Raw genomic sequence first — 233,998 nt, 5'->3', positions numbered from 1 at the left:
CTTGGACTAAGGCTCAGGGCCTGAAACTCTGAGGAGTACACCTCCCACACATCCCGCCCCCTGTCTCACCTCTCCTTGCCCCCACCATCACTGCCACAAGGGAGGACACCGCCTGGGCCCGCACAGGCTAGCTGGCTGCCCCCGTATGTACCCACTTAGGAGGGTTTGGTACATTTCCTCCACACTTCTCTCCTAATTGCATCTTATCACCCAAAGACCAGATCAAGACTTAGGATGAAAAACAAGGCAGAGAATTTAGTAAGAAAAGAAGAGGTAGGTATGTGTATATGAGAGAGAGACAAAGCCAAGTCAAAAAATAACGATGGAGGGAGTGAAATACTGGTACCTGCAAACACGTTACAGCAAATGAAAGAAGCCAGTCACGGAAGACTACATACCGTACGATCCTGTTTACATGCAGTTTCTAGAAACGCAAACCATAGGGACAGGGCAGTGCTTGCTGGGGGTTGGGGAGGGGCGTGGAGATGGACGGCACATGAGCTTGAGGGGACTTTGCAGGGTGATGAGCGGCTTCTGAAAGCTGGTCTGTGGTTATGTTCACACAACTGGATGTATTTACTAAAGCTTATTGAACTGTGTGCTTAACATAGGTGAACTCCATGGTATAATTGTAAAATATGCCTCAACAGACTTTCTAAACAATGGAAGAAGGGGCAGAGAAAGGGTAAGAGAGAGAAAAAGGTAAAAGAGGAAGAGGTGCTTCTCAAACCGCCTTTAAGACCTGCCCTCCTCAGAACAAGAGTGACCACTGAAGATGTTGCTGCCAAGGGGTCCCCCAAATAAGTTATAGCATCAGTGAGGTTTAGGAAAAGCTAGACGTCGAAATCTTGTCTGATATGTTCCACAGTTAGGCAAAGTGACTCAAGGACTGCAGACAAGAAGGTTCCACCAGGCTGCCTAGATCCGAGAACCACAGAAGAACATCTTTAAATGTGCATAGTCCCTGGAAGAGCCACTCAGGTTGAAAATATCTTCATGCTGTACATTAAATTCCTATAACCTCAAGTTGTTCCACTTACCAGTGGAGCTCCAAGCCCTGATCATTCTATGAGAGAATGGGTCTTTGTTTTTAACTGAATTGTAAGGTCAACTGAAGATAAAGGATTTGTCCGAGAGCCAATACTGAGAAATATCTAAGGGACAGTGCATATTTTAAAATAAGGTTTATAGAGAACTTAATGGAATTTGAGGTGGCTGGGTAAATATTCTGGCAGGTCAAACCTGCAGTAAGATGTAGCAGGGTTTGAGGCAGCTACCCTGAAACTGTTACAGGTTTACATCAGCCGGTGTTGGGTGTGGGGAAACTATCTGAAGGATTTACAGACAAAAGCAGGAGTGCCTCCTGTGAGGTCTGGGTGGCGAGAAGTGCAACACAGCAGACCTGCACCATCAATTCATCGCCGCTGCAGCCCAGGGGCCTGCCGATGGGGCTTCTCATGGCCCAAGATGCCAAAGTACCAAGTCTCATCTATTAAAAGACAATGATGGGTCCAGTATTCTTTCCTGGGAAATCCCACGGACACAGGAGCCCGGCAGGCTACAGTCCATGGGGTGCCAAAGAATCGGACACGACTTAGTGACTAAACAACAACATGGATTTGTCAGTTTCTGTTATGTGTGTGTGAGTCACTCAGTAGTATCCAGCTCTTTGCAACCCGATGGACTGTAGCCCGCCAGGCCTCTCTGTCCATGGAATTCTCCAGGCAAGAATACCGGAGTGGGTTGCCATTTCCTTCTTTAAAGGATCTTCCTGACCCAGGGATCAAACCCGGGTCTCCTGCACTGCAGGCAGATTCTTTACCCTCAGAGGCACCAGGGAAGCTTCTGTCATGTGAGTGCTGAAAGTGTGACGTGAAAGTGAAAGGGGCTCAGTCGCATCCGACTCTTTGTGACCCCATGGAATTCTCCAGGCCAGAATACCGGCCTTCTCCAGTGGATCTTGCTGACCCAGGCGTACTGCAAGAAGCTAAACAATTAAATGCATTATTTGTGATTAAAAAAAAAAGACAACGATGGGGACTTCCCTGGTGGTCCAGCGGTTAAGACTCCACACTCCCAATATAGGTGGCCCAGGTTTGATCTGGCCAGAGAAGTAAATCCTGCATGCTGCAACTAAAAAAAAAAAAAAAAAAAAAAAAAAATCGGGTACTACAACTAAGACCCGGTACAGCCATATAAATAAATTCTCAAAAATAATAATTAAAAAAAGAATGATGAAAAGTTCTATCTCCCTCCCCTATAACTGGCTAAATATTGGCAGAACCTACTAGAGGCTGAGGCACATTGGACAGGACACAGGGTCTTTCTATGCCTTTGGGTCTTCAGGCAGCTTTTACCCACTATCAGCTTGTGCTTCCCTGGTGGCTCACAGGGTCAAGAATCCACATTGCAGGAGACCTGGGTTAGACCTTTGGGTTGGGAAGAACGCCTGGAGAAGAGAATGGCTGCCCACTCCAGTATTCTTGTCCAGAGAATTCCATGGACAGAGGAGTCTGGCAGGCTACAGACGATGGAGTCATGGAATCTGACTCAACTTTCACTTTTTTCAACCAGCCGCAGGTTGTGAAGACGCAGGGGAAAAATGCACAGTGCCCACCTCCTTGGGGCTCAGTTCTCACTGGGGCAGCAGGGCATGTGTAGAAAGCATCACACTGAGGTAACAGGAGCCCACAGGTCGCCCTTACAGAGCACGTCCTAGGAGCTGGGCCTGAGGGTAAGCGTTTTACATTTATCTTTAATCCTCACAATACGCCTATGAGGCAGATACAAGTAACCCCATGTTACATGGGAAGAAATGTGCACTAGGTTCTCTAGAGAAAAAGAGCTAATAGGATATATAGGAAGAGATTTAGTATGAGGGATTGGCTCACAGGATTATGGAGGCTGAGAAGTCCCACCGTCTGCTGTCGGCAAGCTAAGGACCTAGGAAAGCCGGTGATGCGGTTCCAATTCAAACTTGGGCCTGGGAACATGGGGCGGGGTGCGGCAAGAGTGTGAACCCTGGTTGGCGTCTGAAGGCCTGAGAACCAGAGGTGTTGATGGCCGAGAGCAGAAGACGGGTGTCCTAGCTCAACAGAAAATCTGTCCTCTCTCTCCCTTTTTGTTCTATTCAGGCCCTCAATGGACTGGACAATGCCCACCCACCCACCCTGGGGAGAGTGATCTTCTTTACGGTTTATTGATTCCAATGCCAACCTCTGGACTTCACTGGAGGTCCAGCGGTTAAGAATCCCCCCTGCCAATACAGAGGCCACTGCAGCATGCCAGGCTTCCCTGTCCTTCAGTCTCCTGGAGTTTGCCCAAACTCATGTCCACCGAGTTGGTGATGCCATCCAACCATCTCATCCTGTCTCCCCTTTCTCCTCCTGCCTTGTCATTCCCAGCATCAGGGTCTTTTCCAGTGAGTTGGCTCTTCACATCAGGTGGCCCACGTATTGGAGCTTCAGCTTCAGCATCAGTCCTTCCAACGAAGCATCACGATTCGAAAGCATCAGTTCTTCAGTGCTCAGTCTTCCTTATGGTCCACCTCTCACATGTGTACATGACTCCTGGAAAAACCACGGCTGTGACCATATGGACCTCTGTCAGCAAGGAGATGTCTCTGTTTTTTAATATGTTGTCTAGGTTTGCCATAGGTTTTTCCTCCAAGGAGCAAGCTTCTTTTAATTTCGAGGCTGCAGTCACCATCCTCAGTGATTTATATACACTACTATGCACAAAATAGAAAACTAATGACAACTGACTGTATATAGCACAGGAAACTCTACTCAGTGCTCTGTGGTGACACAGATGGGAAGGAAATCCAAAGAATACAGGATATATGTATACGAATAGCTGATTCAGTTTGCTATACAGTGGAAACTAACAACACTGTAAAGCAACTATACTCCAATTTTAAAAAATCATAAAATACCCATAGTAGTGCAAATGTCTCACATATGAACCAAGCCCCCACTTCATTTCTACACATCCTAAGCAATTCTCTTTTGGCTGCAGAGTGCTGCATGCAGGATCTTAGTTCCCCAAACAGAGATCAAACCCGGGCCCCACAGAGTCTTCACCACTAGACCACCAGGGAAGTCCCCATCCTATGCAATGCTGTGCACTGCGTGCCATGTCCAGCCCCAGGCCAGGCTCATCAGGTGTCCCTCCCCCGCTGCCTCAGGAATGGAGGCCAGAGAAAAAGGAACGGAGAGAGGTCACTTATAGCCCTTACACTCAAAACAGGCTTCTGAAACTCAGCACAGATGTCTCAGGTTGAGAGAGAGTTCTTGAGCCTCAGAGTCTGACTGTAAGATCATGGGGGTGGAGGTGGGTTCTCTCCTGTATCCCATCCCCCAACCTTTTTATAGAGCAGGGAGGGTGGAGAAGTGATCAGCCAAGTCCTTCCCCTCCCAGTGCCTGTTTCCTCATCTGTCAAGGGGCACAGTCGCCACCAGCTGATGACAGGTTGAGAGGATAAACTGAGTTTATTCATGGTAAGCAGTTAGAACAGGGCCATACCTAGTAAATAACACGTATCTTGATCATTACCATCATCATGGAGGAATGGCCTGTCTGAGGCAATGTCCCCGAGTTCCCTGCAGCCCCAGAGTAGGAAAAGACACCATCCAAAAGTTTCTCAGGTCCCAGAGAAAGATACAGACAGGCCTCCCTGAGTAAGCCGGCAGGGCTGTGCAATGACCAAGGAGGGCCAGATCTCCGGACACACCGCAGGACCTCAGAACTTAAGAGATGCCAGGCAGGAAAGAAAAAAAAAAGCCGACTAGAAAACCTGAACCGACCAGGGTTTCCCTGAACTGGCTACAGTTCTGCCCTCAGCCACTAGCAGAAGCTAGTCCATTTTCTGCACTGACTGCAAGCAACAAATCCATTTCAAGGGGGAAAGGCCTGCATGCTGCTTTGTCCCTTTCCTTTCTCCAGGGCTGGCCTCCCTGGCTGCTTTGCTGGACAAGGATTGCCATCTGCAGATCCAACAGGGCCGATTCAGTGGGGAGCTGTGACTAAAGTCAGCCTTCACTGGGCCTCCTGGCTGCCCTGACCCCTGAGACAGAGGCCTGAACATCCGAGCACTTTCATCTCACGCCAGTCTCACTCAAGGACCCTCCATGTTCCCTCCACCGCCTTTGCCTTTCCTCCCCCTTCCTGCCCGCCCTTCTCGGGAACTGCCTCTCCCTCCAGATGCAGTTCTTGACCTTGTCCCCACCACAGACTCCCGCCCTAGTGCTCCAGGCAGCTTGGCAGGGCCCGGCCAGCTCTGTTCCAGGAGAGCCATGTGGTGCGGCTGGCCGGCTCCTCACCCCCGCGGCCTCACAGTGCTGCCCGCTGGGCCAGGCCAGCTCCGCCAGGACACCTGGGAGCAAGCCATCTCTGATTTGACAAGAAGAGGTTGTGAGAAGGCCTGACACCACTCTCTGGAGAGCGGCCCGTTCATTCATGGATTCAGCGAGCCATCCCGGAGGCCAGGTGGCCAGAGCTGTGCCGGTTTTTGCCCCACCAGTGCCAGCAGGGCTTGGAGCCTGGATTCAGTGCCCTTTGCCCAGGCACCAGGGGCTGGGTCTCAGGGCATCATAGATGGAATGTAGAGAGGGTGAAGGCCTATTACATGGAAATGAGCAGAAAGAAAGGAGTTTCTGCCATGCACCCTACCAGAACCAGCACTGGCCGGGGGCCAGAGGCAGATGACCCCAGGCCCCAGCCTTCCTCCTGCCCACAGAGAGCCACCCGGAATCCCCCAGCCCTCCCCTGGGCAGGCAGGAGCCCCCAAGGAGAACAAGGTCTATGAGGAGCCCCCAGGTGCATGCGAAGCTGTCTGAAATGCTTCTCGGTGGGGGTTCAGGGCTCTGGCAAGGACTAAAGCCACCTGAGGAAAGCAGAGAAGAGTGGGGAACAAGTATTTCTGGAGTGATTTAAACCAGGGGTCCCCAACCTCTGGGCCATGGACTGGTATCTCCCGTCAGATCAGCGGCAGCATTAGATTAGAAATAAAGTGTGCAATAAATGTAAGGTGCGTGAATTATCCAAAAACCATCCCTTCCCCCCCGATCCTTGAAAAAATTGTCTTCCACGAAATCTGTCCCTGGTATCAAAAAGGTTGAGGACTGCTGACTTAAACCTCTGGACACACAGCAGCCACTGGCCCCAGGTAGCCCTGGGGCATTTGGGTCCTCACTCTTTCAGCTGCTCCTCCCACCCACAACCCCACCTGGGAGCCTGTGACCCCGCCTTCACCCCTAGGCTCTTCCTATCTCTCAGGGCCAACTCCCCAAGGGGTCTTGGGCTCAGCCTGGTCTAGCCATCTGTGAGTTGTGGCTAATGGGCAGGCACTCAACTCACAAAGGGAGCTGTTCCCCACTGTGGAGGGCTAATCACTTCAGGCTGAAGTGGATTAATCACTAAGGACACCACCCCCCAACAGGACTGGGGGTCCCTCCCTGAAGCCTGAAGTGATCTGGCCCCTCTGTGCGTCCTGCTGCTACAGAGAGTAGGAAGAGGGCCTGGTTTCCAAGGCTCCAAAAAAGGCGCTCCCAGACTCAGACATGGCACCTCGTCCAGCCCACTGTGCAGGAGACGCTTTGGACTTCCCGGTGTGTATCTTTTCCTATCATACGAGCTTAGGTTTGAACCACGTGACACGATTACCGATTTAGAAAACAAACGCGCTGGTGGCTGAGACAGTAAAGCGTCTGCCTGCAGTGCAGGAGACTCGGGTTCGATCCCTGGGTTGGGAAGATCCCCTGGAGAAGGAAATGGCAACCCACTCCAGTACTCTTGCCTGGAAAATTCCATGGACTGAGGAACCTGGTAGGCTACAGTCCGTGGGTTCGCAGAGTCGGACACGACTGAGCGGCTTCAGTTTCAGTTTAAAAATCACCAAGGCCAAACACGCATGCGCACACAACCTCACCAGTTGTCTCAGACAAAACGATCCAAAGTACCGGCTAAAAAGGTCAGACTAGCCATTCCCACTGACTTCCTGCTGGACCTGACATCCACATTCAGGCTTTCTAGGCCTGCCTTCTAGGCCTCCGGCAACCAGGCCCCGCCATGCTCCAGCCAGCCTGGCCTCTCACTAGTCATCTGAAGCCCCAGGGACCCCGCGGCAGGACCCGGGCCCCTCCCCTTGGCGTTCCCCAGCCCAGGACCTGGCCCGGATGCTTGCACCACCTCCCACCCACCTCCTTCAGGTTCCAGCCTCACTGCCACTGGAGAGACCCACCCCAACCACCCAGCCCAAAGCAGCTCCCCACCCCTCGGCCTGCTTCAAGCCTTCTCACTGCACCCAGCGCGACCTGGTACAGTTGACCATCCTTGGCTGGCAAGGCCTTCTCTGTTTGCGGCTCTAATTCCAGCTCAAACATCCTGAATGGAGGTGAGGGTAGGGGTGGGGTCCTGTGACCCACTCCCCTGCCTCAGGGCAGTTTCAGAGCCCACACTACCCAGGGACAAATATGTACTTACTGTCTTGCAGCTCAAATGCAGGTCTGCCTTGGAAGCATGGTGGTGTGGGGGCCCCACCCCAGTCTGGCAGGGGCACCTCACATACTGGCCTGGGAGCCACAGCCCAGAGACAAGCAGTACCAGCTGACGTTTATGGGACAATTACAGCTCGAGCACCAAGGCCCTGTGCAGATTGCTTTGCCAAGGTGATCTCACTTAATCTTCAACCTCCTTAAAGGAGCCTGGAAGGTGCATCCTATTCTCCCATTTTACACTTTGAAAGGGGAGCCAAGTTGCTCAAGCTCACGCCACTGTCCTTTGGCTCCTGAATGCTTACTCTCACACGTATCCCCAGGAGCAGAGAGAAGGCTGGGGTCCCGCGGCCCCAAGACAGAAGCAAAACAGATGCAGGCCCCCCAAAATAACATGTATCTTTGAAGTAGTATGAAGGACAAGACTCCCAACAAGACAAAGTGGGGACCCTTCTCTCTCAAGCCTCTGAAAGGTGTTTTATTTGTTTGCTTTTCTTTTATCTTTTTCTTTTGAAACAATAATGGCACATTAAAAAAAATTAAGAACTACAAAAAGGACCGTGTCCTGGAGTCTGTGCTCACATTGCCCTGGGCCGTGGCGCCAGGACTGGTGATTCTAACTGGGGCTCTGGCCTCTTGGAAAGGTTCTGGGTGGGTCATCTCCCCCACACAGGGGCCACTCCAGGGGGTTCAGGTGCCGTTTCTCTGGGCCCCCCTTAGAGGGTGCACCCCAGCTCCCACTGACCCTGGCCAACCACCTTCTCTCTCTCCAAACTACAGCCAGGACCGGGAAACCTTAGGGAACTTACTTTGGTCCCCACAGGGGACTTTACAGGGACAGAGCCCTCCCCTGACCGGCAGGAGATGACATCCCAGCCCAGCCCGGTCATCCCCAGGAGGTCAGGGTGTCTCTCCCCGGTCCTGTCTCCAGCCCAGCTGATACCACAGTGATGCTCCGGTCCTTAGTCCCAGCCCAGAACCCTCCCGTCATGCCCTACGGCCACCCCAGCAGGCACAGAAGTGACAAACGCTCGGCCCCCTGTGACTCCCACCAACAGCAAGAGAGGGCTCCCCAGACCCCAGGGCCCTGGCTCAGAAGGAAGGGCTGGGAGAGCAGGCAGGGTGCAGGGCGGGGGGGATGGGGGGCGGCGGGGGCGGGCAGGGAGGATGTGGGGTGAGGAGCTGAGCTGCCAGGGTAGGGGAGAAGCGACAGAGGCCGGCTGAGGGCTCGGGGCGGCTCCTCAGACTCTGCAACGAGAAGAGGGGGTCCCAGGGCTGGGGCACAGGCCTGGGAGGGTGGGGGCAGGGAGAAAAAGGCTCCCGTCCTGCCTCCGGTGACCATGGGGGTACAGGCCCGGGTGACAAGACCTAAGGGCCCCCCCAAAAAGGAAACGCCATGCTGCACTCAGCCAGGCCTCAGCCCAGCCCACATGGGAGGGAGGGACCCCACCAGCCCAGGCCCTGCCAGCCCCAGCTCCCCACAGCGCTCCCCAGGGCGCCACCTCCCCCCATAGGCCGACTGGACCGCAGCTGGTGGGGGGGCCCAGCTCCCCCGGGCCCGCCCACGCCCTCGGCCCAGCCCACGCCCTCGGCTCTACTCCTGCTGCTCGTTCATTTCCATGTCCGACACCAGGATGTTCTTCTCGGTGGCCTCGCTGGGGCCGGAGGAGCTGCGGCTGTAGCGGGCACCCTCAAAGGCCCCACGCTCGACGCTCTGTCGCCGCCGGTAGAGAATCAGGGCAGCGGTCAGCAGGGCCAGGAGCAGGAGCACCGCCATCAGCACCACCACCAGGGCCGCAGGGTTCTCCGGGAGGGCGGCTGCGGCCGAAGGACCCTTGGTCAGAAGCCCCGCCATGCCCGCCCGCTGCCCAGAATGACCAGGACCCGGGGGGAGAGGGCTAGTCCTGCCTGCCACTCACCTGATGGAGAGAAGCTGCTCGCCTCAGCTGTAGGGGAGGAGGGACCAGTTAACAACAGTGGTAGTGACAAGTGAGTAACAATAAGCAAACATGCAAGAACATTTTCTGCGGTGCCAGACACTTCATTGGCTCGTTTACTTCTCTCATAGGTACTCTTATTACTGTTGTTGCCGTTTAGCCGCAAAGTCATGTCTGACTCTTCTGCAACCCCTTGGACTGTAGCCTGCCAGGCTCCTCTAGCCATGGGATTTCCCAGGCAAGAATACTGGAGGGGGTTGCCATTTCCTCCTGCAGGGGATCTTCCCAACCCAGGGACTGAACCCGCATCTCCTGCATTGGCAGGCAGATTCTTTACCACTGAGCCGCCTTCGAAGCCCATAGGTACTTTTATTACACCATTTTACATGAGTAAACTGAGGCCAGAGAGCTTGAGCAATTTACCCAAGGTCACAGAGTTGGCAAACGGTTTGGCCTGGGCTCGAACCCCATATCCCTCCCTGCCTTTAACCACTACAAAATGGTTAGTCTACCAATGGCTGTCTACTCTGGCAATTTTCAGGAAGGGCCAGTCCTTGGTACAGACCAATTGATCCCAGAGGAGGGTCCCAGCAGCCCCAGGCCTGTTGACTCCCTCCCATCCACTGTGTGGCCTGCGGAATGAGCAGCGGCCGGGGAGGGGGGGGGCCGCCCCCCAGCACTAGATGTCTCCCGCACCTCGAGGGAGCTTGCAGACGACGCCCATGGTGATGTTGGTGCAGGCCCCCGGGCGCCACAGCCCGCTGCTGCTCTGGATCCAGTAGCAGCTGTTGTGGCTCAGCATGCTGGGGCCCAGGCCTGGGGGCCCCCAGTTGGAGTAGTTCACAGCTGTGTTGTCCTGCCAGACCAGGGTGCCCCCTGTGGGAAAGGCGGCATTGGGGGGGCATTGTTGGGGATGGAGGGGGCAGCGACATGGAGCAGAAGCAGATGGGAGAGAAGAGCCCTGTTCTAGAAAACCCCCACATCCCACAGATCCTCACCCCCCTCCCACAGGCCCTCACTCCTCATGCCCCCACCCCTTACCACCGGCCAAACGCCAGTGGAAGGCCTCCCCCTGCAGCCCGAGGCCTGCCCCTCCTGACCCTATACCCAGGGGGCCCACCTTTGGGGTTGAAGTTCATGCCCAGCCAGGCGCCCCGACTCTGGCCCTCAGAGCTCTGCAGATGCTCCCAGACAAACACGTTCTCCATCTCATCCAGGATGGACAGGACCGCGCCGCCCGCTGGACATAGAGGAGGCCGACGTCAGGGCAGGCGAGTCTCCTGGTGGGTAGCTGAGCCCCCGGAGAGGCCCCGCCCTTTTCCCTGGCTGCCTGAGTAGAGGATGGCGTGGAGATGTGCATGTAACGGGGGGCTACATTTACATCTATGCCCCGTCCAAGGTGGTCTGTGTGGACTGGACCGTGAGGGGCACTGAGAGGTGAGTGCAGCCTACAAGCAGAGTGCGGCACGGGGACCACATACATTCGTGGGGTCTCTGAGCATCCTCGAGAGGGGTCGCCACCCGGAACGCCCAGGTGGGGGCGCTCGCCCCCCCAGCCCACCTCTCTGGCAGCGCTGCAGCGCCTCCTTGTGGCCCAGCAGCAGCTCCATGTGGAAGGAGTAGCAGTGCTCTCGGAAGGGAATCCAGGCTGAGTCCGCCAGCCCCTGGGGACAGCTCCCGTGGTAGCTTATTCGTCGCGGAGGAGGGGGCCCTGTGAGCGGGGAAATGCAGCATTGAGGAAGTGTCCCAGGGTCCTCCTGGGGTCGGCTTCTCCCTGGCCCAGCCCTCGCCCCAGCGGGTGGGCACTCACCTCCGTGAACTCCACACACAGCACCCTGCAACTTGGTGTCACAGATGGTGGTGCGCCAGGTGCCATCTGTGTCCACGTAGGCACAGCCCCCCGGGAGCTGGGGCTCCCCGTCCTGCCAGCTCACATAGCTTAGTGGCTCCTCCGAGACCCAAGAGTACCGCCGGGAGCCCTGGGCACAGGGGGCCATCAGGATGGAAGCAAGGGGACCAGCCAGGGCTGGGTGGAGGGGGGTGGCCATGGAAGGCAGCGGGTTAGGAGGAGACAGGGAACTGGGGGTAGGGGGGCCCAGCCCACTGCCTACCTCCTCACTGGCCAGCCCAATCCAGAGTGGCGTGCGCAGCCCTCGGGCAGCCTGAGTGAGGAAGGCCTGGGTGTAGGGGTCGAGCACGTGGGCCAGGCTGGCATTTCGGCTCTCACACAGCAACAGGGCGTCGTGCCAGCGCAGCGGCTTCTGCAGCAGCCGGAAGGTGCCGTTGAGGTAGGAGAGCTCAGTGCCCGGGGCAGGGGGCGACGCTGCTGGGGATGGGCTCAGGGAGGGGTCTACAGGGAAGGGGGCAGGACTCAGGCCGGGCTCTGCTCCCCTCACCCCATCCCCAGGCATGAGGCCAAGGGGGAACAGCAGGCAGAGACCAACTCTCCTCTGGGCGCATAACCATCAGTCACTGTTGTTATTAATAATACATTCTTACTAGTAAAGGGATAAACAACCTTGAGCCTGACCAGGAACCCAGGGCAGAGGGACCCCTGCTCAGAGCTGCAGAAGCCTCAGATGTTGAACCATGGGGTCCCTGCCACAACGCATGCCCAATGTCTTAGTTCTTCCTGGGTAGCCCTCCAAATCCCAAACCTTCCTCCTGCAACCCCTGGACGCTCACTGCCTGTCCCTCTGATTGGTGCCTGGCCTTTCTGCCCATCTGCTTCCCAAGCAGAGTGGTCCCCTGAGATCAGGGACCATGCCTCATTCCTCCTGGCTTGGCCCACAGTGTCCAGCCCTGGGCTGAGGTTTCCAGGCTCCCGGGTGATACCTACCCGTGGCCTTCTGGCAGATGAAGCCGTGGGTCTCCTCTGTACAGCTCCGGTCGTCCCAGCGGCCAGTGAAGTGGGTTGAGGGGCTATGCAGGACCACGGCACAGCTGGTCTGGGGGGAAGGAGCCGCTCAGGGGAGCCCCAGGAGCTGCCTGCCTTGTGCCACCACCCCTAAAAGTCTGTACTATGAGCAAAGAGGCTGCAAGGGGGTCCCCAGGTGTGAAGACAAGTGCTGTGGGCCAGGGCGGGTTAGTGGGTGCAGAGGAGAGGATGGGGCAGGGGCTTCCTCACCGGTATGTTGCCGCTGGGAGCAGGGCTAGGGCCAGAGGGCTCCCCGGGGGCCCAGTTGGCATACTGCAGAGGCTCCTGCTCCACCCACTGGAAGTCCCTCTGTGAGGCATGGAGGCCAATCCAAAGGTCAAAGGTCACATTGGGCAGGCTGGCTGTGATGAACGCTACAATCCCCCAGAACAGACCGTGATGAGCCACAGGGTGGCAGCCCCCTCCTCACTCTGCTCTAGCCGTCTAGGGGGACGGTGTCAGAGGATTCTGGGGCCTCCCCCTGGGCTGGCCCTACCTTGCTCTAAGGGGTTTGCAATGGTGACCAGTTGGGCCTCTTGCTGTTCACAGGAGAACTGTGCCTCTGACCACTTCACCCGGTCCTGAGGGTCCTGGCCTTGGATTTGGAAACACTGTGGGGCGGAGGGAGAGGCGTGACATCCAGTTCCACCTCCCTGGCCCCCACACCCAGAAACTTCAACCCCTCAGCGCCAGGCCCTGGAGAAAAACAGGAGAACCAGGACATCTGGGTCTCCTTGACCAAGGCTCTGATATCCTCCCGACCTGGCACGGCAGATTCACAGACACTTGCCCGCACCTGGGGAATTTTAAAGTGGGAAGATTTCTCTGGGCCACCAAATGCTCCACTACCTATGATGGCAACCCCTGGGCCACGCCTGGGGACAAGGTCTGTCTGGCTCTCAGCTTCATATACTTCAAAGGCTTTCCACAGAATTATTGGTATCATTATAATGATGCTGACAAATTAAGAAAGGAACCGGTTACATATATGAAATATATTGTTTTAGATTAGGTGGAAGAAGCCATAAGAATAAGCTTTTGGAGCAATTCAATGACATGGAGAAATACTCAAAATACAACACTGAGGAAAAAAAAGTTGGCTACAAAATTGTGCTATTTAGTATGATCTCAATTATGTAGAAAAAGAAAGTGGAGTAACAAATATTGATAGTGGTTATCTCTGGAGAATATAGATGAGTTTTTTTTTTTCCAAAATATGAATAATACATCTTGCTCTTTTTGCTTTCTTTAAGGCAGAAAAGGTGTATTATTTGCTTGAATAATCTGAAGACAGTGAGAGCTCCATGATAGTATGAGCTGGCTGCACTCCAGCACATGACAAAGATTTATGGATTATGTTATCTAGTGTTAACTAATCTAATCCTCACAACTCAGTTAAGCAGTCTTATAGTGTCCGCCAAAGAAGGCATGATTCAAAGCTCATGCTAAGGATACCAAGGAAACCTGCAAGGAAATAGCACACTTTCCTTCCTGGGATAAGCTCTTTCAGCCGCTAGATAAAAACAAGGACGGTCTAATCAGGTTGGATGAATCAGCCCATGGGTCACTAACCACTCTTGGAAAGAGACTCACACTCTAGAAGGAACATTTTGAAAACATGTTTAGACGCACATCCATCCTGATTCTCTTGATTGCCTCAAACTCTCCTAGCTGCACACTCAAAATAGTTGGAAAGAGAATCTTCTAAATGTTGTTTTTTAAAAAAATCTTCCAGAGACTTTTTTAAACCCTCTCAATCAGTTCTTCTCAGTAGTTTATAAGGCAGATTCATTTAAATGCAAAAATTGATGAGCTAGTTTTTAAACAAAAATCAGCAGAAGGACTGAAAAATTTAATTGGCATTTAACTGGCAGAAGGACTGAAAAATGGAGAGAAGGACTTAGAAAGCCCAGCCAATGATGGATGAACTTTCTTCATCTTCATCTATTTGTCTTTGTAAGGCAATCTTTTCATCTACAACAACCATTCAATCCATGTTCTAAAATAATTTGACCTCCAAACAAGACCTGTGAAGTCTGAATCAGTGTCAGACCTAGATTTTTAAATAAAGTATAGGGACTTCCCTAGTGGTCCAGTCTTTAAGAATCTGCCTGCCAATGCAGGGGACACAGGTTCTATCCCTGGTCGGGGAAAATCTCACATGCCACAGAGCAACTAAGCCCGTGTACCACAACAAAGAATAGCCCCGACTCGCCACAGCTAGAGAAAGCCTGCAAAGGTCCTGCAGAGGAGGACCCAGTGCAGCCAAAAATAAATAAAGAAATGAAAAACTAATAAATAAAAATAATGAAGTGTATGTGATCACTTTGCTCTTATCAAAACTATTTAAAATAGCAAATAATTATTATAATTGATACATTTAAGAGTGAGCACAAAATGTTTTTCACACCACTAAAAGGAAAAATTTTGAAAACTTAAAAATATTGTTTTGAAATCTTTAGCTCAGGCTTTAGATTGTTTTGTTCTTGTGCATATTTTATTATATATGACATCAGTCACATTCAGAGAAGGCGATGGCACCCCACTCCAGTACTCTTGCCTGGAAAATCCCATGGATGGAGGAGCCTGGTAGGCTGCAGTCCATGGGGTCGCTAAGAGTCAGACATGACTGAGCGACTTCACTTTCACTTTTCACTTTCATGCATTGGAGAAGGAAATGGCAACCCACTCCAGTGTTCTTGCCTGGAGAATCCCGGGGACAGGGGAGCCTGGTGGGCTGCCGTCTATGGGGTCACAGAGTCGGACACGACTGAAGTGACTTAGCAGCAGCAGCAGTCACATTAGTATAGAAAGAAATACATAGATTTACTTTTGCACATATATGTATGGCATACATAAATATTTTGTATGTTCAACATTTTGTTTTAATAGGAATTCATTATCAAGATGCTCACCAAACTATATGGGCAACATTATTACTTGATGAACTGGAAGGTGTCACTACGCTGAGTTAGTGTCCAAGGGGTCTAGCCCTGGTCCCAGGACTGAGCAAGGGAGAGGGTGGTGGGTTCAGGGCAGAGGCCGTGACTCTGATGTTGCCAGAGGGCCGGGACTCCTGAAGCTCAGGCTTCCCCTTGGGCACCCCCTCCCTACCCCCTACCTTGTTGAGGAACTGGCTCCAGCCAGAGGGGCAGCCCCCTGTGGGCGGCAGGTCTGGGGGCTGCAGCTCTCTGGTGCTGTTGCGCCGCTTGCAGATATAAGGCAAGGCTGTTGTGCACCTCTGGTCCCCCCAGTCCTCTGTGAAAAGTGAACAGCTGTCACTCTGAGTGTGGGGCCGGGCTGCCAGCACCTGGCCTCACGCCCTGAGAGGAGGTAGGGCTGGGGCTCGGGTCCTGTGTCCAGCTCTGAAGTCAAGTCCTCTGCGGCTGCTGGACAGGCACCGGCCCTCCCCTCTCTGGATCCAGTCCTTCTTGGGTTGGGTGAACAGAGAGGATGAGAAGAGACTGAAGGCCCCTGCCCGGGCTCACCTTGCTGCCCTGAACACCAACCCTCCCCTCGGCTTCTGCACCCTCTCTGCCCTACCCTGCCCTCACCTCGACTGGCCATCATGTACACGCACTTCTTGTCCTTGCCGATGGGCCGAGGTTTGCCGGGGGCCCAGGAGATGAAGTTTATAATGGAACCATCTGTCCACCTGCAATGGCACAAGCAGGAGTGATCCTAGTACAGGGCACCAGGTTAGACCTCCCCTGAATGCAGAAGCAAGGGGGCAGAGACTGGGGCCCAAGTCTACGGGCTCAGGGCCACAGACTGAGGAGCGAGGCTACTGAGCTCAGTGCAGCAGGAACCCAAGGACCCAGTGCCTTCCACTTCTCTAACTAGAAAAGAAGTCTAAGGATCCCAGAGCAGGAGTCCAGTGGCAACACTGTGCTCAGACACTCCTGTGCTCTCCTGGTCTTTCTGTGCCTCGTGCCTGGGGAGGTGAGCCCTGACCATGAAGAGGCCCCTCTGGACCATCATGTGTTCTTGCCCACGTCCACGGACCTTTTTCACGAGTGACCCCAGCATAATACGAACGGCTGTTATTTAGTGTCCAATAATGTGCTTCCCAGGTGGCTCTGTGGTAAAGAGTCCACCTGCCAATGCAGGAGACACGGCTTCGATCCCTGGGTCGGGAAGATCCCCTGGAGAAGGTAATGGCAACCCACCCTGGTATTCTTGCCCGGGAAATCCCATGGACAGAGGAGCCTGGCGGGCTTTAGTCCACGGGGTCGCAAAGAGTCAGACACGACTGCGTGGACAACAGCGTGCTGGACGCAGCACCAAGGACTCAAGGACACCTCATTTTTAGCCCTAAGGACAACCCGACCAGGCACGCCTCGTTGTTTCATTTTCTGGTGAGAAAACCAAGAGAGGCCCAGAAAGGTTAAGTCACTTGCTCAAGGCCACACAGCCCACAAGGGGCAGAACTGGATTCAAAACCAATTCTGTCTCTTGTGTGCGATCCTGCCTCTCATTTCCAGCCTGAGTCCCTGCTAGCCATCCACGCATGTGCCCCGCTGCCCAGCCACACCCACCATCCGGCCAGGGCTCCCACCTGAAGCGCCCGTCGCTCTCTGAGGTGTGCAGGCCGATCCACCAGTGCTGCTCCTGGCCCCGAGAGAACTGGGGAAGCCGGGCAGGCAGGTGAGGGTTGGCAAGGCCTTTCCCCTGGCTCCCGGGCTGCCCTCCCTGCTTGCTGGCATGCCCACCTTCTGCAGGTTGTGCCCCAGGAAATCCAGCTCGGCCTGGCTGTGCACTGAGACCAGTTCAGCCTGGAACCACGTGCAGATGCGCTGCGCCTGCGCCCACGTGGAGTGGTGCTCGAAGAACTTATACTCAGCCTCCTGGAAACGCAACCATTCCCGCCGGCCTGCGGGGGCAGCATGTGGCTGGAGTTCAGGCTGCGGCTGCCTGCCCGCCCCGCCCACGGAGGACAAGGCGTGTTCGGGGCAGCCAGGGCAGGCCGGCCTGCGAGCCCATCTGACCTGGACCAGTAAATGTGCCCCGATTCCCTTTTCCCTTGGCTCAAACCCTTAATCCCCTTCCTTCTGTCCTGGTCAAGCCCTGCCCTGTCCGGCCGCCACGGGGAGTGGGATGGACAGGAAGCCTCACCTTGCGGGCTGACATCAGGCTCCCGCACGTCCGTGCCTATGGGGGCAACAGGGACAGACACGCTGCAGAGATGGGAGACGCTTCCCTGGGCCCCGGGCCCTGCCGCCCGTCATCCCTTGCCCGGTCCAGCAGCGCCGCCCCACCAACCTCGAGGGATCTTGCAGATCCAGTCCAGCTGCGTCTCGCACTGCATAGCCACCCACTGCAGGGAGGCCAGGTCGAGCACCGTGCAGCCGCGGATGTCATCATCGTCGTGCCGGCTCCGGTCGAAATTGTGGTAAGAGAACTGGTGACGTCAGAGGGGGAGAGGGGCCTCAGGCACCAGGCACAGGCTGCCCCCACCCCCCGAGCAGACCAACGAGTGGCCTGGCATAAGCTGGGAACGCACCCCCCAACCTGGGCTAGGCACCCCCACCACCCTCTCCTTCACCAGCCGGCCCTTGCCCTAGGCCCTGCCTCTGCTCAACCTCGCGCACCTTCGAAAGGCCACGCCCACGTCCCGTCCACCCGCCCCGCCTCCTCCAGGCCTCCTCACCCCAAGTCCATCACTCCAGCGCCAGCTCTGCCCGGCTCCGGGGTCTCGACGGTTCAGGCCGATCCAGAACCAGTGCTGCTCGTGGATCTCGGGCTCTGATTCACTTCAGCACAACCGGGGGGTGGAGATGGAAGGCATGGGGAGGGTGAGAGTTGTAGGGAATCCTTGCAGTTGTGATTCGGGCAGTCCCGGGGGCCTGGAGCCTCTCCATCTGGGGTTCACACTGAAAACACTGTTGAGGCCACCCTAAAATGTCTTCTCCCCAGAGAGAACTGGGCCAGCTGGGCCGGGCCCCCTGCTCACTCACTCAGGGCAGGTGGCCCGGCCCCTTCCACTGCTGCCCTTTAGGTAGGGTGTGCCCCTCCAGCAAGTCTGCAGACGTTCACTTTAGGAAGTAGACAGGGGCAGTGCATAGACTTGGGGCCATGGACTCAAATACACCTCGATTCCAGTCCTAGGTCATCCCTGTGACCTTGGGCAAATAACCCAACCTCTGGATCAGCCCACAAGGGATAATGTCTACTTTGTAGGGTTGAGGAGAGCAGTGAATGTGGTTCAACGTTTAGTGTGGCCTCTGGCACACAGCGAGAAGCGATCAACATGGGCTCTAATAATCACTAGTCAAATAATGTCATTGTGCTGTTTGCTGGGAGGAGACGTCCCTGGAATTAAGATTTCAGGAAGCCTGGATCCATCTGGATGTTTCCCAAGGCTAAGGGATGATGGGGTTGTGTGTCATAGGAACCCACGGGACAGAGACAGGGTTCTGGGGGGAACCCCTGTGGGTAAATGCTCACTTTTGCAGCCTTTCTCGCCCTCTCAGGAAAAGCTGTTTATTGAGAAGTGTGGGTTATTATGGGATGGTGTAGGGTTACAGGAGGGGGCACTCACTTGGATAAGCTTATAGATTTTGCCTTGGAGAAGGAATGGTAAGGATTAGGGTTGTATGTGTGCTCAGTCAGTCGCGTCTGACTCTTTGTGACCCCATGGACTATAGTCCACCAGGCTCCTCTGTCCTTGGGATTTCCCAGGCAAGAATACTGGAGTGAGTTGCCATTCTCTTCTCCAGCGGAATCTTCCTGATCCAGGGATTGAACCTGCGTCTACTGTGTCTGCTGCACTGCAGGTGGATTCTTTACTGCTGAGCCACCAGGGAAGCCCCTAAGGGTTAGGGTTAGGTTTGTGTAATCTGAGAGTCCAAGAGGGTGCTGTTGGCTCATATGAGCAACACAGGGGCTCCGGCTCCAGCGAGACCGGGGTTACTTAAGTGGGGACAGGACAGGCCTGGCACTAGCAGCGGACACACAGGTCATTCCAAGCCCTGGACAGACCTCTCTGGGGTCACCTTCACCCTGCCCACTGCCCCGTGTCCAGCAAAACCAAGAGCCCCACAAACATGCATGTGGGCCAGCGCCTTAAGCTCAGTACCCGAAGATCTTGTTGAGCATATTGGCCACAAAGTGCTCCTCTTCATAGCTGGCCAGGCTCAGCAGCTGGGCCCCCAGCTCCTGGCAGGCCCCTTGGGCCTGGACCCAGGTCTTCTTGTCCTGCAGCCGCTCCGAGCTGAACACCTGCAGGGGCAGAGTCCAAGCTGTCCCTCTGGCCCACCTCCCCACGGGACACCTGCCCTCCCATGACTTGTGTGGAGAGGGGGCTGCGGCTTTACTGGACAGGGTGTCGAGGCTAGTTAAGACAGCCCTGCTCATCAGAGAGGGAGCCCTGGGGGAGGAAAACTGGCACAGGCATCTCCCAGAGATGGTCCCAATGACCAGTGGGGCAGTCAGGGCCCTTATCCCAGCAGAGCCACAGTTTGCTGTGGGCAAGTCCCTCTGCTCCCTGGACTTCAGCATCTTTCTATAATAAAAGACCCTGGACTACCTCAGTGGCTCCCAAACCCAGCCAGGTTTAAAAACACAGATTACCAGGCCCCACCACAGCCCACTGAATTCCCATCTCTATAGTGACAGCCTGGAAGATTTTTAAATTTTTTTAAACTGAAGTACTCCTGTACTTCGGTTTAAAACATTGATTTACAATGTTGTGTTAATTACTGCCGTACAGCAATATGACTCAGTTATAAATATATATGTGTGCATGCTAAGTTGCTTCAGTCATGTCCTATTCTTTGCAACCCTATGGACTGTAGCCCACCAAGCTCCTCTGTCCATGGGATTCTCCAGGCAAGAATACTGGAGTGGGTTGCCATGCCCTCCTCCAGCGGATCTTCCTGACCCAGGGATTGAACTCGAGTCTCATTATGTTTCCTGCAGTGGCAGGCAGGTTCTTTACCACTAGTATTACCTGGGAAGCCCGCAAATATATATAGATTCTTTTTTAATATTCTTTTCCATTATAATTTATCATAGAATATTGAATATAGTTCTCTCTGCTATATAGCAGGATGTTGTTCTTTACCTATTATATATATAAAAGCTTCTATCTGCTAACCCAAACCTCCTACTGCATTTCTCCGCCAACCCCCTTCCCTTGGCAACCACCAGTCTCTTCTCTACATCTGTGATTTGGTTTCTGTGTTATAGATCTCTTCATCTCTGTCACACTGTAGATCCCACATATAAGGGGTCACATATAAATCAGGCTCCCAGGGCAATCTAAAGAGCTGCCAGCCTGGCCCCAACATCTGAGCATCTCTAAAACTGATGGTCTGTGGGTTTTTCAATTCCTCAGTTGTTTACTGAGCACCTGCTGTGCACCAGGCCTCAGAGGACACTGACAAGAGTTTCAACAGAAAGGACCTAAGGGGAGAAGTTTCTCCAGGGCCCACCTGCTTGGATCATGGCTGCGTCCCACTGGGACCACCCACCCCGCCAGGGATGCTGTGTCTTTGCTCTCGTTTCTCTCCCCACACCCCGAGGCCCACGGGCTGCCTACCTTATAGCAGTGCCGGAGTTTGGGATCTGAGCCCCAGCCCTGCGGACAGGCGCCGGTGAGGCTGGGTGTGGGGTCTGGCCCGGGCAGCTCAGGCGTCACGGGCGTGCCCAGGCTCTGGCGGCAGATGTAGCGAGCCCGGAACGACGTGCAGTTCTTCACCTCCCACAGCCCCATGGCGCTGCCCGTGGCCAGGGCCACGCAGCCCCCACGGCTGTACCCTGGAGGAGGGAGGGGGGACCCACACACTGAGCCCTCCCTCACATCCCCGAGGGGCACCTCCATGGCCCCTGCACCAGGGGCCAGCTTGGCCATCTCTGCAGGGACATAGCTGTGGGGTTGGGGGTGGCAGGGCTGGAGAGCAGGAAGGAAATGGAGGCAGAAGCTTCACTCTGTGTTGGCTCCTGTGAGATCTTAGGCAAGTTGCTTAACCTCTCTGAGCCTGTTTCATCATTTACTCCATCTTTAAAAGGGCTTAAAAAAGATAACAGTGGACTCGCGGTTAAGAATCTACCTTCCAAGGGATATGGGTTCGGTCCCTGGGTTGGGGAACTAAGATTCCATGTGCCGTCGGGCAACTAGAGAAGCCTGTGTACTGCAACCACTGAGCCTGCGATGAAGACCCAGCACAGCCAAAAAAATTAATGAAAAACATAAAAGATTTATAAAAAAAATTTTTTTTTAAGGTAATAAATGTGAAATGGCATAATAGCAAGCACTTGTTCTATGCCCACTATTCCAAGGGCTTTACGTATATTAACCCATTCAAGCCGCATGTCAGCCCTGTGAGGGAAGTACCATTATCCCCATTGGACAGATGAGGAAACTGAGGCTCAAAGATGGACAGCTAATAAACTGCAAAGTCAGGACCTGAGCCAGGCATCTCAGCTCTGGAGGCCATCCTTCTAACCATATCACCACACTCTATGAACGCTGTCTCCTATGAAGCCCTGGGTCTCGGTCGTGGCAGGGGTGGTCCACCACGGCCCTCCCGGCTTCATCAAAGCACCGCCAAGAAGGAGGCTGAGAGAGGGGCTCACCAGGTTGGTCCCGGTTCCAGTGGGTGTACATGACCTCGTCCCCACTGAGCCAGCGGAAGGAGCCGGTGAAGTTGAGGTCCTGCAGGGCCGTCCAGAAGTATTCGCCATCCCAGTTGTAGATGAGACTGCTGATAAAGGCCTGCTCGAACCTGCGGGAGAGAGGCTGGTCAAGGCAGGCAACTCAACCCCCACCGCTCCCAGGGCCCCAGGCCTCAGGGAGCCTGGGTGCACCCGATCAGAAACTTGCTCAGGGAAGTGGGGACCCCTGGGGAAGCTGCAGCTGACACAGCTGACCCCTGCTGCTGTCTGCATCTCCACATCTTGCTGAGAGAAAAATCAGACACAAGCCAACTCTTGCCTGGAGAATTCCAAGCACAGAGGAGCCTGGTGGGCTACAGTCCATGGGATGGCAAAGAGTCGGACAAGACTGTGCGACTAACTTTGACTTTTCAAGGCCTCTTTGGGGCATCCAGTCCACAGAGAGGCCTGTTCCTGCCCCCTCCCAGGAACTGCCCCATGCTAGAGTCGCTTAATAAACAAGAGTCATTCTTATGATAATATTAGAAACAGGCCCTGGAGACAGCTGAAGCTCAAAGGGACTCAATGATCAAGTCCCTCTGCACTTGATGGCAGGATGCTGGCCCTTCCGGTGGAGGGACCACATTCGACCAGGACATAGGGGTGGGCTGGTCCCCCTCTCATACCTGTTGGTGATGGTGACCAGCTGAGAGCCGTGGTCGGTGCACAGGCGCCGGGCCTCACTGTAGGTCACCTGGTCCTCTCCCAGCCAGTAGCAGGAGGGGCTGTGCCACGTCCAACCCTGGCTCAAGAGAGTGGGCAGAAAAGGGGGTGTCTGGGGGAGGGCTTCTCTCTCACCCCTAAATCCTGGGGTGGGAATGCCAACAGCGGCACTGCTGAACTTTCTGCAGGCTTGAGCACAGGACTGAGGGGGCTGGTGTGACACCAGAGCCGGCTATTCCTGTGCTGTGGCTGCACCGTGCCACGCCACACTGCCCCGCCTACCACCACCCACAGCTGCCAGGTTCAGAGTAGAAGCACAGCCCAAGGGAGGCAGCCAGTCACCCGGCCTGTGGCCTGGCCAAGAAAGATGAGTGGCCCACTGGACGCCTCTCTCGGGTATTTGAACCAAGAGACGTATTGGGAAAAATGCCAGCTGGCTGGGAAATGAGAGCTGAAAAGCTGGGAGAGCGGCCAGCAAGTGGAGGGGGCTGGTTGATCCTCAGGGGCCTGGAGAAGCTGGAGTACTGGAATGGAGGCGGCACCCGCCTGAGGGCGGTTGAGGGCGGAGAACAAACCCTCAGTGAAGGGCAGCAAAGTTGCAGTAGACCGCCCTTCCTTCACAGCTGGCTGGCAACCCGCCCCCTGCACCCACCCCAGGAGACCGGGGAGGCTTTACCCCACCAACCCATGGCCCCTTGGGTCGCCCTGAGGGCCTCTCTGCCCCTGCGGGGTGGGGGCTGGAGCCCGGGGGAGAGGCGAGGAAGAGGGAGGGGGCAGCCCCCTGGGCAGGAGCCCGTTCAGAACAAGCTGGTGTGTGTGTATGTGTGTTTATGTGTGTGTAGGTGTATGTGTTTAGTCATATTTATGCATATGTGCATGTATGTGTATATGAGTATGTGCGTTTATTTGTGAATGTGTCATTGACGTTTACTCTCTGAGTCATGCCCAACTCTTTGCGACCCTGTGGACTGTAGCCTGCCAGGCTCCTCTCTCCATGGGATTCTCCAGGCAAGAATACTGGAGTAGGTTGCCATTTCCTAGTCCAGGGGATCTTCCCAACCCAGGGATCGAGCCCACATCTCTTGGACTGGCAGGTGGATTCTTTACCACCAGGCCATCAGGGAAGTCCGTGTGTATGTGTGTGTGTTGTGTATGTGTGTTTATGTGTGTCTATATATGTGTGTGTTTGGGGGGCTTCCCTGGTGGCTCAGACAATAAAGAATCTGCCTGCAATGCAGGAGACCTGGAATCAATTCCTAGATTGGGAAGATCCCCTGGAGAAGGGAATGGCAACCCACTCCAGTACTCTTGCCTGGAGAATTCCACGGACTGAGGAGCCTGATGGGCTACAGTCCATGGGTCATAAAGTGTTGGACACGACTGAGCGACTAACACTCTCTCTTCATTTTCATATGGGTGTGTTTACATGTGTATGTATATGTGTGTATGGGGAGAGAGGCACAGATCCCCATATTCCAGCAGGACTGTGCTAAGACCCCTGGCTCTCCTGGGGTGTTAACCATGGCGGCCCAACAACCCTCCACCCATTCCAGGCTGGCCCTGGCACGGGACAGTTAGCAGTAGCCCCTCTGCCGCCCCCAGCCTGGTCAGAGCCCCGGCTAGCCGCTGACCATGCTGGCCCCCACGCTCTTCAGCCCGGCCCCGTGAGCTCTCCCTTCCTCCCCACTGGAGCTCATGCCTGCAGGCATTTCATGCTCTCCCCCTAGGGGAGAGTTTGGGGTGCAGTGGGCGGGTGTGATAAGGGGGCTTGATCCAAAGGAAAATAGAGTGAGGAACCAGATTGGCAGTGAGGGGCTAGCAGGAGGAACATGGCTTCAGAGGAGGGAGCTGCCAGGGGCTCAGACACCACAAAGTGGCCTTTATGAGCAGCCTGCCCACATGGGCCACACTGCTCACATCCCTGCCTGTCCGGGCAGGGAGCGGGGTAGGCGCGGGGCTGAAGGAGGGAAACGGGCCAATCACGTGCCCTCACCCTCACTCACACCCTCTCTCCCCGACTCATTCATTCCCCCCATTCAGTCTAATCCCTGCTCTCCTTAGGGCTGGCCTGGTTCCCCCCACCCCCGCCCCCAGGAGAAAGACAAGCACACTGCATCTGTGGATGGTGTGCGTGCCAGCAGAGATGGGTGGGAAAGCGGGGGGTTGGGTGGAGGGAGGGTACACAGAGACCTAGGTGGTCCCCAGCAGCCTCCACACAGATGATGACTGGACCAGACTTGGGGGTGGGAGTGGGGGGCCCGCCTACCCCTACCTCTGAGTTCTCTGCAGCTTTCCATGGAGAAGGGGCTCAGGGCTGGGGTGGGGAGCTCTGCTTCCTCCCAACAGCTTTCTACCCCCACCCCACCTCATCCTGTATCACTCCTTCTGGATGGAGCAGTTTGGAGGGCGGGAAAAAGGGAGGGTGCCACAGGAGGCTGCAGATTCCTCCTGCCCTCCTGCCCCCGGAAGCCCTTCCAGCTGGCCCCATCTGGGGCAGCTCCAGAAGCGCCCTCACCTTCCGGCAGCCATGGTCCTCCTCGGCGGCCCCCTGGCTCAGCTGGCCCGCCTTCTTGCAAATGGACGGCAGGGACTGGTTACAGGGACTGTCGTTCCAGCGGCCTTCCTAGGGACACAGGGTGAGGGGCAGTGTCAGTCTATCTCCCCCAAACCTCCCAAACCTGGCCCTGCCTCTGACTTGCTGTGTGACTCCGAGCAAGAAGCTTGACCTCTCTGTGCTCCATGGTGGCAAATGTGGGGCGTGCAGGATTAGTGCTATAAGCCTCACTAGGCTGATGCGAGCACAGAGTAGCTGCGCAGGTGCCTCCAAACTTTGACAAGCACTGTCAAAATGGAAAACATGCTCTTTTAAATTAGATCACTTCATAAACACCAAGGACAAGCTGGCTAAGACCATTAGCAAGACAGATGAGATTCCCAGTTTGGCAAGGTGTCCAGTCAGTACTTGCAGATCCAGGGCAAGCAGAGACTGTGTGCCCAGACCCTTCCCTTGTTGGTGGAGCCGAAGAGGAACTTAGTTCAGCCCCTCCTAACAGCCTTAGTGCTTCTGTGTTCAGTGCAGCCAGCCAGCAGTTTTTGTCTGCCATCCGGAGGGCAGAGGTGTTTGTGTGTCTCAGCCCCCAGGAAAATGCGCAGTATTTAGCAGATGCTCAATAAAAGCACGCGTTCTCAATTGTATCCAACTTTTTGCGACCACATGGACTATAGCCCGCCAGGCTCCTCTGTCCATGGGATTTCTCAGGCAAGGATACTGGAGTAGGTAGCCATTTCCTAATTGTTCATAAATTTTAAAACAGCATCCTCTAAGCCAGATGCCTCTAGAGTCCCTGGCACTGTTGGCTGTATCTCAAGGCAGAATGTCCTCTCTGTCTCTGAGGTAGGTAGTCTGTCCTACAGTTTTGTCTTTTAAGGAACAGACTTAACTGTTTGAAACCCTGTATCAGTTCCTTCATCCGCCCACACTGTCTGAACCACAACCATGGCAAACAGTCACAACGCCACCATTTCTTGAGAGGACAGGACCCTGCGCTAGGGTAGGGCGGGCAGGGAGCAGCCCTGCCTGGGGAGCTTGTCCGCATAATGTGGGTTCTGACGCCACCTGCTGGTGGGGAAGTGCAGCCCGCAGGAGACCAAGATCACCGCCAGGCGACAAACGTCCAAAGGTTTCGTTGAACTCTAATCCTCATGAAGACCCTCTAAGCTTGGCACCTTTAGAATTCCACTGAGAGCTGGGAAAACTGAGGCTAACAAAACTCAGCTAAGGAAACCGAGGCACAGACACATTAAGTAACCTGCCCAAGAAGACCCAGCTAGTTGGAGGTGGAGAGGACAGTCAAACCCTGGCAATGTCTCCACGCGGAGGGGAAGGAGACAAGATGGGGAGGGGGGACTTCCGAGAGGCAAGGGGGTGGGGTGACAAGCAGGAACCAATAACGGGACATCCCTCAGCTGCGGTGGCACCGGGAGGCGGGGTCTGGGGGCCCTGTGAGGAGAGAGGGTTCTTACCGGCCCCCAGATGGTGACACAGTCCTCCAGGCTGTCTCGGAAGTTGTTGGGCTCAAAGGGGTGCCAGTGGGTGAAGCTCACGAGGCTCCCGTCGGACCACTCAAAATTCATCTGCAGTTTCAGGTCGTTGAGACCAATCCACAGCTCCTCCACCTCTGGCGGGGTGCGGCAGGGGAGAGAGAACGTCAGGAGGTCAGCCTTCTCCACCGGCAGGGGAGGCGAGGACAGTGCCTGAGCCCCGGGGACGGGCGTGGGGGAGGCAGCCCCTCACCCTGCTTGATCTGCTTGGTGATGAACTCCAGCTCCGCCATGCTGTGTATGCTGAGCAAGTCGCCCCCGCCCCGCAGACACATCTTCTTGGACTCCTGCCAACTGCGCTTCTCGGCCTGCAGGCGGTAGCAGTGGCCCTGGAAGGGCTGCCAGCTGGGCTCACACTCCACCTTCACGTTGGCCCACACATCTGCGGAGACCAGAGAGGCCACTGTTCAGGGTCCGGGACGCCGAGCATGGGCTCGGACCCGCCACGCAATGGTGGTGTCTGTGACAACGCAGACAGGGCCTTGAAGTTCACCTCCTCCCCAAACATGTCTTACATCCACCCTTCCCACCAAGACAGGTCTGAATACTGAAGACAGTGTGATGTTGAAAAGACAAAACCCTCAGGGCAGCTGGAGCCCTGGGAGGTGGTGGCAGATTCCACTCAAGATAGGATGGCCCCTCCAGCTGGGGTTCTCAGAGGGAAAGATGGATGGGGACTCAGGACAGAACTGCCCTGGGAACCTCAGTTTCCTCCTCTGTAAAATAGGGCTTCCTGCTGTAAGCTTCCAGCTTAGTTCATGTCCACCTCACTTAATAAATGACACCGCCGACACTGTCTCAAAGGACATCTATGGGGACTTCCCTGGTGGTCTGGTGGCTGAGACGCCGTGCTCCCAGTGCAGGGGGGCTGGGTTCATTCCCTGGTCAGGGAACTAGATCCCACATGCCGCAACTAAGAGTTTGCATGCCACAACTAAAGATCCTGCTTGCTGCAACTAAAAAAAAAACAAAAACAAAACCCCACATGCCACAACAAAGATCGAAGGTCCCACCTGTCACAACTAAGATCCGGTGCAGCCAAATAAATAAATATTACAAAAAAAAGAAAGAAAAGAACACCTATGGAGCAGGGCCCCATCAGTGCAGAGTGAAGCAGGTGAGGAAACGCACCCCCCTCCTAAGCAGCTCATGAAGTCACTGCTGCCCGGCAGGCATGTGCTGCTTGAAATTTTTCCTCTCATTCCCTCCCCTACCCCCTTTCCTCTCCCTGAACCCTAGGGCTGAGAACCCGACTGGTCTTAGGCCCCTCCTCACCCCCATCTCTGTGCATTTCAAGTTCACCCTCTAGGGATTGGGGTCCCAGGGCACCTGATGCAAACAAGCTCTCACTTGGGCCTTGGCAAGAGAAAACAGGACTTCATCAAACCACCTACAACATCGGGCTTGGGCAAGATTCTGCCTGGCTGGGCAAGAAGGCATGTACCCACTTGAAGCATCGTCCCACTGGGATACACTCCACCCTGGGAGATGCTCCAAGGACCGGCCATACTGTCTCTGGCAGACCTGGCAAAGTGGGGAGGGCTGAGAGCCTAAGCAGGCTCCCTCAGTGGCTCAAGACCTGTCAATCATCTCTTGTCAGCAGCTGAGCTAAGACCTGAGGCTGCCACCTGGACAGGAGAGTTTAGTGGGAGGGAGGAAGCTCAGGAAACGTGGATGCTTCAGGGCCCGATGGCGCCTGCCTCTGAAATGACATGCTTCGAGTGATGAGTGCTGGAAGGCAGGACCCACCCAAGAAACTGCTTAGAAAAGAACACCCTGGGACTTCCCTGACGGTCCAGTGGTTAAGATCCTGTGCCTCCAGTGCAGGGGGCGCGGATTCTATCCCAGACTGGAAAACTAAGATCCCACATGCCATGCAGTGCAGCCAAAAGGAAAAAAGAAAATATGCCTCATGCAGAGAGATGTGGGCCAGGATGAAAGCGGAAATCCAAGGCTAGAGACAGATTTGCAGGTCCGTGAGGCCCCAGGGGAGGGCTCCCCACAGCAGCCATGCTGGGCAGATCCAGGGTACAGAGGACTCAGTGAGGGGCCAGGCCTGAAGGGGACCATGTGGGCAAGGCCCGCCCACACCAGCCCTGTGACCCTCCTTTCTTCGCCTGCCCCAGGTTCCCCTGTGTCTACCCCCGGGGGGAGGTGAGGTGCCCTTGATGTGGGCACTTACGTTTTAAACCTTTGCTCCTGATCCCCTAGGGGATAAGGGGAGAGAACAGTGGCCAATGGCCCTGAATCAACCTTTGGCAACACTTTAATGGTCAGAAGCAAAAGTCGGCTCTGTAAGTTCTTCATTTTCTGTGTTTTGTGAATTTTTGTTTTGTCTTGCTGTATTTGCTTTATATAAATCCCCGCTTCACCCCATGGGGACTGGACTCCTGCAGGAGCCCCCTCCAACCCATGGAGATGCTGGCCAGGTCTCCAGCCTTTCAGCAACCCTGCAGGGGATATGAGTTTACCCACCCTCAATCGGCACCTCTGAGACTAAGCTGCTGGACGAAGGCCACACCCCAGCGCTGCGCCCTGCCCCTAGAGCAACCTCGGTGAGTCACAAATGTGAGCAAGACACTCCCTGCCTTAAAAGCCTGCAAAGGCTCCCACAGCCTACCTGGCCCCACCTGAATTTCACCCGGAAGCCAAAATCCTTTAGGGACTGGCTGCAACCTGCCTTTCTGAACTGTTCAGGTCCCCGTGCCCTCTAAGCCAGTACTTCTCAAACTCCACACCAGTCACTAAGATCTTGTGAAATGCAGGTTCTAGTTCAATTAATTGGGGGGAGGAGGGGGGAGGCACCTGAGAGTCTGCATTTCTAATAAGCACTTATTATAACATCACTTGGGAAAGTGCTGGTGGTCCAGGGATCACACTTTTTTTTTAAGTTCTCACATAATGTATTATTATGGATGACTGTTCTCGAAAAACATGGACAGTGTGAATGCATTTGAGACTCATCACAGACACTTAGAAATACACCATACTGTGAAAGGAGGATTCGATGACAAGTGATGTTGGGCCAGCCTGTTCCAAAAGCAAGCAGAGAATCAGGGGAACCAACACGGCTCCCTGAGGGGACCCTTGGGTGCGTCCCTTGCTGCCCTGTGGGTGGGGCGCCTTGTCCACGCTGGCAGCACCCATCTCCTCTGTTAAACCACAGCAGCAGCAGAAAACGGAAGCACTCCTTTGGTGGTTTTTTGTTTTTGTAGGTAGGTTCCCAGTTTTTTATTTCCATCTTGCTTTTCAGGATTTGGTTCCAAATTCTTAAAGTAGTGTGGGTGTCTAGCATCTTTCATGAATTTTTCAGGATCCAGTTCTGCTCAATAATAATGCACTGTACCCGGCCCACCTACAGGCTCTTGCTCGGAGGACACGTCCCCCTAGGCCCCGCTGCTGGCTTTGTGGTCTTCCTTGTGGGGAGCACTTCTCTTCTTGCTTGATTCGGAAGGCCTTTTGGCTCTGGCTTTTTCTGTCTTCTGTTGTTGCTTTTCAAGCTTCGACAGGTGTTCTGAGTCAGAGGCAACAGCACCAGGGGCCGGAGATTCCGGTTCTACGGCCACAGGCCCGTCATTCTGAATGTGGACTTGCAGGTAGGCACTGAACTTGCCATTTTTGATGAGCTCTGGCCTCGCCACCTTGCACAGCGGCTCCAGAAAGCCCTTGTAAAAGGCCTCAGCCTGCCCTGCGGGCATGGGCAGGTGGAAGTCGGGCTCGTTGCCCTTGAGGACGCGCTGCAGGAAGGACTGGCACAGCACATCGTACTGCTTGTCCATCACGCTCTTCGACCAGTGCTTCCCACTTTCATCCTTAAACACATGCAGGTTTAAGATCTTCCAGCCCACGTGCTCCAGTTTCTTCTGTGCATCTTCCAGGGAAATACCCAGCAACATGCCGATGACCCATCTGATGGCGCCTATCTGCTCTCCTCCAACTGTGATGCTGGCCTGGGTGACATGCGGCACCACGGCCTTCATGGTGGCAGCTGGGACAGGGACCACACTTTTTTTTTTAATATTTATTTATTTATGGCTGTGTTGGGTCTCAGTTGCAGCATTCTGGCCTCTGTCTAGTTGTGCATGTAACACACGAGCTGCTCTGCAGCATATGGGATCTTAGTTTCCATACCAGGGATCGAACCCACATCCCCTGAATTGGGAGGTGGATTCTTAACCACTGGACTACCAGGGACATCCCGGGACCACACTTTTAAGTAGTGTCCACCTGTACTCTAACCCTCAGGGTGCAATCCTCACCGACCTTAGAGCTGCTGTGACCTTGTAGGCCTCTGTGCCTTTGCACCTGCCCTTCCCTCTGCCAGTCATGCCCTTCCCCCACACCTCTTTTTGGGTTTTCAAACTTATACTTCACCTGAAAGGCTCAAGTCCAGTGTCACTTCCTGGAAACCCTCCTTAGCTCTCAGGAGCTTGATCAATTTCCTCTCGAAGCCCTCTAATATATATTCTATTTTTTATAACAACTCCAGATATTCCGTTTGTGTGTTGACATGTCCATCACCTGCAGCAGACTGTGACCACCAGGAGGACAGGATGGGTCATGAAGCATTTAACACAGTTCCCAGCAAATGTCCCAGAATGAATGAATAGTACATTTCAACTTGTTCAGATTTCAGCAGAACCGTTTAAGAAGAGGGAGGATCAGAGCCCTCTGTGCTGTGAGGGTGGTCCACAGTGGCTGCGGCCTGAGGAGCCCCCTACCACCCACGTCCACCCCACTCACCGGGAGGCGGGGGCTCGGCGGCCGTGGCGTTGGGCTTCTTCTTGCAGACATAGGGCAGCGCGATGCTGCAGTCGCGGTTCTGCCAGCCGCCTGACGACTCCGTGCGGATCACCCCACAGTTCTCCTCGCTCGGGTTGTCCGGCTGATCTGTGGGGAGCGCAGGGCGCCAGCGCCCCAGGGAAGAGGAACTCACCCCCTGGCCCGGGAGCCCTCCCCCGAGCCTCATGCTTCCCCAGAAGCCTGAGCCCGCTCAGATGCCCAGCGCTGCACTTCGGCTCTCCTGCCTCCTCCCCGGGGCTCACATGGTCCTCGACCCTCTGTCTGGGCCAACCATGCCCACCTTCCCTGGCCAAGCTGCTGGCCTGCTGAGGGCCCCGGTGCCCATAGCTGAAGGGGTGCATGGGGATGAAATCCAGTCCACCTTCCAGGCCCAGTGCCGCCAGGAAAGGGCATCATTCCTAACTCAGACAATGCGCTGCACGGACCATTGGCACCCAATCGGGAGTGGGTGGAAATCTGCTGGTCTAGAGTAGGGTACCAGGGAAGGAGTCCCTAGGAGAACAAGTGCCCGTGAGATCCCCAGGCCGCCCTGTACCCCAAACCCGGCGCCTCACCACTCTCCCAGTTGAGGTACTTCAGAGGCGAGTTGTCTGACCACTGCCAGCCTCCACTGGTGTCCAGGTCGTTAAGGCCAATCCACAGTGTGGAGCTGTAGCCAGTGAGGAGCCCTGAGCACAAGAGGGCGACAGTGAGGGGGGGTCATCCCAACCCCAGTCCTCCACTCGCTGCCACATCAACTGCATCCTGCCCTCCAGCAGCAGCAGAAAGGGCTCAGGGCCCCCTTCAAAGGTGGGGACAGGTCTTGGGGTCCTGCCCGCTGCCCACTGCCCCCGCCTCACCATTGATGTAGGTCTGCTCGTGGATCTCCGTGATGCTCAGCAGGTCCGCGCCCTGCTGCTCGCAGCTGGCCCAGGCCTCCCTCCAGGACAGCGTGGACTGGAAGTTGAACTGATAGCAGCTGTCGGTCAGCTGGTCCTTGTCCCAGAAGGTCTCGCAGTCGTTACCTGCCACCACGAGAGTCAGGTGTGGGTCCCGCCCCGGCCCGCTCTGCGGGGTCTAAGGGGAGGTCCCTCAAGGAATATGCAGAGACCCTACGGAAGTGGGGGGTGGGGGCACTTCTCACTTGAGTCTGGCAAGTTCCGCCACCCACACCTGCCACACTCCCCACCCCAGGGCCGACCTCCCGCCACCCCGCCCGCTGGCCCTCACCCTTGATGGGGCAGAAGCCCCAGCGCTCGTCCTTGCCGTAGTCCTGGGTGGTGGCGCACCACAGGTGCCCATCCTCGCGGCCGGTGCTGGTGCAGCCGTGGAACCACTGGTTGTCATACTTGAAGGGGATGGTGCATGGCTTCCCGTGGGAGTTGCCCTGGATGGTATAGACCTCTGCAGGAGAGGGAGCCAGGCCTTTGGCATCTGGACCCCAGAGGTTGCCCAGCCCGCTCATCCCCCAGGGAAAATCTCCTACAGCCCCAGGAGCTGGGGTGAGCAAGGGTCAGCAGAGAGAGGGAGGGGGCAGCGATGTCAGACAGTGGCCGGAAGGCTGCCTCTGCCCTCGGGTCAGCCCAGGAGCCTGGGAGAGGTCCCGCCGCTCATCCCATCAGGCTGGGAAAGGGGGTCCCCTAGGGCCCCTAACACCTGTCCAAAATTCAGCTGCCTCACACGCCAAGTTCCATCTTGGCACTCTAGGAGGTATCCCGGGGAAGGGCCCCCAGGATGGAGCTGCCCACCAGGAAAGGCCTCTCAGTGGGTGACTCCAGTCCCCATTCACCCCTGCAAAAGGGGGATGGAGACACCTGTGGACGGTGACCCTGGGGTCTCCCTTGAAGAGTGGGCCTGGGAGAGAAGGGATTTCTCTTTTAGTTGTACGTTATACACTTTTGAACTGACCAAGGTCTTTACAAGAGTGTATCAGGGTTTGTAAGTTTTTTAAGGCAAATTAAATGCTCTTAAGTTCATTTTCTCCATGATCCCCAAATGCTTCCCATGACGATGAAAGAGCTGACTGCCAGAGGCCTGTGGAGGCCAAGGTTTTGTCTCCCCTACGTCTGTCCCTCATGGCTCCAGGCCCCTGACACCAGGGGTAGCCTCACCATAGTAGGGCCGCGCACACAGGTCCTCGTCGCTGCCATAGATGCGCCACTGGCCGCTGCGCGTCTGATCACCGCGCTCAGGGGTACCAGCCTTGGATGTATTGCCAGAACGGCCCCCCAGGAGCAGGGACAGCTGGTCGCCCAGGGTGCGACAGTTCCAGCGAAGACTCAGGGCCTCGCGGTCACACTCGTACATGCCCAGGGAGGCGGTAGTGTTGGTGCCTGGCCAGCCTGTGCCCAGGCACTGCATGGTGCCCAGGTTGAACAGCCGGTTTCGGGAGACCCACTTCCAGCGCTGGGCAGGAAGGCTGGCATTGCAGGCTGGAGAGACTCGGACTTGCCCACCCTGGGCCTCCAGGCAGCCCTGCAGTCCATGGCTGAAGATGACGAAGACATTGGGCTCTGGAAGGAAAGCAGGACACGAGGCCATCACAGGGGTCTCCTGGCTGCTGCTGATGGCCAGGCTGCCTGCAGACACTGATGCTGGCAGTGGGTTGTGGGCCTTCTCTCCTATGATAAATCACTCCATCCTCACAACTGGCCCTTTGCATGGGGTGGTAAGAGGCACGGCTGGCTGCCTGTGCCCAGTCAAGGCAGAGCCCACGTGGCCAGCCTCTGCCCTGGTCCCACAGCACCTGGAGGAGGACTCAGCCTTCCGTCTCGTCTCCCCCAAAGCAAACCAAATTCCACAGGGCAAGTTGGGGACTGTTTCCTTTTATGAAGATCTTACGAGGAGAGGGAAGGTGTTTACATCAGACACCACACTGCAGCCTTTATCAAAACCTCTGTTACATGGCGTTGTTTTTCCAGCAGAGTTCTCCAGCCTGAAATTGCTTTGTCTCGCTCTTCCCCCCTGCTCCTCACATTCACTGGCTCCACATTTTCCTCTCATTTAGAATCTTCCCAAACCGCTCGCCATGCCACCCCCAGCAAACCCAACCATTCACATCCCATAACCATCTTACTCCTGAGATTCTGGACAGCACTTAGCTCTTCCCCAGTCTTGCATCTTCTCACCCATCACCTCGCTAAGCAGACACTCTATGAAAGACACTGAAATCCAACCTGCCCCCTGCCAAACACTGATGAAGAAATCAAGACAAATTTATAGGAGGTAGATCAGTGGTTCCCTGGGGCTAGGTTGGGTAATGGGAATGGGGAGTGGCTAAGAAAAAGCACAGGGTCTCTTTAGGGGAAATGAAAATGTTCTAAAATCAAACTGTCATGGGACTTCCCTGGTGGTCCAGCGGCTAGGACTCTGCGCTCCCAGTGTAGGGGGCCCAGGTTTGATCCCTGGTTGAGGGAACTAGATCCCACATGCTGCAACTAAGAGTTCGCATGCCACAGCGAAGACTGAAGATCCCTCTTGCTCAACTAAGGCCTGGCGCAGACAAATAAATAAATAAACCCGATCATGGAAAAAAAAAATTAGATTGTCATGATAGTTGCACAATTCTGTGAACATACTAAAACCCAATTAAATGCATATTTTAATGTGTGAGTTTTATGATATGTGAATTATATCTCAGAGCTTTTATTATATCTTTAAGGTTTTAAGAGAGAGAAGGGAAGAAGCTGACATGCGTTTGAGCCACAGAGTGACCCAGTCATGGTATCACACAGCCAGGAAGCAAGCCCAGGTCTCTGTGACATCACGTTTTGTGCACTGAGTACAACACCACAGATACACACAGCACATCCCAGGCTCCAAAGCACTTCTGCATCCACTAGCCCCTGGCTTCTCAGGACAATTTTCATGCCTCAGAAGCATGAGTCTGACGGCCAGGGTTCAGATGCCAGCTATGCCATTTAATGTGTGAGCTGGGTGCACTGTTTAGCCTCCTCCTCATGGAACTATTGTAAAGGTTAGATGAGATAATACATGTAAAGTGTTGGAACAGGGCCCAGACATAGTAAGAGCACCATAAACGTTCCTGACGATTCCACACTATAGGCAAAATATTTGACTATGAGTAGTGTAACAGTTTGACCAGAGTTTTGAGACTGAAATCTGGCCCCTCGTCTTCTGAGTCCAAACCCCAATTCCTTTCTGTTCCAACATGCAGGCCTTATCTTCCCTCTGTAACCCATTCATCATGGCCACACAGCATGCTCTTTTAAAGATAAATAAGCTCTAAACAAAAAAAAAAGATTTTTTTTAATGATATTGTAGTGTTCTGTGCTCGCAATGCAGGGGCCCCAGTTCAATCTCTGGTCAGGGAACTAGATGCCATATGCTGCAACTATGCCCTGGAGGAGTCAAATAAATATTTTAAAAAATAATAATAATATTGGCGTGTTGAAAGTCATAAAGGAAACAGTGGTTCAGTAACGTGATTTTTTTCATGGCATGAAAAATGCCATAAAAACAATCAGAATTCAAGTGACAAAACACATGTAACTTACTAGAGGCAAAGAGTTTATTCCCTAAAATGGAAACAGCTTCTACAAAAAAATATAATAAATTAGGAGTAAAATGGCACCAATATAGTAGACAATGAGTGAAAGACATGTATACACAGCTAAAACAAACGAAATGTAATTGGCTGTTAAACTTTTGAAATGACAGCTTCTCTCATAGCAAAAGAAAAAGCAATATGTCATGTTAGTCTCTCTCCCAGGTTCAAAGGCGATTCATCATTCTATAAATGAAATTCAAACTCCTTGCTATGAGCCGTCAGATCCCACGTATTCTGGTCCTGCCGACCAGTCTAATCTCAGATCACACATCCCCCTTGCTCAGGTCACACGGACCTCCTTGCCCTTCCTTGAACAGGCCTGACTGTTTCCTGCCTCAAGGCCTTTGCATTGTCTCCTCTGCCTGGCATTTCGCATTTCAGAAAAAAAAGTCACATCTTGGGGACTTCCCTGGTGTCCACTGGTTAAGACTCTGCATTCCCAATGCACGGGGCATGGGTTCAATCCCTGGTGGGGGAACTAAGATCCCACATGCTCCTGCACGCCACACGGTGCACCAAAAAATAAAAAATGCAGGTGCCCAGGTACCAGTCCAGAGACTGATTTAATTGGCCTGAGATTGGTATTAAAAAAAGGACATCTTTAGAGAGGCCCTCTCCAACTTCCATATCTAAAGCAGTCACAGTTACTTTCTAGCGTAATTCTCTCTGCAGCATTTATTGTTATCTGACATTTTCCCAACATCTGGGCTATCTGTGAGTCTGGGTCTGCTGACTATTTTTCTGTTGATTATTCCTGCTGTTTGCATGTATAGTCACTTTTATTACATACTGGACATAGTGGATAATGTTACCAGGAGCCTGTTTCTTTTTTATTATTATTATTACATATTGGACTTGTGGATGACACGTTACAAGGAGTCTGGACGCATTATCTTCCTTAAAATAATGTGGAGTTTTGTTGTGGCAGGCAGTTAAATTAGTGGTAGATCATCCTGATTCTGCAGGGGCTTAGTTTTGCTAGGATGGGGCTGTTTGGGGTTTTAGTTTAGTCTTAAGGTGTGGCCCTTAACCTTGGGTTTAATCATAAGGTGAGGCCCTTCTAGCATTTCAAAAGAAAACGTTAGGCAATTACCAAGTTCCTCTAACTCAGTGGAACTTGAATTACAAACTCTTGTTTTCTCAGCATCGAGCAGCAACTGAAATCTCTTCTTCCCCACTCCTCTTTCTTGCTGGGTTCCCTAAAGCATCCCTCTGCCTAGGCAGTTTCGAGCTGCCAAATATTTGAGGAGAATTCGAATGAGGACATCTCTTGCCTTTCTAGGATTTTCCCTCTCGAGTTTTAGCTTTTCTGGTAGCCCCACACTCTGACCAGTAAAGCTGCCCCGTTCTGTTGCAGCTCCTCAAACTGGGCAGTGTTCTCAGGAGGAAAGTGAAAAGTGTTAGCTGCTCAGTCATTTCCAACTCTTTGTGACTCCATGGACTGTAGCTTGCCAGGCTCCTCTGTCCATGGAATTCTCCAGGCAAGAATCCTGGAGCGGGCAGCCATTCTCTTCTCCAGGGGATCTTACCCACCCAGGGACTGAACCCTGGTCTTGTGTATTGCAGGCAGATTCCTTACCGTCTGAGCCACCAGGGAACCAAAAAGCTGCTTAAATGAACCACTCACTTCATCTTCATCTTTTCTCTCAAGGACTGTTTCCTCCTTGGCTATGCCTGGTTTTGACTGCTCCTGAACCACTGTATTTTATGTTTTATCATTAACCGATAAGGGCTTTGGCCAGAGAACCAGACTGATAAAAACTAACCTTCCATTTCCAGAACCAGAGCTCATGAACTAACACGGTTTTGTTTATTTTCTGTCTCGCCTCTTGTTTAGAAGTTTCAAAGACTTCCTCTTCACACTGTATCCTCAGTACCTGTAACTCCACTCAACAGATGGTACTGCTTAATAAAAGAACAAATGAGCAAATGAAGAATGAATGAATCAATTCCCTGCCTAGATAACAATCACAACCAACCTAACTTTCTGCTCCTCATCCCAGCTGCCAAATCAATTTCACTAAAACAGAGCACCCGCAGCTCCTGTCACTGCATGTTGAAACTCCACAGTGGGTGGCTTCCCTGGCGGTCCAGTGGCTAAAACTCCACGTCCCATTGCAAGGGGCCCAGGTTTGATCCCTGGTCAGGGAACTAGACCCCACATGCCATAACTAAGAGTTCTCATGCCGTAACGAAGATCAAAGATCCTGCGAGATGCAACCAAGAGCTGGTTAGTTGCCAGCCAAATAAATAAATAATAAAACATTTTTTAAAAAGATATGTTAGAATTTAAAAAAGAAATAAAGAAACTCCAGAGTGGGAAGGCTGGTGGGGAGGGACACCGGTCACTCTATTCTTTGATGACACCGGGATGGGGTCCTCTTTGGGCAAGACACAGGTGACTTCCTGAAGGACCAACAAGCGTGACCACCACAGTGAAGACTTCCCTGTTGCCCCCTGCCCTAACCTGCTCCTTCCCTTCCAGCTCTTCTCCAGGAACCGCAAACTGGCCCAGGACTCCATCCAGGCCTGCCCGAGCATTTGACTGAATTGGGCATTTGTTTCTCAGAAACTCCACTCCAGCGAGGACCGTCAGCAACAGAAAGTAACCCTTGGCAGGGGGAGGGAAAGGGTCCGGGACTGGAAAAGGGAGAAAGCAGTATTTGCTTTCATAGGTGATCTTTGAGATGGGGCTGGACACACAGCCCAAAACATCACGGGAGCCTACAGCAGCCCAGGGGCCAGGGTCTTCCCTTCCTCCCCAACCAGAACACCCAGGCACGGTACTTCAGCAGGCATGCAGTTGTAACAAGGGGCAAGTGAAGGGTCCCAAAGAGACAGATGAGGAAACTGAGGCCCAGAGCGGGGGAGAGCAGGACACCCAAGCACAGTGCCTGTCAAGGCCTCAGCTTCCTCCTCTGTCACCTGGGTCACCGCTGCAAGTCCCTCCTCCCTCTGGCGTCCGAGGTCCTGGGTTCAGTGACCCATCTCTCCCTGCATATGTCCCAGGCGACGCCAGGAACACGAGGAGACACAGCGCACCATCCCAGGGAGAGATGGTGGGTCTGGCAGGAGACAAGGGCAAACAAGCCCCTCAAGTCTAGGTGTCTGGGGGCAGCGGAGGGAGCTGGGCCTTCGGACTCTGAAGTCACTGAGGATCCGGAGGAGGCAGAAGGTGAGGGATGCGGGTCACAGAGCTGCCTTGGCAGCAAATGAGAAAAGGAAAAGGAATTTGGGAGCAGTGGGGAGGCCAAGGGGAATTCTCAGCAGCGGAACCCTGGGGCTTTGCCAAGGAGGGAGCTGGGGGCCTCTGGGGAGAACATTTTCCACCCAGAGTTGAGGGGTGGGTCTGGGTCCTCCCAGAAAGAAAGCTGTTTCTCCAGGGGTCAATGGAAGCAGAGATGAGGCCCAGGCTTGGCCAAGCTAAAGATGCTCAAGGGATGGGAAGGAAACCAGGCATTTTGGAATCTGACTCTGTACCGTCATTTGAGCTCTGCTCTCTGCAGGCACATGGGAGGTGGCAGGAGGAGCTTAAAGCAAAGACCTGATGCCCTTCATCATGAGAAGGCTCTCCCATTCCAAGAAGGCCCCCTCCACCCGTACCCAGGCCCCTAGCCTCGCTCCACTCGCCTGGGAGCCTTGGGTGGCTGTGCAGGGAGTGGAAGTGGCCCTCACTGGGACCTTGTAGGGTCCTCAGTGAGGACAAGGACGACCCCCGTATCTGGATGGTCACACCACCACCACCACACCAGGCCCCCAGGTGCAGGTCACAGTGCCTTGTTCAGGCAGTGAACAAATGAATGAAGCCAGGCAGGTAACCATGCACTGAGCGCCAACTGCAGGTCATGCATTTATCTGTTCAACAAATATTTCCTGAGAATCTCAAGGGTGCTGGGCAGGGTGCCAGGCACTGAGGGTGCAGGGCTGAGCCACACAGATACAACCCAGCCTCTGTCACCAGATGGGCTGGCAGGGGCCGGGCTCTGCGTGGAAGATATGGAGAGGGTTACAGAATCCCTGCCCTCGTGGAGCCGCCCACAGTCTCTGGTCCTTGTTTTGTCTGCCCAGCAAACTTCCCGTCCCCTTCCCCTTCTTATTTATAGAGAATCTTCCTGTATCTCTGGCTGAGTGCGCACCAGGCTCATTGTGCTGTGCTATGCTAAGTCGCTTCAGTCGTGTCCGACTCTTTGTGACCCCATGGACTGTAGTCTGCAGGGCTCCCCTTTCCATGGGGATTTTCCAAGGCAAGAATCCTGGAGTGGGTTGCCATGACCGCCTACAGGGGATCTTCCTGACCCAGGGATTGAACCCAAGTCTCTTGCATAGCAGAAGGATTCTTTACTGTCTGAACCACCAGGGAAGCCCAAGAATACTGGAGTGGGCAGCCTATCCCTTCTCCAGGGGATCTTCCTGACCCAGGAGTCAAACCGGGGTCTCCTGCATTGCAGGCGGATTCTTTACCAGCTGAGTTACCAGGGAAGCCCACGAGGCTCACTACTGGCCAATAATCATGCCCATTCCCAGGCCACAGTGACTGGCACTTAAACAGGGCTGACCAGAGCCCCTCCTGGAACACTGAAGTCCCCTCTCTAAACTGGGGCTGCCAACGGCCACGTTTCCTACCAGGAGGAAAAGACCTTTCTGCTGTAGGCAAGGAAGGGATACTATGGGAAGAGACACAAAGCTGAGAGACGGAAGGAGGGGGAGCGAGTGCCCAGGGTGCAGAATGTCAGGCCCGTCCCTGAGTTCTTACAGCTCTTCAGTGCTCCATGCATCATTCAGGGTCGTTTGCAGCTACATTTCTCTCTCTTTCCTATTTTTTTATTTTTTGCTGAGCTGGTTTGCATCAGGATTTTGTCCTTGTAACGAAAGAATTCTGATAAACACACAGCCCTAGGTCCTGGAGCCAGAGCATTTCTCCCAGTCTGGAACACCGGTCCATGCTCCTGACTCCCCTGGAAGCCTGGTGCCCAGGTCCCCTCTGACCATCAGACCAGTAATGGGCTATTTGGGCTGGTGGCTGCATGGGCCATGTCACAGGAGGTGCTTGGAGGCTGGACCCACCCCATCCTCCTGACCACCTTTCCAGCTGCTCCTTCAGAGGTTTTCTCATTCGTGACAATGACAAGTTTTTGTGAAGCACTGAACGAGGTACTACAGGGAATTAAGGATACGGTTTCTGCCTCAAGATGTTTACAGTGAACCTGGAAAGGCAAAACCAAGTCATGAAAAAGTTACAGGCAATATAACAACATGTGCAAAACCATCAGGTCTAATTCATACTGCATGGTTTGGGTGGTTCTTGTTCGGTTGCTAAGTCATGTTTGACTCTCTGCAACCCCATGAACTACAGTATGCCAGTCTTCCCTGTCCTTCACTATCTCCTGGAGTTTGTTCAAACTCTTGTCCATTGAGTTGGTAATGGCCATCCAACCCTCTCATCCTCTGTTATCCCCTTCTCCTCCTGCCTTCAATCTTTCCCAGCATCAGGGTCTTTTCCAATGAGTCAGCTCTTCGCATTAGCTGGCCAAAGTATTGGAGCTTCAGGATAAGTCTTTCCAATGAATATTCACGGTTGATTTCCTTTAGGATTGACTGGTTTGATCTCCATGCTGTCCAGGGGACACTCAAAGAGTCTTCTCCAGCCCCACAGTTCAAAAGCATCAATTAAAGTGGATAGAAATGATTTTCCAGGTAACTGATGGACTCTTTCTGGTGTGGAGTCTCTGCTTCTCAGACATCCAGGGCATGATCCTGGAAGTTTACTCCTGTGCTCAGAAGTAACTGGGTCTCAAAGCTACTTGCCCTACGTTGAGTAACTCCATCTCCTTCCTCCTGGGTGAGGGTCACCGTGGCCTCCTTTCCCGTCTGCTGCAAAGTATACACAATGGGCTGGTCCTGAAGCCAAGCACAGAGGCTCACACTGTTTCTCTCAGGAGCAAGCCTCCCAGCTGTCCCGACAGCCTCTGGGACTCAGCCCAGCAGTGGAGGCAGCCAGAGGTCTGACCTCAGATAAGACGGCTGTTCCCATTACAAGCTGAAGACATCATGCTGAAGGAAGCGGAGGGGAAGTTCATTCTAGCCCAAGGCCTGGCACGCAGCAGGCAGGCTCTCCAGAAATATCTACTGAATGAGAGGCATGTCAAACAAAACCCTGAACGGCACAAGCAGAGACAAGGACACGGAGAAGGTTCCAAGCTGGGGCATGGAGGAGTAAAGACGGGGGACCCAGCGACCAGCCTGGCTCAGCTCCTAGAGAGCTGGGGACCGGGGACCAGGTGGTGGGCTGGGGGAAGCTGACCAGGTTTGGTCCCAGAGGACACGGCAGGGGGCGCTTCCAGCCACTGAGCCTCACCCCTCTCTCCCCCAGCGGCACCCCTCCCCAGGCCACGCAAAGGCCAGGGGTCATCCCAGGGAGAGCCAGGGGCCGCCCACCCAAGGGGCCGCCCGCCAGAAGGAGCAGCTGTTTTCAATGAGCCGCTGGGCCCTGAGGCCAGGCCTGGAAATGTCTGAGTCAGCACAAGCTGCCTGCCCCGCCCTGCTGAGGGGCCAGCCCTGAGGACCCCGGCACCTCACCCTGCACCACCCTCTACTAGAGGCCGTGTCCATGTCTGGGCTCTCACACTGGACCTGAGGGTGGCGGGAGGCAGCACATTCCTTCCACGGAGGGCAGGAGAGTCATGACTTTGAGGCCCACTACCCCACCCAACAGTGCAACAGCCCCACCAAAATCCTGGGATTAGTGTGGACTTCTCCCGACAGACCGTCCACCCTCCAGGCTTTTCACACTCTCCGTCCTCCTGTCCAGCTCCTCCACTCCGGCCAGGCCAAAGTGCTGGCCTTCCACTGCTTACAGAGCCTGTGACAAAACTAAACACAGACAGCAGCACTCCCACCCCACCCCAGGCTCCGCTGACACGCGCCCGTGTGTTTGTGTGTGAGTGTGCGTGAGCGCAGTGTCATGCAGTCAGTTCCCCCCACCCAGGAGAGCTTCCTCTGGCACTCATTTCTAGACATGCTCTTCTCTTCCCTTAGAATGTCTGTGCTCCACAATGTGATACACTGCTTTGCAAGTGTGCCCAGTAGGTTCAGTCCTGTCCAACTCTATGCAACCCCTGGGACTGTAGCCCCCCAGGCTCCTCTGTCCGTGGGATTCTCCAGGCAAAAATACTGCAGTGGGTTGACATGCCCTCCTCCAGCAGATCCTCCCTACCCAGGGGACTGAACCCCCAGCACCCAGGGTTCCTGCACTGCAGGCAGCTTCTTTACCGCTCAGCCACTCCGAAGGGCCACACTGGGTTCTACTAAGATGTTACAGCACTCTGGCAGACGATGGGTTAATAGATGGGTTTGTCACCTAATAAATGCACCAGAACCGTGCACGGTGAAGAGGGGATGGGAATTCAGGTAAATTTTGTAAAGGCAACTTTCACCCTCCCATGGCTCTGCCTGGGTGCTCCCCACGCCCGCCCGCGGCGTCAGCTGAGTGGGACTGCCCGCCCTCCCCGGGTTCTCTGAGACGCAAAACCTCTCCACCCCCTACCCCACCTCCCGGCGATTTAGAGATGTTTGATCTCATTCCCTGCTGGGTTTTGTCTTCTCAGACTGAAGCATCAGGATCTCTTCGGCTTATCCTTTCCCAGGCCTGGTCTTGTAGGAAGGCTTGGAGGGGCGGGGCTGGCCGAGCCTAATTTCGCCCATAACCTCTTGGGAGGACCGGGCACTCTCTGCTCACGGGCAGCTCCCGGGGCCTGGCTCCCCTGCCCGGTCCCCACGTCTCTTCCTCACCAGAGCATCCCAGCGGTGGGCCACCCGGACCCCGTCTTCCCTCACACACGCCTCCAGGACCTGAGATGCTGGGACCTGTCCGCCCTCGGAGTTCCGGATCTACGGCCGCTGGACCCCTCCTTCCCTAAACCCGGGCTCTGCGAGCCGCCCTCCTGCCCCCGCAGTGCACGCCCACCTAGGCCGTGCGCCCTCCCTCCGTGATGCGCCCCCCACCCATGCCCGCGCCCCCATCCCCGCCGCGCGTCCCGGGCGTTTGGGCGCTGACCTGCCCCACACGCACCCCCACGGCTCCGAGGTCCCGCCCGGCTCCCCCGCCCGGCTCCCCAGCCCAGCTCTGCGAACCCCGGGTCCGCGGCCCCCCGGCGGCGCCGTCTGCTTGAACGCAGCCAAAATAAACAGCCCAAAGCCACTTCCTCCCCCGGGGGGCAACTTTCACAACAACGGCCGGCTCCGGTCGCGGCAGGAAGTGGCATTCTGGGCCAGCACAATCCAACCTCACTGACGGGCCAGAGAAGGGCAGGATTCAGGACCCGGGGTTGGAGCCGGGCCCAGCTGCGCATTTGCGCCTGGACGGAGCGCGCGTGGGCGAGGGCGTCTCCAGCCGAGGCCCAGCAATCTCCGGCCCCTCTCCGCGATCACAGCCCGGACAGCAGTGGCCACTTCCTCGTGGACGCAGGCCCGATGGCCCCTGAGGGGCCACACTTGTCTTATTTATCTGTGGGTCATCAGCAGATTATTTTAGAATATCACGGACAGGAGCGTGAGCTCTAGCGGCAGGACCAGATCAGACCCTTCCTACCTGGTTGACTGAGGAGGAGTAAGCTAATAAGGAAAGCAGTTATGAACAGACATCCTGGCAGACTGAGAGAGGGCAACTTTTTAAAAACTTAGTTTTGGGAATTCCCTGGCAGTCCAGTGGTCAGGCCTCCTTGCTAACACAGCGGGGTTAGTGCCGGTGTCAGCATGGAATCAATCCGCGGTCTGCAAACTAAGATCCCTCAAGCCACGGCTGGCCAGAAAAAAAAAGAAAAAGAAAAATTGTTTTAACTTCTGCAAAGTGGCTGCAGAAGTGTGGGGGTCCGGGCAGTAACTTAAGGGTAAAATATTAGAAACCTTCCCCACCGACCTCAGGGCAGTGCAGTGGTAAAGAATCCACCTGCCCCCTGCCAATGAATGCGCAGGATACAGGCGCATACCTGGGGCGGGGGGCGGGGGGCAACCCACTCCAGTATTCTTGTCTGGAAAATTCCATGAACAGAGGAGCCTGGTGGGCTACAGTCCATGGGGTCCCAAAGAGTTGGACAGGACTGCCCATGCAGGCACAGTAACCGCTTGCTGCAGAGTCCACAGAAAGAAAGAAACAATCTTCTTTAGGCCTTTCTGCATTTTCCATAGTGAAATTTTTTTCAAACAACAATAAAAGAAACGTGTGGAGAATTGAACTGAAATGTAATTATTTGTTCGCGAAAAACTGAGATTTCAAATATAAACTTTGGATTCACAAGAAATATTTTATGAATAATTTCTAGCTAAGTTTTTCAAATATAGAAAAAAGGAGTAGGATTCCCACCCCCATTCACACAACACAGTAACTTTGTCATTGGCAAAGTGCTCCTTTTCACAGCTATTTGTAAGCCCTCCCCAGACAGCCATTTTGCTTTTTTGCATTTCTTTTCTGTGAGGATGGTCTTGATCCCTGTCTCCTGTATAATGTCAGGAACCTCAGTCCATAGTTCATCAGGCACTCTATCTATCAGACCTAGTCCCTTAAATCTATTTCTCACTTCCACTGTATAACTATAAGGGATTTGATTTAGGTCATACCTGAATGGTCTAGTGGTTTTCCCTGCCTTCTTCAATTTAAGTCTGAATTTGGAATAAGGAGCTCATGATCTGAGCCAGAGTCAGCTTCCAGTCTTGTTTTTGCTGACTGTATAGAGCTTCTCCATCTTTGGCTGCAAAGAATATAATCAATCTGATTTCGGTGTTGACCATCTGGTGATGTCCATGTGTAGAGTTTTCTCTTGTGTTGTTGGAAGAGGGTGTTTGCTATGACCAGTGCGTTCTATTGGCAAAACTCTATTAGTCTTTGCCCTGCTTCATTCCGTATTCCAAGGCCAAATTTGCCTGTTACCCCAGGTGTTTCTTGACTTCCTACTTTTGCATTCCAGTCCCCTGTAATGAAAAGGATATCTTTTTTGGGTGTTAGTTCTTCATAGAACCGTTCAACTTCAGCTTCTTCAGCATTACTGGTTGGGGCATAGACTTGGCTTACTGTGATACTGAATGGTTTACCTTGGAAACGAACAGAGATCATTTTGTCGTTTTTGAGATTGCATCCAAGTACTGCATTTCGGACTCTTTTGTTGACCATGATGGCTACTCCACTTCTTCTAAGGGATTCCTGCCTGCAGTAGTAGATATAATGGTCGTCTGAGTTAAATTCACCCATTCTCGTCCGTTTTAGTTCGCCGATTCCTAGAATGTCAACATTCACTCTTGCCATCTCCTGTTTGACAACTTCCAATTTGCCTTGATTCACGGACCTCACATTCCAGGTTCCTATGCAATATTGCTCTTTACAGCATCGGACCTTGCTTCTATCACCAGTCACATCTACAACTGGGTATTGTTTTTGTTTTGGCTCCATCCCTTCATTCTTTCTGGAGTTATCTCTCCACTGATCTCCAGTAGCATACTGGGCACCTACCGACCTGGGGAGTTCCTCTTTCAGTATCCTATCATTTTGCCTTTTCATACTGTTCATGGGGTTCTCAAGGCAAGAATACTGAAGTGGTTTGCCATTTCATCCTCCAGTGGACCACATTCTGTCAGACCTCTCCACCATGACCCGCCTGTCTTGGGTGGCCCCACAGGGCATGGCCTAGTTTCATTGAGTTAGACAAGGCTGTGGTCCTAGTGTGATTAGATTGACTAGTTTTCTGTGAGTATGGTTTCACTGTGTCTGCCCCTTGATGTCCTCTTGCAACACCCAAGCAAAGGAGAAAAGGAAAGATATAAGCATCTGAATGCCGAGTTCCAAAGAATAGCAAGAAGAGATAAGAAAGGCTTCTTCAGCGATCAATGCAAAGAAATAGAGGAAAACAACAGAATGGGAAAGACCAGAGATCTCTTCAAGAAAATTAGAGATACCAAGGGAACATTTCATGCAAAGATGGGCTCGATATAGGACAGAAATGGTATGGACCTAACAGAAACAGAAGATATTAAGAAGAGGTGGCAAGAATACACAGAAGAACTGTACAAAAAAGATCTTCACGACCCAGATAATCACAATGGTGTGATCATTCACCTAGAGCCAGACATCCTGGAATGTGAAGTCAAGTGGGCCTTAGAAAGCATCACTATGAACAAAGCTAGTAGACGTCATGGAATTCCAGTTGAGCTGTTTCAAATCCTGAAAGATGATGCTGTGAAAGTGCTGCACTCAATATGCCAGCAAATTTGGAAAACTCAGCAGTGGCCACAGGACTGGAAAAGGTCCGTTTTCATTCCAATCCCAAAGAAAGGCAATGCCAAAAATGCTCAAACTACCACACAATTGCACTCATCTCACACGCTAGTAAAGTAATGGCGAAATTCTCCAAGCCAAGCTTCAACAATACGTGAACCGTGAACTTCCAGATATTCAAGCTGGTTTTAGGAAAAGCAGAGGAACCAGAGATCGAATTGCCAACATCCGCTGGATCATGGAAAAAGCAAGAGAGTTCCAGAAAAACATCTATTTCTGCTTTATTGACTATGCCAAAGCCTTTGACTGTGTGGATCACAATCAACTATGGACAATTCTGAAAGAGATGGGAATACCAGACCACCTGACTTGCCTCTTGAGAAACCTGTATGGAGGTCAGGAAGCAACAGTTAGGACTGGACATGGAACAACAGACTGTTTCCAAATAGGAAAAGGAGTACGTCAAGGCTGTATATTGTCACCCTGCTTATTTAACTTATATGCAGAGTACATCATGAGAAACGCTGGGCTGGAAGAGGCACAAGCTGGAATCAAGATTGCCAGGAGAAATACCAATAACCTCAGATATGCAGATGACACCACCCTTATGGCAGAAAGTGAAGAGGAACGAAAAAGCCTCTTGATGAAAGTGAAAGAGGGGAATGAAAAAGTTGGCTTAAAGCTCAACATTCAGAAAACGAAGATCACGGCATCTTGTCCCATCACTTCATGGGAAATAGATGGGGAAACAGTGGAAACAGTGTCAGACTTTATTTTTGGGGGCTCCAAAATCACTGCAGATGGTGATTGCAGCCATGAAATTAAAAGATGCTTATTCCTTGGAAGAAAAAATTATGATCAACCTAGATGGCACATTCAAAAGCAGAGACATTACTTTGCCAACAAAGGTCTGTCTAGTTAAGGCTATGTTTTTCCAGTAGTCATGTATGGATGTGAGAGTTGGACTGTGAAGAAAGCTGAGTGCTGAAGAATTGATGCTTTTGAACTGTGGTGTTGAAGAAGACTCTTGAGAGTCCCTTGGACTGCAAGGAGATCCAACCAGTCCATTCTGAAGGACATCAGCCCTGGGATTTCTTTGGAAAGAATGATGCTAAAGCTGAAACTCCAGTACTTTGGCCACCTCATGTGAAGAGTTGACTCATTGGAAAAGTCTCTGATGCTGGGAGGGATTGGGGGCAGGAGGACAAGGGGATGACAGAGGATCAGATGGCTGGATGGCATCACGGACTCGATGGACATGAGTTTGGGTGAACTTTGGGAGTTGGTGATGGACAGGGAGGCCTGGCGTGCTGCGATTCATGGGGTCGCAAAGAGTTGACACGACTGAGCGACTGAACTGAACTGAAGTGCCCCTTGGGGGCCCAGCTGTATCCTGGCCTCTCCATATCCTGGGCATTTGCCTGGCACAGTCTGGCCTCATGGTAAATGTCTGCCAAATTACAGAATGAATATGAACCAGAAAGTCTTAGTAGTCATCGTGTCAATCCCTTAGAATGTGGAAACAGAAACACAGAAAAGTTAAGTCATTTGTCCAGGAACATTCAAACAACTGGAACCATGGCATTTCCATTGAGATGAAACTTTATGCAAGCCTTGAAGCGTATCAGCCAGTATTTGCTTATATAAGTTGACCGTACAGTTTACTGTCTCATATTGAGAATGAAAAGGGGAGGCAGTAATCATTATAGCACGACAACAAGCCTGAGTCACGGCTGTCCCAGGCAAACGACGACACGTGGTGATCCAGCACTTACGGAAAGGGACCACAAACAATGATACAAGTGACTGTTCACCATGTACTTGCTAGGCACCAGGCACTGGCTTCCCCGGCTTTCTCCTTGATCCTCACAGCACTGCTCAGAAGTAGGTAAAACTCTTATTTCTATTTGACAGATAAGAAAACTGAGGTATTAAAGACCTCAGAGATCAATCCTCTTGATAACACAGCTAGTAAGGGGCAGACCAGAGATGGGAGACCAGGGAGACCAGTCAGTTCCAGAGCTGAGCGCCAAACGACTACTCCAGGTACTTTAAACTGATAACCCACAGGCAAATCACACACAGCCTTCACCGTAAGTGAAAGCAAAGTGAGCCAACATGGAAAACGGGAGAGATTTCACATAAAAATCTGAATCTTCAGCATCTCTCAGAAGCATTGGGAGGCCCGTCCATGTTGAGCCTGTGTACCTGCAGGGAGCCAGTTGCAGGTTCTGGGGTTCCTGCCCATCTGAGAGGGGGCTCACCGGTTTGCCACAGCACCCCCCCACCCTTTGTGCACCCCCACCCCAACACTGAAGTGGAATGGGAATGGCCCCATGTTATCACTTTTGAGCTACTGTTTTAAGGAGAGTGGAGAAACATTCTTCAATATTCCAGTCTCTATTAAAAATGACCAGAGGGCTGTACCTATTTCAAAACTGGAAAAAAAAAGAAAAGGAAATGTGTTGGGAGGGGGGTACCTCCAAATTAGGCTCCACTGCCCCGCAACCACAATGTCCCTGCAACAGGCAGCATTCCTTTACCGAGATGTGTCTGAAACACACCAGAATATGATTCTGAGAAATCGTGACACGTTTCATGACAAGCGTTTGCTTTACTTACTGGCAGTCCCGTGACTTTCTGACATGGCAGTATTCAAGGAGGACTTGTTTGGTTCTCAAAGCAAGCCGTGGCACTCTGTTTTAAAAAGCTGTGATGAGAAAAACAACCTTTTGGAGAAGCTGCCTCAGCCTTTTACAGGGTGACAAGCCTGCTCACACCCAGAGTCTGGATATTTAGATAAGGGCCTGTGTTAGGGATTCCTACCTTCAGTTCCTGCTTTGCTTTTGAGGGGTACCTTTTATTTTTTATTTTTCTATCTTATGGCTGTGCCACACCACGAAGAATGTGGGATCTAGTTCCCTGACCAGGGATGGAACCTGTGCCCCTTGCATTGGCAGCATGGAGTCTTAACCACTGGACCACCAGGGAAGTTCCAGGGGGCTGTTTTTAAAATAACCACTTAGAGTTGAGCCCTTGAGAAAACTGTGGCCTCCACCCACACCACGTTGTAAGTACTAGGTGCCTCCTATCTGCTCTCTGTCCTGCCCCCTGTGTCTGAGGGCTGCCCTTCCCTTGGCCCACTGGGCCACCAACCCCCTGCCCCTCAACCCTGTTTCTGGGATCAAAAAGCAACAAATTGTTGGTTTTTTCTTCCTCTGTGTTGGTTTACTGAAATTGTCCCTTCAGCCCCAGCAACTCCAGGGTTTTCACTTCCCCACAGTGGGAGTTCAGTGGATGTGGAAATACCTGCCAACCGACCCCAATCCACGTGAGTGGCTTGTGCCTCCTCTAACCTGCATATCCTTAACGAACACACCAGCTCCAGCTTCTCAACAAAGAAGTTAAATGAACTCAGAGTCTTTTTTGCTCAGGAACCTTCAGGATCTCCCTAAAACTGTATGCTAAAGAATAAACACTCGCTGACTTCTGCAGTGACAGACCCATGGAAGCTTCCTTCCCCATACTGCCTCCAGAAGCCTGGAGAAGGGCTTAGGAGGGTGACTCTGGAATCTGGACCCACCCAGGTCCCAATCCCTTCTAGGGCCAGCTGCAAGCCTCACTGTGGGGAAGACACCAGTATCACCCATCCCATGAGTTTCAGGGAAGATTAAGCAAGAGGATGCATAAAGATGTTCGGTACCTTTAGCCCTTGGTAATGGAAGGCCATTACTGTTTTTTGACATTGAGGAGCCTCTGCCCCAGTGGGGGCCGTGAGCTCCAAAATCTGTTTGTTTCACAGCAGAGAGCCTGGGAACCAGGCCTCAGCAGACGCTGCAATCTGGATAAGAGGAAATGATAAGAATAAATAAAGCCAAGGACTCAAGTGCTTAAAGCTGCTCTTCAGAAGAATTAAAAGAAAAATAAATCCACTGTCCAGATGCAGAGTCCTCCCCACGTTCCCATGGGTGGGTCCCTGGCAACTATTGTTCGTTTCTGACCTCTGAATTTGGGGGACCCTCCTCAGGTGCACCTGCAAGGGAGATACATGAAGAAGAAGCTGTGAACGATGCGATGGGGGAAGAGGGGGGATTTCTGGGGAGGCTGGGGCAGCATGGGGTGGGCTGCTCTCCCCACCTCATTCTGGTGCTGCAGAAATCAAATCCAAATGTAGCTGTAGAGGGAAAATGAGGTCACAAAATGCAGCTGGGAGTGTGGAAGGAGGTGGCGCAGGGCCCCCACTACTTGGCGTGGCAGTGGACAGTCTGCATGGGACCCTCGCTGGGGCTCAGACAGTCACATGGTGGGAGGACTCCAAGGATGGGGGGAGAGGGACTTCCCTGGTGGTCCAGTGGCTAAGACTCTGAGCTCCCAATGCAGGGGGCCCAGGTTCCATCCCTGGTCAGGGAACTAGATCCCACATACCTCAACTAAAGATCCCCCATGCGGTAACTAAGACCCAGCACAGCCAAATAAATGAATAAATAAGTAAATCATTAAAAAAAAAAGAATGCGAGGAAAGGGTTGGGGCAGCACAGGCTGAGAATCTAGGAGTTATGGCTCTGATTCTGCTGCTGCTGCTGCTAAGTCACTTCAGTCATGTCCGACTCTGTGCAACCCCATAGACGGCAGCCCACCAGGCTCCCCCGTCCCTGGGATTCTAGAGGCAAGAATACTGGAGTGGGTTGCCATTTCCTTCTCCAATGCATGAAAGTGAAAAGTGAAAGTGAAGTCGCTCAGTCATGTCTGACTCTTAGCGACCCCATGGACTGCAGCCTACCAGGCTCCTCCGTCCATAGGATTTTCCAGGCAAGAGTACTGGAGTCGGGTGCCATCGCCTTCTCCGCTGATTCTGCTATTACAATGTAAATGACCTGAGGGGATTCGGTTTTCTTACCTGTGGACTGAATTTAAAAACACCTTCCCTGCCTCTCCATAGGCTCCTGGGGAGACTTCCAGGGAGAGATATATGCAGATATTGACACGATTCTTTCAGGGTCTCTGCTGCTGCTGCTACTGCTGCTAAGTTGCTTCAGTCATGTCCGACTCTGTGCGACCCCATAGACGGCAGCCCACTAGGCTCCTCTGTCCCTGGGATTCTCCAGGCAAGAACACTGGAGTGGGTTGCCATTTCCTTCTCCACTAAATGGCTCCTGCAGAGCAGGAGCTGTGTCTTATCAACCCATCCCCTTGGTTCAGGGCATACAACAGGTGGTCAATACATGTGTATTGCATGAGCTGGACGAGAGGAAGTGGAAAGGCAAGCTGCCCTGTGTCCCACAGGCAAAGGTTTAACATCCTCTGAATTTACATCCTCCTTTAACAGAAGATCTTGGACCAGTGGTTAAGAATCCACCTGCCAATGCAGGGGACACCGGTTTGATCCCTGGTCCGGGAAGATCCCACATGCTGCAGGGCAACTAAGCCCATGTGCCACAACTACTGATGCCCACGTGCCCTAGAGCCTGTGCACCACGACAAGAGAAGCCACCGCAATGAGAAGCCCATGCACCGCAGCTAGAGGGCGGCCCCCGCTCCCCGCAGCTAGAGGGCGGCCCCCGCTCCCCGCAACTAGAGAGAGCCCGAGTGCAGCAATGGAGACCCAGGGCAGCCAAAAATAAGCAAATAATAATAATAATTTTAAAAGATCACATGTGGACAATGAATAGAAGACAACAAGGGAATGAAGTTATCTGTTGTGTGACAGCACCATTTCACCTAATCAGGGTAACAACATGTATGGCAGTCAACACTCACGGAACACATTCCCCTGACCTCTTTTTTCTCATGGAAAGGTACATAAGTGTCCAAGGAGTGTCTTTACACAGCTCTGAAAGTACAAGGAAACATATTATTATGAATTTTGGAATTGGGGCCTGATGGCAAAACAAGTATTTTTCTCCGTTGCCAGGAGGTGGGAATTATGCATAACTTTCTATTATATTATTATAATGTTTTTAAAGTAAATAAAACTGAGGGAAGAGAGACACAGTGGACATCTTAAGATCTTTGAAGGAACCAAACCTCTCTGCATTTCCCACAGAACCCGACTCGGTGCTCAGTGTTCGGGGACTCTGACTTGCTTTGCCCTGGAAGCTACAAAGGGTCGTATACGTACACAAGACCACCATATGTACACACGTGAGCACCACTGTGGCAGCACCCAGACCTCCAGTGACACAACAGACTTCACCGACAGAGGAATGTCTGTGAGGGCCCTCCAAAGCCGTCTCCCTCCCCACCCTTTCGCTCCCTTTTTCTGATTCTGTCAGGATAATTTTAGGACCGTATTTTTAAGAGTACTCTTCCCACAACCGTCACATTCCCTCCCTCTCTGATATTAATTAAAAATCAACAGCACGGCTAAGAGAGCTCAGCCTCTGGTGTCTTCGCTGGGTTTGAATTCCTGCTCCTGAACTAGTCACTTGACCTCTTCATCCTTCAGTGCCCATACTCCTGTTTACTGCACAGGACAAGTACTGAGCACCTGGAATGTGCCAGGAGCTATGCTGGTGCTGCCCACTGGATGGCTGGCAGGACTCGCTGAGACAAGGGACAGAATAACTGACCACCTCGCTGCCCTGCACAAGTGAGCGCATGGTGGCAGTAGTCCTGGAGGCTAACCCCTCTGGAGAAGAATGTCCAAAGTCTTCAAAAATACAGACATTTGACCCAGAGTTCACTTCTTAGGAACTCAACTTGAAGAAATAATTAAGAATCTATGCGAATATGGATGGCTAATAAACACATGAAAAAATGTCCAACAGCATTTGTTGTTAGAAAAATGCAAATCAAAACTACAACGAGGTATCACTTCGTACTAGTCAGAACTATTGTTGTTCAGTCAGTCATGGACTGTAGCACACCAGGCATCCCTGCCCTTCACCATCTCGCAGAATTTGCTCAAACCCATGTCCATTGAGTCAGTGATGCCATCCAACCATCTCATCCTGTCGGCCCCTTCTCCTCCTGCCCTCAGTCTTTCCCAGCATGAGAGCGTTTTTTCCCAATGAGTCAGCTCTTCGAATCAAGTGGCCAAAGTATTCGAGCTTCTGCTTCAGCATCAGTCCTTCCAATGAATATTCAGGATTGATTTCCTTTAGGACTGACTGGTTTAATCTCCTTGCAGTCCAACGGATTCTCAAGAGTCTTCTCAAACACCATAGTTTGGAAGCATCAATTCTTTGGCGCTCAGCCTTCTTTATGGTCCAACACTCACATCCATACGTGACTACTGGAAAAACCATAGCTTTGACTAAACGGACCTTTGTTGGCAAAGTAACGTCTCTGCTTTTCAATATGCTGTCTAGGTTTACCATGGCTTTTCTTCCAAAGAGCAAGCGTCTTTTAATTTCATGGCTGCAGTCACCATCTGCAGTGATTTTGGAGCCCAAGAAAATAAAGGCTGTCACTGTTTCCATTGTTTCCCCATCTATTTGCTATTAAGTGATGGAGCTGGATGCCACGATCTTAGCATTTTGAATGCTGAGTTTTAAGCCAGCTTTTCCACTTTCATCAAGAAGCTCTTAGTTCCTCTTTGTTTTCTGCCGTAAGGGTGGTGTCATCTGCATCTGTGAGAATGGCCATCATCAAAAAATCTACAAACTATAAATGCTGGAGGGGATGTGAAGAAAAGTGAGCCCTCAGGCACTATTTGTGGGAATGTAAACTGATACAACCACTATGGAGAACAGTATGGAAATTTCTTTAAAAACTAGGGGGGAAAGCGACCATATAACCCAACAGTGCCACTACTGGGTATATATCCTGAGAAAATCACAATTCGAAAGACGACACGAACCCCATGTTCACAGAAGCACTATTTACAATAGCGAGGACTTGAAAGTCACCTAGATGTCCATCAGCAGATGAATGGACAAAGAAATTGTGGTACATATATACAGTGGAATATTACTCAGCCATAAAAAGTGAATTTTGAGTCAGTTCTAGTGAGGTGGATGAAACTAGAGCGTATTAAACAAACTGAAGTAAGTCAGAAAGAGGAAAACAAATAATGTACACTAATGCATAGACATGTAATCTAGAAAAATGTACTAATGAACCCATCTGCAGGACAGGAATCGAGATGCAGACACAGAGAAGAAACTTGACACAGCAGGGCAAGGAGAGGGTGCGAAGAACTGAGAGACCAGGAGCACTGAAACATACACATTAGCATATGTAAATCAGATGGTCAGCGGGAATCTGCCGTGTGATGCAGGGAGCTCAACCCAGTGCTCTGCGAAAACCTGGACGGCGGGATGGGGTGGGGACGCAGAGGGAGGGGACATACGTATGCCTACAGCTGACTCATGGTGATGTATGGCAGAAACCAGCACTACACTCTAAAGCAACTGTCCTCCAATTAAAAAGAAATACATTTTAAAAAAGAATCTATGCAAATATTTTTGCTACACAGCATTACTGATGACAATGACTGGGTGAAAATTAATGTCCAACAACACGGCATTGACAGAGCCAAATGAAATACATTCATGCAATGGGAGACCACACAGACAACACCAATCAACTTGCAGCAGTATTCTGACATGAACAGACGTTCACACGAACTGATTTTTAAAACTGGATGTATAATATGACCTTGTTTCTATTTACTTTTAAATCAAGTAAAGTCTGAAAAGACCTTTGTGCATGCTTTTTTATTAAACTTGGGAGTCCAAATCTCCAGGCGTGCTTGTTTACAGAGCAAGTGCCCAGCCCTACAGTGTGCGTGCATGCTAAGTCGCTTCACTCCTGACTCTGCGATCCTATGGATTGTAGCCCGCCAGGCTCCTCTGCCCATGGGATTCTCCAGGCGAGAATACGGAAGTGGATTGCTGTGCCATGCTCCAGGGGACCTTCTGGACCCAGGGATCGAACCCAAGTCTCTTCTGCTTTGGCAGGCAGGTTCTTTACCACGAGCGCCACCTGGAAAGCCCCAGCCCTATAGCCGGCCTACTGAATTAGAAGCTCAGAAAGAAGGAATATCTGCATTGTAAATAAGACTCCCAGGTGATTCTGAGGCTCACCAGAATCTCAGAACCACTGTACATGCCTAAGTGTTAACAGTGGTTATTACTGACATATGGGATAGCTGGTGATTTTTATTTTCTTCTCTTTGTATTTTCCACAATTTACGTTTGGAAATTAAAAAGAGATATGACCCGAATGTCTAACATGGGCTAGTTATGGTACATCTGTACAATGGAATCTTACACAGTCAATGGAAGCACTGGGTGGAAATACACTGATGACACATTGGCATATGAAAAAATGTTACAAGCCAACACTGAAACCTTTACGTCAAGTGTTATAGAGAGAGAGGGGAGGAGAGGCGAGGAGACAGCTTGACAGCATAGTCTCTAAACTGTTAATAGTGGCTGTTTCTTAGCTGTGACATTTTCGGTAACCTGTCTTTTTTTGTAACTTTTTCAACTTTTCAATTGTGTACTATTTGTTTACAATCACCAAAATGTATTCTGATTCTGAAAAAATATATATGTAACACTGTCTTTCTGCAGCTTTATTCAAGTTTGCTAACTGAAGCTGCCCACAAGTTCAGATGAGCTGCTGAGGGTCTTGCGGGAGTGAGAGTCAGGGCAACAGAAAGGTGTCGGTGCATAAGAGGGTGAAGCCTTTCAATGAAGAAGAGAACCCCCAAGGGTTTTGTAAACTTTACTAAAAAAAAACCAAGTGTGTGTGTGTCGGGGGAGAGATTAAAAAAAGACACACACACATATACACGCAAACACACACACACATATATACACACACACTGTATGCACTACATGGCTTATGGGGCTCTAGTTACCGGACCAGGGATTGAACTCAGGCCCTTGGCAACGAAAGCCTGGAGCCCTAACCACTGGACCACCAGAGAACTCCCCCCAAAATAAAAAATTTAAATGAACAATCAACAGGAGAAAGATATTTCTAACAAACACAGCAAGAAGTTCATATAAGCCAATGAGAAAAACATAGAGATCCAGTAATTTTAAGCCCCTAAGACCTGAAGAGGTGAGATGATAAAGAATACGTCTGAACAGGCAGTTGATGAAGAAACATACACATCTAATGAAGTTACAGAAAAATGTGTAAAAGCATTTGAAAGCACTGGTAATACTGGTAATGTTATTTATTTGCTGGATCCAATCCTTGGCTACATGGGTGTGTTCAGTCTGTGAAAATTCATTGAGCTGAACATTTATGGTGTTCACTTTCCTGTATTTATATAGTACACCAAGAATGAAAAACTTTAAGAGCAAAGCATGGAAAATACAAAATAAGAAATTGGGTGGGAGGAACAGGGTGAGAGAGAGAAGTTCATGAGCAAACGTAAGTATTGCAAAGTTCTCTCTCTGTCTTGCCTAATGTCCATTATATTATAACGCATACTTACTTGTTTACAAAAATAAAACAAGACCATGCAGGGAACCAAACAGACATAGACTCTGCCACTCACGAGATGCGTGATCTGGCTCACAGCCTTGCTGGCTCAATTCCCTTACCCACGAAATGGAGGAATGTGAGGATTAAAAATATGGGGCATGCGCAATTGCCTAATACTGACCCTGGCAGATTAGACGTGCTCAGTATTAACCTGGTTTCCATTTCTCTCATTTGTTACACATAAAAGATTTCAAAAACGAGGAAGCCTTCCAAAAGCCAGTCCCTTGACTGGCACTTATCTGATATGCACTCCAATCTCGTCCGTAAGGACGATACTTAGTACATGTATGATTGAGTTTGCCTTCTCTCCGGCTGTCCCTTGCGTAAACACTCAGTTGATGAGCGCTAACAACAAGGGGTTTGCATTTGAGGGTCTGTTAATGAAACAGCTCGAGGCTGATGCTGCACCCATCGTCAAGCTCTTGCTCCTGAGCGTCCTGAGTGTGCCTTCAGGAACCCAGCTCAGAGGGTGACCCTCCTACACCGGCCTCCTTGCCGGCCAGTAGGTGAAGCCCAGCTCCAACTCATCATTAAAAACAAAAACAAAAACAAAAACAAAACCAAGACGGGCAAATGGGGAGTGGCTTGGGAAAACTAACCAAGGTCCCAGCCAGCTGGGTCTCAGTCCCAGGGGCCATCCACCCTGCACCCAGCGTCCACTCTTCCCTTCTGCAGCCAGGCGGCACCCCCTCTGCTGGACCCACCCGACAAGGCTCCTTTCAGTTCAGTTCAGTTCAGCTGCTCAATCGCCTCCGACTCTTTGCGACCCCATGGACCGCAGCACGCCAGGCCTCCCTGTCCATCACCAACTCCCGGAGTTCACTCAAACTCATGTCCATCGAGTCAGTGGTGCCATCCAGCCATCTCATCCTCTGTCGTCCCCTTCTCCTTCGGCCTTCAATCTTTCCCAGCATCAGGGTCTTTTCAGTTCTTTGCATCAGGTGGCCTTAAAGTACTGGAGTTTCAGCTTCAACATCAGACATTCCAATGAATATTCAGGATTGATTTCCTTTAGGATGGACTGGTTGTATCTCCTTGCAGTCCAAGGGACTCTCGAGGCTCCCTTAGCACTGGGAGATCTCCCCCTCCAAGGAGATTCTGGCCCCGTGGAATCACGTGCTGTGGGTGTGGCCCTGTTAGGAGTTGGGAATGGGCATGGGTGAGATGGGAATCTCTCAGTAGGACAGGGAGAAAGCTGTCCTTTGCCACCCCATTGCTGCCAATTATAGACATGCTAAAAGAAAAAAAAATCACCTCTGTCAAATAATCAGTACACAAGAGAAGACTTCCCAAGCGGATAATTATCTGCTCGTCAACGCAGGGGACACAAGTTCAGTCCCTGGTCTGGGAGGATTCTACCTGTCCCAGAGCAACTAAGCCCATGCAGGACATCTACTGAGCCCCAGCTCTAGGGTCCACAAGCCACGACGACAGAAGCCAGCGTTTCTAGAGCCCGTGCTCTGCAACAAGAGAAGCCACCATAATGCAAAGTCCAGGGACCACAACTAGAGAGAGCCAGTGCACAGAAACCAAGACCCAGCACAACCAAAAATTAGTAAATAACTATAAATACACAACAGAGCAGAATGTGACATCCATCAGTTCAGCTCAGTCACTCAGTCGCGTCCGACTCTTTGCGACCCCATGAATTGCAGCACACCAGGCCTCCCTGTCCATCACATACTCCCAGAATTCACTCAAACCCATGTCCATTGAGTCGGTGATGCCATCCAGCCATCTCATCTTCTGTCGTCCCCTTCTCCTCCTGCCCCCAATCCCTCCCAGCATCAGGGTCTTTTCTAATGAGTCAACTCTTCACATGAGGTGGCCAAAGTACTGGAGTTTCAGCTTTAGCATCAGTCGTTCCAATGAACACCCAGGGCTGATGTCCTTCAGAATGGACTGGTTGGATCTCCTTGCAGTCCAAGGGACTCTCAAGAGTCTTCTCCAACACCACAGTTCAAAAGCATCTATTCTTTGGTGCTCAGCTTTCTTCACAGTCCAACTCTCATATCCATACGTGACCACTGGAAAAACCATAGCCTTGACTAGACGGACCTTTGCTGGCAAAGTAATGTCTCTGCTTTTGAATATGCTGTCTAGGTTGGTCATAACTTTCCTTCCAAGGAATAAGTGTCTTTTAATTTCATGGCTTCAGTCACCATCTGCAGTGATTTTGGAGCTCCCAAAAATGAAGTCGCTAAGAGTCGGACACGACTGAGCGACTTCCCTTTCACTTTTCACTTTCATGCATTGGAGAAGGAAATGGCAATCCACTCCAGTGTTCTTGCCTGGAGAATCCCGAGGACGGGGGAGCCTGGTGGGCTTCCATCTATGGGGTCACACGGAGTCGGACACGACTGAAGCGACTTAGCAGCAGCAGCAAAAATGAAGTCTGACACTGTTTCCACTGTTTCCCCATCTATTTCCCATGAAGTGATGGGACCAGATGCCAGGATCTTAGTTTTCTGACACATATGACTTCTGCTAAATTTTGGTGTGATCGTTACCAATTTTATCTTGCCTACTTACTTCAAATACAAGTTATGTTCATTTATTGATATATACTACTGTGACTCAGAGGTTAAAGCGTCTGCCTCTAATGCGGGAGACCCGGGTTCGATCCCTGGGTCGGGAAGATCCCCTGGAGAAGAAAATGGCAACCCACTCCAGTATTCTTGCCTGGAGAATCCCATGGACTGAGGAGCCTGGTGGGCTGCAGTCCACGGGGTCACAAAGAGTCGGACACAACTGAGTGAATTTACTTACTTACTTACTTACATTCCCAAACAAATGCTTCTGAGTCTTGTTTTGCACTTAACATTTTAGAAAAAGGACTGTAATGTGTCTTTTAATTTTGTAAAAACCATTTTAATGGCTGTATGCTATTCCATGACAGCATACATTTCATTTATTCATTCTCTAGCTATTACTGGTCTTCAATTTGTAAGCAGATTCTCCTCAATTATAAATAATATTATATTGAACGTATTGTTACATCACTCTTTGTTGGTACTCTGATGGTACTCTGAGAAGGGTATCTCTTTTTTTATTGCTAGTGATTTAAAACATTTTCCAAAGCATATTGGACGTCAGCATTTCTTCTTTGTGAACTCTGTTCCCAGCCTTTATTGGCTTATCTTAAATGCCTTAAAACTAGTGGAGGAACTTCCCTGGTGGTCCAGTAGCTAAGAATCCACTTGGCAATGCAGGGGACATGGGTTCAATCCCTGGTCCAGGAACTAAAATCCCACATACTAAGGGGCAACTAAGCCCTTGCATCACTCTAGAGTCCATGCTCCACAATGAAGACCCAGTATAGCCAAAATCAATAAATTCAATAATAATTAGAAAAAAACTAGTGGAGGTTCCGGTATTTTTCTCATTGGTTTATAGGAGCGTCTTGCCATAAATGTTCTAGATATCTCCCGTTTTTCTTCTAAATGTAATCTGGGACACCCTCTGGTCACAACTGCTTCCACTAGGGGTAAGCGCTGTCTGACTGCCAGCAGCAGCACAGGTCAGCGTCGCCCTCTTTTTTGTACTTCACATACATGGGATCATATGACACGAATGCCTTGCATCTGGTTCAACAGTTTTGTGAGCTTCATCCACACTGTCGCATGTGTTGTGGGCTGTTCATTCTCAGTGCTGTGTGCTACTGACCTGTGTGGAGCCACCACAACCTAACCATTCCATTGTTGATGGGCGTTTGGGTAGTTTTCAGTTTGGGGCTACTATGAATAGTGCTGCTAGGAGCAACTTTGCTTTTTTAAGAATATTGTTCACTTTCTTAAATTATCGACCAAATAAAAGGAGAAAAGGTACCTTTTTAGTGGAGAAATCTGGTAGACACCACCTGAACCAAGTGATCAAAGTCAGCAACACCAATAAGGGAACCAACTAACTTAATGTGACACAATGGAAAGAACACACTTGGTCCCACACCTGTGGTTTTCCTCCCAAAAATGTTTAGCATGAATTTAATGATTAAACAATCAGATAAAATGACTGCTAACATTCTAGCAAACGACTGGCCTGAAGTCATCAAAAATGGAATGTCATAGGGACTTCCCTAGCGGTCCAGTGGCTAAGACTCCAAGCTCCCAATGTAGTGGGCCTGGGTTCAATCCCTGATCGAGGAACTAGATCCCACATGCCACAGTGAAGATCGAAGGTCCCACGTGCCACAACTAAGGCCTGGCACAGCCAAATGAATAAATATGCAAGGTCATAAAAGAAAACAAGACCAACTATTTTAGATTAAAAGAGACTGAGAGACACAACATCAAATTGAGTCCTGGACTTAAATAACAGCTGATACAGAGGGACAATGGAGAAATTCAAACACAAACTGCGTATTGGAAAAAAAGAGCTGTTGCATCTGTTATCTTTCTTGGATGTGATTATGGTTTTATAGAATGTCTTTTAGTTGATACATGGTGAAATACTGATGTGAAATGTCATGTCTACAACTAACGCAAAGCTTCAGCACACACACACACACACAGAATGAGGTAAAGCAAATGTGGCCAAATGTTAACCATTGGTGCTTCCAGGTGGAGAGTATACGAATGCTCACTGTATTTTCCCCTCAACTCTTCTAGTCGTTTGAGACTGACTGTAATACCAATGTAGTCCTCTGAGTTTTTTTCCGCAGTCAACATTTTGTCTCTAAGAATCACTCATGTTGATGCATGCATTGAGGTCTGTCAGTTCACTGCTGCTGCTGCTATGTCGCTTCAGTCGTGTCCGACTCTGTGCGAACCCAGAGACGGCAGCCCACCAGGCTCCCCCGTCCCTGGGATTCTCCAGGCAAGAACACTGGAGTGGGTTGCCATTTCCTTCTCCAATGCGTGAAAGTGAAAAGTGAAAGTGAAGTCGCTCAGTCGTGTCTGACCCTCAGCGACCCCATGGACTGCAGCCTACCAAGCTCCTCCGTCCATGGGATTTTCCAGGCAAGAGTACTGGAGTGGGTGCCATTGTCAGTTCACTACTGCATTATATTTCATTGTGTGTTTATAATTATCCATATTTCTTTCAAGGTGCATTTTTGTCTTTGCTTTGGCTATGGTAAAACAGTGCTCCTAAACCACTCTTCTCTCCTCAGATCCTCAGAAATGAGGTTAAGCATCTGTGAAGTTAGGAAATCCTTTCCTTGGGGACCAAGACTGACTACAAGGCTGTTTCCTGTTGAATTCCTACTTGACCAGGCTGCTCTGACTCAGGGCTGTTCTCTTTGTGGTCAAAAAGGTTCCTGACCCTGTGTCTGAGATTTCTGAGCAGTCTATTGCTTCCATCTTTCTTCTAAAAAACTTAAAATTGCACCCAAGACTGAAATCAGTGCATATTTGCTTCTGGAACATTGCTCTCTGCTGGGGGTGGGGTGTTGCTTTTAAGCTTCAGGAAGGCAGGAGCCATGCCTGGTTTGCTCACCATCAAATACTACACGTAGCACATTGTCAGTGCTCAGGAAAACAAAAACAAAACAGCCGAATGAATGAGAAACTGCTTGTCAGGGATCAGGCATGTACCTTCATTTAATTACTACCAGAGTAATTACAAATTATTTTGCAAGCTTGTTTTGTGGTCATGAGAAGTTTCCTTCTTAGATATATTTCCACATACTGGCATTGGTTCTATATTTGTTGTTTAGAACTACATAAGTTGTCCATTGTGTTAAGATATCTTGGTTTGATTAGCTATGCTTTTGCTATCGGGCTTCTAGATGGTTTCCAATTTGTTTTGCTACTACAAATAGTCCTTCTATGAACATTTTCTTTTTCCTTTTTGAGGTTAATGACTTACAAATTCCCCAAGCGGAATTATGAGGTCAAAGGATGTGAAGTCTTACTTATCTAGTTTCTTACATCTTGTCTGAAAGACTGAATCCAGAAAAACTGAACTAATTTACATGCCCCAGTCATACAGATGGAAAAGGCGATGGCACCCCCTCCAGTACTCTTGCCTGGAAAATCCCATGGGCAGAGGAGCCTGGTAGGCTGCAGTCCATGGGGTCACGAAGAGTCGGACATGACTGAGCGACTTCACTTTCACTTTCGTGCATTGGAGAAGGAAATGGCAACCCACTCCAGTGTTCTTGCCTAGAGCATCCCAGGGATTGCGGAGCCTGGTGGGCTGCTGCCTGTCGGGTCGCCCAGAGTCGGACACGACTGAAGAGACTTGGCAGCAGCAGCAGCAGGCATACAGATGAGTTTCCTCACAGATCTGCCATGATTAAGTTTTCTGTTTTCACTAGCTTAATTATGTATTTTTGAAAGTTAATTTCTAGTGATCTTTGCACTTTCTACATGACAAACTTGCTGGCTGAATTTTCTCAGCTGCAATCAGCTAGAAATTGAAACTAAAATTTTAAAATTATAATCCAGTTGTCCCATACTATTTACAAGTACAGATTCCTTTTCATATCAGGGTGTTGTTTCTGGCATGTCTCACATTAGTTCTTGTAACAGTCTAGGTCTATGTTTGAAATTTACTCCAGTCGACTGGACTCTTTTTCTGTTTAATTCAATGCCATGTTTCTCACGACTGTGACATCACCTAAAACTCTGGAAGGGCAACTCTCTTCATTGCCTTTATACTACTACAAACAAAATTTTCATCACAGGAATAAATTTACAATCATGGGAGGTGATGGACAGTATGATAACTAAACTTATGTGGAGATCATTTTCCAATATGTGTGTACTAAGTTGCTCAGTGTGTCCGACTCTTTGCAATCCCATGGACTGTAGCCCAGCCAGGCTCCTCTGTCCACGGGATTTTCCAGGCAAGAATACCGGAGGGGGTTGCCATTTCCTCCTCCAGGAGATCTTCTCCACCCAGGGATGGAACCCACATCTCTGAGTGTCTTGTATTAGCAGGCGGATTATTTATCCCTGCACCACCTGGGAAGCCCCATTTTGCAATACACACAAACATCAAATCATTATGTGTACACCTTAAATTTAATACAATGGTATATGTCAATTACACTAAATAAAACCTGTGAGGGGAGCTCTTTGGAACACCTGTCCGCTTTGTTTGATTAAATTAATATTTACTAAAGGATACCATGTCCAAGGTTGGAGGCTGTGCCGAGTTGACAAAGCCTTGCCCCGGAGTTTCCAGTCGGCGAAGAGAGGGGAAGGATCCACCTGGCGGGCGGCAGCGATGAATTGAGAGAGGAGGCGGAAGAAACGCTCCTTCTAGAAGGCTAAAACTGCGGGTCAGAGCGGGGACTGGGAGCCACACCTGCGGAGACACGCCCTCCTGGCGGGGCGAGAGAAGCAGAGGCTTCACAGGCAGGACTCAGGGCATCGGAACGCGACTTGCTCAAGGGTTTGAAGAGGAAGGCTAGAACCTGACCGTGGAAGGCCTCAAATTCTCAGTTCAGAAAGTTGAGGCTGGCGATAAAAGCGGCCCTTTTGAATTATAAGTCTGGCAACGATGTGGACTCTGGACTGAGGCTGGAAGCCAGGAGGCGGAGACCCCGGATGCAAACCGCATCGCAGAGGCCAGAGCTAGAGAGAACTTCCCAAACAGTGCCCGTCAACAGGGAAGCAGCAAAAAACCCAAAAAAGACAGTACATCCTTCCAATGGACTACTGAGCACCGTTAAGAATGACACCGCTCTGAAGCCTGTCATGGAAAGGCCACGAATATTACAAAATAAAATTTAATGTACTGTACAGCATAAAACGTGGTCCTGTTTGTGTAAAAGGAGTATTTGTATGTGTGTATATGCATAAAAAAGGGAAGATCACCCCAACTACTGGCAGCGACTACTGTTAGGCTGCGGGTCAAGGGAAGTGAGGACCTCAAATCGTTAAAACTTTACCCCTGTATGGCTATTTTCCACACAGCATGTATTATAAAACAGGCTCTCAGCAGCACGTATGCTACAAGGTGAGGCCAGCAGGGGCACGGGATTTAGTAATTAGGAAGCCTAATTACTAGATCCCCTGGGAGGCAGCTTCTTAGGAGGAAGGCTAGATGAGGTGGAATGACCGTTGGCTGAAAGGGCAGAGTCCCAGGAACTCGGCTCCAAGGGAAAGTTTAGCTAAAGAAGCTTCATTATAAAGAGAAGCAGCAGGAGGGGGAGTAAATTGAGGGGCTTAAGGGGTAAAGACAACTGAGAATGGATTTTTTTTTTCTGTAGGATTTAAATTTACTTTCAGAAAAAGTATGGTTACTTTTAGGCACTTAATGGTAGTTAGCAAAGTGTCACCAAGCAATAATGGATAATCAAAGACCTACTTTGATTAAAAAAGTGGCTGCAGTTATTTAGAACTTTGTTGAGGATTGTTTTTTCATGTTTTCTCCCCCATAATAAAAAATAGCACTAATTTAATATTATTTGCTAAGACGTGACTGTCCAGCATTGTTCCACGTATTTCATACATCTGTTATGTCATTTCTTACGACACCCCTATGAGGGACTATTATTTTTACAGATGAAGAAACGGGAGCCTCTACCCGAGTTCACACAGCTGTGCTGATTTACATCTAAGAGGAAGCCGGGGTGGGGCGCTCCCAGCCACCCTCCTCCTGCCTCAGTGTACCCTGGGGTGAGCTGTGTCTGCCCCCCATTCCACACACTTTCTGAGGATGTCGGGAGAGGCTGGGCAACGGGCTTCCTGTTTTTCCCTGTAGGAGCTCCGAGCCCACTACAGCAGCTTCTCAGTGTCCTTCTAGAGATGAACCCCCCAAAAAAGGCCACCCCTCCATTCTGGCGTTTATCCCTGTGTTCGCCCTCTGTGAGCTTGTCTCCTCAGCCCAGGCGAGCCCAAGAGGCAGTGACCAGGACCCCTTGGGTCCTTCTGAGAATCCTGAGTCTTGAAGGAAGGACAGTGGTAGTCAGGCCAGAAGACGGGGAGGGCATGCCAGGCAGAGGGAAGGGTGTGTGCAAAGGCCTGAAGATGGCAGGGGGAATGCGTGCGGGGCTGAGAAGAAGCTGAGGGCTCCTAGCCACCATCCAGCAACACAACCAGAGCTTTTTTAGGGTGGGGAACTCAAGTTGGGGGAGGGCAGAGCTGAGGAGAGGTAGAGAGCATGGGCCCAGCCAGGCAGGATGGGAGGGGTATACATGGTCAAGGGGCTCAGAAGAGGGGACAGAGGATCTAATGAGGGGGAAGGGCAGGAAGGCACCTAACTAACCACTGGAGTTCCACGTGGGGCCGCGGGTGGGGGCCCGGCCTAGCCTGTCCTCCAAGGAGCTGGAGCTGGCTGATACCACTGCGCAGCCTTCATCCCGCCTGTTGACAACACAGCTCCTGCTGAGAAGTAACTCGGATCTGCAAGGCCCAGGGTGAGGTCCAAGAGCTGCGTCACCGCTCGATGGCCCACCCCACCCAGATTTATAGGATCCAGTTATGGGAAAGTAGCCGTCCCCCCCACCTCATAATGGACTAAACAGGAAGGATACTTCCTGTTGGCAATGCTAAGGCCCTCCAAGCCCAGGGACCCCCACTGGGGGTGCAGGGGAGGTGGGCTCACAAGAACAGGCGGAGGTCATTCCTGCTTGCAGCACCGCCCAGGCTCAGTAAACATCCTCTGACAGATTGGCTGAATGAACATGAACCCCTGACCTCGGGGTAGTGGGGCTCTTGCTCCACTGGATCCCTTCAGTCCCTCGGGAGCAGGCACCTCAGACCCCTGAGGACACCGAGGGGGGCTCGGACCTGAGTCTGGGGTCCCCAGGACGCGGGGAGAGACCAGCGCCCGGACAGCTGGCGGGTAACAGAGGATGCCCACCACCCCTTCCTGGGACTCTCCTCTGGAGGACATGTGGAGAGGACGTTCCAGAGGACTTGGAGCTCTGGCGGGGGGTACCCTCTACCATAGAATTTTCCAGCCTTTCCTAACATACCTATTTCACAGCGTTAACCTTAACAGATTCTCAGCAAGGTCTGGTAGTGAAGTGCTCAGGCTGAGCAGCCACACCTGGGTTCGAATCTCTTTCACCACGTTCTATCGGCATGGAGGTAGGGTCTTATGCAAACAACCTAACATCTTTCAGCTGTTGACAGCCAACGTGTGAGAGGTTATGAGACTTGGAGGAACCCTTGCCGGAACAGCACGCGTGCAGCACCGCGCCCAACACTTGAAGAATGGTAGCCACAGTGATACCACTTCACCCTGCTGATGGGCGCAATGGGGCTCCTATTCAACGCTGAAATTAGTGGTGAATCCAAGTGAATGCCCTTCTGAGAACTTCATGTGGCTTCTGAAATCCTCTCATCGGCCCGAATCAACCACACCCTGCAGGCCTCAGAAAGCTGAGATTTCTCTCCTGTGTGCAGTGGGGACCAAGACCCTGGCCACCGCCTCCTCCTCTGCCTACGCCTTTGCCTTGTTCACGTCACCCCAGGGGAGGGCCGGATCTCAGCACTAACCACAGCTCAGCTGGGCACTGTCTCAGCCCTGGCAGCTCACAGAAGGTGAGTGGTCGGGGGAGCAAGAAAGTCAAGACTGACTTTTGTAGGTGGATGGGTGGCTGGGGTCAGTAAGAAGGCTCTGAACTCCATGACTCACCAGGACCTGGGCCGGAAGAGCAGGCAACCTGTCTGGCTGACTCCGGCAGTAGCAGCAAGTACCTGATGCCTTTCCAAAGGAATGCCTCCCTCCCTGTCCTTTAGACAGCAGAGTCTGTCCCCATAGAAAGATTTCCCAAGGTCTCCTTGCTCCTCCACCTGGATACCTGATCCCCGGGGCTCCCAGCAGCCCTCTTTCTAATCCGCACCTCATTCCTCTGCTCAGAAACTCCCAGGGGTTCTCCAGGGCTCCCCACCGCCAGCCAGCAAGTCGCTTCCCCACTCTGGCCTCTTGGAAACCTGGCCAGTTTCCTCTTCAGTCGAGCTTCTCCCCCACCCTACTCAGGATCTCTCCACCCCAGCCCGGCCAGCTTCCACAGCCGCTCTAGCACAGCCCAGCCTGCATTCCCAGTCTCCCTGCTCTGCTCTCCTCCCTGCCTCCCTCCTGGGGGCCTTGGTGACCACTTGCCTCACAGTTTCTTCTGCCACCAACAAAATTTTCTTTCTCTGAGGATGCAACTTAAAACTCCTCTGTACCTTCCTTCCTCCCCAAGTATTTGGCTCAGCACTGAGCAGTAAAAGCGACAAAAATGCATCAGTACTGCAATTAACAGAGAGTCTTCCAGCCACAAGCTGTGTGGGTACTCCTCTGGGTACTTCACAGGGGATGGTGGAGAAAAGATGGATTCTACCATCCCACACCAAGGGGCTCTGTGGTGTCCTATCCTTTCCCCTCCTGGTGGTCAGGAAGCACTCTGCCCCCAGGATAAGTTTCACCCAGCAGCGCTGGCCTGCCAAACCAAATCCTATCTCCCACAAGCATTTCCTGGGGCTATTTGGATCCCGGTGCTGGTAAATTCTTCCCAGGGACCACCTAATTCGTCAGGTAGAGGGGGATGGAGAAGGAATTTGGCGCAAGAGGAGTATTCTGGGCAGAGGGAACACAGCAGGGAAGGCCCTGCAACGTCTTGCTCAACTGCTGTTCTGGGGACCAGGCCATCCCCACCCCATGTCCTCTCCATCCACCCCTGCTCACACCTAAGCTTCTTCAGAGAGTGAGCAATGCAGTGCCACTGGGGACAGGCCCCTCCAAGGCTACGGGGGCTTCAAACCCACAGCCTGAGGAAGGGCAAAGGGGGGCCAGGAGGAGACCCAGAGGCAGAGGGCCACTCCAGGCGGTTCCCCTGACCCAGCCTCTCCCCAGGCATTTCCAGCTCACTCTGTCAAAGGCGCCACAGGGGAAAAGGCTGAGTCAGCACTCTGGCCACAACCCTCCCAGGGCCTGCCTGGCTTTACAATGGGCTCTGGGGCTCTGGAAATGGCTCCTCCACCCCTCCCACCCAGCCTGCCTTCACAGGGGGCGAAATTGCAGGCAGGAGAGCAGTAAGGCAAGGCAGGGGGCAGCCTGGGTGCCTTGACCTGCAGTGGGTGGGGAGTTACTGCCTGGATTCTGTTTGTCTGATATTCAGTTCCAGGTGGGTCTGGAATTCAGCAGGCGGGGTCTGCTCAGCATGAATATGCGTCATCCAGGCCCCCACCTCACGCAGTGGCTGGGCACAATCTGGGCAGATACGTGTCTCGGTCCCCTAAGGGTGGGCAGGCAAACTCAGCAAGCACTGGCCGTGGCTAGAGGTCCCGGATCCTCCAGGGGGCTGTCTGGGCTGTGCACAAAACTACACACGCTGCACTGATTGTCCCCTTTCACTGAGCCTCATCCCTAAATTAAACATAAAACAAGACCAAGCCTTTTTCATAGGCCCAGCACCTGGGTTGTAACAACCACACTCCCGGGCAGTTCCAGCTCTGACTCCTGCATACCACCGTCCCCCACTCACCCTCCGCAAGCAGATCTTCCCCCTTCCCCCTGGGATTACCGCTGAGGGGGTCTGTCTGTCCCCACACTTCACTGTCACCCTTTGAAAGAGCAGCAGGAAGACACAGCTCTGGGTTTTTGTTTTCTGCTGGTCGGGTTTGTGCATCGTTAGCAGCTCTTTGGCCATCCAAGATCTGTCCCCTCTGGAGGGGTGCCAGTTGGGTCAGAGCCGCCCACACAACACTCTCTTCACTACACACACACAAACACACACACCCTTGCCGAAGCCTGCTACGTCCTTCTGATGACACAAAACTGCCCCACAGAGCTCCGTTCAATTGATGCGGATGCCGCCTGCCACGGGCTGTCCTTTGAAGACCAAGTGTGGAAAAGAAAATACCAACACCCCCGAGGTGCCAGGAAGGGCAACCAAGCCCTCACGAATAATTCAAAAACAACAATAACGCTTTGGTCCCGAAGCAAAGCAAGGAGCCCGGCCTGGAGTCTCCGCTGGTTTCCCCGGACGCGCCCTGCAGGTCCCCGGGCCCAGCGCAGGGCAGGCGCCGGGTGGTCCTAGAGGGCGGGCGCGGGGGTCCTCCCGGGGCCCGCCCTCTTCCTCCGAGGCGGCTCGAGACCCCCGGGCTCCCCTCCCCCGCCGCCCGCCACATCTGGTTCCACTCAGGTCCTCCCCCACCTCCAGGCGCGCTCCTCCTCCCTCACCCCTGTCCTCTCCCCCACCCCTCGCCCCGCTTTCAGAAAAGCGGAGACGATTTTTTAAAACCCAGTCACACACATATACACACACACACGCACACACGTCCTGCAAAGGCGGGGGAAAAAAAGGAGGGAAAAGTGGAGCGAGGCCCGCTCCCCGGCGCTCCCCCCGCCCGGCCCTCGAAGTTGACCAAGTTGGAAGCGCCTTACCCGGGAGGGCGGCGGCGGCGGGGCGGCCGAGGTGCAGACCCCCGAAGAGCAAGGCGCAGCGCAGCAGGTGATGAGGCCAGGGCGCGAGGATCGGCCGGCCGGGCCCCATGCCCGCGGCGTGGCGCTCGGGGGATGCGGGGACCGAGGGAGCGCGGGCGCGGCGCGCGATGGCTGCAGGGGTGCTGGGCTGTGGTGACCGCCCGCGAGGGGCTCGCGTCTTCCTCCGGGTCGGGACGAAGTGATGCCTCCCGGGGAGAGGAGGGGAGGAGGAGGAGGGAAGGAGGCAGGCCGGGCGGAGGGAGGGCGGAGGGAGGAGCGCAGACCCGGGGAGGAGGGTTGGAGGGGCAGCGGGGAAGGGAAGCGGGCAGCGTGGGAGGGGAAGGGGAGGAAGAGCGGGCGGGCGCGGGGCCCGGGAGGGAGAAGGGGAAGCGGGAGAGGAGGATCCGTGGGGTCGAAGAGGACCCCGGCGTGCACTCTTTTTCTCTCGCTCTCCGCTTCCCTCTTTCCCCGCCTCGCCTTCCCTCGCTTCTCGGTCCGGGCTTGGAGCCCCAGACGCTGCGTCACAACTCCCCGGCTGGCTGTGCAAAACTTTCCGCAAACTTCACCGCGTGGCGGGGCGGGGGCGCGCGGCTGACCCAGCCGGCCAGACCCGGGCCACTGGCGCCCCCTGCGTCCTGCCTCTTTCTGCCAGCGTCTCCAGCCGCCGCTACCTCCACGCGGAGCAGGACCCCTCCCCCGGCCGGGTGGGGAAGGGGCGGAGCCCAGGGCTCAGCCACCCGGGCAAAGATGGGGGAGGGGGAGGCAGGGCCCCCGTGCGCCAACGTTTGCAAGTCTTGTTTTTAGCATTTGCGTGAACCCCGTGTCAGCGTCCCTGTCGCAGAGGGGTGTCGTGATTTTGCTAGATGGGGCTGTATCCAGAAAGCCAGGGAAAATCTGTCCCTGGACGTCCCAGAAGACAGCATCACTCTCACCAGCAACCGGACTGCTGGCGGATCTCAGAGGATCAAATGGAAATTTCAGAAGACAAGCCACAGTTATTCCGTATTATGCAACAGGTTACCGCAGCGCAGAGCACTGGACTGAGAGGGTGTTAGAGAGTCCAGGCCCACGTCCATCTCTCCTTTCCCGATCGACCTTAGAAAAGTTACTTGGGACGTCTGGGCTCAAAGCTGGACGGAGACATTTAGACCCTAATGCAAAGAAGATTCACGTTCTGCCACCACGAGTAATCAAATAAAAACACTATGAAATGGGAATATAAATTTTATTGTTTCCTGTGCTGTCCACCTCAGTGCTGTTTTTGGAAATAACAAATTCAATGTTGTTTTCTCCTTTTTTACTACCCTTGCCTTGGGTAAATCTTTCCCCATCGCTGCAAGGAGGGTATGGGGCCAGAGGTGCTCACTTGGTGCTTTCCATCTCTGCTGGGCTGAGATTCTTACCAAGTATCAATCCAGAGGCTGCAGGACGCCAAAGTGAGCCCCCATAAAATCCCCTAGAGTCCCCTAGAAGGAGTCCCACTATCCACCCTTTGGCCCTAAAAAATGGTTAGCAGTCAGGCCAGCAGTCAGGCACCCCACAGCTAGCTGCTTGACAGAGCTAAGTCCCTGCTGGTGACTTCCTTCACTGGGATCCCAGAGTTCTGACCACACTGAGCTGCCTCAGAAATCATTCGCTTGGCCTCCCCTTTCTCACATCATTTTCAAGGAGGTTCAGAATCCGCCAGCTTTGGCTAAGCTGCCCTCTCTCTGTTCCTGTCTGAGCAGCCAAAACACAGGCGTCTATCTGCTTGCCTATCCCTAGACGTGCCAGCCACAGTTCTCACCAGGGAGCCCCCTGGCCTCTGGAAGGGAACTCAGGTAGGGCTCCCAAGGTGCCCTCCAGGTTCTGAAACAGGGTTGGATATCCCTTCCCCACCAGCCCAAGTGGTTTGGGCATTCCTCCCATCAGCAGGGCAGAAACTGACAGGCTGACAGTGAGTCATGTGAGTCCGGAAAGTCCACCACTGGCCAGCACAGTGCCCTGAGCACCCAGTCCACAGGAGATGCTCTCGTTTCTTCGTTCAGGCTTTCAAAAGCCCTGGTGGCTAGCGCTGGAGGAACAAAGAGGAGCAGAGTCACGATCCTAGAGGAGGTTTTGTTCAGTGGGGAAGATGACACAATTTTTGCCACATTCCAGGCAGAGAAGCTGCCACGAAAGGGCTAAGGAGCACGGAAGTGCGCTCCGCTAGCAGGGACAGCTGTTTGTTTCAGTGTCCAAAGCCCTAGTCTCTGCCAAGGGTGAGGCCTCCTGCTCTATCCAGTGGGCCGGGGGTTACGCATTGTATTCTGCGGAATGTCCAGGTCACATCCACGGCCACCATCTGTCTTAGATCTTGAGCTCGCAGGGCAGGGAGCCGGTGACATCTGGGCGATTCTCCCTGTGGAGAGTCCAACTCAGTCCCCTGCTGCTTAAAGACCATGTGCAGGGTCAGTTGTCAGCGGAAGGTGATCCCAGTCTGCACGAGCGCTGGGTGTTGTGAGGAGGTCGGGGCTTTCCTGGGGAGCCCCTCATCAGAACTTCATCTGCTTCCAAAGAAGGGTCAGTGTCCTTTGTGCCTGCTGCCTCCTCCGTTCCTGTTAAAGCTCAAACAGCCATTTATTGAGGGCCTACTATGTGTCAGACATGAGGCTAGGTGCTGGACTCTTAGCCAGTCCAGGGGATTTTTGCCAAGATGTTCACTGTAATGGAGCCTATACTGAGAAGTGACTCTCCTTCTGACATTGTGAGCCAGCAAAGGTGCTGTGGGTCTCCTGATTTCATCAGAACCAGTTTAGAAGAAGATGCGCAGACTCCAGAGAGACCCGAGTTAGAATCTCGACTTCCCACTCACCTGTTTGTGACATGCAGTGAGTTACTGAAGCTCTCGCTTAGGTTACAATTCCTATTTTTAAACAGGGCAACAATTCCTATCTTGTCGCGAGAATGAAATATTTTACGCAAAGGGAGGCACGGCCCCTGGATAAAGATGTTCAGGGAACGCAAGTTTCCTCCCTGCCTCCCATCATCCTTTGTCGTGTGGTCATCAGGTGTCTCCCATACTTCCTACCCTGCCCTCTGCCGGCCTCTCCACCCCACCCTACCGACCAAAAGATCTGCACAGGTCAGTTTCATGAGGGCTGCAGAACTGGGTGTTTTCCTTTGCCTGAGTGAACAGTACAACTCCCCCTCCTGCTCTCAACATCTCCATGTTTAACCGTACACAAAAATGGTGTTCTAAAGTGTAAAGTAAGCCAGGTAGAAGCAGCTCTCTGCTTACTTTTGCTGGCTAATGAACTCATGTCCGTAAGTAGTGGAAGATGGGACAGGGGACAGAGTTGAACTGGAATTCCAACTCAGCCATCCACTGGACCCATGTGCCCTCCAGCAGGTCACTTCCCTTCTGAGTCTCGGGGGCCCCTTGATGTACAAGTTTTCGTATCATTACTCACCGTGCTTAGGGCTCCTCTCACATCGGTCTCCTCCTCCCTGGCTCTGGAGCTCAGCAGCCTTTCCAGCCAGAGGGTGCCCAGGGGAGTAGAGCCCGTGGACACTCTGGCAGCCGGGCCTACAAGGAGAGCTTAGAGAAGAGGAGCACAAGGCAGGGAGAGTGCAGCTGGATGGCCAGGTAGGACAGGAGAACGTTAAGGAAGGGAAGACGAGGTCAGTCCTCACCTGTGGCAACTAGACAAGAGGGCACGAATCCCAAGGGGCGCCCGTATGCTTCTTAGCCAGGGGAAAAATCTGGCCAAGCATGGGCTGGTCTGGGTGGATCCCATCCCCTCCGCCCTCTCTCTGGACTCCTGCCCTTAACTCTACTCAGGCAGTCTGCCCTTGCAGTCCCCTACTTGTCTGCAGCACTGAGGACCTGAGATGGAAAGAGGCAGGCTTGGGGTTCAGATGGACCCAAGTGTCAAGGGTTGGCTCCACCTTTTCCAGGTTGTGTGATCTGGCAACAGTTAGCCTGAGATAACTATTTTTCCCACGTCCACATTACTGGGGAATTTGATGGCTGGCTGTCTTCTCCTGACTGGTCTATCCATCAGGGCCAAAAATATAAGCAAAAACAAGTCTGCCCACCTTCCCCAGGTTCTCTCTCTTACTCTCCTGACTGGTCTATCCATCAGGGCCAAAAATATAAGCAAAAACAAGTCTGCCCACCTTCCCCAGGTTCTCTCCCTTACTCTCTTCTGGTTAGAGGACACCCAGCAGGGCTCCCCACTCCCAGAAGGACCGCTGGGTTTGTAACCACTCACTTTCAGCCCGAGGAGGGGATAAGAAGACTTCCTTTGAAGGGAAGCTTTGTCGTCCCCAGGGAACAGGAGATAGTTACTTCAGGAATCTTCCTATCAGGAAGCAGGAAGTGCAGACCTTGTCCCTGTGTGTCCAGCATGCGTCCAGAGTTTGGATATGGCCTCCTAGTTGGAGGAGTCACCAGAGCGATGCCCACAGCTATCAGCAGGGCCCCAGAGCAAGCTCAGAGTAGGGGGATCTTCACTGGTTCCTACTTCTGCTTGGGCTTTAGCAGGTCAGAAACAAGCTGGCCAATGGCGGTTGAGAGGGGGGCAGAGGCTGACCAGAGGCAAAGAGGGCAACAGAGCTGAGGGGCAGAACCAGCTGCAATTGGGTGGGATGCAGTTCCCAGAACCTTCCTTCTGCCACCCCACCCAGCTGGGGTCAGGGCAGGCAGGGAGTGATGTCGCCTCACTGTCTGCTCTACAGGGTCCTCTTAGCCTGTCCTTGCACGGAGGGCTGGGCAACCCAGGAGTCGAGGCCTGCTCTGGTCCACAGCTCTGGCTGGGCTGGCAGCTTCTGCATCCCTCTGTTCAAGAAGTCACTTGAAATTTCAAGAGGGAGGTCCCGACTCCCAATTCCTAACTCACGAAGGACAGGCAGCATTAGGCTTTCTCTAGTCTCAGAACTTGACCCTCTGAGTGCAAGGCTCTGCCCACAGTTGTGTGTGACCCTCAAGGACCCTGGCCGGAGACAGAGCCTCCCCTGGTGGAATCGAGCCCCGGATGCAGGCAGCTGCATGCAGCTGGCTCACTGTCTGCATTCCAGCTTCAAGAGGCTCACCAGACCTTCCCTCGTCCAGCAAGAAGTGGACGGGGGCACCAGTGGCCGATGACCAACACTTTTTTTTTTAACTGTACCATGGGGGCATATGGGATTTTAGTTCCCCAGCTAGGGATTGAACCCATGCCCCTGGCATTGGAAGCATGGAGTCTTAACCACTGGACCAGCAGGGAAGTCCCAGTGACCAACATTTTTAAGATGAAGTAAAAGAGTAAATAATCAGTGCACTGCACATGAGCTAAAAATTCTAGTCTCTGAAATGTGCATTGGGTTGAGATGCTGCCATGAAAAAAAATTGGAAAACACTGCTGTTAAAGACCTGGAACCAGCTACACAGGCTCCCTGGCTATCCCTGCCCAGTACTGCTCACTCCCGGACAAAAGACCTGCATCTGACACACACACGCATGCATACACACACACGTGCGCAAGCAAACAAAGAAAGGAGAGGCGGAGTGTGACAGGATTTTTCACTCCTTCATGTATAAAGCGAGATGACACGAGGAGAGGGCTTGGGAACTTGAGGCAGGAATCTTCTATGGAACTATGGCCCCATCTTCCCACCTAACTTCAGTTCTAGCTCAGGACGGCAGAGGGCAGGGCTGCTGCCCAGGCCAGCTGAGTCTCCATTCTAAGGGCCGGCCCTGAGGGAGCAGGAGGACCCAGTAAAGGAGGCAGCGGGTGGGGTGGGGGAAGCCCAAAATTAGAGCAACATATGCCTCTGGCTGGGAGCCCGGGTGCAGCCTTCACCTCTGGTGCACTCTGCCCAAGGATGGCACTCAGAGAAACCACCTCTTAAAATTTTCAAGCCGGCAGTCCCTCCCCTTCAGTCCCTCCCCTACTGCTCAGCACTCAATTGTGCCCAACTCTATGCGACACCATGGACTGTAGCTCGCCAGGCGTGCCCTCCTCTAGGGGATCTTCCTGACTCAGGGATCAAACCCGTGTCTCCTGCATCTCCAGCACCGGCAGGCGGGTTCTTCACCACTGAGCCACCTGGGAAGCCCCCTCAACTTCCTATCAGTCACCAAATCTATCTGGGCTTTGGTTTCCTCATACATAGAATTAGTGAGATGCTTCTTCCTTGCCCACCCTAGGCTGGGAAGCCACACAGCTGAGGAACTTCTCTGCCAAGTAAAAGCAAGAGAGCCCCTTCCCTCTGTGAATCTTGCCCTGGGCACCCCCACCCCAAGCTGCCTTCAGAGTGAAAAGGCTGGGACAGCACCAGGTGTCACTGCAGTTGCAGGCAGTGCCTGGAGGCCAAGGAGGTTGAGGTTCCCACAGTTCTCTGCCAGGCACTTCCCACCACACCCAGCAGGCCTGCCTGGTGGCCAGGGATGGGTGGGGCTGAGTCAGCCAGCCTGTAGCTCTCTGACCCCTTCACACCATGGGGTCTCCTGCCCAACACCAGACATACCCCCTCTGCTGACTCCAGCCTATCTCTGGCTCTGCGAGCTTCCCCAACACAATAGGTCTCTTTATTCCGTGCCCCCACCATATCCCAGACCTGCTCCCAGGCCTGCCTGTTTTGCCAGCCTCTGGCAGGTTCCCTCAAACCACCCACAGAGCCTCCCTCCTCTCCCCACGACATCTCTGCAGCTCGCTCCTCCTCAAGCCCCTTCCAAGGAACTGAAGCTCAGCCCTACTCGCCTCGGCTCAGATGCCGACTGCCAGGCTAGACTCACAAGCAGACGCAGATCTCAATCATCCAGCAGTCCTGGAACCTCATGTAAAGAGAAAAATGTGATAAACTAATTCACAAGAAGGATAAGTTTACACACACACACACACACACACACACACACATATATATATATTTTTTTTTTTTTAAAGAGAAGACCAAAGGTAAGAAGCTTTGCCAGAAGGAATGAATGACTCTTGAGAATAGTGTTAGGTAGCAAGGCACCTGTAAAAGGCTATGGAAGTATGATTAGCAGTATGATGTTTGGTCCCGGGACAGCCTGGAGCTTAAAGCAGATTTTTATCCCCAACACAAGAAAGTAAAACAAAGCCATCTCTGTCTTCCAGCTGGGTGAGTTTAGACAAGCCGTGGGAGCCACCCTCCAACTGCCCCCTGGCTTGGGTGGATGAGGAGGTCAGCAGGGATTGTGACCTTCAGTGCTCATGCCATCTGGGAGACAGATAAGGGGAGAGGGTGGCTGAGAAGGTACATTCCCAACAGGTTCCCAGGTGATACTGCTGCTGCTGGCCTAGGGGCCACACTGGCTTGTAAGATGCCTCCTCCCAGAGCAGTCTTGAATGCAGGGTAAGAGAAGACTGCTGACCTTGCAGGACAGAGGTTGACAGTGAATCTCAAGATTGAGAGGAAGGTTCCCCAAGGTCTGCATCCTAACCCCAGGCAAAAACCTTCTGACAACCTGGAGAGTAGAAAGGCTCTGAGCCTCAACCAGCCGTCTTGGTCTCACTAAATCGTGTGATCTTCTTAAAATCACACTTCTTGATTCCCTCCTTGTGTGCCAGGTACTTTAAATACCTCACTTCTACTCCTTACTCTAACCATGCAAGGAGAAATTCTTGAAGCCAGTGGAGGCGGGGCTTGAAACAGACCTAATTCTAAAACCCAGGCTCTTAATCTCTCTAGGTGAGGCTCTTAACTTCTGCTTTCAGAAACTGAAACAGAATAGCTAGTTTGTGCATCCTGTCTCTTCCCCACTTACCCCAGGTGGACTTTAATTACAGGCGAAGAAGGGCTTGAGTGACAGGAATGATGTGTGTTAGAGAGAAGGAAAGATTCTCAGAAAGCAAAAGACTGCCAAAGGTGAGTCAAATTAGTTGTAAACTTTGCCTTCCTAGGGGCAAGGAGCTAGGCCAAAGCTTGCTTCTAGCTCTAGGATTCTAGGAGATAACTATGTTTAAAGGGAGTTATTTTCTAAATTAAGAAACTCAAGAGCTCCTTGACTGCTAGTCTTCGCAGCTGGAGGAAAACCTGTCCTTCCTGGACTAGAAGGCAAGCAAAAAACAAGCCCTCTAAAAAAGACAGCAGACCTGTCCAGGCCAGCCACACAAGTGGGGATCGCATGTTTCTGACTGGCGAGACTCCACTTAAAGCTGCCTGTGCCGCAATGGGAGATGGAGAGCCCAGTTCCTTCTCTCTGACCTCTGCATTTCATGTCTTCCTGAGCCCAGTGCCTCCAGCCCTGAATTATGAGTTCACGGTCAGGGCCAGGCCTTCCCTGTTCTGTGCACTGTGGGTATTCCCACCCACAACTCTAGCTGTTGGCACATCAGGCTGACAGATGTCACATGAACCCACACATTCCCATCATGACTGTGACATCCACTGGGACTGTGCCAGCTGCAAGGAGTCCTTGAGCTACACCCTAGGTGGTGAGGGCCCTGATTGAAGCTGGAGAACTAGAGTAAAATCAAGAGGCTAGGAAAGTCACTTCTTAAAACTTATTTTAATATCCTCCCCACCCCCCAAATTGGGAAAGGCCAAAACAGTCTGGCTGGGTTTAATTACAAATTAATACACTTTTTTTTTTTTTGGTCATTGTTTAAAGGAAATCAACATTGTGGCAATAAGGAGGGATTATCCTTGGAAAAAGTGAAACCCATATTAACAAAATATGTCATGGAAGAACTCCACTTAGTGATTTCACTGGCTACTTACAAGTCTAGAAAAGGTCACCATTCTGCCTGCTCCTTGGGGCTTATCCATGCATTGGAAAGAGGCCGTGCTCAGACTCAACCAAGGCCAGGCAGTTCCAGCCAAGCCCTAGGCCCAATAAGAGCACGAAGAGAAGGCACCCCTTCTTGAGGATGAGGGCAGAAAAGACGGATCACCAAATACAGTCCTACACCTTGGCTCGTAAGAACCTGGGGGAAAGGAGGCAGGAAACGAGAGGGAAGGCTTAAAGATGTGGCATCCCTTCAACATGAAGAAAGTCAGAAATTAAACAAAACACAGCTCTTCAAGATCACTGAGTGAGGGAGAAGAAAAGAGGAACAGAACTTATTGTCTTGAGTAAGTTTAAACATGGTCTCAACTAAATCCATCTCTTCAACCCATGTAGACACCATCCTTACAGTGTTGTGCTCAACCTTTGAGAGCCCATGGGTACTCTGCTTAGCAGCTTGAAAGTAATGGTTAAAGAAGAAAAAGATACTATACACACATGTGTGTAAATATATATGCTGGAGTAAGATTACTTTGGAAAGCTGGGGGGCAACAAGCACTCAGGAGCTGACTTCCTTCCCTTCAGAGTTCCACAGGACAACACCTGCCCACGAACCTCTCTCTAATCTGGAACACTCCATCCTCCCTTAAGATAGCCTGACACTGGGGAAAGGGGCAGGTCCATAAAGGTCCTGGAGAATGTGTCACTACTGGCATTCTTCACATGTAAAAGAAATACTAGTTGTGAGTCATTTGAGTGCTCTCTACCCTTCCTGACTGCCGCCCCCCGCCACCCCCCAGCCTGCCCCTTGCCCAGGCAACTCGCATGCCTGAGCACTGCATCTTTAAATATTTCTGGCTGAGCCCTCTTGCCACATATGTCAGTAACATTCCAAGCTGGCTACCACATGTTCAGACTCTGGCCTCCTTCCCCTCTCTACTGTCGAGTGTTCTGCTGTTTCAAGGGCATGGTGGGGCAACGCAGCTCCCATTTCAGCTCCATCTTCAGCTGATCATCCATCTCAGAAACAACACACACCAGCACACACCCACATAATTCAGGTGGCTGGAGGCTGTTTCCTGTCAAAAGAGCTAACAGAGGAAAGCTTATGTGCTGATCAAGTTTTAATATCATTGTAACAAGAAATGCACACCGTTCAGCAAGTGCACGGGGTCTGTGGGTGGGAACTCCTGCTCCCTGCAGCACTGGCTCCCCAGCCTGAGTTCTGCCTGCCTTTGGAACAGTTTCAATGGTTACTACATTCAGAGAATCCAAGAGGACTGCATGGACAGATGAACCTTTATTTAAAAAAATAGCACTTCAAATAAATTAAAAGGGACAACCGTCAAGTGTTCAAATTGTGAAGAAATAGTTGAAAACCTAGAGAGACTCCAAGCTGCAGAGTTCTAACCTCATTCTTTGTCCAATGGCAAAACCCCACACATCTCAGTACTCCCACTCAATTTTTTCCCTACTGAGATGAGGGAAGCAATTGCAAACAGGAGACCAGACGGAGGAGAAAGCTGCATCTGATTGGAATGAACATTGCCACGTACTTGCTAATACGGGTTTCACTTTATGACCAAATGTATTCTTTCAAAAATAAAAAAGGGGGGAAGGAAGCTGCATGTTTTTAAAAATTGAAATTATTTAGGGATAAAACACTAACTCTAGTGCCTTTAACGGGCAATAGCAACTTTTTTCCTCCGAAGTCAAACACCATCCCCAGCCGAGCCTTTGTGCTACAAGCTTTTCAGGAGATGTTACCTAAACTTTATTAAAAGAAAAGAACAAGTTTAAATATAGACACTGGACTAGCCCAGTCTGTATTTTCAAGTCCACATTCTTCATCTGAAGCACTGCATCAGGGACCCCCCTGAGTCTGCATGTTTTCAAGTTCACAGTACATGGAACCAGTTTTTCTTTTTAATTTTTTCCTCACTCAGAGCAGCCACACGCAGTGGCCGTTGACGCCGGAACCTTGGGCGGGGCCTTTTCCTACGAGGCCTGGCCAGAGCTGCCCGAGGTTTCTCCTCAATGAGAATCGATGCTGTCATGCTCTATGGATGGGAAAAAAGCAAGAAAATAAAAGCACCTGGTACAGGTTTCATGAGATCCATTTGGATTCGCTATGTTCCAAACCCGCTGCTGAACGCCATTTGTCCACTCTGTGTGTGTCGAACAGTCTGTGGCTGGGAGTGAGTCTCAATTCGAAGAACTGTTATTGGACGCCCCCGAGGTTGACGCGATAGCAGCTCCAGCAGGGCTACTCGTGGAGACCGACTTTCGGATGTGAGGAAGCAAGTAGGGGTCACAGGCCAGCTGCTGGACGTCGATGCGGTCCTCCTTTCGGTAGGCCAAGCATCGTCGAATAAATGCCTGAAAAGAAAGTTTCTTGAAGAAGCCTGAAGCAAATAATCTTGGCACCCCAAGAGGGAACCCAGGAGGTTCTGTAGCAGCTGCCAGGGCCCAGAGCAAAAGTCTCCTAAAGAGAAGGGGCTTAGGGCCTTGCCTGGAAACCACTAGGTGGACCCAGAAAAGACGTGCCAGGTGCAGCGCTGCTCTGTGGCCACTGACTCCTTCTCCAGCACAGGTGCCTGAGCCATTCCCGAGGGGGAATGCGGCATGACCTCTACAGATCTCTGTCCCCAGAGCACAAAGACCAAAAGAAAAATCTCTCTCTGCCTTGGCTGGTATGCATGGGCACAGCCTAACTTCATAGTTCTGCATCTGGTCTCATGTAAACTTCCTGAGGAAGTGAAAACTGTAGTTACCAAATATCACCACATGAAAGGTGATGAGACGACACTAACACTGCCGTGTGTCACACGCTGGCAAGCGCTTTCTTGGTGTATCTTATTCTCCCTTGAAAAGTTGTTAAGCAAATGATCAGGCACACATCTAAGTGAAGGAAAATCTGACCAGGACTTGTCTCCCCCAAGAGTTCTGCAAACATACAAGCTTACTGTGAGTGGGGTTTGATTTGGATTCCTAATTTACTACCAACATGGACGTTTCCTTTGTGCTGGGTATGAAGAGCTACATAGCCCCAGTTTCTACAATTATCTTTTATTTTATGTTTATAAACCTTGTCTATGTAGTTCACTGCTTTACAGTCACAGCTCTTTCCACTACCCAGAACAGTGTCTAGTACTTCCACTTGTGGTTAGTCGCTCAGTCATGTCCAGCTCTTTGTGACCCCATGGACTGTGGCCCGCCAGGCTCCTCTGTCCATGGAATTTTCCAGGCAAGAATACTGAAGGGGTTACCATTTCCTACTCCAGGGAATCTTCCCCACTCAGGGACTGAACACACGTCTCCCTCTTCTCCTGCAGTGGCAGGCAGATTCTTTACCATTGTGCCACCTGGGAAGCTGTCTAATACTAGGTACCTAATAAATATTTGTTGTGGGAAGAGACGGCGAGAAGAAGACAGAGGCTGGAGAAATTACCCAGAGAAATAATAGAGAAAGCAAAGTAGACGTTTCTGCTGGCCAGTGGGTCAGAACCTACCTTTGCTTCAGGTGTTACTACTGGCTTTGGCGGGAACTGCACTTCAGTAGCTTTGAGGATAGTATTTTCTTGTAGAATGTCTTGCTGGGACTGATTATGGCCAAAAGGCTATAAAATAAAAAAACAAACAAAGGTAGGCCTCTGGTTAAAATTAAAGAGAACACAATTCAAAAACAAAGAGAAGGGAAAGGTAAACATGTATTTCCACAAGAATTGCTAAAAGGAACTTTAGAGATGATCTCCTCTAATTCTCTCATTTTATAGATAAAGGATGGAAAGGCCTGGATTTGAAGTAACTTGCTTTTGAAGTAATTTGCTCAATTTCCAACATCTAGGTTAATGTAGAGCTGGGACCAGAAGCAGCATTTGCTATAGCACAGTGCCTCTGCTAAGCTTTGCTTACAGCAAAGATAAGGAAGATTCAGAACAGGAACCAGCAAACTCTTTTGCCCAAAGTGGTAAGTAATATGTATGTGTGCCATGGACGGACCCAAGATGCAGATAAAAAGATGGGAAGGAAGTGAAAGAGGAGAGGGATCAGGACATAGTTGGTGGGGGTGGGTCAGAGCTGGGGCTACTCAGTGAGTGGCTTCATCTGTGCCACAAATTGCTGTTTTCTAATAAACTCCTAAGAAAGAAGTTCACACCTAGTGTCATCTTTATAGTGTTTCTACTGATATCACAGTTCTTGTTAGATAACCTCTGCCACCATTATCAGCAGCACTTCTACAATATCAGAGTATAAATAATAATTAACCCCATTAGTTCTGAACAGTTTCTGAATGTTTGATAGGTACAATAAAGAACAAAGACCAAAGCGAAGTTAAAGACTAAGCTGAAATCTGAATTAAGAGCTTGGTCTGGGGATTGTAATCAAAGTATTAGGAATCTAAGTGAGTTGCAGAACTCCCAAATGGTTTATACCCACAGCCCAATGGGGAACACTGAAACATACAAATGCACTGGTAGCAGAAATAGGAATATAAACATACAACTGGATCCCAGTATATACAAGATATTATGCTCACAAGGAAAACATAAATGTGAAAATCCATTATGTGTAGTTTACTACCTAGCTTTTCACTTATTCAGATAATATATTACCTTTATGAGAAGTAACAGAAAGATGCAGGATACAGGATGCTTGGGGCTGGTGCACTGGGATGACCCAGAGAGATGGTATGGGGAGGGAGGTGGGAGGGGGGTTCAGGATTGGGAACTCATGTACACCCGTGGTGGATTCATGTTAATGTACGGCAAAACCAATACAGTATTGTAAAGTAAAATGAAGAAAAATAAATAAATAAATAAATAATAAAAAAGAAGTAACAGAAAATAAGTACTTTCTGGCACCAGTTCCCCAGTATAGAAATACAAAGCATACTTTATGCTCATGGGGTGGCTGGGAATAAGAAGCCGTGCAGGTATTTCAAGTTTCAGTTCTCGCAACCCTTAAGAGTAGATCTTGGGAAGGTTGTGTGTGTGTGTGTATAAAATATTTATTTATTTGGCTGCACTGGGACTCTCTACTCGCAGCATATGCGCTCTCCTATTGTGGCGCATGGGCTCTCTAGATCTAACTGTGAACGGCAAGAAAAGGATGTCTTCAATTGCCCAGCAGAATTCATTAGATGCCCTGGAACTGAAAATTTCTGCTTATATGCATAAAGCTTCTATAATTAAGTCTGTATTTTCTTCAAACCACAACTTTCAGGATTCCATTCTGTATAACCCAATGATTAATTCCAAGGGAATACTCTACACAGTGCCACTGTGTGCATGCACCGCCAAGACAGAAGCCACCACACCCAGCCGTCTGCATTACCTTCCTTCCATAAAGACACTGGTAGAAGATCACACCCACTGACCAGACGTCAACTTTATTTGAGATCTTTGGTGGTTCTTTCCCAACCACAAAACACTCTGGTGGTAAATACCTGGACAAAAGGGAAATAAAAATTCTTAGAAAAACAACTGTATAAATCTAAGACATGTACAAAAAGGCAAACTAAGGACTTTGATGAAAATAAAAATATCTGAATCTTAACATCTGAAAGCCAACTTAGATCCAGCTGATAAAGACACTTTAAGTTAAGGAGGTGGTCATGTCCTATTTCTTATTTACTGAGAGAGGTAAATATTCTCCCTAGTTCCTACTTTACCCACCCAAGCATTCTTTTCCAGGCCTGTGCCTACTGTAAAATGTCATTCAGCAAGTGTTTAAAAAGAGGAGGGAAACACAGAAGTGCATTTCCTTTTATGATAGCTGTAGCAACAAAATTAAAATACAAGTGGTGTTATTTCCTTTCATGCTGACAGAAGAAGAAACAGTCTCTAAAATAAATAACTTGTAAAAATCCAAATGAATTCAGGATCCAGTATAAATCTGTGAGGAGAGTGGCTATTAAGTGTCTTCTTAAGGTAGCCTCTTCTGGAAATCTAGACTGACTACAATTATAATCAATGGTGGCATTAAAGTTCAAATTATGAAGGGACAGTTTATATTTCCTACTTTAAGGATGATCAGGGGCTTATGGAAGACTAACAAACAGTGCCTAAAAGCCAAATAAACTACTAGCTGTTGGCCCAACTCAATCCTCATCTGAATTCCTTCCCTCCCCACCCACTCCTGACCTCTAAAAAGACTAGCTGGACAGCCAACCACACCAAATTGTATGGTGTGGAAGGTAAGTGCCTCTTAGCATTTAGGAAACCAAATACTATGCCTCTCCTCACTGCCTGGAGTCTTAGCATTGGCACAGCTGGAAGGCAGAATTCTAAAGATAACAGATCGACCTCTGCAGATTTCATGCTGGCAAAATCAGTTTTGTGAAAAACTGTTTTAAACCCTGCTGTGCTTCTGATGTAAAAACCTAAATGTATAGCTGAAAGGGGATCATAAGAGTTGAGAGGCAGAAAATGTTCAGATGATGGGCTTTTTTTAAAGTTTAGTTTTACGCTATTTCTTTTAATAGTCGTTTTAAAATTATTAAGACCATTGACTTAGATTATTATTTCACAATGAAAGTGTCTAGCCAAAACATACACTGAAAAATGAAAATATAGACAGAAAACTCACAAGGGGAGCATGGGGAGAGAAAGGTAAAGAAATAAAAATATAGATGAAAGAATCTATAAAAAGAACAGCTCATCCAAATGCCACTAAAATCTCCCTGAATCCCAGGTTTTCATGGCTCTTAATTCTTTAATATACATAATTTAAATATGAGCTTGGATAAATAACAAAATCTTGATTCTAAAATGATCTTTTAATGTACTTATAACTTTTTTGTGGTAATGGTGGGGAAGAAGTAAGTTCTTGTTTGTGGTGAGGAAAAATGGAGATTGCTGGACTTATCCAAATGCAAAGTAATAATTTGGTCAAATAATGAGAATACAGAAGACATTGTCTCTTAATAGTTTAAGTTTAGCATATCACCTTCTAGGTCTCAGTTTCCCCATCTATAAATGAAGAAACAGATTAGTTCTTCACCCATATAATAAGCATTCTAAGTCCCTATCAAGGACTTTGGGAGGGAGAACAGAAGAGGGTTCTAAGATATTGCACTAAATTGTGTTTAAAAAACAAACATAACTGCATATGCCATCATGATAAAATCCTCATGGAGAAAAATGATTCTCAAGGCCTAGTCTATGGGTTACTTGTTTAAAAGCAGTATTCCATGCAGAAGAATTCTGGAACAACCAAACGCTGCAAATGCTCACTTAAAATTTGTTATGTCCTCACATTCTGTCTGTATCTTTCTGGGACATAATATGAGGATGACAGTGAGGACGGTGATTAGAAACACCAATATGGAGAATTTTTGCTTTTTAAACCTTCACAGAAACTCAAACAATTTAATTTTCTCAGTAGCTTCCTTTCTACCTTACTGTTACCATGAAAAAAAAAAAGTCTTCAAATATAAAGTAGAAAAACATCATAAAATGAACCCCCAAGTAAACATCATCCAGCTTCAGTAACTGTCAACATGGCAAATCTTTGTTCATGTACACCCCTCTTAATCTCCCCCAGATTCCTTTGAAGCAAATCCCAAACATTACATACTTTTATGTAAATGCCAAACTACTGAATTTTATAGCCTAGCAAATACAGCAACAGGCAGCAATGAGATAACTAATTTAAATGTGAAAAATCTTCACCTTTAAAAAAGAACGAGCTATCAAATGAAAAAGCTCAAATCCAAGTTCTAGTGAATTTATAAAACAGAGGTATAGACCTGCTTCCAGAATTTCCAACAGCAGATATTTTTGTATCATTTACTGACAGGAACCCACAAAAACCACCAAGTGAATAAACACTGTAAGTGTAGCTTCTATTTTAAACCTAGAATCTCAAAGTTCTAATTTAGGGACTGATTTTCACTATAGGTACCATCTCCACAAACAATAAGGAGCAAAGGAGAGTTGGGATTGTGTGTACACGGGCTTTTAGCAGGGCATGATCGACTCTTCAGTATGGTGGGGGTGACAACAGGGTTGATGCTCCCCTCTTCTCTGTCTGCTTCCCATCAACACCCTCATTCCCAGTCACTGACTGGCTAAGGGCCAGGGTCCTCCAGTCTCAAACATCAGTGATCTGGCCAACTGACCTTGGGATTTAACTGCATGCATTTCCCCTCCTTTAATGCTACAGGAGGCTTCTCCATGTTCAGAATCAAACATTCCAATGTGTGGCTTTGTGTTATCACCTCAGAAGTGAAAAGGAAGCTCTGTTAAACACCTTTACAATCACAAAGTCAAATGCCTGAGCCGCAGGTATCTTTCATGGTGCTTACTGTCAAAAGGAGTAGGAGACGGAGTAAGACAGGGCACACAACAGGCAGGCAGAGCCAGCTGGGCAGAGTGGCCGGGGGTGGGCGAGTGACGGCAGATGGGAAGAAATGCGGCCCAAACCTCTTGGAGCATGGCTGCCAGAAATGGATACAATTCTTGGCAAATCATGCTCACTTTTTCCTGTTTAGATCTCAAGGGATGCTGTGCTTATTTTACATCCTAATCTTCAAAACTCTTGGGTTCTTCAGTCTACCATCTTCAGGCAACTCTAGAAAAACCTTCCTCATCCCATCAACTCAGGAAGAGAGAGACCTGCATTTGAAATTCTGAAAGGAAGTGAGGGCCATTCTTTACATACACATGAGTAACCTCATTCTCTGTGTACACAGTAGGGCCTGACCTATGGAGCAAACACACAACTCAAAATGCCTGGTCACGCATAATCCCTCTCTCAATGGTTTTTAAGAATAAGAAGAAAAATTAAGACAAATTCATGTAAATACAAAGAGTCAAACTGCTGACAAGACAGCAAATATTTGGAGAGGAAAGTCTACTATGATATACAGCGTTTCTGCCTAAACAGACAGAATATAGTCTAATGAACAATCACCAACACTCCAGCACAGCACAGCCACACCTCCATCTCTCAGACACCTACCAGTAAGTACCAGCGCCTTGTGACGTTAGCTCCATGCCATCCACTGAATTGTAGCTATCATCATCCATTATCTTGGAAAGACCAAAATCTGTGATTTTTATCTCTCCACATGCTGTACCATTTACTAAAAGAATATTACCTAAAAAGACAAGAATCTTCATGAATAAAAAAGAGACTTACTAGGAAAAGCCAAGCTAGTAATAACAGACAAGAAGAGGACAACTGGACTCCAACTCTTACACATAAGAGCAAACATTTAAATCTCTGCAATAAAACAATCTGGACTCTGGATGCTAGAGGAGAGTCGTAAGTATCTGGCTGCAAATTTCTCTTTTCCAAGAATCACCTGCTTAATGTGCCAAAACCAGCACTATGAGCAGTGGAAAAAAATAATTAACTAGCCAAAGTAAAATATCATTTGTATGGTTGGTCAAAAATAGTGGGAGACTTTCATCTGAACTTTCAGTACGGATCTCTAAGCCACCCTGTTTGGAACAGTAGTTTGGGAAGGGTGGTGTGGAATCAAAGAAAACATACACGGGAATCTAAGTTAGTACCACAGTGCCACCTACAGCTCCTGGGCCAGGAAAATGTAATGGATTCAGTAACACAAAACCCAATCACACAGCAGCCATCTTTTAAAAAATCACTTCCTTGTAATTAATTTTTTAGTCATTTATTTAGTCATTAAAGGGGCTTCCCTTGTGACTTAGCTGGTAAAGAATCTGCCTGCAATAAGGGAGACCTGTGTTCGATTCCTGAGTTGGGAAGATGCCCTGGAGAAGGGAAAGGCTACCCACTCCTGAAGAATTCCATGGACTGTATGGTCCATGGGGTCGCAAAGAGTCAGACATGACTGGGCAACTTTCACTTTCACTTTAGTCATTAAAAAAATAGTGAGATTTAATATGTAGCTATCAGAAGAGGATGGCAAAGTTAACTGTCCCCACCAGGAGGTAAAGGGGACTCTTCCCAACACCTAAGCTCAGCTGGATAGAGCTGTCTAAAGAGCACACAGGCAGACTTCTAAGCAACAGCTGAGGAAGACAACAGACAGAAGTCAAACTGCTCTCTCCCCTGCCAACAACTATCAAAGTTAGATAGTAACCATACAAAAAGATGGAAAACTCTGCTCAGAATTTAATGAAATGGGGAGCATACTTGGAGAATAATTTGCTAATGTGAGGGCACTTATCAAAGAGACTTGGGGTAGAAGGATTGCTGTACAGTGTGAGGAATGGGGAAAAACAAAACCAAGCTTGCCAGAGCAGTTCTTTCTTAATTGGACTGACATCATGAACTGCCCTGGCTCTAAAGACAAGGGCATTGTTTCTCCAGAGTGCTGAATACGACCGAACCTCCTAAACCCCGTGCTGTGTGGCTAGGACTCTCTTATTCCCACACCTACCCAGCAATTTAGAGTCCTATTTTATTAGGCCTTTCTGGCCCCCACCAAATCCCATAACTTTATAAAATTGAAAGTTACTTATAAGACCAAAGAAATACCACCAATACTGTCTCCTAAAAATTAGACATACCTGGTTTGAGGTCATAGTGTATGATAGGAGGTTTTATTTCATTTAAGTACTTTAAAGCATTCACAATCTGCATGATAATGGATCGGGCTTCTTTCTCCGACATTAATTTGTGCTGTTTCAGGTAGAAGTCCAGATCATTTCCCTCACAGTATTCTAGTACTGTACAAAACCTAAAGACAAGTAAACCAACACTTGATTGTGGGATAAAAGCAAGCAGATTAAGCCTAACTAAACAAGCCCCAGTGAAACCATCAGGTAATTGAGAGGTCCCCAACCTCTGGGATCTAATGCTGATGATCTGAGGTGGAGCTGCTGTGATAATAGTAGAAATAAAGTGCATAATAAATGTAATGAGCTTGAATCATCCCAAAGTCACCCCCCACCCCCTGCCCCATCTGTGGAAAAATTGTCTTCCACATACACGACTGGTCCCTGGTGCCAAAAAGGTTGGGGACCGCTAAGGTAGATGGCTTCTCACTTCCTTCTTCTTTGCTCTTTAAAATACTCTTTTACTCTTTATTCAGTATTAGCAGTTTACAGGAAGTAAACTGCCAACTCTCTTAGTGAAGAGTGTCTGCACCCTTCACGTTGGAACCTGCTCTGCTAAAGTTCACCCAGGGCACACGGCTTCTTGCATCAGACTTCAGGAATACTGGCAGGAACTGTCACGTGTTTAAGCTAGACACTTACTCTACTATCCACAGGATGCTCCCTTTCTAAACAAGTATGTTAGGATGAAATACACAGTCCTCACTGGAAACATTTTATATGATCCCGGGTGCTGACAGTAAGAAAGAATCTAGGGTTTGCCCAGGTCCGCATGGCTGACTGCATACTACTGCTCCTAGCAGACTGCATATACTATGATTTTTCTTTGTTAAATACACAAGGTATAAAAGAGCTTTTTAAAGGACAGCATCTGTAGTTCTAACAAATGTATCATTATATAGTATGAGTTCTTTCTTTCACTTATACCAGTACGTCACACAGATCTAAAGCTGTGCAGCATTCACGGTATGAAGGGTCATGTGTCTGTCTTCCAAGGCAGTCATAAACTGAAGCTAGGCTTCCTGAGAGATGAATACCTTTTAAACTACTTTAAAAGCAGAGATATTACTTTGCCAACAAAGGTCCGTCTAGTCAAGGCTATGGTTTTTCCAGTGGTCATGTATGGATGTGAGTGCCGAAGAACTGATGCTTTTGAACTGTGGTGCTGGAGAAGACTCTTGAGAGTCCCTTGGACTGCAAGGAGATCCAACCAGTCCATCCTAAAGGAGATTGGTCCTGGGTGTTCATTGGAAGGACTGATGCTGAAACTCCAATACTTTGGCCACCTCATGAGAAGAGTTGACTCACTGGAAAAGATTCTGATGCTGGGAGGGATTGGGGGCAGGAGGAGAAGGGGACGACAGAGGATGAGATGGCTGGATGGCATCACCGACTTGATGGACCTGAGTTTGAGTGAACTCGGGAAGTTGGTGATGGACAGGGAGGCCTGGCGTGCTGTGATTCACGGGGTCGCAAAGAGTCGGACAAGACTGAGTGACTGAACTGAACTGAAGCTGTAACAATGTGGCAAAATCACTCAGGGTCTTGCTGGCAAATAAAAATTACTGGAGTATTTAAAACAGAGAGGCTTTAATTCAGAGAACTAATCACACAGATGATGGAAGAGCTGAGAAGACAAAGTGGCCAGTGAGCACGCTAGAAATCATCTAGAGCAGGAAGTCATTAGCACCCTAAGGCCAGAGGGTGGAGATGGTGCAATCAGAACCAGGGTCACCAAGGGAACCTGGAACCATGGGGGGAGGAGTCTCCACCCACCACCACTTCTGTCTCCCCACTGAATTAATCCCATTGAACAACTGACAAAGGAGACTGGTGAACACAGCCTACAAGGGCCAACTCATCTAAGACCAAACAGACGCAGGACTCACATTCAGGGCCTATGGGCCACTGAAGACCTTCAGGAAGCAAAGCAACAAAATGTGGACACACAGAGTCCCAAGGGACCCCCAAACTGACCAAGAGCTCATGCTTCTTACAAAACATAGCACGTCCCAACATGCTAGCATTCTATTTGAGAAAATAGGCCTAGAATGTATCAATTTCTCTGATCTGATATGCTGAAATCTGAGGCATAGACTCTCAGGCTTAGTGAATTTATTTTGGACCCAATGCAAGCTGAAAATAAAATCTCATTTTTAATACTCAACTCTCAGACAACTTTCTAAAACAAAGATTTGACTTATTTTGGGGAAAAATTCACCATACACACAACAGGAAGAACAAAGTAAACAACTCAAGAGTAGTGCAAAATCAACTCAATTTCTCATATTAGTTAAAAGTGTGTATACAATTCAAAACAGCAGATAATCCAAGTCATTGTATTTATTTTTGAAATGATTTTTGCGCTTATATTTGGGGGGTATGTGTGTCCTTCCTAGTATTCAAGGAACTTGTTGAAAGCAAAACAATAAAGCTACCCTGTGGAGACCTGCTTTTTAACTTGCTGTTTTCCTGAACCCCACTCCACACCACGCACAGCACTGTGCTGACTGCACTTGACTGGAAAGGGGAAATCCCTGAGTGGATGTTTCCAAAGGGAATTATGGTCTCCCTTTGGGGCCATTTCTAAATGTGGATGGGCTCTCACACATCAAGCTCTGAGACAGCCGCCATCTGAAGAGGCCGAACACCCTGGGAGGGGGAAGGAAACCCCTGCGGGCCAGGCCTAAGCATACTTTCCTGATTCAATTCAGCCTCCAACAGAGAAGATGTTTACAAATGCCGAACTATTTCTAAACTCCTGGATAAACCAAGAGATCGAGAGCTTACCTATACCAAGTAATGAAATACAACAATGCCTACAATTATTAAAGATTTCAGACAAGTCATGTAGCTTCTCTGGTCCTCAACTCTCCACCTACAAAGTGAGAAGGCTGGACTGAAATCCCTATAGGCCTCTGAACCAACCTATATTTTCAGATGTAGCATTAGACTCTGCCACATTTCATTCTAATTCTATGATGAAATCATACTGCTAGAACTTCAAAAGGCCCATCAGTGTTCATCAGCCTCACTTGACTGTTGCTTGTCTGTGGTATGCCAGCACCAATTTGTACCAGTTTCTGAGAGCTGAGAGTTAAATTTCAGAAATCTTGTGAGCTAGTTTTTAAGCCACTGGTAGGATAAATGGATAAAAAAAAGGTAGTATTTGCATACGGTAGAATATATTTAGTCATGAAACAGAATGAAGTACTGATAAATGACACAAGAAGAACCTTAAAAGAACACCATGCTAAGTGAAAGAGACCAGCCACAAAAGTTCACACACTACATGATCCATCCTATGAAAGTCCCAGAATAGCTGATCTATAGACACAAAAAGCAGATAGGCGGTTGCTTACAGCAGGAGTGGAGTGGAGTGGAGGAAAAGGGGGATTACAGAACAAGGTACAGGATTTCTTTCTGAGGTGGAGAAAATGTTCTAAAACGGACTACGGTCATGGCTGCAACGTACCTATGAATACTGTGTGCTTTTAAATGAGTGAACCATATGGTATATAAACCTATCTCAATAAAGCTGCCCCCCCCTTTTTAAAAAAACTGGACATGTTCAGAGTCTTATTTCACAGAAACTGGCAAACAGTACCTATCAGCCCTATGCCCTCCCCTCCATGCTGGTTGTTAAGCACTGACTAGCACACAAGTGCACGCATCCTGTGGCCAAGAGATGCATGTCTTGCTGGCCCCAATCTGAACTCAAATACAATCATTTGCCCCTAAATACATTTAGCCCCCTCACGCAGTATTTTCCGGTCCCAGATCTAAATTCCATTCCCTGAGTCATCAACACACTGCAAGAAAATAATATTCTCTGCTAAGCTAGAAATGGCATAGTACTTACGAGTCAGTGTCCAGTGAAAAGTAATCATACAGCTTAACTATTCTGGGATGATCCAGTTCTTTGTGAATCCGGTATTCCCTACATGCATGCCTGTGAACAAAAGGGATATATTTGTATTCTGTTTACAGGGAAGCATTTAACATTTTGTATTTCGCCCTGTCCTTCGGGGCTCTTCCAGGACCCTCCTGATTCACCCACTGCCCCACTGCTCCCGCACAGCCGCTCCATTCAAGGCCATCGAGTCCTCTAGCCTTCCTTCACCCTGTTTTCTCCACAGGCCTCTGCCAAGCTGTTGGGAAAACAGTAGGCACTAACTTTTATCCTTTGCAAGTTCATTCTGTGACAACCTTACCTCTTTTATATTGATACCCAAACAGCAGAGGTTTAAAAATGCTTAAGACAGCACTTTTTTCTTTTCTCTGAAGCGGATACTTTCTACCTACACATGTTTATACGCTGGGGTTCCATCACAGGGATCAATTTTGGCATGTAAACTCACTGAGTAAAAGGACTGCTGGTAAGATAAGGCAATTACAAATGCATTGGACTTGTTTTAAAATCCTACTCTTTACAAAAAAGAATTTAAAAAAATTTAAAAAGAATTTAAAGCATTACTTTCTAAGAAAATGCTAATTTGATAAGAAGTTTGAAACTATGGGAATCTTAGTTTTCTTAGATTAGGAGATGTTTTTTCATACATATGTCTTTTTTCTTTAGTAAGATAAGGAAGAAAAATGTACCATGTAATCTGATGTATTCATATACTGAATTTTAAAGAATAAAATTTAGTTCTTACTTAAAAAGAGCAACAGGATATTATTATATATATATTTTGGGATATTATATTTTAAGTAACCTAGCACCATTTAGTTTGGGGCATTTTGTTGTAGGAGTCAAAAGATGTTTTCTGAAATGTATTTCAGCATGTCAAAAATACATAGAAAGTACTCAATCGAAGAAAATTGAGGAACAACTAGGGGAAGAGGGAGGGGAAGAATAGCAATCTAAAAGTGATTAAATGTTCTTCCCCAAAGAAAACGCTGTTTGATTAGGTTTATTTTTCAAGTGGCCATTTTGGGCAGTTTTGCTTCTTCTAATGCTTCATTTCATCAGCATTTTTAAAGAATCTCTGGCTGCACTGAGTCTTTGTTGCTGTGCACAGGCTTTCTCTAGCTGTGGTGAGTAGGGGCTACTCTCTAGTTGTGGTGGGTTCTCTTGTTGCAGAGCATGGACTCTAGAATGTGGGTTTAGTAGTTTCGATGCACAGGCTTATCAGCTGCCCTGCGGCATGTGGAATCTTCCGGGACCAGGGATCAAACCCACGTCCCCTGTATTAGCAGGCAGATCCTTAACCACTGGACCACCAGGGAAGTCCTCATCAGTATCTTTATGTCTTTCTGAAAAGAAAAACTTGTCAGCACTGAGTTGGGGCAGCACCACGCTTCCAGTGCAGGGTAAGCAGGTTTGATCCCTGATGGGGAACTAAGATCCCACATGCCTCATAGCATGGACGAAAAAAAAAAAAAATCATGTAATACCTCATTTCATTTGGTAAAATAAAGGTGGTACTATTTCTAAAAAAACAAGTTTAGAAATCTATGGTCTAAACAGATTACTGTTAAGTCATTTCTTATTCTCACACACTAGAAAGCTATCGTTCTCTGCCCGTTTAACTTTTTGATTTTGTGCATTTCAGAGTAGAGACCAATTTCTCCATGGAGATATTAAAAAACTGAGGAAAATAAAGGAAGAAAAAATTATAAATTAAAGACACTGTCACAAGTCCTTGCCAACTAAGGAAACTGTGTGTCATGAAAGGACCCCCCTCAACATCACGTCGGGCTCTAAAGCCATTTGCTACAGTTCACCAGGCAAGGCAGAGGTTCTCCTTATATTCTTACATCCTTCATATGTTCAAATTTCAACTAAACATCGAAGGGACTAATGCACTATAAATAAGGAAACAAATAAGAAACTGATGCATTTAGTCTTCTACTCTAAGTAGATATATATTTAGACTTTCAGTAATTATATCCTAGAAAATTAGAAAAGAGTATCTATCATACAAGAGTACAGATACAGTTACTTCTGTGGATAGCTTTATATGAAATTTTTCCTACCATAAATTTCTTAATATCTATTTTGGGAGGTTAAAGAAATCAAGTAATGCCTATTAATGCTTAATAATGCAAAAGCAAAACAATCAGTTTACTTCTATTACTTGCAGAGAAAGGAGAGGAAAGGGGGTGCAAAATAGAACTCTAAATAAAACAATACAACAGCCTTTTATTTTCTTTGAATTTTTCTTTCTTTTTCACCCAAATACATGTTCTGATTCCAGATGGGGCTGGGAAGTCATCCCCATGAAGGAAAAAGCAAGCAAAAGATCTTACTATATGCAGGTAACAGTAGTATTTTCATATTTTATAATGTGACCACAACACTGAAATGTACTCCTTTTCAGTTTCACACTGAATTTTTGAAGTACTCTCTAAAATCTGTTCAGTGCCTGATATGTCTCCTTAATCTCTCAGTTCAAGGGGGTTAATGCCATATTGCTAATTCACTATTACTTATAGCCTAAAATTCCTCTGTATGATTTATTGTCACTTAGCAAGCAAAATCTTTCCAAGAAAGGTGGAAGTGCTGTAAGAACTTTCCCACAAGGATGAATGGAAGTCACAAAAATTTTGCACCACCCACCCCTCCACCAGTGTGTCTATCAACTGGGAAATGGCTCCTGCTCAGATGGCTCCACAAAAGGTGCTCAGGAGTCGTGATTCCTGCCTTGGTGAGGAGGCAAAGAACAGGAAGGCAGCACTGGGAGCTTGAGCTGAACCTCTAAGAACTCAGACACAAGACCACCCCCTTCACCTGCTCTGCGACTCCATCAGGCACAAATGCGAAAGGAGACCCCATCCACACCCACCAGGACTTAAACAGCTTGCCAAGTGTGTCAAGGAGGTCCTGGTGTCCATTCCTCACTGCTTCAAAAGGCTACAGTGAGCACAACCCCCATGGGCAATCACCACAGTCTTCGACCCCTGAGTTCTCTTTAAACTCAGCCTGAAAGCTGGACATGGAGACGAGGCAAAGTCTGTATAAATCTCTGCAGAGGAACTATCTCCTCAAGGTTCACCAAGGTCCATCCCTTGTAGAGTCAGCTGGTTTAGAGTTGGCAGCGCACACAAGCTGCAGAACAGGCTCCGAGGATAGCCGAAGAACACTGTGAAAGAGATGCAGGTACTGTTCCTATACCCTAAGGTGACTCTTTGAGTCTCAATATGATGAGGACATTTCTCACCATTTTCCTAACTGGTCAGAACATGTGGGTGTCTTCTCTTAAGTGCTCCCTGGCAACTGCGGCCGCATGCCATTTGTCCCTGCCTGTCGAGTGCCTGGAATGTACTTGTAATAATGTAACTGCTCCTCAGAAGCATCTGGACTGCAGCCGCCTGTCACACACGGACACAGGCAGAGTGCCATGCACAGAGCACATAGCATCCTTTTTCCCACCTCTGCTAAGCGCTTTCTCTCCTAATGCCACAGGACCCTTCTCTCTTCTAGCGCTGAGCACCTCTGCCAACCTGCACAGAGCAGCAAGAATTCCTGGGTCCCTGATGAACAGTAGCCATAAGGCAGGAGTTGCCTTGCTCCAAGCCTCAAGAATGGGTTAATGATGTAGAAATGTTTTATTTTCCCACTGAGATTTAGAAGCCACCTAAAACAAAGTCCACTCTTTTGCCTTTTTCCCTCCAGAGTACTATTTATAAGAGAAAACAAAAGTGCTTTTACAGAATGGAGGTAGACTGCTTTATATCAAAAGGGGCTGTCTCTCCTTTCAGGGGTAGGACATGTCTAACATAGTACTTGTTCCTACAAAAATGAAACAATATTAACGGCCAGCGGAGATTCTAACAGAAAAGTCTGAGTGGCCTCCAAAGCAAGTCAGCTGTAACTTCAATGTTCTGAAGCTCAGGGCAGAGACAGGCAAGGGCTGACGTTAGTGGAAGAAAAACATTCGTACCTGCACATGTAAGAACTGTTCATTCTAATGAGTCACCCTCCCATCCTGCATCCCCAGTACAGATGAGGGCTGCCACAATGGCATCTAGAAAGGGGCAAGCACAGCAAGTGGGACACTGAGGACGAGAACTCTGAGACACGAAGGCTGTGACGGGAGAGGAGGGTCCAGCACTGAGGACCACACTGAGGGGCAGCAGGTGCCACACGGTCTCCTCCATGATGAGATGACTGAAGCAGCAGCAGAAGCCCCACCCCATGCTCCCCAGGGTCCCCAGACCACTAAAGAATGCTCTCACATTTTCTACAGACAAGCAACAATAATTTATGAGGCTTTACTTGTTTATTATAGCTACTTTCAGAGGCACAATGGAAGGGGAGGGTTAAATACATGGGCCTGGATTAAGGGAAGTCCGGATTTAAATACAGGCTCAGCCATTTCTTAGCTGTTACTCAATTTCTACGTATCAATTTCCTTATCAGTAAGATGGAAGATTTATTTACTCTCCAAGGACAGTTATGAGGATTAAATGGAACAACAGCAATGCATGTAAAGCTCTTAACACAGTGCTCAAACTACAGCTATTAATACTAAATTTTGAAAAATCAGATACTCTAGTATCACTTACTTGTGGTAATTCTCCTTTTTCTCATCTCTCCAGTTTTTATTTAACTGGTGAATTTTCACAGCTACGTATCTTTGTTCTGTTAGATCAAATGCCTATAAAGAAAAGGAATAAATTATATTGTGGATAATCCTAACAAGAATTACAGGCAACTGACCAGAAGCTTCTATTTAACAGACCAACATTCTCAGAAGTCCAAAATGCATTATTAAATAACAAGGGCAGTGGACAGCACACTTCCTTCAGAGTTGTAATCATCTTTCTTAAAACGTGATGAGACAATCGAGAAGTCTCCAGACGCACTGGCACCAAGGGGTTTAGAAAAGAAAACCTAACATATGCCATAAACAGAAAGAGAGTCCATGACTTAACAGTCACTTCTAAACAACTCTCTTTCTGGATATCATCTACCCTATTTGGGACCTTTTTCACCTCTTGGCTCTTATCCCTCAGCTGGTTCTGGGACTTGACATTCTTCAACAGTAAGTCCTGCCACTTTTTTTCTTTTCCTTTTTGTAAATATTTTTAATAGGCTTTATTTTTAGAGCAGTTTTAGGTTCAGAGACCCTGCCACTTTTGAAATGCTAGGGACACAGACTATCTGCTTCCTTAAGAAACAGGACACACCTCTTTGCTAAGTTTGTTTAGTTGCACCTCTACATACCGGATAAATAAAAAGTAATTTTGGACCTCAACAATATCAGAAGCTAGTCACTTATCCAGCAGCATCCAAAAAAAGGGACATGCTTTCCTCAAAGGCCACCACTGTTGGCCCAAGCTCCAGATCAGCTCAGTGGTGCTAGATTATGGGGTAAAAAAAGGTAACAGATTTCCAAGGATGCCTGGTGTACATCACAATTTGAAAAAGTAAGAAGCATTTTACAACAGATTTCCCCAATACAATTTTTTGAGGAGCTTTTTTAGAATGAATCTGGCTTTAAAGTCCAAATTTAAAACTTACTGCTTCAGTTCCAATGCTATTACCACCTACCTGCCAGTTTCCACAAACATATGAATAGATAAAGACAACAGGCAGAGGCTATACAGTCCATGAAGAGTGGTGATTACTGTTCTACAGATCTTTTAAAAGACAAGCTACCTCTAGCAAAGCACAGGATACAAAAGAGGCCTGCTTATAAAAGAAACTTCTAATATATACCAAATTTAAACTAGTATTTTTAAAATACAAAAACCATTCAATTCAAACAGAGTATCTTATTTCACAGAAATGGAAACTTTTGAATTCTATTTTTCTTACAGAGTCTAAAGTCCACCTGTATGCATGTATCCATCATGGCTTTATAGGAGGGAACCATTTCAAGCCATTAAAAGCCAGATTAAACATCACCTAATTTGTAAGAGCACCAATGAACTACAAGTGTCATTTTTTCCTATTATCAAAACCTATTTCTGAGTTCAAGACACTGTGATTCACCAGTGATCTAAGAAGGGCTATATGGAAAAAAAAAAAAAAAAAGAAGGGCTATATGGAAGACAGCAAAAGAATACATTAATGTACACATTGTTGTAAGAAGCATTTAGACTTCAGAAGTGTTAAAATGTTTGAAGAATAGGAAAAAAATATAAAGAAATCACTAACAAGTAAAGCACCAAGAACCAATTTTGATGATTTTAAAAAAGAAATAGTCCCACTTCTGGGTATACAGCCAGAAGAACTGAAAGCAAGATCGCAAAGAGATATTTGCACATGCGTACTCAAAGCAGCACTATTCACAATAGATAAGCGGAGGAAGCAATGCAAATGTCAACTGACAGATGATGAATGAATAAAGAAAATGAAGTATATATATACAATCTCAGGGTTATCCAAGTTTAAAAAAAAGAAAATCTTGTCACATGCTTCAACATGGATAAACTTTGAGAAAATTATGGTAAATGAAATAAACCAGTCACAAAAAGACAAACACTGTGATTCCTCACATGAGCTACCAAAAAAAAAATCAAAGTAATAAAAATATAAAGTAGAATTGTGGTTACCGGCAGCTGGAGAGAGAAAAAGGACAGCTGCTGATTAGTGAGTAGAGCTCCTGTTCTGCAAGAGGAAAAAGTTCTGAAGATCTGTTTCAGAACAACATGAATATATATAACACTACTGAACTGAGAAGACTCTCGAGAGCCCCATGGACAGCAAGGAATCCAAACTAGTCAATCCTAAAGGAAATCAACCCTGAATATTCACTGGAAGGACTGATGCTGAAGCTCTAATACTTTGGCCAGCTGATGCAAAGTGCTGACTCATTGGAAAAGACCCTGATGCTGGAAAAGACCGAAGGCAGGAGAAGAGGACGACAAAGGCTGAGATGGTTGGATGGCATCATCAACTCAATGGACATGAGTTTGAGCAAACTCCCAGAGACAGTGAAGGAAAAGGAAGCCTGGTGTGCTGCAATCCATGGGGTCACAAAGAGCTGGACATGACTGCGTGACTGAACAGCAACAACTGAACACTTAAAAAAGGTTAAGTTACTAATTTTTATGCTATGTGTTTTTTATCACAATTTTTTAAATTACCCCAAATAAATAATAAATTAGGTATATGACTCAAGAATGTAAACTAAACAGAAGGAAGATTTGAAAGCAAAAGTCAATGAAAACAAAACAAATCAAATAGTAGATCTGATCAACAAAAATAAAAAGTTAATCTTCAGAGGAAAAAAGAAACACTAACTAACCTCTGGCCTATTAGTCAAGAGATACAAAAATAAATATTTCATAAGAGAAATAACTTATAAAGTATGGAAATCACGATGAAATAGGATGATTTTCCAGGAAAAATGAATTATCAAAACTGACTTAAGAAAGGGAAGAAAGTCTGAATAGGTTAATATTTAAAAGAAACTGAAAAGGCTATTTTCCTCTAAAATGACAACTACCCAGCTGATTTTATGATTTAGCACTAACAACTTCCACATAGCCAACATGTAACGCAAAGCATTCCAGAATATGGGAAAAAAGAAATTTCACAACTCCTTCTGGAATAACTATGACATCAAAGCTAGACAATGCTGCCTGCACATAAAAAAACACTGTAAGCCAATACCACTTATGATCATTGATTAAAAATATGAGCAAAATACTAGAAAATTAAACCCAGCAGTATACTAGAAATATTATCATAATTCTGGAAATGGGAAGTGATGATACTTTCACGACATTGTATACGTAATGCCACTGAATTGTATACTTAAAAATGGTCAAAATGGTAGGTATCATGTATATATCACCACAATAAAAAATTAACATTAAAAAAGAGAAAAAAAGAAAAACTAATGTTTTTATCTGAAATAAGAAGTATTTTACTCAAAAGATTTTCTATATAAAAATTCATATGGGCATAACATAAATCATTAACAGTATAGGCTACAACTTAGAAAAGAGGGAATTACTAGGGTCATACAGTAAAGACAAATTAATAAACTAATTGGGCATTTAAATGCCAGGTGCCAGAAACAGAGAAATTTCAGGAGGTTGTGGTTGGTGAGTGTGTTATATATCTACAGGTGTATTTAAAACAGGCAGAATTTCTCATTCACGGAAAATCAGCTGGAGGGCACAGCAGCCTGCACTTTGCTGGGCCAACTGAAGCACTCTAAGCCAGACAATCCTTCAGCAAAACCAGTGTTACTAAACACTCTGATGTGGAAGATGCCAACACTTTAAAAGCAAGAACCAGTTTTCAAAGAATTAATTTTTTAGTACATCTATTTTAAACATTTTATATATATATATAAATCTTATTACAATAAAGTAGCACTCATCTCTGACAAGTACAGATGAGGCAGAAAGTACAAAACTTGAGTAAAAATCACCACTATTCCATTACCCAGAAATGGTGCTATTTTCTGTTTGTTTTTTTTAATCTGTAATTACTCTTCAAATTTAATAAACAGGGTAAAATATCGACTCCTGCTTAGTCACAAGTTTACTAGAAGCAGTTCTCCCAAAGATTGTTGTTGTTTAGACTCTTAAGTTGTGTCCGACTCTTTTGCAACCGCGTGGACCACAGCCCACCTGTCCATGGGATTTCCCAGGCAGGAATACTGGAGTGGGTTGCCATCTCCTTCTCCAAGGGATCATTTTGATACACAGGTTCTTAACAGTTTGGAATTTTGGCCAGTAGATATCAGTCACAATTCTATCACTATTTTAAATGTTTTCTAAGTTTGTAATAACCAATAATTTAACTCTCAGTCCCTATACCCAGTTCCTCATACTTACCTTGTAAACTTCACTGAAACCTCCTCTACCCAAAAGATGTAACAACAAATATCTGTCATTTAGCGTTGGATGATCTTTAAATCTGTGGAAACAGAATATAAAACAACAACATTCTGAGGTCAAGGACTACACAATTTTCCCTGCTTGTGAAACTTCCAGAATGTCTGACGTGTTATACATACAATTACAGATGCTGCCAACAGTTTGGCAATCATCGCAATATAGCTAATTCTGAGCACAGGAAAAACTCTATGGTTCAAAGAGAAGGTGTAACTATGATGAACAACATTAGCTGTGGAGTTGTGAGAACCAGGTGCCAGCTGCAGCACAGCCACAATTAGACTAGTGACCCTTGTTGACTTCCCTCTCTTTCTGCCGTGCCATAAAGGAGGGGGGTGCAGGGCTGTACACTGGACCAGAGATTTCCAAACTGCTACCGGGGTCCTGCAAACCACTCAAGAACCACACGTCCCCTCCATTCAAAAACATACAAGAAAATCCCAAGATAGTTTATGTGGCCTTAAAAACAGATCTCATTATAAAGTGAGTCACATGTCCTATGTGCATTCATTTTCTCTCTTTACGTCTTCATGATATAACTGTTTTCCCCACAAAGGATTCCATCTTGTATCCTTTTCTAGCAATAAGATGAAGAAATGAGAGATTCTGGCAAAAATAACTTTTACGTGTTTCTACCTAGTTCCTTATCAGCCCTACCAATAATCCTGAAAGTACTTTATTTTGATTTTGAGGCAGGGGCACACCTGTGGGGAGAGGTGACATCACTGCATGGGGTTTCGCTGTGGAGTCAGAGCCATATCTCAACTCTTTGTTTGGTCACACTAGTCCCTAGACAAGTTAACTTAGTTCCTCTAAGCCACTTTCCAGATCTATGTATTGAAGATGACCTACTGCAAAGGACTACTGTGACAATTAAATGACAGAACGCAGGGCACTTAGCACTCTGCCTGACACAGAAAGAGCACAGTAATGGTAGCTACTGTTGCTGCCACTTATAGAAAGCAAAGTCCATGGCTCACTCTGGCCAAACAAAAATATACACGCTGTAGCTATGCCAAAACCTCCATGTTTCAGAATTAGAAAAATGTGGGGGGAATAAAAGGATTATTGTTAGAAGCCACTTGCCACTTACAATCTACTTTTCACAGTTTTAATTCCTTAAATGACTTACAAAGATGAGCATTTATCTCCAATTAATGTACTGAACTTGAGTCTTTCTTAAAAATCTCAACACTTTAAAGACCTATAAAGGTCATTCAGAAGCTAAGTGTCATTTTCAACCCAATAGTCTTTCCACACCACCCCACTGTCACCGTAATGCTTCCCCCCTTCAGTAAGGCTACGAGGGTAAATCTGAGTACACAGTGTACCTAAACCATTTGCGACTGCAAAGTTACATTGCTTTAATGACCTCTATCTGTGTAAAAATGCTGTATGTATACATATATACTTAATATATAAACCTAATATGTTTATATGGATTTAAACCAATGCAAATCATAATTTTGTTCATTAAACGTATTATTACACCTACAACAGAGTTAAATACACCATGGAATGGTCTACCAAATTTACAATAAGCAAAAATATCATTCTGGACAATTCATGTCAGAAAGTATTCAGCAATCTCCAACCCAACATACCCCCAAGTTGCTTACTGTGAATTATCTTCATTATGTATCCTTTTTAGTTCCCTGATATGTAGATTTCTAACCCTTTCTAGCCTTTCCAGCTCTGCCTGGATCTCTGCTTCCTCCTAAAGTGAAAAGGAAAGAAACAGCTTAGAACACAGGAAGCTTTACCTTTTTAGACTCTCATTTCAAAAACAAAAGCGGACATCCCTCTTATGAAAAGCTGAGATGTTTTCCATTGACAAAGATTTTTTTTTAAGAACTGGAATTTTAATCTTAAATATGATCCCACAGCAAAATAATAAAATAAACTCAAACCATACAGAGAAGAACAGCAGGAAAAGTGAAAAGCTTCCACCCTCTCCATGGCCACTACCCAGATACAATCACTGTTAAGTTCCTTGTGTAAATTTCCAGAAAAGTTTTGTATGTATACATACAGGCATGCAATCTTTTTTTCTTTTTTTAAAAAACACAAATCAGGTTTTTAAACCAGGTTTTAAAAATCAGGTTCTCTAACTGGTTCTGTTCTATAACTGCGATTCTACTTAGTGCTTTTAAATTCCACTGATTTAACAAGATCTGAGAAGGGCAGGGAGAGACAACAAGCACACCTTAAGAGCAATCTAGTAAATACTTATTGATCAACTTCCTGATAAGCAGCACCCATCAAAAAGCACATGCTGCTGAATTTAAGAGACGAGTGATCTACATCAAAGATACCTGTATGAACACTGTCAACAACAAATTCTATGTGGGTGCCTTTGTGTTACAATATGGTTGGTGCACCACCTTTTTTTCTTAGCCAGTTTAGCTAAGAGATAAGAGCTGCTATGTGATTTACAACATCACAATAACTTCAATTTCAGAACCATCTGCTCTTACTTTATATTTATTTTTTACTAAAAAGATAATCACTTGTGGGGCCCTATGAGGTATACAGAATGAAGTATCAGTATATCATTGGTAGAAAAGGCACTCTCACTGGGAGCTTGGAGCTGACTTGCAAGTTGAAAGACACAAACTTCACCATTAGAATACAGGTGTGACCCAAAGTAACTATTAATGATTTCCACAGGTACGTGAAGCTACTATTTGCCCAAATGACCAAACAACTTCAACACCAAATGTAAACTAAAAATTGTATTTCTTCAGACACATTTTCTCATTATACTTACCTTTTTAAGATGACCTAATCTGAGTTTGAAGATTTCTTCTTGTTCATGGTATTCTGCTAATGTTAACCTGGAAAATAATGACAGAAATTTCAGTAAATTATATGAAATCATAATGTGACTATTTAAAGAGAAATGCCAAAGAATACTATACAGTATATTCACTTTAACTTAGTTAAAATGACCAAAAGATAGATTATCTTGCAGTTCTTTGACAACAGAAAACTTCTGTGATTTATAAGATGTGATGTGAATAAAGGACCTCAAAGCTAGAAGTCTATTTAAAAAAAAAATGAGAAAAATAAATGACCTCTATTTTTACATTACTTATGAAATGAGTTTGGTCATATACCTTATTCAGATGAAAATCCATTGGAAGAGGTAGCCAAATTATATGTCTAAAAGTTTTTTAAGGGGGATATTAATAAGCCAACATATTTGGTTATTTTTTGATAACTCTTGGACTTTGATACAAGGAGAAGAACCTAGGGGACAGAGTCCAGGATCTGGAGTCTGAGGACTAGGGTTCACAATTCTGACCACGTGACCTTGGGCAAGCAACTTTAACCTCAATTTCCTAAAAACACAGCAAGCAATGATACCTATCTAAAAAAGCTGTTGTGACTATTACAATGAGAATATGAAGGGAATCTATACTTTGTGAAATACTACTCAACACAGTTCTCAAAGGGCTGACTTCATGGGTAATCATTTCATGTTCTACCTACCCTGATCGCATCCTCATATCTCAAGAATGAGCATGTAAGAAGTGATAGCTTACTCCTCCATCTTCACCCTCTTCACATTCTAGAAGCACACACATATACTTCAAAGTTTTAGATGTCACTGTTTAGATATATTCTAAATAGCAGGAGAAAGAAGAAACAGCTATCCTATCAACCAGGAAGAGCTACAAAATAAGTTGCTGAGGTCTGACTAAAAGAAGATAAAAATAGCAAGAAATACTCCCATCAGGGTTCATACACCTTTCTTTTCATAGTTGCAGAAATACTTACATCTATTATCCCATATCATACCAGTAAAAAAGGGAGAAATGAAAAAAATCATAGCTTAGAATTCTACCTAAAACATGTTAAGTACCAGGAAAGGATAATAAAACCCATTCCAACACGAGAGGAATATTTTTGGCTTCTGGCCAAGGGAATGAGACATGGATACTTTAATTATTAAAGACTAGACCAAAGGCCTTCCAGCCTGGATTTTACTCAGGACTCCAGATGGCAACTGCTTACTTACACTCTACTGGCTTAGACCGAATTCTAATTATTATTCTATGGCAAAAAAAAAAACAACAACCCACAACAACCTGTGCTCACTTTGCTACTTCTAAGTCAATGGTTTTATTCATCGGCGTGAAATAATTTTCAAATAATACTGGAAGAAGAGTTCCTTCACAAAATAAATGTAGGAGTTATGAAAGAAGACAATAATCAGAGTAACGTGTACAACTTTTGCCTAAAGAATTCTTCAAAATTGGGTTTCTACTTGGACTTTTTAAAAAATATTTTTTTTTATTTATTTGGCTGCTCCAGGTCTTAGTTGCAGCATGTGGGATCTTTAGTTGTGGCATGAGAACTCTTAGCATGTGGGATCTAGTTCCCTGATCAGGGATCAAACCCGGGTCCCCAGCATTGGGAGCATGGAGTCTTAGTCACTGGTTCAGCAGGAAAGTCTCCCACTTGGACTTTTCGAAAGGGGATATTGCTTAGAATCTAGTGAAGACGTTCTTCAAACTTAATCACTGTGCATACCTTTATCACGATACTTAAAGTAACTATTAGTTTATTCATCTGTTCATTTTCCCTAAATAAACTGTGAGTCCTAAGGCTGGGCTGTCTCCTTCAGCTCTGCAATCTGGTGTCCAGAACAGGGCCGAACCTATAATAAGCATTTAACATAGACTTACTAAATGAATGTCAAGGAAAAGGCTCCCCAAGACATCAGGTATGTATTGGGTGAGGACTGGTGTTAAACCAGCTTTCTAACTGGAATGAAGAAACATACATTTCTGGGATGTCATGAACTTTTAACAATGGTAATAAGTATTTTTATACTTGAAGTGGATTATGGGTTAATATGTTTTTGTGAACTAACATGAAAACACTAAAGGCAAAAGACATTAGTCAATAAATTACATGGTATCATTAGCTCTCATTTGTAGCTACAATTAAACCCCACAATGACAGCTTTAAGAAATTTCTTTTTCCCTTGAAAAACCAATAAGGCCACTAGGGAAATACTGATTATAATACCAATGAATGTTTCTACAAAAAATATGTTTTATATTTCAAACATTCAAACATCTAATTCAGAAACTGACTTTATGGCTATCATCAATTCTGTAGAGATTTTCTACACATTTGGAAAGCCTCTTAAAAACAGTGGTGATGAGCATCAATAAGAAATATTAAAAACAGGCAAGTAATTTGCTAGTTTTATTTTCCATGCTAATTCAAACTGTTCAGCAGTCCTGCCTATTTGGGAAACAACCTGTGGGCCATTTGGCTCGTAATCTGTTCTGGAAATAGCCACATCTATTCACTTATGTGCTGCCTATGAATGTTTTCAAGCTGTAACAGTAGAGTTGAGTAGTGGCAACAGAGACTCTCGAGTGTGCAAAGCCTGAAGTGTTTACTATCTGGCCCAATGGAGAAACAGTTTGCCACTGCCTGTCCTAGTGGAAGATTCTCTTAGTGGTCAAGAATTCAAAAGTCAATTAGGGAAATCTGATATGGGGAGGGACTGGAGAAAGAAGGCCATCTGTACTCTGACTATTCTATCGCTCCTATTCATGGTAACTAAGGAATACTTGTTGACTAGCAGTGAAAAAGATGACTACACTGCAACTGAAAATACTGGTGTTTTCCTTACGTTCCCAGAACAGAAAAAAATAAATAAGTAAATAAACAACAACTGGGAATGTCAAGATTTGGCTTACTGGGAAAATGTTCTTTTCCTAAAATAATACTTATTTTTTCTTAGGTTACATCTAAATTTGTGAGTGGTAACTAGAGTTCTTCAGACTACTAAGTAGCATTCTTCACTTGTGTGTTCTTCAGTCTGAAATAAAGCCAGATAATTTCCTTAAGGCGATACAAACATACCACAACCTGGAAGCACACATAAGCAATTATATCATTTGAATACCTACTGACATCACATTTGTTATAAGAGTGGCCAAAGATCACGACATCAAGTTAAATGACATTTTTTTTCTCCCTCTCATTCGAAACTTCTTATATAAGATTAGGACTAAGAAAATGAGTTAATTGTGTACAACTTTTGCACGAGTTGAGTGAATCTATTAATGTAACTAAAAAGAAAGGTTAAGCTCTAGAAATCTCCACAATTTATCACTTCTTCCAGTGGCACTAAACAGGAGGTCTGTATCTCAGGGAAGAACACAGTATCTCAGTTCGAGTTAATAAAGAACATACGTTTCATTCTCAGCTCCATTGGTCTTGCTTTTCCGCTGTTTCTGCTCATTGGTTGCCGGAGGGGCCTGTCCCATGGCAGGAGGTTTCCGCTTCGCTAACATTTTTCGTTGTCTTTCTATCTCTTCCCTCTGTGAATTTATCCTTTCCTGTTGCCTAGAGATACAAAAGATGTTGCACAGAGGAAGGTCAAAACTGTTTGAACACGGCTAGGGAATAAACATAAATATTCCTGTCACCTTCATATTTGATAGACTTCAGAAAAATAAACCTAAGTAGAGATTTGATTTTAACTTCAGATTTGAAGAACCAAATATCTGGTGATAGAGCTGTTTTTGGTAATGAACCTGTACTTTTAATATACTAATTACAATAATTCTCAGAGCAGAAAAGTGGGCAGGAAGAAACAATATCAAATTTCTATTGTGACCTAATTTTCCAACTCAAAAGGAAAAACTTTGATTGCTTTTTTTTCTTGACTGCTTTTTTTTTTTTCTTATTGGTTTTCAACAGTTAAGAAAACAACTCCTGGTAATGAACCCACTAAATAACTGTTCATGTAAAAAAAAAAAAAAAGGGTTCCAAGTGCCTTTTTATTTTTTAACTGGATTATAGTTTCTTCAAAATCTATCTACAAAGATACCAAATTTTGAGGAATGATAAACAAAGGAAAAAATGTTTTCTTTCAGAATCTATCATTTATTCTCATCAAGTGAGCCACTACCACTCTCAAGTCATTCCCAAACACTAATATGGTAGAAACCCAAACTAAGTTTTTAAAGAACAAAGATGAGCACTTAGAGAAAGCAAAAAGAAGCCTTTCAACAAGTAAAAAGTACTATTTCCTCAGGAAATAGTACACAAAATGAATGAATAAAAGACATATAAAAGACTCAGGATATTTAACACCATTTCTATTAGAGTATTTCCTGCTGCTGCGTCACTTCAGTCGTGTCCGACTCTTTGCGACCCCATAGACTGCAGCCCACCAGGCTCCGCCGTCCCTGGGATTCTCCAGGCAAGAACACTGGAGTGGGTTGCCATTTCCTTCTCCAATGCATGAAAGTGAAAAGTGAAGTGAAGTCACTCAGTCATGTCATGACTCTTCACCACCCCATGGACTGCAGCCCACCAGGCTCCTCTGTCCATGGGATTTTTCAGGCAAGAGTAATGGAGTGGGGGTGCCATTGCCTTCTCCAGAGTATTTCCTAATAATGTCTAATTTTTTTAAATAAACTATCTTATAAACTAAAAGTCAATACAAATATCAATGCAAGTATTCCACTTTCTCTCATGAATCCTGCTACCTGACAGATACTAAGGTTTATAGACCAGGTATATAAAAGCATACCAAGATTTGAGATTAACCACTTAAGAGTAAAATCTTTAAATCACTCATAGTTGACAGTCAGATGCTGGCTCCTGTCCTCTTCTCTTTCTACCATGCTTTTATCCCATCTCCCTTTCTTGACCCAAATTTCACTTTTGCAGAATGATAGAATCTAATTTTTTAAACCTATATTCTCAAATGACGTCTACTTGACCCTCTTCTCTGAATGCTACTTGTCAGTTTCTACACTATTTCCAGACTCAGGATACCTTTCTTAAAAGAACGGTAACCAGAAAAACAAGACTATACCCCAGAGCAGACCCCCATAATACAACTTATGCTGCCACATCTAAAAGGGCAACACTGTAAGTAAGCAAGGTTAACCTAATCACAGTACTGCAAAGAAATATCATTTCTTTTGATAATACCATTTTCTTGGCTTCAAGATAAGCTGACTTACAGATTAGACGTCAACTTATTTATTTACTTTAGTTTATTTATTTTAGTTGGAGGCTAATTACAATATTGTAGTGGTCTTTGCCATACATTCATATCAATCAGCCATGGGTTTACATGTGTTCCCCATCCTGAACCCCCTTCCCTCCTCCCTCCCCATCCCATCCCTCTGAATCATCCCAGTGCTCCAGTCCTGAGCACCCTGTCTCATGCATCGAACCTGGACTGGCCATCTGTTTCACATATGATAATATACATGTTTCAGTGCTATTCTCTCAGATCATCCCACCCTCGCCTTCTCCCACAGAGTCCAAAAGACTGTTCTATACATCTGTGTCTCTTTTGCTCTCTCGCATACAGAGTTATCATTACCCTCTTTCTAAATTCCATATATATGCGTTAGTATACTGCATCGGTGTTTTTCTTTCTGGCTTCCTTCACTCTGTATAATAGGCTCCAGTTTCATTCACCTCATCAGAACTGATTCAAATGTATTCTTTTTAATGGCTGAGTAATATTCCATTGTGTATACGTACCACAGCTTTCTTATCCATTCGTCTGCTGATGGACATCTAATAGGACAGTAGAAATTTTAATTCAAGCATTGTCTGCTTGTCTAAAAAAATCTTTTAACTATTAGAGATATACCTTTCCTTCCAAAAATATATGTTTATGAATAATTCATGGCTTGAAAGATATCTGGATTAGACACAGAATCCTTAGGTAAAATAACAATCTTCCTTCTCACTCAGTGAATGTCCTTGATGAAAACATGTATCTTCTCTGAATATGAGTGTCCCAGTCAAAAAAATTGGTAAAATATCTTTAAACTCATTTCCATCCCTTTAGGGGCCACGAGTTCAAAGCACTCTGAACTCTCTCTGAAGGTAACCATACAATATATAGTTTAATTATAATCCATAGTGTACCAGAGGAGTACCACAACATTTTATCTACTAGAGACTAACTGCTTTGGAAGGTTATTTTAACAATTACCTGTATTAAATATCAATAAAACTTATATTTGCTATTGTTTTCAGGGAGAATCTACACATTTGATTTCCAAATTCACAAAGAAAGGAGCCTCACAGCCATTATATACAAATCATAAACAAAGGGTACTCTGGTGCTAAAACACCATGAGACCATCTTCCACTGTACATTCTGAGAATCAGGGAGCTTGACTGCACATGAAAATTGATATACCAAAGATCAACTGTCATATGTAATATGGATTTCTACATTAATTCTTGATGTTGTTGAAACTGTTCAGTCATTTATACTTATAAAAGTCATCTAAAGCAGTCTATTAGTGACAATTCATTTAGGTTTATTTTGGGAATATAAAGTCTGATTATGTCAAACTGTTAACTTCTCTTAGAACAAGAACTGTCTCTTACTAACCATTATATCTCCAACACATATGACAATGTTTTTTTTTAATCAAAGGATAATTGCTTCACAGAATTTTGTTGTTTTCTGTCAAACCCAAGATGAAATTGCCCATCTCCTGCCCCATCCCACTCCTCTGGATTGATACAGAGCCCCTGTTTGAGTTTCCTGAGCCATACAGCAAATTCCCATTGGCTATCTATTTTACATATGGTGATGTTAAGTTTCCATGTTACTCTTCCCATACATCTCACCCTCTCCTGCCCTCTCCCCATGTCCATAAGTCTATTCTGCATGTCTGTTTCTTCATTGCTTCCCTGAACATAAATTCTTCAGTACCATTTTTCTATATTCCATATACATGTGTTAGAATACAATATTTATCTGTCTCTTTCTGACTTACTTCACTCTGTATAATAGCTTATAGGTTCATCCACCTCATCAGAACCGACTCAAAGGTGTTCCTTTTTATGGCTGAGTAATAGTCCATTGTGTATACGTACCACAACTTGTTTACCTATTCCTCTACTGATGGACTTCTAAGTTGCTTCCATATTATAGCTATTGTATACAGTGATGCAGTGAACAATGGGATACATGTGTCTTTTTCAATTTTGGTTTCCTCAGGGTATACGCCTAGGAGTGGGATAGCTGGGTCATATGGTGGTTTTATCCCTAGTTTATTAAGGAATGTCCATACAATCTTAAATAGTGGCTGTATCAATTTATATTCCCACTAATAGTGCAAGAATGTTCCCTTTTCTCCATACCCTCTCCAGCATTTATTAATTGGTGACTTTTTGATGATGGCTGTTCTGACCTGTGTCAGGTCATATCTCACTGTAGTTTTGATTTGCATTTCTCAAATGAGTAATGTTGAGAATCTTTTCATGTGTTTGTTAGTCATCTGTATATATTTTTTGGAGAAAAGTCTGTTTAGGTGTTCCTTCTGCTTTTTGATTGCGTTGTTTGTTTTTCTGGCTTTGAGTTGTATGAGCTGCTTGTATATTTTGAAAATTAACCCTTTGTCTGTTGTTTCATTTGCTATTATTTTCTCCCATTCTGAGGGTTGTCTTTTTACCTAGCTTATAGTTTTCTTTGCTGTGCAAAAGCTTTTAAGTTTAATCAGTTTAAGTTTAACCACTTGTTTACTTTTGTTTTTATTTCCATTACTTTAGGAGGTGGGTCATAGAGAATCTTGCTTTGATTTATGTTATTGAGTGTTCTGCCTTTGTTTTCCTCTAAGAGTTTTATAGTTTCTGGTCTTTGATCCATTTTGAGTTTATCTTTGTGTATGGTGTTAGGGAGTGTTCCAATTTCATTCTTTTACATGTAGCTGTCCAGTTTTCCCAGCACCATTTATTGAAGAGGCTGTCTTTGCCCCATTGTATATTCTTGCCTCCTTTGTCAAAAATAAGGTACCCATAGGTGTGTGGGTTTATTTCTGGGCTTTCTATCTTGTTCCATTGGTATATTTCTGTTTTTGTGCCAGTACCATACTGTCTTGATGACTGTAGCTTTGTAGGATACTCTGAAGTCAGGAAGGTTGATTTCTCCAGCTCCATTCTTCTCTCTCAAGACTGCTTTGGCTATTCGGGCTCTTCTGTGCTTCCACATGAATTGTGAAATTTTTTGTTTCAGTTCTGTGAAAAATGCCCTTGGTAATTTGATAGGGATCACACAGAATCTGTAGATTGCATTTGGTAGTACAGTAATTTTCACAATGTTGATAATTGCTACCCTGGATCATGGAATATCTCTCCATCTGTTTATGTTGTCTTTGATTTCTTTCATTAGTGTCTTATAATTATCTGTGTACAGTTCTTCTGTCTTAGGTAAGTTTATTCCTAGATATTTAATTCTTTTTGTTGCAATGGTGAAGGGATTGATTCCTTAACTTCTCTTTCTGATCTTTCATTGTTAGTATATAGAAATGCAAGTAATTTCTGTGTATTGATTTTGTATCCTGCAACTTTGCTAAATTCACTGATTAGCTCTAATAATTTTCTGATACTATCTTTAGGATTTTCTACATACAGTATCATGTCATCTACAAACGATGAGAGCTTTACTTCTTTTCCAATCTGGATTCCTTTTATTTCTTTTTCTTCTCTGACTGCTGTATCTAGGATTTCCAGAACTATGTGAATAGTGGTGAAAATGGGTACCCCTGTCTTGTTCCTGATCTTAGGGGGAATGGCTTTCAGTTTTTCACCATTGAGAATAATGTTTGCTCTAGGTTTATCATATATGGCCTTTACTACGTTGAGGTAGGTTCCTTCTATGCCCATTCTTTGAAGAGCTTTGATCATTAATGGGTGCTGAATTTTGTCAAAGGCTTTTTCTGCATCTATTGAGATGATCATACGGTTTTATCTTTCAATTTGTTAATATGGTGTATCACATTGATTGATTTGCATATAATCCTTGCATCCCTGGAATAAACCCGACTTGGTCCTGGTGTATGAGCTGTGTGATGTGCTGAATTCTGGTTGCTAGAATTTTGTTGAGGACTTTTACATCTATGCTCATCAATGATATTGGCTTATAGTTTTCTTTTTTGTGTGTTGTCTTTGTCTGGTTTTGGTATCAGCGTGATGGTGGCCTCGTAGAATGAGTTTGGAAGTGTTCCTTCCTCTGCAGTTTTCTGGAAGAGTTTTAGAAGGATAGGCATTAGCTCTTCTCTAAATGTTTGATAGGATTCTCCTGTGAAGCCATCTGGTCCTGGGCTTTTGTGTTTTGGGAAATTTTTGATCCCAGCTTCAATTTCAGTGCTTGTAATTGGGGTGTTCATAATTTCTATTTCTTCCCGGTTCAGTCTTGGAAGATTGAACTTTTCTAAGAATCTGTCCATTTCTTCCAGGTTATCCATTTTATTTCCATATAGTTGTTCAAATAGTCTCTTATAATCTTTTGTATTTCCACATTGTCTGTTGTAACTTCTCCTTTTTCATTTCTAATTTGGTTGATTTGATTCTTCTCTCTTTTTGTCTTGATGAGTCTGGCTAAAGGCTTGTCAATTTTATCTTCTCAAAGAACCAGCTATTAGTTTTATTAATCTTTACTATTGTTTCTTTCATTTCTTTTTCATTTATTTCTGCTTGGATCTTTATGATTTCTTTCCTTGTACTAATTTTGGTGGGTTTTTTTGTTGTTGTTGTTTTTCTACTTGATTTAGGTGTAAAGTTAGGTTGTCTGTTCGATGTTTTTCTTGTGTCTTTAAGTAGGATTGTGTTGCTATAAACTTCCCTCTTAGAACTGCTTTTCCTGCATCCCGTAGGTTTTGAGTTGTTGTATTTTTATTGTCATTTGTTTCTAGATATTTTATTATTTCCCTTTTGACTTCTTCAGTAACCTGTTGGCTATTTAGAAACGTATTGTTTAATCTCCATGTATTTCTGTTTCTTAAAGTGTTTTTCTTGTAACTGATATCTAATCTCATAGTGCTGTGGTCGGAGAAGATACTTGATACAATTTCAATTTTCTTAAATTTACTGAGATTTGATTTGTGACCCAAGATGTGGTCTATCCTGGAGAATGTTTCATGTGCACTTGAGAAGAAGGTGTATTCTTCTGCATTTGGATGGAATATCCTGAACATATCAATGAGATCCATCTCATCTAATGTATCATTTAAGACTTGTGTTTCCTTATTAATTTTGTTTTAATGATCTGTCCATTGGTGTGAGTGGGCTGTTAAGAGTTTCCTAGGATTATTGTGTTACTGTCAGTTTCTCCTTTTATGTCTGTGAAGTATTTGTCTTATGTACTGAGGTGCTCCTCTGTTGGGTGCATAGATATTTACTGTTATGTCTTCCTCCTGGACTGACCCCTTGATCATGATGTAGTGTCCTTCCTTATCTCTTATAATCTTCCCTATTTCAAGGCCTATTTTGTCTGATATGAGGGTTGCTACTCCAGCCTTCTTTTGCTTCCCATTTGCGTGGAATGTATTTTTCCGTCCTCTCAGTCTCTCTGCGTCTTTAGACACATATAGGGGGTTTCTTGTAGACAGCATACATGTGGCTCTTGTTTTTGTGTCCATAGAGCTAGTCTGTGTCTTTTTGTTGGAGCATTTAATCAATTTACATTTAAAGTAATTATTGATATATATGTTCCTATTGCCATTTTCTTAATTGTTTGGCATTGATTTTCTCGATCTTTTTTCTTTTCTTGTATTTCTTGACTATGTAAGTCCCTTTAACATTTGTTGAAAAGCTGGTTTGGTGGTACTAAATTCTCTTAACTTTTGCTTGTCTGAAATGCTTTTTATTTCTCCATCAATTTTGAATGAGATCCTTGCCAGGTGCAGTAATCTTGGTTGTAGATTTTTCCCTTTTAGTACTTTAAATATATCCTGCCATCCCCTTCTGTCCTGCAGGGTTTCTGCTGAAAGATAAGCTGTTAAGCATATGGGGTCTCCCTTGTTTTTTACCTGTTGCTTCTCTGTTGCTGCTTTTAATATTGTGTTTACTCTTGTTACTTTGATTAGTATGTGTCTTGGCATGTTTTTCCTTGGGTTTATCCTGTGTGGGACTCTTTGTGTCTCTTGGACTTGAGTGACTATTTCCTTTTCCATGTTGGGGAAATTTTCAACTATAATCTCTTGAAAATTTTTCTCATACCTTTTTTTTTTTCCTTCTTCTGGGACCCCCATAACTCAAATGTTGGTGGTTTGATATTGTCCCATAGGGCTCTGAGACTATCCTCAGTTCTTTTCATTCTTTTTACTTTATTCTGCTCTTCAGAAGCTATTTCTACCATTTTATCTTCCAGCTCACTGATTTTTCTTCTGCTTCAGATATTCTGCTATTGATTCCATCTAGAGTATTTTTAATTTCAGTAATCATGTTGTTTGTCTTTGTATGTTTATTCTTTAATTCTTCTAGGTCTTTTTAAATTGATTCTTACATTTTCTATGTTTTGTTTTCAAGGTTTTTGAACATCCTTACTATCATTATTCTGAATTCTTTTTCAGGTAGTTTGCCTATTTCCTCTTCATTTATTTGGACTTCTGTGTTTCTAGTTTGTTCCTTCATTTGTGTAGTATTTCTCTGCCTTTTCATTATCTTTTTTTTAACTTATTATGTTTGAGGTCTCCTTTTCCCCAGGTTTCAAGGTTGAATTCTTTCTTCCTTTTGGGTTCTGCCCTCCTAAGGTTGGTCCAGTGGTTTGTGTAAGCTTCTTATAGGGCGAGATTTGTGCTGAGTTTTTGTTTGTTTGTTTGTTTTCCTCTGACTGGCAAGGCTGAGTGAGGTGGTAATCCTGTCGGCTGATGATCTGGTTTGTATTCAGGTCTTGTATTCAAGTGGTTTCCTTTGTGTGAGTTCTCATGATCTGATATTCCCTAGGGTTAGTTCTCAGGTTGTCTAGGGTCTTGGAGTCAGTGCTCCCACTCCAAAGGCTCAGGGCTTGATATCTGGTCAGGAATGAAAGATTCCACGAGTAGTTTGTTATGGCATTAAGTGAGATTAAAACAAATATCCAAAATGAAAAACCAAAGATGAACCCCAGACAAATGACAGTTACAAAATCAGGCAAATAATAATTAAAATAATGGAATATACATATACACCCACAAGCAAAGTCAAAACAGTCCAACAAAAATACAGTATATTGACCGAGCAAACAAAGGAAATGAAAAATTATATTTACTAGTTAAGAACAAAACTAACTAAAGCACAAACTGGAAAACAAAACTAAAGCAAGGTGCCAAGTGGGGAATAAAGCAATGAAAACAAAACGAACAAATATGCTGAGAGGAAAGGGAAGAAAGAAAAGAAAGAATCGATATGCAAAGTTAAACAGAGGTAGATAAAGAAGGTTTATATACATTAAAGATTAACTGCAAGGGGAAAAGAACAGTTGGAAAGGCAAACAAAGGAATAAATGTAGAAAAAATATAACAGTTTTTAAAAAATTAAAATTATAAAAAAGAGAAAAGAAAAAGGAAGAAAAAAAACAGGAAGAAGAAATTTAAAAAAGGAAAAATCCACAGAACTGCAAAAGCCCAATGTAGAGGCAGAAGTTTATAATAATAAAAAATGTGACTGAAGAACCTCTAAAGCTTAATTAGATTTCCTAGTGCCAATGAAATTAAAAGACGCTTACTCCTTGGAAAAAAAGTTATGACCAACCTAGATAGCATACTGAAAAGCAGAGACATTACTTTGCCAACAAAGGTCCATCTAGTCAAGGTTATGGTTTTTCTAGTGGTCATGTATGGATGTGAGAGTTGGACTGTGAAGAAAACTGAGTGCCAAAGAATTGATGCTTTTGAACTGTGGTGTTGGAGAAGACTCTTGAGAGTCCCTTGGACTGCAGGGAGATCCAACCAGTCCATTCTGAAGGAGATCAGTCCTGGGTGTTCTTTGGAAGGAATGATGCTAAAGCTGAAACTCCAGTACTTTGGCCACCTCATGCGAAGAGTTGACTCATTGGAAAGGACTGTGATGCTGGGAGAGATTGGGGGCAGGAGGAGAAGGGGATGACAGAGGACGAGATGGCTGGATGGCATCACCGACTCGATGGACATGAGTTTGGGTGAACTTTGGGAGTTGGTGATGGACAGGGAGGCCTGGCATGCTGTGATTCATGGGGTTGCAAAGAGTCAGACACGACTGGGCGACTGAACTGAACTGAGTGCCAATAAAATCAACAACTACAAAAGAGGGGGGTAAAAAAGGAAACAAAAAGAAAAAAAATCCAAAAGAATCTACAGAACAAGTCAAAAGATAAAAATAATAAATATTTTTCTTGAGTCAGTGCTGTCAGGGTCGCTGGGAGTCACAGTCCACCTCACCTCCCTAGGATGCCCCACCTCACCTCCCTAGGATGCCCTCCAACACTGTGCTGACCTCTGGACCTGTTGTGGGGACAGCTCAGATTCTAACCTGGTCCTACTCCTGGGCGTTTTTGTCTAAAATGTCCATGGCTATCAGAGCTAGTGTTTTCTTTTGTGGGAGCTCTCAATGACCTTTCATATATTCCATAGACAGAGTCTGCCTAGTTGATCACGTGGATTTAATCTGCAGTTTGTACAGCTGTTTAGAAGGTTTTGGGTCTTCTTCCTTATCCACACTGCCCTGGGTTTCAATGGTGGTTTTATTTCCACTTCTGCATGTGGGTCATCCACTGGGGTTTGCCCCTGAGGCTGCCCTGGAGGACTTGGGCTTTCCTCTGTGAGGGCCAGTGTGGAGGTGGTGCAACTGCTTGGGTCACAGGGGTTCTGGCAGCACCAGGTACTCAGGGGAGTTGGAGGCTAGAGCAGCAGGAAATATAGTGCTCTAGAAGGGTATGGCAACCAGTATTGGCCAATATGCTCCAGTATTCTTGCCTGAAGAACCCCACCATCCTGACACAGAAGCCTGGCAGGCCACAGTCTACAGGGTCGCAAAGCATTGGACATGACCGAAGTGACCCTGCGTGCATAGACGCAAGACATTTTTGGCCTATGGCAGCTCTGCCCTGGTGAGAGTTGAGCGTGAAGGTGGCGCAGCTGCTTGGCCTGCACCTAGCGGTGCAAAGTGTGCAGAGACATGGACTGCCTCTGCCCCAGGAGTTATGGCCGTATCAGAGTCTTTTTATTTGAGCCTCTTGTAGCTGGTGATCAGAAGGTCTCTTTGGCCAATCTTTCTCCATAGCTCCGCTGGTTCAGGCACTAAGAGGGCTCCCTTGCCTGGGGTCCTTCTCTGTTGTTCAGCGCGTCAGGCATAGAGAAGGGCCGCTTGGCTGGGGTCCTACTCTAGATGAGCACATCAGCCACTTAAAGGGGTACCCTGGGTGGGGTCCAGGTCTGTAGTTCAGTACGTCAGGGTTTGATGGGCCAGCCTCTCTACTGTTCAGCTGCTGATGCTGGTTTGTAGGGAGAGAGGCTATGGCGATGGCTCCATCCACTACCCGTGACTCAGCAGCATCACCTTGCTTCCATGGCTGAATGGCTTTCCTCCATAGGCATTTCCCACCACAATCTCCTCCCCCATATCCCCTCAAATCTGTCTCTCCACAGTCAACAGCAGCCCTCGCCCTAGGATTGCTCCACAACCTCTAAACTCCAGCTCCCAGCTGCTGTGCCTTCCAGGGAACCACGTCCCTGTCCGGGATATGTATGGCTGTGGCAAGGACTGTCTGATTCTCATTCCATTTATGCTGTCACAGATCAGCTCACTCTCAGCCATAAATGTTTCTCCTCTGACTCAAGACAACTGCTCCAATGTGGGGATCAGACTCCTGCTTCAGTTCCACCAGCCGAGGGCAGGTCCTACTAACACTTGTTTCTTTCCCCTAGTTCCTTGGTCCTACCAAGTTTTGCGTGGTTCTATATATTCTTTTCCTCGGGTCAGGTACTCCTGTCCGCTCTCAGCTAGTGTTCTGCATGCACTTCTGTGTCTGAAGGTGTACTCCTGATGTGTCCGTGGAGGCAGATGTACTCCACATCCACCTACTGCTCTGCCATCTTGTTCTCTCCACAGTGCCTTTTATAGACCTGACTGTTAAATGTTTCTTCCATTTCATCAATTTTAGGGAATGCTCACCTTTTACCACCCACAGAAAGAATATTTGTACTATCTTTTACAAAAGTATTGATGACTAGAAAAATTTATGTCAATCAAATCTAAGTAACTCTAAAAAGTCATTATTGAGATTTTCCTGGTAAACCTAGTGGCTAAGGCTCCGGGCTCCCAATACAGGGGGCCTGGGTTCAATCCCTGGTCAGACAAATATAATAGATTCCACATGCCACAATGAAGAACCAGTGCAGCCAAATAAATAAACAACAAGCCATTATTTGTCAGTTATAAAATCAGTCTTAAGTACCATTATCAGTTGAACTGTGCCACCCAAAAAGACATGTTACAGTGCTAATCCCCAGTACCTCAGATTATAACCTTTGGAAATAGGGTCACTGAAGATTTAATTAGTTAAAATAAGGTCATACTGGAGTAGGGTGGGCCCTTAACCCAATTTGACTGGTGTCCTCCTGAGAAAAGAAGACATGCAGGGGAACACCGTGTGAAGCGGAGGCAGACTGAGCCATGCTGCTACAAGCCACTGCACACTAACCAAGGACCCTCCCTGGAGGCCACAGAAGGAGCGGCCCTGCCAACACCTTGATTTAAGGTTTCTGACGTCCTAAACTGTGAGAGAATTAAACTTATGTTGTTTTAAACCACCCAGTATATGGTATTTAGTGATGGTAGCCCTAGGAAATGATTTCGGAAATGAAAGTGTTAGTTGCTCAGTTCAATTCAGTTGCTCAGTCGTGTCCGACTCTTTGCGACCCCAAGAATTGCAGCACGCCAGGCCTCCCTGTCCATCACCAACTCCTGGAGTTCACTCAGACTCACGTCCATCGAGTCGGTGATGCCATCCAGCCATCTCGTCCTCTGTCGTCCCCTTCTCCTCCTGCCCCTAATCTCTCCCAGCACCAGAGTCTTTTCCAATGAGTCAACTCTTTGCATGAGGTGGCCAAAGTACTGGGGTTTCAGCTTTAGCATCATTCCTTCCAAAGAACACCCAGGACTGATCTCCTTTAGAATGGACCAGCTGGATCTCCCTGCAGTCCAAGGGACTCTCAAGAGTCTTCTCCAACACCACAGTTCAAAAGCATCAATCCTTCGGCACTCAGGTTTCTTCACAGTTCAACTCTCACATCCATACATGACCACAGGAAAAACCATAGCCTTGACTAGATGGACCTTTGTTGGCAAAGTAATATCTCTGCTTTTCAATATGCTATCTAGATTGGTCATAACTTTCCTTCCAAGGAGTAAGCATCTTTTAATTTCATGGCTGCAATCACCATCTGCAGTGATTTTGGAGCCCCCCAAAATAAAGTCTGACACTGTTTCCACTGTTTCCCCATCTACTTCCCATGAAGAGATGGGACCAGATGCCACGATCTTAGTTTTCTGAATGTTCAACTCTTTGCCACTCCATGGACTGCAGTCCGCCAAGGTTCTCTGTCCATGGAATTCTCCATGGAAGAATACTGGAGTGGGAAGCCATTACCTTCTCCACGGAATCGAACCCAAGTCTCCTGCATTGCAGGCAGATTCTTTACCTTCTGAGCCACCAGGGAAACCCAGGAAACGAGTCTATGTACCCTCCATAGCAAAACTGTATCATAACTGAACAGATTTAAAAAAACAAATGCATGTTATTTGCAGATATTATTTTAACCAAAGTAATTTTAGTGGTGAACTACAGATAGTACCTGAATATCCCAGGTAAGAATTTTTTAAGAGTCTCAGGATTTCATGTTCTGTGTCTACTGCAAACTGGTACATACCACCCAAGGGAGATCTGATACTTATAGAATCAACAGAGTTGTCTCTCTAAATATCATATGATACCACTTATATGTGGAATTTTTAAAAAATGATACAAATGAACTTATTTACAAAACAGAAACTGACTCAGACATAGAAAACAAACTTATGGCTAGCAAAGGGGAAGGATGGGGGGATAAATTTGGAATTTCAGGTTAACAAATACACACTACTATATATAAAATAGATAAACAACAAGAACCTACAGTATAGCACCGGGAATTATAGTAAATATCTTACAATAACTCACAATGGAAAAGACTCTGAAAACAAATGCATATATATATAACTATAACTGAATCACTTTGCTGTACATCTGGAATACTGTAAATCAACTATATTTCAATAAAAAATTATAAAAGGCTTTATCACTTACTATGGGTCATATGCCAAGAATCAGATGGTTCACATGAAATCACTTTAAAATGGAATTCTGTAATTCCTTATACACCAGAATACATTCATGGACTAGAACAATGATGCTATAAAATTTCATTTACTCCCTCTGACGATCCACATCTTAAGCAGCCACAGTTTTGTATACAGGTCAAATCCCCATATTTACTTTAATGTTGTTTATGTCAATATAAAGTAAATCTTAATAATAATGTTTTTATTGCCTTGCCATTGACTATTTGAGAGTTCAAGACTTGTTTAAATAAAAAAGTTACATACTGAATAACAACAGTATTTATGGTAACTAACTTCTCAGAACTATAAAAATATGTTACTTTTTCAACAGGTTCAAAAATACCTTTCAGAAAAACTTACTAACTTGGTCAAAAATCATTACAAATCTTTTATGATCTTTTTATTAGACAGCAAATCTGTTTTAGGATCTTAATAAAGATCACTCAAAATAGAGCCAAGGTACAAACTGAGAATAAAAGAACTGTGTTGAGGCTCCTGTTCAGACTATATTTGATCACTTGATTAAATTTTTAATGTCAAGAGGTTTGCTCTTTCTAGAAAAACTAGTACTGCAACCTGGTGTTCAGTACCTTACCCACCAAATTATGTGTCACGGAGCTTCTTATACACAGATAATTATCATTTGTAAGGATATCAGCTACAGCCTTCTACAACTAAAGAACTTCTATTCTGCATTAAAATTAAGAAAAGAAATTGGTTTATTAAAGCACAACTTTAGAAGATATTATTAAAATACCTAAAATTAATAGATATCAGCCAGGGCACTTTCCTGGTGATCCAGTGGTTAAAACTCGGCATTTTTACTGCCAAGGTTCAGTTCTTAGTCAGGGAACTAAGATCCCACAAGCTGTGCTGCTGCTGCTAAGTCGCTTCAGTCGTGTCAGACTCTGTGCGACCCCATAGACGGCAGCCCACCAGGCTCCCCTGTCCCTGGGATTCTCCAGTGTGGCCAAAAAACAAACAAGCAAATAAAAAAAGATATCAGCCAGAAACAGCTTCCCAAGAAGAGAGATGGATAGTCTGCAATTTATATTACTTAAAATCATAAAAAAAAAATACTATCCACTTTGGAGAAACAACTCTGGTTAGGGATCTCATGTAGATAATACCAAATTCTCTGGTCCGATGGCTCTACAGCAAAGTCCTCCTTTTGTACTCTAACTATATACAATTTCCAGAACCTTCTGGGCAACAGGCTGCTTATAGAATAAAAAGATAAATACTTGCTGCTATCAGCAAAAACTACAATCACATCTTAAAAGTAATTACATTTTATATCTCTAAACAAATCCGCTAACCACTCAGGTTCAAGTCTTTAGACGTTTTAAAAACTGCCATCTGAAGAGTAACCACTGTTATGGACTAGTAGGAGGCATTATCACACCTGGGACTCAGTGTGAGCATTAAGTGACTTTGGCCAATCATGGGGGATATGTTTTATCTTCCATCCCATTCTGACAAAATTGGATGGAGAGCCACTTCCAGGGCAATTTGCTCATCATGGTCAGGGTGTTGAGGAATAGACATCATGCCTCTATGCGGCAGCTGTTTATACTGCCCTAGTGCAACTCTGTTAACCTGAGCTATCACCTGAGCACAGACAGCTCAGCGTGGATACCACATGTATCACACATAAAGCACTGACTATAATCCAGAGGTAGGTTTCCACAATGTCTGTTTGTTTCAGTTTGGCCATGCCACATGGGGCAGCTTGCAGGATCTTCGTTCCCCAACCAGGGATCAAACCTGGGCTCTGGCAGTGAAAACACTGAGTCCTAACCACAAGACTGCCAAGGAATTCCCATTAACAAAATATTATTAATAATACCAGTATCTGTACTTTTCTTTCAGACAAATTTGTTATTTATGTTTCATTAGTATTCAAAAGTAGTTCTATCCTCTCCAATCAATGCCCAATGTGTTATTTCACCAAGAAAAAAAAGGTAGGATAGGCAGTCTATGGAACCCTTGAACCTACAGTAAACTACAGGTCAGAAGTGTGAGAGCCCATGATTAAAAATACAATGTGTCACTCACCAAAACCCAGTCTCAAACGGAAACGATCTACAAAATCAAAATAAGTAAGATACACCAAAAGGTATCGCAACTTTTAAGACTTATTTTTTAAAGTCCTGAGCTGACATTAGCTATTTATGCAGTTGGAATTTTAGGATTTTAAATGTTAATTTCCTCCTTGGAGTAAATACTTGAATGTTTTAAACCAAAGTTATAATAAAGTGAAGGAGGGCTCAAGATTCCAAGTTATTGACAGGCACAGGCAGTGGGACTGCTCACCAGCCTGACCGCTGGCTCAATGCTCATCTTCAAGAAGGTGACTATCTCTGCTGACTGGATACTCTCCCCTTAAAGAGCCCCAGGAACATGTCTTGTACATTCTTCCAAGGTTTTGTTTTATACCAAACTCAGGAAATCCTTCCTTGGGTCTTTGCCTATTTCAGTCTTCTGTGGACCCAGAATAAATGCTGGGAGTGGGCAGACTCCTAATGAAAACTTATTACATAATTAAAATGATATCAAGTCAAGTCTTAGCTTTTTCTTCCTTAGTTTTGGCAATTCTGATTTTTTTAAGCTTTAATATAGAACTTGTTTTTTTATTCCTCTGATTATTTGCCATTTTTTTCAGGACTTTACCAACTTTTCAATTCTCAACTTTATCATCAGAATTCACTTACTTAATAAGGTTCTGGAAAGCATAACCATCTGTCCACTGTTCAGTAAACGAAGCCCCGTGTCGGACGGTGGTAAAGTGGCCCAGTCTCAAGCGATCTTGCATGCTTTTATCTCTACATGCCATCTTCTCTTGTTTTGACTTAGGGGAAAAGGACAAATAGAAAATAATTGTATTTTCCTATGAGAACTCAGAGGCAGCACTATGTTTGTTTTTTGTACTATGCTGCTCAAAGTTTAGGTCAACTGGCTAAATCTACGCTGATTTCAGGAAGTACCCTAACGCTATAAACATTTTATATAACCCACAAGCATTCTATATTAACATATACTAACATATACATTTCTGTTATAAATGTGGAATTTCCCTTCTATCAAATTAATGAATTAAGAGATGAAGCAAAGTTCTCCTCAGTATCTTTGACATTAATAAAATAATTCATTTCACTTTTTATCAGTGTTCCCTGTCCCTTTAATAGCATTTCAAAGATTTCAGCAAAAAAACAAACCACTAGTCTGTCTCAAACCTCTAGGTTATAATCATTTCATTAGGACGTACTGTCATCTTCAAACTTTCACTGTGAGATAAATAAGTACTAGAGATATGTTTTACAAATTTTAATACATTAATTATTTATGATATATAATAAACAATTAATTATAATAATTATAACAAATATTATTAAAGGCAAATTGCAACTAATCAGTTACTATTAATATAATAAAGGAGGCATCAGCCAATTAAATAGTCATATACAAGTAATTGCCAACTAGTTTTTTAAAATACAAAACACTTAATTATCACATTATTATATAAATAAATTACTCTAAATACCATTTCTGAAATGGACATAAAACTATTGCTAAATGTCTATATTAGTAATAGGGTGTGCAGTATGCTCAGTCACCCAGTCGTGTCTGCCTCTTTGCAGCCCCATAGACTATTGCCCCCCAGGCGCCTCTGCCCATGGAATTTTGCAGGGAAGAATACTGAAGTAGGTTGCCATTTCCTACTCCAGGGGATCTTCCCGATCCAGGGATCAAACCTCTTGAGTCTTCTGCATTGGCATTTGGCAGGTGGGGTCTTTAACACTATGGCTACCCCAGTAGCCCTTTCCTAAACCCAAAAGCCCTTTGTTGGTTTTTTGTTCTTCTTTCCAAAGAAGAGACATGCATTTACATAAATGTTTCTTACCAAAGAAGCTAGGCACACCCATGCCCACATAAGACAGAGAACTAAAGCTGTGGTCAGTCCTTTCCTACTTTGAAATACTTTCATTTCAGGTAAAAAGTTAGAAGTCACAACAATGGCACACCCTAAGCATCTTGGGATACAGAGTTGAGGCCATTACTAATCACTTACCTTTTCTATAAGGAGTTTCTTGCTCATTGTCACACATCGATTTAATCGTTCTTTGTATTTCTCTAACATCTTTTGCTGTTCATCAATCTGCCGTCTCAAATCGCAGTTGGCCTTCAGTGGAAAAAATTTCCTTAAATTAGCTCCAAGGAAGACAGATTAATACAAAAGCAGTTTCTAGGGAGTCTGAAAAGCATTTCTTTTGTTAAATTATAAGCAAAATTGAGATTTAAAGAGGTAAGAGTAACTATGTCTTTAAAAAAAGAAGGTAAACACTTTGTTCCTTGATTTTCTTTTAATAAACTTATCATTTATTAAAGATGAATTCTGTTACTTAGGATGTTTTTCTACTGGTCATACTTTACTCCTCCCCAAAGCCAGTTACAGATAAATCCAGTACCCCACACATGCTAATACTGTCACAAAATAAAAGAAAAAATCTATCATGAACGAGATGTTTAGAATTCATATAAATAGCACTTTTAAGCATTTATAGATTAAATACTTACAAAGGGTGAATAAGCACTACCAAAAAAACAACATACAATGTTCTTTACGTTCAATTGTTGCTCTTCTGTTCTTCCTTCCAAAGAAGAAACATGGATTTACATAAATGTTTCTTACCAGAGAAGCCAGGCACACCCATGCCCACATAAGATAGAACTAACAAACAAGCTGAATACAAGGTCTTGGTTCAAGAAAACCAGAATGTAAACACACAGTTGATTTAGCTGTGGTCAGAAGGGTGGGCTAAATACTTTGAAAGATTCTAGACTCCTACAATAACAGAGAAGCAAAGAACCACTAACCCCAGGTCAATTTTGACTTGCAACTTCTGAGTTTACTCTTGTGTTAAACAAAAGATATCTATTCTTTTGGCAAATAAATGATACTATAGCACACTCAATTTTTGAGACTTCGAAGCTTCATTTTAATGTGACCACTGTGCAACAGTTTCCATCTCCAAGTATCTGCTTTCCTCATAATCTCTTCCTGTTAGTTCTTCTAAGAGAGCTCATGGGTTCTATGGACCACACTACCAAAGGCCAAGTACAAGGACATTTGGTTAAATATGACTAATTCATACTTAAAAAACCTGCAAGCCAAAGATCATGTAATACGTATATATGAAGTTCAATCTACTTCTGGAAGGTGCTGCTGCTGCTAAGTCGCTTTAGTCGCGTCTGACTCTGTGCAACCCTGTAACATCCGTTAAAATCTATAATCAAATTTATGGAATCAACAGTCTCTGGCAGTTTATTTTAAATCGTAAGAACTCTAAATTTTTTGTGGTTTCCAACACTAATGATTTTGTGTTCAGGTTTAAAATAGCACCTGACTAGCAGCTCCTGATGCAGCCTTACCCAAACATCTAACTAAAATGGAAAAACTCCATCAACGGTCCATGCCTGTCTGAAAGGAGACATAAACAGTAGTGGCTATTCCCCTGTCCCTCTGAATCAGAAACACAAGCTCTCATCAATTTGAAAAAATGGCATCTCTCCTTTGTGTCTTCTTTTTTGACATAACCATTCCATTGGCACTGTTCTAGATCCAAAGAAAGACTACAATCTTCAGAAAACAAAGGATAAGAGAGTTGGGAGTGGTAAAGAGGACATACTGCTTCCTGGGAAATAAAACCATAACTTTAAAATTCCCAAAAGACTCCTAAGTTAGGGTCAGTTTTTCACCTACTCCATCTTCTCAATCTTAAGAAAATTAGATGATGAAGGAAGAAGACAAGTCCATGATCCTTTTTTAGCTCAGCAGAGCTACCCTGGCCAAAAATCTTAATTTTTTGGTTTAGATTAGACAACTAGACTAGGATTTCTATAAACACACAATATCTAATTATAAACTTTGGCAATTCAACGAGCACCCAAGTGAAAAGAAGAGACGTTAAGAGCAACACCAAGCAAGCACACATGCTAACAATGAAAGATGGAAAATAGGTACTGAGTTTAAACATGGCTCTTCTCACTGAAGGATGGAGAAGAGCAAACTAAGAAACAAAACCACCAGGCCTAAGGAAAAATGTTTCTGAATAGAAAAGGGAACATCAGCTTGAGAAAAATAAAAACATTGGAGATTAAAATGTTAGCCAATTTTATTTACAAAATTGGTAGCATTTATGTATAGATGCATTTATGTACATGCTACAGGGACTTCGCTGGCAGTCCAACAGTTAAGACTTCATGCCTCCACTACATGGGAATCCCTGACTGGGGAACTGCAATCCTGTATGCTGGGTGATGTGGCCAAAAAATAAAAATAAATAATTTCTTAAAAAAAATTTTTATATGCTATAAATAGATAGAAAATTACTATAGTAAATATACCAAATGTTTTAATCGCAGTTAATGGAATTATGGGTGTCATTTTATTTTTTTTTAGTATTTTTACTATTCTCTAAATTTATTATAAAGAGTATGTATTGCTTTTTACAGTAAGAAAACAATAAACCTTAAAATATTTTTAAAAGGGTGAGTCAATATGCCAAACTGTATATTAAAAAATTATTTCAGAAAATATCATGGTATTACTGTATAGCACAAGGAACTCCACTCAATATTCTGCAATAATCTATATGAGAAAAGAATCTAAAAAAGAATGAATATATGTACAACTGAATTACTTTGCTATACATCTGAAACATAATGTAAATCAATCATACTCCAATAAAATTAAAAATTAAAAAAAAATCATTGTATATTTTCTAGAGGTATATTTTTAACTCCATATAGCTAGTTATAGTTTCTATTGTGAGCACAAAACACTTTAGATGAATAGGTTATAAAAGATATAAAATGCCAAACCAGGACTGAAAAGCACTTGTGAAATAGTTTTTAAAATTCAAATACACATATACGTGGAATCTAGAAAAATGGTAGAGATTAACCTATTTCCAGAGCAGGAATAGAGACACAGACGTGGAGAACGGATATGTGGACGGCGGGTGGGGTGTGGGGGGTGAGGAGGAGAATGGGAGGGTGAGGCAAATTGGGAGACTGGGATGGACACATATATACTGCCACGTGTAAAATAGACTGCTAATGGGAAGCTGCTGTAAAGCACAGGAAGCTCAGCTCTGTATTCTGTGATGACCAAGAGGGGTGGGATGGGGGGTGGGGGGGAGGTCCAAGAGGGAAGGGATGTATGTATGCACACAGCTGACTCACTTCATTGTACAGCAGAAACTAATACAACATAGCAATTATATTCGAATTTTAAAAAATCAATAAAATTTAAAAAAATTCAAAGACATTAAAAAAAAATTTTCCCTGAAATGTGAAAACAACACTCAATATACATATTCTCACAGCTTCAACTCTCCACAGATATAGTCCTTTAGTATATATTTAAATACTAAAATTCTACAATTAAGATGTCCAATGTAAAGATACTGTTTGGAATATAGTTTGATCCTCGTTACCTACTCAGATTCCCTCAGATCAAAGGAAAATATCCAAATGTCTACATTTTAACTTTATTATTTGGTTACAGTAATTATCTCTATGATATGCATGTAATTCACACATATAAATATAGATAAATCAATCAGTGCTTATTATAAAATCTCGTATGACATTTTCATACTTACTCTTAATAAATCATCTATTCTTCCTTCCTTCTTCTCTAAGTCAGAATTCTTACTGTTTTCTAGTGCAGATATTTTTTCTATTGTGAGGTCAGACTACAGAGATAAGCAGAAAACAAACTTAGGATTAATCTCAAAATATTACATGTCATCACATTTTTCTCATTACATTTCTGAAAAAAAGCACTTCATGACATAACTAGCCTGGAATCACATGGCTCAGGAAATTAAATCTGCCTTTCTCATCTCATTCTTTAAGCATGACGTTCTGCTATACTTGCCCTTCAAAAATACATTAACTCTGGAATAAAATATACGAATTCTCAAAATACTGTGCACTGAACAGTAAAGAAACATACTCCCTAGAAATGAAACTAACTTTGAACAGAAAAGGTCATCAGAGGAGAAAGGACCCAAATCTCTAAAGGACAAACATGCCACCTAGTGGAAACAGAGCGACTGGAAGAAGAGAGATGAATGCTCAACTACCTGTCTATTCAACTATTCATAAATTTAACTCAAATAAGATTAAAATCTGCTCCTGAGGGCTGTTTAGCGCTTGTGACTTAAGAAATTCTCCTAGATTGCCAGGCATCCTGTCTTGAAGGCAACAAGGTACCAACAGGAGCTCAACACAACAAAACGGAGGGTATATCCATTACCCTTTTCGCAGATATTATCTTTGAATATTCACAACATTCCCTAAATTAAGGAGTTTCTGAAGACTGTTTAAGGAAGAATTATGTTGGTGTGCCACATGTTAAAGAAGTTTAAAACAAGGGTTTACTGTGTATCACACGGAACTATATTCAATAGTTTGTAATAAACCATAATGGAAAAAGAATCAGGAAAAAAAGAATACAGACACATACATATATATATATGTATAACCAATCACTTTGCTATGCATGTGAAATTAACACAATATTCTAAATCAACTATATTTCAATAAAAAAGATTCACTGCCGCCTACCGTAAGTATTGTGCCAACAAGTGTTTTGTAGACACTAAGATGATGATAATCAACCACATTTTATAGATAATTTGAACTGAAGAAAAATGAGGCCCCAAAAGATAAAACATAAGTTGCAGAGTTAGAACCTGAATCGGGGTCCTAAGTTCTCCAAAACAAGTGCTTTTTTCCTTAACACCATGCTGCAATATAATCATTTCTGTCTATAATCTTTCTGAATACATCAGCAAGGCAAAGAAACACCTCAAAAAGTTAAAAGCACCTTCCAAAAGACTTGAAATATTCATAATGCAAGTTCTGAATGCAACACACACAAAAATGAGATGAAGTCAGAGAAATAAAGGCAGAGAGGAGACCCAGATTTTACACGTAGTGTTGGCATTCACTCTGAAGCAGTTCTCTCTCCCTCCCTGTTTATCAATCGCTGACCTACCTGGGTCTGCCTGTGCTGGATGGAGATCTGTTTCTGGGAGCTGCAGGAATGCTCTGTGTTGCCCGATCCTGTAGATGAGGGACTGTTTTGCTGAGCCTGGAATAAAGGTGTACCACCAATCACAAGAAGTCTTCCATCTCTCTCCATGAACATTTGTACGGATGCAAACAATTACATAAAACAAATACTTTCTGATGAAAGCCAAGACTCAGGGCCATGGAGCCAAGATGAAAAGCATACACAATTCAAATGAAAAGTAAGGGCTTGACATGGTGGCTTAGACCATTTTACTGTAAATAGTTTAAAACACCAAATGCTTACAAATGAATTTTTACAATACGGAAATTAAGTATGTAAATGTCCTTTTCAAGGTACAACTGATGCTTGAAAAACACATGGGTTAAGGGCGCTGACCACCCACCCTCCTCCCCGCACCAGGCAGTCAAAAATCCACAGGTAATGTTACAGGTCCCTCTGGATCCACAGTTCTGAATCTGATTAAACCAGTCTCGAATGATGTAACACATAGTATGGACTATTAAAAAAATTCCACATCAAAGTGGACCTGAGCAGTCAGTCCAAACCCACATGTCTTAAGAGTCAAATGTAAACGTGCTTTCGCAGGACAGGCTGGTGAAGCACTCAAGCACAAGGGACGCTCATGACTCCAAGTAGAAAGGACTGGGAACTTCTGTTCAGAAGAGCATCCAAGACCCTCAAACTTCATCCAGAAACACACAGCGGGCCAAAAATTCTGGCCGATTCACAATATTGTCACTTGTTTACTGTGACATTTTACACATAAATAATGGGGCATTCTAAGGCACTTTCAAATTTAGAAGGTTTGGGACTTAATATAATTCAACTGTTAAAGAGTATGCAATCATTATACAGACGATCACCAATTTAACAATGGTTCCACTTAAGTTTTCAACTCTATGATGGTGCGAAAGCAATACGTTCCGTAGAAATGGTACTTCAAATTTTGAATTTTGACCTTTTCCTGGGTTAGTAACATGTGACACAGTACTCTCTCATGATGCCAGGCAGCAGCAGCAGGCCACAGCTCCCAGCCAGCCACAGAGTCATGAAGGTAAACAACCAGATACACTGACAGCCATACACCCAGACAACCATATTGATTTTTACTTTCAGTATTCAACAAATTACATGAGATTCACCACTATATTATAAAATAGACTCTGTGTTAGGTGACTGCAGGCTAATGTACATGTTCTGAGCACATTTAAGGTAAGCAAGGCTGAGCTATGATATATTCGGTAGGTGAGGTATATTAAATATATTTTGATTTACAAATGATATTTTCAACTCATGACCTGTTTATCAGGACCTAATCCCATCATAAGTCAAGGAAGACCTTTACTCCAGAGTCCTTTTAAAAACAAAATTGCACTCAACATAGTACAACCTATTATAATACATAATTAGACATAATTACAAAATACTGGATATTCTGGGGATTATGGGCTAATGGAAATATCATCTCTTCAGAGAATATAGGGTTTTGACATAATATAAGTTTCATCTGGTACTTCCTAAATATTTCTTTAATTATTTCTTTATTCGTTAAATTTAAAACAATGTATAATCATCACCTATTGAGCAATTACTGCCATGATCACCAGTAGTCCTCCAGTTCAGTCGCTCAGTCATGTCTGACTCGTGACCCCATGAACCGCAGCACGCCAGACCTCCCTGTCCTTCACCAACTCCCAGTGTTTACCCAAATTCATGTCCATTGAGTCGGTGATGCCATCCAATCATCTCATCCTCTGTCGTCCCCTTCTCCTCCCGCCCTCAATCTTTACCTGCATCACGGTCATTTCAAATGAGTCAACACTTCGAATCAGGTGGCCAAAGTATTTGAGTTGCGGCTTCAACATCAGTCCTTTCAATGAACACCCAAGACTGATTCCTTTAAGATGGATTGGCCAGGGGACTCTCAAGAGTTTTCTCCAACACCACAGTTCAAAAGCATCAATTCTTCGGTGCTCAGCTTTCTTTATAGTCCAACTCTCACAACCATACATGACTACTGGAAAAACCATACCTTGACTAGACGGACCTTTGTTGGTAAAGTAATGTCTCTGCTTTTTAATATGCTTTCTAGGTTGGTAGTAACTTTCCTCCCAAGGAGTAAGCGTCTTTCAATTTCATGACTTCAGTCATCATCTGCAGTAATTCTGGAACCCAAAAAAGAAAGTCTGACGCTGTTTCCCCATCTATTTCCCAAGAAGTGATGGGACCGGATGCCATGATCTTTGTTTTCTGAATGTTGAGCTTTAAGCCAACTTTTTCAGTCTCCTCTTTCACTTTCATCAAAAGGCTTTTTAGTTCCTCTTCACTTTCTGCCATAAAGGTGGTGTCATCTGCATATCTGAGGTTATTGATATTTCTCCTGGCAATTGATTCCAGCTTGTGTTTCTTCCAGTCCAGTGTTTCTCATGATGTACTCTGCATATAAGTTAAATAAGCAGGGTGACAATATACAGCCTTGATGTACTCCTTTTCCTATTTGGAACCTGTCTGTTGTTTCATGTCCAGTTAATGGTTGCTTCCTGACCTGCATACAGATTTCTCAAAAGGCAGGTTAGGTGGTCTGGTATTCCATCTCTTACAGAATTTTCCACAGTTCATTGTGATCCACACAGTCAAAGGCTTTGGCATAGTCAATAAAACAGAACAGATGTTTTTCTAGAACTCTCTTGCTTTTTTGATGATCTGGCAGATATTGGCAATTTGATCCTTCGTTCCTCTGCCTTTTCTAAAACCAGCTTGAACATCTGTGAGTTCATAGTTCATGTATTGTTGAAGCCTGGCTTGGAGAATTTTGAGCATTACTTTACTAGCATGTGAGATGAGTGCAACTGTGTGGCAGTTTGAGCATCCTTTGGCACTGCCTTTGTTTGGGACTGGAATGAAAACTGACCTTTTCCAGTCCTACGGTCACTGCTGAGTTTTCCAAATTTGCTGACATATTGAGTACAGCACTTTCACAGCATCATCTTTCAGGATTTGAAACAGCTCAACTGGAATTCTATCACCTCCACTAGCTTTGTTCATAGTGATGCTTCCTAAGCATCACTTGACTTTGCATTCCAGGATGTCTGGCTCTAGGTGAGTGATCACACCATCGTGATTATCTGGGTCGTGAAGATCTTTTTTGTACAGTTCTTCTATGTATTCTTGCTACCTCTTCTTAATATCTTCTGCTTCTGTTAGGTCCATATCATTTCTGCCCTTTATCGAGCCCATCTTCACATGACATGTTCCCTTGGTAAATCTAATTTTCTTGAAGAGATCTCTCGTCTTTCCCATTCTATTGTTTTCCTCAGTTTCTTTGCACTGATCACTGAGGAAGGCTTTATCTCTCCGTGCTAGTCTTTGGAACTCTGCATTCAAATGGGTGTATCTTTCCTTTTCTCCTTTGGTTTTTGCATCTCTTGTTTTCACAGCTATTTGTAAGGCCTCCTTATACAGCCATTTTGCTGTTTGCATTTCTTTGTCTTGGGGATGGTCTTGATCTCTGCCTCCTGTACAAGGTCATGAACATTGTCCATATGTACAATGTCCACAGTTCTTCAAGCACTCTGTCTAATCCCTTAAATCTATTTCTCACTTCCACTGTATAATCCTAAGGGATTTGATCTAGGTCATACCTGAATGGTCTAGTGGTTTTTCCTACTTTCTTCAATTTAAGTCTGAATTTGCCAAAAAGGAGTTCATGATCTGAGCCACAGCCAGCTCCTGGTCTTGTTTTTGCTGACTGTATAGAGCTTCTCCATCTTCAGCTGCAAAGAATATAATCAATCTGATTCCAGTATTGACCACCTGGGGATGTCCATGTGTAGAGTCTTCTCTTATGTTGTTGGAAGAGGGTGTTTGCTATGACCAGTGCGTTCTCTTGGCAAAACTCTATTAGCCTTTGCCCTGCTTCATTCTGTACTCCAAGGTCAAATATGCCTGTTACTCCAGGTATTTCTTAACTTCCTACTTTTGCATTCCAGTCCCCTATAACGAAAAGGACATCTTTTTTGGGTGTTAGTTCTAAAAGGTCTTGTAGGTCTTCATAGAACCATTCAACTTCAGCTTCTTCAGCATTACTGGTCAGGGCACAGACTTGGATTACCTTACAAAACCGTAAAAGGAGGTGCTGCTATTTCCATTTATAGATAAAGAAAATGCAAATCTGAGATATTAAGCACCTATGTGGGGTCACAGAGCTAGTCAGTGAGGGAATAAGAACTGAGGGCTCTCTGCATCCACAGTAACCAATCTCTATGAGCACAGTACACTGACTGTCTCATGTCAGCCATTATAGGTACTGCTGTGAACAGGCCACAAGCAAGCTAAGCACTTCATACACTCAACTAAACTGAAAGCTCACAACAGTCTTGTAAGGTAGGCGATAATATCATCTCCATTTTTATCTATTCATTCATTAAGTACTCACTGAAACATCCTCATCTAAGTATCATGTTAGGTGCTCAGGACACAATGGCCAAGAAAAACAGAAACTAAACCTAAAGGCCCAATCATCACTCTGCTTTATGAAACTCATAAACCAAGAAAAGGTGTATTAAGCACTGGATAAATACTTGTTGACAGAAACTGTTAAACAATCATATAATACAAAACTGCAATTAAGGATATGTGCTATAAGCATACACAACAAGGTACCTAACCTAACTTAATGAATTGAGGGTAAATTCCTTGATAAAATAATATCAGAGTTAAAATTTGAAGGAAATAAGCAGTCAAAGAGAAGAGACGATAGGGTCATTCCAGGTTCTCACATTCCATACAAGAACCCAAGGAGAAGAGAGAATTGTGGGGATCAAAAAGTAAAAAATGAGGAGTCAGTCTCAAAGAGATATAACAATGTACACAGCCTGTATGTCAGAGCAGTGATTAGAGCCAGGTTTAGGAGGGTCTAAATAACTGATAATGTTCCCCACTCTTCCTGCAATGTGGCAAACCTAACCTCGTCCTATTGATGAAGGGTTAGGATTGTAAAACTCACATACTATACTGCATTGTGATATAACCATTATCTCCTTCAGTTATCATTAGATTGCTTTTAAAATCCTATCCTTTTAAAATCTATCTCTAAATATTACTGAGCTGCTTTTATAATAAACACCAACAAGAATCACATGACAGGCTAAAAGTCTCTTTCTGTAAACTTCTAGATTTGGGGATATGGGTTTTTTATTTTTTTTAATGCTTTTTCCTTTTTTAACATGTGCTCATTTCTAAGTTTTCTTTCAGCAAACAAAGGGTGCTAGAATGTTATTCAAGGAGATGTTTCCAAATTAAAGCTCTCTGTAAAATGTACATATAAATAGCCCATGATAAGAAGTAAAACTGCAGAAAGTTAACTGAGTCAGTGGGACAGAAGTAAGCAAATCCTCATGAAAATGAAAATAATACTTACAAAAGATAGGAGAACTACAAAAATATAAGGACCTACTGTGACAAGTGAATCCATGAAAATACTCTAATTCTTATCATTCATTCAGTATTAATTATGAACCTCTGTGCCTGGTCCTGTGTTAAACACTAGAAATGCAACACTGGAAAACAAAGACAGCTTAGTCTCCTGAGTCCACAATTACAGGATCATGTTCTCAAGAAATGAGAAGCTGATGGCCTTGCTAAGCAGACCACTGTAGTTGTAAATTTAGCCCAACCCTTACTCGGCAAAACATCCTTCCCAGACTTCCGCATTCTTCGTTCCAATTAGAGTAGTATTGGCTTCTAATTCATAATTACAGGCTAGATTTCCCAAAGTCCTACTGATTCTTGGAAGATTTTCTTTCTAAATGAAACCCTAATAGCATTAAGAAACAAAGGAGAATTAAGAATCAGAAATTTTTAAAAACTTTAAATTTTAAGAAACATTCAAAAGCATTTGGGATCAGACTGATAGAGAAAGTAAAATAAATTCACAGCTGAAAACACCAGCAGTAAAACAGGCTGGTTCTTTTCAAGAGAACTCCTCCAAAGCCCCACACTGAGATTTACCTTTACCAGGAGTGACCCATGGAACAATTATCAGACATTTAAAACCTATATAGTCCAACAAGGTCCCCTCTTGATCTCTCCCTTGCATAGTGAGAGCCATGGATACTACTGCTTCTGAACCAAGGGTAAAACACAAGAATTGGTCTCTTAAATTAAAAAAACAAACATGTAAATATTTAAAATGGAAAATGAGTGAGTCTAGGGGGAGGGGCTTCTGGTGTGAATATTGTGTCCTAAGGAAAATAGCAAAGAAAGTACAGTATCCCTGCCCCCTACAACTGACAGAATGGAGGAATATGTGGAATACACTGCTAAGAGTTAAAGAGTTACCCGGCAGAACAACGCCCTCCTTACTTCCATGTTTGTAAAGGAGCTGGTTTTTCTGCTGAGAGCTGACCAGATGCTTACACAGGGATAACACTCACACACACACACATCAATGGAGGGCTATTTGGGAAGCAGTACAATGCCACTGCAGGGAAAAATCCATGCCAATAACCTATGCTAAAGCACTCTAATAGTATTTCATTCAACTAAAACAAGATACATTTTTCAAGAAAACCGACAGCACAAAGTGAAGATCCAACAAGAAAAAACAAAACCTGATCCAAGAGAAAACAGAGAATTCAATAAAAACAACTTAAAAAATAAAATACGTTCAAAGAGGGTTAAAAGGATACTGCATCTATAAAAATGAAAAGGCAGTAAAGAACATGAAAAATTAATATGACAAGATAGTTCAGTTCAGTTCAGTCGCTCAGTCGTGTCCGACTCTTTGCGACCCCATGAATCGTAGCACGCCAGGATGACAAGATAAGTGCATTTTGTTACTTAGCTCGTCTATTCACTTTTTAGAATACTGATGACAAGATAAGAGTATCAATATTCTAAAAAGTGAACAGACGAGCTAAGTAACAAAATGCACAGAACTGAATACAGAAAATCTGAAAGACAATGTCAAGAAAATCTCCCAGAGGAAGAAACAAAATCAAGTAGCATGAAAGAAAAGTTAAGCAACATGAACAGGAAGAGGCTTCAAAACTATCTAACAGGCTTTAGGAGGAAAAGAGCAGAGGGAAAGAAAAATCTAAGAATACTAAAATAAAGCTTCTCTGAGGTAAAAGGTTTTTTAAGACTAAAAAAAGGCTACGACATGACAAGGACAAGACAAATAGTGGACAGACCTCAAGAACAAAAAGATACCATATGATCATCTCAACAGATGTAGAGAAAGCATCGAATACCCTTTCATGATGAACTCAATGAACTCAGAAAAGAAGGGAACTTTTTCAATACCAAAAAAGGCCATCTCTGAAAAACATTTGCAATAACATGAAAAAGAATAAACTCTTAGAAATAATTTGAACAAAACAAGGGCAAAATCTACACACCAAAAATTCCAAATTTTATTACTAATAAGAAATTAAAGATACCTAAATAAATGGAAAGATATCTCATATTCATGGACTGGAAAACAATATTTTTATGAAGTCTACTCCCCCAAATTAGTCTGCAGAGTCAGCACAACTGCTATAAATTTCATCTGGTCTGTTTACAGAAACTGAAAAGCTGATCCTAAAATTCATATGGAAATACAAGGGATCCCACAGCCAAAAAAAATCTGCAAACTACATTTCTAAAAATTAAAGCATTTAAGAACATCTTATATAATGTTAAAAGATGTAGCTTTTGAGGAAATAACAGACCTTATATATATATTTAAAGAAACCTTTTAGACCTTGACAACTATAACTGTCTCATTCAATCTAAACTAATTCAGTGACTAGGACTGTTTTCTTCTCAGTGAATCCAATAAAATCACTCGGTTTTACGGTGCACAATAATGAAACAATCATAATACTCTAAATGCTCCTTAAATGTTTTCAATTTTTAGAATAATTTATAAAGCAGAAACAATTCAATTATAGTTAAAATAACAAACTAAATATCACAAACAATGTAGTAATAACTAAAAAGCTGAAAGATGAAAAAGGAAGCTGGGTACGTTAAACATCTCTCACAATGGAGAGTGTTGAGTACATAAAAGATAATCTGAAGTTAAAATGGAATTCAGTTCAAAATCTAAAACAAACTCTTAACAGTGGTTATCTCAGGAATACAAAGGAAAGAATTTCACTCTTCTCTATCACTTCAATTATTCGTAGGTCATGCACATATACTACTTTTACAATTTAGAAAATTATATGTTTATAATGTTGAAAATCAAATTTCCTATGTTGAAATACATAAAATTATGTAGCAATATGATTTTAAACGGGCCTCCCTTGTGGCTCAGCTGGTAAAGAATCCGCCTGCAATGCAGGAGACCTGGATTCGATCCCTAGGTTGGGAAGAACCCCTGGAGAAGGGAAAGACTACCCACTCCAGTATTCTGGCCTAGAGAATGCCATGGACATCCATGGGATCAAACATTCAAAGGATCAGACTCATAATATTCTGCCACCTATTTTTACTTATCAGTATTGATCTATCGGTCTTTCATTGCCAGCACATATACCTACTTTTTTTGATGAGGGCAATACTGCCCCACATTAATCTGCAGAGTCAGCACAACTGCTATAAATTCCATCTGGTCTGGTTTACAGAAACTGAAAAGTTGATCCTAAAAATTATATGGAAATGCAAGGGATTCCATGGCCAAAAAAAGTCTACAAACGACATAAAAGTCTATCTCACTTCATTGGTCAACTGTAGAGCATCCCATTGTATATATATACTATATTTTATTTAACTAGTCCTTATATGAAAGATGGCTTCATTAATTCATACAACATATAATTAAACTGCATGTATATGAGAGCAGATCCTGTTCCAGCGTTGGCGGTGCAGAAGTGAACAAAGTTAAGTCCTTGACCTGATGCAGCTTACACTTCAGTGGAGGGGAGTTAGGATAGGAGTGAGGAGTGAGACAAAGAAGTAAATTATAGCAGGTAAGCTGGTGATAAGGCTAAGAAGAAAAATTAGGGCACAGCAGCTATATAACGTTTGGGGGGAGCAGGAAGGAGTGCTATCTTATACAATACAGCCTTTCTAATAGGCTGGAGACTTAAGCAGAGACTAGAGAGAACCAAGGGGACAAGGCAAGGTGATATCTAGAGGAAGAATGTTAAGATAAAGGCCCTGAGGTGAGAGACAACAGGTAGTATTTCAAGAAGAAAGGCAGCCCGTGAGGATCGAACTTGGTGAGGGAGGGAGGCAGTAGTAACAGATGTCAAAGTGGTGGGAAACAGGCCATGCAAGGCATTATGTGCCATTATAAACACTTGTGAGCAGGGGAGTGGCATGCCTGGACTTAAGCTCCAATGGGATCACTCTGATCTGCTGAGAACAAAGGCAGACGCTAACAGCTCAGGTAGGAGCTGCCACCATGATCTCAGTGGGAGACGAGATTTGAGTGGTCATCATTAAGGGCAGGAGAAGCGGCAGGATTCTGAATATATTTGGAAGATAAAATCAGTAGACTTGCTGATGGATTCAGAATTAGGATATAAAATAAAGAGATAAGACTAGAATGACTCCAGGATTTTTGAACAATTGTAAGCTGAGAGCTGGTAACTACTGAGATGTGGAAGAAATGGGGTTTGGAATGGGGGAACAAAGTGAAGAATTCAGCTTCGGTTGTGTTAAATTTGGTATGCCTATTAGACACAGACAACTGACTACATAGGTCCAGAATTCAGGGAAGGGCTCTGGGCTGCAGATGTAAATTTGGAAGTCTTCTGAGTATAGGTGATGACTGAAAGTAAGAAACTAAACGAGACTCTCCTTACTGAAAGATGGCATACAAGAGGACTGAAGACTGAAGACTGAGCCCCGGGGCACTCCAATATTTGGAGATCCAGGAAATGAAGAAGAATCAAAAAGGCAGAAGCAAAGAAAAGACCATGTGCTTAGAGAAGAAGGGACTGACCAACTGCAGCTAATGAATTATATTGAATAAGTTCTGAGAACTGATTGCCGGACTTAGCAACGTGGAGATAACAGGTATTCTTGTTAGAAGTTCCTCTGAAACACTGTGGAAGGACACTGCTTCCAGATTTTTGCAATTTATAAACAATACAATAAACATCTTTGTGTAGTTCATGGGAATGGAATTTCGGGACCCAAGGATATGTAAACTTAACACTGAGATATACTGCCAACTTGTCCAAATGACTGTACCAATTTATACATACACATGGCACTGTATGTGTATCTAAACCACTACCTGCACCAAGAATCACCAAATTTACTAGTCCTTGTCAATTTGATAAGTTATTTTATTTTGCATTTCTCTATGTCTAAAGTTAACCAATTTTCCACATTTAGACATTCGTCCTTTTTTTTCCCCTGTTAAAACTGCCTGTTCATAGCCTTTGCCTTTTATTTTTTTTAAAGGAAACGCTTGTCTCTATTAACCAACATTTGTTAAGCTAACTTTTTTGCTTTTCTCCTTTTTTTATCTCACTGTTTATATCCCAGTTGGAACTGCAGAGAAGCAAAGAGAAACTGAACTATATCAAAGCTTCTAGGCCTTTGATTTTTATACTATTTCCATGTTCCTTCTTCAGATGTGATTACCATATTACTCCTCTATAAGAACGTATTCCAAAGCAAAGAGATGCTGGGCCATCATGGTGGCAGTGGAGATGGTGAGAGATGGTCAGATTCTAGATGTAAGAATGTTTTCTGATAGATTAGATGTAGAATATGAGGGAAAAAGGAGGCAGTAAAGATAAAGCCACATGTATTAGTTCTCTATTGCTCAGCAATAAATTACCCCCAAACTTAAAGAACTGTGAGGTAATACATGGGTACTGTTTTAAGCTGAGGAAGGAAAGAATGAGAGAAGGAAGGAAGGGCAGAAGGGATTCAAATAATACACAATGATCCCTATCTAATTATTTTATTATTTTTATCTCCTTTCCTTAAGACACCCACCATTTCATGGCCTTTTTTTAATACAATCATACGTGGGTTAATCCCAGAGATTATAGAGATTTATTTGCTCAGAAACCATGGAGGAAATAAGGAGGAAACAGATTACTGGAGAAAATGAACCAGTAACAGAGAAAGAAACGTTGATCAATGGTATTGTTAGCTCTGAAGAAGGCCCTAAAAATGGCAGGATAGGGCAATGGGGCTTTCTGTTGCTTTACTGCATCACTGAAAACAAACAGGTCCTTGGCAGGGTAAAGAAACCAAGAAAAGCAACAACTTTTAAGTCAAACTGCATTATAACTCGGCAAATAAACAGATGGGGTCAAACATTTATAATAATCAAATTCCTGTTCTTCAAGGAAGAAGTAAGCTGAAAGGAACAAACAGGTAGCCAAACAGTCTTGGAAAAGCAACTGTGCTAATACTCTGAAGAAATGAGAGAAAGCAAGCATGCAGGCTGTCCAGATACCATAGAGGGGAAAATGACTAGTAAGCGTGCCTGTCCCCACACTAATATTTTATTAACTTGACTATTACTTCAAATAAGTGATGGTTGGAGTCTGGAGATTTTATTTTTAATTTGTAATGGAATTTAATCTGTATTTGCTGTTCTTTGTCAACCTAAGGTTGTGTTTTCCATCCCACAGGACACTCAGACTTTGATAAAGCAGTCTCTCTCAGTGCCTTGAGCCAAGCGGGGCCGAGCACAAGCACACATCTTTACAGGTAACACAGAGTTAGAAATCATCATCTCTCTACCAAAATCCTTACTCAAACTCCATCTCAGCTCCAGGAAAACAAGGATGTGCATAAACGCAGCCTCAGTACTCACTGAGACAAAAGTGAAGCAGAGGCCAGCTCCCCTCTGTGCCAGCTGCTCTGTGTCGAGCCGAGGTTTTGCCAGCATCACTGACATAAGCGTTGGCAGGGCAGACTGCTCCTCTGACACCTCCTTTGTAGCGCTGCCATCTAAACCATAGAGAGGCTGTTCTACTCGCCGCTGGAAAACATGAAAGAAAACACACAAATTACATGACAAAGAAAACATCTGATACTGCCAAAATGTGCAACAGATTAAAACACAGTTATCAGATATAAGAAGGACTTAAAAAAAAAAACCCTCTGAAAACAAATATGGAGAGTACAGTAACATTATCACTGGATTATGACCTATCTAAGTACATTTTAATGGTTCTATATTTACAGAACTCTGAATTTGCAGGTTACTTTGTAGAGTTCAACAAATAACTTCATTATACCCTCAATTCTACAAGGAAATGCTATTTCTAACCTCTAGGTTAATAAAGATTAAGGCATTTGGCCCCTACTTACTTCACTCTCTATTCTATTCTATTACCATATTATACCCATATGGAAAATATAAAATAAATACAAACAAAAGAATAATATACCACAATTATGTATGGCTTATTAAATGTAAAATGTAAGGATAGTTCATTATTCTATCTACTAATGTAATTCACTACATTAATGTTGGTGTGGGAGGGCAGAGAATCAATATTCTTTCATTTAGATGCAAAAAGATTTGCACATTGTTGGGCAATACTTAAAAAAACTACAGGATTCCATTTATAATTCAACAGAGTATTTTTTCAGAAATAAACATAACTGTAATTAATGGTGCTATACTTGAGATACCTTCATTAAAATTAGGAACTAAACAGGGGTTAACATGTTAATATCACAGTCATTCAACATTATCATAGAATTTTTAGCCAAAGTGATAAGGAAAACAATATGAGGTATAAACACTGGAAAATATCAAACATTAGAAAGTGTCAATTTTGGATGATATAACTATTCACAAAGGAAACCAAACAAATCAACTGAAAAACAACAAATAAGAGTTTAGTAAGATGGCCAAATATAAAATAAATACACAAAAATCAATAACTTCTCCATATATCAACAACTTGATTATAATCAGAACAAGCAGCATCAGGAAAAAATCAGATTCAAAATTATCTGTAAAATACTTAGAAGGAAACAATACGCAGATTACACGTAAAACAAAAACTATAGCTCACTGACAAACATAAAAGACAACCACCGTTAAATGGCAAAACACTATGCTCCTGAGTTCAAATTTTATATATGTCAAATCTCACTAAAAGCCAGTGCTTAGGGCTTTTTGTGTATTTTTGTTTCTGTTTTTGCAAGAAAAGGTGCTGTGGTAGTACAGCGGTCGATCATCTAGAGTCTCCTCTGCTCTTTGGGGAGATTGTTTCTATGGATTTTCACATTTTAGTTCTGAGGTTCACTTGGAAAAATAATCAAAATTAGCCATGTAATTTTTGATAAAGGGTACCAGGGAAACCTGACCAGCTATTAAAACTTACTGCAAGGTAACACTGGCCTCTCTGGTGGCTCAGTGTTTAAGACTCCACCTGCCAGTGCAGGAGACAACCCTGGCTCGGGATGATTCCGAGAAGGAAATGACAACACACTCCAATACTCTTGCTTGGGAAACCCCATGGACATAGGAGAGCCCGGTGGGCTCCAGTACAATGGGGTTGCAAAGACTTGGACATGACTTAGCGACTAAACAAGAAGAACAAAGCAACATTAACCAAATAAGCATAATACTGGTAAAGGAACAAGCAGACTAATCAGTGGCACGGAAAAATCAGAAAGAGACCCATATAAAACGGATGTATAATCTGTGATTATACTGCATTTCTAATTAGTGGGAATTTTATTACAAAGATGACAGGATATGTACATAGATATTAGACAAAAGGAAAAGTACATTACTTCCTTATAGTATACATAAAAATTATAAGAATATATAAACAAATGCTATTATGACTTTCTAGTGGTGAGGGCTTTTTAAACATGACATTAAAAACACAAACCGTATAGGAACATCTAAGAATAAGACAAAACTAGTAATAAGTCATGAAGAGAAAAACATTGATAAATTTGATCACTTCTAATTTTTTGACTTCTGAATGGTGCAAGTGGACATAAACAAGTTAAAAAACAAATTATAAAGAGGCAGAAAATATTCACACCATAAGTGACAATGAGCTAACAATCTTAATAAATAATGTGTTCCTACCCATCAGCAAGACAAAGCAAATACTTGAATAAATAGGCAAAGGAACTGAATAAGCATTAAAAGAGAAATCCAAAAGGCCACTAAACATATGAAAAGATGTTTAATATCACTGATGAAGAAATGCAATTTAAAACAAGGTATTTTTCTCACTAGCAAAGACTATTATGTAAAATTCACTATTAGAAGGATAGGAAGAAATTGGGACTCTCAAACTGCTGATGACCTGCTAGCAATTATGTGATGATTTTTCATTTTATTTTAAACTGATGCATAGTTGATTTATAATGCTATGTTAGTTTCAGGTATACAGAAAAGTGATTCGGTTATATTTATGTAACTGAACACATATTTTCTTTCTCAGATTCTTTTCCTTTATAAGTTATTATAAAATATGAATACAGTTGCCTGCTCTATACAGTAAGTCCTTGTTGGTTATTATTTTATATATAGTAGTGTATATATTAATATGTTAATTTCAAACTCCTATACATCCACCCTTTCCCCTTTATAACCGTAAGTTTGTCTTCTATGTCTGTGGGTCTATTTCTATTTTATAAATAAGTTTATTTGTATCATTTTTTAAGATTCCAATATAAGTGATTTTATATGGTATTTGCCTTTCTCTGTCTGGCTTGCTTCGTTTAGTATGATCATCTCTAGGTCCATTCGTGTTGCTGCAAATGGTACCGTTTCATTCTTTTTAATGGCTGAGTAATATTCCAGTGTGCGTGTGTACACACACCACATCTTCTTTATCCATTCATGTGATGACATTTTAAAGCGTGCATATTCTTTGACTTGGGAACTAACCTTTGGAAATTTATCCAAAAGAAACAAATGCATAAGCACAGATGTACAAACAAGGATATTCATTACAGCATTACTAGAGAATACAAAATATTTAAGTCTATCGTCTAGATAAATTTATACAATGGAAATGAGGGAATCTGCTATATGAACATACATGTATACATATATGCCCACTAAACTATTTAATAATAGCTCTTGTGGAAAGGACTTTATATTTTACCACTTCTGAATTATTGGACTTTCATAATCAGCATGCATCCCTTTATCAGGGAAAACTAACATTTTCACTTTAGAAAATACAAGTAAAACAGACTAATCATAGTGATCTGGAAAAAAGAATTTATAGTTGTTTTTTTTTTTAATCTATGAGTAAAAGCCACACCTCCTTAAAAACAACATTCTTATCCCACCCAATAAATTTAAATGCAGGCTCCAGAATACCTGTAATACTTAACAACAATAATCTCACTACCTGGCACACTGTTATCATTGAAGCTACAATATTAAAACAAATCATTCTGTCATACATTCAATAATTACTTGCCAAGGGCTTAAAAGATCTTTAAATATCTCTGGAAATACAGCAGGTTGGGATGTTTGTACCAACATTCCTTTAGAAAACAACTATAAAGACAGGACAAAATGTTTTTTTAAAAAGATATTAAAAGCATTGAAAAGCTGACAAAATAGTAGGGATTTGTCATGGCAAAATCTAACGGAAATAAGGAACACAAAACAGGTAGTAAAAGAAGCATCAAAGTCACATTTGCCCTAAGAACACCCTAAGATCTTGACTTTCCAATCCCTGGGCACCATGTTGCCAAGTGGATAATCATAGGCCAAAGCCCATCCAGCTTAGGACGCTCAATATGAAACCCTTCCCACTTTAAGCTGTACTTTCAAAGGGTTAAAACATCAGGGAAAAATGTAAGCCAGAAGAAATAGTCCTCCCGCCCTCCGGGAGCTGCAACAGTTGCCTTGGCCATGCAGGGGGTGCCAGCTCTCCTGAGAAAAGTTAATACAATCCAAATCAATACTGCTTGTCTGGTTGAAAGAAACTATCTAGTAAGTCAAACAAACAGAGCAAGCCGCGAATTCAGGAGTTTGTAGAGACTGGTAGACTCTCTAGACACTCGAGAGAAGTAAACAAAAATTCTCCCTGGAGAGACATATCTTCATCTTAGACCTCAAAGAAATCTCACAAATAATTTTTCAGGTACAATGAACAGCACACAGACAACCAAAGCATAAAAGAAATAAAGACGTGAGCAACAACTAGGAAAAATAAGATATAGCAGAAACAGATTTTTTTAAAACTTCAAATACAAAAATTAACAGATTTAAAACAACTATGTCTACCAGATTACTCAAGAAATAAAAGACAGTTTGACTATATCTGCAGGGAACATAAAATAACAAAAATTAAGAATCCAATGCAGCAAATTAGATACACCAAAACAGAGAATTTGAGAACTGAAAGGCAAGAAACTATCCAGAATGGAGCACAGACACCAAAAGAAAAAGAAAAAAGAAATGAAGGGGCATGGTGATAAAGTGAGACAGTCTAACACGGTTCACTGAAATTTTATAGGAGAACGAAAAAGAGAACAGGACTGAGATAGAGACAATGGCTAATAACTATTCAGAAATGGTACAAGACAGCAACCCACAAATACCAGAAGCCCAACAAGTTACATGGAAGAGAAATAAAAGGATGTCTCACAGCAAAACTGCACACACCACCACAAAGTTAAGTAGCCTGGGGGTTGGGGGGAGAAGGGTAGGTGTGGGTAGGGGAAGCAGAGCAGTTTCTTTCAAAGAAATAATAAGTAAATGAAAACTATTTTCTCAGTTGTAACAAGGGGAACCAAAAAAATGGTAACGATATACCTAACTGTGTGTGGGGGAAAAAAAACAATCTAGATATATACACAGCATAAATATCTTTCAAGAAAAAGGGCAAAATAAAGTTATTTCAGCAAACAAAAACCTAGAGAGTTAACCCCCAGCAGATAAATACTGTATTAAGGACTATGGAAGGCAGAAGTAGTCCACTCTTTCACTTCCACTTCTTCCCTAAAGTGGAAGGTGTGATATGTAAAAAGGGAAGAAGTACAAAGAAAGAGGTAAATAAGTACATGGATAAATCTAAATGAACACTGACAGCATAATAATGCTCTGTGAGATATAGATATATATTTTTTAAGGCAAAATATAAACCTATACCACCACCACCAAGGCAGCAGCACAGAAATGGAATCAAAGTTATCATGTAACTAGGCTACTGTTAACATCAAACTCTGGCACATTAAAGACACCTGTGGTAACTTCTAAGAGAAACACCACACAGGATCTACCTACTAGTGGAGGAGAAAAGCATGAAATCATTTTTGAATCCAAATGAAAACAAGAATTGAAGGAAACAGTAACACAGAATAGGCAAGAAATAGGCAACAACAGATGCATTAAAAGCCAGAATATTTAAAACCAACATAAGGATTGTTTATTAATGTAAACAGAATAAATACTGAAGTTTAAAAAAGATTTTTTTTTTTGACCATGCCACACAGCTTGCAGGATCTTAATTCCCCAACCAGGGATCAAACCTAGGCCCCAGCAGTTAAAGTGCTGACTCCTAACCACTGGATCACTAGGTAATTCCCTTAAAAAAGATTTTAGACTGAATAAAGAAAAAAATTTCAACTATGTATTTGTCAGATATACTGAAAACATAATAAATGAAAAGCTGACAATATAAAAACAGAAATATTTACACTATGCAGTGGTTTGAATATACTAATATCAGATAAACTGCATTAAGAGCAAAAAGTATCAGGAGAAATAGAGAGAATCACTTAGTAATACATAAAGGAAAAATATAAATACAGGAAGAAACAAAGTAGACCCATAATCATGACAGTCATGATTACCTCTCTTAGTAATTGACAGAACAAACAGCCAAAAGTCAGAATACAGAAGATTTAAACATGGTGATTAAATCCCATGATTAACAAAACTGTCATAATGACAACACTATAAAGAAAAGCAAATGATAATCACAAAAATTAGAACAGTGGTTGTTTCTAGAGTATTGGGAGGGAGTTGTGATCAGGGAAGGTTTCCAGGGTGCTGGAAATATTTTACTTTCTGACCTAAGTAATGATTAATGGAATTAACTTCATAATGACTGCCTGGAAATATTTTTTTGTGAAGGACCAGACGGAAATATTTTAGGCTTTCCAGGCAACATAACTCTGTGACATATTCTTCTTTGTCTCTACAACTCAAAAAATCTAAAAATCATTCTCGGCCTGGCAGTTGTAGGCTGTAGTTTACCAACTCCTGAACTCACAGGCTCAGAGTTTGTGTACTTTTCTCTATTTAACAAAAAATATAGAAGAATCACTTAGGAGGGGGAAAAGCTAAAATAATTCTTTATCTGTTCTTCTATTCTTCTCTTTCAACAAATAGTCTTGAGTTCCCACTGTGTACCCAACACTGTTTTGGGTGTTAGAGACTAAACACGGAACAAGATCTCTCTTCTATGTCAAGGAGTGAGGGAAACAGTTAAAGTGATTACACCTTTATGTAACAAACAGTGTAAGAGATGGAAATAGTAGTAAATAGAACAAAGGTCCAGTTCTCTTGGGATCAACATTCTGGTGGAAGATGATGGGCAACAAACTAACTGTATAGTTAAAAATTAAGATATGTAAATTAAATAAAAATAAAATTATGCCACACAATGACGACAGTGAATGATCTAGAACACACAAAATGGATGACTTTCACCAAAGTAATGTTGAATGAAAGAAACTAGACACCAGGGTATATTATATACTGTGTGATTCCTTTTATACACTGTATAAAAACAAAAAAAACCTCATCTATGCTACTATTAGAAGTTAGGACAGTAGCTATCCCCAATTGCAGGGAGGGGGCTAATAAATGGAAGGGAACATAAGGGACTTTCTGGAGGGGCTGGTATTTTGTTTCTTGTACTAGTACAGTTGGTGAACATTCATTAAGCTGTAGATGTACATGTATACTCTTTTATATGTATAAATATGAATCAATAAAAATTTAAATATATATATCAAATTTTAAATACATATGCCAGATAGTAATAACTAAGAATTAAAGCAGGATTAGGGGAAAGAGTTACAAGGTGAGAGGGACTGTTATTCAAAGAAGTTGGCCAGGAGAGACCTCTCTTGACAAGGTCATTTTTGAGCAACAGTCTGATGAAGGACTTGCTCATCACGCTATTCTTGGAAAAAGAAATAGCAGGTACAAAGGCGCTGAAGTAGAGTGCTTCAGAGTGTTTACAGAACTTCCAGGAGGCCAGTGCGGCTTGAGTGGCATGAGGAAGAAGGGGAGCAGATGGAGTCAGATGATGTGGGGAGCAAAGATTATGTAGGAGCTTCTAGACCATGTAAGCCTAGAACAGTCTGGACAAGCCCCTGGCCACTTCTGAATAGGATCTGACTTAAATTTTTCACAGAATCATTCTGGCTACTTACTATATTGAAAGTAGGTGAGACACAGGCAGAAACAAGGACACTACTTTAGAGACTGATCAGAGAATCAAGTGAACAGAAAAGAGGGTGGATTTGGGTATTTTTTTAAAAGAAAACAGGATTTTGATGGATGAGATATGGGGCATGAAGTTATGATCTGAAAAACTGGACACAGTAAACTGTTATCTACAGGGACAGGGTAGACTGCAAAAAGAGCAATTTGTTGTGCTAGTGGATTTTTAAAAAATTATTTAGCTATCTTTTCTGGCTGCTCTGGGTCTTCATTGCTGTGTGCAGGCTTCTCATTGAGGCGGCTTCTCTTGTTGCAGAGCACGGGCTCTGGGGTGCGCAGGCTCAGTAGCTGTGGCACACGACCTTAGTTGCTCTGTGGCACGTGGAGTCTTCCCAGACCAGGGATCGAACCCATGTTCCCTGCACTGGCAGGCAGATTCCCAACCACTGGACCACCAGGGAAGTCCTACATATGTTTTTTTAAGCTACTCATTTAGTTATATAAACAGAAATGGCAAGGAGAGGTGCATATGTAATTTTCAGGGAAACTGATGCCCATCACCAGTTCATGCATCCTAAAAGGCATATATGGATAAGAATACAAGTAACCTGGTAGAGCTGGCAGAGGCACATGAGAAAGTTCTCTTTAGATTGCTTGTATTTTCCTAGTAAAATAAAAAAGTAAACTCATCAGTTGAGAGAGTAGAGGGGAAGGAATTGCTGCTGGAAGATTGCAGGAAATGACAAAAATACGAAATATTCATCCAGGAGGGTGAATTAACTATGGAAATATAATAGGACTGGCAGCAACTCAGAGGCTCATGAGGTTGGTGGTCACGAACTTAAAGTGAGATCAGCCAGCATGGGTATATGTGCTTTCCTCTAACCAGGCTGAACTGCTTAGATACAGGCAAGGAAAAAGTGGAAATTCGATTTAATCAGGGCTGAGTTTTTTTCAGGGAAGTATAATGGAGAGAGTGGGGAAAGGGAATCGAAGGATATACACAAATCAGTTGATTGTAACAATGAAGCACAGAATCTAAGATAGGAGGATAAAATGCAATGGAAAAAGGAAATTAAGGTTGGTTTCTATTTTAGCAACCAAGACATACTTAGATTTGCACGATCATGAGGCCCAGCCACCATTCACAGAGGTGGCAGGACTGTCAGTGGATCACTTGAGTACCTCTCTCTTGTCTTCACTTAAGACCTGACTTAAATGGACACATGATAGATGGGTGGTCACATTACTGAAAACCAAATGAAAAAAAAAAAACCTTTTTCAGGAAGAAAAGAGTAGTAAGACAACAAAATTCTACAAATCATATTTGTCCCAAATAGAATATTCTGCAATCCCATTTAACATTTTAAAACATGTAACTGGTTTAAAACAATAAAAATACAGATCTAAGTCTCCTCAAAAGTCAGCTAACAAACCTCAACCTAACCTATCTACACACTGAACATTTACAATATTTTTAAATATGGCAATGATGACATAGAAAAAATTTCAAGCTGAATACATTTTCCTAAGTGCTTTACTAATTATAATCACCCTAATGAACGCATGTTTTCATGAGACAGAAGAGGAAAGAAGGACATTTTTAAATAGTTTAACAATACAGAGACTAAATTACTTAAGAAAAAAAGCAAGATTAATCAAGTCTGCTGAGGCAGAGAAAAGCAACTTTCCGAAACAGAGACCTAGGATGAAAACTTCTGGTCTTCCTTTTCCCTAAGATCTCACAGCAATACCTGAGGCATCAAGGGACATAATACACTCTTATGTACAGGGTTCTCATATGGTATCAACAAATCAGCCAAAGGCACTTGAGGGAACTGACATAAAATCCTACATGAGCTGGTTCAGGGATTCTCAACTTTGGCACTAGTACCATTCTGGACTGGATGATTCTTTGTTGTGGGCGCCTATCCTGTGCGTGGCAGGATGTACACCAGCATCCCTGGCCTCTTCCCAGCAGTTGCCTATGGCATCATTCTACCTACCCTCTAGTTCTGACCAAAAATTACTTCAACATTGCCAAATGTCCCCTGAGGGGATAAACTACCCCGGCCTGAGAACCACTAACTTGGCTGTGATGTTTTTATAGAGTTTCAGATCTCACTCACAGGCAGAGAACAAACCTATCCCAAATCTGTGCAGCATTAGCTTGTCTACTACATCACTGAGCAAGCCATACAATTAAGTCAAATACCAGGAGCTGATCAAAATTTTTTGAAAGGAATTAAACTACAGGAGTATGTATGTCCGGCCAGGATAAAAACCTAATGTTTGGACGGGAACCCCCTTTCTTGATAGAACAATGAGCTGCAGGCCTAGAAGTAATCGATTTATACCGGGAGAACAGGATCAGCTCTTATAAAATGTAAACTGACTGATACAGATTTGAATTTAAGTTAAGTGATTCACAGGTAATGCTATGAACGTTTCTCCTTAAGACTTCACCCCCCCTGGGTAATTAATGGAAGAAAACTTTGCTTGAGTGTTCCTGGGCTTCTTGGTCTCCTACAACAGGTGTCACATTTCTCCAGGTGAATGCTTACCGGTAAGGGATTGGATAAGGAATGTTGCGGTGAGGATCGTGCAACTGGTGGAACACTTCTGCCAGGGCTGGTTCCTGGCCCGCTTCCCCCAGCAAACTGGCCAACAGGGAAAAATGGATATGAATAATTCACAACAGTACTATGCTTCAGATAAGGCGAGTAAAAGATTAATACACAAACAGGTCTTAATCATATATGGTCCCTTTAAGTCTACACATTTTATTCTAGAGAAAATGCCATGTAAGTCAAATTCTGCTATCTTTTCAATGAGATTTTAACAAGAAGCTCCAGCAGAAATGTACCAAGATATAAGGAAAACATGGCTAGAAACCTGAAGGTACACATGTTTTGAAAAGACATAAGAGAAGAATGTTTTCCCTTCTTGTCTCAAAATACATGAAGCAGGAATACAGTGTATGTTAGTGTCCCCTTCAGCAACCACTAAGGATAGGCTGGTGAGCTCACTACAGGTTCCACTGGACTACAGGCAGAGGACAAAAGAAGAGTCCAAGTCATTCCACTTCAACCTTTCTAAGACACAAAACCTAGTCTGGCCAAGAAAACAATCACCTCATTTGTGAATTTTTATATCATCACAGACAAGACACATCATGAACAAATTTAAATTTAGGAAGTCAGCAGCTGTTTCCTCTTATAGAGATGGAGCAACATCAGGCTGATGAAGGTGGGGAGGAAGGGGAGGAGAGCACAGTAAGGGCAATATATTCCTTTCTAAAGCTTTAAATGAATGAAAGGATTTAGGTTCTTTTTTTTTTAAGTCACTAGAGATTTCTTTTTCCAAAAATTTAACTTACCTCAAAGTAATCACTAATTTTATGTCCCCTAGGAGTGCCTTTCCCTGAAAATAAAACCAAAGTAAGTATAGTTTTTCCAGTAACACAAGTAAACCATCATTTGCTAAAGTGTATTATATATTCAATGACTGCCTATGCTGTTACCAATTCAAATGTCAACTTTACTTTTAACAAATGAGCCAAAATACCTGTTTCCTAAGAACAGAAGACAGTTTCCACCACAAAATAAAACACTGAAATAAGCAGTGAAAGAAAGAACTTTTCATAGCTTGCTTTCCTTTAAGATTCACTATGCTTTCTTTTACAAGTACACTAACAAAGCTTATGCCATAACTGTGAATCAAAATAAAACTAAACTATAAACTATACCCCCAACTAAGAGGATAAAAAAATTCAAAACAAATTCATCAGAACTAAATGGTTTATTCTATTTCACAAGTAAATTTATGTGACCTTGTTACTTCGGGAAAATTTTCTCCCACAAAAGTAAAAAATGATTTGCAGATTAAAAGATACAAAATGGGGGGAGGGGCCCTTTCGTTTCTTGGAAGCTCTTCCATTTCATTTATTCTTTCTTTAATTATTTAAAGAAATCTGGCATTATGACCATCATACTCACAGATTTATTCCACTGGGCGCCAATTATTCAACTGAGAGTAACTGACATAAAAGAAGGGTATGTAAAAGGACAGCCATGTACATGCAACCATTTCTGCTTGCCTATTATTAACAAACCACTGATCTAGTGCAAGACATAGTTAAAACTGCTATGCAATCTCTTTTCTGTACAATAAATGCTTATTCTGAAGACATATCCATGGCGAGAAGACTATTAACTTACAACAGGGAAAACTAGAGTCCCCACAGAACTGACACTGTTTTGTCAAGTGTGTATCGAATGGCAAGTCTATAATAAATAGCCGGATACTCCCTTAAGGAATGCAAATCTCCAGTGTTAGGAATCCCTGTACACAAACTAATTAGTGTGAGCTGGAAGTTTCATACTAAGTACATAAGAATTTATATTTTTACTGGTGTGAAATTATTACTACCTTGGCTAGTTTCATATGGTTCAGCTTTTCTTTTCCGGTTTCGCTGGTCATTCTGTTTTTTCTCAGGAGTCTGTTAAATACCATATACATCACAATTAGCATTTTGTTAAATTTTTCACATTATGAAAATTAGAGTGTACATTAAAAATATCAAATTTATAAGGAGAATTAACTGGCTCACAAGTCCTAAACGAGTGTCCTACTCTTAGAGCAGGGTCATAGAAAGAATATAAGATCTGAAATCAAACCATTTATACAATTTTTGGCCAAGTGCTTAAAATATCAGAGCTTTAATTTACTTATCTGTAAATCAGGGTTGCTGCAAAAGCTTAAATGAGCTATTTTATAAAGCACAAATGTAGTACAAGCATCTAGCATAAGGTAGGCTCTCAAATAGCAGCTGTTACAACATTTTTTTCTTTTTGAGGCCACGCCATGCAACTTGTGGGATAGTAGTTCCCTGATCAGGGATTGAAAATCCAGACACCAGCAGTGAAACCGCTGAGTCCTAATCACTGGACCACCAGGGAATCCCAATATTTCTACTTTAAAAGAGCTTAAATCTAAATTTTTTTCCAAAAAGGAAATATCTGCATGATCAGTCAACTGACTATTCTATTCAAAGTCTTATCTAAGTGCAAAGTAAGCGGTTATATATTCAGCTAGGTTATTTGCCTTTAAAAAATAAAAAACTTCAAATTTTGTTACTGTAGTCTTTCAGGCCACAATGACTCACTCTGGTGAAGTACTAAGAAGTGCTAAAATTCAAGGACACCTAGACTCATTCAGCTACAACTGCAAATTTCTACCTTTTATTCATTACTATGATGACAGTAATAAAAACCCATCAGGGCCACATGGCAACTGTGCAGACACAAAGAGCACACAACCCTAAGGGGAATCATTCACACAAACCCTAACAGGACCCCAGAGTCTGCAGTGCTATGGTCTAACCCAGATCTTAAGTGTGCGAATGTGAGAAGTCTTGCGATGGATGTGGCTTCTTACCTCTACTTCTTTATCACTCAAGGACCCCACGCTGCACAAGCTCTGGTTGGAAGACTCACTGTTGAGTGGCCCCTGAAAAGAAAAAAACAAAAAGGAATCAAAAGAAACTAAGATGACAGGAAAAATGAGGAAGAAGCCATGTGATTGTGATATCTAGGTCAAGTCAAAGAAACCAAGAAGTAACTGCAACACCTCTGAGCCAACTTGAAAAGAACTCCATCCATCATATAGTAGAGGGCACTCATGTTAAAATTCTCTACCTAATGTTATTTTCATTTCCTTTATAAACTCTGAACTCTTGTGCAAACTTTCCCCTTCTAGAGTACTTCCACATGGAGCAAGTTCATTCTTTAAGGAAAACAAGCAAGGGAAAAACGATTCTCGTGATTCTTGTATCTTACAGTCGCTATCTGAAAGTTATGTTAAGGGTAAGCCAAGGGTTCCTCATGAAGGGGTGGTCAGAGACCATAATGAAGCAAACACTTTTTCAAATCATGCTTTAAAGAGACTGCCAGCTCAAAAAACAGTTATAAAAGACTGACCTCTAAGCCTAACAGTGTGAGGATCTCTGCTAGCCTGCTGCTCAGAGAAACTGATGAAAATTATTTTTTAAAACCACCATTCAAAGCCTCTGACAATGGTCCCTAAGGGCAAAGAGCTAATGAAGAAACAACCATTCAATAAAATCCACGAAAATTTAGCCTGCAAGGTGACAGTCTGTGGTACCTGAACTAAGATCACGCTTTTCTTCCCATACCCCACCCTCCCGTCTCAGCAGGATTCCAGACTGCTGCAGGCAAGAGCACAAGCCCCCTCCTTCCCCCAGCTCTCAGTCAAGGGCTTCCTTCCTGAGAGGAGCAGAACTTCAGGCTTCTCATTTCGTCCCCAGCACTCTGTCACTGAAGCTAAGTCCCAGCCAAGGACATCAAAGACAGGAAGCTGCCATCTGCCTAACAATGACTTGTGGAAGGGAGGCTCTGCCTTAGCTTCGTACACTGAGAATACTGGGACTCCAACAGGCCTCTCGCTCAGCTCATAAGGTAGTGGTTCCACATCATGAGAGACAAGCTGCTTGCTGTGTGCACCCCATCTATACCTCCGCTCCTGGTATTCAGTTCCTAGAGGCTGAATGTCACTCACAGGAAAGTGTTACTCATTGTCCCCACCCCCAACACCAGAACCCTGGCTTAGATATTTTGCTGGGGGTAAAACGTTGGAACATACAGTACCAAATCTCTTCCCAAAGGACATGACTTCATTCTCAACAGAGTGTGGACAAGTTTAAATCTACAGATACTCAATGGAGACTGTGGCAAAAGGCAAGTGGGAAAATAGTTGTGTAATGAAGATACAGCCTAGACTGTAGGTCAGTTAGTTAGAAACAGAGAACCAAGGAATAAAGCCCCACCAAGGAGGAGTCATCCTGCAGTCAGAATGAATGGCAAACATTCATCAAACAGGTATGATTAAATCAAATCCCTTACAATTATACAGTGGAAGTGAGAAATAGATTCAAGGGATTAGATCTGATAGAGTGCCTGATGAACTGTGGACGGAGGTTCGTGACACTGTACAGGAGACAGGGATCAAGACCATCCCCATGGAAAAGAAATGCAAAAAAGCAAAATGGCTGTCTGAGGAGGCCTTACAAATAGCTGTGAAAAGAAGAGAGGCGAAAAACAAAGGAGAAAAGGAAAGATATACCCATTTGAATGCAAAGTTCCACAGAATAGCAAGGAGAGAAAGACTTCCTCAGCGATCAGTGCAAAGAAATACAGGAAAACAATAGAATGGGAAAGACAAGATTTCTTTAAGAAAATTAGAAATACCAAGGGAACATTTTATGCAAAGACAGGCTCAATAAAGGACAGCAATGGTATGGACCTAACAGAAGCAAAAATTATTAAGAAGAGGTGGCAGGAATACACAGAAGAACTGTACAAAAAAGATCTTCAAGACCCAGATAATCACGATGGTGTGATCACTCACCTAGAGCCAGACATCCTGGAATGTGAAGTCAAGTGGGCCTTAGGAAGCATCACTATGAACAAAGCTAGTGGAGGTGATGGAATTCCAGAGAAGCTCTCTCAAATCCTGAAAGATGATGCTGTGAAAGTGCTGCACTCAATATGCCAGCAAATTTGGAAAACTCAGCAGTGGCCACAGGACTGGAAAAGGTCAGTTTTCATTCCAATCCCAAACAAAGGCAATGCCAAAAATGCTCAAACTACCGCACAATTGCACTCATCTCACATGCTAGTAAAGTAATGCTCAAAATTCTCCAAGCCAGGCTTCAACAGTACGTGAACCGTGAACTTCCAGATGTTCAAGCTGGTTTTAGAAAAGGCAGAGGAACCAGAGATCAAATTGCCAACATCTGCTGGATCATCAAAAAAGCAAGAGAGTTCCAGAAAAAACATCTATTTCTGCTTTATTGACTATGCCAAAGCCTTTGACTGTGTGGATTACCACAAACTGTGGAAAATTCTTAAGGAGATGGGAATACCAGACCACCTGACCTGCCTCTTGAGAAATCTGTATGTAGGTCAGGAAGCAACAGTTAGAACTGGACATGGAACAAGAGACTGGTTCCAAATAGGAAAGGAGTACATCAAGGCTATATATTGTTACCCTGCTTATTTAACTTATATGCAGAGTACATTATGACCAACGCTGGGCTGGATGAAGCACAAGCTGGAATCAAGATTGCTGGGAGAAATACCAATAACCTCAGATATGCAGATGACACCACCCTTATGGCAGAAAGCGAACTAAAGAGCCACTTGATGAAAGGAGAGTGAAAAAGTTGGCTTAAAGCTCAACATTCAGAAAAGTAAGATCGTGGCATCTGGTCTCATCACTTCAGGGCAAATAGATGGGGAAGCAGCGGACACAGTGGCTGACTTTATTTTTCTGGGATCCAAAATCACTGCAGATGGTAACTGAAGCCATGAAATTAAAAGACGCTTACTCCTTGGGAGGAAAGTTATGACCAACCTAGAGAGAATATTAAAAAGCAGAGACATTACTTTGCCAACAAAGGTCTGTCTAGTCAAAGCTATGGTTTTTCCAGTGGTCATGTATGGATGTGAGAGCTGCACTATAAAGAAAGCTGAGCACCAAAGAATTGATGCTTTTGAACTGTGGTGTTGGAGAAGACTCTTCAGAGTTCCTTGGACTGCAAGGAGATCCAACCAGTCCATCCCAAAGGAAATCAGTCCTGAATATTCAATGGAATGACTGATGTTGAAGCTGTAACTCCAATACTTTGGCCACCTGATGCGAAGAGCTGACTCATTTGAAAAGACCCTGATGCTGGGAAAGATTGAAGGCGAGAGAAGCAGGGGACGACAGAGGATGAGATGGCTGGATGGCATCACCAGCTCAAAGGACATCAGTTTGAGTGAACTCCGGGAGTATGTGATGGACAGGGAGGCCTGGAGTGCTGCAGTCCATAGGGTCGGACACAACTGAGTGACTGAATTGAACTGAACTGAGAGGGGCGCAAGAGAAGAAGTGAACTGACAGAAGAAATAATTAGCAAATTGGAAGACAGGTCAAAAGAGATTATGCAAGCTGAAAAATAAACAAACAATAAAAAAAAAAGAAGAAGAAAAATGAACAGAGCTTCAAAGAAATGTGGAATATTGTTAAGTACATCACCATGTACATAATTGGGATACCCAAAGGAGAGGAGAGCAAGAAAGGAGCAGAAAAAACTTTTTGAAGAAATTGTCTGAAATTTTCTCAAATTATTAAAAAATAATAATAATAACTTACTGATACAAGAAGCTTGAAAAACTCCAAGCAGGACAAACACAAAAGGCCTCATAAACAAACATACTATAGGAAAAATACTCGAAGGAAGGTAAAGAAAAAGAGAAAATCTTAAAAGCAGAAATGTAACACATTACTTACAAGGGAATCCAAGTAAGATTAACAGCTGTTTTCTGAGCAAAAACAATCACAGCCAAAAGGCAGCAGGATAATATATTCAAAGTGCGAGTTCGGAGGCAGGGAGTGTTGGGTCAACCAACACTCATATATTGAGCAAAGTGTTCTTCCAAAATGAAAGCAAAGGAAGGAGTTCTTAGATAAATAAAAAAGAAACTTCATCAACCCAACAAAAGGGCAACTACAAACAAACCCTACAGTTCACATCATTATTAACAGTTAAACACTGGAAGCTTTCTCCTAAGACCCAAAACAAGGCAAGGATGTTTGTTCTCACCCACATATTCAACACTATACTAGAAGTTCTAGGCAGGCAATTATACCTCCCCCCCAAAAAAAGTAATAATAATAATAAAAATAAATAAGGCATTCAGATTGAAAAGGAAAAATTAAAACTATGCTATTCCCAGAAGATATACTATAAAACCAAAAAGGATCCACTATAATACTACCTAAACCAACAAGCTCATAAACATTGTAGGATACAAGATCAATATACAAAAATCTGTTTTACAATTTATATAATCCTGCAATGAATAATTTGAAATGAAATTAAGAAAACAATTCACATTAGCATCAAAGAGAATAAACTACCTAGATAGAAACAAAAGAAATAAAAACATACTCTAAAAACTACCTAAAAAACTACTGCAAGAAATTAAAGATCTAAAAAAATGAAAAAACATCCCATGTTCATGAACTGGAATACTTAACACTGTCAGGATAGCAGTTCTCTCTCAGCTGATCTATAGATTCAATGGAATCCCCAGTAGAAATCCAGCTGACTTCTTTGTAGAAACTGACAAGCTGATTCTAAAATTCATAGAGAATGGGGACTTTCTGGGAAGTCCAGTAGTTAAGACTCCATACTTCCACTACAAGGGACACAGATTCCACCCCTGGTCAGGGAACTAAGATTCTACATGCTGTGTTGTGTGGCTCCCACCCTCAAAAAAAAAAAAAAAAAGGAATTATAAAGGACCAAAAGAACCCTGAAAAAGAAGGTGACTTTTTCCTGACTTCCAAGACTTACTACAAACTAAACTAATCAAGACAGTGTAGCACTGACATAAAGATGGACCAATGGAAAAGAACTGAGAGCTCAGAGAGAAATCCATAATCTATGGTCAAATGATTATTGACAAAGGCGCCAACACCATTCAATAGGGGAAAGAATAGCCCTTTGAACAAAGGGTGCTGAGACAACTGGATAGCCACAGGCAAAACAATGAGGATAAACTCCTACTTCACACCATATAAAAATTAACTCAAAATGGTTCAAGAACTGAAACCAATAGCTAAAACCACACAATTCTTAGATGAAAGGGGTAAACCTTCACAACCTCAACTGAGCAAAGAATTCTTAGACATGACACTTAAAGTGCCAACAACAAAAGAAAAAAAAAAGATAAATTAGACTTTTTAAAAATTAAAAATGTTCGTGGGGCTTCCCAGGTGGCACTAGTGGTAAAGAACCCGCCTGCTGACTCCAGTATTCTTGCCTGGAGAATTTCACGGACAGAGGAGCCCAGTGGGTTACAGTCCACAGGGTCACAAAGAGTCAGACACGACTGAAGGGGCTGAGCACATATGGTTGAAAGGACACTATTAACAAAGACAACCTACAAAATGGAAGATATTTGCAAATCATATATTTGAAAAGGTACTGGCATGCTATATAAAGAACTCTTATAGTTCAGAAATAAAGACAGATAATCCAATATAAAATGGGCAAAAGGTCTAAACAGACATTTCTCCAAAGATGAGATATAAATGACCAATAAGCACATGAAGAGAAGCTCAACATCATTAGCCAATGGGGAAATAAAAATCAAAACCAAAATGTGGTACCCCTTCACACCTACCAGGATGGATAGATTCACAAGGACAATAAGAAGTGCTGGCAATAATATGGAGAAACTGGAACCCACAAACACTGCTGGTAGCAACATAAAATGGTGCAGTTGCTTTCAAAAGCAGTTGGGCAGTTACTCAATTAAACACAGTTACACATGACCCAGAATGCTACGCCTAGAAACATACTGAAGAGAAATAAAAACATGTACACCCACAGACTTGGACACAAATTTTCACAGCAGCATTACTGAAAAAAGTCAAAAGGTGAAAACAATCCAGATATCCATCAACTAATAAATGGATACATGAAATATGATATATCCATACAATGGAATATTATTTGACCATAAAATGGAATCGAGAACTGATACATGCTACAGTATAAATGAACCTTGGAAACATTTTGCTGAGTTAAAGAAGCCAGTTACAACAGACCAAATATCAAATGATTCTACTCATGTTAAAACTCAGAACAGGGAAATCTAAGACAGAAAGCAAAGCATAGTTGCTTAGGGGAAGGGTTGAGGGACATAGGGTGCTGTCTAAAGGGTATGGGATTTCTTTTTGAGGTGATAAAAATATTCTAAAGCTGACTTTGTTGATGGTTGTACTTAGCTCTAAATATATTAAAAACCAATGAACTCTGCAATTTAAATGGGTGAACTGTATGGCATACGAATAACACCTCAATAAGGCTATATAAAAAAATAAGTTACTAGGCTTAGAGTCAATTTACATTCATTTCAGGGTATTCTTTTCACTGTATCCTTAAAGTATTATTTTTAAATTGTAATCAACACAATATATCAGAGAGCTTCATAGTGAGATGCTTGTAAAACTGCAAAGAAAAAAAAAATAAAGGGAAACTAGGAAGAAGAAATAAAATCAAGTATTCCCAGTGACATAAATCAATCAAGGACTTATTCCTTTAATGATATAATAGAGTTCCATGATGTTTTATAAAAGCTTTACTTAAGAATTCTATAATAATTTAAATTGAATCTATGCCTAAATGTTAAAAATATTGTTTATGAATTATCTTTATTGTAACTTTCAAGAAGTATTTTACGTCCCTTGGATAGTAATAAAATCATATACTATTAACATTATTTTAACCATTCATTTTACCCACCAACTATCTCTCACTTTCAAAAGGCAATGGCAAATGGGTTGAATATAGGCAAAAGAGAAGTGAAGAACCTGTTTTTTTTTGTTTTTTAGCAATTATGATATGAACTGTAAAGTGTACGTAACAGTGGTGTACACTGTAGTGTTTGAAATATCAAAGCAATAGGCACAAGGATCCTTGTGGTTCCTGGAGTATGTGCAGCTACCCAAAAGAAAAACAGAATTAAGAATCATTAAATCCTCCCTTTCCTTGTCCTTTTCTAAAGCACAGCATCCTAAATTATTATAAAATCATTAGATTAAATTTAATTAGCAGGGATAAACGACACACATTCCCTGTTCTAAAACAGCTTACTGTCTAGTAAGAGAGCTAAGCAAAGGCTTTCAAGCAAACAATGTTATCTTTCAAAAATGTAGCTATCATTAAAAACTCAACAAAAAAGGCAGGGAAAAACTGAACTAAACTAGAGAAGGATAAACAGGCATGACAAAATTCAATGTATGATCCCTGATTTGACCATGGATTGTAAAACAAAGCAAAAGCAAAACCAAATAAAGGACATTATTGGGACAAAAGCAGAAATTGAATATGGACTATATAATGGATAATTAAGTTCCAATCTATTATTATCTGCCCCTCAATTGTAAACTCTCTCATTTGTTGTATCTTTTTACTAAGGTGCTTTACGAGTTTTGTGTGAGTACATAAAGAGCTTTGAGGGCATCCTCCACATTTCAGGGGTTAAGGAGCAATCAATCCCAAGGGAATTTTAATGGTCACCTCTGCTAATGCCTTACAACATTCACCAGTTCTAAATATATTAATACATTAGTTTTCTGGCCCAGGATTTCCACACAAAGCTGGAGTTTCCATTTCTTGTGGCTTTTAACAGCCACAAGCCAAAGTTAAACAGTTCTCTTCCATCCTATGTCCTGCACTGGTGGACAGTTTTATTAGTTCTAATTCACAGACAAGTATGCCCCTTCCCAATCCCCAGCTTTAGACAGTTCCAGTTCAAGCCTCTGGCCTCAATTATTATCCCTAGGGAAAAATTAAGCCTAAAGACATAAAAGCTTATGGGTTACTAAAGTTTAACTCTCATTCACCACTGTGACATCTTTGTCTTCATCTCCCAAGTTAGAATAACTAGGATTCAATTTTTCCTATTTTTCTCATACTGCTGACATTCAGGAATTATATAATTTTCATATATTTCATTTAGCCAATTACTGAGTTGTTATTCATCCTAATCATCTGTTTGTTCCTCTTGACTTCCTTATCTAGATATAAATCATAGTAGTTATAAATAATAAGTTTATGTATTCCTGGTGGCTCAGAGGGTAAAGCGTCTGCATGCAATGCAGGAGACCTGAGTTTGATCCCTGGGTTGGGAACATCCCTTGGAGAAGGGAACAGCTACCCACTCCAGTATTCTTGTCTGGAAAAATCCCATGGACGGAGAAGCCTGGTAGCCATAGTCCATGGGGTTGCAAAGAGTCGGACATGACTGAGCAACTTCACTTTCACTTTTCCACAATTTATACCTCTTGTTTCTCAGTTTACTGCTTTGAATAAAACAACATAAATAATCACCATAAAGAACACTGTTGGGCTTCCCTGGTGGCACAATGGTAAAGAATCCACCCACCAACGCAGGAGACACAGGTTTGGTCAATGATCCAGCAAGATCTCACACGCCGAACAGCAACTGAGCCTGTGCACCACAACTATTGAGCCTATACTCTAGAGCTTGGGAACCACAACTACGGACCCCACGTGCTGCGACTATTGAAGCCCACATGCCTTAGAGCCTGTGTTCCACAAGAGAAGACAATGCAACAAGAAGGCCATGCACCGCAACTAGAAAGTAGCCCCTGCACACTGCGACTAGAGGAAAGCCCTCAGCAACGAAGACCCAGCACAGCCAGAAATAAATAAACAATAAAATGAAATCATAGTTTTAAATAATCACTGTTGCGTCCCTCTTTTTCAAAGTAGCTCTAGTGCTTTACCATTAAAAACTGTAATAAGACTGCAAAGAACCAAACAGTCTTGTAAAAGATAAAGTTGGAGGTATCCCAAACCCACTTATTACAAAGCGACAGTAATCAAAACAGTATGGCACTGGCATAAAGACAGACATAGACAAAAGATATACAATGCTCTTGGATTGGAGAATCAATATTGTCAAAATGAATACATGACCCAAGGCAATCTACAAATTCAAAGAAATCCCTATCAAATTACCAATAACATTTTTCACAGAACTAGAACAAAAGAAACCTAAAATTTATATGGAAACACAAAAGACTCCAAATAGCCAAACCAATCCTGAGAAAGAAAAACAGAGCTTGAAGAATCAGACTCCTTGACTTCAGACTATACTACAAAGCTACAATAATCAAAGCAGTATGGTACTGAACGTTCCTGGTAGTCCAGTGGTTAAGACTCTGCACTTGCAGTGCAGGGGCTACAGGTCTGATCTCTGGTCAGGGAACTAAGACCTCCCATGCCATGTTGTATGGCTAAAAAACAGCATGACACTGGCCCAAAGACAGAAAAACAGATCAACACAACAGGATAGAAAGCCCAGAAATAAACTCATACACCTATGGTCAACTAATCTACAACAAAGGAGGCAAGAAAAATATACAATGGAGAAAGACAGTCTCTTCAATAAATGGTACTGGAAAAACTGGACAGCTACATGTAAAAAATGAAATCAGAACATCGCTAACACCATAAACAAAATAAACTTGAAATGGATCAAACACTTAAATGTAAGGCTTAACACCATAAAACTCTTAGAGGAAAACATAGCCAGAATATTCTGACATAAACTGCAGCAATATCTTTCTTGATTCACCTCCTAGAATAATGAAAAAAAAAAAAAAACAAATGGGACCTAATTAAACTTGAAAGCTTCTGCACAGCAAAAGAAACCATAAAGAAAATGAAGACAACTCACAGAATGGAAGAAAATACTTGCAAACAACCGACCAACACGCAGCCGTATGTTTAAAGAAAAAAAAAAAAAAGACAGCAATTAAAAAATGGGCAGAAGATCTAAACATTTCTCCAAAGAAGACATATAAGACTTCCCTCATAATCCAGTGGTTAAAAATCTGCCTGCCAGTACAAAGAACACAGGTTTGTATCTTCCCTGGTCCAGGAGGATTCCACGTGCCATGGGGCAACTAAGTCTGTGCACCATGAATACTGAAGCCTGCGTGCCCTGGAGCCCATGCTCTCTAACAAGGGAAGCCACTGCCATGAGAAGCCTGGGCACTGCAACTGGAGAGCAGCCCCTGCTTGTTCCAAGTGGAGAGAACCTGAGGCCAGCAACAATGACCCAGCACAGGTAAAGAAAAAAGACACAGAGATGGCCATTAAAAAGCACATTAAAAGATTCTCAATCAGAGAAATGCAAATCAAAACTATAATGAGGTATCACTTCATGACTGTTAGAAAGTCTGTCATCAAAAAGTCAACAAACAGGAGAAGGCAGCGGAGGCAGACTATACAGCCATGGCCAAGATTAAGGCTCGAGACCTTCGCGGCAAGAAGGAGGAGCTGCTGAAGCAGCTGGAAGACCTGAAGGTGGAGGTGTCCCAGCTGCGCGTGGCCAACGTGACAGGCGGCGCGGCTTCCAAACTCTCGAAGATCTGAGTGGTTCCTAAATCCATTGTCCGTGTACTGACCGTCATTAACCAGACTCAGAAAGAGAACCTCAGGAAATTCTATAAGGGCAAGAAGTACTGGATCTGCAGCCCAAAAAAACACGTGCCATGCCCTGCCGGCTCAACAAGCATGAAGAGAACCTGAAGACCAAGAAGCAGCAGCGGAAGGACCGGCTGTACCCGCTCCGGAAGTACACAGTTAAGACTTGAGCATCCAGCTGTCAATAAAACAGACCACTGGCTGGCAAAAAAAAAGTCAACAAACAATAAATGCTGGAGAGGCTGTGGAAAAAAGGGAACTCTCCTGCACTGTTGATGGGAATGTAACCTGGTACACCACTATAGAGAACAGTATAGAGATGCCTTGCAAAACTAAAAATAAGACCTACTATGTAATCAAGAAATCCCATTCCTGGGCACATACCAGGAGAAAATCATAATTTGAAAAGATACATGCACCCCAGTGTTCACTGCAGCACTATTTACAATAACCAAGATGTGGAAGCAACCTAAATGTCCACTGACAGTTTAATGGATAAAGATGATGTGTTTTTTATATACAATGGAATACTACCCAGCCACAAAAAGATGAAACAATGCCATTTGCAGGACATGGATGACCTAGAGATTATCAAGTGAAGTCAGTGAGACAGAGAAAGATAAATATCATATGATCTCTCTCATTATACGGAATCTTAAAAAATGATATAATCTTTATTTACAAAAAAAATTTTTATGTGCTATTGCAATAACTAACACGTGTATACTTCTATGGGCTGAGTATTCTATATTAGCACATTTGATTCTCACAACAAGTGAAAAATAGACCCAAAGAAAACATGTAGGGGGAGAGAAAAGGGAGAAAGTCATCGGAACCCAGGACTAGGTGAAGAGGTCTTACACTAAAAGCTTGATCCATGAAAGGAAACATTAACAAATGGAACCTTACCAAAATTAAAAATTTTTACACAGCAAAAGATCCCACCAATAAGATGAAGAGACAAATCACAGACACATTAGCTCCAGAAAATGTTCATGCAAAAACCTGTATACTTATGTTCACTGTGGCTTTATTGGTAATAACCAAAAAACTAGAAACAAACCAAATAGCCTTTATATTGTGATATATCCACACCATGGAGTACTCCTCAACAATAAAGAGGGATGAGCTATTTATATATGCAACAACTTTGATGGGCTCCAAGGAAATTATGCCAAGTGAAAAAGGCTAGTCTCAAAAAGTTATAATACTACATGATATATATATATATATATATATATATATATATATATATGTAAGAAACACATACAATTCTTGAAATGATAGTATTTATAGAGATGAAAAGCAGATGAATGGATGTCAGGAGTTAGGGTTTCGAGGGAAGGAATGCGGTGGCTACAAAGGAGTGGGAGAGAGTTCTGAGATGGGGCAGTGCTGCATCTTGCCTGGAATGGTGGATTAGTAAGCTACACAAGCAGTAAAACGGCACAGAAGCACCTGTACACACAGACACAAAAGATGCGCGCACAACAAGAAATCTGAATGAGCTCTGCAGAATTCCCCAATGCCAACTTCTTGGTTTAAATACTGTACTATAATTACATAAGTTGTTCACACTAGGGGAGAAAAGGGGTACATGGAACCTCCTTGTACATTTTTTTTTTGCAACTTTCTTTGAATCTGTAAGTACTGTTGAGCTTTTTAATGAATGATCATTTTTAGTATTTACATGTGTTATATAACTACTTGCTGTGGTTAAGCAACAATGGTAAACAATACTTGGGCAGAGCTTGCTACATGGTCAGATACTCTGTATTAGTGCATTTAACCCTCCTAGAAATCTCTTATGGGCTCAACTGTGTCCTCCTTAAATTTATATACTCAAGTCCTAACCCCAAAACCTCAGAATGTATTTGCAGACATGACCTTTGAAGAGGTAATTAAGCTAAAATGTGTCAGTAGGCTGGATACTAATCCAAAATGACTGATGTCCTTATACAAAGTGGAAATTTGGGCACAGAAATACCAGACATGCAAGCTCAGAAGAAAGACCACATAAAGACACAATGACAAAAGGGGCCATCTGCAAACCAAGGAGAGAAAGCCTCAAAGGAACCAATCCTATTGACACCTTGATCTTGAACTTCTATCCTCTAGCGTTTGTGAGAAAATAAATTTCTCTTGTTTAAGCCACTCAGTCTATGTTACAGCAGCCCTAGGAAACTGATGACAAACTTATATGATACTATTAGCAGTCTTATTATTAGATGAGAAAACTGTAAGAGAAGTTTAGTCAACTTCCCAAGGTCACCCAGATGCCAAGAAGCAGTACCAGGATCCAGACCTAAGCAACCTGGCTTCAAAATACGTACTACTGTCTTCAGCTATACTCCAGAAATATCGTATACTGTGCTACTATCGTTCACATGTACTCTAGATATACTGGTATAGAGTCATCTGCACATTCAGTGGTATATTTTAAAAATACTGAACTTGTCAGACAATCTTCAGATAAACTCCCTGAAACAAAATAATTGGCCATTTTCAAATATTTTTACTTGAACTTAAACATATATACCAGAGAAGGCAATGGCACCCCACTCCGGTACTCTTAGGAGCCTGGTAGGCTGCAGTCCACAGGGTCGCTAAGAGTCGGACACGACTGAGTAACTTCACTTTCACTTTTCATTTTCATGCACTGGAGAAGGAAATGGCAACCCACTCCATTGTTCTTGCCTGGAGAATCCCAGGGATGGGGGAGCCTGGTGGGCTGCCATCTCTGGGGTCGCACAGAGTCGGACACGACTGAAGCGACTTAGCAGCAGCAGCAAACATACATACATATACTCATAAATGAGATTAGGCTATACTTTGACTTCCTCTATGTGTCAGGTTTTGTTATTGGAGTTTATTTATACCTATCTTCCGAAGTCAGGGACAGCGGCCCAGAGTGCCAGGCTGCGATGGCGCAGGAACGGCTGGGAGGAACCACCCCGCATCCAAGGTCAGGGACGGTGGCCGAGAGGAGCTACCCTGTGTCCGAAGTCAGTGGCGGCTGGGAGGAGACACCCTGCATCTGAGGTCAGGGGTGGCCGGGAAAAGCCACCTTGCACCCGAGGCCAGGGGCGGTGACCCTGAGGAGCCACCCCGAGCCCGAGGCCAGGGCCGGAGGCCGGGAAGAGCAACCCAAGGAGCGGTGGCTGAGCAGGCACAGGAGGGCCTAGAGGAGCTATCTCACGTTGAAGGTCAGGAACGGCGGCAGTAAGGAGATACCCCTCATCCAAGGTAAGGAGCAGCGGCTGTGCTTTGCTGGAACAGCCGTGAAGAGATACCCCACACCCAGGGTAAGAGAAACCCAAGTAATGTGGTAGGTGTTGCAAGAGGGCATCAGAGGGCAGACACACTGAAACCATACTCACAGAAAACTAGTCAATCTAATCACACTAGGACCACAGCCTTGTCTAATTCAATGAAACCAAGCCATGCCTGCGGGGCAACTCAAGACGGGGGCGGGGCAGGGGGGGGTGTCATGGTGGAGAGATCTGACAGAATGTGGTCCACTGGAGAAGGGAATCGCAAGCCACTTCAGGATTCTTGCCTTGAGAACCTCATGAACAGTATGAAAAGGCAAAATGATAAGATACTGAAAGAGGAACTCCCCAGGTCAGTAGGTGCCCAACACGCTACTGAAGATCAGTGGAGAAAGAACTCCAGAAAGAATGAAGGGATGGAGCCAAAGCAAAAACAGCACCCAGTTGTGGATGTGACTGGTGATAGAAGCAAGATCCGATGCTGTAAAAAGCAATATTGCATAGGAACCTGGAATGTCAGGTCCATGAATCAAGGCAAATTGGAAGTGGTCAAACAAGAGATGGCAAAAGTGAACGTCCACATTCTAGGAATCAGCGAACTAAAATGGACTGGAATGGGTGAATTTAACTCAGATGACCATTATATCTACTACTGTAGGCAGGAATCCCTCAGAAGAAATGGAGTACCCATAATGGTCAACAAAAGAGTCTGAAATGCAGTACTTGGATGCAATCTCAAAAACGACAGAATGATCTCTGTTCGTCTCCAAGGCAAACCATTCAATATCACAGTTATCCAAGTCTATGCCCCAACCAGTAACGCTGAAGAAACTGAAGTTGAATGGTTTTATGAAGACCCACCAGACCTTTTAGAACTAACACCCAAAAAAGATGTCCTTTTCATTATAGGGGACTGGAATGCAAAAGTATGAAGTCAAGAAACACCTGGGGTAACAGGCAAATTTGGCCTTGGAATGCAGAATGAAGCAGGGCAAAGACTAATAGAGTTTTGCCAAGAAAGTGCACTGGTCATAGCAAACACCCTCTTCCAACAACACAAGAGAAGACTCTACACATGGACATCACCAGATGGTCAACACCGAAATCAGATTGATTATATTCTTTGCAGCCAAAGATGGAGAAGCGCTACACAGTCAACAAAAACAAGACCAGGAGCTGACTGTGGCTCAGATCATGAACTCCTTATTACCAAATTCAGACTGAAATTGAAGAAAATAGGGAAAACCTCTAGACCATTCAGGTATGACCTAGATCAAATCCCTTATGATTATACAGTGGAAGTGAGAAATAGATTTAAGGGCCTAGATCTGGTAGATAGAGTGCCTGATGAACTATGGAATGAGGTTCGTGACATTGTACAGGAGACAGGGATCAAGATCATCCCCATGGAAAAGAAATGCAAAAAAGCAAAATGGCTGTCTGGGGAGGCCTTACAAATAGCTGTGAAAAGAAGAGAGGCGAAAAGCAAAGGAGAAAAGGAAAGATATAAGCATCTGAATGCAGAGTTCCAAAGAATAGCAAGAAGAGATAAGAAAGCCTTCTTCAGCGATTGATGCAAAGAAATAGAGGAAAACAACAGAATGGGAAAGACTAGAGATCTCTTCAAGAAAATTAGAGATACCAAGGGAACATTTCATGCAAAGATAGGCTCGATAAAGGAGAGAAATGGTATGAACCTAACAGAAGCAGAAGATATTAAGAGGTAGCAAAAATATACAGAAGAACTGTACAAAAAAGATCTTCACGACCCAGATAATCACAATGGTGTGATCACTCACCTAGAGCCAGACATCCTGGAATGTGAAGTCAAGTGGACCTTAGAAAGCATCACTACGAACAAAGCTAGTGGAGGTGATGGAATTCCAGTTGAGCTCTTTCAAATCCTGAAAGATGATGCTGTGAAAGTGCTGCACTCAATATGCCAGCAAATTTCGAAACCTCAGCAGTGGCCACAGGACTGGAAAAGGTCAGTTTTCATCCCAATCCCAAAGAAAGGCCATGCCAAAGAATGCTCAAACTACCGCACAGTTGCACTCATCTCACATGCTAGTAAAGTAATGCTCAAAATTCTCCAAGCCAGGCTTCAGCAATATGTGAACCGTGAACTCCCTGATGTTCAAGCCGGTTTTAGAAAAGGCAGAGGAATCAGAGATCAAATTGCCAACATCTGGTGGATCATGGAAAAAGCAAGAGAGTTCCAGAAAAACATCTATTTCTGCTTTACTGACTATGCCAAAGCCTTTGACTGTGTGGATCACACAAAACTGTGGAAAATTCGGAAAGAGATGGGAATACCAGACCACCTAACCTGCCTTTTGAGAAATCTGTATGCAGGTCAGGAAGCAACAGTTAGAACTAGACATGGAACAACAGACTGATTCCAAATAGGAAAAGGAGTACGTCAAGGCTGTATATTGTCACCCTGCTTATTTAACTTATATGCAGAGTACATCATAAGAAATGCTGGACTGGAAGAAACACAAACTGGAATCAAGATTGCCGGGAGAAATATCAATAACCTCAGATATGCAGATGACACCACCCTCTAGGCAGAAAGTGAAGAGGAACTAAAAAGCCTCTTGATGAAAGTGAAAGAGGAGAGTGAAAAAGTTGGCTTAAAGCTCAACACTCAGAAAACAAAGATCACGGCATCTGGTCCTATCACTTCATGGGAAATAGATGGGGGAACAGTGGAAACAGTGTCAGACTTTATTTTTTTTTGGCTCCAATATCACTGCAGATGGTGACTGCAGCCATGAAATTAAAAGACACTAACTCCTTGGAAGAAAAGTTATGACCAACCTAGATAGTATATTCAAAAGCAGAGACATTACTTTGCTGACTAAGGTCCATCTAGTCAAGGCTATGGTTTTTCCTGTGGTCATGTATGGATGTGAGAGTTGGACTGTGAAGAAGGCTGAGCGCCAAAGAATTGATGCTTTTGAACTGTGGTGTTGTAGAAGACTCTTGAGAGTCCCTTGGACTGCAAGGAGATCCAACCAGTCCATTCTGAAGGAGATCAGCCCTGGGATTTCTTTGGAAGGAATGATGCTAAAGCTGAAGCTCCAGTACTTTGGCCACCTCATGTGAAGAGTTGACTCATTGGAAAAGACTCTGTCTGATGCTGGTGGGGATTGGGGGCAGGAGGAGAAGGGGACGACCGAGGATGTGATGACTGGATAGCATCACAGACTCGATGGACATGAGTCTGAGTGAACTCCGGGAGATGGTGATGGACAGGGAGCCCTGGCGTGCTGTGATTCATGGGGTTGCAGAGTCGGACAGAACTGAGCGACTGAACTGAACTGAACTGAATATCATTATTTAACATGAGAATTATTTATTTCCTAAAAGGTCAGGACAGACCACCACTAACTAGGGAGTGGTGTCTTTTTTTTGGCACTGCTTCAAAGGAGTAGGAGGAAGAGGAGAAACTACTTTTGTAATCACCTTGATTTTTTCTTGGTTATAGGTTTCTAGGTTATATTTTGATTTTTACATCTTATTTTTGTCAATATTAATATCTACTATCTTGGATGGAAATTAACTACTTTCACTAAGATTTTCATATTAATATCATGTAACTTGTAACTTACAAATAGCTGTGAAAAGAAGAGAAGCAAAAAGCAAAGGAGAAAAGGAAAGATATAAGCATCTGAATGCAGAGTTCCAAAGAATATCAAGGAGAGATCAGAAAGCCTTCCTCAGTGATCAGTGCAAAGAAATAGAGGAAAACAACAGAATGGGAAAAACTAGAGATCTCTTCAAGAAAAGTAGAGATACCAAGGGAACATTTCATGTAAAGATGGGCTTGATAAAGGACAGAAATGGTAGGGACCTAACAAAAGCAGAAGATATTAAGAAGAGGTGGCAAGAATACACAGAAGAACTGTACAAAAAAGATCTTCACGACCCAGATAATCACAATGGTGTGATCACTCACCTAGAGCCAGACTTCCTGGAATATGAAGTCAAGTGGGCCTTAAGAAGCATCACTAAAACAAAGCAAGCAGAGGTGATGGAATTCCAGTGGAGCTGTTTCAAATCCTGAAAGATGATGCTGTGAAAGTGCTGCACTCAATATGCCAGCAAATTTGGAAAACTCAGCAGTGGCCACAGGACTGGAAAAGGTCAGTTTTCATTCCAATCCCAAACAAAGGCAATGCCAAAAATGCTCAAACTACCGCACAATTGCACTCATCTCACACGCTAGTAAAGTAATGCTCAAAGTTCTCCAAGCCAGGCTTCAGCAATAAGTGAACCGTGAACTTCCAGATGTTCAAGTAGGTTTTAGAAAAGGCAGAGGAACCAAGGATCAAATTGCCAACATCCGCTGGATCATGGAAAAAGCAAGAGAGTTCCAGAAAAACATCTATTTCTGCTTTACTGACTATGCCAAAGCCTTTGACTGTGTGGATCACAATAAACTGTTGAAAATTCTGAAAGAGATGGGAATACTAGACCACCTGACTTGATTCTTAAGAAACATGTATGCAGGTCAGGAAGCAACAGTTAGAACAACAGACTGGTTCCAAATAGGAAAAGGAGTACATCAAGGCTGTATATTGTCACCCTGCTTATTTAACTTATATGCAGGGTACATCATGTGAAACACTGGGCTGGATGAAGCACAAGCTGGAATCAAGATTGCCAGGAGAAATATCAATAACCTCAGATATGCAGATGACACCACCCTTATGGCAGAAAGTGAAGAACTAAAGAGCCTCTTGATGAAAGTGAAAGAGGAGGGTGAAAGGGTTCGCTTAAAGCTCTACATTCAGAAAGCTAAGATCATGGCATCTGGTCCCATCGCTTCATGGGAAATAGATGGGGAAAGAGTGGAAACAGTGTCAGACTTTATTTTTGGGGGCTCCAAAATCACTGCAGATGGTGACTGCAGCCATGAAATTAAAAGATGCTTACTCCTTGGAAGGAAAGTTATGACCAACCTAGATAGCATACTGAAAACCAGAGACATTACTTTGCCAACAATGGTCCGTCTAGTCAAGGCTACGGTTTTCCAGTGGTCATGTATGGGTGTGAGAGTTGGACTGTGAAGAAGGCTGAGCGCCGAAGAATTGATGCTTTTGAACTGTGGTGTTGGAGAAGACTCTTGAGAGTCCCTTGGACTGCAAGGAGATGCAACCAGTCAATTCTAAAGGAGATCAGTCCTGGGTGTTCTTTGGAAGAACTGATGCTGAAGCTGAAGCTCCAATACTTTGGCCACCTCATGCGAAGAGTTGACTCACTGGAAAAGACTGATGCTGGGAGGGATTGGGGGCAGGACCAGAAGGGGATGACAGAGGATGAGATGGCTGGATGGCATCACTGACTTGATGGACATGAGTTTGAGTGAACTCCGGGAGTTTGTGATGGACAGGTGGGCCTGGCGTGCTGCAATTCATGGGTTCGCAAAGAGTCGGACACGACTGAGTGACTGAACTGACTGAAATGAACTTGTAACTTCATAAGCAACAAGAGTCCAAAATGCAGTACTTCGGTGCAATCTCAAAAACAACAAAATGATCTCCATTCATTTCCAAGGCAAATCATTCAATTTCACAGAAATTCAAGTCTATGACCCAATCACTAAAGCTGAAGAAGCAGAAGTTAAATTGTTCTATGAAGACTTACAAGACCTTACAGAATTAACACCAAAACAAAAAGATGCCCTTTTCCTCATAGGGGACTGGAATGCAAAAATAGGAAGTGAAGAGATACCTGGAGTAACAGGCAAGTTTGGCTTTGGAGTACAAAAGTAAGCAGGGCAAAGGCTAAAAAAGTTTTGCCAAAAGAACACACTAGTGATAGCAAACAGCCTCTTTCAACAACAGAAAGACAACTACACATGGACATCATCAGATGGTCAATACCAAAATCAGATTGATTATATTCTTTGCAGCTGTAGATGGAGAAGCTCTATATAGTCAGCAAACACAAGACGTGGAGCTGACTGTGACTCAAATCATATGCTCCTTATTGCAAAATTTAGGCTTAAACTGAAGAAAGGAGGGAAAACCACGAGGCCATTCACATATGACCTAAATCAAATTCCTTATGATTACACAGTGGCGGTGACAAATAGATTCAAGGGATTAGACCTGATAGAGCACCTGAAGAACTATGGATGGAGATTCATAACACCATACAGGAGTCAGTGAGCAAAACCATCTCCAAGTAAAAGAAATGCAAGAAGGAAAAAATGGTTGTGGAGTCCTTACCAACAGCTGAGAAGAGAAGCTAAAGGTAAAGGAGAAAGGAAAAGATAATACCAATCTGAATGCAGAATTCCAGAGTACAGCAAGGAGAGATAAAAAAGCTTTCTTAAGTGAACAATGCAAAGAAATAAGAAAACAATGGAATGGGAAAGACTAGAGATCTCTTCAAGAAAACTGGAGATACCAAGGGAACATTTCATGCAAAGACACGCACAATAAAGAATGGAAATGGCAAGGACCTAACAGAAGTAGAAGAGATGGCAAGAACACCCACAACAATTATACAAAAAAGGTCTCAATGACCTGGATATGGGCTCCCCTTGCAGCTCAGCTGGTAAAGAATCTGTGTGCAATGTGGGAGACCTGGGTTCCATCCCTAAGCTGGGAAGATCCCCTGAAGAAGTAAATCAAATACCCACCCCAGTATTCTGGCCCGGAAAATTCCATGGACTGTATAGTCCATGGGGTTGCAAAGAGTTGGACATGACTGAGCAGATAACCACAATGGTGCAGTCACTCACCTAGAGCCAGCATCCTGGAGTGTAAAGTCAAGTGGGCCTTACGAAGCATTGCTACGAACAAAGCTAGTGGAGGTGATGGCATTCCAACTGAACTATTTCAAATCCTAAAAGATGATGCTATTAAAACGCTGCACTCATTATGCCAGCAGTGGCCACAGGAAAGGAAAAGGTCAGTCTTCATTTCAATTTCAAAGAAAGGCAGTGCCAAAGAATGTTCAAACTACTGTACAATTATGCTCATTTCACATGCTACTACGGTAATGCTCAAAATCCTTCAAGCTAGGCTTCAACAGTATGTAAACCGAGAATTTCCAGATGTACAAGCTGGATTTAGAAAAGCCAGAGGAACCAGAGATTCAATTGCCCACATTGGTTGGGTCACAGAGAAAGCAAAGAAATTCCAGAAAAGCATCTACTTCTACTTTACTGACTACACAAGACTTTGACTGGGTGGATCACAACAACAAACTGGAAAATTCTTCAACAGATGAGAATACCAGACCACCTTATCTGTCTTCTTAAAAACCTCTATGCAGGTCAAGAAGCGACAGAACCAGACATGGAGTAACGGACTGGTTCAAAATTGGAAAAGGAGTATGTCAGTTTGTACACTGTCACCCTGTTTACTTAACTTATACACAGAGTACATCATGAGAAATTCCATAAGGTGGAATCAGGATTGCCAGAAAAAAAAAAAAACCAACCTCATATATGTAGATGATACCACTCTAATGGTACAAAGGGAAGAGGAACTTTATAAACAGCTTCTTGATGGGGGTGAAAGAGGAGAGTGAAAGAGCTGGCTTAAAACTCAACATTCAGATAAATGAAGATCATGGTATTTGGTCCCATCGTTTCATGGCAAACAGATGGAGAAAAAAATGGAAACAGTGACAGACTTTATTTTCTTAGGCTTCAAAATCACTGTGGACAGTGACTGCAGCCATGAAATTAAAAGTGCTTGCTCCTTAGAAGGAAAGCTATGACAAACCTAGATATCATATTAAAAAGCAGAGATATAACTTTGACAACAAGGGTCTGTATAGTCAAAGCTATGGTTTTTCCAGTAGTCATGTACAGATGTGAGTGTTGGAGCATAAAGGCTGAGCACCAAAGAACTGAAGCTTTTGCAGTGTGGTGCTGGAGAAGACTCTTGAAAGTCCCTTGGACAACAAGATCAAACCAGTCAATCCTAAAGAAAATCAACCCTGAATACTCACTGGAAGGGCTAACACTGAGGTTGCAGCTCCAATACTTTGGCCACCTAATGTGAAGAGCCAATTCATTGGTAAAGATCCTGATGCTGGAAAAGACTGAGGGCAGGAGAGGCGGGGGACAGAGGACGAGAGGGTTGGATGGCATCAGTGACTCAATGGACACGAGTTTGAGCAAACTCTGGGAGATAGCGAAAGGACAGGGAAGGCTGACATGCTGCAGTCCATGGGGTCACAAAGAGTTGGATGGGATTTAGCGACTGAACGACACCATAAAACTAACAGCATCCACTTCCAGTTTTCTCTTTCTGTGTAAGTCCTCACTCTCTTTTGTCATATCCCATTTACTTCCTCCATTTCTCCCTTTGTTTTCTAATTTTCCAACTCTGGATTTATTAGTTCCTCATCTTCAACATTCAGAAAACTAAGATCATGGCATCTGATCCCATCATTTCATGGGAAACAGATGGGGAAACAGTGGAAACAGTGTCAGACTCCATTGTCAGTGTCAGTGATTTTGGGCTCCAAAATCACTGCAGATGGTGATTGCAGCCATGAAATTAAAAGATGCTTACTCCTTGGAAGGAAAGTTATGACCAACCTAGATAGCATATTGAAAACCAGAGACATTACTTTGCCAACAATGGTCCGTCTAGTCAAGGCTATGGTTTTTCCAGTGGTCATGTATGGATATGTGAGAGTTGGACTGTGAAGAAAGCTGAGCACCGAAGAATTGATGCTTTTGGACCGTGGTGTTGGAGAAGACTCTTGAGAGTCCCTTGGACTGCAAGGAGATCCAACCAGTTCATTCTAAAGGAGATCAGTCCTGGGTGTTCATTGGAAGGACTGATGCTAAAGCTGAAACTCCAATACTCTGGCCACTTCATACTAAGAGTTGAGACTCATTGGAAAAGACTCTGATGCTGGGAGGGATTGGGGGCAGGAGGAGAAGGGGATGACAGGACAAGATGGCTGGATGGCATCACCGACTCAATGGACATGAGTTTGAGTGAACTCCGGGAGTTGGTGAAGTACAGGGAGGCCTGGCGTGCTGCGATTCACAGGGTAGCAAAGTGTCAGACACGACTGAGCGACTGAACTGAACTGAACTGAATCTTCAATCTACTGAAAGTCAGTCTTTGACACAACAGTTTGTTTTTTTGAACATAGCTCAGCCGGTAAGGCAATGGCACCCCACTCCAGTACTCTTGCCTGGAAAATCCTATGAATGGAGGAGCCTGGAAGGCTGCAGTCCATGGGGTCGCTGAGGGTCGGACACGACTGAGCGACTTCACTTTCACTTTTCACTTTCATGCACTGGAGAAGGAAATGGCAACCCACTGCAGTGTCCTTGCCTGGAGGATCCCAGGGACGGGGGAGCCTGGTGGGCTGCTGTCTATGGGGTCGCACAGAGTCGGACACGACTGAAGTGACTTAGCAGCAGCAGCACTCGATAAAGAATCTGCCTGCAATGCAGGAGACCTGGGTTCGATTCCTGGGTTGGGAAGATCCCCTGGAAAAGGAAATGGCAATCCACTCCAGTATTCTTGCCTGGAAAATCCCATGGACAGAGGAGCCTTGTGGGCTACAGTCCAAGGGGTCACAAAGAGTCAGACACGACTTAGCAACTAAACCACCAACCACCACCAAAGGGAAAAAAAGAATTTTTAAAACAATGTATGATAATAAGTTAACATTCCTCAGTGAAAGCCTTATTTTCTATGCTAACATTTAAGCTGATTATCCTGTTGTTCAATCACTAAGTTGTGTCTGACTCTTGGGACCCTTTGACTACCTTAGATTATCCTGTATCCCGCTAATTTTTTTAAGCAAAACATCGAATGGACAGTTTAAAAAATAAACAAGAGTCACGTTTTTTGTTCATAAGAAGCAAGGCTCCCAAAAAAACAGAGTAAAACACACTTCTAATATACCTAAATAAACTTCTGGCGGGGGTGGGGTGGGGGGTTAAAAATACTTCCGTTTCAAGCCTAAAGAAAGCCTTGTGGATAAGTTGTAAACTTATGGAAACTGAGGTTAAAATACAAATGCTGACAACCAGTCTTTAGCAGATGAATGAAGCCTATATGAACCTTGTAGAAATAGGGGCCGAAGGTTAATCTTTCACTCTTGTAAAAGTTTAAATGTCAACATTTGTTGAGTTTCTAAAGTCTTCATTTCCTCCTCGAACTAAATTGGCATCTTAAAAGGGATTGAGAACAGCAGACAGAAGTTTAAGTATAAAAGAGCACAGCTGACTACAGGGTCCAACTATCTGAGGTAATTAAAGGATACTCCATTAAACAGTAGACCTAATAAAGACTTAAAACCGCACCTTTCTTAGTTATTAGTAGAACCACTTTTTCACACCACAGCACAGTCAAATCAGCGGGGTGATTTTAAATGAATAACTGTGTTTTGACAAGCAAATAAAATATTACAGTACACTGTCAGGAAAATCCTTAACTAATATTAATGATTTGGAGCATTTCAGTCCTAAATAAATGGCAAAATCTTAACCATGTAATTTATTAACATCCATTTTCAGACAAGCAAATCCAACCATAAAAACAATAAAAAATTCTTTAACTATCTTTTCTCTGCACAACCTTCCTATGGAAGTCTGATACATATAACCAACAAGACAGACAAGGATATGGAGAAAGTTTAACCCTCACACACTGCAGGTGGAGAGATAAAAAGGCACAGCCACTTTGGAAAACAGTCTGGCAGTTCCTCTAATGGTTCAACTAATGACTTAAAAAAAATAGATTCTTAAGTCTTATATTAATCCCTTAATGGACTATCTCTTAACCATAAGATCCAGTAATTTCACTCCAAGGAATATACCCAAGAGAAATGAAAACATATGCACACACAAAAACATGTACACGGGTGTTCATGGCACACCATTCATAATAGCCAAAAAACGGAAATAACCCAAACGTCCATCAACTGAAAGAATGAACAGACAAAATGCAGTAGATCCATACCATGGAATATTATTTGGCAATAAAATGAAGTTCAGATACAGGAATGAACCTTATAAACATCAGGCCAATTGAAAGACGCCAATCACAAAGGACCACGTACTGTATGATTCCATTTATACTAAATGTTCAGAACTGGGGAAATATAATCGAGACAAAAAGTGGATTAATGGTTGCCTGGCACTGAAAGGGGGCTTCCCGGTTGGCTCAGTGATAAAGAACCCACCTGCAATGCAGGAGACGTGGGTTCGAACTCTGGGTAGGGAAGATCCCCTGGAGAAGGAAATGGCAATCCACTCCAGTATTCTTGTCTGAGAAATCCCATGGACAGAGGAGCCTGGCGGGCTACAGTCCATGGGGTTGCAAAGAGTCAGACCGACTTAGCAACTAAACAATAAGCACCAAGAGAAGGGGGTGAATTTTGAGGGTGAAAGCTAAGGGGTAAGGGTTTTTTGGTTTTGTTTTTTGAGGTAATGAAAATGTTCAAAAATTGATAGTGGTAATGGTTTTACATTTCTATAAATACACCTGGAGTCACTGAATTGCATATTTTAATTGAGTAAATTGTCGGTTGTGAGAATTATATCTCAATAAAGCTGTTGAAAAGAATCCAGCGTCCTCTTGCTCAATACAGGAAGTACTTGCAGACACGGGCCTGCACTGCTGTTGCACACACCGTTACTGGAGACAGAAGGGCAGCACACATAATCCTGCCCTCCAGAGCTGCCTGACCACCTATGGAAAGGACCAGGGCACCGCTTTCTTCCTCTAAGTTCCAAATCTCTTACCTCATATATTTCTTTAGGTAAGTGACAAAAGACCAGTCTACACATGTGTTTATAGGATGATTATTTAAATAGTGATCTAAACTAGGTCTACATATAACAACATCTTTATGGGGGATCTCAAAATTATCTGCTGTATGAAAAATAAGTTCAGAACAATAATGATAGTATGATTCAACTTTTGTTAAAGTCATCAAAGTCAATACGGTACGCTTTCTACAGGTAAATATGCACGCAGGTGGCTAAGTATAGTATTTTTAAAATCTAGGTGGATCTATACCCAAGCTTCTCCTAACAATTATAGTCCTATTATAAAAGTATGCATGTGTTCTGAAAATTAATTCTTTAAAAAAAACTAATCCTAAGGGAAAGAAGTATAATCTCCATACACATAGAAGCAACAGTATATGGACTATATAGCTTATTATAAAACTTACAATTTAGCTTTTACCCTTAATCCTTATGTTTAAAAAAAAAACTGTCCTTTTTTGACTAAAAACTACAAATTCAATACTTACAGATATTATATAGAAAAAGGAGACGCTGAACAAAATCATGGGGCACATATACAGTAGAGATAACACAGAAGAAATCATCGTAAGAACAAAAATATCAGCATAATCCGGAATTAAAATGTCCAAGAGGTACGTAACTCTAAAGAAAGTTTGATGAGCAATAAATATAACGTTCCTGACTTTTACTGTTTTGAAGAGATCATTAATTAATTGGTAAGAAACAAATCCTTGCCGAGAGGAAACAGCATAACAAAACTCCTACTGCAGAGCCCAGGATATTGGTATAAAGATAGGAGGCAGAAGTCTAAATTCCAGTTCTGTCATTTACTGATGGAGCTCAATCATTAGCAAGTCAGTGCTCTATCTGACCTTCAGTTTATTCTACACATGGCTTGTGGGATTTTAGCTCCCCAACCAGGGATTGAACCTGTACCCCTGCAGTGGAAGCTTGGAGTCCTAACCACTGGACCACCAGGGAATTCCCTGATCTTCAGTTTACTCATTTTTAGAAAGCCAGGCAGGGAACTCCCTGGTAGTCTAGTGGTTAGGACTCTGAGCTTCCTCTGCAGGGGGCACAGGTTCAACCCCTGGCCAAGGAACTAAAATCCTGCATGGCATGGCCAAAAAAAAAAAAAGGCCAGGCAGACATCACTAATGCCCTTTATGTCCCATCAAGGGCTAGAATTTAAGAGAGTAATTTTAAGTTTATATAATCAACCGCCCTACCTCCCACACACACAGATTTTAGCTGCTTCAAATTTCCACCTGTCTGATTGGGGAAAGACAGTTGGGAGGTTTCCCACCGAGGCCTGGCAATCTCATCTGTTCACCTTTCAATTCCAAAAATCACAATACTAACCTTTGGGGAAACCCATGTAAAAGATTTAGCTAGGTTACTCTTACATCCCTGCTGCTAAGTCGCTTTAGTCATGTCCGACTCTGTGTGACCCCAGAGACAGCAGCCCACCAGGCTCCCCCGTCCCTGGGATTCTCCAGGCAAGAACACTGCAGTGGGTTGCCATTTCCTTCTCCAATGCATGAAAGTGAAAAGTGAAAGTGAAGTCGCTCAGTCGTGTCCGACTCCTAGCGACCCCATGGACTTCAGCCTACCAGGCTCCTCCGTCCATGGGATTTTCCAGGCAAGAGCATTGGAGTGGGGTGCCATTGCCTTCTCCACTTACATCCCTAAAACACATTATTTTCCAAGGCACACAGCCCATGGTTCAGAATTAAACATCAAAATGTAAATGGACTGTACCTTCCATTAAAGTATATTAAAGCCAATATAAAACTGGTATCTTGATATCTGTGAAGAGTACCAAAAACTATATCACTTAACAGTTTGTTTTTTCTTCTGATTTACTTTTGAAGTAAAACATAGAACAGATTCAAACTTAGCACTATAAAAATTAATCTCACTTACTTGCATTTCCTGAATGGGAAAGAATGGGATGGCCCAGTGGCATGACCAATAGGAAAATGACTGAGAAAAGCTGATACCAACAGTTTAAAATCAGACTGGTATGGGACTGAATCACTGAATCCCTGTACGGAACTAGGCAAATCACTTAAGCTCTATGAGCTCTGGTCTTCTCATCTGTGATATAAAAGGAAAAACCACCCATCTTAGAGATATTGTAAGGATTAAATAATAGTACATATCAGAAAGGTGGGTAAAATAGTGTCTGAAATAAAGTTGGTGCTCAATGGGAGTATGGGAAGATACAAATGGACCATCCTTAATATTGAACTTTAACCAACCAAACCAACAAGTTTTAACTACCCTATTACAACAAAATAGTTTGCCCCCATAGAGGCCCAATTATTCATCAAAAGTCACAATATTGAAGTTCTAACTAAAAGGCAAAAGGTTTTGAACATTATCTAAATAAAAAAGAAAAGTTACGACCAAGCTAAATAGCATATTAAAAAGCAGAGACATTATTTTGCCAGCAAAGGTCCATCTAGTCAAGGCTATGGTTTTTCCAGTGGTCATGTATGGATGTGAGAGTTGGACTGTGAAGAAAGCTGAGCGCCGAAGAATTGCTGCTTTTGGACTGTGGTGTTGAAGGAGACTCTTGAGAGTCCCTTGGACTGCAAGGAGATCCAACCAGTTCATTCTAAAGGAGATCAGTCCTGGGTGTTCATTGGAAGGACTGATGCTGAACCTGAAACTCCAATACTTTGGCCACCTCATGCGAAGAGTTGAGTCATTGGAAAAGACTCTGATGCTGGGAGGGATTGGGGGCAGGAGCAGAAGGGGATGACAGAGGATGAGATAGCTGGATGGCATCACCGACTCGATGAACATGAATTTGGGTAAACTCCGGGAGATGGTGATGGACAGGGAGGCCTGGCGTGCTGCGATTCATGGGGTCGCAAAGAGTCGGACAAGACTGAGCGACTGAACTGAACTGAACTGAACCCAATGCTAGTAACTCAGCACCTTAAATCTATTTCTGCTTTCAGTCTCCACTAATTATAATCTCCATGAGTGAAGAGATAGTCTTTTATTCACTTCTGTACTATGTCCCTGGACTTCCTAGGTGGCGCTAGTGGTAAAGAACCTGTTTGCCAATGCAGGAGACGTAAGATGTGTGGTTCGATCCCTGGGTCTGGAAGATCCCCTGGGGTAGGAAATGGCAGCCCACTCCAGTATTCTTGCCTGGAAAAGTCCATAGACAGAGGAGCCTGGCAGGCTACAGTTCACAGGCCTCAGAGTCAGACACAACTGAGCTAATGAACACACACACACACACACACAGTCCCTAGCGTGTGCGCACAAACACACACACACACACACACACACACACTGTCCCTAGCACAGTATCTATTAAATTTGTTGTTGTCATTCAGTCACTAAATCAAATCCAACTCTTTGCAACCCCATGGACTGTAGCACACCAGGCTCCCCTGTTCTTTACTATACATAAAGAGTATTTACTTATTTATTGTTATGCTTTTATACAAAGTTTTTTATTTTAATAATAAAACGAGTTTTAAAAAACACTAGGTGTGAAAAAATAACTGTAAAATGCAATTTGTTGCTGCTATTTAGTTGCTAAGTCATATCCAACTCTTTGAAACCACATGAACTATAGTCCACCAAGCTCCTTTGTCCATGGGGTTTTCCAGGCAAGAATACTGGAGTGAGCAGCCATTTCCTTCTCCACATAAAAGGTATTTAATGAAGATGTGCTTATAAACAAACAATGTTTAGTCCTTTGTACCTTAATGAAATGGCAATACAAAACAACTTCTATTACGAGGATCTCTAAGAAATATTCTCACTCTTCTGTTCTTAGGGAACATTTCTGTATACTATTTGATGCTATGGCAAATTGTATTGCTTTTCAAATTTCAATTGCCAATTATACATTGCAAGTGTAAAGAAACACAATTGATGTGTTGCATAAATTCAACTTGTAGTCTAGCTAAACTTAAACTCTAGCCATTTTTTTAAAAAATCAGTTACTCAGAACATTCTACATGCATAATCATGTCATCTGTAAAACATCTAAAAATAAACATAATTTTACTTTTCCTTTCCAATCTATAAGCTTATTCCTTTTATTTGCCTTACTGCACCCGGCTAAGATCTTCAGAACATGCTGTAAAGAAGTTGTGAATTGACTTGTTCTGGACATTGGGTTGAAAGCACTCAATCTTCCACCATTTAAGTGTGAGATTCAATGTAGGTTTTTAATAGACACCTTTTATCAGATTGACAAAGTTCCCTTCTATTCATAGCCAGCTGAGAGCTTTTATCACAAATTAGTGCTAAACTTTTTTCAAGTGCTTTTTATGCACCTATTACAAGATTATTTAGCTTTTTGCCTTTATTTCATTAATATGGTAGCCAGCACTGACTTTTAATGTTCAACCTACCTTGCAACTGGGGTTAAGCCCAACTGGTCATAACGTATCATACAGGATAAAACATATAAAGAGCTAGATTCAATTTACTAATATTTTGTTAATGAGTTTTACATATATAGTCATAAAGAATACTGAGCTATAGTTTTCTTTTTTCATAACATTTTTACCTCGTTTGGTAGCAAGGTAACGCTGGTGGCGTGTTTTCTAAAATTTGTGAAAATGCTTTATAATTTCTGCCTTAAATGTTTGATAGAATTCACCAATAAAGTCACACGGGCCTGGACTTCTCTCTGTGGAAATGTTTTTAATTACAAACCCATTTTTTTTTTTTAATGAATATAGGATTATTCAGAGTTGCTTTCTATTTCATTTATTTCAACTCTTTATTTCTCTCCTATTTAGTTTGTTCTTTTTCTAACTTCTTAAGGAGGAAGCTTGGGTCATTGATTTTAGATGTTTCTTTAGCAGTTACGTTTCCTCCTAATGCACTGCTTTAGCTGCATACCACAAGTTTTGATAGACTGGGTTTAATTTTCAATCAGGTCAAAGATTTTCTAGTTTCCCTTGTGAATTCTTCTTTAAAGTTTATTTCAAAGTATGTTACTTAACTTCCAAATACCTGAGAGATTTTCCAGGTATCTTTTTAATTTCACTGTAGTCAGAGTACTCTCTAAATTTTAATCCTTTTAAATGTGTTGAAATACGTTTTACATCCCAGGACACAGCCTGTTTGGGTGAATCTTCCATGTGCACTTGAAAAGTATGTGGCTACAGTGTTCTGTAATGTCAATTAGGCACAGTTCACTCACAGTGTTGTCTAAACCTTCTATTTCCTTCTTGATTTTTTCTTGCCTGCTTGTTCTATCAATTATCGAGAATACTGCAATTTCCAACTAAAACTGTGGATTTGCCCATTGCTCCTTTCAACTGTCAGTTCTTGCTTCACTCTGTTATTGGATGTGTAACATTTACAACTGCTGAGTTTTCTCAATGAATTGATCCTTTTTTCATTATGAAATGCCCTTCACCCCTTGTAATATTTTCCTTGTTCTGAGGTCTCCTTTGTCTAATACAATACAGGCACTCCAATATTTTTATATTTACTGTTTATACAGTATCTTTTTCCATCCTTTTAAATATAAAGATACAGGTTACAAATAAGGTAGGTATCCAACTGGTTAGATCACAGTGATCTAACCTGGCACTCCTAACTGAAGTGCTAGACCATTTATGATACATTTACTTATTGTATATTTGAGTTAAAATGTACTATGTTACTTTTTCCCTAGCTTTTGTTTCTTTTCCTCTTCCCCATCTTTCTTTAGAACTGTGAAACATATTTGTTTCAAGTATTTAATTTAATCTATTTTATCATTAGCTATTATCTATTTTGTTATTTTCTTAGTGGTATACATATTTAACTTATCATAGTCAACTTTCAAATAGTCTATGGAAAAAGAATCTAAAACACAGAGGAATATGTATATGTATTAATATAACTGATTCACTTTGCTATACTTCTGAAACTAACACAACATTGAAAATCAACCATATTCCAATAGAAAAAAAAAAATTCACTGTCAAAGATTTGTTAGTAAAAGCAAATTCCCATTTATAGCAAATATCACTATTAAAAGTTCTGTAAGGACCACCCATAATAAAAGTTTTGTTCTAAATTTCTATTTCAGAAATAAAGAAAACTTTGAAGAACAAGATAAAATAAGGTATCTACAACAAATAATTCCATACAACAAACGGCCCCTCGGGTTTTATTCCAGAACATGTAACAATTAAAAAAAAAAGTTTCCTAATTGAGTGCTACCAACAGGCAAGACCTTTTAACTCTTGCTCCAGTGTCTAGCATGATATAGGTTCACCATATTTTCCCCTATATGAAATATTTTAAATAATCCCTAGAAAAATCCTCTTTCAAAACAAGCCACCAAATAACAATATAGTATCAAAAAAAAAAAAAAAAAGGATTTTACATAACATCACCAACTATCTCTACGTTAAACCTTTTAACTTTCTAATTCATATGGAGACCTCCTGTTTTTTTCTCCAGGACATACAGAATTGTGACTTTCAATAATATGTATAGTATAATTGCAAATTAACTCCATTATCCCATAATATGAAAGCTCTAAGGAATCTGTTATGGTGAGCATTTACTTGTAACAAAACTTGTGGCAGAACTTAATATTGGTCCTCAACAAAATCTCTGACTATGTACTATTGACACACAGAACTCAAAAGACCCTTGGAAGCTATCTGATATAGAGTAGAGATCTGTTTCTTAGTTAACTCCCAAAGATAATAATGGGGGTCTTGAACTATTGTTCACCTATACAGCCTATTTAAAATGTCAAATTGACTGGACTTTAGTTAAAATTTCATCAACTCAGTATAGATGAAAAGATTAATTCTATGTAGTAAAACTGACCTCATACTGTTCTAAAGCTCTAATTAACAAAATTGGGGAAATAAGGTATTGCTTAATAAATTCAGTTTAATAGAAAACAGGCTTTTTAAAACATGGCCTCCCAGGGAGTGAAACGAATAATAATAAAAGATTGGGAATTGGATTTAGACCATTCTCCTGCACAGTAACTTTCCATACAACATCTCTAATGATTACTTACATGCTTCTGCTCAAATATTTCCATAAAAGAGAAACACCATACAAAGCAACATGTTCTAATTTGAAACAACTAACTGCCATATAATGCTTTTTAACCCTATTCTGAATCACTGAACTTTTTAAGAATGCAGCAAAAAATGTGGAGCTGTCTTCTGGGGAAAAGACACAGCCATAAACACATATAAACAGAATTTTACCTATTATTTTACAAGGTTGAAGAACCCTAGCATCTGTCCACGTACTCCTTTAAATAACTCCCTTAACATACTTAACTACGGGGAACAAATGTTTTCATTCATTGATGGAGGAATATAGCTATATTCCTATTCTCTATGGAGAGGACTGTGGCTATAACTACAAACATTACTCATGTTCATATCCTTTGACCCAGTAATTCTACTTCCAGAGACTTATCAAGTAAACATATGTGAAATGACATTCTGTACAGGGCTATTTACTGAAGCATTGCTTATGTCAGTAAAACACTTTTTCATCTAAGTGTCCACAGACAAGAAAAGGGTTAAATTATGGTTCAGCTGTATAATGGAGTATTAAACAGCCTTGAAAAAAGAGAAGGAAGTTCTATACATACTAAAACAGTTTCTAAAATATTTCAAACACAAAAAGGAAAATACATGATAATATATATAATGTACTCTTTGTATTTTTTTTTAAAAAGAGGTGGTGAATATACATACATATTTGCACATGCACACACATGGATAATATATCATCATGTATGATATATACACACACATAAATAAAATACAATAAACTGCTAACAGTTGTCTCCAGGGAAGAAAACCAAATGGATAAAGGAAAAGCATAGCAGGGACTTCCCTGGTGGTCCAGTGGTTAAGACTCCATGCTTCCATTGCAGGGGGCACAGGTTCCATCCCTGGTTAGGGAACTAAGATCACCCATGCTGTAGGGTGTGACCAGAAAAAAAAGGAAAAGGGTAGCAGAGATGTTTCACTGTGTATCTTTAAAATCTTTTGAATATTGTACTATGTAAATATATCACCTAATCAAAATTAACTCTTAAATACCAACTCTGCCTTAGATCCTAAGCAGTTTTGCTAAGCTTAAAACCAAGCTATTCTATCACTCTGCAACTTATTCATAATATTTTATCAGAATTTTTCTGAGGTGTTTAGCTACAGTGATCTTACTACAAAACAAAAACTTTCATCCCTCCACACACAATCTGACCCCTGAGCAAATTATTTACTAAGCTCTCTTCTTTTAGGCTCATAATGCCTTCATATCACCATATTGTTTTTAATGGAGGGAGTGAATACACATACGTACTTGTGCCCCTTCTTTTAGGCTCATAACACCTTCACGTCTCTGTATCTACCATCAGCTGTGTGCCATAGACACATGGGTCCATTCCTGCCTTATTATATAAGTGTCCCAAGTGTATGCAGTACATCTGGTTGATTTTTTTTTTAATCCTCTGTAACATCTACGCACAGTACAGGCTTACTAAGAGTCAGCTGAACTCAAAACAAACAAACAGTAAATAAATAAAGAGTTAGCAGAACTCAACTGCTGAAAAATGGGGCACTAAAATTTCAATATAGCTATTATGTCCCTTTCCCTTCACCTCATCCAGATTATCACACAGCAGATCAAACAGCTTTTCAGAAGAAGTTGATGGAATACTGTGTGCCTTGATTTGATAATGGAACCTGGACAAGTGAGTTTTGGTTTAATGCTAGTGGTTTCTGCCAAATTTGGACATTAAATCTGCCTGCTAAAGTTAATTAATATAACAAAACATCCTGAACTAGAGGCATCATCTCCTGAGATTAGCGGGGCTTTCAGATTATATTTTAATTTCACAATTAATCCTTAGTATCCCTCTGGAGACAGACAAAACAGGAATTAAATCAACACTCAACTCTGGCAACAGTCTATGTGATGAAGGTCACATGTTTACTTTTTTTTAACAATTTAAATAAATTTTATTTAATTTACTTATATATCTTATTTTTAATTAATTTAAATTTAAAATGAATAAAAATTTCTTATAAATGAACATTATATGTCACAGTAATATTTGCATTGTTTTGACCACTAAACCAAAAAGGGAACCATTTCCTGAAATTACTGCTTACTTCAGATACATCAGGTGAGGTATCAGGCTCCACTTCCCACTCCCTGGAGACATGAAGCCTGTCAGTGTTCTGCCCCTCTACAACACTCTGGGCTGCTGGCTCCCAAGCCTCGTCCTGAAGATTTTCTTGACTTTTCTCCTTTGTTGGATCATCTGCGTCCTTAATACGCTGCCTTTCTCTTTTATGATTTTCTGTCTGGTGTTTATGGACTGTATCTTCTAGAATCTTCTTGAGAAAGGCCGCATGAAGGGAAATAGTTGATACTATGTATCAGCCTGGGTCTAGTCAGGAGACTGAAACCACATCTGGGGTACTCCCTTCCCAAAGGCTGAGATTCAGACATATTGGAGAGACTATGGCTTGGCTGCTGGTGGCAGAGAAGTTTACTGGGTGCCCTAGGCTGCAGTTGGTGTCCATTGGTATGCTGAGAAAGCTTGCTGAAGAGCAAATGATAGCGGGCCTTCTGTGTGCTCCTAGAAGCTTTGTCATCAATTGAACACAATACAAACTGGGAACAAGAGAAGCCCCTTCATTTGCTACCTTGCAATATCTCTCAAAGTCATGTCTGACTCTTTGTGACCCCATGGACTATAGCCTGCCAGACTCCTCTGTCCGTAGGATTTTTCAGGCAATAATAATGGAGTGGGTTCCATTTCCTTCTCCATGAAGGTCACATATTTATTTACTCTTTATAAAAGCAAAGTTATCAGTCACACAGGTCACAACTATTAGAACAGATACCATCACCTTGTTATCTTTATATAAGCAACATTAACAGTCTTCATCAGACAAAACTGGTTAAAATGGGCTTCACAAGGGGCTCAGTGGTGAAGAATCCATCTGCCAGTGCAGTAGCCGCACAAGACATAGGTTCGATCCTTGGGTTGGGAAGATTCCCTGGAAGAAGAAACGGCAACTGACTCCAGTATTTTTGCTGGGATAATCCCATGGACAGAGGAGTCTGATGGGCTATGTCCACGGTGTCGCAAAGTCAGACGTGACTGAGTATGCACACGCTGTTAAATTCTAATATAGCAGGTAGGTCAGTGGCTAAGACTCTGTGCTCCCAACGCAGAGGGCCTGGCTTTGATCCCTCGTCAGGGAACTAGATCCCACATGCCACAGCTAAAAGTTCGCATGCCACAACTAAGATCCGGTGCAGGCTTATAAATAAATATTTAAATAAAGTTACCTATTTTTAAAAAATTTGAGTACAGCAAATCTGGACAGCCGCTTGTTGTTATCATTTTAAAATTAAACTATGGTTTGGTTAAAATAAAAAGCTATCCTATGTAACTCACCAAGTTACTTAGTTCTTCAACTTCCTGGGCCAATAATACTATTTGCAAAAAAATAACTGCAATTTGAGTATTATTACCAGTCCCTCTGTAGAAGCTAACAAAATTTTTAAGACTTCTGAGGCTTTTGCTAAGGGTAGACTAAAAGAAAAACAATCACAATTTTCTGACTGTACTTTGTCAACAATATAGGATGAGAGGAGGTCAACCTTCAACAAAGAGTTTAATTAAGATCCAAGCATTCCTCTTCTATACATACATTCAAAACAACTGGAAGTAGGAACTCAAACAGTATTTGTACACCCATGTTCACAGCAGCATTATTCACAGTAGCCAAAAGGTAGAAGTAACCAAAGTGACTAATGACAGATACATGGATGAATAAAATATGGAATGTGTAATATTACTCAGCCTTAAAAAGGACGGAAATTCTGATGCTGCAACATGGATGAATCTTGAGGAATATTATGGTAAATGAACTGAGCCAGTTACAAAAAAGACAAATATTGTATGAGTCCACTTATATGAGATTTCTAGAGCAGTCAAATTCATGTAAACAGAAAGTAGAATGATTGTTGCCAGGGACTAAGGGGAGATATAAATGTGGAGTTATTGTTTAATGAGTATAGTTCCATTTTTGCTAGATGAAGAAGTTCTTGAGAGGGATCATAATGATGGTTGCAAAACAAAGTGAATGTACTATGCACTCAAAAATGGTTAGAATAGTAAATTTTTTTATGTATATATTTACTACTCCCTTCAGGATCACAGCCTTGTCATGGCAAAGGGGCTTGCATAAGTCAATGAAGCTATGAGCCATGTCATGTGGGGCCACCCAAGACAGACGGGTCATAGTGAAGCGTTCTGACAAAACATGGTCCACTGGAGAAGGAAATATCAACCCACTCCAGTATTCTTGCCTGGAGAACTCCATGAACAGTATGAAAAGGCAAAAAGATATGACACTGGAAGATGAGCCCTCCAGGTCAGGAGGTGTCCGGTAGGCTACTGGGGAAGAGTGGAGGGCAATTACCAACAGCTCCAGAAAGAATGAAGTGGCTGGGACATAGTGGAAATGATGCTCGGTTGTGGATGTGTCTGGTGGTGAAAGTAAAGTCCAATGCTGTATAGAACAATATTACATAGGAACCTGGAATGTTAGGTCCATGAATCAAGGTAAACTGGATGTGGTCAAGCAGGAGATAGCAAGATTGAATATCAACAGCTTAGGAATCAGGGAACTAAAATGGACAGGAATGGGTAAATTGAATTCAGATGGCCATTATACCTAAAAAATGGGCAAGAATCCCTTAGATGAAATGGGGTAGCCCTCATAGACAAGAAAAGAGTCTGAAATACAGCATATTTGGCTGCAACCTCAAAAACAAAAGAATGATCTCAGTTCATTTCTAAGGCAAATCATTCAACATCACAGCAATCCAAGTCTATGCCCCAACTACTGATGCCAAATAAATTGAAGCTGACCAGTAAGACCTACCACAGCTTTTAGAACCACTCTGATGTCAGAAAGTGAAGAGGAACTAAAAAGCCTCTTGATGAGGGTGACAGAGGAGAGTGAAAAAGCTGGCTTGAAACTCAACATTTAAAAAACTAAGATTATGGCATCCGGTCCCATCACTTCATGGCAAATATTAACAGAAAGGGAAAAAGTGGAGGCAGTGACAGATTTTATTTTCTTGGGCTCCAAAATCACTGCAGATGGTGATTGCAACCATGAAATTAAGACACTTGCTTCTTGGAAGAAAAGCTATGACAAACCTAGACAGCATATTAAAAAGCAGAAATATCACTTTGCTGACAAAGATTCATATAGTCAAAGCTATGGTTTTTCCAGTAGTTGTGTACAAATGTTAGAGTTGGACCATAAAGAAGGCCGAGCACCAAAGAACTGATGCTTTCAAACTGGTACTGTGGAAGACTTTTGAGAGTCCCCTGGATTAAAAGGAGATCAAACCAGTCAATCCTAAAGGAAATCAACCCTGAAAACTCATTGGAAGGACAGAAGCTGAAGCTCCAATACTTTGGCCACCTGATACTAAGAGCTGACTCACTGGAAAAGACCCTAATGCTAGGAATGACTGAAGGCAAAAGGAGAAGGGGGCAGCAGAGGATGAGATGGTTAGACAGCATCAGCAACTCAATGGACATGAATTGGAGCAAATTCCAGAAAACACCGGAGGACAGAGGAGCCTGGTGTGCTGCAGCAGTCCAAGGGGTTGCAAAGAGGTGGACGTGACTTAGCAACTCAACAAAAAGAACTCATTTACTACAATTTTAATGAGAGTGAAGTTCAGTAAAGGAAACCACAAAGCCCAGGACCTGCCCAATGACATGATTCTGGGAAATTTTACCTTCGACTTTAAACAAGTAGCACAGGGCTATCCTTTAAGGATAAGAGCCACCTAAAAATACACCAACCCCCAACAAAATTCAATGGATATAAGCATGCAGATTAGACAAATTTAAATAAGAGAAAATAAATAAGGGGAAAGTATAAGAAGAAATAAAAAAGTGGATGGAAATTTCAGAGCGAACCTACTCAATATTCAGCCCTGGGAAATAAAAGACCAGCAATACAGAAGACAGGGTAAAAGGCAGAGAAAATAAAGTAAGAAAGTCTAACATGTTTAAATAGAGTGCAAGAAGAAGACAGAGAGTAAGGCAGAGGCAACACATGCAAAGACAATGGCTGAGAATTCTAAACCTGATGACAACCAGCAACCCACAGATTTAAGGCATCCAATAAATTCCAAGCAGAATAAATCAAAATAATTCAACCACTCGCAGAAATATGCATACAGATGTTTATAGCAGCTTTATCCGTAATGCTAAAACTTGGAAGCAACCAAGACATCCTTTAGTAGGTGAACGGACAAATAAGATGTGGCACAGGGACCTCCCTGGTCGTCCAGTGGTTAAGAATCTATCTTGCAATGCAGGCATGCAGTTTTGATCCCTGGTTAGGGAACTAAGATCCCATGTGCCTCAGAGCAACTAAGCCTGAGCGTCACAACTACTGAGTCCGTGCACTGCAACGAAAGATCCACATCCACAAGGACAATCAATCCCGCATGCCAAAAGTAAGACCTGACACAGACACACAAGTAAATAAACCTTTAAACTAGGGGCACGCTGCAGTCCACGGGGTTGCCAAGAGTTGGATACGACTTAGCGACTGAACAACAACAGCAGCCAGACAGTGAAATACTATTCAGGGCTTTAGAAAAAAAAAAGAGCTTACACACCATGGAAAGACACAGAGAAAACTCAAATGAATATCACTAAGTGAAAGACGCCAATCTGAAAAGGCTACATGTTGTATGATTCCAACTACTTCAACCATATGACAGGAAAGAGAAAACTATGGGGAGAGTAAAAAGATCAGTAGTGGGCTAGGGGAGGAGGCAGGGATGAACAGTTGGAGCACAGAGGATTTTACGCCAGGAAAACTTTGTATGATACTATAATAAATACATATCATTATATACTTGACCAAATCCATAGAATATACACCACCAAGAGTGAACCCTAATGTATGCTATGGGCTTTGGATGGTAACGTGTTGTCAATGCAGGTTCATTACCTCTCAAAATGTGCAGAGGCAGGAGTATCTGGGAAGTCTCCATACCTTCCACTCCATTTTGTTGTGAGCCTAAAACTGCTCCAAAAACTAAAATCTACTAATTTTATGTGTATGTTCAGGTTCCTCCAAAATATTCAGGTGTAAATAATCCAATCTAGACATATCTCTCATCTCTACATTGTAGTGCAGAAAATCAAAGACAAAGAGAAAATCTCGAAAACAGGCAAAGAAAAGATAGATTACGTGCAACAGAATGGCAATGATAATAAAAGTAAAATGAGATCAAGGAAAGCAGTGGACAACAGTAAACAACGTACTAAAACAACACAGTAGGCTGACCTAGAACCCTGAACCCAGCAAAGCACCACCATGCAAGAATAAAGCCCCAAACAGACATTCTAACCCTAACCCTCACCCTCTTTCTGGATGGCGGACACAATGGGAAGACAGTAACTGGTAGACCCACACTAGAGAAATCCCAAAGGATGTATTTCAGCAAAAGAAAAAGTATTCCAGATGGAAGGTCAGAGATGTGAACAGGAACGAACAACAAAGAAAGTGGTAAACACAATGTAGGGAAACAGGTAGGTCAGGCTAAATGAACATAACTATAAAACAGATTCAATAAAAATCTGTGTGTTCTTAAAAACATATATATACAAATGGTTAACACATGACTCTTTCATTTATCAAAACCCACAGAACTATACAACACAAAGAGTAAATCCTAATGTTAAACTAAGGACTTTCCTTAATAATAAAGGTATCAATACTCATTGATCAACCGTAACAAGCCTACCACATTAATGTAACATGTTAATAATGGAGAAACTGGAGAGATGGGATATTAGTATACGACAACTCTGTACTAACTGCTCCATTTTCTGTAAAATAAAGTCTACTAATTAAATATACACACATATACAATTAAATATAAAATAGCAGCATGTGAAGTGGGAGAGGAATAATGAAGTTATAGGTTTAAGGCCCTTATACTGACAAAAAGGAGGGCAGAGGTATTGATTAACATCAATCCACGATATAAAAGATCCATACTGTAATTTCTGTGGTAACTAATGAAAGAGTACATAACTTTCAAACCAGAAGAGAGGAAAAATGGAATGTTAAAAAACAAATAGCTGGCAAAATTTTGAAGGTGGGGAAAATAGAATGAGAATTCTGTCTTTATCGTAAATAACAAATGAAAAAAATTTCAGTGGAAAGTAGAAGAATTATAAGAGAGATTTTGAAAGAAACCTAAGAAAAATTCAAGCCCAAATACTTCCCCAGTGGCTCAGCAGTAACGAATCTGCTTGCAATGTAGGAGACTTGCAGGAGATACGAGTTCGATCCCTGACTCAAGAAGATACCCTGCAGCAGGAAATGGCAACTCACTCCAGTATTCTTCCGTGGAAAATCCCACGGACAGAGGAGCCTTGTGGGCTACATACAGTCCATGAGGTTGCAAAAAGTTGGACATGACTGAGTGACTAAACAACAATACAAATATGTCATTACATTAAATGCAATTTCAGCCAAGAGTTTGGAAACTACATTAAAACAAGAAATATGCCTAGTTGGATGACAACTGTTTTTAATTCAACTCTTTCCCAATTCGACAAAGATTTATTCAGTATATACAAAGTGCTGAGCATTTGAAGAGTCGGAAATACAGGCAACATCCATGCTCTCAAGGAGACTAACAGGGAGAACAAACGTGTTATAACAAAGACAGGTCATCAGGTGCTAATAAGATACTACAGCTAGATTGGTGAGGCTATCCAGAAAAACTACACAGAAGGGATATCTGAATCATGCTTTGAAGAGTAAACTGAAAGTTCACGCAACAACTGAGAAGGAGCAGTGGAGACAGCAGCAAGGTCAGGAGGCCAGCCATGGCTTGAGCCGGCAGCACGCAGCAGGGCGCGAGTAGACAGCGACCCAGGGAGCTGAGAAGTCAGGAGCTTTAACTCCATCCAGTAGACACTGTGAAGCCTTTAAAGTAAGGGAGTAAAACAATACTACTGGTATTTTTAGAAATATAACTGGAAGCAGTTTACAAAAAGATGAATGAGGTGGGAGATACTAACCGTTACAGTTATGAATGAGGAAGGTCTGGATTAAGGCAGTAACAGTGGGGCAGACAAATGCTAGAGGAAGAAGAGAAATGAGCTGATAATTGACTACGTGTGAAATGAGGGTAGATTAAAGTACAGATGGTCCCTGCCTTAGAATTGTTCCATTTAACGATTTTTCAACTTTGAAAGTGAAGTCGCTCAGTCATGTCGGACTCTTTGCGACCCCATGGGCAGTAGCCTGCACCTGGCTCTTCCGTCCATGGGATTTTCTAGGCAAGAGTACTGGAGTGGGTTGCCATTTCCTTCTCCAGGGAATCTTCCCAACCCAAGGATCGAACTTTATGATGGTGCAAAAATGATTCACATGCAGTGGGAACTACACTTCCAGTCTTGAATGTTGATCTTTTCCTGGGCTAGTTACATGTGACACAACCTCCCTCATGCTGACCAGTGGCGAGGGCAGCACAGCTGCCAGTCAGCCACGCCATCAGGAGGGTAAGAGACCAATACACTTTCAATCACTCCATACCCAATCATCCTGCTTTTCACTCTCAGAACGAAATTCAATAAATGACATGAGATATTCAACACTTTATCATAAAACAGGCTCTGTATCAGATGAGTTTGCCCAACCATAGGTTAACACAAGCATTCTGGGCATGTTTAAGGTAAGCTAGGCTAAACTATGATAGGTTAGGTATGTTAAATGTATTTTCAACTTCTGATAGTTTCAACTTACAATGGGTTTATCAGGACATAAGTCGAGAAAGATTTGTAAATGAAAAGAAGAGAACATAAAGGCAAACATAATAATAAATTTAAGAATAGTTACTCTTAAAACTGGTATAAATGTAGACTATTTTTCAGCATTTATGCTTACCGACCATCTAACTATGTACTAAATATAAACACCTAAACATATTTTTAAAAATTTCTTGCACTGGCATGTGAAATAGCTACTATAACTAGGTATCCATAACTGACACCTTCTAATTGATACAATTTACTACGTGACAGGAGAAAGGTATCAGCTGGTTCAAGATCTTTTCAGAAGTCAGATGTGATCATCTGACTCACATCACACTCACAAATTTATAAAAGATAGGAAATGAGTTTCTTATTGTGCCAAAAGAGGGAGTCCCAGTTTTCATGGTTCTCATTTCGCTCTTCTTTTCAACACAATCAACACACTTTTTATTCAATACAACTGAAACCAAGGACATTAATCAAAAAAGTAAGTTATAGTGAGGAATCTTAAAAAAAAAAATACAAATGTTTTCTTTGAACTTGAAGTACAGAAACGCTTATTCTGTTGCCAATATTTTGATACAGGCCTGTTTAGTTACAGACCTACTGACTGTAGCTTCACACTGTCTTACACAAACCACACCCATAATGCTTCATCTACTATTTCCAGTTTCGATTTCTTTAAAAGTGAAGCAAGAACTTTTAAGATACTTGCCAAGTATCTAAATGAAGAATTCTTCCAGGTTAAAAAAAATTCTTTTAATAAAGTTTTATAGTTATCTCCTTATTGCTTCATTTTATATTCAGTCTTTCCAAGGCAGATAACTTAGTTTTCACAGAATCAACAATTCTTTCATTTTATGTCAGTTGTTATCACAATTTTGTATTGAGCCATATAATTATAACACAAGTGCAAGTTGTCATAAAGTGGTCCTTGGTGAGTCAATTTAACCAACTGGTGGGAGCAATGCACTGGGCATCAGTTAGCACGTCTCATAAAAAGAGAAGGAATGTTTATTAAGACTAATATCCCTATTATGAAAGATCTAAATTCACTTATTGCTTTCTTTGTACTTGGGACAGTATCTGGCACACAGAAAATACTATGGAAGCATTTGTTACTATATTAGCATTAAAAGTCAACTAGGTACAGATAGATAGTACATGCAAGGGCAGAATTCCACCTACTTTACAGTGTCCAGAATCACAGAGATGAGACTATCTGTATTTAAGGAGTCAAAAGGGGAGAGAGTAGGGAATATAAACTGTGCTAAGTTCTCACTGAAAACATACGAATACAAGGTAGTCAGTTTCACATTACTGGAAGTGGATTATCTAGTACTTTAAGGAAGAGATCTTAAAAAAAAAGAAGCAGCGCTCACATGCCAAGTCAATAAGACATGAAGAAGCAGGTTCATAACTCCATTAACCTATCATCTCAAAAATGCTGAGAATGGTTACAGGTAGTCCTAAAAAGTGGCAGCTAGAGTAGAGGAGGAAACTCAGTTACAGCTTCACAGTGCATGTCAGGTTCCTTCCCTCTATTACCCACTCACTGATGATAGAAAACATCAGTCTCTTAAACAAAACCACACGGCACATCCCAAAATACATAACAAATGCTTCTGTTTTATTAGTTATTATAAATTAAACATTAAATATAAAATTAATGTGCATAAATGCAATGTGAAAGAAAAATTTTAATTTGCAAATAACCTAAATATAAGCAAAGAGTAACTTAAATACTGCAAGCAATAAACGTGGCGACATGGCCATTTTCTTTCGCCTAAGTTTTGTGTATGTGATTTGCAGGTGCAAAACACTCAAGGCAACATGACAGAAGATGGACAGTCACCAGGAAGTTCAAAGACTGCAGCTACTTAAAACATCCTGTCCACTAGGAAAAAGTCCACAGTGGCACCAACTTTCTTCCTTCTATGGACATCAAACAGTACTGAAAATGTTATGAATAGTTAGGAGAAACTCAAGAGACAGCCATGCGGCTGCACCAGCCCCACTAGATGGCACTGTCACAGGAAAGCCACTCTGCTCTCCCACTTCCAAGGGCTGAAAGCACTCATGATCTCTGCAAAACTGAAAGCTGTCATCAACACAGCGACATCCTCACTGAGAAATGATGACCCATAATGAGGAGTTTCAGGCTTGAAGGAAGCGTCTATCCCAAAAGCACCTTTTTTCCCAGTACCATGGCCCCCTCCCCGATCCTATTTCAAATAAGCAGTCTGAGAGAAACAATGGCTTGCATGCATAAGAAGTCCTACAAAATGGAGATTTTCTCTTTTCTCTTCCTAACTACACAAAACTACAGGATAATTACTTGCTTTCCAGCCCGCCCCCTCCGCCAAGTTTCTTTGCTATGGGTAAAAACCCTCCTAGTGATCCAAGAATAACAGATTTATTGTAATCAATACAGTTATCATGACTGGAAACTTCAAAATAACACAATTAATGATACAAAAACATCTGGATAAAAATGAACTTCTTTCTATATATTAAAGCAGAACTCCTATTAAACAGATTAAGTTTTTTGACACCTCAGTTACATGATTTTAGCTGGGCCTGGGCAGCAGAATTCACAATGTTACTCATTGCCATAACTTATGCTCTACCCCATGGAAAGTATACTTGGATACAGCTACCAGGAACCTAAAACCAGAAGGAAAGAAAAGCATTCTAACAAAGCTCAATTAGTTTAAACCGTATACAATTTGAATACAAACTTACTCTCACACAGTGGGTGAGCATTTGAATAGACAGATTTGGATACAAGACTTTTACTGAATTACCAGCAAAAGTCATTATTAGGCAATCAACTGAATCAGAGATCACTTTAACACTCAAATATACTACTCAAGTACAGTTGAAGCTACTTCACCTAGATCAGAGAATTTAGACATGTAGAATTCAGACATGTAACTAACATATAACAACAATCAGGAGCACAGCTGCTCTAAAGTGCCACCAAAGTCAGTTACTTAATTAAAGAGAGGCGAAGAAACCAAGAATTACAAAATGTGTAACAAATCCTGTGTTCCTATTAGAGCTCACCACAGGTCTAATACAGCTCCCATCCCAGTTATCCTCTATACCACGCTCCCCTCAACAGTAAGGGCTTGGAAGTACTGTACTGAGGTGTCATCCCTAACATCCTGCACAATGCCTAGTACGCAGCAGGTATTCAATATCTATTGAATGAACAAAGACTATCAAGTTATTCCAGCCCACCAAAATTATGACATTCATCAAAGCAGTTTTTCTAACTGAACTCTGACAAACACCTTTTCCTTTAAGAACATGAAACTAAGCATAAGACTAAGATCCAAGGTGCCATGAGAAACAATATTTCTTGGAAAGTACAGGAAGGAGTCAAAGATCAAAAATTCTCTAGTCTCAGGTCCAAGTAAACAACATCTTGGATTAGTGAAGATTTTAAATAAAACATCACAAACATATCTTACATATTGTACTAAAATCATAAATAGGTTTTATACTTTGTTCTAAAGCCCTCCTATCAGAGCAGCAGGGTGAGGCAGCAGTTTCATAAAGATGCACAGGAAGCCATAACACTGCCCGTGAACGGGGCCTGATCTGATGCTACTGGAACAAAAACAGCGAACAAGAAGGGAAAATAGAAGGAAAGGAAAAGGAGTCTGGGGTACAATCATGAGGAATCTGCTGAACTGCAGATCTGGGGAGGTGACATAGCAGGGGCATGTTTTTCAAAACTCTACACGTAACCATACAAAAAGCCCAGCGTAATGAAGCTATGCCAACACTTTTTCATTAGCAGTTTTTGTCTGAGTGACTGAGGAGTTTTGACAAAATGTGGCATAGAATCGAGACACATCCTGTTAGTATCCTTGCAATAGACCCACGGGAAATCTCTCCCACATTAGAGGGTAAAAAGAAGTAAATATTTCTATACAGAGTACCTTCAAGAGTACTGTTAAACATTTGAGTGGAACAACTGATAGGATTTAAAAGTTCACTGGAACTGTGAGCCAGATCTTCTCCCCTTCGATGTATCTGTATGATCCATCCAGTTTGCTCTTTGTTTTTAAATGTGTTTAAAGTTGGATATGGGCAGTGTTCATTATCATCATTTTACTCACCTTACTAACACCAACTCCAGTAAACCTGGCCTCTAATAATTCCTGCCGCCGGGGGTCCAAGCTATGCAATTCTTCCATCATTTCTACTGAAAAAGAAAAAGTAGGTTGTGAGACCATAAAAGCTAAAACATGAAGAACCAGTTCTTGGATACAACAAAATGCATAGTAACTATTTTGCAGAATACTCACATACAGGTAAACCTCAAATAAATATAGCATACAAGTAATAAACCACAAGGCGCTATATCAAATAGTAATACACTTTAAGTTACAAAGTGGCTCAAAAGTCTTCTTCTGAGGGTCACTTATTCTTAACTAGTTCTGATTTGACTTTAACAGCAAAAAAACCCCTCAAAACTTTCATATAATCTCTGTAAAAGCTGAGCAAAGCCTAGCTTACAAAAAAAGAAAATTTCTTCTATCAACCTTTGAATTTAGGTAAGTACTTAAGGATATTTCCTTCCCAAACACACAGGAACTAGTTCTTAAACTAAAAATATGAATCATTAATAATAACTTCAAAATAATACAGCATGAATCAGAAGCTACTAATAACTTAAAATAACACTATTATGCCTCCTTTCTCTGAGGAGCATGAAAAAAGGAATTAATTACTTATTTTAATAGAGAACCCATGGTAAAACCATCAACCTGCATCCACTCAGGAAATTAGTATGGCTCCATAACCACCCCTTTACAAAATCTTTCTCTGCCACTCCCTGGAGCAGTAGGTTGCTCTAGACATCTGCTTTTAGCACTCCTTCCAAGCAGGGAGGGGCAAGAGGACACCATTTTTAAACTCCTTCCACGACCAATTAATGCACAGGCTACTCTCAGCAAATACCTCCATCGTTTGCAAGAAATCATCTCTTGCAGAACGCATTGGAAACCGCCCAAATATTAAAAGTAGAAAAGGTACATATACCATTACCTACAACCCCTTTGAACATATTACTAAATAGCTACTGGAATGATTGGCATGATTTAAAAGTTCACTGAAAACATGAATTAAACATGCCCCTCTGCAATCTAACAACTCCACAATTTTCAGTAACAACCCCTACGAAGCCTCCAGTTTCATTTCCCTTCCTGGATTGAGAGCCTGGGGCAAAGAGGAATGAAAGGGTGGCAAATTAAAGTTTCACCCACACAGACAAGTGCAGGTTAGAGAGGGAATTAGGAAATTCTCAGAAGGGTAGAAAGGTATCTCAGAAAAGAAAAGAGAAAAAGAAAAAAAAGAGAGACTGAGACAGTGTTTCCCTAAGTGGCCTTCCTCGAGTCTCACCCTGCCCTAATCGAGGCCGGAATGGCAGAAGTTGCAGCCTCTCTTCAAGCCCCAGGGTCTCTCGGCACGTTTCCTAAACCTCCATCCCCAGGCCTGGCCCGGAAAATGACGCCCCAGCGGTTATTCCATTTAATGTCAACTCATGTTAAGGAAAGATCCACTCAGTCTCATTCCAGCGGGGCCTTGGACTGGGATCCTCCCTGTAGCCCACAGCCGGAAAGCAGGACCGATGGGGCCTGGTCCTGGCGCCCCTCGTCTCCCGCCGGCTCCAAACTTTCCCCAACTCCAGGCCCACCTGTCACGGAGGGAGGGCGGGCCAGCTCTCGGGGGCGCCCGGGAGGCTGCCGGGGCCTCCAGCTGCCCGGGTGCTCCCATCTCCCCGCCGGCCGCAAGCCCCACTCCCAGGCCGGGGCCGCCTGGGCCTCTCCCATCTTCGACCCGGCCCCTCGGCGACCCGCAGCCCTCGGGAAGCCCCTCCCGCTTCAGCGCCGGGGAGCTGCGGCCCGGCGCCGGCCCCCGGGTGGGCCCGGGCCGCAGCCTCCTCAGCCGAGAGGGTCGCCCGGACGGTTAATACCTCAGGCCCGGCGCCCTCCCCCGCCCGGGGCTCAGCCTCTCACCTGCCGCCGCCGCTGCCGCCGCCGCCGCCGCTCCACGCTCCTCCCGGGAGGGGCCCCGACCCGACCCGGCTGCGGACCGCTCTGCTCTCCCCCTGGGCAGGCCCGGGGCGGAGCCGGGGCCTCTCCTGAGCGCCGCAACCCCCCGCCCGGGCAGCCGCCGCCGGCGCTGGGCTCCACGAGAGGGCGGGCGGGGGAGGGGGGCCTCGGAGGCCGCAGATCCCCGGGCTCGCGTACAGAGCCAGGCGCCTGACGCGGGCCCGGGCCCGGGCGGCCGCGGGGGGCGCGGGACCGGTCTCCTGGCGCCGGACAAAGGCCAAGGGAGGCGCAGAAGGGCCCAGGCCCGGCCGGGAGGTGGGGGCCCGCTCGGCTAGGGGCCACTCGGGTGCGGCGCGCAAGGCGGGGGGGTCGGAACCGCTGGAGCCCAGGACCCGCCTCCGGCCCCTTAATCCGGATCGGTTCGGTCCGGATTAGTAGTGATCGGTGTAAACACACTAGTGAAACCGCGTGTTTCCTCGCGAGATTTGCACGGTTGGGAGGCAGGGGGGGTCCTGGGGGGGTGGGGGAAGTGCCGACAGTGGGGGAGGAGGGGGAGGGGACCAGGAAGGTGGGGGGGTCCCCGCTGCCCCGGCGCCCCGCCTCCTCCAATCAGCGGCCGGCCTGCCGGGCAGGGGTTAACCAGGGGACCCCGCGCAGGCGAAGGAGGCCGCCGCCTCGCCGGGCGGCTGAGGGCGGGCTGACGGGCGGCGCCGACGGACGCACCGCGACGCGAGGGGAGGTCTGACCCGGCTGGGCCGGAGTCCCGGAGACCCCGCAGCCGTCTTCGTAAAATCGGCCCCCGCCCCGCGGGACCGGCCCCAGCCGAGCGGTTGGGCCGGCGCCCTGGGTCGCGGACCAACGGTGGAGGGGCCTCGCTGCCTGGGCCGGGCGCTTTCCGGATCCGCCTCGCCGAACCCTGCGCCCGCCTAATCCCTGATCTCCACGAGTTTGGGTGAGAAGTGAGGTTGCTCTGCCCAGGATGGATTTTAGAGGAAGAAAGCCGTGAGCCGACGAACCCCGCCCGAACGTCCCCGGAGACTCCCAGTTAGTGAGTTGGCTGTGTCCCCCGGTGTTGGCTAGCTCCCACGCCCCGCCACGCTCCAAACTCACCGTCCCGCTCCCCAAATCCACGTTTGCGCCGTGGAAAGCGGACAGAGGTTCACCTCCACGTACCTGGTTGGCAGGGCGTCTTTAGGGTCAAGTGGTGCTCTGGGATCAAGGCTGAGCCCCCACCCCCACCACAGTGTTGCCCTTCGGAAGGCGGGAGGTGGGGGGGCGCTGCCCCAAAGGGACTCTATCGGTGCGCCCTGGGGGAGGTTCCATTTCAACCTTTGATTAAAAACAAGGCTCTCCTGGGTACTTAGGGGGGCTCTAAGAATAAGTGCTAGAATGGGGAAAACAGGCCTGCCCCTCTCTACCGAGGAAAGGGAAATAGGCCAGGATGCAATAGCTCTTTCAGCTAGGCGGCTTCCTACACAGAAGGCTCCCATTCTGATCGCCCAGCACCAGAGAAAAAATCACATTCTCCACCGACATCTGAGCCAGGACACTGACTTCTAGGCAGATACCCAACTTTTTATTTTCCTCTGATGCTTCCTTGATTAGATGTCTGAAGATGTATGACAACGAGTGGCTTGGGGAAAATTCATAAAATGAGCAAGAGCCTTGAACTTTTCCAGGGGGTAGGCAAGTATTTCAGATGATGTTTCTGCCTTTCTTGCTTCCTTACTCTGAATTCTTCCTGTATTCATGGAACACAGACCTGCTGAAAGGGTAAAGGATGGCAGTTTACTTATTGTTAGTTGTTCAGCCTTCCAAATCCTTGGGCACATTCAAGCACTGTAGAAAAAAATCCATTCAGCCAAGAGTCACCTTGTTTCAAATCCCAGCCAGGTTGGGCCTTGCACACCTATTTCGATAGATAACAGTGTTTGAAGGGGAGGGGGAGAGCAAGTTCCAGGCAGAGGGTACGAAAAAGGGCAAGGTAAGGATTATCAAGGGGGCAGGAGAGCCAAGAGTATGTTCCTCTACAACTCAAAAGAGAAAAGCACCTGAGACAAGTTCTGTCCTTACAGTGAATGATCGAAAACGTAAGTCCTTAAAATGACACTGGAACATCTCAGAAGAGAAGAATTTAAGAGAAAGAACACTGGACAGAGCTGGAGCTGAGCTCTGGCCAGCTCCTCCACAGACAAACTGCTTGGGCCCGTTACCTAACCTTGCAAGTTTCGCCAGCCTCATCTGTGAAGGAGTTTGGGCCAGAGGATTCCCAGAGTCCTTTCCAGGTCTAAAGGGCTATGACTCCATTTTTTGAGGTAACTATGAAAAAAATAAAAATGAAACTAGTCATTGAAATTCAGGAAAAGACGAGATTTTGTTTCACTTTGCCTAGTGTGTTTTTCCCTGCATGTCAGAAAACTGACACTATCATAGGTCTGTTGATAGCCCACTCCATATCTAACACTCATCCCGAGAGGAATTGCTCATAGGAATCTCATGAATTTGCTTACCACAAAAATGGTGTACTTCTGTTTGTTGTTCAGTCACCCAGTCCTGTACAACTCTTTGAGACCCCGTGGACTACAGCATGCCAAACCTCTGTCACTCACCGTCTCCATCAAGTTTGCCCACATTCATGTCCATTGCATCAGTGATGCCATCCAGCCATCTCATCCTCTGATACCCTCTTATATGCTTCTGTTTATAAGCATATAAACTACTAGGCTTCCCTAGTAGCTCAGATGGTAAAACATCTGCCTGCAATGCAGGAGACCTGGGTTCGATCCCTGGGTCGGGAAGATCCCCCGAAGAAGGAAATGCAACCCACTCCAGTATCCTTGCCTGGAAAATTCCATGGACAGAGGAGCCTGGCGGGCTACAGTCCCTGGGATCACAAAGAGTTGGACACAACTGAACAACTAACACACATAAGGATATAAGTGAAAATATCAAATACTAACAATCAGAAAAAAGAAACAATAGATGGATGATTTTGTTGTTGTCCAGTGGTTTTCACGATATAATTTAACCTTGGGTTCATGAACCCATTTGTTTAAAGTGTGTTGGCTCACAGAGCAACTTTATGAAACTCAGCTTCTCAAAGGCTGGCAAATGGTGACACTCCCCATGCAAAAGCCCAATTGCTATCAGAAGGCTCAAACATGGATTCATCTAGATGTTCCCATTGATCCTGCCTTCAGGGTAGCATATAACAAGTCCTCCAGGTCCATGTTCATAGACACAGAAGGGACAAGGGAGTTGGCGTTCCCTAAGCTATGTTCTGCAGGTTTCAACAGGTTAAATGCTTTAAAGGGAGTGGATGTACATTGGTCCTCAGGACTCTAGGTTAAAGTTAAGCGGAATCCTTTATTTCAGCACTTCTTAGAACCTAAAGTATATAATACGCACAAGACCATCTCCAGGAGAGGGATTGGGGTATCCACTGGTTTCTAATTTGATTTTTTGAACCACCACCCTGGTATTTTTTTGGTTGGTTGGTGGTTTCTGATACTCATGGGAGATACTTTGAGAAAGACACTGGAGAAACCTAGTTTAGCCCTTCTTTGCCCTTTCACCTATACCACAACTAATGAATGTCCACAATCTTCTTAAATGCTTCATAATATCCACCATCTTCAGCAAAAAGACTATGGCATGTTTTACCAAGTAGGGGACCCTCACGTGCACCTTTTCTAAAAGGAGCCTGCAATATGTTGGCTAAGAGGACAAACTCTTGGTCCAGGGCCCTGGTTTTCATCTTGGCCCTGCCTCTTAACAGCTGTGTTGCCTTAGGCAAGATATTTAACTTCTCTAAGCCTCAGTTTCTTTACCCATCAAATGGTGTTAAAACTGCACAAGCCCTGGAGGAGGAAATGGAAACTCCAGTATTCTCCCCTGGAAAATTCCATGGCCAGGAGAGCCTGACAGATCATAGTGCATGTAGAGTTGGACACAGCTGAGCCTGCACACAATTACTGAAAAATACAACTATTTGGTTCTAATTGAATCAACTCCATAGAAGAGAAAGAAAATTAAAAAAAAAAAAACAAAAAAACACCTCACAGGGCTGTTGGAGGACAAAATGAGATGATGTGTATGCCTGACAGAATAATCCCCGAATACATGGTCCTCAAACCTCATGTTTCTACCAAGGACGTCTACATTTGTCGTTAGACTGTTTTGGCAGCACACAGTTCAACTTCAGAAACCAGGCTGCCAATGTACTGAGTCGCTCATGGGGCTGTTTTCTTCATGACAGAAAAAGGACTTGCTAACAGGAAAAATGTCTCTGTAAAGAAAGCACTACATTTGATGGGGGGAGGGGAGGGCCCAGTAGACAAAAATATAAAAGTCACCTTGTCTGTTTATGTTCTTCCCCTACCCTTGAGGGCTTCTAATGGTGTGAAGAAACAAGGGATTTTGTGAAAGCGGTATTCCCACCAGAAATTCTGGTGGGCAGGGCCATGTAGAACGTCAGGGTAGTGGTGGTCGCACAGAACTAGGTTCAAACCCCATTTCTTCACCTCTCAGCTTCTTCATCTGAAAACTGTGGCCTGCACACCTAACCCCATGGGTGTCTCTGATGAAAGTTGAAATAGTGGGACTAGCCTGGTGGTCCAGTGGCTGAGACTCTGTACTATCGATGCAGGGGGCCCAGGTTCGATCCCTGGTCAGGGAATTAGATCCCACGTGCCACAGCTAAGAGTTCACATGCCTCAACTGAGACCCAGTGCAGCCAAATAAAAAGGAAAATATTTTTTTAAAAATAAAGTTGAAATAGTGATGGGAAATGCCTTCTAATTGCGCCTGACATACAGTAGACATTTGGTCAGTGCTATTTCCTCCAGACTCCCCATTTCTAACAAAATGGAAAAGCATCTGGCAGCCAGGCAAGTGCTCTATGGATGAAAGAAATTCACGTCTCCCGTCTCAGCCTTCACAGGACTCTGTGCCAGTCTCTCCCCTGTCTCTGGTTTTCATACCCTTCTCCTGCCCAACTTGCTTCAGAGGCTCTTCCTGGGCAAGTCTCCTTGACACAGTTTATTTATCAAGTCATGCTGTCTTCCCCACAGCCCAGTGATGCTGGAACGAAGTTCTTACTCTCCTAGAGAGCCACCTCCCTTCCCTAATTTCCTCCTTCAACTCCCTCCCCAAATGTTACTTTTTAATACTTGTCTTCTCTGCATTGTGTGTTCCTCCTTCCTAGCAACTGCAACAAGAATAAATGCCCACTTAAGTGTAACAAGCCCCTTAAGTGTAACAAGCCCCCTCGGCTGAGCTACTGAATCCTCCATTTTGGTTTTTCTCAGAAAACCTCAAGATAGGCAACAACAGCAAACACCCTGCCTCTGTGGACACTAGCAGAATATTTTATCAATCTTCCTTCCATTGACCTTTTGTACTAGGCTTAAGTAAGCAACCTTCAGACACGCTGACACAGGTTGGGAGGGAAAGGGGACCTCAGCCTTGAGCCCACAGAGAAGAAAGAGAGGGATCACTCAGCTAGTGGCAGGAGACTTGGGCATAGTCAGCCCAGAAAGGCGTATCAGAAGATGTGTGCGGTTTTTGTACAGCCTCTCAATGACAGGAATGAAGTGGGGTTTTTGTTTTTGTTTTTGCTTTTTTGGTGGAGTGGAGGGTGAGTTTTCTTTTTTTTAACTGTTGTTCAGTGGCTAAGTCTGCAGCACACCAGGCTTCCTTGTCCTTCACTGTCTCCCAGAGTTTGCTCAAACTCATGTCCACTGAGTCGGTGATGGTGATGCCATCCAACCATCTCATCCTCTGTCACCCTCTTCTCCTCTGTCTTTCCCAGCATCAGGGTCTTTTCCAGTCCAGTAAGTTGGCTCTTTGCATCAGGTGGCCAAAGTACTGGAGCTTCAGCTTCAGCATCAGTCCTTCCAGTGAATATTCAGGGCTAATTTCCTCTAGGATTGACTGGTTTGATTTCCTTGTAGTCCAAGGGACTCTCAGTCTTCTCCAGGACCACAGTTCAAAAGCATCAATTCTTCAACACTTAGCCTTTTTTTTTTTTTTAACACTTAGCCTTCTTTATGGTCCAAGTCTCATGTTTGTACATGACTACTGGAAAAACCATCACTTTGACTATATGGACCTTTGTCCATTTCTTTTTAATGGTTGAAAGAAAATCGAAAGAAGAATAGTATTTCACGACTTGAAAATGATATAAAATCTAATTTGGTGTCCATAAATAAAGTTTCACTTAGAATACAGCCACACTGGGACTTCCCTGGCAGTCCAGTAGTTAGGACTTTGCTTTCCAGTGCAAGGGGTACAGGTTCAATAGCTGGTCGGAGAACTAAGATCCCACCAAAAAACTAAAACATAAAACAGAAGCAATATTGTAACAAATTCAATAAAGACCTTAAAAATGGTAAAGAAGTAAAATTGGAAGGAAAAACAACCACAGCCACACTAATTTCTTTACATACTGTCCCTGGCTGAATTCGCACTACAAATGGCAGAACTGAGTAGTAGTGACAGGCAGGCAAAGCCTAAAACATTTACTATCTGGTCCTTTACAGAAAAAGTTTGTCAACTCCTGCTCTAGGCCAGGGCTTCTCACGGAGCAGATGTATCCCTCTGGGCTTGCCTGATGGCTCAGGCGGTAAAGAATCTGCCCGCAATGCAGGAGACCCGGGTTTAATCCCTGGTTTAGGAAGATTCCCTGGAGAAGGGAATGGCTACCCACTCCAGTATTCTTGCCTGGAGACTTCCAGGGACAGAGGAGCCTGGTGGGCTACAGTGCACTGGGTCACAAAGAGTTGAACACAACTGAGTGACTAACACTTTCACTTCACGAATCCCTCGGGGATCTTGCTCTGTGCGTCTGGGACAAGACCTAAGAGTCTGCTTTTCTATTAGCCCTCAGGTGACGCTGCTGCTGCTGGTCTGCGAACCACACTGGGTAGGTCAAGGCTCTCAAAGGCATATCAGTTATATTAGTAGTAAATGCCTTATGTGAAGACTTTGTATGTACAGTGAGCAATCTTTTAAAATATGAAAAAAACTGGACTGTAACCCAGGATAATAACCCCAATCGAATCTTCCACATTTCATTCCATTGTTTTGGCATCATGTGACAGCCAAATAGACATGGAAATGGATTTGCTATCCAGCTGGCTGAGACCAAAGGGATCGCTGCCGAATACTCTTGTGATGTGGTGCTTCCTCTTATTGGCCCTAAGCTTACCAGTCCAGCTACAGAAGGAACCTCTGTGTCCTGGTGTTCCAGTCTTTGGAAAGGGAGTCTGAGCTTACCTTATCCAAAGCAGTATTGACTTTTCCACCTTCAGGCAAATCCTCTCTCAACTCCTTCTTCAGTGACAAACCCTTGGAAAAGCAGCTTGGATTAAAATCTCAACACTTCTGCATACGTGAGAAGTATGTAAAAGGTCTTCTGAGACCCAAGGACACCTGACTTTTGGAGCCTCGATTTCCTTATCTGTGCCATGGAGATAATATATATAAAGCACCTGGGTTACTGCTGGATCCCTGCCAGGTGCTTCCAACCTGAAATCATCATAAAACTTACAGGCAAAACCTGCCTCTTTCCCTACCTGACTCATGCTATTGTTTAGTCGACAAGTCGTGTCCACCTCTTTGTGATGCCGTAGAATATGTAACCTGCCAGGCTCCTCTGTCCATGGGATTTCCCAGGCAAGAATACTGGAGTGGGTTGCCATTTCCTTCTCCAGGGGATCTTCCTGACTCAGAGATCGGATCCATGTCTCCTACACTGCAGGTGGGTTCTTTACCACTGAGCTCCCAGGGAAGCCCATTTAACTCAGATTAGCAAATGTCAATTCCATTCTTTCATTACTTCAAAAACTCTGGAATCATCCTCTCTTACACCCTTATCCCCTGCACTTCCATTCCAGCCTCACCAGCCTGCTCCCACCTCAAGGCCTTTGCCCTTTCCCTCCGTCCACCTGGTACACTTTCCACCAGACACCTAGCAGGTGTGGCCACGTTACACTGCATGGACTGTGTGTTATCTTCTGCGTCTGTGTGATAGTGATATGAAGCTGGCCAGTAACTGCCTTTCCATGATAGAGTGAGAAAAACCTTCAGGCTGGGTTTTTCAGTAGAAAGAAGTGAGAAGGACAGTTTGAAAAGAAAGACTTATCACAAGGAAAACAACTTTTTTTTTTCTATTTCTTTAATTTTCTGTCTATATGAGATGATGGCTGTTCATTAAACTTACTGTGACGGTCACTTCAGTGATGTACCTAAGTCATCATGCCGTATATCTTAAGCCTATAGTGCTATATGTCAACTATATCTCAATAAAACTGGAAGGAAAAAAAACATTTTTAAAAAGCCCAAAACTAAATCCTCACCCTTAGGTGCATGCCACTGAGAGAAATGGACAATAATGCAAAATTGTACGTCAGAGGCACGGAGTGCCAGGAGAAATAGGGAGCAGGGACGAGGACCAAGGGCTGGACCCTAGTGGTGGCAGAGATGCTACGTCACAGAGGGAGGTAGGTCAGGGACGGCTATTCTCTGATCACCTGAAGTCTGAGCAGGGGCCTAAACGAAATGAAGGCGCAACCCTTGTCACTGTCTAGGGGAAGAGCCTTCCAGGCACAGAGAACAGTGAGTGAAAATGGCCCCGGGCCAGAACTGGCGTGTTGGCAGCAGGACCACTTGTCAGGCAGAGCTACAGCATCTCTCTGGGCCTTACGGGCCTTTTGCGACAGGGTGAGAAGATGCCTGCTGCTGAGCCGGCACGCACATAGGCCACAATCTCACCAAGGTTTCAGTAAAACAGGCGCTTTTATGCTGCAGTGAGATTCAGTGTCTTGAGCTTGTGTTTAATGCTTGATCCCAAAGGGCAGGGATTATAGCAAAAAGCACTTATTGAGCATTTATGGGGAAGGCACTGGAATGAGAGCGTGTTCATGATCACTTTTAATCCTTCCCACCTTGAGGGAGCCCCACCATACAGAGGAGGAGGAGGAGGAAGTGGAGAGGAGGTGAGCGAATTCTCTGAAAGCTGGTCTGCCTCCAGGACCTGTGCCCTCTGCCCCCTGCTCGGCAGCGAATGGCTGGCCCGGGGCGCCCAATTCTGCCCCTCCTGTCCAATTCCAGGTTCCACCTGCTCCTTGAGTTTGCTTCAGCTAACACTTAAATTCCTGTCACCTTGTTCTGGTTCCCTGCTTCTTACCCGTATTTATTGTATTCCACAATTTTCCTACCTGGCTGTTAGTTTCCGCCTACTCTGGAAGTGTAGACTTGGGCAGTTGGTTAGTCACTTAGGCAAGACTCTTATCAAACTCATCATCACCCAGAATCTGGTTCTCAGGTCTTCAGGTCCCCCGGCCCCAGAGTTAATCCAGTTCCCAAAGAAAGCCATCAAAACGCTGAGAACGGTACACAGCACTGGATGCCAGCGGAAGGCAGCTGCTGTTCTCAATTCCTTGAAATAGTGTGTCTTCTAAAAGGACAGGATGCTAGGCCTGTCCCCTCTCGTGAAATTACATCAAAACCCTGCTTTCTTGACTTCTTTCTCTTGGACTCACCTCTCCTGCAACCACAGTTTATATATAGGCTTACAATTTATATTTAGGCTTACATTTCCTTAGAAATTTGGATCACCCATTTTTAGCCAACCCTGCAGCTTCGTACGGAGAAGGCAATGGCAACCCACTCCAGTGTTCTTGCCTGGAGAATCCTAGGGACGGCGGAGCCTGGTGGGCTGCCGCCTATGCGGCTGCACAGAGTTGGACACGACTGAAGCGACGCAGCAGCAGCAGCGGCTTCATAGGTACGTTGGTAGTTGATTTCGTCCATCATCATGGAGTCTCCCAAGTGGTGTTCTCTGGTTTCACAGCTATCCTGGTGAGGCCTCACATTTAAAAACTCTACTTTAGTATTCATTAGCGTAAGACTTTTGGAAAATTACTTCAACTTCCTCCTCTATCAAACTGGGAACTAACACCTGTTCTCCTCCCAGGGTTGCTCTAAGGATTAAGTCAGTTAACACTCTAAAGTCTTCTGAAATTTCAAGAAAAAGTGTCATTTGTAAATGCAAAAGGAAATTATTCTTTTGAGGCAACTCTCCCCTGAAACAATAGTTTAGGCAACAAAGAAACAGGGTTTTGGTAGAGCTGGCCCAGCACATGGCCTGTTGCGACAATGCCTATTTACACAGTGGCCCAGTAGCCCGTACCAGTGGATCAGTGGGAGTGTGGTTCCACCAGCTCCAGGAACCAGTGCCTGAATAAACGCTGTCTCAGTGTGAAGCCATCCACGTCTCTCGGTACTGTCTTTCCCCGGTCTGCCTGTGCTCTGTCCAGATTTAGTTTTTACTTGCAGAGTAAATGTGATGCTGTCCAAAGAGTGCAAGATGCAGAGCCACAAGCCCTGGGCTCAAAGCTCGGCGCTCCATGTGTGCCAGTGAGGGCCAGCCAAGGGTCCTGCCTGAGCCCCTCTCTCACCCCATAAAATGGGACTGCTCACATGACCTGCCCCTCAGAATTGATGTGAGGATGGGATGAGGTGACTGAGGCTCAGAAAGATGAGTCTGGGGAATTCCCTGGTGGTACAGTGGTTAGGACGCCGCACTTTCACTGCTGAGGGCCCAGGTTTGATCTCTGATCAGGTAAATAAAATCCCACCAGTGGCTCATTGAGGCCCTCCAAAAAAGAAAAAGAATAAGTAAATAGCTCTGATCTTAATGCAATGCATAATAGAGAAAAGATATGAAAAAAATGCTACTTTAAAAGAGAAAGATTAGTGCAGTGCCTGGCATGCAGAAGACACTCTAATGATGCTTGTTTAAAATAACTGAACTGCACTGATTTGATTAGAGAAAGCAGTTGGCCACTAGTCTTCTCAAAATTCTTGCCTTCATCACCTTTGCCTGACATGCCAAGCTCTTTTGTTTGTCAAGAATGTCTTTTGCTTTCCTCTTCTAACAAAATATTTAGAAACCAAAAAAGATACTGTGCAGGGCAGGGGACAGACTTGCTTGGCCACTGTCTGAGCCACCCAGACGGTGGTGTTTTCACTCCTGCATTTCTTCAGTGGTAGAAGGGTAAGATTTTACTTTTGCTCTTTCAGTCACCAGTGAGGACATCACATTGTAACAGGTTCCCCAATCTTGGCATCTCACTGCTCCACTCCTGTATCAGAGCAGGAAATACCCTGATAGGTTCTTTTCTCCTCTCACAGATACAAGACTCACCTCAGTTACCAAGTCCTTCCCCGGGGCACCCTTTATACACACCCCCATTCTGACAATCCAGGAGCTGGACAGAAGGACCTGCAGGTTGGTCTGTGGGGCAGAGGCAGCGCTGGAAGGCCTTCGGTGATCACACTGCCCAGAGGCTTCATCCCGCCTGGCACTCATTCAGCACTTGCACGGTCTCACCTGCCCTGTTCAGCTAGAACAGGTGAGAGCTGGTCCTGGGCCCTTGAGGACTCTACAGCTCCTGCCCTCCCCTCGCTGTGCTCCCCACAGGACTGGGACCCCCAGGAAGTAGCCCTGGGTCTAGTTCTCCAGCCCCTGGTGACTCACCTCCTCCACTGGAAAAAGTATGAACGTTGCGCCTGTTACGTTAACATGTTCCTGTGAGGGGCCCGCATTGCCCACTGAGGGAGTTTCCATCTTATAATCGAGAAAAGAGAGGTGGTAGGTGTGAGGCAGCGAGCCTGACCTGGGAGCTAAGCTGATCCAGGGGCCAGTGCAAGCTCTCCTCCCCTGGGCTCCGTGAGTTTCAGCTGTTTACTTCACCTTCCCAGCTCCCCTTTCTCATCTATTAAAGGGGATATGATGGGACCTCCCAGGTGGCTCAGTGGTAAAGAATCCACTGCCAATGCCTTAGACATGGGTTTGACCTCGGATCGGGAAGATTCCACGTGCTGCGGAGCAACTGAGCCTGTGTACCACAACTACTGAGCCTTTGCTCTAGAGCCCAGACACCACAACTACTGAGCCCACGCCGCAACGACTGAAGCCTGCGTGCCCTAGAGCTCGTGCTCTGCAGCAAGAGAAGCCACTGCAATGAGAAGCCCACGCACTGCAGCTAGAGCAAAGTCCACTCTGCAACGAAGACTCAGCATAGTGAAGAACAAATACATACACTTTTTAAGGGAGGGGGAGATGGTGCCCATCCCAGAGGGGCAGTTAGGCTTCCTAAAGCATCCAGCACATCCTGAGTGGGACAGGGAATCTAACAGGCGGTTTCCCTAGAATTATGATTTCTTCTCTCCCTCATTTGATTTTTTAACCTACCTTTCTAACTGTGGTGAGTAATATATACTCCTCACACTTAAAATAGACTGTTTAGTGTTTTCAGGAAGTCCCCAGACTAGATCTGGGTCCCAGCACTGAGCTGACTGAAGCGTGGCTGCCAGAGGCCCTGAGGCTTCACGGTCCTTGTTGTGTCTGTTGCGAGTCTCACCCTGCCAGCGCGGCGGGAAGACGGTCACCGATGACCCAGAATGAAGACTGTGGCCACGTTCCAGTTAAACTTTATTTGCAAAAATAGGCAGTTTGCCAGCCCCTGCATGACTCTCCAATTGCAGCTCACACCAGGATCACCTAGCAGGTACCTTGCAACACACCTTGCTGGACCCTACCTCTAGCATTTCTGACACTCTGGGTCTGGGCTGGGGCTTATGTTTGCATTTCTAACAACTTCTGGGTGACGCTGAGGTTGCTGGTCTGGGAACCACTTTGAGAACCACCAAAGCTTTTCCCTCTCCCTTCCTTCTCTGTGCACTTGAAACATTTTATTCCTGCTACAAAGAGAGCATTTATTGGTTTTTACTATGGTTAGTGGTTTGTGTGTGCGTCTCCAGGATCCTGTGTTAATCATCTTCCTGTCCCAGTGCCCGGCGATAGCAATGCTCATCAGTCACTGACAGAACTCGAGGGAGGTCCTGGCCACCGGAGCCCTGGCCCAGCCCTGCTCGTCGGGGGGCACTTCCCTCTGGAGCTTTGTACAACCCAGGCCTGGCCCTCTCATGGAGAAGAGGAAGAGGGACTTTGCCCCCTTGCCTGTCCAGAAACAGACCAGGAGAGGAGGCATTCGCTGCTCAGATTAGACCTTGAACCTGGACTGGAAATAAACTGAGGCCTGGGGATTTGGTTTGTTTAATTTTGTTATTTTTTTGCTTTGTGATGTGTGAGTGTTGAGGGGTTAAACTCAGACAGCTGACTGCTGTGGAAAACCACTATTACTGAATTGCAGAGATTAAGAAATCTTTTAAAATGACCTGTAGTCAGGGCTTTTTCTCAGATGATGCAAAATTCAGTTTGGTCCTGATAAAAATGAGTAATATTTGAGGGACTCCGTCCATGATCCGACTTCCCTGGTGGCTCAGACAGTAAAGAGTCTGCCTGCAATGCAGGAGACGGGTTCGATCCCTGGGTTGAGAAGATCCCCTGGAGAAGGAAATGGCAACCCACTCCAGTATTCCTGCCTGGAAAATCCCACTGGAGTCTGGTGGGCTACAGTCCACGGGGTCACAAAGGGTCGGACACAACTGAGCAAGTTCACTTTCACTTTCACTCCATGATCCAGTGGTTAAGAATGCAGGGGATGAAGGTTTGATCTCTGGTCAGTGAACTAACATGCCTCGGAGCAACTAAGCCCTCACTGCAACTACTGAACCAGGGGCATCAACTAAAGAGAAGTGGACACATCATAACGAAAGATTCTACATGCCACAGCTAAGACCCCACACAGCTAAATAAATAAGCAAATAAATATATTTTTAAAAGAAGAAATAATATTTGAGACCCCTACCCATCTTGAGTGGCATGAGCAACGATCCCTGTTGCAACAATCCCTGTCCAGTACCCTCTTTTGGAACTGAGTGCCTCCCTCCTGGTTTTTCTCCTGAGGACACTGCAAGTAGAGAGCCAGGCATGGACTCATGTGTGCTTCCCCACCTCCCCTTGCTGATGTGCGCAGAGGAGGCCCCAGCAGGAACTCGCCAGAGACAGGGGGTCACTTAGTCCAGGGCTGGCCAAAAGCTGCAGGTGTAACAATGCCTCCCTCTTCCCAATTCCCAGGCCTCTCCAGTGGAGGCTGACACAGGAATTCCTTGGATGTGTGTGGTTTCAAGACCTTCCATACCTAACCTTCTGTGCTTCACTATCTCCTTTCCAAACCAACAGGCAGAAAGGACTCCTTCCCTCCCCATCTTGCCTGGCTCTGTGAACTCTGCCCATGGTCCAGGCATGTGCTGCTCATCTAGACTGTGGTGTGGAAAGCGCTGAGCTACGGCCAGTTACCTGGAGCCTGTGGAGTTAGCACTGCTGGGAAGCAGGACTGACCCAAGTGGCTTAGGACTCCTTCCGATATTCCCTGTCCCAGCCACCTCGTTACCCCTGCCTGCCAATCAGTTTTGCATCAATAAACTTTATGTTCCTGGCTTTGCGAGATGAATGAAAGGCGAGCAGCTGAAGTGTGATCTCTGACCTTGGCACGTAAACAGCCTACAGATTGGACTTGACAGTTAATAAAGGAAAGGTTTTGCCATTCTCTGATGCCTTTTGCCTTGATTAGATTAAGCATTCATAAGCTTTGGGGAAATCGTCAATTGGAAGAGGAAGACCCCACAAGACAGTAATTCACATCTCTACTCGTACAACCGTTCAGACTGTCAGCCCCTCAGTCAATAGTCACTGACACTGGGGCTGTCCTAGTACCTGAGTTCAGCTCTGTGCTAACCACTCTGCAGCACAGGGGCCTCGAGAATTCCCGAAGCCCACCTGTGCCCTCCTGGAAGAAGCGTCCAGCTTGGCAGTCAGGAGCATTCACTTTGGTTCAGCCAAATCTGAACTTGAACCCTAATTCTGCCGGGTGACCTTTGGCAAGTTATTTAACCTGTCTGCCCTCAGTTTCCTCTTGGGGTTAATAATATCCACTGCCAAGGGTTGTCATCAGGACTAAGTGAGACCATCTGCGCAAGGCTTGCAGGGCCTGATGCTCAGCCGCCAGCCAGACGTGCAGGTCCCAGCACAGAGCGCACAGCTTGCTGGGCAGGCTCTTAGGCTGGAGGCTCCTTCCCTTCCCGACGCGCTGCCAGCCATGGGGAGCTGATGATGATCTCCATGGTCTCTGCTTTCCACGGTCTGAGAGACCTACTGCTGACTGTGTGTTTAGTTTCTTCATCTATAAAAGGAGTAGTGGTGATAGCCCCCTGGGGGGATCAGGGAAGTGCCTGGCACAGACGCCTGCAAAGGCACTTTGCCGAAGGAAAGGACTATGGGAACGTTAGATGCTGGTAGCAGCCTCTGGCTTGTCATCAGATGCCACTGCAGCCCTGCAGGCTGTCTTTAATAATAGGTATTTTAAAATTCCTAAACCCACTTCATGCTATATTTGCCCACACACAGAGGTTTATTCAGTGTTAATCACATTAATGTGCTGTTTCATTTCACGCTGTGTGATGCCAGCTTCCATGAGAGCCCGGAGACAGCAGAATTTACTCTCCAAGGGACCTCGTACTGTGTTTACCCACACGTTGTCAAGGCATCTCAGAGCCCCAGCGACCTCTGGGCCACCCCCTTTTTCCCCTGGGGTGCCCTCAAGCCTTAAGTAGTCTTCAAGTGTCTCTCTTACCTCTTGGCTTTTACCCTCAATTAGAAATCTCTTAGGCAAGTGTCCAATTTTTACTATCCATCTTGAATCCTTAAACCAGCCAAACACATGCTACTCAGTAAAAGCAGCCCATCAGGGGTCATAAGGGGCCCTGCATGAACAGGAGTTTGCAGCATCCTTTGAGAGCCCCTGGTTCAGTTCCTCTCATGTTACAGACAGAAGCACTGAGTAGCAGAGGTGTGCGGACTGAGCCTCTCTACTCTGCTGGCCCCTGCGCTAAACTGGCGAATAATCCCCCTTCAGATCTGAAGCACAAAACAACAAATGTGTCCATTTTTTCTTGGCTCTGCGCCCCAATCTTCTTGAAACAACTACTTGCCCCTCCTAATTCTTGTCAGCTGAGAGCCTCAGACCCTATTTCCTGCAGGAAAGTATGCCCTCCGCCGCTGACCCCAGGGCCCGGCACAGCTCCTCAGCACAGAGTCCCCTCCGGGCCTGGGGCCACCCATTTGCCTCCTCGAGGATTTCACCCCGAACCTTCCACCCGCTTCTTATATCATCAACTTCTGCCTTTCCACTGGAGCATTCCTGTCAGCAACTATGCTGGCTCTCATTTTAAATACTTTGGTATAAAACCCTCTCTTGGCCTCACTATCCTCTACAGGCGCTGTTACCAGGGCAACTCTCCTTGACAACTTGGCTGTTTCCGCTTCCTCTTCACCTGCTGGTCACTCCTTTTTTTTTTTTTTTTAAGAGTAAATGGGTATTTATTTTTTGTTGAAATTTTCCAATCAAATGGAATTGCTTAATTCAAAAAAACATATTTTTTTCTCTTTAAACACTATGATCTCATTTTTAACTCTGGAGGCACCTAGAAACAAAATACTGGATCCACCAGAGAAAACGGGACAATAAAAGCATCAGAAGTTCAAGTCAGCTATGGAATAATTCCTGGTAGCTGGCAGATCTCAGTTCTAAACAGAAATGTCCCAGAACCTGTCGGGTTTGACTAAGTTTCTTAGAGCTGGGGATTTGGAAAAGTTGAACTCCACTAAATTCTTTCCCAATTGTTTCCAGCAGAGGGAAGATAAGGCTGATCCATCAAATGAACATCCAAAGAAACATTTAAGAACATGTTTAACTAGTACTCAGTATGTGAGATTATTAAGTAATAACTGAATACATATAGGTTACTTGTCACTTGTCACTGCTACAATATTTTCTGAAGGATGCTGAGCTGTAAGCAAGATCTTTTTCTGCTAAAGTCCAGGAACTTTTTGCTAAAGTTGACACTGATGTCTTTTCTCTGCTTGCCTCCCAGGCTTGTTTTTTAGGATAGCTAGGGGTTTGCTGTTTTCCCTTGAGGCCTTAAGCGTAACATCACGGCTGGTGTTTCACTCAAATATTCTCAAGTTGTTGTAGTAGCTGTCGCGATGAGACTGTCTGACCCATTACACACACACTCAACTCAAAAATGCAGTCGTTTTCCAAGGCGGAGCACAGCTCACTGCAGATAGCTGTGAACCAAGTAAGTCTCAATGGGGTGGTTTTCCTTGTTGAGATCCCAAATTCTGATGGTCAGATAGTGTCTGGTCATGAGACTCCCACTGTGGCTGAACTTCATATCCGAAATCAAAGAGATTATTTGAGAGAAAATGACCTGCTTCTTGGATCATCCAGCTCTTCAAAAACTTCAGGTCATGGAGGGTCTCCTGAGTGGGGGGCAGGGGTTGTGGGTGTGTGTAGGGGGGCAACCAGGGCTCATTGTGAACACAAGGAGACCGATGGCAAATGTACTGGGAACACTGACCTGCATGAGCTCTCCTGGAGGCACCAAGACCTGGCCCCACCCCACAGCCCGCAGGCACCAGCGCTGGAGGCCTCAGGTCAAACAACTAACGGGGTTGGAGCACAGCCCTGCCAGCTCACTAATTTTTTTAAGTAAAAGTTTAAACCTACAGAAAAGTTGAAAAACTACTGCACTACCCCTTACCTAGATTTTCCAATTATCATTCTGCCACATATGCTATCTCTTTCTAATAAATAATATACCTATACACATACCTATATATAACATGTGGGTGTGCGTGCTAAGGCACTTCAGTCATGTCTGACTCTTTGTGACCCTGTGGACAGTAGCCCGCCAGGCTCCTCTGTGCATGGGATTCTTCAGGCAAGAATAACAAGTGGGTTGCCATGCCCTTCTCCAGGGGAATCTTCCCAACCCAGGGATTGAACCTGAGTCTCTTATGTCTCCTGCATTGGCAGGTGAGTTCTCTACCACTAGAGCTACCTGGGAAGCCATATATAACATACAAGCAATTTATATATATTATACACAATACATGTATATACATATATGTGTTAGTCACTCAGTCATGTCTGACTCTTTGTGACCCCATGGACTGTAGCCTGCCAGGCTCCTCTGTCCATGGAATTCTCTAGGCAAGAACACTGGAGTGGGTTTCCATCTCCTTCTCCAATACACATGTATAATTTGTTGTTATTGTTGAACCACTTAAAAGTTTCAGGCATTTTGCTCCTTCAACCCTAAATATTCCAATAAACACTAACACGTGTATCTCCTAAGAATCAGACCTCTATTACATAACGGAAACTGCACAACTCAGATGGGACTCCAACCCAGCCAAAACTGACTGGGACTTGAACCCACTGTCTTTTAACTGAGAGTGCACATCTGGTCTCAGGATTTCATGAAGCTTAGGTTCTTAATGTCTTAGTGCAAAAGTAATTTAGCAAGAGGCAAAGTCATAGGTAGGAAGAGGATATTCAGAGATACACCTTCCACAGACAGAAGGCAAGAGTAACCCAAAATATGCGGTGGTTTTCTTTTTTTTTTTTTGTCATGCTGCTTGGCTTGCAAGATCTTAGTTCCCGGACCAGTGATTGAACCCTGGCCATGGCACTGAAAGTGAAAGTCCTAACCACTGGACCACCCAGGAAGTCTGAGTGTGCCATGTGGACGCTAATATATGGGGACAACAGAGGACAAGATAATTTTTGGATGGCATCACTGACTCAATAGACTTGAGTTTGAGCAAGCTCCGAGAGATGGTGAAGGACGGGGAAGCCTGGCGTGCTGCAGTCCATGGGGTTGCAAAGGGTTGGACACGAATGAGACGGAACAACAACATATCACAGCAAGGGTGTAACAAGGCTCAAGGTCCACTGGAAGGCAAATCTTCCACCATCTTGGGCCTGATCAGTTCTAACTAGTTTTTGTTGTATCCTCAATGGTTATGTCATTCTTTTAAAGGTTATGCCCTGACCTCTTCCCTCCTGTATCATAACTGCAGACCATTATCACACCCAAGAAATCGAATACTGGTACAATAATCTAATAAAAAGTCCATTTCATATTTCTTCATTTGACCCCCAAAGGTCCTCCATGCTGCTGCTGCTGCTAAGTTGCTTCAGTCGTGTCCGACTCTGTGCGAGCCCACAGACGGCAGCCCACCAGGCTCCTCTGTCCCTGGGACTCTCCAGGCAAGAACACTGGAGTGGGTTGCCATTTCCTTCTCCAATGCATGAGAGTGAAAAGTGAAAATGAAGTCGCTCAGTCGTATCCAACTCTTAGCGACCCCATGGGCTGCAGCCTACCAGGCTCCTCTGTCTGTGAGATTTTCGAGGCAAGAGTACTGGAGTGGGTTGTCATTGCCTTCTCCAGAAGGTCCTCCATAGCTACTTTTTAATCCAGATTTCAGGCAAGGAAGAGGCCTGCCCAAATTTAACTTCCATTTCTACCACTCCACTCAGACTGTTCACAGTCAGGGTGACTTCTTCACCAAACCTAAAAGACCTTCTCTGGCCTTGGCCAGGGGTCACTCATGGCAGTCTCTGCTGGACTTCTGCCTCACCACACATTCAGTTTGCCCTTCCTTCCTTGATCCTTCCCTTCCACCAGTCCTATGAATGTTGGGGGAACCCAGGCCTTGGTTCTGGGCCCTTCCTCTTCAGTTCCCAGGTGGTCTCACCTAGACAGGTGGCTTTAATACCCGCTGCATGCTGATGCCACCCATACTTCCAGCACTGAAGCTCTGACATCCCCCGAATCCAGCCCCATGTATGTATGTTAGTAGCTCAGTTGGGTCTGACTCTTTGTGACCCCATGGACTGTAGCCCACCAGGTTTCTCTATCCATGGGATTTCCCAGGCAAGAACACTGGAGTGGGTTGCCATTTTCTTCTTCAGGGAATCGTCCCAACCCAGGGATCAAAACCAGGTCTCTTGCATTGCAGGAAGATTCTCTACTACCTGAGCCCCAGCTCCAGGTACTCTACTTTCTTCCCAGCATCTCCCCTGTGACATGCCATCAACACATCAACTTAACACATCCAAACAGAGGTCTCAAAGAGTTCTTCTTCCTCATTCAATAACAGCATTCCCCTCACCTCTGTGCAAGGTGTTTATTTAACTTATATGCAGAGTACACCATGAGAAATGCCAGGCTGGATGAAGCACAAGCTGGAATCAAGATTGCCAGGAGAAATATCAATAACCTCAGATATGCAGATGACACCACCTCTATGGTAAAAAGTGAAGAGGAACTAAAGCAGCTCTTGATGAAAGTGAAAGAGGCGAGTGAAAAAGCTGGTTTAAAACTCGACACTCAAAAAACTAAGATCATGGCATCTGGTCCCATCACTTCATGACAAAAAGATGGAGAAACAATGGAAAGAGTGACAGATTTTATTTTCTTGAGCCCCCAAATCACTGCAGATGGTGACTGCAGCAATGAAAATATTGCTCCTTGGAAGAAAAGCTATGACAAACCTTCAGTTCATTTCAGTTCAGCCGCTCAGTTGTGTTCGACTCTTTGAGACCCCATGAACTGCAGCACGCCAGGCCTCCCTGTCCATTGCCAACACCTGGAGTACACCCAAACCCATGCCCATTGAATTGGTGATGCCATTCAACCATCTCATCCTCTGTCGTCCCTTTCTCCTCCTGCCCTCAATCTTTCCCAGCATCAGGGTCTTTTCAAATGAGTCAGCTCTTCGCATCAGGTGGCCGAAGTATTGGAGTTTCAGCTTCAGCATCAGTCCTTCCAATGAACACCTAGGACTGATCTCCTTTAGGATGGACTGACTGGAACTCCTTGCAGTCCAAGGGACTCTCAAGAGTCTTCTCCAGCACCACAGTTTAAAAGCATCAATTCTTTGGTGCTCAGCTTTCTTCACAGTCCAACTCTCACATCCATACATTTCCTTCCCTCCTTGGAAGGAAAGTTATGACCAACCTCAGTTCAGTTCAGTTCAGTTCAGTTCAGTTCAGTCGTGTCCAACTCTTTGCGACCCCAATCACAGCATGCTAGGCCTCCCTGTCCATCACCAACTTCTGGAGTCCACTCAAACTTATGTCCATCGAGTTGGTGATGCCATCCAGCCATCTTATCCTCTGTCGTCACCTTTTCCTCCTGCTCCCAATCAAAAAACCAAAGCTTTGACTAGATGGACCTTTGTTGACAAAGTAATGTCTCTGCTTTTTAACATGCTGTCTAGAAATGTCAATATCCTCAGATATGCAGATGACACCACCCTCATGCAGAAAGTGAAGAGGAACTAAAAAGCTTCTTGATGAAAGTGAAAGAGGAGAGTGAAAAGGTTGGCTTAAAGCTCAACATTCAGAAAACTAAGATCATGGCATCTCTTCCCGTCACTTCATGGCAAATAGATGGGGAAACAGTGGAAACAGAGGCTGACTTTATTTTTCTGGGCTCCAAAATCACTGCAGATGGTGACTGCATCCATGAAATTAAAAGACGCTTACTCCTTGGAAGGAAAGTAATGACCAACCTAGATAGCACATTGAAAAGCAGAGATATTACCTTGCCAACAAAGGTCCGTTTAGTCAAGGCTATGGGTTTTCCAGTGGTCATGTATGGATGTGAGAGTTGGACTGTGAAGAAAGCTGAGCACCAAAGAATTGATGCTTTTGAACTGTGGAGTTGGAGAAGACTCTTGAGAGTCCCTTGGACTGCAAGGAGATCCAACCAGTCAATCTTAAAGTAAATCAATCCTGAATATTCATTGGAAGGACTGATGCTGAAGCTGAAGCTCCAATATGGTCACCTGATGCGAAGAGCTGACTCATTAGAAAAGACCCTGATGCTGGGAAAGAATGAAGGCAGGAGAAGGGGGCCACAGATGAGATGGTTGGATGGCATCACTGACTCAAAGGATGTGGGTTTGAGCAAGCTCCGGGAGTTGGTGAAAGCCAGGGAGGCCTGGCATGCTGCAGTCCATGGGGGTCGCAAACAATGGGACACGATGAGTGACCAACAACCCCCACCTCATCTATCATCTGTCCTGGTTCCACTCCTCCCTCAGCAGCCCCCCAACCACTAGTTCCCCTCCGAACCCCCACCCCTCCATCTTCCTAGCCACCCCTGATGTTTAGTGCACCCTTAGCTGCCACCATCACCCGGAGCCTCCAAACTGCTCCTTCTGATTATCCCACCCCACCCACCCCCCCCCCCCCCCACAGCATATTTTCCAGCAGAGCTAAACACTTATCTTTTAAAATTGTAATTCAGACCACTCCCTCTCCTAAAACTCTCCCACACTTTCTCCATGTAATAAGAAAACATCCTAACTCAGCAGGGTTTATGAGGCCCTCGGTGGTCTAGTCCTCTTTCCAACTTCCTCCACCATTCTTTCTGGTGACCCTATCCCCACCTCCCTTTAGCTCTTTAAATGCCTAAGATTCCCCGCCTCAGGGCTTTTGTTTCTCCAGGTTCTTGCCTCTGGCTGCTACACCCTTACCTTGGGTCTCATCATTGCCCATGGGAGAGCTGAAGAATTGATGCTTTTGAATTGTGCTGGAGAAGACTCTTCAGAGTCCCTTGGACAGCATGTAGGTCAAACCAGTCAGTCCTAAGAAAAGTTATGACCAACCTAGACAGCATATTAAAAGGCAGAGACATAATAACTTTGCCAACAAAGGTCTGTCTAATCAAAGGTATGGTTTTCCCAGTAGTCATGTATGGATGTGAGAGTTGGACTATAAAGAAAGCTGAGAGCCGAAGAACTGATGCTTTTGAACTGTGGTATTGGAGAAGACTCTTGAGAGTCCCTTGGACTGAAAGGAGATCCAACCAGTCCATCCTAAAGGAAATCAGATGTGACTCATTTGAAAAGACCCTGATGCTGGGAAAGAATGAAGGCAGGAGGAGAAGGGGATGACAGAGGATAAGATGGTCAGATGGCATCACCGACTCAATGGACATGTTCAGTTCAGTTCAGTTGCTCAGTCGTGTCCGACTCTGCAACCCCATGAATCGCAGCACACCAGGCCTCCCTGTCCATCACCATCTCCCGGAATTCACTCAGACTCACATCCATCAAGTCGTGACGCCATCCAGCCATCTCATCCTCTGTCGTCCCCTTCTTCTCCTGCCCCCAATCCCTCCCAGAATCAGAGTCTTTTCCAATGAGTCAACTCTTCGCACGAGGTGGCCAAAGTACTGGAGTTTCAGCTTTAGCATCATTCCTTCCAAAGAAATCCCAGGGTTGATCTCCTTCAGAATGGACTGGTTGGATCTCCTTGCAGTACAAGGGACTCTGAAGAGTCTTCTCCAACACCACAGTTCAAAAGCATCCATTCTTTGGTGCTCAGCCTTCTTCACAGTCCAACTCTCACATCCATACATGACCACAGGAAAAACCATAGCCTTGACTAGACAGACCTTAGTCGGCAAAGCAATGTCTCTGCTTTTGAATATACTATCTAGGTTGGTCATAACTTTTCTTCCAAGGGGTAAGCGTGTTTTAATTTCATGGATGCAGTCACCATCTGCAGTGGTTTTGGAGCCCCCCAAAATAAAGTCTGACACTGTTTCTACTGTTTCCCCATCTATTTCCCATGAAGTGATGGGACCAGATGCCATGATCTTTGCTTTCTGAATGTTGAGCTTTAAGCCAACTTTTTTGCTCTCCTCTTTCACTTTCATCAAGAAGCTTTTTAGCTCCTCTTCACTTTCTGCCATAAGGGTGATGTCATCTGCATATCTGAGGTTATTGATATTTCTCCCGGCAATCTTGATTCCAGCTTGTGTTTCTTCCAGTCCAGCATTTCTCATGATGTACTCTGCATATAAGTTAAATAAGCAGGGTGACAATATACAGCCTTGACGTACTCCTTTTCCTATTTGGAACCAGTCTGGACATGAATTTGAGTAAACTCCAGGAGTTGGTGGCGTGCTGCAGTCCATGGGGTCGCAAAGAGTCGGACACAACTGAGCAACTGAACTGAACTGAACTGATTGGTATAAAAACAAACATAATCGAGGCTGCCTTCATTATCATATGTTCACTATCATCCTATTTGTTTTTTCTTTCTGGTTTTGTTTTTTTAATTTATTAAAAAAAAAAAAAACTTAATCCCTGGCTGCATGATGCAACTTGTGGGCTTGTGGGATCTTAGTTCCCTGATCAGGGATCAATCCTTGGCCCTCAGCAGTAAAAGCTCAGAGTCCTGATCACTGGACCACCAGGGAATTCCTCTCTTCTGGCTTTAAAATAAACCAAAATTAAAAACATTTTCAAAAGCCCCTAAAAGTATGATGGGCCCAAGTCACTGCACTGCAAAGGAGACTGTGCCCCATGCCTCATGAAGAAGCTGACTCTGGCTGAAGGCAACAACCTGAAACTCATCAAAAGCTTGAAGGTTTTATCTCTTCACTGCTCTTTGGGACTTTAGAGAAGAAATGCAGAACAGTGCTTCCTGCTACAGACTCACTTACTAACACATGGTTATTCTCTCCAGGCAAAAGTTACCTGGGGACACACCACCTATATAACTGCTAAATATACAATATATGATAAACTGTGTCTTACACAAACTAGTCTTGTAAATACAGAATAGCCTACAGAGGTTGGTTTTCAATGCTGTTCTCTGCAAGTTATATTGGGGGCCGCTATAAGGGGCTGCTAAGTTATAGGGGGCCAATTGGGCTGCTGGATTATTTTTTATACCTGACTGACAGTTAGGGAAACTGAGAACCCAGTAACGGGGCCAAGATGATGCAGAGAACAAATGAAACAGTGATCCCAGGACTTCAACCCTGGTCTGTGGTTTGGAGAGACTGAGTTTGTGGTGCCTGAGGGTCTTCTAGGGGAAACTGATGTCAGGAGGCATTTAGATAAACTAGTTCAAGGCTCAAGTGGGATCCTTAGCTTGTGACATGGATTTGGGAATTATCCGAGTGCTGGTGGCATTTAAAGATTCAGAGTGGAACAGCTTGTTCAATCTGCTGCAGCCTCTGTTATCATGAAACCACCCTGAGTGGGTTTCCTCCTCATCGAGCTGGCAGCTTTGCTGTCCTGTGGGTTCTTGCCCCTGCTCTCTTCCAGGTGTGCCTGGATCCTGAGAAACGTTTATGGGGAACCCTCTGTCCACAGTCCCTGGGCGACCAGCATGGGCTTCGACCTCAAGCCCCACTACTTCTTTGTTTGGGTGCACCGCACAGCATGTGGAGTTCCCTGACGAGGATCGAACCCATGCCCCCTGCCTGCAGTGGAAGCCCGGGGTCCCAACCAATGGACTGTCAGAGGAGCCCGCCACTATTTCCTGCCAGATTACGTGCTAGAACTTGACTTTCCTTGCTTTGATGCCTGATCTCTATAGGGACCCGGCACCTGGGTGACATTGTATACTCATCCAACCAGTAACTACTGAGCACCAACTATGTGCAGGACACTGCTGCAGGTCCTGAGGGTACCACCGCGAACAAAGCAGACAAAGACTCTTGAACCCAAGGAGCTCACAGTCTAGAGCAGGAGGCAGACAATGAATAATGCTTCCAGGTGTCATGAATACGGTAAAGCCTCATAACGTGGCGTGAGGGCAGCGCAGGGCTCTGAGGAGTGGCGGTGACACAGGGCAAGGTCGCTGGTGGGAAAGGAACCTAAGGGGGGAATGTTGGAGCTGAGCCCTGAATGAGAAGAAGGCAGCAGTCATGAGACGGTGGAGCGTGTGCAGCGTCCTTCCAGGAGCAGCGAGTCTGAGGTGTCCAGGCTGGGCGTGTCTGGAAGGCCCAACTGATCGGAGGGAAGAGAGGGGCTCGGAAAGGCAGAAAAAGCCACAGTGGGCAGGGGTCCTCCCTGGTGAGAAGACCCAACCCAGGACTACCAAGGACACCTAACAACATGGGAAGGGAAAAAATAAGTCAAGAGAAGACCCCTCTTGGACTTCCCTGGTGGTCCAGCAGTTTAGACGCCATGCTTCCACTGCAGGGGGCCTGGGTTGGGATAGTTCTGCGTGCCTTTCAGTGTGGGCCAAAAAGAAAAGACAAGACCCCTTTTTACTGAGGAAGGAGGAAGAGGGAGGAAGAAGCAAGACAGAACCAGAAGCAGGACTGCTGCTGCTGCTGCTGCTGCTGCTCAGTCGCTTCAGTCATGTCCGACTCTGTGCAACCCCATAGATGGCAGCCCACCAGGCTCCCCCATCCCTGGGATTCTCCAGGCAAGAACACTGCAGTGGGTTGCCATTTCCTTCTCCAGTGCATGAAAGTGAAAAGTGAAAGTGAAGTTGCTCAGTCGTGTCCGACTTTTAGTGACCCCAGGGACTGCAGCCCACCAGGCTCCTCCATCCATGGGATTTTCCAGGCAAGTGTACTGGCGTGGGGTGCCATTGCCTTCTCCAGCAGCAGGACTGGGGCCGTTGTTAAAAAATTGTTAAGAATTTCAAGATGGCGACAGTAGAGCATTGACCTTGGCGTGGGCCCTTCTGAGCAGCCGCTCGGTGCCTCTCCACAGGACACAGCCCAGCAGACAGCCTTGGGCAGATGAAGGGCTCCTCTCTCCACCCCAGGACACAGAGTAAATGCGGTAGATTAAAATTTTTCTATTTTGATGAAAAAGTTGCAAATTGTACAGCACTGCACAACCAACATAATGTAGCTGATTTCATGGACTTTTAAGAACTGTATTGATATTACACGTCTGACAGCTGCAGGGTTCTATTTTCCCCTGGAAGGCTTGGCAGGGGGTGGGGTGTGGGGTGGGGGGTTTGGGGGTGCCTCTCTGCTCCTCATGCTCCCCACATGGCAGGGGACAGGATTAACCTCTGAGCAGGTGTGGCATGTTCCCAGGGAGGCACAGCTGGTTGGAGCCAAGAATGTTTACAGCCCTATATTATGTCAAATATCATTTTTATCAAACCTCCCCTCCTTAATCTTAGGCTAATTACCTTAATGATTAACACTAGTTGTCTGACCTTGGTAAACCGTTTACTCTCCTTGAACTTCAGATTTCCTCATCTGTAAAAAGCCGATGATTGTACTGATATTTCACAGGGGTGCTGTGAGGATTTAACATATGAAAAGCCTTTTTAAAGAGTATTAAGGTTTAAACAGATGCTAGGTAGTGTTACTACAGGTCTGCTCCTTGTTGCCTCACTGGTGTGGACAGCACCACGGCTGGACGGGAGCTTTTCGTAGCACTGACTCCTAGACTCTGGTGTATTCTTTTTTCCCCCACTGTTTTCTAGTGTATTTTTAACAATCAACTTCTGATCTTCAGTTTTTCAAGCAGCAGCTTCCTTTCCTGGGGAGATCCCCTTGGCTTGTCAGTCATGCCTCAGATCACAGATCAATAATCCTCGTTTATGTACCAGACTCTGGTGAGTTGGGCTGCCTGCATAATTTTAATAGTCCCTAAATGAACTGAGAAGAAAGAATCCAGATCCTGGACCTGAGGGTTCTGAAGGAGACAAGGGATTATTCTTACTTGTTGCTTAGTCAGTTTGGGTAATACTCTTATTAAAATGTGCTGAAGGCAGATACATTTATTACAAGAGTGAGCAATGGTCCCGGAAGCTTCCCTCTGTGACGCAGTGTTGCTCACGCTGAGGGGTGGAGATGCAGTGGCTGTTCCTTTGGTCTTGGAGGCTCTGCCCTCACACATCCCATGAAGGATGTCGCCTCCTCCTGCCCACCCCACCTCAGAGGGCCCTTTCCCCCGCTCCCTGCCACCTCTGTATCCTTCCTACTCTGTTTGACTTTTCCTGGTACATGCCCACCTGATTCATGTTTTATAGGTTTATATTGTTGGTATCACCCCCATCCAAACATGAGCTCTGAGAGAGCTGTGACTCTGCTCTGTGGGGTTTCCAGGCCTGGGGCTCAGGGCCTTTCACCAGCAATCAGATCCAGATAGAACTTATACTATTTGTTTTCATTGTATTTATCTTTTAAAAAGACTTTCACTCATGATGAATGATACTTATTTTACATTTATCATAGCGATATAAAGTTTCCTTTAAAAATAAGTTTAAAACTGTAAGTAATTTAAAAATATCAAGTAAATAATGGTGGTGCCCACATGTCACAAAAATGGTGTTCTGTGGAAGCCTTTTAGGGACTCTGCTTGGTCTGTAATCCTATTCTGGCAACTGTATACACACACACGGAGACACACTTGGTACACAGAGATATCAGCATTAGGAGTTGAGTTATAGTCACCTCCTACAAGTGGACCAAACAGCAGGG

The 233,998-nt window shown here is 44.6% G+C and overlaps 3 protein-coding genes across 3 annotated transcripts; all 3 read right to left on the bottom strand.

The window, feature by feature from the left end:
- Positions 1–7,952: 7,952 nt before the first annotated feature.
- MRC2 (mannose receptor C type 2) lies at positions 7,953–71,406 on the bottom strand. The gene is made up of 30 exons (XM_052657229.1): positions 71,102–71,406; positions 33,662–34,063; positions 32,781–32,954; positions 32,411–32,575; positions 32,126–32,239; positions 31,512–31,658; positions 26,962–27,150; positions 26,691–26,845; positions 25,183–25,290; positions 22,631–22,746; positions 21,927–22,075; positions 20,890–21,107; positions 19,426–19,568; positions 17,998–18,100; positions 17,610–17,748; positions 17,463–17,498; positions 17,060–17,220; positions 16,906–16,973; positions 15,902–16,002; positions 15,469–15,605; positions 12,844–12,958; positions 12,558–12,721; positions 12,270–12,378; positions 11,542–11,780; positions 11,241–11,409; positions 10,992–11,141; positions 10,551–10,670; positions 10,127–10,306; positions 9,413–9,439; positions 7,953–9,311 (listed from the first exon to the last, which is right to left on the bottom strand). Exons 1-30 carry the CDS (start codon positions 71,208–71,210, stop codon positions 9,088–9,090), a joined length of 4,431 nt encoding a protein of 1,476 aa, XP_052513189.1. The 5' UTR covers positions 71,211–71,406; the 3' UTR covers positions 7,953–9,087.
- On the bottom strand, positions 30,155–30,748 carry LOC128064494 (D-aminoacyl-tRNA deacylase 1-like). The gene has a single exon (XM_052657230.1). The coding sequence runs from the start codon at positions 30,746–30,748 to the stop codon at positions 30,155–30,157; it is 594 nt and encodes a 197-aa protein (XP_052513190.1).
- Positions 71,407–80,902: 9,496 nt separating the features above from the next.
- TLK2 (tousled like kinase 2) lies at positions 80,903–205,941 on the bottom strand. The gene is made up of 22 exons (XM_052657156.1): positions 205,868–205,941; positions 203,966–204,051; positions 157,267–157,338; positions 156,259–156,328; positions 155,207–155,250; positions 154,392–154,487; positions 144,235–144,402; positions 132,414–132,509; positions 131,011–131,103; positions 127,413–127,523; positions 126,055–126,191; positions 109,424–109,576; positions 105,969–106,035; positions 104,818–104,915; positions 103,139–103,220; positions 98,903–98,994; positions 94,251–94,340; positions 90,341–90,510; positions 88,803–88,941; positions 85,173–85,284; positions 83,348–83,455; positions 80,903–82,214 (listed from the first exon to the last, which is right to left on the bottom strand). The coding sequence occupies exons 2-22, from the start codon at positions 204,044–204,046 to the stop codon at positions 82,041–82,043; spliced, it is 2,253 nt and encodes a 750-aa protein (XP_052513116.1). The 5' UTR covers positions 204,047–204,051; positions 205,868–205,941; the 3' UTR covers positions 80,903–82,040.
- Between the last annotated feature and the right edge of the window lie 28,057 nt (positions 205,942–233,998).

The sequence above is a fragment of the Budorcas taxicolor genome, chromosome 19, assembly GCF_023091745.1.
Source record: "Budorcas taxicolor isolate Tak-1 chromosome 19, Takin1.1, whole genome shotgun sequence".
Lineage (NCBI taxonomy): Eukaryota > Metazoa > Chordata > Mammalia > Artiodactyla > Bovidae > Budorcas > Budorcas taxicolor.
Note: the sequence above shows the minus strand (reverse complement) of the source record. Positions and strands in the feature narration are given on the sequence as shown.

Excerpts from the sequence above, each read along its gene's own strand:
- LOC128064494 (XM_052657230.1), bottom strand. The coding sequence starts at position 30,748 with ATGAAGGCCGTGGTGCCGCATGTCACCCAGGCCAGCATCACAGTTGGA.
- MRC2 (XM_052657229.1), bottom strand. The coding sequence starts at position 71,210 with ATGGGGCCCGGCCGGCCGATCCTCGCGCCCTGGCCTCATCACCTGCTG. Across the intron at positions 19,569-20,889 it reads AACTCCGGCACTGCTATAAG|GTGTTCAGCTCGGAGCGGCT; the intron begins GTAGGCAGCCCG and ends CTGCCCCTGCAG. Across the intron at positions 12,722-12,843 it reads TGCAAACCCCTTAGAGCAAG|CGTTCATCACAGCCAGCCTG; the intron begins GTAGGGCCAGCC and ends GGGGGATTGTAG.
- TLK2 (XM_052657156.1), bottom strand. The coding sequence starts at position 204,046 with ATGATGGAAGAATTGCATAGCTTGGACCCCCGGCGGCAGGAATTATTA. Across the intron at positions 131,104-132,413 it reads TCCAGCACAGGCAGACCCAG|TCTGACCTCACAATAGAAAA; the intron begins GTAGGTCAGCGA and ends TTATCTCTGTAG. Across the intron at positions 90,511-94,250 it reads TTTTCACTGGACACTGACTC|GTTTTGTACAGTACTAGAAT; the intron begins GTAAGTACTATG and ends ACTTGTCTTTAG.